Raw genomic sequence first — 288,358 nt, 5'->3', positions numbered from 1 at the left:
ACAAACAGTGAAATAGCAAGCAAACAATTTTTCTTTCAACTGCAGATGAATTTTATTTTCAAAAGACCTGGGTGACTTGGCAGCTTGTCAGTTCTGCTGAATCCATCCACATTTTGTGTATGTTTATTTCCACCCTTAACAATCCAAAAGGGGTACCCTACCTCTCCTAAAGGGGTACCTTTCTCTCCAAATAACTCTGCCAGCTTCAGACCTCAAATGTTCAAAGACCACGGGTGATATTTTGGAAATTCCAGGAATGCCGATTCCATCTGTTTGTAGTCAGCTGCATTTTTACATCTGCATTAGGAGCCATGTGACCTCTAGGAAGAGGGGGAGAAAACACATAGGAAAGATCATAGGTCATTCAGAAATATTGATATTTGAATTCTAAAGGCAATAAAAAATGTCCTCAGAGACCACTTTGACTGGGAGTCAGATTCTCCCAATACCCAATATCTCAGCTACCTTCTTCATATAATGATGTTGGTTAGGAACATATTCAGCTCCTTTTTTGAAAGCTTGAAGCTGACATATAGTCACTGAACAAGCCAGAAACTTGTTTCAAATGTTGGCAACTTTTAATGAAAAAATATCTCCTGATATCTAACCTAGTTCTTTGCTATCGTACATTATACTCATTTCCCCTGATCATTTTGTATCTATCTAACTCACATAGTCTGCCCACCTGGAGTGAATCTAATATTTTCATGATTTAAAGGACATTCATCAAAGCTCCCCTGCTGCTTCAGAGTATGAAGCCCTTAGTTTCCAAAGCCTAACAAAGGACCTTTAAACTAGACAACAAATCTTTTCCAAGGCCTGTATATTTCAATCATATGAGGAAAAAAAAATTAAATATGCTTCATCAAGACTATATACAAGATCGGTATAATGCTTTTTTTCCTGTATTGGATTGTTCATTTGCTTTTACAATAGCCATGCAGTACTGCCCATAATCCTTACCAGATTTAAAAACATGATCATTGTAGTCAAATGAGGCTTTCAGTCCTCAAATTGCCAAATGTTTATAAATATTAATAAAGATTGGGGCAAGCAGCAGGCCAACGCTAATCCTTATGGGACTCTACTGGTAACCAGTTTTCATAAAGAAGCACTGTCAGAACCAAGGTCCAAGTCTGTGTCCATATTTGTGAGCTGAAAGGTATTCCACCCTCCAGAATGATGAGGTACCTATCATGCTGAAACACATGGGCAGACACGGGGCCCTCACATCAATATTGTTTTGGCCTGCTGTTGATGTTGGTGGAAATTCCGACGTCTGCTGAACTTGGAGATCATATAGTTCAATTCTTCCTTCCTTGGAATTTCTCACAATACTTTCATTTTATATTGTGCCAACCTGAAGGTGCAGGAAGAAGAGTTCCTGGAAGGCATGGACTGCCCTCTGTGGCCACAGGTGATGACACCCTTGGATGAATCATGGAGGGCAACTGAGCACAACTGCATAGGACCAGAATGGTGATCTAACATTCAATGGGAATCCTAGGCAGCCAACAAATCAGGAGGCAGGAGGCAGTATAACTTCTTCGTAGTGGTGAGATATATTATTGGCTGTTGCATATCGCTGTGCAGGGAAACCTCATTGTGAAGCACCAAGAGCAGAATTATGGCAGAATTACAAAGGGATGGCAAAGCAGGAATGTTACAGGGAGAAAGTAGACGGGGACTGGAAAAGATGAAAATGTACACGAGTCACAAAACACAAACACTATAGAATGGATTTTTATTTGTTTGTCTTGACCATTGGTTGAGGTGAATGATCTGATTTTTTTTTAAAATCAAAATAAACACGGGACAACTTCTGGTTGGAAGGCAGCAAACACGTTAGAAACAGGAAAAATGAACTTAATAAACATAATGCCCATAATCCCCATTCTGTCTCCCAGTTTTTAAAAATGTTTCAATGAATACTTAATCTTAATCTTAACAGATAAAGGACCGATTCTTCATTATTGGGACTATGGGAGTGATTCTCCGCCCCCCACGCCGGGTGGGAGAATAGCGGGAGGGCCTCCCGACATTTTTCATGCCCTCCCGCTATTCTGCCCCCCCCCCCCCACGCCCGACCCACGCCATGAATCGCCGCTCGCCGTTTTTTACGGCGAGCGCCGATTCTCCGAGGCTGATGGGCCGAGCGGCCGGGCCTTCACGCCCGTTTCAACACGGCAGAAAACACACCTGCTCGCTGCCGTTGTGAAATGGGCGGCTGATGCCCGTTTGGGGCATCTAGAGGCCCGATTGGCACGGGAGCACCACGACTGTGCTCGGTAGGGGACAGGCCCGCGATCGGTGCCGATCATCGGGCCAGCATCCAAAACAGACGCACTCTTTCCCCTCCACCGCCCGGCAAGAACAAGCCGCCACGTCTTGCCGGGCGGCTGAGGAGAAAGACGCCAACTGCGCATGCGCGGGTTGGCATTGTCCAACCTGCGCATGCGCAGCTGATGTCATCGGCCGCGTCAGCCGCCGTGATGCTTGACGTGCGGCCTTGACGACCGTCGTCAAGGCCGCGCCGCCGTGACGCACGGGGCCGCGCTCCTAGCCCCGCCCGGGGGGGAGAATCGGCCCCGGAAGTGGCCGTGAAGGCTGCCGTGGGTCACAGACTGTCCCACGGCAGCCTTTACGATTCTCCGCATTTGCGGAGAATCTCGCCCCATGTCCCCACGCCGGCGTAAAAACGGTGGAGTTTTACTCCTGAAATTCCTGAAAATAGTTCAACAAATTCATAGCCCTGCAGGAGGCTAGCATGGACCCGGAGTCAATCTCGCAGCTCTTTTTAAATCTTTTATTGTCACAAGTAGGCTTCAATGAAGTTACTGTCAAAAGCCCCTAGTTGCCACATTCCGGCGCCTGTTCGGGGAGGCTGGTACGGGAATTGAGCATTACAAGCCAACTGTTCAGCCCACTGTGCTAAACTAGCCCATAAATGCAGCTTTTGCTGCAGATATGGGCTCCTGCACTTCCGGGTCAGAGGCCGCGCATGCGCACAGCAGCGGCCTCTAGTGGCCACGCCATGCTCCATGGCGGACTCGGACCGCGAAGCCAGATCCAAGAAAGAGGCCCCCCAATCGGCCGTGCACCCAAGCCTCCACCCCCGCATATTGAATTCCCGGCCGCCGACGAGGCGCCCCCTGGTTCCCGACCAGGGCAGCCGCGGACTGAGTCCGCAGCCACCATGTGGGCATCCCGACCGCCAATAGGTGGCTAGTTTCACGCCGTCAGGTACTCAGCCGGTCGGGAGTGGAGGATTGCTGAGTGGACCTCTAGCAATGGCCCCCCCGGCAACGTACTCTGCGGTGACCCCGATTTTTGGTGCCCTGAGAATCACTGACCGGGCCTGCCGGGCCTGATTATGCCGTCAAACTGGATTCTCCGCCCCGGTGCCGGCCGCGATTTCGGCGGCGGGCTGCAGAGAATCCAACTCATATTCTTTGATCACTGTTACTATGTAGACTATGTTACTAATTGCAGCCAGATGCTTTAGTGCTGATACCGAGAATAAGTACCTGATTTAGCTTCCTGGAGGCTAGCATTAAAATATTTATGATCACTTGACGACACTCTTTCAGGTTTTACAATTAATTATTAAAGATTCATTTTGTAAGCTTAGTCAAAATTCATGAATCAAAGTTAATTGTCAGTGGTTACAGCATCATCATCTACAACAGGAACACTATTATACAGGAACATTTGGGAATAGATTGCAGGATAATATCACAACCAAAATGACTGTTAATGACTGGTATGAGTAACTGAAATGAGAAAATGACGACAGACGTATTTTGGAACAAAGCCCCAGGAATGCCGTTATTGTACAGCGTTAAAGGTCAGCCCAAGTGGGCTTGAATCTTCTTTCATGACCGTGTTTAATGAGTTACTTCAGAGAGACTTAAATAATCAAGGACAAGCTGTTCTATTCCCAAACCATTCATTCCTGCACAAAGGATAATGATTTAATCTACAGCTCTTATATATGCCACTTCTGGCATGGATAGGAACATAGAACATAGAACAGTACAGCACAGAACAGACCCTTCAGCCCTCGATGTTGTGCCGAGCAATGATCACCCAACTCAAACCCACGTATCCACCCTATACCCGTAACCCAACGCCCCCCCCCCCACCCCTTAACCTTACTTTTTAGGACACTACGGGCAATTTATCATGGCCAATGTTTTGTTGATACAGAACATTTATTGAAATGACCCGTTTTGTGGGACCAGAGGAAAACTTTCACAGTGTAGTAATTCAGTGATAGCATCACTATCGAGAGGCTTCCAAACAAAAATTTGAATATTAGCATAATTACCACAATTAAAGGCAGTAATTTACACATTACTTTACAGCTCAGCTTGTTTATTTATTTTTAAAGGATAGGTTTTGCATGACGTCTCAACCCTTCCCTCTTATTCCCCCATTTTAAGCTCCCTAATCTTTACACTGCTTAGCTAGGGTACATCTCCATAATCCTACCCCAAATCAGTAGGACTACACTAATATCTATGGAAAATTAATTGGGTGAGTCCAGCTCCAACTGATGTGTTGGGTCGGCTGGGTCTATGTGGACTGCGTTTGATGCAGTGTAGAGAGAGACAGACTTCCAACACTTGATAAGATGCAACACGATTTTATTTAACATCTAACTATTTTACATGCTTAACTGTGGGTTGACCCTATGCTGACTTGACTGGAGACCTGAGGCTAACCTGACCAGACTAACTGATTACCACATGGTGTTTGCACTGGCTACTAATCACGAGCTCTGACTGTCTCAGGGACTGGATCCCAAGAGAGTGGGAAAAGTGGTGCCCTCTGGCTTTATAGTGGTTGTGTCCTGTCTGGTGATTGGCTGCTGTGTTCTGTGTGTTCACTGGTCATCCTGTGTGTCAATCACTGCCTGTCTGCACTCCATCATATACCTGGATGTATATTATGACACCAACAACACTCGAAACCTGACAATATCCATGAAAAAGCAACCTGTTTGATTGACATCCCTTCCACAAACTTTGGGCGAGATTCTCCACAAATGCGGAGAATCGTAAAGGCTGCCGTGGGACAGGTCGTGAACCACGGCAGCCTTCACACCCACTTCCGAGGCCGATTTTCCCCCCCAGGCGGGACTAGGAGCGCGGCCCCGTGCATCACTGCGGCGCGGCCTTGACGACGGTCGTCAAGGCCGCACGTCAAGCGTCACGCCGGCTGACACAAGCCGGCATGCACAGTTGACGTCTTTTCCCTCAGCCGCTCCGCAAGACGTGGCAGCTTGATCTTGCGGGGCGGCGGAGGGAAAAGAGTGCGCCCGTTACGGCCCGCGATCGGTGGGCACCGATCACGGGCCTATGCCCCGCTTGGCACGGCCGTGGTACTGCCGTGCCAATCAGGCCCCCAGATGCCCCAAACGGGCATCTGGCGCCCGTTTCACGACGGCAGCGAGCAGATGTGTTTGCTGCCGTGTTGAAACGGGCATGAAGGCCCGGCCACTCGGCCCATCGGCCTCGGAGAATTGCCGCTCCCCGTAAAATACGGCGAGCGGCGATTCGTGGCGTGGGTCGGGCGTGGGGGGGGGGGGGGGGGGGGGGGGGGGGGGGGAGAATAGCGGGAGGGCGTGAAAAATGTCGGGAGGCCCTCCCGCTATTCTCCCACCCGGCGTGGGGGGCGGAGAGTCACGCCCTTTGACTCCTTCTATCAATGACGCACAGTAGCAGCGGTGTGCACCATCTACAAGTGTCACAAAATGGTATGATGCTATTAAAATGAATGTATTGTTGTTTTAACAAGTAGAATCAAATGGCCGTGTATGCCAGGCAGCAACTAAGAGAAAGGAAGGACCAGGAAAGAATAGGGAACAGGGTGATCTTTGCAATTGATACATTTAGTAGTCAGAATGTTGTGAGCCAGGAAGCTAGTCACTGGTGAGGTGTTGAAGAAGTAACAGTGAGAGAGAGAGAGAGAGAGGGAGGGTCAGTCAACCTCAGGAAACAGCTCAGCTAGATATGAAGTGCTGAAGATAAAAACTATTTGTGCCAAAGACTGTTTTCCTCGTGGAACTGAAGACCATTCCCAAGTCCTGGTCAGTTAGGCCGTACAGTATGCTAGATTTCACCAATGGATTTGTGGATGTCATTTGGGAAATGTAGGAGTCTCAGTAGAGTTTAAGATTATGGGGGAAACTGATGCTTTTGGGTTTCCAATCTTCGAGTGACTACGTGCTTATTGCTAATGTGCCAAAGTATACGATTGTTCTTTGTAGTGGTTCATTATCTTCTCCTTTAATAAATATTTATTTGTTGTTTAATGAAAGGCACATAAAATGCATAAGGGGGAGCCAGTGGTCATAGAATATTTAGATTTTCAGAAGGCATTCGATCAGGTGCTGCACAAGAGATAGTTAAATAAGATCAGGACTCATGGAATTGGGGATAATATAGTAGCGTGTACTGAGAATTGTTTAACAGATAGATAAGAGACAGTAGGGACAAATGGGTCATTTTTAGGATGGCAGGATGTAACAAGTTGTGTGCCACAAGGATTGGTGCTTGGGTATCAACTATTTTGATAGACCATCAATAATAGACGAAGTGAGTTATAGAACTAAATTGTGGCTTTAATACACTGAGGTGTGTGCCTGCCTGCTGCTGATCTCTCACTGGGGGCAGGGCCACAGATCAGCCAACTATATACAAAGCCCGAGGGGCGGAGCCACAGGTGGAGCCAACAGAAGCAACAACAAGAAGCAAGTAACAATGGAACAAACAAAAGTTTGTATATATATATATAGCAGTGAGTAACGGTGGAACGTGGTTCACCACATATTTACAATCTATTTAATGACTTAGGTGAAAGAATGGAGTGTGATATATCCAGTTTTCTGGTGATCCAAAAGCCCGTAACTTCCATTCAGATTTTAGGCTTGCAGAGATTGTCTGCCGCACATGCGCATCGGGACTATGCTGAAAGCATGGCACATTGAAACTACTGACCCTTTTTTTGTTTTTTGTTTTTTTTTTAATTTAGAGTACCCAATTAATTTTTTCCAATTAAGGGGGCAATTTAGTGTGGCCAATCCACCTAACCTGCACATTTTTGGGTTGTGGGGGCGAAACCCACGCAAACACGGGGAGAATGTGCAAACTCCACACGGACAGTGACCCAGAGCCGGGATCGAACCTGGGACCTCAGCGCCGTGAGACTGCTGTGCTATCCACTGAGCCACCGTGCTGCCTCTGACCCTTTTTTTAACCTGTTTTTCTTCCACCGCTGTGCTGAATCAGCTGAATGAAAATTAGTGGGGCAGTGCTAATTTGGCCATTGACCCAATGTTAGGTAAGGTTTTATGCTTTTTTATTTGCACTTTATTTTGGTCCAGAATCAGCAAGCACAGGCAGGAGACATCAGAGACCATTTTTCTGGTGGGTTAATGTTTTATAATAATGCGTATAAAATGCACATGAAGTGAAAGAAAGATCTATTTTTATTCGTTTTAACTTTGGTTTGTCATGAGGCTGTTAATTTCATTAAAAAGTATTTTAATGTATGAAGTAAGTTTGGAGTCACAGGAAGTGAAATTATATTTAAAACACTTTTGTTTATCATAAGGATGTCAATTCCTTTAAAGGAACTATAATGGATAGATATGTATGGAGTTTATGTAATCTTCGGCAATCACTTGCCAAAAAGTAAGATTATCCACTAAAGTTACTAGTCATGGGTTCTGTGGGGCCTTGTGTGGCTGATGCGCCTGATCCTAAAGCTGCACCTTCAACTGTACACTTGGTAGGTGATTCCAGAGGTTGGATCAATCCTTGGATTCTAGATCGCTGGTATTCCTATCTCAGCCTCCTTTCCGGGCCTCCTCTTGCTATCGGGTGTTCTCAAAGAATTGTCTCCCTTCAATCAGGTGGCTCCTCTAATTGGGTTTCTTCTGAACAAGGCTGACTCAGGCATTGCATTTCTTGAGTTAAGCCTTAAGGGAATCATTGGCTTTCTTTGTCCTCCTCATGTTCCGGAGCCCTCCTTGAGCTGGGCAAAGAAAATTTGGTTTGGCAGTCGGAACCCTGACATTCTAAGCACATGGCCAGCCCAGCAGAGTTGGTTTCAGATGATCATAGCCTCGATGCTGGTGCTCCTGGCTCCCTCAAGGACACTGATATTAATGTGCCTGTCCTCCCAGATGATGCGGAGCTAAAGTACATTTGGATTTTGCAATGTATTTAAACTGTGTTGTTTAAGATTCTCCCTGATGTAATGTTCCTTGATCCTTACAAGCATTTTCCTCAAATGCTTTCGCAAATTATAATGCCTTAATATACATATACAAGCCTCCTGTAAGCTAATGTAAACTATCTCTCTGACAGGTATTGCAGAATTCACTGCAGATTCAAAATTTGGAGTCATAGAATCATAGACTTTACAGTGCCATTCGGCCCATCGAATCTGACATTTGGAAAGAGCACACTACTTAACCCACGCTTCCATCCCCGTAACCCAGTAACCCCACTAATCTTTTGGATGCTAAGGGGCAACTTAGCATAGCCAATCCACCTAACTTGCACATCATTGGACAGTGGGAGGAAACCGGAACACCGAGGGGAAACCCACACAGACACGGGGAGAAAGTGCAAACTCTACACAGAAAGTCAACTGAAGCCGGAATTGAACCCGGTACCCTGGAACTGTGAGGCAGCAGTGCTAACCACTGTGTCACCATGCCGCCCTGGTCAGGTTACATGTCTGACTGGTGAGGAAGTGAATCAATTACCCACCCCTTAGAGTGTACAGACAAAGGACATCATATGAAATGATGTCAGAGAAGATGTGTACCAAGAGACTGCACTTCAGCAAAGAAGCAATGGGTGCCTTTGTGAAATGCTGAAAGACCTGAAGCTGGATGCTAACTGCCACACTGCCTTAACAGTGAAGGTGAAACTCCGCCAGTTATAGTGTGTTGTTCATCGCACAACTTTGCCCTTCAACATGACTGAGCAATAACCCAGAAGATGACTTGCCACCAGATATGGAACAGTTGGGGGAGGGCAATATGGAGCCTGATGCAGGTATACTTCCTGGTGCAGGTGTAAAAGCCCAGGCTCCAGGTGACGCAAGGGCAGTTTGAGTTTGCTTACCAGCTGCCCCATTTGGACATTAAGCCCTCCCTCCCCCACCCCTCCCCCACCCCTCCCCCACCCCTCCCTCCTCATCTTCCCCTCCAGCTCCCAATCATCCCCTACCCTCCTTTCCCCCTTCCCCCCCTCCCTCCCCTATTTATAGAAAGACAACAGAACCGTTCTGTTCAAGTGAAAAGACATATTTTATTGCAAATAATTTGGAAAAGTTGAGGTGGTTATTAAATTAAATGTCATACAGCAGCTGCTAATGTTAAAGTTTAAGTTAAATGTTAACATGACATTAAAATTTTGTACTTATAACAGTATTTCTGTTGATAAATGTTTTCCAATAAACAGTATAAATTTATATAAATATCTTACTGAAACATGAAAACACAACATTTAATTATGAGATAATTATAAATTAATTAGATAATTGAAGTAAACAAGGCAGATATATAACAATGATAAACACAAATAAAAAACAGATGTTACAAGTATAGTGAAAGCTAAAAGCAAAATGGTATGAAGAAATGTGGGTTAATTAAGGAAAGCCAACATGTGTTCCTTAGGGGGAAAATTCATGTTTCACTAACTTTCAAGGGGCTGGTTTAGCACAGTGGGCTAAACAGCTGGCTGGTAAGGCAGAAGAAGGCCAACAGCTCGGGTTCAATTCCCATACCAGCCTCCCCGAACAAGCGCTGGAATGTGACGACTAGGGGCTTTTCACAGCAACCCATTTGAAGCCTACTTGTGACAATAAGCAATTATTATTATGGAGTTTTTTAGGTACAGAGATGGTTGATGTTGGTTGATGTGGTTTACATGGGGCTGGATTCTCCACTGTTGGGATTCTCCATTGCGCGGGCTAAGCACCTACGCCTAGGGATTTCCCAATGGCATGGGCTGCTCCCTGAACAGGCGCCGGAATGTGGCGACTAGGGGCTTTTCACAGTAACTTCATTTGAAGCCTACTTGTGACAATAAGTGATTTTCATTTCATTTCATTCACAATGGGAAACGTCATTGGCCGGATGGTGGGACGGAGAATCCTGCCCATGAACTTCCAAAAGGCATTTGATCAGACTTGTGAACAAACTTATATATCATGGAATAAGCAGACAGTAGCAACATGGGTGCAGAATTGGCTCAGTGACAGGAAACAGAGGATAGTGGTGAACGGATGTTTTTCAGGCTCAAGGAATGCTTGCAGTGGAGTTCCTCAGAGGACAGCGCTGGGATTATTGCTTTTCCTAATACATATTAATGATCTAGACCAGAGATTTTCAAAGTAAGGGTCACGGCCTGCAAGTGGGTTGCAAACAGGCGTCGGGAGGGTCACGGAACTTTGTTGTTGCGTTCTCACGGTGGTCCCAATTACAGGCGAAGTGCCCAATTATATGCATATTTATTGAGACTGGCAGCTGTGCCGCCACCTTTAAATGAAAACAAATGAAGTTGTGTGCAACGCAGAAGCGGCAGGAGTGAGCAAGTCACACACCCTTGATGTCAAGCATTCTGTATGTACGTGCTTTTTGCGCCAAATCACCGTGGAGAGCTTCTTCCATTTTCTAGTTGCCAGCAAGCAAGGCAAGAGGACTGTGCATATTAGAGTAAGAGAAGGCTAGGGTCACAAATAGGCAGTGCATCTTCTGGCCAGGATCTCACAACTGAATCTGCTGGAGAGAGCTGCACAGGAGAGTTTAGGGCAGGAGAGAGCAATGCTAGTGTTAGCTCTAAACAGGGGCAAAATTCTCCGACCCCACGCAGGGTCGGAGAATCGCCCGGGGCCGCCGAAAAACCCTTCCCCGCCGTGGCAGAAATTCTCTGCCACCCGGGAATTGGGGGGGGGGGGGGGGGGGGGGCGGGAATAGCGCCGCGTTGAGCGGCGAGCCCCCTGCGCCGATTCTCCGGCCCGCGATGGGCCGAAGTCCAGCCGCTGGGAGGCCTCTCCTGCCGCCGAGGTTTGAACCACCTCTGGTAGCGGCGGGATTGGCGGCGCGGAACAGTGCCATGGGGGCACTCTTTTTCTTCCGCCGCCACCACGGCCTACACCATGGCGGAGGCGGAAGATAATCCCCCAGCGCGCATGCACCGGTGGTGACGTCAGCGGCAGCTGCCACTGACGTCACCACCGGTGCATGCACGAACCGGCGAAGGCCTTTTAGCCAGCCCCGGCGCCGGGCAGCGGGCGTCAAAGGCCGTTGGTGCCGGTTTTGGCGCCAGTCGGTGTGGTGCCAACTGCTCCAGCGCGGGCCGAGCCCCCAAAGGTGCGGAGAATTCCGCACCTTTGGGGGCTCGGCCCGCGCTGGAGCAGTTGGCACCACTCCGCTATGGCGGGACCCCTCACCCCGATGGGTAGGGGAGAATCCCGCCCCATCTCCATTTCTTGAGGTTTGCTTTTCTCAATTTTGCCAATGCAAATATGGATACAAAGTGTGAGGGTCAGTGCAGACTCGATGGGCTGAATAGCCTCCTTCTGCATTGTATGGATTCTATGATACTATGAAGATAAGCAGGGAAGTATTGGTAAATGAGAGAAGTTTCAGATTTTCACAGAGAAATGGTGGGTGAAAAATTCCATTTGAGGTTGAGGCCGCAGAGTCAGTTATTAAGTTATAGCTGACTCCAAATGAAAAGACTATGCTGCTATATCTGACCTGTGATAGCATATTAAAACACATCAAAAACCCAGTCTGGAGTTACATCTCCCAGGGGTATCCAGTGCTGAGTAAAACAAGCATTTTGTTGCTATTGGCTTTCACAATGACCTACATGTACGAGGATGGAGGATGGAACAAGAACACTTCAGTAACTTGGGCCACTCAATTGGACAGACAACAGGATCTCTGTTCATTGATGAAAAGGTCAAGGGGCTGGTTTAGCACAGTGGGCTAAACAGCTGGCTTCTAATGCAGAACAATGCCAGCAGCACGGGTTCAATTCCCGTACAGGCCTTCCCGAACAGGTGCCGGATTGTGGCGACTAGGGGCTTTTCACAGTAATTTAATTTGAAGCTTACTTGTGACAATAAGAGATTATCATTATCATTGTGGCATTGGAAGGATAGTGTAGAGTGTCATCTTATAACACTAGACAAAATTTCAGCTGCAAAAGGAACAGTTCTTACATTGGTTGCTTAACGGTCTGAAGTGGAAGCCATTATACTGACATGTTTTGAAAAAAATATTTTTATGAAATATTTTCTATTTACAATAAATTTTATAACCAAACTCACATTACCCACAGCAGATGTTAGACAAAACCAACATAACAAAACCCCACCATACACACCTCATCCACAAAGAGAAGAGAGAGAAAAAACACCCCTCCACGCCACGTAAGCCCCCCACCCCATACATAACAACTGACGGTGACTAACGGTCACCTAACGGTTTCTCCAGTACAAGAATTCTATTAAGAATTCCATTCAAGAATTCCTGGGCGGAGTAGAAGACCTCCAGCAGAAATCGCCTCTGGGCAATCAACGAGGACATCTGTCTTCACCCCTGCTTGCAGTCCCGGTGAGTCTGACACCCCAACAATGGCCACAAAAGGACAAGGCTCAAGATCAATATTCAGAATCACTGACTTGGTGCTGAAGGAGACCCAAAAGCCACTAGTTTCGGACATGACCACAACATGTTCTTTCCAAGAGCCGGTGCAGACTCGATGGGCCGAATGGCCTCCTTCTGCACTGTAAATTCTATGATAAATTCTATGATCTATGTGCATGTGGTTGGCCAGCCCACAGGAACACCTCTCATATCTGTCCTCTATCTCTGGAAAGAAGCCACTCATCTTTGTTTTAGTCAGGTTTGTCCTATGCACCACCTTATGCTGAATCAGACCAAGCCACGCACATGAAGATGTGGAGTTCACCCTATGAATGGCCCCACTCCACACCTCATCATAGCTCACTGGGCTAAATCGCTGGCTTTTAAAGCAGACCAAGCAGGCCAGCAGCACGGTTCGATTCCCGTACCAGCCTCCCCGGACAGGCGCCGGAATGTGGCAACTAGGGGCTTTTCACAGTAACTTCATTGAAGCCTACTCGTGACAATAAGCGATTTTCATTTTTTTTTCATCATCCACTGTAGGTCCCAACTCCCTCTCTCACTTTGCCTTCACCTTATCCACTGGGTCCGAATCCTCCAACAAAATCCGCCCGTAACTGCCAGATGTGCTACCCCTCTGATCCCGCCAGCGAAAGGATCGTCTCCATCAGGGATTTGGGGAGTGCCCCTGGTACAAAACTCTTTATCTGAAGGAATCTGAACGGGTTCGGCCCTGAAATCCCAAACTTTATCAACAATTTCCCCGTCCCTTCACAAATAAATCCTCAGATCTCTCAAGCCCTTTTCCTCCCCACATCCCAAACGTGGCGTTAATCTCAATGTCTTAAATAGATGATTAGTGCAAATCGGGTCCTTCCTTGATCTCGATCCAAGCTTAAAGTGTTGCCTGAATTGTCTCTATATCCTTGAAGCGGTCATGAACACAGGATGCAAGGAATACCTTGCCAGAGAAAACAGAAGCAAAGTCGTTACCAGTGCGCCAAGACTAAATTCCACACATGACCACGCCTCCATGTGTCCTCATACGGAACCTGGCTCACTGCACCCCCCACACTTTCTCAGCATTGGCTGGCCATTAATTAAAAAGCAAATTCGGCAATGCTAGTCCCCCCCCCCCCCCCCCCCCCCCCCCCCCCACACCCCCAACGGTCTATCCCTTTGAAGAATTGCCCTGCGGATCCTTGGGGTCCTGCCCATGCATATAAAGGATGAGATCAACCTATTAAACTCGAAAAAAAGATTTAGGAAGAAAAACAGGAATACATTGAAAAAGAAACAACAACCTTGGGAGAATATTCATTTTAATAGACTGGACTCTACCCAATCGAGGACAGGGGAAGGTTAACCCACTTTCACAAATCAGATTTAACCTTACTCACCAGACTTAGGGATTTCAAAAATTATGAAGCCAACCCAATCATGGGCCACCCAGACACTCAGATCCCTGAAGCTAGAGCTGGCCAAGCGAAAAGGCAATACCCCGAAGTTGGCTCCCCTTCCTGGGGATTAACCGAAGGTACTCGCTCTTTTCTAGATTCAACTTGAATCCTGAAAAAGAACATAAGCTCCTCAGTAGCTCCATTATATCACCCATAGTGGGGATTGGGTCCGTAATATAAATCAGCAATTCATCAGCATATGGGGACACCCTAAGTTACACCCTTCCTCCCCTTATCCCATTTCCTTACCTGAAGGCCTCAATGCAATAGCTAAGTGTTTAATTGCAAATAGAAGAGGGACATTGGACACCCCTATCTTGTACCCCTTTCAATTGAAAGTATGCCGGGCTCAAGGTGTTGGTACAAACACTACCTGAGGGGGCCCCGTGCAAAAACCATACCCAGGAAATCAATTTAATGATCTTTATTATTGTCATAATAATAATAGCTTATTGTCACAAGTAGGCTCCATACTCCCAGAATGCCTTGATCCACTGCAATTCGCATACCGCCGCAACCGGTCCACAGGAGGCGCCATTTCCCTGGCCCTATACTCATCCCGAGAGCATCGACAACAAGGACTCCTACATCAGACTCCTATTTGGCTGCATCACAGCCTGGTATGGCAACTGCTCGGCCCAGGACCGCAAGAAACTTCAGAGAGTCGTGAACACAGCCCAGTCCATCACACAAACCTGCCTCCCATCCATTGACTCCATCTACACTCCCGCTGCCTGGGGAAAGCGGGCAGCATAATCAAAGACCCCCTCCCACCTGGCTTACTCACTCTTCCAACTTCTTCCATCGGGCAGGAGATACAAAAGTCTGAGAACATGCACAAACAGACTCAAAAACAGCTCCTTCCCCGCTGTTACCAGACTCCTAAATTACCCTCTTATGGACTGACCTCATTAACACTACACCACTATGTTTCAACCGATGTTGGTGCTTATGTAGTTACATTATATACCTTGTGTTGCCCTATTATGTATTTTCTTTTATTCCCTTTTCTTCCCATGTACTTAATGATCTGTTGAGCTGCTCGCAGAAAAATACTTTTCACTGTACCTCGGTACACGTGACAATAAACAAATCCAATCCAAGCCAAGGCAGCCTGCTTGATTGCTGCTCCTTCCACAAACATTCAATCCCTCCACCATTGACAAACAATGATAGCAGTGTGTACCATCTACAAGATGTACAGGGCTTTTTAGGCAGCACCTTCCACCCCAAGACCATTACCATTTAGAAGGACAAGAGCAGCTACTACATGGGAACGCCACTACCTGGAGGTTCCCCTCAAGCCACTCACCATTCTTGTTTTTTATAAATTTAGAGTACCCAATTCATTTTTTCCAATTAAGGGGCATTTTAGCGTGGCCAATTGACCTACCCCGTGGGTTTTGGGGGTGAAACCCACGCAAACACGGGGAGAATGTGCAAACTCCGCACAGACAGTGACCCAGAGCTGTCCTCGGCGCTGTGGGGCAGCAATGCTAACCACTGTGCAACCGTGCTGCCCCCGTCACTCACCATTCTGGAAATATATCGCTGTTCCTTCATAATCGCTGGAGCAAAATCCTGGAATTCCATCCCTAACAGCACAGGGGGTGTACCTACACCTCAGGGACTGCAGAGGTTCAAGAAAGCAGCTGACCAACACCTTCTTTTTCTTAAATTAAGGGGCAATTTAGCGTGGCCAAGCCACCTATCCTGCACATCTTTGGGTTGTGGGGTTGAGACCCACGCAGACACGGGGAGAATGTGAAAATTCCACACAGTGACCTAGAGCCGGGGATTGAACCTGGGTCCTCGGCGCCTTAGAACATAGAACATAGAACAGTACGAGGCAACAGTGCTGCCCACTGTGCCGCCCCTTGCTCACCATCACTTTCTGAAGGGCAATTAGGGATGGGCAATGAATGCTGGCCTAACCAGTGACGTCCACATCCAGTAAATGAATGACCACGGAATGTGGAAATGTGATGGGCTTCCTGCTGTTGAAAGGGGGAAGGGGGGGGGGGGGGGGGGGGGGGGGGGGTTTGGGCAGAACAAAATGGAAGATCTGGAATAGGATAAAGGGTGGTAGAGATTAAATGGCAAAGCCATGGACAACAATCACAGGGAGTGGTGTGGTTGTAGTGAACAAAGCATTTGTCCAGAGCGAGTGTAAATGACAGAGTAACGATCAGCTCTGTCCAAAAACAAAAACATGAAAACCAAGATTAAGTTCAGCCCGTGGCACAAAGAACAGAGTCAAAATGTGAAAGAGTTCATGCTCTGAAACTGTTGAACTCAGTGTTGAGTCCAGAAGGTTGTAAAGTGTCTAATTGGAAGATGAGATGCTGTTCCTTGAGCTTGTGTTGAGTTTCACTGGAACATTGCAGCAGGCAGAGGACAGAAATGTGAGCATGGGGGCAACACGGTGAATTAAAATAATAAGCCGTCAGAAGCGAAGCTAGGGGGTCATGCTTGCCGACTGAGTATGGGGTTCTGCAAAGCTGTCACCCAATCTGCATCTGGTCTCCTCAGTGTAGAGGAGACTACATTTTGAGCAGTGAACACAGTGTCATAAATTGAAAGATGAATATGTAAATCACACTTTCACTCGGAAGGAATATTTAGGGCCTTGGAAGGTGAGAGGAAATTAAAAAGGGAAGTGTTACTCCTCCTGCACTTGCACATGAAGATGTCATGTGAAGGGGATGAGTTGGGGGGGGGGGGGGGTTGATTGAAATGTTCATTATTTCGCAATTCATACTGTTCTTTTACTACAATCATTACCATTCCCTTTGCCTTTTGTTCTGTGACATTTTTGTCATTTAATCTCTCCCACGTTTTACCCTATCCCAGCCCTTCCCCGACATAAAATACATCACATTTCTAACTTTCTTCAGTTCTGCAGATGTCACTCAACTAGAACCTCTGTAAACTCAAAATAAAGACCTGCTGAGCATTTTCAGTGCTTTCTGATTTATATTCCTCCAGTTAAACATTGGGTAATTGATGCGACCATCAATTCACTCAAGGACACGAGTAGAAGTAAACTGTGGCTTTAATCGACTTACAACTGAGCCTGCCTGCGACTAGCGGAACTGAAGGCAGGCTCGCAAGACCGCAGCCCTATTACTTCCGGTTGTGGGAGGAGCCATGGGCAGAGCTATGGGCGGAGCCAAGGGTGGAGCCCTGTACATGCTTCTCATCTCCCCCTGTGGGCAGAGCCACGCAACGGCTCACAGATGGAGCCCACAGGGACACAGTGATACACAGTGTGAATTCATATTATACATTCACCACATGTTAAAAAATCAAGTCCGGCGGGTGTGACCGGTTTATTAGTTGAGTCGGTCCGGTGCTCGAATCGTTTGCTGGGACCGGAGAAGCACCGGAGTTGCAGCCGCTTCGGATGGCTGTGTGCTGATGTCCGGTGTGAATCCGAGGGTGGACTCCGGGGGTGGTTCTTTCCGAGCTTCGTTCCTGACCGGTGTGACGGGTGAAAGGGGGCGTAGGTAACCTGTAGGTGCAGGGGCGCAGGGTGTGGGGGCTTGGGTGGGGTGTGGTGTGAGGGGTACCTCGGCAGTAGTGGTAGTAGTAGTGGTAGATCCTGCAGGCGCCAGGTCCCGGAGGGAAACGGTGTCCTGCCGGCCGTCGGGGTGCTCGATAAAGCCGTAGCGGGGGTTTGAATGTAGTAGTACGGCCCTCTCTACCAGCGGGTCTGTTTTATGTGTCTGGACGTGCTTCCAAAGGAGAACTGGGCCCAGTGTCCTCAACCAGGATGGAAGCGAGGCCCCCGTGGTAGCGCCCCTAGGGAAAACAAATAATCACTTGTGAGAAGTGGGGCAGCACAGTAGCATGGTGGTTAGCATAAATGCTTCACAGCTCCAGGGTCCCAGGTTCGATTCCCGGCTGGGTCACTGTCTGTGCGGAGTCTGCACGTCCTCCCCGTGTGTGCGTGGGTTTCCTCCGGGTGCTCCGGTTTCCTCCCACAGTCCAAAGATGTGCGGGTTAGGTGGATTGGCCATGCTAAATTGTCCGTAGTGTCCTAAAAAGTAAGGTTAAGGGTGGGGTTGTTGGGTTACGGGTATAGGGTGGATACGTGGGTTTGAGTAGGGTGATCATTGCTCGGCACAACATTGAGGGCCGAAGGGCCTGTTCTGTGCTGTACTGTTCTATGTTCTATGTTCTAAGTCTGATTAGTGGCCGTACACATGAGGGACCTAATTGCATGGAGCGCGTCGGGGAGGACCTCCTGCCAGTGGGAGGTCGGGAGATTCCTGGACCATAGGGTCAGTAGGACGGTCTTCCAGACCGCCGCGTTCTCCCTCTCCACCTGTCCGTTACCCCCGGGGTTGTAGCTGGTAGTCCTGCTCGAGGCGATGCCCTTGTCGAGCAGGTACTGACGCAGCTCGTCGCTCATGAAGGACGAACCCCTGTCGTTGTGGACATAGTTAGGGAAACCGAACAGGGTGAAGACACTATGCAGGGCTCTGATGACTGTATGGGAGGTCATATCGGGGCACGGGATGGCAAACAGGAAGCGAGAGAACTCGTCTATGATGTTAAGGAAGTACACATTACGGTTGGTCGAGGAAAGGGGCCCTTTGAAATCGATACTCAGTCGTTCAAATGGCCGGGATGCCTTTACCAGGTGGGCCTTGTCTGGTCTATAGAAGTGCGGTTTACACTCCGCGCAGATCGGGCAATTCCTGGTGACAGCTTTAACCTCCTCAGTGGAGAAAGGCAGATTGCGGGCCTTGATGTAGTGGGTGAGCTGGGTGACCCCCGGGTGGCAGAGGTCATTGTGGATAGCCTGTAATCGGTCATTTTGCGCGCTGGCGCATGTGCCGCGGGACAGGGCATCTGGGTGCTTGTTGAGCTTCCCCGGGCGGTATACGATGTCATAATTATAGATGGAGAGTTCGATCCTCCACCTCAAGATTTTGTCATTTTAAATTTTGCCCCGGCGAGAGTTATCGAACATAAAGGCAACCGATCACTGGTCGGTGATGAGGGTAAACTTGCTACCTGCGAGGTACTGCCTCCAGTGCCGTACGGCTTCCACAATGGCTTGAGCTTCCTTTTCGACTGAGGAGTGTCGAAGTTCCGAAGTGGAGAGGGTTCGGGAGAAGAACACTACTGGCCTACCCGCCTGGTTCAGAGTGGCACGAGAGCGACCTCTGAGGCTTCGCTCTCTACTTGAAAGGCAACAGATTCATCCACTGCCCGCATGGCGGCTTTGGCGATGTCCTCCTTAATGCAGTTGAAGGCCTGGCGGGCCTCGGCTGACAGCGGGAAGAGTGTGGCCTTAAATAGTGGGCGGGCTTTGTTCGCATACTGAGGGACCCACTGGGCGTAGTAGGAGAAAAATCCCAGGCACCTCTTGAGGGCCCTGGAACAGTGAGGGAGAGGGAGTTGTAATACGGTCAGGGTCAGGCCCCAGGACCCCGTTTTCCACGATGTAGCCGAGGATGGCTAGTCTGGTTGTGCGGAAAACACATTTCTCCTTATTGTATGTGAGGTTAAGTTTTTGGGCGGTTTGGAGAAATAGGTGGAGGTTAGCATCGTGGTCCTGCTGGTCGTGGCCGCAGATGGTGACGTTATCCAAATACGGAAACATGGCCCGCAGCCCGTATTGGTCCACCATTCGGTCCATTGCTCGTTGGAACACCAAGACCCCATTCGTGACGCCAAAGGGTCCCGGAGGAAATGGAAGAGGCGGCCGCCTGCCTCGAACGCCGTGTAGTGGTGGTCCTCCGGGCGGATTGGGAGCTAGTGGTATGCAGACTTCAGATGCACCATGGAGATGCGGTACTGGGCGATCTGATTGACCATGTCTGCAATCCGGGGGAGGGGGTACGCATCGAGGTGCATGAACCGGTTAATGGTCTGGCTGTAATCAACCACCATCCGGAACTTTTCCCCGGTCTTGACGACCACCACCTGAGCTCTCCAGGGGCTATTACTGGCCTCTATGACTCCCTCACGTAAGAGCCGCTGGACTTCGACTCTAATAAATACCCTGTCCTGCAAGCTATACTTCCTGCTGCGAGTGGCCACGGGTTTGCAGTTAGCGGTGAGGTGAGCGAAGAGTGGAGGGGGGTCAATTTTTAGTGTTGCTAAACTGCATATAGTGAGAGGGGGCAGGCGTCCGCCGAAGCTGAGTGTTAGGCTCCTGAGGTTACACTGGAAATCGAGCCCGAGTAGGAACGGGGCGCAGAGGTCTGGGAGTACATATAAGTGGAAGTTGGAGTAGTTGGCGCCCTGTATCGTTAGTGTTGCAATCGTGCGCCCTTGTATCTGGACAGAGTGCGACCCTAAGGAGAGGGAGATAGTTTGCTGGAAATATCGGGAGCAAGCAGCGTCTTACCAGGTCTGGGTGAACGAAGCTCTCGGTGCTCCCGGAGTCGAAGAGGCATGGTGTCTTGTATCCGTTGACTTGAACGGACATCATGGAGCTTCTGAGGTGCTTTGGCCGCGACTGGTCCAAAGTGACTGCGTTGAGCTGCGGGTAGTCGGTGGCGTGGTCAGCAGTGCTGGAGCGGCCCCGTGATGACTGTCCGCGGAGGTCGTAGTCGTCGATTTGCATATCGGGTGATGGCCAAGATGGCGGCCCCCGTTGATCGCATGTGGCGGGCGGCGAGGAAGATGGCGCCCAAGATGGCGGCCCCCACGAATCGCAGATGGCCGGCCGCGTGGGGGAGGATTGCCAGGATGGCGGCCCCCATGTGACGCACATGTCGTGCGGAGGGCGGAGTCGGCAGACACGCTGCCACATTGCGGGGTCTGCAGGCCTGTGAGTTGGAGGGGCGATTGTTCTGGTTAGCTTTCGAGTTGGGAGTTTTTAGTTTTAGCCAGGCATACCCTCGCAAAGTGTCCTTTCCGCCCACAGCTGCTGCAGGTTGCGTTGCAGGCCGGGCAGTGCTGCCGGGAGTGTTGGTGCTGGCAGTAAAAGTGGCACGATAGCCCTCCGTGGTGCGCGGGTGGCCGCGCAGCGCAGGCCTGGGGTAGTCTCTGGTCGGGGGTCCACGATGGGGTCGCGTGGTCGGCTGGGAACGGGTTTAAGCTTTGAAAAGCGACCTCTAACGAAGTCGCTAGTGTTACTGTGTCCTCCAGGTTCTGGGCCCCTTTTTCGAGGAGACGCTGGCGCGCATAATTGGACCGGACCCCTGCAACATACACATCTCAGACGGCGAGTTCCATGTGCTGGGAGGCTGTCACAGCCTGGAAGTAACATTCCCGTGCTAGAGCTTTTAGGTCGTGCAGGTAGTCTTCTAGCGACTCTGCAGGGTGCTGGCGGCGGGTAGTAAAAATATGCCGCGCGTAAACTTCATTTACGGGCCGCGCGTACAGGCGGCCGAGTATCGCGAGGGCCTCGGTGTACGAGTCGGTACTATCAAGTTGAGTTGAAATACGATGGCTCACCCGTGCGTGTAGAAGACTGAGTTTCTGTTCTTTAGTAACAGCAGAGGTAGTCGACGCAGCCAGGTAGGCCTTGAAGCACCGAAGCCAATGCAGAAATATTTCCTTCGCTTCTGCGGCCTGTGGATCGAGTTCCAGTCAATCAGGTTTGAGGGCTGATTCCATGGTAGATTTTTAAGTCGATTAAATTGATGTGACCATCAATTCACTCAAGGACACGAGTAGAAGTAAACTGTGGCTATAATGGACTCCTCTAGACATGACTATTCCAATGCTTTGCAAAACAGCCACCCATTCTTCAAACAGCATAAACTTAAGTTAATTCCAAACTCCTTTGTTTGTATTCTAATTCACACCAAGTCCTGCATTCTCCTCTGCTTCCTGACCTGCACTGGATCAAATACCTCCAACTAAAGATTCTCATCCCTGTATTCACATTTATTTATCAGCCCAGTCCTCCTCATTACTGTAATCTCCAGCAGCCTACAATCCTCCGAGAACTCTGTGTTCCACCAACAATGGCCTCTTGCTTTTCCTCAATTACTTCACATTATTCATGGTTATGTGGCATCCTCCATCTAGGTTCTGGAATTTCATTCTAAACCTCTATTTGACACCCTCCTTAAAACCCTTTCTCTTTGACCAAGCTTTTCATCTCCCCTCCTAATATTTCCTTCGTTGATTTGATGTCAATTATTTTCTGCCTATGGGGATGGAATCACTATACTTGTATAACAACTGGCGCTGCCATTAGGTTTTTTTCAAAGTGCTGGTCTGGGTGGTGAGCATGTGTTGGGAGGGTTGTGGAGCTATCAGCCACACTGTTCCTGTGGTCATCCCGATCGTGGGAGAAGCGCCCAACGGCCACTATTGGCTTTTATATTGAGAATAGCAGTCATTGACGCCTTTTAACTTAGAAGAAATGAGGCTCTGTGCAGTCTTCCAGCCAGAAGTGGGAGTAGAGAGTAGCTCAGCGCTCTGCACGTACACTTGACGTCAAGCACCCTGTACATGCTTTTGCCGTCAAATCAGAGGAGAGCTGCTTCCATTTTCTGGCTGCTGGCAAGCAAGACAAGAGGACTTTGAAGATGGATCATTTTCTTACAAGAAATGGTCCGAGACATAAATAGGCAGTGTACCTACTGGACAAGATCTCACGACAGAATCTGGAGAGCTGCGCAGGAGAGTCCAAGGCAGGACAGAGCAGTGCTAGTCTTCGCTCTGTACAGGAGTTCTGGTTAACAGCCTACAAAGAAGAAACTTAACTCGGGAACAAAGCAGTATAAAGATGATTTGTTAAGGTATTGTTTTGTCAATTGTGCCAATGCAAAGCCCATGTGTGATATATTCAGGGAAGTACTGGCCTGAATGAGAGAAGTTTCAGGTTTAGAAAGAAGTGGGAGTGAAAAATTCCTTTTGAGATTGACCCCAGACTCAGTTATCAACTTAGAGCTGACTCCAAATTAAAAGATGTTGTGATACCACAATAAACAATACCAAAAGCCTATAGGCTGTCAGCATTCTGGAGTAGCATCTCCCAGGCGTATCCAGTGCTGAGTAAAATATGTATTTTGTTGCTATTGCACTTCGCAATGACCTACATATGCAAGTATAGATTTTCCATTTTCAGAAAAGTGAAAAAGGCACAAAGAAACTGTCTAAAGTCTGCACCTGCTATGCGCATTGCCCTCTCCTCCTTTGAACCTGATATAAATGAGGGGCGGGACTCTCCGACCCCCCGCCGTGTCGGAGAATCGGCGGGAGGCAGCGTGAAGCCTGCCCCGCCGCCGGATCCTCTGGTGCGGGCGGAAATCGCACCGCACCAGTTGGGGGCTGTTGGCAGTGGCCCCCCCAGCAATTCTCCACCCCATGATGGGCTGAGTGGCCGCCCGTTTTCGGCCGGTCCCGCCGACGTAAATTAGACCAGGTCCTTACCGGCTGGACGTAGCTCTGCAGGTGGCCTGCTGAGTCCTTGGGGGGGGATCTGGCCCCGGGGCCCCCCACGGTGGCCTGGCCCGCGATCTGGGCCCACCGATCCGTGGGCGGGCCTGTGCCATGGGGGCACTCTTTCCCTTCGCGCTGGCCGGTGTAACAATCCGCCATGGCCGGTGCGGAGAAGAACCCCCTTGCGCATGCAGTGGGATGACACTAGTACATACTGGTGCTCCCGCGTATGCGCCAAGTTGCACTGGCCGGCGGAGGCCCTTCAGCACCGGTTGGCACGGCGCCAAGACGTTCGGTGCCAGTTGGCACGGCGCCAACCCCGCCAGTGCCAGCCTAGCCCCTGAAGGTGCGGAGGATGCCGCACCTTTGGGGCGGCCTGACGCCGGAGTGGTTCGCGCCACTCCTCGGCGCCAGTACGGCCCGCTTCGCCGGTTACCAGCGAATCCCGGCCGAGATTGTGAGCACCAAGCAGGTTCCCCTTTTGTATCGAAGGTAAGCGAACATGGTGTGTGTCGCGAAGGCCGGCCAGCATGGACTGCAAAGGTTGACTGGGACTGCTCGCAAAGGTCGGCCAGCATGGGTGCCAAACGTTAGCCAGTTGGCAGAAGTGGGTCCCGGGTATGGTTTGAAAAATACTGATGTAAAACACCAAATAGCACAGCTCAACTGCACAATCTTGAGAGCACAGTTCTGGGATAATTATTGTGGGAGCTCCAGATACAAATCAGAACCTGGATCCACTGAATTTCCACCCCATACACTAATCACTGAAAAATTACAATCAGGGGACTACAGACACTGTTTCTGCCCACTTCACCTACATAGCGCCAGAAGTATAAGGCTGCCTGGTGGCATTCCAGGCTAGCCAGGGAATACTATTGGCTGCTCTTCTGATATGTCCAACAGAACTAACATCTTTTTAGAGTAAAGGCTCAATTCTAGGCCTAGTGAAGACCCCAACATGGAATCAAATAGTAATCTATGTAACAGTGCAATGTGGGTGCAGAATTCCTCCCTTCCTGTATTTAAGAAAACACAACTACCATTGTTCTTGATCAATAAAAATTGGCATGGACTGTTTTCCCTTCTAGAATTTTATTAATTTTGAAGCTGCCACAAAAAAGTATTAACTACTGACAACAGGTGAAACTTGGTGTTATTCAAGAGATTGATAATTTAAGAATTATTGACCAATTTAAAACCGCTTGATTCTTCAGTGGGAATCACATCAAAGTATATCACTAGTCTGATGTGAAGCCAAACAGTTACTAATGCCATCAAAGGACCAATAACAAATGCAAGATGATGCTAACCATTGATTTTTTAAAACTTTGAGCAAACAAATAAAATCTGACATTAAGTGCCATTGCTAAACACCAATGCCATCTGAAAGTGTGCTCACGGCCAGCAGTAAGTTTGTATTATGTTCAGAATAGCTATTTAGATGCTGCTTGTTATTGTTAATAGACTGAATTCTCCAAGGTTTTTTTCCTGTCAGAATGTCCTAATTTCTTTCTTGATTATGCGTAATTCAGCAATATCTCTTAACTTTCTGTCTCTTTCAAATGTTCACAATGTTTAACCATATAAATCATAAAACACCAGAAACATTTATGTATAAAAGGCAACTCAACTCTTTCAACTGAGTGGGACAAATCCACCTGGGCCTCATTCACTCTCTCTTGCTTCCTTTCCTCGGCCAGTGACAGATAAGGCTGCAGTCGGGTTCCTTCACCTGACTTGGTCTTGCTTGACTGCTTTTGTGCTTCTGTCCACTTTCACCCGCACAATGACACATTGATACAAAACTAAGTCAAAATTTGATTAAGACCATGAGAAATATATCACCTTTCAAGTACTTTTTTTGCTGAGGGTCAGTGGTTTGGTAGTGAACTGTGCAGACTTGGAACGTTCCAGTTTAATTACTTTCCAATGTACTTTAACTCTCTCTGTTAGAGATGGTTCTTGGGCAGTAGGTCCAACTTAATAAATAGCCTGTTTAGGCTCATTTAGAGTAGCAAGTTGAAAAGTTTTGAATGGTTGTCCCATTGGAGCCAATCCCCAGCACAGAAGACGATGGGGAAAAATTGAAGTTTCATGGAAAATTAACAACGGCCTAGATCTCCTACCAGTAGTTGCAGTCTCTTTGGTATAGAACAGTCAGCACTCTGTACTATCTGCAAAATAGCCAAAATTTTTAATGGAATTACTGTTCCTTTTTAGCCATCTTTTTGAATAATTGCCCAGGCTTTCTGCAGTACCATCTCAGAGGAGGTACTTCTTTTATTTGTATCTTATTATGTCTGCCCATATGGATGGAGTAAACTGTCTCCCAGTAAATCAGGTTTTAGGTGAATTGGACATTCTGAATTCTCCCTCTGTACTCGAACAGGCGACTCGGGGCTTTTCACAGTAACTTCATTGCAGTGTTAATGTAAGCCTACTTATGACAATAAAGATTATTATTGACAATGCTCCCACCCACAACAGATCAAATAAACAATTGTTGTGGAGCTGGTGGGCTGATCTTCTTTGCATTGTGATACCGTAACAAGTCCAGAGTTTCAGCTTTCCTGTAAACTGCTTTGTACTTTCTTTCGCTCTGCTGTTTGGGTCTTCTTACACCACATTGGGCAGAATGGTGGTTAGCACTGTTGCCTCACAGTTCCAGGGTCCCAGGTTCAATTTCGGCCTTGGGTGACAGTGTAGAGTCTGCACTTTCTCCCCGTGTCTGCCTGGGTTTCCTCCAGGTGCTCTCATATCTTCCCACAGTCCAAAGATGCGCAGGCTAGGTGTATTGGCCATTTTAAATTGTCCCTTAGTGTCCAAAATGTTAGCTGGGGTTACTGGGATAGGGTGGAGGGGTGGGCTTAAGTACGGTGTCTTTCCAAGGTCCAGTGCAGATTTGATGGGCCGACTGGCCTCCTTCTACACTGTAAATTCTATGATCTCATTCTCCAGGTGATAAACGGAGGTGGGTAAATGGTCTGCTGGGCCTTGGCCAATGCTGTCCTGTTTCTGCCATCAGGTGATTGTGACAATGGTCTCTCAGGGATTCTTTCTATGCCTGGCTTCCACTTGACAGCTCTTAGTGAAGACTTGACCAAGACACAGGATTGTAAGTGTAAACCTGTATCTTAGTATACTCCATAGTGTAATGTAGTGCAGTGTTTTAGCTCCTTCTGTTATCCTACCACCAGGATCATATTCACAAAGTTCATGAATCGACTTGCTTTCCTTTTTGAAATGACTACTGTGCAATAAAAAAAAGATTACTTTAAATTTTTACTTCATTGTCTTTCAGACGTTTGAGCGAATAGGCGTCTTCATGGGGCTGAGATTTGTTTTAAGGTATTTTCCCAATCTTTAGTTTGTAATGAGGGACAGATGAAGAGCGGGCAAATCACCTGCTTCGATACAGCTCTTAACAATATTCCGAAAATACATTGCAGCTTATGGACTTCACACTCCAATGGCAAATGTTTCATGTGGGCATCATTGGACCCCAATTCTCATTCTAAAAAACCTTACCACCTTATTCAGGTAGGCACCTCAGGCACAAGGTTAGGTGGGGGGAGACATTTCTGCAGAAGCAGACAGAATGGGGATACTGATGCGACCATCAATTCACGCAAAACAAGGCGTTGAAGTAAACTGTGGCTTTAATCGACTATAACAGTGCCTGCCTGCGACTGCTCTGCTACTGAGAGCCCCCTACAGGGCTACTGCTCTTTATACCTCCCCTCAAAGGGCGGATCCAGGGGCGGAGCCCACAAAGGCACTAACATGATACATTCCAGGTAATACCTTACAATGGTCCACAGGTGGAACCCTCATGGGCAACAGCGTGGTACAGTTACATACATGGTGAATGGTTAATGCAATACGTTCACCACAGATACAAGTCATTCCCCACTGTTTTTAGGGGCACTACACCAATAGTGGTTAAAACTATGAACCAGTGATGGCCCATAAGAGCCCCGTGGTTCTATTCACACACAGCAACCATATATTTTTGGCTTGTTGCAGGTCCTACGTGGGATACTGGGGCTAATGCCAGACATCCTTTCTGTTGCCTTCAATGGGTTGGAACGGGCAGGCTGGGTAACGGGCAGCCTGTTTCTACCTCCGCTGGAGTTGATAATGATCCTCTTAAGGAATTCACTGAAAGCAGCTAGAATGACCAAGTGGTTTGAAATTTCTTACATAAAACTTTGAACACTGCATTCAAACTGAAGGTTCTTCTCTCCTGATTACCAAGAAGGTCACATATTTGATCAGAGCAAAATGTTCTGGCTGCTGGAGGTCTGAAATAAAAACAGAAAGTGCTGGAAAAACCCGGCAGGTCTGGCCACAGCTGTGGAGAGAGAAACAGTGTTAACATTTTGAGTCCAAATAACTCTTCTTCAGTAGAGGTTTTGAATGTTGATCATATTTGATCACTGGATCCAGACTGGGGTGAGACGGCAGATTGCAGCGGTCCTGGGGGTTGGAAATTGAAAATCTTGCCAGAATTCATGCTCCTGATCTCTAATGGTGGAGACCCCTCCTGGAGGATGGGGAGAGGATTGGACCACTTGGTCAAAGAACCTTCAAATACTCACTCTATTTGAAGTGTTTCCAATACACATGGTCTGATACAGCAGTGTGAATTGCTGAATTCAGGAGAGGCCAGAGAAAAGAGGGAAAAACAGACTGGGAAAAAAGGCGTCAAAAATAAAATACAGGAAAAGGAAACCAGACTACCCCCTCTGCTGTTCTGAAGCTTGCTCTAGTCATCTCCAAAGGGAAGCTATTATAGTTTTAACTGGACAATGCTCATGGAACTTCTAACACAAAGAAAACCTCCTGGAATTAATGTTCATTTTAGTCACACCGATAAGCTTGAGGGGCGCCGAGAGAGTGTAGGCATTGGTCACTGGGAAGTCACAAAACAAGTCCGACAGTTCATCCCGCTCCTCGAGTTCATAGGTGGCATCGTTAAGCATTCGTTGGTGCAAATGGCAGGTCTGTTCAATCTTCAGCTTGTTAATGTCGCTGCGAAGGCGCATCAGTTGTCTCGCCAGCTGCTGGTCTTGCAGGCGCATCTCAGTCTGGTTTTTAAAAACAAAAATCTGTGAATTAGTACAGCAACAAGCAGCAAAATTACATTGACGCCCATTCAACAAATAAGCAAATGTTCTCATTCGCTGTTCGCAGCAGAAGAATCCCAAAATGTTGGATGTCATGATTGTGTGAGTTGTATATGGATTATAAATAGGGACAGATCAGAGGAGCTGAAAAAATACTTCCAAACTTTGCCAAATCCACGCAATAACTACGAATATTTAGGAAAATGCTTTCAAAAGTGATTCAAATAAGTTTTTTATATCCGGTATTCAAAATGATCAAACAATAATGGGGCTTTGTGAACATTCTCTCAGGTCAAACTGAAGATGGGCTGTGTAATTGAAGGGCAAGGCCAAACATTGTCATCCCTTGTATTGATCCAAATTCATCCCTATGAAGCCTATTATCAGTATTCACTCATGCTTGAATAAATTCACCTTTCATTCACACCTTTTTTTCGCCAAGTGGACGGGCAATCCTTTAATCCATCTCCTTGCTTGCTCCAAGAAACAATTCAAATTCAAATAGAATACAATTCATGGTCCCCACAAAAGGGACATATTAGATCCTGACAAGAACAGGCATTACACCTGATCTTGGGCTTGATCTTGGCCAAAAGGCCGAGAAGCATCAAGAGGACGTATGACCCAGAGTGTGAGCAGAGATGTTGAAGACCTAGATATGGAGATAGCTCCTTTCCTGCACCCTTTCCAATATATATGTATATAGTTACAAGTAGTTGTTAAAGACTTGCTGCTAAAATACAGAAGACTATAAAGACTCCTTTAACAGACACATTCTGTAACCAACACCAGCACAACAATCATCTATTGCCACTCTGTTCCTCTGACAGCACCCTTGCTCAGTCTTAACATTAGCATTGGACTCTAACCACCCGTCGAACATTTCTTCTTTTATTTTAGTTTCTGATGCTGCCATGTCCGCGTTCTCGCTGAGTATCACAACATGGTTCCTCATCCACCCTTCACCATCACAGAACCGCATAATTATTATGGTGCAGAAGAAGGCCATTCAGCCCATCACATCTGACATCAAATCCAACAGAAACAAGTAGAACTTGTAATGCAAATAACAGGAAGTAACGGACAGGAACTAGAAACTGAAGACAGAAACAAGCAACATCCCAATCACAATGAAAACAAGGAGACAGTGAACAGAATCATCAAAATCAGGAAGCAGCAATGCAAACAGTGGAGGAGTGTTTTTTCTGTCTCAGTGCCATTAACTTTACATTTCATTATCCATTGATTAGTTTCAATCTGCTGTCAAAATCTACATCACCATTCACATCTACATCAATTATGTGAAATATATAATTTGCTTTGAAACTAATGACCATTGACCAACAGCAAGCTGTGAAATGAGTTGGTTCTTGAAATGCAAATCTGCTGCTGTTACTAGGATGTGCTGGGGATTGAGTGGTTGAGTGAGTGGCGCTCTGGTGGACAAATCATCTCTTTTATGATACATTTGGAGAAATATTTTTGGTTCGAACTTTGTTGAGCCCTTGTGTGCATGTCAATGAGCTTTATGCCAAAGGGATTGAATGACTAGCAGCTTTGAGATGCTGGCATAATATTCAAGGCACACAGTCAGTAAATAGATCACTGAGGTAATATTTAAAACTGCTGTGAATTGAGGCAAATCCAAAAGGAAATTAAATAAAGCAGTCTGTGTTAGTGCTATCCACGTTCCAACAATATACCCTTAGAAGATCCAGAAAAGGAAGGAGTGTCTTAACCTTAAGGATAAAAGATAAAAGTGAATGCATTCAAACTTACCAATTCCTTCCTGAGCCAGCTCAGTGCCTCGTCAATATTTTCAAAGCCGCTGAATTTTCCTGAAGTCAAGCTGCCATCCATCACAGAACTCCCGCTGAGCTGCTTTGGTGTTCTCTTGAGGCTGCTGGGCTCCTCGCTGGGTTTCTTTGTCACTGGGAGCTCTTGATCCTCCGACGGCTTTGAGCTTTTCCAGTCTTTCCCTTCAAGTTTGGCTTTCCACTCTAGATAGGAAGGCCTTCTGGTTTCCAGCCTCAGTTTTTGGGTGAGTGCTTTCAGACTCCTCAGATGATCATCATTCTGACTCTCTGGGTCGTCCTGCCCATCTTCGAAAAGCTTTATTTCAAGTTTTGGCACAGGCTGCGTAGCCATCGTGTCGTATTTAAACTGTAGCTGTTTTCTGTAAGAGAGAAGCAGATCCCTTGAAATCCTATTCTAATGAATTGTGTTTGGAAAGATTTCAGTCCTCCTGGTTTTGAAATTTATCTTCATTTAAGGTACTTGAGAAAGGCACTTCATTATGGGTTGGTTTTAATATTATTGCTTTGTATTATAGCTGTCTTTTGTAACAGTGGGGCATTTTATTCACAGCATGAATTAAAATTACTTGATTTTTTAGAGTTACGCCTTTACATTTTTGCCGATTACTTTCAATGCAGATTTCTAATTTTTTCAATGCAAATCCTGATAGGTATCAGAAGAAGAAATACAAAAAACAATGTTTGAACATACGCAAAAGATAATTTCTTACTTCTACCGGCTTGCTTTAGTGTACAACTCTCTAAAAGCACCTTTCTATCCACCCTTTTTGCAAGTGCTGAAATTTCTGTCCAACATAATGATGAAATCCAAAAATGATGGGCAATATTAAATATATTGCAATATTGCAGTTGTCAAACTCAGTAATGCACTTCTTTGCCTGCCGATTTGATAACAATACCAGATCCAGGCTCCTAACAGGTTATTGATAGATTTGTTGTGAGTCAGAATTAGGAAGTAGCAGTGCGGATATTTCAGGAATAAGAACATTGGAGGCAGTAACAGATACCAGGAGGTTAACTTATGGATTCTCCCATTCAGCCATTGTAAATTTGGCGGGAGATTAGTGGGAACCCTGCTACCCTTATCTAGGGTTTAAGCTGAAGTTACAGCAGCCGATTGGAAGTATCGGCAAGTGAAACTTCGGGGTAGGATGGTGGGAACTCTTGTATAGAATTAGCTGGGGTTTCCATCCACCTCCCATTAACTGGAAGGATATCGCCAAGGAAAAAAGCAAAGGGCAGATTTAATCCACAGCAACTAAAAATGACTACTATAAACTATCTCCTGCAGATCAGTTAGGCACACTCTGCCTCATACTTTGTGAACATTTCTATCACCTAGGTGATTGAGACAAGAATAGAAATACAGAGGCCTGCGCCCCCCCCCCCCCCCCCCCCCCCCCCCCCCCCCTCCCGACATAAAATGCTGCATGAATTGCAAAGATTGTTACCTTGACGCTAAATCTCTGGGGCAAAGCTTATACAAATGTGATGGTACAGCTATCATACAGAATGAAATGTGATGCCCTGTTTCTGACAGGCAGTTAAGTTCTTTTGTTTATTGCCTCCTTATCTGACAGTGCCATGTTTCAGGGGTTAGAGATTTTCAACAGCCTGCTGCCATTTCTCATCTGAAAAGGAAATGATTGGCAGAGGAAAGCCAGTGTGCATCTTGTATACCCATTCTCCTCCAGATACACTTTTTAGGCAGACCTCCAAGCACTGCCACTCAAAGCAGGTACGCAGCTGCTTGAATAAATAAATTGAGGTTCTACGCTGGTTTTCAGACGCCACTTGCAATTTAAATGTAGAAATGTGTGGAGAGTGCACCTTGTCTGCTGTTTCCAGATGTACTGGACATTGAGTGCCTGACCCCCAGCATCTTTTACACAGATTGCTGCAACCTTTCTGGAATAATTCTGTTTTTTTTCAAACGTTTTTGGGGCCCGAAGGTGGTTTTCTGCAATTCCAAATTGGCAGGCGAAACAGTGCATCTCTTCGACACTGACAACTCGCTGATTAATGTCAAGTGAAGTCCAAACCTGAAAACGACCAAGCTTCCTTGACTGTGGCCTTGGGCAAATGCTGCAGGTACTACCAATTCAAGCCGGTTTTGGGCCAAGGTTGACAAACCCTTTTGATGTCAGTGTTGTGTGCACATTTTCACAAGTGTCTGCCTCCATGAACCCCCTCCATGTTTCAATCAGCTACGAGTAAAGCCTTACGTTGACTATCCTCTCACGAAAGTGGGATCTGGATGTTTTAAGGAAATATGATAATTTTTCTTGTCTATTCCCCTGCAGCCTGGATATGCTTGTTCTACATTGGCTTTCTGCTGATAATAACACCCAGAACCCTGCTGGTTTGGACAAAGTCAGAGGTGCTGAACTAGTGCGCCAAAGTCGCAGATTCAGTTGTCGTGCCTCACATTTCTGAAAAGCCTGGCACATTTATACAACTTTGGGATGGTTACAGCACAGGAGCTGGCCATTCCGCCCCTTGTATTGTGATGCCCATCAGAAGCAGCAATTCACTTAGCCACTCCCTAGCCTTTTCCCTGTAGCAACTTCTTGGTTTTGAGTTGATTCAGTTCCCTTTTAAAAGCCTCAAATGACCCTGCCTCCACCATATTCTCAGACAGTGCATTTCAGATCTGAACTTGCTGCGTGGAAACATTTTCCTCGTGTTACCATTGTTTCTTTTGCCAATTATCTTAAAGCTGTGTTGTGTGTTTCTCAATCCTTCTGCCATTGGTGCTGTCTAGCCCTTTCATGATTTTGAATATCTCGATCAAATCTTTTCTCAACCTTTCCTTCACGCGCTGCTGCCTCATGACGCTGAGGACCCGGGTTCGATCCCAGTCCGGCTTCACTATCCACGTGGAGTTTGCACATTCTCCCCATGTCTGCGTGGGTCTCACCCCCACAACCCAAAGATGCGCAGAGCAGGTGGATTGGCCACGCTAAATTGCCCCTTAATTGGAAAAATTAAAAAAAACTTCCCATCACTAACGAGAACAGTCTCAACTTCTCCAATCTATCTATGTAACTGAAATTCCTCATCCCGGCAACCGTACTCAGGAATCTTTCCTGCACTTTCGCTTCGCTCATGCCTTCACATTCTTCCTAAAGTGCGGTGTCCAAAAAAGAATACAATATTCCAATTGAGACTGAACCAGCATTTTTAAAGGTTTAACATGAATTCCTTGAATTTGTACTCTATGCCCTATTGATAAAGCCCAGTATGCTTTACTAACCACTCTCTCAACTATCTTGCCACCTTCAAGGATTTATGCATAAGGCCACACAGGTCCCTCTGCCCCTGCATCCCCATGAGAATTGTACCCTTTATTTTATGTTGTTCCAAATATTCTGCTTGCCAGATCGTTGTAGGTGGGAAATCTAACTGTCCCCCAGGACCTTCCCTGAATGTCTCCGACTCATGAGTTATTGTTGGAGACTTGGGGCAGGTCTACAGTACATACCTGAATAGTTATCCAGGAAATGTTAGACGGATTAAAACCTGTTCTAACATCTGGGTAACTACACAACCGACAACCCCTCATCCCCCTCAGCCACTCACACTGACTTCCCGTAATCAGCCCCCCTAAACCACCAACTACTGTTTGAATTATCCAACTGTCCAACCCCCGACCCAATTATCTTCCTGACCCGACTCCCCGCAACCACCGAACTACCCCCAACTACCATTCACCTACCTGCTACCTCACCATCTACCACCCTACCCTCCTACCACCTCACCCACCTACCAACTCACGCTGTCGCCATCATGCACACCTGCCATTGCATCTGCCTACCATCTCACCCACCTATCCCTTCTCCCACTTAGCACCTCACCCAACCTACCCATCTCACACAGATGCCATCTCACCAGCCTGCTACCTAACCCACCTATCCACCAACCCAACTCACCCACCTACAAATCCACTCATCCATCCTCGAAGATGAATTGAATGACATTCAAACTGGCTCTTTAAACTTACCATTCGGCAGCGAGAGCCATGACAAATGGATCATGTCCTGTCTTCTCCCGCCACTACACTACCACGTCAGAGTTCCACGAGAGAAGCTATGTTTTATATTTCAGGCTCAGAAGGTGCAGCAGCATCAGGTCTAAGGAATATTCAATCACGTGTTCTTCTCACCAAAGATGAATCGCTTCTCTATATTAAATCTGATCTATCACTTGCCCACCAATTGCACCAACCAGTCTGTGTCCTTTTCAGGTTCTACACAATCCCTCTCAGCGTTCAAAATACTCTCATATCAATAACAAATTTTGAAGTTGTGCCCTGTACACCAAGGTCTAGATCATTAATATATATCAGGAAGAACAAGGTTTTAAACTCTGGGAGGGGCAGCACGGTAGCATTGTGGATAGCACAATCGCTTCACAGCTCCAGGGTCCCAGGTTCGATTCCGGCTTGGGTCACTGTCTGTGCCGAGTCTGCACATCCTCCCCGTGTGTGCGTGGGTTTCCTCCGGGTGCTCCGGTTTCCTCCCACAGTCCAAAGATGTGCAGGTTAGGTGGATTGCCCATGATAAATTGCCCTTAGTGTCCAAAATTGCCCTTAGTGTTGGGTGGGGTTACTGGGTTATGGGGATAGGGTGGAGATGTTGACCTTGGGTAGGATGCTCTTTCCAAGAGCCGGTGCAGACTCGATGGGCCAAATGGCCTCCTTCTGCACTGTAAATTCTATAATTCTATGAAACTCCATTTTAAGCTTTCCTCCAGTTGAGACAACATCAATTTACCACCACCCTCTCTTTCAGCCAATGGTGTACCCATGTGGGTACCGTCCTTTTTATTCCGTGAACTCCAACGTTTCTCACAAGTCTGTTGTGCGGTGCTTTATCAAATGCCTTTTGGAAGGCATTTACCTGAAATCAACAGCATTACCCTCACCAGTCCTCAAAGTATGATTTTAAAAACAGTAAATTCACTACTGATTACATCAAAGTCACTCAAGCATGAACAATGCAGTCAATTGGGTGTGTGCAAGCTGTCAATCACAGCCTAGTAAAATCAAATCAAAAAGAAATGAATGAATGGCTTGCAGATCAAAGATTTGAGGGGTTAAAACCCACCTGACTGGTTTTCTCTTTCCAGGAATTGACAGGTGCTGCTTCCTGTGCCTGAGCCAGCAGGTCTGTTGCACAAGTGAGTGTTAACGCAGTGATGTTTTTCACTGCCTCTGTCTGGCCTGCTCTCTAGATTCCAGACACGGGTGTTTCTTCTGGGGGACTTCCAGACAGGGGTCTCTTCTGGGGGGCTTCGAGGCATGGGTGTCTCTTCTGACGGGTCTTGGGGTGGGGGGTGACCCAAGCGCGGGTACTGAATTGCGTTGAAGGTGGGGAGGGGGGCCCAGCCACTGGACCTCACTATCGGGCCACCCACTCAAAATGGCGGCCCGATAGCAGGGATCCCTAGGGAATCCCTTGCAATCTGCACCATGCAAAAATTAGGAACGCTTCCTGATTTGCGGTCCCAGCAGGAGCGCAAATCAGCAATTCAGCTCCTTTGGGAGAACATATCTCCCAAACGGAGAATCCTGCCAATTGTCTTTTCCTGTTGCTAACACTCTCAGTCACTGTTCAGCAGGGATTGTCCTTCAATGCAGACTGTAAATGCTGCTGGGGTGAGGGGAGGCGGGGGGTTAGCAGAGTAGTGGGGCCATTTGTAGGTCTTCCACCAATTGCCACCTCCAAAATGATGGGGGAAAATTGGGGAGTTTCAAACTTTCCTGAAAAATTCCTCCATTTGCACCTTTAAAGACCGCCATAAAACGCACTTCAGTCCACATCTGGCAGGAGTTTCTTCCGAATCTCTCAGACAACTCAGTCTTTTCAGAAATAAGATAATGAATCCCAGAGGTGATCAATCACAAATAAATAAACTGTAAGCTCTCCAGTAAGGAAATCTATTGTTTGGTACGCAAGCTGTCCAAAATCTTTTGAGCAGACTCGAGCATTCTCTCCAAATCATTGGCATCATTTTAGTACAGAATGTTGAGAATGGAAATGTGGAAGGTACAGTATTTTGATGAATAAAACAATTTAAAATACTTTTTCATAATGTTTTCCCACTACTTTGCATTTCAGGTAAGTAAAGGTTTTCTGTTTCACTTGTGGTTAGGCATGCCAACTTCATTCTATGAGGCAGGAAATTCAAATCCAGAATTGACTTGGTCCCAGGCATTTCGAATTGGACAGTATACAATCTAAATGAAATTCCTGACCACATTTGGGCTTCAGGAGGGCTCTGTTCAGGGACTGAACAGTTTGGCCCAAGACAACTGCCACTGATGTGCCCTTGCAAGAAGAGGTAGCCCAAATGGCCTTGTACTTGGCATTAGGCCAAAGTGGGTGGTGGTTTCCTATTTTAGCATCCAACTGCAATTCGTTAAGGATTTCCACCTCCACTACGCTATCTGGAAGTCAATTCCCTAGATTGGCCACTCCTTGTGTGAAGGGGAAATTTTTGATATCTGTCCTAAATTTACTCACTATTAACTTGAACCTTTGACTCCTTTTGTTTTCCTCTTGCAATCTAATTTAAAGTAGTTTTCTTGATGTACCTTTACTATTTTGCTGTCAAAGGTGGAAATGCAAGTATAAGTACAATAAGGAGACAAATTAGATTGTGGATTTTAATATGTTGAATACGGTAGAAAAGAAGACCTGCCTTTGTATAAAACTTTGGTTGGCCACATTTTGATTATTTCCTAAGTTTTAGGCACTCCTATTATAAGAACAATACCAGAGCCAAGAGAATGGACTTCAAAAACGCATCAAAATACCAGAGATATGAGGATATAGATCCAAAAGCATTTTGAGACGGTAAAGCAAAGGTTGTTTTGACTGGTGATCTGATAACAGGTGGGTCCACAGAATTACGCAGGCAGCAGGTCAGGTGGGAGTGCACGCAAGGCCCAGATATGTGGCCACAATCAGATCACAAGGCCTATTTATTGCTGCTACTCTCCACAAATCCTTGTTTTGGGCAGGATGCGTCCGGGGCAGAGGGTGCTCAGGGCAGAGATGGTCAGAGAATGTGATAGTCAGAACAGATACAGCATCTGCTGGTAAGCATCAGTGGGTCACAATCCATTTTATTCTTTTGTCTTTAATACAAAGCAGTTAGTAAGTGTTCTGCCCGCACAAAACATTCTCTCGAGTAGGCAGCTCTCTGATCTAGAAGTAGAAAATTGGGTGGGTTAGGTTATGGTGGCTAAATGTGAAGGCTAAATAGTAGCAATTCCTGAAAGTGGAGGGATACAAGTGTTACGAATGAAAAGAAGCAGCACTGAGAGCTGTAGGTATTTCAGAACTTACAGCAAGAAATGCATTGAGTTTGGAGGTCTTCAAGTTTCAACATCCATAAAGAACTGCCATGAAAAACTCTTTACCATCTCTCCAGCTTTACTTGATTGCATCTGAGATTCTGTTTAATTTTGGCTGAAAATGAACAGTTTACGACTTGTACTTCTTTATGTTTGGATAGGGGTATGGAAGTTGGCAGAAACAAAAATAGCATTTGAGGTTCTAATGGCTAATTAGCATTTATGAATGAGGTTTCTGTCTGGTCGAACTGCAATTGCCTGGATGGAAATCTGCCTAAACATTAAGGCAGACAATGAGTGACATGAAAGTTGTGACTACCACTATTTGTTGGAAATACTGTGAACTGTAAGGATAGTGAGAGACTTCAAGAGGACATAGAAAGGCTGGTAGAATGGGGTGACCCCTAGCAGATTAAATTTAATGCAGGAAGTTTACATTAATACAGTCACAGGGCCTGTAAATAGTTTGAACAAGAAAAAATATATATTAAAAATGAAAACAATGGATTATACTCCCCCTTTATCTTAATAATTACACACAGGTTTTTGGATTAAGATACGGATCACAATGTACATCTTAATCTACAGTGGTCTCATTAACACAAAGTCCCTTTTAAACACACAAGATCACAGTTCAGTAGAGGCAAGTTTAGGAGGTAACTGGATTTTTATATGTAGAGCAAAAATGTATAGGGCTACAGGGAGAAGGCAGGGTGGGGGCACAAGGTAAATTGTCCTTCAGAGAGCCAGCATACGGCAAGCTGAATGGCCTCCTTCTGTGCAGTAACCATTCTGTGATTTTATATGCGCTCACATCGTTGAAGGGCACAGTAAGAAGTCTTACAACACCAGGTTAAAGTCCAGCAGGTTTGTTTCGAATCACTAGCTTTCGGAGCACTGCTCCTTCCTCAGGTGAATGAAGAGGTGGGTTCCACAAATACATATATAGACAAATTCAATGATGCAAGATGATACTTTGAATGGGAGTCTTTGCCGGTAATTGAGCCTTTATAGGTCCAGGCGATGCAACTGGAGAGAAGGATAATCATAGGTCGTTGAGAAAGTTGTTAAAAGGCACCAAAGATCCTGGGCTTTAGAAACAGGTATAGAGTATAAAAGCATGGAAATTATGATGAATCTTTATGTAACACTGGTATAGTCTTAACTGGAGCATTGTATCTCATAATTCTAGCTGCTGCATTTTATGAAGGGCATGATAGGGGGTGCAGAAAAGGTTTATGAGAAAGGTTCCAGAGGTAAAGGACTTTGCTTTCAATTATGTGGATCGATTGATGACATTGGGACATCTCCTCAAGGAAGAGAAGTGGAGAGGTTTGTATCAACAATCATACAACATACAGTGCAGAAGGAGGCCATTCGGCCCATCGAGTCTTCACCGACCCACTTAAACCCTCACTTCCACCCTATCCCTGTAACCCAATAACCCCTCCTAACCTTTTTGGTCACTAAGGACAATTTATCATGGCCAATCCCCTTAACTTGTACGTCTTTGTACTGTGGGAGGAAACCGGAGCACCCGGAGGAAACCCACGCAGACACGGGGAGAACATGCAGACCGGGTCCGCACAGACAGTGACCAAGCGGGGAATTGAATCTGGGACCCTGGCTCTGTGATGCCACAATGCTATCCACTTGTGCTACCGTGCTGCCCAAACCATGCTGTTTGATAGGGACATTCAAAATCATAAGGGGTCTAGATAGAGGAGATGCAGTAAAACTGTTCCTGTTGGCTGAATGCTCAAGAACCTGAGTATCCCAATTTAAAGTAAATGGCAAAAGAAACGATGGCGACATGAGAAATAAAAACATTTACTAAGCTAGTGGTTAAGATTTGGAAAGGACTGTCAAGAGTGCGTGGAGGGAGGCAGGTTCAATTGGGGTTTTCTAAAGAGAGTTGGAGAAGCAACTGAAGATTTAAAAATAAACTTTACAAGACTACAAGGAAACCATGGAGGAATGGGACAAACTTTGAGTTACTCTTGCAGAGGGGCCGTACTGAGATGACAGGCTGACTGGCATCCGTCTGCAAAATAACGTTTCTGAATCCACAGCACAGGGTGTTCCAATGCTTATGTTCACTGTGTTCCAGTCTCTTCCAACATTTCAGAACTGGTTTTCTATTTTGAGTCGAAAAATTCTCCCATGTTCTTTCCAGTGAAAGTCTTGCTTAATCTGCACTCTGGGTGTATATTTTTTTGAACAGAACATACTTCAAATGCGAAGAACATTTTGAACATAATGTAATTCACAGCTATTCCGAAAACTGTTTGATCCACAACTGAATGGGTCCACAGCCTGATCATTGTAATAAAGCACTCCATAACAAAAATGGTAGGGGGGGGGGGGGGGGGGGGGGGGTGGTAGAGGAGATCCTTGTTGGTTCGTCCCAAATGGCGCAGGTAAAAATAAAACGCTTATTCCAGCCGACCCGGTAAGGGGGGAGAACAACAGTTTAACGACTGAGGTACATTCCCGCCAACATCTTTCAGGTTACCTGTAAGATGTTGTACCATTTGTTCAGGTCGGCCCAGAAGCAAACACAACATTATCCAGATTTTTTTTAACCAATCCGTAAATGAAGTGAAATGTAAATGCAGTTATACAACACTGGGACAGACGCTCTGCTCACCTGTATTTACCGAGATACAGACCATTGGGTCACCGCCGCACACCGCTGGTCAGGTCCATGCTGCAGGTTTGTGCACTGAGCTGTGCCGACCTGCACCTCATCACCCTGTGTGTCGGTCTGAAGGGGGGGGGGGGGGGGGACAGGCTGCGATCTGTGCGTCAGGGGTGTTGCCAGGATACTGCAAATGGTATTTTGCAGCCAGTGGTTCCTCTCTGCTCCTTGTTCGCGGTGCAGCCTCCTCCCTCCTTCTCTGTCTGCCTGTCTCCCCTCCTCTGCCACTGACAGGGAACCCAACACTACCGCCCCGGCCTGGGTCCTAGCGCCGCCCGCAGCGGCAAACCTGCTGCAGACACACCAGAAGAGGGCATTTTTCCACAACGTGCAGACACAGCGTGAGGAATCGGTAAACACCTCTTCGCTGCTGTAATAACTTGCTGTCAGGTTCCGTTGGATTTTTGAATCCTTATTAAATTTTACAAGTACATCCGCCAAGATTTACAACCGTAAATAGTGGCGGACTGGGTCTAAAAATATTGGTTGTCAGGAGACAAAGGGGGCCCACCCACAACTACAATGCTATCATTTAATTTTCATAACGAATAAATAAAATTTTCAAAAAATACATATGGAAAAAAGGGTACAATTAAAATTTTTGTGGAAAAAATGTGTATTTCTTAGTAAATACAGTGTACATGTACTGTACATATTACTGGCAGTAGATACCAAATGTAAATACAGAATGTTATAATTGAATTTTTTATTTATTTTTTAAATTTTAAGTAATTGGTTGATATTTTTAAATAGTTTACTGCACAATTTACACATTAACAGATAGTTCAAAAGCACAATAGAGCATTGCATGCAGTCCACTATATTAAGAGCAATCGTTTGTGTTCACTAGATGATTGTGCGAATCTGCCAATAATTGCTTCTGCATCCAATTCATCTAACAATTCCTTTTCAATGGATAGCAACATGTATGATTCCAAGTTCTCCTCAGACAGTGAATTTCTTAACCTTGTCTTTATGATCTTTAGCTTTGAAAATGTCATCTCACATTGGACTTGAGTAACTTGAGTGGAATAGTGTGCAGATGACTTTTTAAAGTTCATAAAGGTTATCATATACCTTGTCATGAAGTCTGTTGGATGCCAGAATTTTTAGTACACACGATGGGCAAGTGCTGCAAATTTTACAATTGTTGCAACTGGAATCCATATTCTCACCATCATTAAGCAATAGCTTTAATACATCAAAGTTTGAAGCAAAAGAAAACAATTCCAATATTACTTGATCTTTGCTGATTTGTGGAAACAGCTTAATAATACCTTCCAATGCTTCATCTTCAAGGCCGTTCTCTGCAATAGTTTTAAACTTTGCTGGGTCCAAGCAGGACAAATCTTTATGCAACTGTTTGTGTTGTACAAAGCGTGATTCTAGTGACTGGACAATGCAATCCATTATTAGGTTAAACACATTTACTCGAAAATCAGCTAGAGAATCTGAGGAATTTCTTTCATCATCAATAAGCTCATCTGCCGACTTCCGGTTGCGGCTATGACTAGCTAAGCCGCACATTTGGAAGCTCCTGCGACAAAGGTGTTTTTGGGCCAATTGGAGGGCCCCAACGGTGCGGAAAAAACGAATCCCGGTGGGGGAAGGTCCCCTGAGGAGAACTAGACCGATTTTATGGTCGGTACCCGGAGTGGAGCGGCAAGAAAAACGGCAGCAGCTCCCCAAAAAAAGCGGGGGAAGAAAATCAAAATGGCGGCCGGCGGCGCATCGGAGGAGTGGAAGAAATGGGCGGAGGAGCAGCAGGCCGCTCTCCTCCGTTTTTTCACGGAGATGAAAGTGGAGCTCTTAGAGTCCATGAACGCGACGGCCACCAGGTTGGTGGGAGCCCAGGCAATCCAAGAGGCGTCAATTAAAGATCTGCAGCAGGAGATGACCGCGAGGGAGGAGGAGGCCACAGTCATCGGGGCAAAGGTGGAGGTGCACGAGGCACTCCACATGAAGTGGCAGAGCCGCTTCGAGGAGCTGGACACTCGGATGAGGAGGAAAAATTTGAGGATCCTGGGCCTGGAAGAAGGCCTGGAGGGGTCGGATCTCCCGGGATATGTGGCGGAGATGTTGAGCTCCCTGATGGGGGAAGGGGCCGGTCCGGCGCCCCTGGAATTGGAAGAGGCATACCGGGTCATGGCCAGGAGGCCTAGGGCAAACGAGCCCCCGAGGGCGGTGCTGGTGCGGTTCCAGCGGCTAAGTGATCGAGAGAAAGTCCTGAGGTGGGCAAAAAGGGAGAAAAGCAGCAAGTGGCAGAACTCGACGGTAAGGGTGTACCAGGACTGGAGTGCGGAGGTGGCAAAGCGGCGGGCCCGGTACAACCGGACAAAGGCGGTGCTACACGCGAAAAAGATCAAATTTGGAATGCTGCAACCGGCGCGCTTGTGGGTCACCTACAAGGACCAACATCATTATTTCGAGTCCCCAGAGGAGGCCTGGACCTTTGTACAAGAGGAAAAGTTGGACACGAACTAAAACCTGGGAGCACCGGCGGTCGTAGCCGCCTGGGGACTCTTGATTGAGCAAGTGGCCCTTTTCTTTTTCAGGCCAGGTCGGAACTGGGTAACAGTTTCGAGGATTGTTTGGGGTGTTTTTTCTCGAAAGGTTGACTTTTCTGAATATCTTGAAGGTTTCGAGTTGTTGGGTGTTTCTGTATATTTGTACTGTTGAAATCTCTATTGTGGGTCGTTGGCTTCTTATGGGGTGTTTCTTCCCGTTTCCAATTTCCCTTAGTTATTTACCCCTCTTACCCTTTTTCTTTGGGTGCTTGGGGGGGGTTTTTTGTTCTTTTTTTCTTTTCGGGTTATGGTTATCTGCGGTTATTTATACTGTTTGATGGAGGGTGATGGTTGGGCACACTGTTAGTTGATAGCTAGTTAATTATTTTGTTATTTAAGTATGTAGTTAAGTATTTATGTATTTAGTTGCCATTGGGTATTTATATCGTTAAGTTGGGGAGACGGGACGGGGGGGAGCGGGTTGATTATGCGGGTCTTTCTCTGGGGTTTTAAGGGGATCTTTCACGGGCGCAGATGGGGTGAACCGGGAGGAGTCGGAATGTGGCAGGAGCAGCCGGGTCAGCGGAGACCAGCTGACTCTCGGGAGTACGATGTTGGGTACATCGCGGCTAGGAGGGGTCCTAGCCGGGGGGGGGGGGGGGGGGGGGAGAAGGGGGGGGGGGCTGGGGGGGGACACCGGGTTGCTGCTGGAAAGACCAGGGACGAGAAGGGGAGAGCCGGGGGGGTGGGGGGGGGGGGGGGGGGGGCATCACTATGGGAAGCGGGTCAGAAAAGGAGGGATGACCCGGGGCGAGCAAGGGACAAGACATGGCTAATCGACAGGGAGTAGGGACGGGTCGTTCTGCGATCCGATTGATCACGTGGAACGTAAGGGGGCTGAATGGGCCGGTCAAAAGATCAAGGGTCTTCTCACACCTGAAGGGACTGAAGGCTGATGTAGCAATGCTGCAGGAGACTCATTTGAGGGTAGCAGATCAGGTCCGCCTGAGAAGGGGGTGGGTGGGACAGGTGTTCCACTCAGGCTTGGATATCAAGAACCGGGGGGTGGCGATTTTGGTGGGAAAGAGGGTGTCGTTTGTGGCGGCAGAGGTGGTGGCAGACAAGGAGGGCAGGTACGTGATGGTGAGGGGTAGGTTGCAGGGAGAGAATGTGGTACTGGTAAATGTGTATGCCCCGAACTGGGACGACGCGGGTTTTATGAGGTGCCTGCTGGGCCTCATCCCGGGACTGGAGGCAGGGGGCCTGATCATGGGAGGGGACTTTAATACGGTGTTAGACCCTGGGCTGGATAGATCGAGTTCCAGGACGAATAGGAGGCCGGCAGCGGCAGAGGTGTTAAGGGGGTTCATGGAGCAGATGGGAGGGGTAGACCCATGGAGATTTGGTAGGCCTAGGGCGAGGGAGTATTCTTTTTTCTCCCACGTCCACAGAGTGTACTCTAGGATCGATTTTTTCGTATTGAACAGGGGGCTGATACCGAGAGTGCAGGACACGGAGTACTCGGCCATTGCGATATCGGACCATGCACCACATTGGGTGGACGTGGACATGGGGGAGGCGCGGGATCAACGCCCGTTGTGGCGCCTGGATGTAGGGCTGTTGGCGGACGAAGAGGTGTGCAGAAGGGTGAGAACGGGCATTGAGAACTATCTGGGTACGAATGACACAGGTGAGGTGCAGGTGGGGACGGTCTGGGAGGCCTTGAAAGCAGTGATTAGAGGAGAGCTGATCTCCATAAGGGCACACAGAGAGAGGAAGGAGAGGCAGGAAAGGGAGAGGCTGGTGGGGGAGCTCCTAGAAGTGGATAGGAAATATGCGGCGGCACCAGAGGAGGGGCTATTAAGGGAGCGGCGTAGCTTGCAGGCCAGGTTCGACCTACTGACCACTAGGAAGGCGGAAATTCAGTGGAGAAGGGCGCAGGGTGCGGCGTATGAGTACGGGGAAAAGGCGAGCAGGATGCTGGCACACCAGCTTCGTAAGCGAGATGCAGCCAGAGAGATTGGGGGAGTGAGAGAGAGGGGTGGGGACGTAGTGCAGAAGGGGCAAGAGGTGAATAGGGTCTTTAGGGACTTCTATAGGGAATTGTATAGGTCTGAACCGCCGAAGAGGAGAGGGGGAATGAAGAACTTTCTCGACAAATTGGGGTTCCCAAAGGTACAGGAGGAGCTGGTAGAAGGGTTGGGGGCGCCGATAGAGCTGCAGGAGCTAATTAAAGGGATAGGCCAGATGCAGGCGGGGAAGGCGCCGGGGCCGGATGGGTTCCCGGTGGAGTTTTACAGGAAATTTGTGGACTTGGTGGGTCCAGTGCTGGTGCGAGCCTTTAATGAGGCGCGCGAGGGGGAGGTTCTGCCCCCAACAATGTCGCAGGCCCTGATCTCCTTGATTTTGAAGCGGGACAAGGACCCGGTCCAGTGCGGGTCCTACAGGCCCATCTCCCTCCTGAATGTTGACGCCAAGCTGTTAGCAAAGGTCCTGGCAACCAGGATAGAGGACTGTGTGCCAGGGGTAGTCCATGAAGACCAGACGGGGTTCGTGAAGGGACGTCAACTTAACACAAATGTCCGGAGATTGTTAAATGTGATTATGATGCCAGCAGTGGAAGGGGAGGCGGAGATAGTGGTAGCGCTGGACGCGGAGAAGGCATTTGACAGGGTGGAGTGGGAATACTTGTGGGAGACGTTGGAAAGGTTTGGGTTTGGGGAGGGATTTATCAAGTGGGTAAAACTGCTCTATTCAGCTCCGATGGCAAGTGTGGTAACAAACGGGAGGAGGTCAGAATATTTTGGGCTCCATCGAGGTACTAGGCAGGGATGTCCCCTATCCCCCTTACTCTTTGCATTAGCGATTGAGCCGTTGGCGATGGCACTGAGGGGTTCAGGGGGGTGGAGAGGACTGACAAGGGGAGGGGAGGAACATCGGGTCTCGCTCTATGCGGATGATTTGTTGTTGTATATGGCAGACCCGGAGGGGGGAATGCCGGAGGTAATGGGGATACTAGCGGAGTTCGGGGACTTTTCGGGGTATAAATTAAATCTGGGGAAAAGTGAGGTCTTTGTAATACACCCGGGAGACCAAGGGGAGGGAATTGGGAGGCTCCCCTTCAAAAGAGCAGTTAAAAGTTTTAGGTATTTGGGGGTGCAGGTGGCAAAGAACTGGGGGACCCTCCACAAGTTGAACTTTTCCAGACTAGTGGAACAGATGGAGGAGGAGTTTAAGAGGTGGGACATGGTGCCGCTGTCGCTGGCAGGGAGGGTGCAGTCAGTTAAAATGACGGTCCTCCCGAGGTTCTTGTTTTTGTTCCAGTGTCTGCCCATCTTCCTCCCCAGGGCCTTTTTCAAGAAGGTAACGAGTAGTATCATGGGGTATGTGTGGGCACATGGCACCCCGAGAGTTAGAAGGGTCTTTTTGGAGCAGAGTAGGGATAGTGGAGGGCTGGCGTTACCCAACCTTTCAGGATATTACTGGGCGGCAAATACATCGATGGTACGAAAGTGGATGATGGAAGGGGAGGGGGCAGCCTGGAAGCGCATGGAGAGGGCGTCCTGCGGCGACATAAGCTTAGGGGCACTGGTAACGGCACCATGGCCGCTCCCTCCCACGAGGTATACCACGAGCCCGGTGGTGGCGGCCACCCTCAAGATCTGGGGGCAGTGGAGGCGACACAGGGGGGAAGTGGGAGGTCTGATAGGGGCACCACTAAGAGGGAACCACAGATTTGCGCCGGGAAACACAGGAGGGGGATTCCAGAGCTGGCAGAGGGCGGGTATTAGACAACTGAGGGACTTGTTTATAGAGGGGAGGTTTGCGAGCCTGGGAGAGCTGGAGGAGAAATTTGGGCTCCCCCCGGGGAACACGTTCAGGTACCTCCAAGTGAAGGCATTTGCCAGACGACAGGTAGCGGGGTTCCCCGCGCTCCCCGACAGGGGGGTGAGTGATAGGGTGCTATCAGGGGTCTGGGTCGGGGAGGGGAAGATCTCGGACATCTATAAGATTATGCAGGAGGTGGAGGAGGTACCAGTAGTGGAGCTGAAAGATAAGTGGGAGTTAGAGCTGGGGGAACAGATAGAGGACGGGACCTGGGCAGACGCCCTGGAGAGGGTCAACTCGTCGTTGTCATGTGCGAGACTAAGTCTCATTCAATTTAAGGTACTGCATAGAGCCCACATGACGGGGACAAGGATGAGTCGGTTTTTCGGGGGTGAAGACAGGTGTATTAGATGTTCGGGAAGCCCTGCGAATCATGCACATATGTTTTGGGCATGTCCGGCACTGGAGGAGTTCTGGAAGGGGGTGGCAGGGACGGTGTCGAGAGTGGTGGGGTCCAGGGTCAAGCCAGGATGGGGACTTGCGATCTTCGGGGTTGGGGTGGAACCGGGGGTACAGGAGGCGAGGGAGGCTGGAATATTAGCCTTTGCGTCCTTGGTGGCTCGGAGGAGGATCTTGATTCAGTGGAGGGACGAAAGGCCTCCGAGTGTTAACACCTGGTTAAACGACATGGCAAACTTCATCCAATTGGAAAGGATCAAATTCGCCCTGAGAGGGTCGGTGCAGGGGTTTTTCAGGCGATGGCAACCCTTCCTAGACCTCTTGGATCAGAGATAGAAACTGAGGCCGTGACAGCAGCAACCCGGGAGGGGAGGGGAGGGCGGGAGGGAGGGGGGGGGAGGGGGGGGGGGGGGGGGGGACAAAGACGAAGGAAGTACGGTAGCGGTGGTGGCACGGGCAAGGCCTGCCCGAGGACGCTGCTAGAAATGATAAGTTGGTCTGACTGTCGGTTCGCCGGCGGGGGGGGGGGGTGGGGGGGACGCGCGAGTAGGGGGGGGGGACTTTTTTTTCTTTTTTTTGTTAAGTAGGGGGTTTGACTTTGTTTTGTTATAATTTAAATGTAAATGTAGGGGGGGTTAAAATGTTTGTATTTTGAAAAATTTCTTCAATAAAAATTATTTAAAAAAAAAAAAAATAAGCTCATCTGCCATTCTTTTCTTCTTCCTCTGCCTCTTAACTGGCAATGCTGTTTCCAACGCATCAATTTCCAATGTTTGATTTTCATCCATATTCATCTGTGAAATCCTGTCATTACATTTATTTACAAATCCCAAAGCCTTGCTGTGAACGTTATCAAATGTTCTTGTCTGTTCCTTCAACTTTGTTGTAGCTGAATCTACCAAACTCCATGCAGCAAACATATCTAAACCACTTGTCTGTAGATAACGTGATAACGGGGTTGTAGTTTCAAATATATACAAGTAAGTAAATGCTGTCAATATGGTTTCAAACTTTAGAAGGCTTTGAAGTGATACATTTGCTTCATGTTTTGTTTTTGCATCAAACTTTTCTGAACCTTGTATCATTGATAATCATGTCAATAGATTTACGAAAGTACTAGCAGCGGCATCATCAAAACATCCAAATATAGTTGTTGCTGCATTGGATTTTCCTGACCATCTGGTCTCACCAATTAGCTTTAATCGTTTCATTTTTTCTTGTCCTAGATGTTTTCCAACAACTTCTATCCATACAGCCATTCTCTTGTATGATGCTTTCACAAAAGTTGCTATATTCTGGAGCAAATTGAAAAAAGAAACTGCAGGCACACAACATTTTGTTGTTTCAGTTATCACCAAATTCAAGACATGGGCATAGCACCATATATGAACATGTTGATCAGCCACATCAGCAATTTTACTTTGTAAACCATTATACTGGCCATGGTAGCTTGCAGCGCCATCTGTGCTATCAGATAAGCATTTTTGGGCGTCAATTTTAAGATGCTGTAATGTTTCAATCAATAGATCAAAAAGTCCATGTCCTGTACCATCATTACTTGGCACAACTGAAAGTAGTCGCTCACAGATAATACCTTTAAGCACATACCGAATAATAATGCTAAACTGGTCGATGGATGAATTATCTTGTGTTGAATCAACCTGAATAGAATAATATTTTGCTTGAGAAACTTCATGACTAATTCTTTCTTGTATCATATTCTTCATAATTTTGATTAACATGTTTATATTTGTTTTACTCAGGTATGTAACAAGTCCACCACGGCCTTTACTTTGAGCCTTTCCTTGTTGCTCTAATCGTTTGATTCTTTGTTTAGACTTGTTTTGCACTGCAGAAACGTGAGCTGCCATAATGGGGTCATATTTTGCCATCAACTGCACTGTAGCTAAAAAATTGCCATGATTCAGAACCGCATTATCTAGAGTGTAGGCCGATTCATTTCTGTGAACTCGAAAAGGAAGTGCTTGCTTGTCTAACATCTTTATGATGTCTATAATTCTCATGACTATACTTCTCTGCTTCAATACTTCTTTCCTTTTAATTAGTGATGCTGCAAAAAATGTATCTAAGGTGCCATCATTAACCGCACTGATATATTGCTGAGCATTTCTGACATGTGTTGTTGTCGATTCATGTAAAGTCAAGCTCTGGCTAATACGCCTGTAGTCACTAAAGCCACGTACAAAGGGTGATGGATTACAAGTGTTGGGAAACTCAAAGGCTAAGCAGTATGAACAATATAAGCATCTATTTTCTTTGTTATATGTTAGCCATTTTCTTGGGACTGAGTCATTCATAATTTTCCTCTCATACAAATGAGCATCAAATGGCAGATCATCAAGTGGCTGAAGTGGATGTTCAGCAAAAAACTGTTTTAGCTTTGCTCATGGTGGATATTGGAAGATCCCAGTAATTGATCTTTCATTTTCTTGCGTAGGTTCATTTATAGGATGTGCTTCAGAAACCAAGTCATTTATGCTTGAAGGAATATCTGATTCCCTGCCACTAGTTGAAGCTATGTGTTCAGATGTTGCAATACAGGCAGTACAGATACCGGAACAAGGAAGCCAGAAGAAGTATTGGGCCTGGGTTGATTAGTAATGGATGCACTTGTATTTGTCTCTACATTCAAAGTAGCTCTTCTCTGTTCTTGTAACTCGCATGTCATTGCATCATCACCATGAGCATTGTTTCTTGCTTCTTGATTATTTGTTGCAGAACTGGATATTGATGTGGATTGTGCTTGTGTTATTATAAACTCTGTAATAGGCCTGCATCGCTTGGCTGATTCCTTCCTTTCTGCTTCTTTTTGTTCTTTGCGTTTTAGTGACCCAGATTTATGCTTTTTCTTTTCCATGCTGGTAGGGGTAATATTCTTGAAATAAAAACTTAATTAAAAATAGCCCACATTGGGAAAAATGAATATTGATGATTGCAAGAATAACTTGAAGGAACGCCAGATAAATCCCTACTTGGAAAAAAATATAAAATAACTTACACTTCAATAGGCTATGTTCATTAGTCAATACTACTGTGGCCTATGCAGCTTCAGAAGAGGAGACAATCCACTGTCCAGTGTTCACACCAGCAAGCAACTGAGACAACTGTTGAAACTTAGAAGTTTGGTCCGACTATAGTAAGACATTAAGAATGGTCCCACGACCAAAGTTAACATGTCCAGTTTGATACCAGTGTAGTGTTACAAGTCGCAACCCTTTGAGTTTACCGATCATGGCTTATCACTTCAATATCTTTGACCTCATGATTCACGGCCAAAGATACCGCTTCTCCTTTTCGGTGACCTCACGACCCTATGTACTGCTTGATATCCTTTCAAGTTGCCGACCATCTCAAATCACGAACTGTAACTTTATCTTTAAATTCACACACTCTTGCTGAAAACATGGATTTCCAACTATGTCCGACCCGGGTGAACCAGCCTCCCCCCCCCTCCCCCCCACTCCTTTTCACATCCGTTTAACACTGCTTCGTTCCTTCATACACTGAGTGATTATTTGTTTGTTTATTGCATTTTTATTTGGTATTGCTCTTTTTAAAAACAATTATATTTTATTAAGTTAGAATACAAATCTCAGGAAAGAAGTTGGAGATTTATTTATCTAATTAATTATAATTTTTAAGGGCCCTTCAGAGATTCACGGGCCCTTTCTTGGCTCTCTGGGACCCAGACCAATGTACCGGCTGAACCAAGACTACTGCTTGATATCCTTTGAAGTTGCCAACCATCTGAAATCACGAATTGTAACTTTATCTTTAAATTCACACACTCTTGCTGAAAACGTGGAATTTCCTTAATTATGCCCGACCCGGGCCCCCCTATTCCACATCCTTCCACTACCTCCCCTGCTTCGTTCCTTTTCATGCACTGCTTATTTGTGTCCTGTTTCCTTTTTTTTCTTATTCCTTTTTATTACTAAAACAGTTGTCTGTGTTTGTTTCTTTATTGCATTTTTATTTGATATAGGGGGCCCACTTCATCAGGGGCCCACTTGCCATCGGGCAAGCTGACACCCTGGCCAGTCCGCCACTGACCGTAAATTCCTCCTCTACAAGTTTATTTTGGAGGGTGGGGTTGGATTGGCTGTCTACCAAAGCTCCTCAGTTTCATCCATTCTTTCCATGACAACATGTACAGTTTGATGGCTCCAATGCAGTTTCAGAGTGGAGAATGGAGCAAAACAAAATGGTGTCCACTCCCCCCCCCCCCCCCCCCCCCTCGCCCCACCCATCTGGCTGTTTGGTATTGATGTGCCATCAATTATAACAGTAAGAAGTCTTACAACACCAGGTTAAAATCCAACATGTTTGTTTCAAACACTAGCTTTCGGAGCACAGCTCCTTAGGTGAATGAAGAGGTATGTTCCAGAAACATCTATATAGACAAATTCAAAGATGCCAGACAATGCTTAGAATGTGAGCATTAGCAGGTGAGCCTGCTAATGTGAAGATACACCTGCTAATCCTCGTATTCTAAGCGTTGTCTGGCACCTTTGAATTTGTCTATATAGATGTTTCTGGAACATGCCTCTTCATTCACCTGAGGAAGGAGCAGTGCTCCGAAAGCTAGTGTTTGAAACAAACATGTTGGACTTTAACCTGGTGTTGTAAGACTTCTTACTGTGCTCACCCCAGTCCAACGCCGGCATCTCCAAATCAATTATAACAAAGACGAGTTGTGGAACGAAACTGTGACTTTAATAAGATAAAAGATAACCTGCTGGCAACTGATCCCGAACTGGGGCAGGGCCAGAGGTCGGCCACCTTAAGACAGAGCCTGAGGGGAGGAGCCACAGACGGAACCAGCAGAGACAACAAACAATATATACAATACAATAACAGTGGTTTACCACACGTATTTTTGTCTCCACGTTCCTGATCTTCACCTTTCCTGCAGATCTTTAAGGAGTCTTCTTGAAATTCTGATTGTAAGTATGTGTGGCTGAGATCAAATTTAGAGAAGGGAAAACTACTGCCAGCTTGGCATAGAGGTCTTTGATTCTCAGGACTGGGTTTCCTATCCACCTGAGCAGCCTGACTGATGGTTAACTTGTAGTGCCCCAGATTCTTATGGATCGACCTGGCTTGAGGACGGGGACTATGAGGCTGCCCACTCAGAGATCTGAACCGGTCCAATTATGCCCACTTCTTCTAATCGCTTCAGTTCAGCTTCGACCTTTTGATAATAATAATAATAACCTTTTAAAGTCACAAGCATGAAGTTACTGTGAAAAGCCCCTAGTCGCCACATTCTGCAGGGCATAGGGGACTGGTCTGGCTCTAAAAATCATGGATGTTAAATCTGGATTGACATAAATGTTGGCCCTCACGCCTTTAATCCAGTTTAGCTTGCTGTGGAAAATGTCCTTGTATCTTCACAGGACATGATCAGCTCCACTATTCACTGCCACCGAGATCACAGGGGTGACAAGCAGAAGATAATAACTGATAGTTTGTGGGTCACAAACTTATAATAGATGAAGAACCTCACGTCCCCGGAGGCACCCGACACAAAGACCTTTGAGGAGAAGGTCAAGGCGATCCAAGAGGTTTCAGTACCCAGGAATGTTACTGAACTCAAACCCTGACTTGGCATGGTAAATTATTATGGCAGGTTCATTCCGAATTTAGCTACAACACAGAACAGCACAGCACAGGACAGGCCCTTCGGCCCTCGATGTTGTGCCGAGCAATGATCACCCTACTCAAGTCAACGCATCCACCCTATATCAGTAACCCAACAACCCCACCCCCATTAACCTTATATTTTTTAGGACACTAAGGGCAATTTAGCATAGCCAATCCACCTAACCCGCACATCTTTGGACTGTGGGAGGAAACCGGAGCACCCGGAGGAAACCCACGCACACACGGGGAGGACGTGCAGACTCCGCACAGACAGTGACCCAGCCGGGAATCGAACCTGGGACCCTGGAGCTGTGAAGCATTTATGCCATTATGCACATTGGCACTATTACACCAGCTACTAAAGAATCATCAACGGTGGCAACAGAGGGAGCTACAACAGGAGTTACCTCTCTGGCTACTATCTCATCGATCCAGACTGTGTAACCTCAATGTTTGATTTGACTATGAGCTAGGAGCTCAATCTTGTATCCTTTCCATTGAAAAGACCTGCTTAAAATTGTCTGTTGCTTCCTCGAGCCGCAACTTATTGTCTACTAAAACCAACATCCACACCTTTATCTCTTCCAGACTCAGCTATTCCAGTGGTCTCTTGGACCGTTTCCATCATCTACTTTCTCTGAACTTCATCTTATCCTAAAGTTTATATGTTAACCCACATCATTTCCTGAGAAAGTTACTAGTTAAATGGATGGCTGTTTCTTTGCAACATATAGGAACTTTTGTTTATGACAACTGAATGAATTGAATCACAGAATTGTTACAGTGCAGAAGGAGGCCTTTCGGCCCATCGTGTTTGCATCAGCTGTCCAAGTGAGTATTGTGACTTAGTGCTATTCCTTTTGCCTGCAGTCCTGCACATTGTTTCTATTCAAATAATCATCAAATGTTCTCTTGACTGCCTCAATAGAACCTGCCTCCAACACACTTCCAGTTGGTGCATTCCAGACCCAAACACATTTTTACTCACACCACATTTGCTTCTTTTGCAAATAACTTTAAATTGTTTTAGCAATTTTTGTCATTTAATCATGGAAGGTTTTGTTCCAGATTTTTCCAGAAGGATGTATTACTGTTCAGATCAAACTTACAAAAATGGGAATTTGAATGGATTGCTCCCTTTTTGTGTTACTTAAAGGATACAAAAAGGATGAAAGGACAGGTCCTAAACTAGTTTACACCAGAGGTGGAGGGCCCGTACTTGTCTGTGCAGCTATGTTTATAGACCCAGGAAAGTCGAGTCCAAAAACCCTGCCTTTGCAGGCTCCACTTTAGCAGGAGGCATGAAAACGTGTATGTTCTGCTCCAACCTGATCGTCAGACAACATTCACAATAGGGATACTGCCAGCTACCACAGCTTAACTTTTATGCCTTAGGCTTGCCATTTGGGACATCAATAGCATCAGTCACTCTAAACTACACAGACTAATCAATTGTTCACCAGGGAAAGTAACTTAATTTTCCCCCTGTGTAATCTAATTTACTTCCCTAATAGTGATTTTTATATGTAGCTACTTATTTTATAGCCCAGTGTTTTCCTTTGATGAGATGAATGTTTTGTGTTTTTTTTACATTCCAATCTTGTGTTCCTGCTGGATTTTTGCCCAGTGGAAAAAATAGCCAGCAGATGGCTGCGCTAGAAATTCAGATATTCACGTATATCAGTGAAATGGACCATGAGATCGTCCTCTATCAGACTTCTCCATATTCAGTTATGGTTGATGGGTGGCTCTGCCTGTTCTCTTGTCATTTGATGGTAGGGAGGCTAGGTGGATCAGGTGTGATGCCACCCTGATAAGCAACAATCTGATCCGTGCCAAGTTCTATGCTGAAGCTTTTGGGCACTTCTGCAGATCTGAAAGGGCAATAAGCTCTGGGCAGGAGTAACGATTTATGCAATGACTGTTTGTTCATCTGATTCCGTGGACAGAAAACCAATTGTAAGTTGGAGTCCAAGGCTACAGTCTGACATTAATAACCATAGAAAAGTTAAGTCGAGGAAAGAAGACATTCAGCCCATTGTGTCTGTTCCGGCCAAAGAAGAACATATAACAAAACTAGTCACACTTTTTAATCCAGGGTTTCTCAAACTCAGGATCACAACCTGGGTGTCAGGAGGGTCGCGGAGTGATTTGTTGTGTCGTTCCTGATCATGGGACGAGGTCCCCAACTGCGGAGACTTGCTTTTAAGAATGCTGGCCGTGGGCAGTCCCTGATTGGTTGCGGTGTTTGACGGGGTGGGCAGCGCAAGGCTGGGCTGTGTTCTGGTCACCGCATGCGCATGGGTGAGGGGGGACTGGATCTGACTGGCGTCCATGTGGTCGCGCGATGCTAACAGTGGTGACCCCAGCTTGGAGCTCCGCTCTAGTGCTTGTCCTTTGTGCGCTGCTCGGCTCGTCCCTTACCATCGATCGGCAGTATACAACCAGCGGCTCCATGGTCAATCTGTTCAATGGACGGCACAATGTCCGCTTGCACTCCCACGATGGTAAGTACTGGTCAGGAAGTAGTCGGGTGGTGCAGTGAGGGGGAAGCCAGGCCAGGTTTGTCGGCAAGGAATACTGATCAAACAAGGCCAGTCAAGGGGGTTGACATATGTGAACACTAGGAGAAACCTACACAGTCATAACTTTGTGTCGGCACTCTCTGGAAACCAGGAAGTAAGTACTTTTGGTGAGAATGGAGCAGGAGGTGACTTGGATGTTTGGATAGTGTAATGCAGTGGAACCAGTAAGAAATAGTGTGACATTGTGTGTGTTTGACAAGTCACTTCATAGAATCATAGAATTTATAGTGCAGAAGGAAGCCATTCGGCCCATCGAGTCTGCACCGGCTCTTGGAAAGAGCAACCTACCAAGCCCACACCTCCACCCTATCCCCGTAACCAAGTAACCTCACGTGACCTTTTTGCATACTAAGGGAAATTTAGCATGGCTAATCCACCTAACCAGCACATCTTTGGGCTGTGGGAGGAAACCGGAGCACTCGGAGGCAACCCACGCAGACACGGGGAGAATGTGCAGACTGCGCACAGACAGTGACCCAAGTCGGGAATCGAACTTGGGACCCTGGAGCTGTGAAGAAACTGTGTTAACCACTGTGCTACCGTGCCACCCATCTCCTCTAAAGTCATAGCTTGTAAAATAAAAACAAGATTATACTTTTTTCTATAATTGTTTAAATTTCCAAAGAAATGGGAGTATGTTTAAATCAAAGTCTGTGTAAATGTAAGCATGCACATGTTCAACTGAAGTTGTTTTAATTTTCAGCAGTAAAAAGTCAAAAACTTGGAAAAATTAGGCATTGGAAATAAAGTTTCAAAGTAAAAAAAAAGAATGCCGGCCGTGACCGGCCTTTAAATATGAACGATGGAGTCTTTCCGCCAGAGGCAGCAGCAGAGAGAAGGTCACACGCCTGGCACGTACACTGATGTGCCCTATACGTCAATGCTTTGAGCGCAAAATCATGGAAGATAGATTCCTCCATTTTGTAGCTGCCAGCAAGCTAGCAAACAATAGGACTGTGTGAAGAACTGATGATGGATCATTTTGTAATAAGGAAGAGTGGGCCAGAGATACAAACAAACCGGGATCTCACAATTGATTCTTCTGGAGAGAGCTTGTCAAGAAAGTCCATGGTAGGACAAAGCAGTGCTGGTATGAGCTAAATCCAGAGCTCTGGTGAATAAAGAATTAAGAAGATACTAAAATCGGGAACAAAGCAGTAGAAAGATTATTTCTTGAGCTATGGATTTAATTGTGCCAATGCAAATCAAGATGCAAAATCCATGTGGTTATATGCAGGGAAGTACTGGCAAATGAAAGTTTAAAACCCTCAAATCTTCAAAGGCATTTGAAGACTAAGCATGGTGAGTTTGAGGACAAACCTCTTGATTTTTTTCAAAGCATGCAATGAGAACTTAAATCGTTAGCTGAAGTCCTTAGCAGAAATATAACATTGAATGACGAAGCAAGAGAGATCGTGTTGACCAAGCAGGCTCACGTGCCGTATTAAAGGTAAGCAGTAATGGTATGTCGCGAAGATCGGCCAGGGTGGGTCGCTAACGTCAGCTGGTATGTCTCGAGAACGTCGGTTGGCATGGGTCCTGAAGGTCTTCCGGTAGGTAAAAATGGGTCCCAGGAAAAAAATGGAAAAACACTTCTAATCCCACCTTCCAGCATCAGGACCTTAACCTTCCAAGTTACAGCACTTCAGGGCTAGATCCCTCTCTTGTTACGATCCCAGTTGATAATATAACTGGATGGGAAAATCTCAGAATCGAATCCTCGTTCAAAAGATGGTAACTTTTACTTATTTTGTAAAATGTGGAGGAACAGAGACACAAGACCGTGAATTAGTTTTAACAATAAAAAGACATTTATTAAACATGACAGTATTGGATTATGATACTCCCCCTTTAGCTTAAAAATTACGCACAGGTTTTCGGATTTACACAGATTCCAAAGTACATCTTCAGGTACAATGGTCTCATTAATTCAAAGTCCCTTTTAAGCACACAAGAGGACCATGGTAAGATACATTCCTTTCTGAATCTAAGTGAATGTCTGTGGATTTCTCCTCACAATCCTCCCAGATGATTCTTATACCATGATCCACATTGTCTCACTGAACGTCAGCTCCCACATGAGCGGTTTCAAATTCTGCTTCAAAGACACATTTTCAAATCTTCTTTTAAATTATGTTTTCCCACCACTGCTTCCATCAGGCATTTGTTTTCCGGTTTTACTCCTCTCCCTTCAGGTTTAAAGGCTTTTAGTCAAACTCCAAGGTCCAGTCACCAATTTCCACAATTATTTCAAATGTCTCTCAAACTGTAGTAATTTCTCACAAGCCAAAGCACTATTGCAGATATCTTTCTGGCCTCTCACGATCCAGTGCCTTTTCAACTCTCTGTGACTTTATGGAATAGTAATCTGTCCTGGTTCCTAGTTTCTCAGTTCTGTTAACTGCAGACTTCTTGGAAACTTTCTTAATTTCTCAACTTTCCTTAACTAGCTGGACTTTAGATTTCCAGCATCTATTTTCTTAACCATTACGCCATAGCATGGCTTTTCTTCTACCGAGGCTGAGAGAGATGTTCTTTCTTTAGCCTTCTAAAACCAAATGCTTCTGGCAGAGATGTGAGAGCTGCCTTCTCTCTCACTTTCTCCAACTGCAAGCAAATTCAGCTAAATTAAAACTTAAAAGCTTCTCTATCTTACTACGCCCCAGTTGCTAAGCAACCGCTGCTGGTTTATTTACTCTTTACGCTGTAACCCTCTCTAAGTGCAACAGAATCACAGTTGGAATTGAAAGCAACATCCACACAGACAAACATCTTTGTCCGGCATTAATTTACCTACAGATTTTATCCTTCCAGGCACAGAAACATTACATTAAACACACTTAATACTATACCTTATTTCTATGTTTATCAATACAATATAAATCCCTTCAAACTTTATTTCCCTAACACTCTTTTATCTATTATCAAGTAGGATTGTCTCCCGCAGGTTTGGTTCTCTCTGCTCCCCGAAGTTGAGTCGAGGGATGAGTTATTAAGGTAAAAATCCGCCAATCAACACTCAAGTGCTACTCTGTAATGTCACGCTTTAATTTCTATCAGAAGGTTAGGGGCGCAGACTGGACATCACTGGACAGCACGGTAGCATTGTGGATAGCACAAATGCTTCACAGCTCCAGGGTCCCAGGTTCAATTCCGGCTTGGGTCACTGTCTGTGCGGAGTCTGCACATCCTCCCCGTGTGTGCATGGGTTTCCTCCGGGTGCTCCGGTTTCCTCCCACAGTCCAAAGATGTGCAGGTTAGGTGGATTGGCCATGATAAATTGCCCTTAGTGTCCAAAATTGCCCTTCGTGTTGGGTGGGGTTACTGGGTTATGTGGATAGGGTGGAGGAGTTGACCTTGGGTAGGGTGCTCTTTCCAAGAGCCGGTGCAGACTCGATGGGCCGAATGGCCTCCTTCTGCACTGTAAAAATAAAATAAAATATTCTATGATCTCTTCTACCAGATGCTGACCGTCTCTGAATCTTCCATCCCACTGCTCTGATCAACTCTGACTCCAGACACCCTGACCAATCTTAGAACCTCAGATACTGGAAACAACACAGCATGTGATCATGGACTTGTCTTTTATACTGACAGGTAGTTTTGTTCATTGATCATGCAGAAATGCTTGTCAGGAGCCAGGGCTTCTCCCCAGTTACCACCAGACATTGCAGTAATCTTGACAAACTATCTGATGTGGGTAACAACATTTTTCTTTGAAAAGCAGGCCCTTTGTATCCTGAATCCCTGTGCTCTGTAGCGATGGATAAGCTGATACTTTGGCTGTTAGCTTCTTTGCCGCCATCATCAACTTCTGCTCACCGGTGCTCTTCATCATTTACTGGAAAAGGATAGAACTATCCCTGAACTTCTGGGTTGTCTCCCCCTTCATATTGGGCCACTTCCTCCAGATTTTCAGCCACTAAGATAGTAACCATGATCTACTCAAAATGGTTCAGGACCAATATTAACATTTGGCATAAAGTGTGTAGTCGACTGCCGAAGTTGGCCAGTTTGGGAAAAGTTATCTCTTACATACAGTTATCCCATTACATACATAAAACCTTACACATTTAAAATTCTGGCTACAACAACAACAACCTATATTCATGAAATATCCTCAACAAAGATAAACATCCCGTGGTGGTTCACAGGGGCAGAATAATATTAAAGGAAGCAAATATTTAAAATATGACCTGGTCAAAAACAAGAATTCCAGAATATGGAGCTTCGGTGGGTGAAAGCATAACAACCAATAGTGGTAACTGGGTGATCCATATCAAACAATAGATAGTTTTGTGGATTGTGGTCATACAATGGAGGGGAGAAGGAAAGGATAAGACTTGGAGGCCATTTGGCCCCTCCAGCCTGCTCTGTTATTCAAGCAGATTATGGGTTATCATCTACATGTATGTCATTTTCCCCACTATCACAAAACCTTTGATGTCATTAATATCCAGAAATGTATTGATATTGGTCTTAAATCTTCTCAATGATTGAGCCTCCACAGCCCTTTGGGTTAAAGAATTTCAAAGATTCACCATCTGTGTGAAGAAATTCCTCCTCATCAGTCTTAAAAGGCCTGTCCCTTATTCTGAGACTGTGTCTCCTTGTTTTAGATTCACTATCCAGGGGAAAAATGCCATCCCCATCTACCCTGTCAGGGTAAGAAGTTTGTAAGTTTCAATGAGATCACCTTGCATTCATTGAAAATGTAGAGAATACAGACCTATTTTCCTCAATTGCTCTTCAGGGGACAGTCCTGCCATCCCAGGGATCGGCTTGGTGAATAGACTAATCTCTGTTACACTCTCTCTATGGTAAGTGTACCCTACCTTAGAATAAGCAGACAAAAACTAGACACAATACTACATGCCCGGTCTCACCAAGACTCTATACAATTGCAGCAAAACATCTTTATTCCTGTACTCAAATCCCCTTGCAATGATGGCCGACTTACCATTTGCCATCCTAATTGTTTGCTGCACCTGCTGGCTGGATTTTAGTGATTCGCGAACAAGGACACCTAGGTCCCTTTGGACATCAACACTCCACAACCTCTCACCGTTTAAGATATACTTTGCCTTTCTGTTTTTTCTACCAAAGTGAATCACTTCACACTTATCCACATGTCATCTCATCTGCCATGTTCTTGCCCCAGTCACTTTGCCTCTTCAAATCCCCTTGAAGCCTTATTGCAACCTCCTCACAACTCACATTCCCATCTTGTTTTGTGTCCCCAGCAAATTTGGAAATATTACATTTTGTCCCCACATCTAAATAATTTATATTAATCGTGAACAGCTGTGGCCCTGAAATTGACCCTTGCAGCACCCCACCAGTAACAGCCTATCATCCTGAGAATGAGCAGATTATTCCGACTTTCTGTTTTTTGTCCATTAACCAATTCTCATCTGGAGCTGTACATAACCCCTTATCCCATTTTCTCTGATTCTGTTTTTAAAAAATATTTCTATTAAAGGCATTTTCAAATATATATAAACACACAGACCAAAGAGAAGCAGCAACAACACCAACACCCAACATGCCATAACCATATCCAGACGCCCCCTGCCCAACCCCAACCTCTTTTCTCTTATCAGAACAAACCTCCAGAAAAAGCAACAGAAGAAAAAAAAACCCCCTCAGGGTTTTACCACTCCTTACATAAGTCGATGAACAGCCTCCACCTGGAGAAGGAACCCCCTATCCGAACCCCTGATAGTGAACTTTATTTTCTCAAGATGCAGAAACACCGCCAAATCACGCACTCAGGCCCCTGTCTTAGGAACCAGCTTCACCCCCATAATCTTAACCTCGGGGCCGATTGAATATAAACATTTCTAATTGTGGTAGTGAGTGGGAATGACGGCAAACTTCCCGACGCTCGGCCCAGTGGGACCACCACTGCTGTAAAATGGTAATTAGACCACTTAACGAGGCCTCAGGGGCTTCACATTGCAAATGACTGTCCCGCTGGCTGATTCTCCGGGACCACGCTTGCTAGCCTCCTGCAAACAAGGGACAGCAGAACTTAAACCACTCCTGCACAGCCAAATCCACACAGTTCACAGCCATGCCACTAAGGAGACCAGCCCCAAGATTCGGGCATGCTGACCTGGCCAAAGGTCAGATGGGATTTCTCGTTTGCCCGAGGGTCTTGGAGAGTCAGCCACAGGACAGCCAGTGCTGCCTGGGAGAACATGGCAGAAGCTAACAGCTCGAGAGCGTCACCAGGAGGGCTGACACCTAATGCCGTAAGTTCAACGACCTCCACTGGGCCACATGGGTAGTTTGGCACCAACCCCCCCCCCCCTCCCCAGCACTCATGTCCACGCTGTCCCCCCCATACTCTCCATTCCCCCTCCCCATCCCCCCCATATTCCCCATTCCCCTCAAACTCCCTACCCCCCAGTACTCCCTGCCTCCCCACTACTCCCCATCCACCCTCAAACTCCAATTTACACCCATTATTTCCCACGCCCAATTCTCCTCACCCCCATACTCATCACCCTCCCCAAACACCCCACCCCAGCTGTACACCCCACCCCCCATAATCCCTATTCCCCCATACTCCTCCCCTTCCCCCCTGTACATCCCATTTCGCCCAACTCTGCGATGAATGATGTGTGCAGCTCACGGTGCCCCCTCTGTGTCCTCACAGGAGAAGTTGGCACACAACAGACAGGAAGGGGCTCAGACGGGAGCCGGGGTGACGGACATAAGAATCTTCACCTCTACGACGAATGGGTCCTGGAGGTTACTGGGTTGGCCGAGGACAGATCTGTCACCGACACAGAGGTTGGCATACGATGCAGAGGTGAGGCCCTGTGGAGCATGTCCCAGTCTCAGGTGGACATTGCAGAGCACCTCCCAGTCACTGAGAATTGCCGAATGCGTCAACATTGTGCTGCAGAGTGGGGAGCTGCCAGGGGCTGCCTGGGCTCGATCCAGCTGCTCCTCCGGTCCAAGCTGAACCCAAGAGACTTATGGGCACCAATTGTGAGGAGGGGGCACTGGGTGCCAACCTTGAGCCACTCTACAGAGTGGCGACGGCAGGCACCAGCTTCACCTAACCCAACCCCCTTACAGTGGCGCATCTGGAACAGGGAGCATGACGGGGCATTTGCCACTGGAAAGTGCTCCTGGGGCCCTCTGGCCTCAGGGCCGCCCAGACGATGCCTGCCACATGATGCAGTAAGCAGCAGGCAGCCTCCACCTCTGAGGTGCATCCTGGGAACACACCTAGGTGCAGTAGTAGAGCACGGAAGGCTAAGCAGGTCCAGGATCACTGAGGGGGGGGGGGGGGCAGGGGGGGCGCAGGGGTAGGGGGTAAAGGAGGGAAGGGTGACATGGGAGTGGGATGGGGTGGAGGGAGGGGTGAGGAGGGTGGGGTGGCACCATTGGGGAATTGGAACAGTTGGGGATACGTGTAGAGCAGTAAAATACATTGCACTCAGGAAATATGATGGCTCTGGCACTTTCTGCTGCAACACGGGCCAAGCACCACCTCCCTGCCCCAGATCCCCGGATATGCAGGTCCTGGATGGCTCCTTCCCCCACCCCCCTGCTACTCAGGCACACTATGTGCAGGTGATGGGTGTGAGCGATTGGAGCGCTCAGCTCTCAGCCGATTATCATCAACCCCCTGCTTTCAACAGTGACCCACCGACAATGCCGATGCAGTTCCATCACTCTGCAGTGATGTTACACAACCCTGGGAGTAGGGAACAGGGTTGAGGAGAGGGGAGAAAGGGGTGAGGGGAATGGAGGGGAAGGGGTGGGGGAAGGGAGGGAGGATGGGAGAGAGGTGGTGAGGCGGAAGGTTGAAGGATGGGGAGTGAGGGGGAGAGGAAAAGGATGAGTTTGGGGGAGGGATGCGTTGGAAGGGGGATGCGGGGATGGGGGGAATGACAGATGTTGGAGGGAAGAAAAACCTCAAAGTCTGTTCTCGACCGCGTGGTGTTGATAAAACTTTGTTTAATTCAGAAAAACTGTGTGCACACAGGAGAGATAGATTCTGTGACTATCCTGTAGCTCGCAAAAGTCAGCTCTGCCTGTCCTCAGAATTACATGCATATATATTTAAAGTTCTTCGGAGTCACAAGCAGGTATTGACATCACTGAATCATTCGGAACAATACAAAGTGATCAGTATGCATATTTTCCAGTCCCCATAATGGGAAAACGATTAAAAAATACAATGTTTCCTTACAATCTCATGGGTTTGTGCTTCACGTATTTAACGTCTAGAAGAGGTGCGAATGTGTTGGACAATGGATCCCTTAGACTTACTGGGACCTCCTGTGTTTCCCTTTTCATATTCAAATGCTCTGTGAGATGATAAATCATTTCCAATGTGGGTGACTTTAACCCCTTGCTTGCTGGTTTACCCTTGGTATATGTTTAACCCCTTGCCTGCTGGTTTGCCCTTGACCTGTACTATTACAATACTTTGAGACATCTTTATTATATCAATCCTGATACGTATAGCAATTTCTTCCACTAACAACAGACGAGGCCAAATCCTATGTGAAGTGGTGAGGACGAGAGCCTCCCTAGATCTCCGGGCTCGCCGGACCCTTGCTTCTGCTGCTTGTCTTCCATCCTCCAGTTGGGCCTGCGGGTCCTTCCTGGGCTAATCCTCCACTTCCTTGGAGGTGGCCACATGTTCCTCAAACTCCAGAATGTCACCCCGCTGCTGTGCCTGGTTATGGAGGGTACAGCAGCCCACCACAAAGCACGAGACCCTCCGGGGGTATACTGAGGTGCACCACCTGAGTGGTCGAGGCATCAGAACCGTATTTTGAAGAGTCCAATGCACCACTCAATGACAGCCTGGGTGGCCACATGGGCCTCCTTAAATTGGGTTTCCGCATCGGTCTGCAGCCTCCCTACTGGCATCATTAGCCAGGTCCTCAGAGAGTACCCTTAACCCCCAAGAGCCAACTGGCCATCCTAGGGTGGTCCTCGAAGAGGGCGGTGATGTCCGACTGCCCTAGGATGTAGCTGTCATGCACACGCGTGCATGCTCTTCATGTAGTGGTCTCCGATAAGTTGGATGTTCAGGGAGTGGAACCCATCCCTATTGATGAAGGGCGCTCCCAGGCATCGTCCCAATTTGGGGCATATATCTTCACCAGCATTACCGGTGCCTCCTCCAGCTTCCCCCTTACCATCACAATCCTGCCTCCCCCTCTCCCCTCATCTTCATGTTCAACCCTGAGTAAAAAACCTGCCCCACCCAGCCCTCCCTCAGCCTCGTATGATCTGTTCAAATGAGTCAATTGTAGAAATACAATGGCAAGTTTCTAATTCTTCAAATGTGCAAAGATGCGCAACCTCTTGATTGGCCCATTTAAATCCTGGAAATTTGAAGGGATCAAACAGATCAAGGGGCTCCATGCCATCCTCCTTCTCCGATCAGCCATATCCTCCTTCAATAGGCTCCTCCAGGTTCGCATCTCGCTCACCCCCAGGGCCCCCCAAGATGGCCACTGGGATTCCCCATTAACTAACTGCTCCACGCCATTCCACCCATGTCAGTAACCCTCCTAACCCACCCCACATCCACAAACAAAGAAAAATACCTCCACCCAACCACCCCTCCCCTTCTCCCTACACACATCTATCCCCTACTTCACTCCCATTAACTCGCATTCCTGCTTTCCCCGTAGTAAATGCCTTCCCTCTCCCATAATATCCTTCCGCCCCCCACCCCCTGCCCTGACCCATATACAATCTCCTGCCCTCCCTGGCTCTCCTACCCACCCACTATCCATCCCGCACCACAGACATATACATCCCAAATCCCAACCACGGATGGGTAAACAGAGACACAGCACAATTGATTTACCACATACACCAATCATCAATTAAACACAGTGGGAAATACAATAATAGAAAACAAACAACCCAGCATAAATGCAACCGCTTCCCTCACATGTATCTTCCAAGCCCAATATTCTCACAAGTCCCCTGGTGCATGGTCTCTCTAAAACTTACTCGCCTCCTCTGATGTATTGAAATAGAACTCCTGATTCCAGAACGTGACCCATAAACGAGCAGGATACAGCACACCGAACTTCACATCTTTCCTGAATAGGGCCGTTTGCCCCTATTAAATCAGGCCAACTCCGCTCCCAAGTCCTGACAAATACATACCGCATGGCCTTCCCCAGTACACTCTCTCGTCTCCTTAGCCCACCGCAGAATGTTCAGTTTGTCCATATAACCATGCAACCGCACCACCATCGCCCTCGATGGCTCACCTGCTTTAGGCTTCCTCCTCAGCGACCCCCCTCCCCCACCAATTTCTCGAACATCTTCGCCACATATGGTGTGGCCTGCGTTCCCTCGATCCCCTCAGGTAGACTCACAATCTGAAGATTCCCACTCCTTGAGCGATTCTCCAAGTCATCTACCTTCTCTCTTAACTTATTTTGGCCCTCCGCCACCAGTGCAATTTCCACCTTCAACGAAGCCAACCGATCCTTGTGGACAGCCACAGACTCCTCCACTTTCTCGAGCGACGCATGCTGCGCTTCCAGCCATTGCTCCACTCTCTATGGCCAGCCTGGCCAGGTCCTCTGAGGCCTCCTTTCTCTGCTGCTCAAACTTAGCCATCAAGAACTTCATCAATTGTTTGTGAACCACTGAGCAGGCAACGACGCCACAGAACTCTCCGCCATCTTTTGCTCTGTCGCAGTTCAAGAGATCTCCTGGTCTGACTGTTGCCCCTTACTTGTTGCACTCCTCATTTGATAGGCCCCAGACATGCCCTACCGAAGGAGAATTCTTAGTCCCTCATACTTAAATACTTCCCACCTGCATGAATCCTCCTGGAACTGTCGAAAAGGCCCAAAACAATTCCCCTTCGAGCAGGAGCCACCTGATGTGCAACCACTCATAACATAGCCGTCACCGGAAATCCAAATTCTGTTTTCTAACCTCTGTGTGGGACCTTATCAAAAGCCATCTGAAAATCCAAATAAATATTGTGCAGCCTGATCCGCTCAGGCAGATACACAATCTGAAGATTCTGCCTCCTCGAGAGATTCTCCAAGTTGTCCACCTTCTCTCTTAACTTCTGGCCTTCCACCACCAGCATGGTTTCTGCCTCCAATGAAGCCAATTGATCCTTGTGGTTAGCCACAGACTCCTCCACCTTCTGTAGCAACGAATACTGCGCCTCCAGCCTTTGCTCACTGGTCTGATTAGTGAGTTTGCGGATGACACAAAGCTTGATGGAGTTGAGGTTAGTAATAAGGATTGTCAGAGGATATATAGCGGGATATAGATCGGCTGGAGATTTGGGCAGAGAAATGGCAAATGGAGTTTAATCTGGACAAATATGAGGTAATACATTTTGGAAGATCTAATACAGGTGGGAAATATACAGTAAATGGTAGAATCCTTAGGAGTATTGTTATGGGCCAGGGTTTAGAGAACCCCAAAGTGTATCATGGAGTTCACCTGACCCACAACTGTTAATGGATTGTGGTATGGGGAGCACACGGCCCACTCTACAGGTGTGTTACAGCAGAAATGGAAAAGTATTTTTTAAAGCAAAACAGTGTTTATTCTATGAACTCAAATTAACCTTTTTAAAACATACATACGTGAACATCTTAGCAACCATTAATTCAAATACAACCCCCAAAGAATACAACACTAAGTAATTCTTAATAACTTCCCAAACAACATCCAGAAGACAAAAGAAACACCTTTCAACAGAAGCACATCAGGTTTACATTCACTACTGAAAACATTTATAATTCTGAATTCACCAAATAATCAAGAGATAGTCTTTTCATGGCAGAGAGATCAACAGTACACCTGCTTTGTCTGGCTTCAGCTCCAACACTGAAAATGAAACTAAAACACACCCTGCAGCAAGCAGCCTAAAATGAAAGTAAAACGCTGACAGACAGCCCAGCTCCACCCACACTCTGACATCACTGATAAACACCCATTTCTTAAAGGTACATTTATTAAACACCCATTTCTTAATGGTACACATGACAGTATTGACAGGCAGAGGGATCTGGTGTACAGGTTCACATATCACTGAGAGTGGCAACGCTGGTGGAGAAGGTAGTCAAGAAGGCATACGGCATACTTGCCTTCATCAACCGGGGCATTGAGTATAAAAATTGGCAAGTTATGCTGCAGCTGTAACAAACCTTGGTCAGGCCACACTTGGATATTGCGTACAATTCTGGTACCACACTACCAGAAGGATGTGGAGGCTTTGGAGAGGATGCAGAAGAGATTTATCAAGAAGTTCCCTGGTCTGAAAGGTATGAGGAGAGGTTGGATAAACTCGGACTGTCTGGAACGACAGATGTTGATGGGCGGCCTGATAGTTGTTGACAACATTATGAGTGGCATGGACAGAGTGGATAGTCAAACGCTTTTCCCCAGGGTGCAAAAGTCAATTACTAGGGGACATAGGTTTAAGGTGCGAGGGCAAAGTTTAGAGAAGATGTGCAAGGGAATTTTTTTACAGAGTGAGTGCCTCGAACGTGTTGCTGGTGGAAGCTGATACCGTAGCGACGTTTAGGGGACATAGTCATAGAGTCATAGTCATAGAATTTACAGTGCAGAAGGAGGCCATTCGGCCCATCGAGTCTGCACCGGCTCTTGGAAAGAGCACCCTACCCAAGGTCAACACCTCCACCCTATCCCCATAACCCAGTAACCCTGCCCAACACTAAGGGCAATTTTGGACACTAAGGGCAATTTATCATGGCCAATCCACCTAACCTGCACATCTTTCGACTGTGGGAGGAAACCGGAGCACCCGGAGGAAACCCACACACACACGGGGAGGATGTGCAAACTCCGCACAGACAGTGACCCAAGCCGGAATCGAACCTGGGACCCTGGAGCTGTGAAGCATTTGTGCTATCCACAATGCTACCGTGCTGCCCAATTGACATCTTGACAAATACATGTATAGGATGGGAGTAAAGGGATATGGACCCCAGAAATGCACAAAGTTTTAGTTTAGACAGCAACAGGATTGGCAGAGGCTTGGAGGGCCGAAGGGCCTGTTCCTGTGTGTACTATTTTTTGTTCTTTATACACCACATCGACTGCTACTCCTTTATCCATGCTACAGGTAACATCCTCAAGCAACTCCAACAATTTTGTTGAACATGATTTCCCTTTCATAAAACCATGTTGCCTTCTCCCAATCAGATAATTATTTTCTCAGTGTCCACTTATCACATCCTTTATAATAAATTATAACATTTTCCCTACTACTGACTTGATTTTATATTGCATGTATCTTGGTTTCAGAATGTCCCCAAGTGTTTACAGTCAATTAAGTACCATTTAGAGTTTACTAACTGTTCTAATATATGAAATGTGGCAATTGATTGCAATCTACAAGGTCCCACAAATGATAATATGACCTGATACTTTGCTTCAGTAATCTTGGTTGAGGGATAAACATTGAGGCCCCAGGAGAACTTCCATAGCCTTCCTCAAAGAGTGCTATTGGATTGTACACCAGCAAGGAGAACGGTGATTGGTGAGAATAACTATCAACGAGGAACAAATCAGGAGTGTGCTGGAATACTCTACATTTGCCTGGATAAATGCAGCTCCAGCAACACTCAAGAAGCTTGATACCATCCAGGACAAAGCAGCCCACTTGATTGGTACCCCTTCCACAAAATTTCACTCCTTCCACCACTGATGAACACCGGCAGCCGTGTTTACCAACTACAAAATTCACTTTAGGAAATCACCAAGGTTCCTGAGGCAGCACTTTCCAAACCCATGATCACTACCATTTAGATATCGGGGCACACCACCACCTGGAAGTTCCCCTCAAAGTCACCATCATCCTGACTTGGAAATATATCACCGTTCCTTCACTGTTGCTAGGTCAAACTTTTGGAACTCCCTCTCCAACAGCACTGTGGGTGTAGCGACCCCACATGGACTGCAGCAGTTTAAGAAGGCAGCTCACCAGCAGCTTCTCAAGGGCAATTAGAGATGGGCAATAAATGCTAGTGGCACTCACATCCTGTAAATGAATAGAAAAAAATATACTTGATACAGGATAAGCTATGGACAGCAGAGTTTTGGACAAGTTAAAGATTATTGTGGACAGGAGGTTGATCAAGAGAGGATTGGAAATATTATGGGGCGGAATTCTCCGCTCCCCACGCCGGGTGGGAGAATCGCGGGAGGGCCGCTCTGGCACCCCCCGCGATTCTCCCACCCCCCCCCCCCCCAAAATGGCGTGTCGCGTTTTGCGACACGCCGCTCGGAGAATCACGGGCCGCCGTTTTTCACGGCGACCTGCGATTCTCCGACCCGAATGGGCCGAGCGGCCCGCCGTTCCCGACCGGTTAACGCCAGCGGCAACCACACCTGGTCGCTGCCGGCGTGAACATGGCGCCAAAAGCTGGTTTGTGGCTTGTGGGGGGCGGAGAGGGGAGTGAGCACCATGACCGTGCTTGGGAGGGGACAGGCCCGCGATCGGTGCCCACCGATCGTCGGGCCGGCGTCTCAAAGGGACGCACTCTTTTCCCGCAGCTGACGTCATTAGGTGCGCTGGCCGCGTCATTCTCGGCGCCAGCGACAAGGCCCCGCGGGCGAGATTTATGGCAAAGCCCTCCTTTGGGGGGGGGGGGGAGAATAGGGGGCAAGGAGCGGCCTCTGACGCCGTCGTGAACCTCTCCGGGTTTCACAACGGCGTCGGGCCTTGCGGAGAATTCCGCCCATGTTTGGAGGTGTCAAGGACATAGATGAACGTTTCATCATCAGCTGGGCTGAGGAAGACAGGGACTCAGTTGTGTGATGTTACAAGAGTAGGAGGAAGAAGTATTTTCAATAAAGAGGGGTATTGTGTTGGAAGCTGAGTGGGGCCAAATAGGACATCAAGGTTTCGAACAGTCAGCTGCGAACTAAGATAGAGACTGGGAAGAGGGGTGGAGTCAGTGACAAGGGAATTTTGGCAGGGACCAACGGCAACAGCTTAGATTTTCTGAAGGTTTAACAGGAGGAAATTGTGATTCATCCAAGATTGGATGTCAGACAACACAGTAAATTGTGAGGGCGAGAACGTACAACTGTACATCACATACTGCCCCTCTGCTGTGCAAGCTGTGCCCATGTATTTAAATAGGAGGAATTCCTGAACATTTTCACCTTGTGTATGTGGAGCATGAATGGTCAGATTACAAATCCCACTTTAGTATCTCTGAGTTAGCAACCGCATCGTAATGGGAAAAAATAATTTTAACCGTAATCTAAACCATATTAACCACACGCTCCAGAGCGGTTAATCTTGCTGCCACCAATGGGTGATTTAAGAGACATCACTTGAGAAAATAGAAAAAAGAATTAATTGTGGGGATTCTGTCTCCCTCCTCTGGGCATTATTGAAAATATGACCGAAGCAAGCCACTAATTACTCTTTTTCCATCCGCGGTTGTGTTAAAGCCAGCCTGGCAACTCCGACCTGATCGCCTGAGTTTATGTTAATCAGAGTTGGGTATCGGATGTTGGGATTATTTTCGAGGCTGAAGTGGATGCAGCAACTGCTCTGCTCTGTGGAAGCAGTCATAACAGAAGAAGAAACCCTACTAAATAAGGAGCAGAAAAATTACATTTCTGCAGTTAGGGAGAGCCAGTTTTGGGCGACGAGGTGGCACGGTGGTTAGCACTGCTGCCTTATGCCACTGAGCACCAATTCACTGTCCGTGTGGAGTTTGCACATTCTCCCCTTGTCTATGTGGGTCTCACCCGCACAACCCAAAATGTGCAGAGTTGGTGGATTGGCCACATTCAATTGCCCCTTAATTGGAAAAAAACGAAGAGCCAGTTTCCCGTGGCCCAACAAAAACAGTTTGGGCTACTGTCACCCTGCGATTGCCCTCCTTCTATGTTCCCAAACCCTCTTGAACATCTAATGAGTTGCTATGCTGCTGACCTAAGGGCTATCCAATAATGTATCGCCCCAAACCCAGTGATCTGCGTGAGGCCCAAGTCTCAGGCTAGACTTCCTGGATGGTATGCTTGAGCAGTCAGCCATCTGACATACCTGGAATTAAAAATACCCACCATGACTCCCAAACTTCAACTGATTCCTGTCTGACAATGATGATTGATGAAGGGAAGGTGGTGGATGTTGTTTACACGGACTTCAGTAAAGCCTTTGACAAGGTGCCTCATTGCAGACTGGTACAAAAGGTGAAGTCAGACGGGTTCAGAATGAAATGGCAAGATGGATACAGAACTGGCTCGGTCACAGAAGGCAAAGGATAGCAGTAGAAGGGTGTTTTTCTGAATGGAAGGTTGGGGATCTGGGCTTGGGACTCTGTTGTTTGTTCCACAGGGATCTGGGCTGGAGACTCTGTTGTTTGTAGTATACATAAACGATTTGGAGGAAAATGGAGCTGATCTGATTCAGAAGTTCGCGGATGACACCAAGGTTGGTGGAGTGGTAGATAGTGTTGAGGATTGTCAGGGGATACAGCAGGACATAGCTAGGTTGGAGACTTGGGCAGAGAAATGGCAAATGGAATTTAATCCAGACAAATGTGAGTTAATGCATTTTGGTAGTTCTAACATAGAGGGGAAATATGCCATAAATGGCAAAACTCTTAGGAATGTAGAAGGTCAGACAGATCTGGGTGTACAGGTCCACAGATCTTTGAAAGTGATAACACAAGTGAACAAGGTAGTCAAGAAAGCATACGGAATGCTTGCCTTCATTGGAAAGGGCATCGAGTAAAAAAACTGGCAAGTCATGCTACAGTTGTATAGAACCTCGGTAAGGCCGTACTTGGAATATTGCGCACAATTCTGGTCGCCACACTACCAGAAGGATGTGGAGGTTTTGGAGAGGGTGCAGAGGAGGTCCATGGGGCAAAGTTTAGAGGAGATGTGCGAGGCAGATTTTTTACACAGAGGATTGTGAATGCCTGGACGCATTGCCAGGGGAGGTTGTGGAAGCAAATTCATTAATGGCATTCAAAAGGCATCTCGACAAATACATGGATAGGATGGGTATAGAGGAATAAGGCTCTAGGAAGTGCTGAGGGTTTTGGCCAAGGTTGGTGAGGCACCCTCAATTACGACGTGAGAGCGAGGTCGGTAATCAAAAGGCTTTAATCTACAGTGAACTGAACAGCATCCGAGAGAAGTGTGCTCGCCACATGGAGCCTTATCCTATATACCGTTTCCTGGGGGCGTAGCCAGAGGCGGAGTCCCCCAGGGTTCCAAGCCTCTTAAAGGGGCAAGGTATTAAAGGTCAAGTACCGTTTATGGCAGTTATTAATACCATTTATCACAGTTGGTATCATGATTGATTGATTTGATTTATTGTCACATGTACCGAAGTACAGTGAAAAATATTTTTCTGCGGCCGAGGGAACGTACACAATACTTGCATAGTAGACTAAAGAATAATCAACAGAAAACATTGACAAATGGTATATCGACAAACAGTGATTGGTTACAGTGTGGGACAAGGGGCCAAACAAGGCAAATACATGAGCAAGACCAGCATCGGGCATCGCGAACAGTGTTCTTAGGGGACAGATCAGTCCGAGGGGGAGTCGTTGAGGAATCTTGTAGCTGTGGGGAAGAAGCTGTTCCTATGTGTGGGTCTTCAGACTTCTGTACCTTCTGCCTGATGGAAGGGTCTGGAAGAAGGCAATGCTTGGGTGGGAGGGGTCTCTGATAATGCTGTCTGCCTTCCTGAGGCAGCAGGAGGTGTATACAGAATCAATGTGGGGGTGGCAAGCTTGTGTTTGTGTTGGGCTGAGTTCACCACACTCTGCAGTTTCATGCAATCTTGCACTGAGCAGTTGCCATACCAGGCTGTGATGCAGCCGGATAGGATGCTCTCTATCGCACATCTGTAGAGGTTTGTGAGAGTCGATGGAGACATGCCGAATTTCTTTAGCTTCCTTCGGAAGTAGAGACATTGTTGGGCTTTCTTGACTGTTGCATCAACATGACTGGACCAGGACAGACTATTGGTGATGGTGACCCCCAGGAACTTAAAGCTATCGACCATCTCCACTTCAGAGCCATTGATGCAGATGGGAGTGTGTGTCATGCTATGCTTCCTGACGTCCTTGGTCTTTCCAACATTTAGAGAGAGGTTGCTTTCGGTACACCATGCAACCAAGTGATTTATCTCCCTTCTGTAGTCTGATTCATCGTTGTTCAAGATATGGCCTGGCACAGTCGCATCATCCACAAACTTATAGATTGAGTTGGAGTTAAATCTTGCCACGCAGTCATGTGTGTATAGGGAGTACAGTAGGGAACTGAGCACACATCCTTGCAGGGCCTCGGTGTTGAGGACTATTGTGGAGGAGGTGCTGTTGCCGATCCTGACAGATTGTGGTCTGTTGGTGGAAGTCAAGGATCCAGCTGCACAGGGAGGGGTCAAGTCCAAGATTGCGGAGTTTGGTTGTTAGTCTTGTCAGGATAATGGTGTTGAAGACGGAGCTGTAGTCGATGAACTAGTCGCCTTACGTAGGTGTCCTTGTTGTCGAGGTGTTCAAGTGTTGATTGTAGAGCCAGGGAGATAGCATCTGCTGTGGACCGGTTGAGGTGATATGCAAATTACAGTGGATTGAGACCGTCTGGGAGGCTGGCGTTGATCCACCTCATGACTAGCCGCTCGAAGCATTTCATGATAACAGACGTCAGGGCCACCAGTCGGTAATCGTTGAGGCAGGCTACCTTGTTCTTCTTTGGTGCAGAAGGTTGCACTGTGTAATAGATGGAATGGCCCCAATGGCCTTTTGTACCCTTCTTTTCGTATGTTTCTACAATTAAAATGTTGCTGTCGTGTTGTAGAACTACTTCACCCAGTCAGAACCAGGAACTTCCAATCACAAGGTGCTGACGCAGGGCCTGACAGCGGTGTGGAGCAGTAACTAATTGGCACAGGCTTGGAGGGCCGAAGGGCCTGTTCCTGTACTGTATTGTTCTTTATTCTTGAAAGAAACCATTACCTTCCGGCTGACTGCAGTGCAGTGGATAGGTTACTGAGTGAGTAATCTTGGAGCAGGAGTCCAGACACAAGTTCTAAATCCCATCATAACAGATTGGGAATTTGAATCCAGTTAAAAAAAGCAGGAATGAAGCTGGAGCAGACTTCAGTAAAAGTGACCAGAAAGCCATTGAATTATTATAGGAAGCCAACTGGTTCACCAATTGCCCCTTAAGGGAAGGAAACCTACCATTCTGATTCCAGATCCACATTGTTGCGACTTGACATAAAAATGATGGTTCACGTGGGCACGGTGACTTATTCACAGTGGTGTGAATCATTACTGCAAGGTTGGTTACCTTTAAATAGTTGGCCTAAGTTTGTTTGGTCCTTCGTCTCAGCCAAAAACAGCCTTTCTGCATAACTTAAATTACATAGAAACATCACTCACAATTTATCACAAAATCGGATGCCAGAAGATTTTTAAAGTTGGAATAATTAAATCATAAAATATACAACATCTCCAATTCCCTGCTGCCGAGCCTATTTTCTAGTAATAATATAATGGTCAACAGGGGACATTGTTTTGCAGAAAGGGGCAGATCCCTCTTCAGGTACGAATTAGCTCCAGGATTGGCCAATGGCCACACTAGACAAGATCTTGGAGAAAAAATGGTTGCAGTGAGAGACTTGAGTCCTTCCAGTTCAATTAGCGAATCAGACGTATTCATTGAGTTGCTGGGTAAAAATGGTCACATAGCGTCTGATTCACACTGAAGCAGCACGGTGGCACAGTGGTTCGCACTACTACCTCACAGCGCCAGTGACCGGGTTCAATTCCCGGTTTGGGTCACTGTCTTTGTGGAGCTTGCACATTCTCTCTGTGTCTGTGTGGGTTTCCTTCGGGTTCTCTGGTTTCCTCGCACAATCCGAAGGTGGGTAGGTTAAGTGAATTGGCCATGCTAAATTTTGCTTTAGTGTCCAGTAATGTGCAGGTTGGGGTGCAGCGGGGCAGTGGGCCTAGATGAGATGCTCTTTCGGAGGGTTGATGCGCACTCGATGGTCAGAGTGGCCCCCTTTTGCGCTGTACGGTTTCTATGTTGCTATGAAGCCTGTTCTAATTAGAAGAGCAGGAAAATATGGAGGAAGTTATTGGCAGGCTCGATGACTAATCTTAGGGGTTGCACGCTGATTTGATCATCGCAGGAAAATCTGGGCCTATATCACTTTAACATTTACTACTCAGTACAAGTGATCAAATTCATTGAAAACATTACATTAACCATGCTGTTACTTAAATGTCCTCAGGGTGTCAGCATTACCACATTTCATAGCATCCACCCCGCCCTTACCCCAGGCTTGTACGCCTCTGCAGTTACACCACTTGCGAATATAGGCTTCAAGTTCTGGTTAGGGTAAACGTGGGCTGTGTTGAATTATTCACCATTAATTTAAATGGCCGCAAATTCTTGTCAGGAAATTATATCCACGCAGGGAACATTTTTCCCTGCAGTGAACCAATGTGGCCTTACACAATTAGGTCAAGAAGGGACTGTTCAAAAATATTTAGTTTAAATGATTTACATGTTGATGCTGACAATTTTATGTGGATTATCAGGGAAATTAAGGAAATTTCGGGGAAGAGATCCACCCCGACCTTGCAGCGATTTCACACTGGGGTGGGCAGCAGGGCCTCAAACAGGAAGCCTGTCCTTACCCCAAATGAGGTCCTTAAATAGCCAATTAATCACAACTTAAGGACTGCTTACCACCCAGCCTCAATTTTTACGATGTCAGGCAGATGACATAAGGACATAAGAACTAGGAGCGCTTAGGCAATTCAGTCCTTGAACACGATCCACTATTCAATACAATCATAGCTGCTCTCATCTCGGTCTCAACTCCACATTCCTATCCATTCTCCATAACCCTGCACCCATTACCAATTGAAAACTGTCTATCCCCTCCTTAAATTTACTTATTGTCCCAGCACCCATCACCCTCTGGATAGTGAATTCCACAGATTCACGACCCTTTGAGAGAAGAAATTTCTCCTTATCTTTGTTTTAAATCTACTACCCCTTATCCTAAAACTATGACCTCATTTTAGATTACCCCACAAGAGGAAGCATCCACGTCTACTTGGTCAATACCTTTTATCATCTTATGTACCTCAATTAGATCTCCTCTCATTCTTCTAAGATCAAGAGAATATCAGCCCAAACTGCTCAATCTCTCTTCATAAAACAAACTCCTAATCTCTGTAATCAGTCTAGTGAACCCCCTCTGAATTTCCTCTAATGCAACTACATCCATCCTCAAATAAGGGAACCAAAACTGTTCACAGAACTCCAGGTACAGTCTCACCAATACCTTGTACAATTGCAGCAACACTTCCCTACTTTTATACTCTATTCATTTGGCTATAAAGGCCAAAATTCAATTTGCATTCTTTCTTACCTGCTGTCCCTGCATGCTAGTTTTCTGCGATTCATGCACAAGACACCCAGATCCTCTGCACTGACGCACTCTGAGGTTTCTCTCCATTTAGATAATAAGTTGCCTTTCCATTTTTCCAACCATAATGGATAACCTCACACTTATCCTTGTTAAACTCCATCTGCCAAATTTTGGCCCACTCTCCTATCTATATCCATTTGTAAATTGATTTCCTCATTGCAACTTACTATCCCACTTATTTTACTGTCATCTGGAAGTTTGGCTGTCGTACCTTTTATCCCTGCATCCAAATCATTTATCGGTTAGCCAGTCTTCTATCCAAGCTGATAAATTACTCCTAACCCCATTGGATCTCACCTTGTGTATTAACCTTTTGCACGGCACCTTATCAAATGCCTTCTGGAAGTCCATACATACTACATCTACAGGATCCCCATTATCCACTTGTGTTGTTACATCTTTGAAGAACGCCAGCAAATTAGTCAAACACGATTTACCCTTTATAAAATCATGCTGACTCTGATGGATTGCATTTCCAATGTCCTGTTCTATTTCCTTAATAATGGATTCTAACAATTTCCCAACGACAGATGTTCAACAAACTGGTTTATAGTTTCCTACCTTCTACCTCCTTCTCTTTTTTTTGAATAACGGTGTTATGTTAAAATTTTTCCAATCCACTGGAACCTTTCATACATCGAGGGAATTTTGGAATATTATAACTAAGGATCCATTATCTCCGCTGCCACTTCCTTTAAGATGCTAGGATGTTGGCCATCAGGCTCTGAGGACTTGACTGCCTTCAAATCCAATAGTTTGTTTAGTACTTTGTCCCTATTGATGAAGATTATTCTAAATTCCTCCCTTTCTAATACCTCTGCATTACCTGTTACTATTAGGGTGGTACTAGTGTCCTCCACCTTGAAAACTGAGGCAAAATACTGATTTAGCGACTCTGCCATTTCTGTGTTCGTCACTATTAACTCCCCAATATCATGCACCTAGGGACGAATATTCACTTTAGCTACTCTCTTCCCCTTCATATACTTATAGAAGCTTTTGTTGTCCTTTTTTATATTTTGTATTAGATTTCTTTCAGAATTTACCTTTGCTCTTTTTTTTAGTAACCCTTTGTTGATCATTAAAAGTTCCAGCATGTTGTGTGGCAGTACCACCGTGTTAAATGGGATAGACTTCAAACAGATCTAGCAACTCAAGACTGGACATCCATGAGGCGCTGTGGGCATCAGCAGCAGCAGAATTGTATTCAACCTCAATATGCAACCTCATGGCCTGGCATATCCCCCACTCTACCATTACCGCCAAGCCAGGGAATCAACCCTAGTTCAATGAAGAGTGCAGGAGAGCATGCCAGGAACAATATCAGGCATACTGAAAAATGAGGTGTCGACCTGGTGAAGCCATAACACAGAACTACTTGTGTGCCAAACAGCATTAGCAGCAAGTAATAGACAGGGCTAAGCGTTTCTACAACATATGCTTCAGATCTAAGGTCTGTAGGCCTGTCACACCCAGCTGTGAATGGTGGTGGACAATTAAACAACTCACTGGAGGATGAGGCTCCACAAATATCCCAATCTTCAATGATGGAGGAGCCTAGCACATATGTACAAAAGACAAGGCTGAGGCATTTGCAACAATCTTCCATCAGAAGTGCCGGTGGATGATCCATCTCGGTCACCTCCAGAGGTCCCCAACATCACAGATGCCAGTCTTCAGCCAATACAATTCACTCCTCATGATATCAAGGAATGGCTGAAGGCACTGGATACTGCAAAGGCTATGGACTCTGACAATATCCTGGCAATAGTACTGAAGACTTGTGCTCCAGGACTTGCCGCACCCCTAGCCAAGCTGTTCCAGTACAGCTACAACACTGGCATCTACCTGGCAATGTGGAAAATTGTCTAGCAGTGTCCTGTACACAAGAAACAGGACAAATCCAACCCAGCCAATTATCATCCTATCATCCTATCATTCTAGTCTCCATTATCAGTGAAGTGATGGAATTTCATAGATTTCATAGAATCTTCAGTGCAGAAGGAGACTATTTGGCCCATCGAGTCTGCACCAACCTTTGGAAAGAGCACCCTACCCAAGCCCACACCTCCACCCTATCCCCATAAGGACAATTGATCATGGCCAATCCACCTAACCAGCACATCTTTGGACTGTGGAAGGAAACCGGAGTACCCAGAGGAAACCCACACAGACTGTGACCCAAGCCGGGAGGCAAACCTGAAGCTGTGAAGCAACAGTGCTAACCATTGTGCTATCAAGTGGCACTTACTCAACAATAATTTGCTCACTTTGGGTTCCGCAGAGTCACTCATTACAGCCTTGGTTCAAACATGGACGAAAGAGCTGAAAGCCAGAGGTCAGGTCAGAGTGACTGCCTTTGGGCAGTATTTGGTCAAGTATGGCATCAAGGAGCCCAAGCTAAACTGGAGTCAATGGGAATCAGGGGAAAATTCTCCGCTGGTTGGAGTCATACTTGGCACTAAGGAAGATGGTTGTGATGGTTGGAGGGCAGTCATCTCAACTCCAGGAAGGCACTGCAGGAATTCCTCAGGATAGTGTCCTAGGCTCAGCCATCAATGACCTCCCTTCCATCATAAGGTCAGACGTGGGAACATTTGCGGATGACTGCACAATGTTCAGGACCATTCGCAACTCCTCAGATAATGAAGCAGTCCATGTCCAAATGCAGCAAGACCTGGACAATATCCAGGCATGGGCTGACAGTGGCAAGTTACATTCCTGCCACACAAGTGCCAGGCAAAGACCTTCTCCTACAAGAGAGAATCTAACCACTACCCCTTGACATTCAATGGCATTACCATCGCTGAATACCCCACAATCAATAACCTGGAGGTTACCATTAATCAGAAACTGAAGTGGACTAGCCACATTAACACTGTGGCTACCAGAGCAGGTCAAAGGCTAGAAATCCTACGGCGAGTAACTTACCTTCTGACCCTCCCAAAGTCTGTCCACCATCTACATACAGGGGCTGGTTTAGCTCACTGGGCCAAATCGCTGGCTTTTAAAGCAGACCAAGCAGGCCAGCAGCACGGTTCGATTCCCGTACCAGCCTCCCCGGACAGGCGCCGGGATGTGGCTACAAGGGGCTTTTCACAGTAACTTCATTGAAGCCTACTCGTGACAATAAGCAATTTTAATTTCACAAGGCACAAGTCAGGAGTGTAATTGAATACTCTCCACTTGCCTGGATGAGTGCAGCTCCCAGAAGCTTGACATTGAAGGGTTATGGATAACGGTGAGGCGGTGTCAGAGTGGTATTGTCGCTGGACTAGTAATCCAGAGGCCCAGGATAATGATCTTGGGACCTGGGTTCGAATTGTACCAGGGAAGGTGATGGAATTTAAACTCAATAAAAAAAATCTGGAATTAAAAGTCTAATGATGACCATGAAACCATTGTCGATTGTTGTAAAAGCCCATCTAGTTCACTAATGTCCTTTAGGGAAGGAAATCTGCCATCCTTACCTGGTCTCGCCTGCGTGTGACTCAAGACCCATAGCAATGTGGTTGACTCTTAACTGTCCCCACAATAGCAATTAGGGATGGGCAATAAATGCTAGCACAGCCTGAACTGCCCATGTCCCATGAGCGAATAAAACATTGGTTGCCATGTTTCCGACATTACAGCAGAGACTTTGCTTCAAAAAAAGCATTGGCTGTAAAGCAGTTTGAGACATCTGGCGACAGTGAAAAATACTAGCCAATCACATGTCTTTCTTTCCTTTCCCTTCCGTTTACAGTTTGCCTGTTTGTGCATTTTCATTCTTAGATGGGATGTTTGAACATAGAACATAGAACATTACAGCGCAGTACAGGCCCTTCGGCCTTCGATGTTGCGCCGTCCTGTGCAACCCCTCTAAAGTCCCTCTACACTATTCCCTTATCGTCCATATGCCTATCCAATGATCATTTGAATGTGTTTAGAGTTGGCGAGTCCACTACTGTTGCAGGCAGGGCATTCCACGCCCTTACTACTCTCTGAGTAAAGAACCTACCTCTGACATCTGTCCTTTATCTATCTCCCCTCAAGTTAAAGCTATGTCCCCTCGTGCTGGACATCACCATCCAAGGAAAAAGGCTCTCAATGTCCACCCTATCTAATCCTCTGATCATCTTGTATGCCTCAATTAAGTCACCTCTTAACCTTCTTCTCTCTAACGAAAACAGCCTCAAGTCCTTCAGCCTTTCCTCATATGATCTTCCCTTCATACCAGGCAATATCCTTGTAAATCTCCTCTGCACCCTTTCCAATGCTTCCACATCCTTCCTATAATGTGGTGACCAGAACTGCACGCAATACTCCAAATGCGGCCGCACCAGAGTTTTGTACAACTGCAACATGACCTCATAGCTCCGAAACTCAATTCCTCTACCAATAAAAGCTAACACACCGTACGCCTTCTTAACAACCCTCTCAACCTGGGTGGCAACTTTCAGGGATCTATGGACATGGACACCGAGATCTCTCTGCTCGTCCACACTACCAAGAATCTTACCATTAGCCCAGTACTCTGTCTTCCTGTTATTCCTTCCAAAATGAATCACCTCACACTTTTCTGCATTAAACTCCATTTGCCACCTGTCAGCCCAGCTCTGCTGCTTATCTATGTCCCTCTGTAACTTGTAACATCCTTCTGCACTGTCCACACCTCCACCGACTTTAGTGCCGTCTGCAAATTTACTCACCCATCCTTCTACGCCCTCCTCCAGGTCATTTATAAAAATGACAGACAGCAGCGGCCCCAAAACAGATCCTTGTGGTACACCACTAGTAACTAGACACCAGTCAGAACATTTCCCATCAACCACCACCCTTTGTCTTCTATCAGCCAGCCAATTTCTGATCCAAACTGCTAAATCACCCTGAATCCCATGCCTCTGTATTTTCTGCAATAGCCTACTGTGGGGAACCTTATCAAACGCTTTATTGAAATCCATATACACCACATCAACTGCTTTACCCTCATCCACCTGTTTGGTCACCTTCTCGAAGAACTCAGAGGTTTGTGAGGCATGACCTACCCTTCACAAAACCATGTTGACTATCTCTAATCAAATTATTCCTTTCCAGATGATTATACATCCTATCTCTTATAAACCTTTCCAAGACATTTCCCACAACAGAAGTAAGGCTCACTGGTCTATAGTTACCGGGGTTATCTCTACTCCCCTTCTTGAACAAGGGGACAACATTTGCTATCCTCCAGTCTTCTGGCACTATTCCTGTAGACAAAGATGACTTAAAGATCAAAGCCAAAGGCTCAGCAATCTCCTCCCTAGCTTCCCAGAGAATCCTAGGATAAATCCCATCCGGCCCAGGGGACTTATCTATTTTCACACTTTCCAGAATCGCTAACACCTCCTCCTTATGAACCTCAAGTCCTTCTAGTCTAGTAGCCTGTATCTCAGTATTCTCCTCTACAACTTTGTCTTTTTCCTGTGTGAATACAGACGAAAAATACTCATTTAGCACCTCTCCTATCTCCTCAGACTCCACGCACAACTTCCCACTACTGTCCTTGACTGGCCCTGCTCTTACCTTAGTCATTCTTTTATTCCTGACATATCTATAGAAAGCTTTAGGGTTATCCTTGATCCTACCTGCCAAAGACTTCTCATGTCCTCGCTTGGCTCTTCTTAGCTCTCTCTTTAGAGCCTTCCGAGCTAACTTGTAACTCTCAAGCGCCCTAACTGAACCATCACGTCTCATCTTTACATAAGCCTCCTTCTTCCTCTTGACAAGTGTTTCAACTGCTTTAGTAACCCATGGTTCCCTTGCTCGACCACTTCCTCCCTGCCTAACAGGTACATACTTATCAAGGACACGCAGTAGCTGTTGCTTGAACATGCTCCACATTTCCATTTTGTCCATCCCCTGCAGTTTTCCTCTCCAGCCGATGCATCCTAAGTCTTGCCTCTTCGCATCATAATTGCCTTTCCCCCAGCAATAACTCTTGCCCTGCGGTTTATACCTATCCCTTTCCATCGGTAAAGTAAACGTAATCGAATTGTGGTCACTATCACCAAAGTGCTCACCTACCTCCAAATCTAACACCTGTCCTGGTTCATTACCCAGTACCATATCCAATACGGCCTCGCCTCTTGTTGGCCTATCTACATACTGCATTAGGGCAGCACGGTAGCATTGTGGATAGCACAATTGCTTCACAGCTCCAGGGTCCCAGGTTCGATTCCCGGCTTGGGTCACTGTCTGTGCGGAGTCTGCACATCCTCCCCGTGTGTGTGTGGGTTTCCTCCGGGTGCTCCGGTTTCTCCCACAGTCCAAAGATGTGCAGGTTAGGTGGATTGGCCATGACAAATTGCCCTTAGTGTCCAAAATTTCCCTTAGTGTTGGGTGGGGTTACTGGGTTATGGGGATAGGGTGGAGGTGTTGAACCCGGGTAGGGTGCTCTTTCCAAGAGCCGGTGCAGACTCGATGGGCCAAGTGGCCTCCTTCTGCACTGTAAATTCTATGATGAAAACCTCCTGCACACATTGGACGAAAATGGACCCATCTAAAGTACTCGAACTATAGTGTTTCCAGTCAATATTTGGAAAGTTAAAATCCCCCATAACAACTACCCTGTTACTTTCGCTCCTATCCAGATTCATCTTTGCAATCCTTTCCTCTACATCTCTGGAACTTTTCGGAGGTCTATAGAAAAGCCCTAACAGGGTGACCTCTCCTTTCCTGTTTCTTACCTCAGCCCATACTACCTCAGGATTCGAGTCCTCGTCAAATGTCCTCTCAGCCACCGTAATCCTGTCCTTGACTAATAATGCCACCCCTCCCCCTCTTTTACCACCTTCACTGAGCTTACTGAAATATCTAAACCCCGGCACCTGCAAAAACCATTCCTCGCCCTGCCTCCGAAATGGCCACAACATCGAAGTCCCAGGTACTAACCCATGCCGCAAGCTCACCCACCTTATTCCGGATGCTCCTGGCATTGAAGTAGACGCACTTTAAACCACCTTCCTTCCTGCCGGTACACTCCTGCAACTTTGAAACCTTACTCATGACCTCACTACTCTCAGCTTCTTGTGTACTGGAGCTACAATTCAGGTTCCCAATCCCCTGCTGAACTAGTTTAAACCCTCCCGAAGAGCATTAGCAAACCTCCCCCCCAGGATATTAGTACCCCTCTGGTCCAGGTGTAGACCATCCCGTTTGTAGAGGTCCCACCTACCCCAGAATGAGCCCCAATTGTCCAGGAATCTGAAACCCTCCCTCCTGTACCATCCCTGCAGCCACGTGTTCAACTGCTCTCTCTCCCTATTCCTCGACTCACTAGCAGGTGGCACGGGTAACAACCCAGAGATAATAACTCTGTCCTGGATCTAAGTTTCCACGCTAGCTCCCTGAATTCCTGCCTTACATCCTATCCCTTTTCCTACCTATGTCGTTGGTACCGATGTGGACCACGAGTTGGGGCTGCTCCCCCTCCCCCTTAAGGATCCCGAAAACACGATCCGAGACATCGCGGACCCAGGCACCTGGGAGACCTGCTTCTGCTGTTTTCTTAAAGCTTGTGCATTACAGTGTTTATTTTGTCTACTGCACAGTTCATAGAACTTACAGTGCAGAAGGATGACATTCGGCCCATCGAGTCTACCCTTAGAAAGAGCACCCCGCTTAAGCCCACACTTCCAACCTATCCCTGTAACCCCACCTACCTTTTTGGACGCTAAGGGAAATTTAGCATAGCCAATCCACCTAACCTGCACATCTTTGGACTGTGGGAGGAAGCCGGAACACCCAGAGGAAACCCACACATACACGGAGAGAACGTACAGACTAGGCACAGACAGTGACCGAAGCCGGGAATGGAACCTGGGACCCTGAAGCTTGAAGCAACTGTGCTAACCACTGTGCTACCATGCTGCCCATAATAGTTCTTGCCTGAGCTACCAATTTCAACAATCTGACACCTTAAAGTAATGAAGCATACTCCAAGATTAACCACGATACAACTACAAATGTATATAAGACCCCCCCCCCCCCACCACCCCTCTATCCCCCTATTCCAATGTTCTCAAGCAGATAGGATAGTTTCATTCATATTGTAAACTTCTTCACCCTTTACATTGGCCACTATGTGTTAAGAATTAACCAGAATTCCAGTATCAACAATTTTTATCCATGATTCACAAGGTGAAGGTGAGAGTTGTGCAACAAGCAGTGACAAGATTTCCAGTCTGCCTCCAGATCAGATGGTGAAAGCACCTTCAACCTTTTTCCTGTGACTCTTTTCCCAAATGTCACAGAGCATTAGCAACATAAATCTTTCTGCATTGAATTAATGTATAAAGTAGCTGAGTGATGTCTTGTTTGAAAGGGCAAAAATACTTCATCACCATCTCGAATGAGAATTGTGAAGACCTCTGGTAAGTTACCCAATTGCAGGATATTCAGAAGACCAGAGTCTTTGATGGAACCCATGTCTTCCCAACCATTCTAGGCGCCAGAGTCCCAGATGAGCACAAGCTGCTTTCCCCTTTGAGGGGAAGAGCTGACTGGTGGTGGTTTAACCTGAGGACCACCATATCTCAGGCGAGGGACAAGGTTGAGAAGGCGGGGCCTTCATGAATAACCTCAGCCAGTGCGAGAATAAGCTTGCGCTGCTGGCCTTGCTCTGCATCACAAACCAGCTGTGTTTGATGAAACACATGTGTTCCCAACATAGGAATAGTTAATACTTGAACCACAATTGCTATTACTCCATCAATGCTTACATTTATTTGACTGCACTGGATATTTTTTGGAATGGCCAATGCCCTGACATGAGCCATGATACATTAATTTTATGTCAGTCTACAGTGCTGCCCAAGAAGTCAAGACCTTGGGTGACCAATGATACATAATTGCCTCGACTCCTCACCCCTCTGGAATCCAGTGCCGGGTCAGAGAATCCCAGGGGGGTGCGAGCCCGCCGCCCCAAAGCTGGCCGCACCATTTTCCGGTGCCGTTGTTCGGGGTGCCGGTGGGATTCCCGCCACTCCGGTCGGGGGCTGTTGACAGCGCCCCCCAAGCGATTCTCCGGGCCCCGATGGGCCGGGTGGTCGACAAGGGGGCGGGGAGGATCCGACGGTGGCCTGGCACGTGATCAAGGTCCACCGATCGGCGGGCGGACTGGTTCCATGGGGGGGCTACTTTACTCCGCGCTGGGCCCCTGTAGGGCTCCGCCATATTGCCCGGGGGCCGGCTCGGAGGAGGGAAGCCCCGCGCATGCGTGTAAATCCACTGTCTGTTCCACGCATTTGCGGAAATGCGCCGGCCGTTCTGCGCTTGCGTGAACTCACGCTGGCTGGAGCTGCGGGGACCACTCCGGCGGCAACCTAGCCTCCTAGAAAGGTGAGAATTCCTCACGTTCGGGGGCTGTTGACTCCGGAGTCATTGGTGCCAGTTTTCACGCTGCGTGGGGACATAGCCCCATTATTACAGAATCCCGCCCAATATGTCTGCACCTCCGCCAGTTCCTTCATTGGAGACAGCAGACCTGTGGTTTCACCAGTCAGGAACCTATAATTCCATTTGATTATATAATCTAGCCAAAGTTTCCAGAACAATTGTGCTGTTCTGCATTTTCACAAACTGACAACCAAGTTAAAAAGACAACCAAATGGAGCATTTGCAGTGAGCCTGAGGAAGAGAAACCAGAGACCTGCACTAAAGGACCTTATGAACCAGAGTTGGAAGCAATTGTTAAAGGCAAGTTATAATTGATAAATAATTAATAACTTTGGAGAAATGACCAGTTGGATAATCGAAATGGACTGAATAATGCGATTATGGATTTTCAGAAATTGTTTCAAAAGTTGCATCACTGGAGGTTTATGGTACAAGATTAAATAATGGATAAAAGTTTGCTTGCTGGACAGGGAACAAAGGCTTCAGATGAATTTCTCACATTTAAGAATTCCTAGTGTTTATGGGTGTAAGAATTCCTAGTGTTTATGGATGAAGTGCTGAATCCATTTTTGTTCTTAGTTTATATAGAATATTTGGTTTTATGCACAGGGGGCATATCATCAAAATACACCACTGACACAAAGCTTGCGACATAGCCAGTTGAAAGATTCAGTGAGTGGGCAGTTGAGTTGAATGGGAGACAGGTTGATGCAATTTATGAGGAGAATGGTGAGATAATACATTTTACAAAGAAAAACAAAAATAGGAGGATGCACACAATGAAAATATTGAAGGGTAAACAGCTGCAAGTTCAAACTCATAAAATGAAAGCGCGTGTAGGAAGATGAAGCCATAAATATGGACATACAGGGGTAAGAAGGTGATACAAGGCAGCAATTAGGCCAGTCAGTACTCTGTGCGGTTTTGGACAATCGCATTATACACAAAAAACATCAAAGCCATTGAAAACATCAAGTGTGTTTGACCACAATTATGCTGGAGATGGAAGGAGCCGCTATGTGGAGAAAGCCGAGATATTGGAATTATTCTGACTGGAACTGAGATGATTAAGAGGAAAAACATCAGCTTTTAAAATTATTGTAAAGTATTTTGATAGTGAATAGGGAAAGATTATTATCCCTCCTCAAGAAAAGTGAATGGAGTCAAAAATTTAAATTGTTAAGGAAATGAAAGGAGAGGTTAGGAGAAATGTCTTTATATGCATAATTACATGGAACAAAATTGTTTGCTTTAGGCAGAAACCCTTGTGTCTTTTAAGGACAATTGAATAAAGATTTGAAACTGAAGACAAGGCATTTTGGAGGAACAAGAGCAATGGGATTGGTTTTGAATTACTCGACAAAGGCCTAGCACAGACCTTCTGTGTTGTATGGTCCAATAACAGACCATTGCAACAAATATATAAAGCATTTTATTGTGAAAGGTTAATTCAAATAATACATATTTCATAAAGTCTTTTCTCAGGTATCTGTTGCAGTATTTTCTATCTGAATCATTATTCATTGGTAAGTTCTTATTTCCTGCTAAGTGGCCACAATATCAATTTTACTCTGGCTGTATGTCAGCGATGGTTTAGAACTTGTTTGTGAATTTAAGATGGTTTCTGTACTTTGAATTCAAGCACATTGTAGCCAATTGATGACTGTAAAGACAAAACCAGAATATCACACCATTCCTGGGATTCTGAACAGACTATGTTGTGTTTAAAATGTCTGAAGCTTCTGGAGCAAAATCAAGCTGTGGAACCACCAATGGAGAGTCGGAGCATCCATAACCATGGATTTGTAAGGACACAATCCAATTAGTCATTCACCTTCTCAGCTTTCCTATCAACAACACTCACACATTTGTTGCCCTTTATGTAGAATCTCAGTGGTTTACTAAACCACTCCCCTGCATAACCTATACCAATTCGGCTGGTGGAGACTATATCTGCTGCACTTATATTTTCGGGGCCAGGTTCCATCCAGATCTCAGTGCCAGTCGCCAAGTCCCCCCTGTCAAAGGTCTTGGTGATGTCTAACGCCTGGCACAGTTTCGAGGGTCCATTGCACAGTTCATGGTCTTTAAGGAGTTTCCCAGTGTTTTTCCTCCGCTGGCTGCGGAAGTGCCTCATTGCATCGAGCCCTTGCAGAGGTTCCAGAGATCGCAGTAAAACGGCAGCACCATCTCCCTGACTGGACACATTCAAGCAGAAATATACCCCGTAGATCTGATAGACATACATGGTGCCTGGACTCATAAACATTGCCACATTCCTCGGAGTCTGCCTGCCCCCGCGGGAGTGGGAAGCTTGGTCCTCACCGCCCAGGTAGGCTTCAGTCTCCACTATCCTGCCTTTCACTTCCCTGCCATCCGGAAACTTGCGGACCATGACCTGGCCCAGGAACTCTTTGGCCAAAGTCACACAAGGCCGATTGAAGAAGCTTGAGGACAGCCTGCCGTTTGTCATTTCGGCAGTGTTGAAATAAACACTGGAGAGCGGACCCTCCTCTTGCTGCTGCGGGGGATCCAGCTCCTGTCCCGGCTCCAGCTCCTGTCCCGCTCCCAGTCCCGGCTCCAGCTCCTGTCCCGCTCCCAGTCCCGGCTCCAGCTCCTGTCCCGGCTCCAGCTCCTGTCCCGCTCCCAGCCCCGGCTCCAGCTCCGCACACAGCCCCGGCTCCAGCTCCGCACAAAGTCCCGCTCCCGGCTCCAGCTCCGCACACAGCCCCGGCCCCAGCTCCGCACACAGCCCACGCCTCCTCCCCCTCGCCGGCAGCACTTTTCTTTTCTTAGGTCCCATTTAAACAGACTTCAGTGCCGTCGCCAGTCCTGCCGAGTTACAGAGAGCTCGGGTCTCCAGCGCTCCAAATGCAACTTGTAGAGGGAATCTTTAATTTTCAGAGTTCAGGTGTTACTGCAAATACACACTCCTCCATCAACATGAGAGCCAGGCAGCATGGGAACAGGAAGTAGTAGCTGCTGAAGGCAGGAGGACGCCTTGTGCTTCCTGGTCCCGAGTGTATAGTATCAGTGATTTACAGACTCCACTGCTTTCCAGCTCTGAATGCTTTCCTGCTCGGCCTTTTGGCTAAGATCAAGTGTAGTATCTGTTGGGCCTTTTGGCTAAGATCTGGTATGTCTCTCTTGTGGGGACCATGAATTGGATTCAATTTGAATTGTTTTTTGGAGCAGGCAAGGAGCTGGATTAGGGGTTCGCCCCAGTCCACATCTGACCTCAGGCTTTGTCACTCTGAAAAAGTAATTTTAAAAAATGCTTTCCTGCTGCCCACAGTGCCCCCTTTGTCTCAAATACTCAAGCTCAGTGCTTTGCCACCTATTCCATAATATATGCGGCCCCTAATGCTTTATTAACAACATGACCCAGCTTGAGGTTCTCTCACACCACTTGGCCTATCCATGTCAAGAGTTCCTGAAAACATCCACATCTGTCTACTCGAAGTCTGAGACCTTCATGCTGCCCGCATGGAAAATAAGTATATCTGGAGTGGCGAATACTTCAGAAACAATTGTAGCTGGGGTCTTGACGTCCATACACACACATACACAAAACTTTTGATTGCCTGTTTTCTGCTCCCTGGACTGCTGCATTTTCCCCACCATAGTGAGGGCAGAATCCATAACCATGCAGACGTGGGCTGTTTGACCTTAGGCTGGCTTTTACATGGGGTAATAATATCAGTATGGATAGAGGATTACCTAACTGTTAGAAGATATAGTTGGGGTAAGTGGGGCATTTCAGGATGGAATTAAGGGTTATGGGGAAAGGCAGGAAATTGGAGTTGAGGATTATTGTATCAGATCAATCATGATCTCATTGAATGGTGTAGCAGACTTGATGGGTCGCATGGCTTACTCTACATCTCATGGTCTTGTGAAGCTTTTCATAGCACGTATAAAACCTGTAAATCCAGCATTGAGGTTGGGAAGAGAGGATGTAGACTGTTGGATGAGTGCTGGATATCTCGTGTTGTCTGAGGACACTATTTGGTATGAGGAGATGAGGTGCGCATGGTCAGAGTTGTGAGGATGAGCATATGCAGGGTTTGTTGGTGAACATTGTCGGGGGATGGAAAGCGAGCATTGATGGTGTGATAATGCATACTGTCAGTGGTGGGGGTGTGAGTACTGTCCAGAGGTCGGATGATGAGAACTGTCGGAGTGAATGAGCACTGTTGGCTGGGAGTTGAGCTTTGGGGGCGTGGTTGGGAAGGTGAGCATTGTGGGGTTGGGGTGTGGGGGAGGTGAGCATTGTTATGTCCATGGGAGAGAAGGCGAGCATTGTACAGGGGGGTTGGGGAGGGCGTTGCAGTGAGAGGTGAGGTGAACCTTGTCTATTGGACAGATTGGGGTTGTAAGATTTTGATAATGCTGCTACTTTTTCGGATTTTATGTTTTTTTTTAATTTAGAGTACCCAATTAATTTTTTCCAATTAAGGGGCAATTTAGCGTGGCCAATCCACCTACCCTGCACATCTTTGGGTTGTGGGGGCGAAACCCACGCAAACACGGGGAGAATGTGCAAACTCCACACAGACAGTGACCCAGAGCCGGGATCGAACCTGGGACCTCAGCGCCATGAGGCTGCAGGGCTAACCCACTGCGCCACCGTGCTGCCCTTTCGGATTCTATGTTGAGCTGAAGTAACATTCACAAATGTTATTTTTAAAATAATTTTTAAAATTGTTCATTTAAATTTCTGCTATCTGAAACACTTTACAGGGTGGCAGCTGTTGCTTGTGTGAAACTGCACTTAATGTATTTATGACTTTAAGTCATCTGTGGTTCTGGGTTCAGCAGTTGTATGTTGTCTTAATTGTATTGTGGGTTAGAGTCTTTTTATCAGCTTTAAAGAAATGGTTGAAAGGTAGCTTACGGAGGATGACATTAACTTTACGCAAAACCCATGCATTGATTTCATTGATTAGCCATATTTGTAGGGCAGAACACCTGTATTAGAGGGAAACTATTTTCTGTTTTGACATTATGGTAGGAAGTGTTATTAACATTTGTTTTTAATGGTTTTAGCATCTGTGGGATTTGCATTAAAATATGTTGAAGAGGGTGTGACATTGTAACTGCTCTGCATCTAAAGGAAATGTGCCATTTGTTCACAATGGAGTCTAAACTGTGGGGGCCCAGGGAACAAGGGATGAACATTTCTTTTCAGACCATCTGGCTACAGCTACAGAGTTGAGATGACACCAGATGACCCACACCCTAAGTCATGGAAGAGGAGAATTTGGACTATTTCCAGATAAGGGATTCCAGAATAATGGGAAATGGGATGAAAGTTGGAAAATAAATGACTTTGTTGGCGCTGTTTTACCATGGCTTCAGTGGTACTATTCATCAGTGATTTGAAACAAACCTGTAAGACTTCTTACTCTATTCATCAGAGACACAGTTCAACATCAATTCCAAGGCAAACAATTTTTTTTTCGCTTGTTCTGGTAACGTTGAAGAAATCCTCGGAACTTGAGGGATGAAAGACTTCCATGTTCTCTTAACTTTTTTTTTGTCAATTGTCTGTAAAAGCTTGCTTAATGAATTCTACCAGATTCATAAATACTAGATATCTGTATCCTGTTAGATCAGGATAGCTGAGGAACATAGTGTTAGAAGTTAAGAATTTGGAACTTAGAGATTTCAATTGGAAAGGTTTTATGTTTCGTAACTCTAAAATCTAACAAGGTGAGGGGCGAGGTAAGCATTGTTGGGGGAGGGAAAGGGGTGAGAGGTGAGGTAAGCATTGTCAGGGGGAGAGGGAGAGGGGCGAGGTAAAAAATAGTCAGGAGGAGGCCGCGAAGTTTGCATTCAACATTGTCCAAGGTAGAGACTTCTGGTGGGGGCCATGGAGTGAAAGGTCGCACATTTGGCAGCTCCCGCTTGTGGTGGTCTTTTTGTGGCTTTTACGCCGGATTGTTACTGGAATTTTGTGAACTAAAGGATTAGAAGCAGGAACAGAAGGAGGGGACCCCCAGATTATGGAGCTGCAGCCCAGAAAAGATCAGAAAAGGAGGAATCCGAAGTTGGTGGCGAGTGAGGACCAGATACCGAGTGTGGAAATGGCAGACGCACAGGGTCCGGCCGCGTCAGCTCAGTGGTCGACAGACCAGCTGGTGAGCTTCCTAAATGACAAGTTCACTGAACAACGTAGGGAGTGTGCGGAGGACCTGGCCCGGGCAGTGGACTCAATCAGGGCAGTGGTTGACCATGTGCAGGTGAGACTGATGACTCGGGGACAGGCGATCCAGAGGCTGGAGGAGCTGGCAGGGGAGCATCAGGAGCAGTCCACCTCGATGGCAGCAGAGATAGGGATGCTGCAAGACCAGCAGAAGCAACTGCTGGAGAAAGTGGAGGACCTGGAAAACCGTTCTCGGAGGCAGAATATTCAGATCGTGGGTCTGCCAGTAGGAAAAGAAGAATCGGATGCTGATGCATATGTGGGGAAGATGTTGGAGAAACTGCTGGGAGAAGGTGGGTTCGACAAGTCGCTGGAGATGAACTGGGCCCACAGGGCACTGATGTGTTAGCCCCAGGGAGGTGAGCCCCCAAGGGCGATGGCGGTACGATTGCATCGTTTCCTGGACAAGGAATGCATTATGAGGTGGGCCAGGCAGATGAGGAGATGTACATGGGAGGATGCTGAGATCCGGGTGTACCAGGACCCGGGAGCAGAACTCTCAAAGAGGAGGGCGAGTTTTAACAAGGTCAAGGCGGCACTGTATGAAAAGGGAATAAAATTTGGACTGGTGTACCCAGCCCGGGTGACCTATGAGGGTGGGAACTGTACTTTGGTTTGGCGGAGGACGTGGTGGATTTTATGAAAGATAATAAACTGATGAGAGAAGGAAGACCTTGAACCTTGACTGTGGGGAACTGAGTCATTTTTTGTAAAACTTTTAACCTTTGACTTGCGATATTAGGACTGACTTTGGAGATTCTGTATATGTTTTTTCCGTTTTTCTTTCGGTTTTGTTTGGGATTAGGTTGACAGATAGTACTTTGTTAAGGGAGGAGGTGTGGCCTTTGTGCTCGGACCTTGGGAGGGACTGTTTGTTTGTTTTTGCTTCTTGCTATTGTTTTAATTGTTTGCACTAAGAGCGGGAGTAAGGGGAACCAGCGGGTGGTAAGATGCTAGGCGCCGGGGCGGGGGCTGCCAGGCTAGCTGGGAGGGTTAGTTTACGGAAGCAAAGTGGGGGGGTGAGCTGAGGACCAATGTGGGGGGGGGGGAGATTGGGTGGGGGGGGGGGGGGGTGGGTTAGACTGCTGACAGGGAGGGGACTTTTAAGTTGGTGGTGGAGGAGAGATGATGGCGGTAGCTGCCTGGGGGTGGGCCAGGTGATGTGCGGGACATGGGCCAAGGGCTGGACTAGGAGAGGTTATGGCTGACCGGCAGAGGAGTGGGGTGGGGTGCACCCCCGACTAGGCTGGTCACGTGGAACGTTCGTGGACTAAATGGGCCTGTCAAAAGGACCCGTGTGTTCACACATTTGAGGCAACTGAAGGCGGATGTGGTCATGCTGCAGGAGACACACTTGAAGGTGGGAGATGAGGTTAGATTGAGGAAGGGATGGGTCAGACAGGTGTTCCATTTGGGATTGGACTTAAAAATGAGGGGATTGGCAATCCTGGTCAATAAAAGGGTGGCATTCGAGGTGGGGAAGATAGAGGCGGACCCCGGGGGGGGGGGGGGGGGGGGGGTGTAGATTCATCATGGTTATTGGGAAGCTGGAGGGAATGGCCGTGGTATTGGAGAATATATATGCCCCAAACTGGGATGAGTTTGTTAGGAGGATGCAAGGGAAGCTTGGGGTGCTAGGACCTGGATTCACATCGACTGATTATGGGGGGAGACTTTAACACGTTCCTGGATCCAAGACTGGACCGGTCGAGTCCAGAAATGTGTCAGCTATGGCAAAAGAGCTACGGGGGGTTATGGAGCACATGGGAGGGGTGGACCCGTGGAGATTTGGGAGTCCAAGGAGTAAGGAGTTTTCATTCTACTGTGCATAAGGTGTACTCCCGGATAGTTTAGTGTTTACATTGGAGAAAGACAATGTTGTCGAGGAGAATACTCAGGTACAGTCGACCAGGCTAGATGGGATTGAGGTTCACAAGGAGGAGGTGTTAGCAATTTTGGAAAGTGTAAAAATAGATAAGTCCCCTGGGCCAGATGGAATTTATCCTAGGATTCTCTGGGAAGCCAGGAAGGAGATTACAGAGCCTTTGTCCTTGATCTTTATGTTATCTTTGTCAACAGGAATAGTGCCGGAAGACTGGAGGATAGCAAATGTTGTTCCCTTGTTCAAGAAGGGGAGTAGAGACAACCCTGGTAATTATAGACCTGTGAGCCTTACTTCGGTTGTGGGTAAAATGTTGGAAAAGGTTATAAGAGATAGGGTTTATAATCATCTTGAAAAGAACAAGTTGATTAGCGATAGTCAATACGGTTTTGTGAAGGGTAGGTCATGCCTCACAAACCTTATTGAGTTTTATGAGAAGGTGACCAAACAGGTGGATGAGGGTAAAGCGGTTGATGTGGTGTATATGGATTTCAGTAAGGCGTTTGATAAGGTTCCCCATGGTAGGCTATTGCAGAAAATAAGGAAGTATGGGATTGAAGGTGATTTAGCGGTTTGGATCAGTAATTGGCTAGCTGAAAGAAGACAGAGGGTGGTGGTTGATGGCAAATGTTCATCCTGGAGTTCAGTTACTAGTGGTGTACCGCAAGGATCTGTTTTGGGGCCACTGCTGTTCGTCATTTTTATAAATGACCTGGAAGAGGGTGTAGAAGGATGGGTTAGTAAATTTGCAGATGACATGAAGGTCGGTGGAGTTGTGGATAGTACTGAAGGATGTTATAGGATACAGAGGGACATAGATAAGCTGCAGAGCTGGGCTGAGAGGTGGCAGGTGGAGTTTAATGCGGAAAGGTGTGAGGTGGTTACTTTGGAAGGAGTAACAGGCAGGGCCGGCTCAAGGCACCGGCAACTCGGGCTGTTGCCCGGGGCGCCATGTGCTCGGGGGCGCCAGAGACTCGGGTCCCGCGCATGCGCAGTTGGGCCGGTGCCAACCAGCGCATGCGCGGTGGCCGCCCGCCCCCAGGGCGGCCCCCCGGCTCGGTCCGCCCCCCCCCTCAGTCCCCCCCGCCCCTCAGTCCCCCCCGCCCCGCCCTCGGGTCCGCCCCCCCGCCCCGCCCTCGGGTCCGCCCCCCCTTCGGGTCCGCGGGGTTGGAGCCGGTGAGATCAGACAGTGTGTAACCCGGGGAGGATCGAGCCAGTGAGGTCAGATAATGTGTACCCACATTAAATGTGCCGAAAGCATGCAGTAATAATAACATTTTGATGTGTACTGTGGATATTTCCTGGAGTCAGGCAGTTGCAGGCATGAAGTAAAAGAAAGTAACCTAATTTATCCTGTCAATATTTGTCTCCTTTTCACTGCTACGATGATCAGATCAGTGAATGATGGAGTGCGGAGGAATCACATGGTGGTTCGTAAACAGGAATGATAGACCGAAGAACAACAGGATTGTGAGAATGTGACGACATGGAGAATGCAACAGAGAACAATTAACTGCAATGGTTTTGTGCTAATTCAAACCACGTTGGTTGTCTCTTGGATTTGTGCACGACCCAGTTCACTGAGGAAAGAAGTCCTGTTTATTCTCTCTTTCACATCTCTCTTCCCACCCCCCTCCCATCTGAAGGTATTTGCTCTTACCCTTGACTGCGTGCTTCTCCACCCTGTGCTTACTTTGCCTTGAGCCTTTTCAATTCCGTCCCATTATAAACTGTGTTCACCATTTGCAATTTAACCTTGAGATCTAGTGGGAGTGGAATTCCCGTGAATGGTGGGAGTTGACTATTTCCATTTGCAGTTATTTACTCTCAGTAATTTCCTTCATTGCCAGGGGAACAACCTGTGAGATCTTAGTCCAAGAGTTGGTTGTTTTAATTTATACGTGAAAGACAGTGAAACATTCAGTGTAAACTCCTGTCTATGTATTCTCTGGTCTGGGAGTGGGACCATCATCTGGAATCCTGGAATTTCCATACCTGTGAAACAGGGTTAGAACTAGATGGTTCAAAGAAGAGTAGTTTGCTGTTTTCTCCCCCCACAATAGCAGATTATTTGGATGACCCCCCTCGGGTCCGCCCCCCCCCCCGCCCCCCCCCTCGGCCCCGCCCCGCCCCCCGCCCCCCCCCCCCCCCCCCCCGCCCCCTGCCCCCCCCTCCCCCCCCCCCTCGGCCCCGCCCCCCCTCGGCCCCGCCCCAAGGGCGCCGAAGTTCAGCTTGCCCGGGGCGCCAGCAACCCTAGAGCCGGCGCTGGTAACAGGAATGCAGAGTACTGGGCTAATGGCAAGATTCTTGGTAGTGTAGATGAACAGAGAGATCTCGGCATCCAGGTACATAAATCCCTGAAAGTTGCCACCCAGGTTAATAGGGCTGTTAAGAAGGCATATGGTGTGCTAGCCTTTATCAGTAGGGGGATTGAGTTTCGGAGCCACGAGGTTATGCTGCAGCTGTACAAAACTCTGGTGCGGCCGCACCTGGAGTACTGCGTGCAGTTCTGGTCACCACATTATAGGAAGGATGTGGAAGCTTTGGAAAGGGTTCAGAGGAGATTTACTAGGATGTTGCCTGGTATGGAGGGAAGGTCTTACGAGGAAAGGCTCAGGGACTTGAGGTTGTTTTCGTTAGAGAGGAGAAGGCTGAGAGGTGACTTAATAGAGACATATAAGATAGTCAGAGGGTTAGATAGGGTGGACAGTGAGAGTCGTTTTCCTCAGATGGTGATGACCAACACGAGGGGACATAGCTTTAAATTGAGGGGTGGTAGATATAGGACAGATGTCAGAGGCAGTTTCTTTACTCAGAGAGTAGTAGGGGTGTGGAACGCCCTGCCTGCAACAGTCGTAGACTCGCCAACTTTAAGGGCATTTAAGTGGTCACTGGATAGACATATGGATGAAAATGGAATAGTGTAGGTCAGATAGGCTTCAGATGGTTTCACAGGTCGGTGCAACATCGAGGGCCGAAGGGCCCGTACTGCGCTGTAATGTTCTATGTTCTATAGATTTCTTTGTGAAGTATTCCAAGATGGCGCCGGAGCATGGCGAATTTCTGCGAGCTCTCACCCTCTGTCCCTTTTCTTTTATTTGCTATCAGCGTTCTGACCTACTAAAACTATTTTCCTCTACTTATATAATTACTAACAATGTTCTTCTATGTTTTCTTACAGATCTGAGGATCCTACGAACCTCGAGGCTGCTCTTGTTCATGTATTTGCCTTGTGTGGCCCCTTATTCCGCAGTGTAACCAATCACTGTTTGTCGATGTACCATTTGTCAATGATCTCTGTTGATTATTCTTTTGTCGACTATGTACGTACTGTGTACGTTCCCTCGGCCGCAGCAAAATACTTTTCACTGTACTTCGGTACATGTGACAATCAATCAAATCAAATCAAATTGACAAAATGCTCTTGGCTGAGATGGTGGATACTGAATATTCAGCAATTGTGGTGTCAGGCCACGCCCCACACTGGGTAGACCTGCAATTGAGCAAAGGAAAGGCCCAGCGGCCGCAATGAAGGTTAGATGTAGGGCTGCTAGCGGAGGATGAGGTATGTGAGTGGGTGAGGGTGGCCATTCGGGGATACCTAAGGATCAATGATATGGGTGGGATTTCGGCAGGGGTGGTGTGGGAGGCACTGAAGATGGTTATCACGGGGGACCTCATTTCGATTCGGGCCCATAGGAGAAGGCTGAATGGGCGGAGGTGGATCGGCTGGGAGGCAAAATTTTACAGGTGGACAGGAGGTATGCGGAGTCTCCGGATGAGGGGCTCCTGAAGACCATAAGACATAGGAACAGAATTAGGCCACTTGGCCCATCGTGTCTGCTCCGCAGGAGCGTCAGAGACTGCAAATGGAATTTGGGCTCCTGTCCACAGGTCAGGGGAGGGGCAGCTGAGGAGGGTAAAGGGGTGGTGTATGAACACAGGCAAAAAGCCAGCAGGATGTTGACGCATCAGCTGAGGAAGCAGGAGGCAGCGAGAGTGATATACCTTCAATTCACTTTGAGGCAGAGAGAGCAAGTGAATAGTAGGCTTTATTTTTTTTTGTCAAAAAATATACTTTATTCATAAAATCTATAATCAACATTACAGAACATTTTGAATTGTCTTGACTGTACATTTCCATCAAAGTTACACATTCCCTTCACTTTCTTCCATTCAAATGGGATGACATTACACATATATCCCTCTTTACGTTACAATTCTTTCTTAAATATTTACATTGTCATGTTTCTTTTATACATTGGAGTGTTAATGACACAGACCGAGGGGTTTTACACTGTTACCCAGCCCTCAGTGTACATTTGTTGGAAGACCTTACACAGTGGTCTTTCCCCATGGCGGCAGCTGCCCCAAGCTTGAGTGTGTCCCTCAGCACGTAGTCCTGGACCTGGGAATGTGCCAGTCTGCAACACTCGGTCGAGGACAATTCTTAGCACTGGAAGATCAGCAAGTTGCGGGCAGTGAACAGTAGGCTTTATTAGTCATGAACTTGCCTAGCCAGAGTCAGTAGTACAGAATGGATGCCGCCTACAAGAGGCCGGCTTATATATACCCCGGTGTGGGTGGAGCCAGAGGAGGAGTCATACCGGGGTTACAGTACAGTACCTGGAAGCAGTTCGTATCACCACTTCCAGGTCATAGGTCACAGGTTACAGTATTATGCATGCATTATGGTGAATACATTCACCACAGAGAGAAATTGGGGAAGTAAAGGATACAGGGGAGAAGGTGGTTGTGGATCCGGGGTGGGGGAGGGGGGGGGTTGGGAGGTGAATGATGTGTTGGCCCAGCCTGCTATTTCTGCGGCCAGAATCAGCACCCACGGCAGCACTGCCCGGCCCGCAACGCGACCTGCAGCAGCTGCGGGTGGAAAGGCCACTATGCGAGAGTGTGCCTCGCTAAAAGGGCCCCAGCTTCCAACTCCCCAGCGGCACAAAGTAATCGCCCCCCACACCCGCAGGCCCGCGGGGCCCGAAACGCTGAGGCCTATGCCCTGACCCCGCCCCCTCCCGCCACGTGCGATCCATGGGGGCCACCATCTTGGAAAACCTCCACCACGTGGCTGGCCACGTGCGACTCATGGGGGCCGCCATCGTGGACGCCATCTTCCTCGCCGCCCGCCACGTGCGATCCAAGGGCCCGACCTGCATCTCCACGCTCGGACAACACACCGGAAGAGTACGACTACGAACTCAGAGGGCAGTCATCACAGGGGCAACTCCAGCACAGCTGATCGAGCCGCCGACTACCCGCAACTCAGCGCAGTCACCCTGGACCATTTGCGCCCGAAGCATCTGCGAAACTCGATGGCATGCCTTTTTGACTCCGGGAGTACTGAGAGCTTCACACACCCAGATCTGGTAAGACGCTGTTCACTCCCCGTTTTCCACGTGCGGCAAATTATCTCTCTCGCTTCAGGATCCCACTCTGTCCAGATCCAGGGACGCACCACCGCAATACTCACAATCCGAGGCGCTAGCTATGCAAAATTTCAACTCTACGTTTTGCCCAAACTCTGCGCGCCACTCTTATTAGGCCTAGATTTTCAATGTAACCTAAAGAGCCTCACCCTCAGCTTCGGCGGGACCCTGCCCCCACTCACTATCTGCAGCCTCGCTACGCTGCGAATCCCCCCCCTCCTCTCTTCGCCAATCTCACAAAGGACTGTAAACCCGTAGCCAGGGCCGGCTCAAGGCACCGGCAACTCGGGCAGTCGCCCGGGGCGCCATGTGCTAGGGGGCGCCAGAGACTCGGGTCCCGCGCATGCACAGTTGGGCCGGTGCCAACCAGCGCATGCGCGGTGGCCGCACTCCCCCAGGGTGGCCGCACTCCCCCAGGGTGGCCGCACTCCCCCAGGGCGGCCCCCCCCCTCTGTCCGCCCCCCCCCCCGGTCCGCCCCCTCGGTCCGCTCCTCCCCCCGCCTCGAGTCCGCCCCCCCCCCCCCCGGGTCCGCCCCCCCCGCTCGGTCCGCTCCCCTCCGCCCCCCCCCCCCTCGGGTCCCCGCCCCCCCGGGCCCCCCCCCCCCGGGTCCCCCCCGGGTCCGCCCCCCCCCTCTCAGCCCCACCCCCTCTTGGCCCCGCCCCCTCTCACCCCCGCCCCCCTCTCGCCCCTGCCCCCCTCTCGCCCCGACCCTCTCGCCCCCCCCCCTCTCGCCCCCCCCCCCCTCTCGCGCCCCCCCCCCCCTCTCGGGCCGCCCCCCACTCTAGGCCCCGCCCCCTCTCAGCCCCGTCCCCCCTCTCGGCCCCGCCCCCCTCTCGGCCCCACCGCCCCCCCCCCTCGGCCCCGCCCCCCCTCTCGGCCCCCCCCCCCCCCCCCCCCCAAGGGCGCCGAAGTTCAGCTTGCCCGGGGCGCCAGCAACCCTAGGGCCGGCGCTGCCCGTAGCCACTCGTAGCAGGCGGTATGGCCTGCAGGATTGGGTATTTATCAGATCAGAGGTCCGAAGGCTTCACAGTGAGGGGATTATAGAGGCCAGCAATAGTCCCTGGAGAGCTCAGGTGGTGGTCGTTAAGACCGGGGAAAAATTCCACATGGTTGTCGACTACAGTCAGACCATAAATAGATTCACGCTCCTCGACGTGTATCCCCTCCCCAGGATTGCAGACGTGGCAAATCAGATCGCCCAGTATCGGGTATTTTCCACGGTGGATCTGAAGTCTGCATACCACCAGCTCCCAATCCGCCCGGAGGACCACCACTACACGGCATTCGAGGCCGATGGCCGCCTCTTCCATTTCCTCCGTGTCCCCTTCGGTGTCACTAATGGGGTCTCGGTGTTCCAACGAGCAATGGACCGAATGGTGGACCAGTACGGGCTGCGGGCCACGTTTCCGTACTTGGACAATGTCACCATCTGCGGCTATGACCAGCAGGACCACAAAGTCAACCTCCACCGTTTTTTCCAGACGGCACAGAAATTAAACATCACCTACAACAAAGAGAAATGCGTTTTCCGCACAAACAGACTGGCCATCCTCGGCTACGTCGTGGAAAACGGAGTCCTGGGCCCAGACCCGGACCGTATGCGCCCCCTTTAGAACTCCCCCTTCCCCATTGCCCCAAGGCCCTCAAACGGTGCTTGGGCTTCTTCTCCTACTACGCCCAGTGGGTCCCTCAATATGCGGACAAAGCCCGCCCACTCTTTAAGGCCACACGATTTCCCCTGTCAGCTGAGGCACGCCAGGCCTCCAACTGCATCAAGGAGGACATCGCCAAAGCGGCCATGCGGGCGGTGGATGAACCCACTCCATTCCAGGTTGAGAGCGACGCCTCAGAGGTAGCTCTAGCAGCCACACTAAATCAGGCAGGGAGACCAGTCGCATTTTTCTCCCGTACCCTCTCCACTTCAGAACTCCGACACTCCTCAGTCGAGAATGAAGCACAAGCCATTGTGGAGGCTATTCGTTACTGGAGGCACTACCTCGCAGGTAGGAGGTTCACCTTCATCACCGACCAACGATCGGTTGCCTTTATGTTTGATAACTCGCAAAGGGGCAAAATAAAAAATGATAAAATTCTTCGGTGGAGGATCGAACTCTCCACCTATAATTACAGTATTAAGTATCGACCGGGGAAGATCAACGAGCCTCCGGATGCCCTATCCCGCGGGACATGCGCCAGCGCGCAGATTGACCGACTGAAAGTCATCCACAACGACCTCTGCCACCCGGGGGTCACTCGTCTCGCCCACTACATCAGAGCCCGAAACCTGCCTTTCTCCAACGAGGAGGTAAAAGCGGTCACCAGGGACTGCCCGAACTGTGCGGAGTGCAAACCACACTTCTATAGACCAGACAGGGCCCACCTGGTCAAGGCTTCTAGGCCCTTTGAACGACTCGCAATTGATTTCAAAGGGCCACTCCCCTCAACTAACAAGAACGTTTACTTATAAACGTCGTAGATGAGTTCTCCCGTTTCCCATTTGCTATCCTGTGCCCCGACATGACCTCCCACCCAGTCATTAGGGCCCTGCATAGTATCTTCACCCTGTTTGGTTTCCCCAGCTACGTACACAGCGACCGGGGTTCGTCCTTCATGAGTGACGAGCTGCGTCAGTACCTGCTCGACAAGGGCATTGCCTCGAGCAGGACTACCAGCTACAACCCCAGGGGGAACGGGCAGGTGGAGAGGGAGAACGCGACGGTCTGGAAGACCGCCCTACTGACCCTCTGGTCTAGAAAGCTCCAAGTCTCCCAGTGGCAGGAAGTCCTCCCAGACGCGCTCCACGCTATTAGGTCCCTCCTATGCACAGCGACCAATCAGACCCCTCACGAGAGGCTCTTCATTTTTTCCAGAGGCACTACCACGGGGGTCTCACTTCCGGCAAGGCTGAGGACACCAGGCCCGGTACTCCTGAGGAAACACGTCAGGGCGCACAAAACCGACCCCCTTGTTGAGAAGGTGCGCCTGCTCCACTCCAACCCCCAGTACGCCTTCATCGAGTTCCCTGACAGCCGTCAGGACACGGTATCCCTCCGGGATCTGGCACCCGCCGGATCCAGCGCCCCCTCTACCTCAACAGAAGGACCCCTCACCCTTCACCCCATGCTGCCGCCCCCTTGCGCTCCCGAGCCCACGAGCTCGCTCAACCAGTTCCGTACACCCGCGCCGGCAAGCCCCCAGTGCCCCCAGTCCCCGGTCGAACCAGAAGAGTATGAAGCTCGGACACAACCCTCCCTGGAGTCCGCCATTGTACCCCAGCACACAACACCCATCCAGCCACCGCAAGAGGCTGCAACCCCGGTGCGAACCAAGTTCGACCACCGGACAGACTTACTTTGTAGACCACCACCCCCGCCGGACTTGATTTTTTTGCAGGGGGTGAATGTGGTGAATGTCACTTAGTAATTCACACTGTATTTAGTAGTGTTATCCGATCACTAGGGGGAGTAGCTCTGGGAATGCTCAGGAGTTTGTACAGGGCTCCACCCTTGGCTCCGCCCACGACTCCTCCCCCTAGACTGCTGTATAAATAGCCGTGTCCAGAGCCAGCCTGAGTTCATTGAGAGTTCAACGGGTAACAGGCTGGCTCTGAAGTAAGTAGATTAAAACCACTGTTCATATCTGAAAGCATGTGTCTTGTGAATTGATGGTTCCATCACGGGAATTTTACAGGAGACTGTACAAATTGGAACCCCCAGCCGGGGAGGAGTGTATGAAGCAATTTTTGTGGGGGGCTGGAGTTCCCGAGGATCAATGAGGAGTTTGTGGAAGGCTTTGGAGCCCCAGTCGGGCTTGGGGAGATTATAGACGGATTGGGGGCGATGCAATCGGGCAAGGCTCTGGGACCTGATGGATACTCGGTTGAGTTCTACAAAAAGTTTTCCGGGCTGTTGGGGCTGCTTCTGGTAAAGGCTTTAAATGAGTCCAAGGAGCTGGGAGTGCTTCCCCCAACGTTATCGCAGGCATCGATTTCCCTTTCTGAACCGGGATAAGGATCCAGAGAACTGTTGACCTTTCTTTTAAATGTGGATGCAAAATTTTTTGCAAAGATCTTGGCCACGCACAGAGAGGATTGTGTCCCGGAGGTGATAGGGGAGGACCAGACGGGGTTTGTGAAGGGACGTCACTTGACGTCCAACATTAGATGGCTCTTAAATGTGATAATGATGCCAGCGGAGGGGCGCGAGGTTGAGGTGGTGGTAGCTATAGATGCAGAAAAGGCCTTTGATCGGGTAGAGTAGAAGTACCTTTGGGATGTCTTGGGGAGGTGTTGGTTTGGGCAGGGATTCATTGACTGGGTCTGGCTCCGGTTATATCAGGCACCGGTGGTGAATGTAAGGACCAACCGGGTCCGGTCAGAATATTTTAGTTTGTGTCGGGGAACGAGACGGGGTGTCCACTCTCCCCACTACTGTTTGCCCTGGCCATATAGACCTTGGCAATGGCGCTTAGGTCATCGAACATCTGGCGGGGGATAGTGAGAGGAGAGGTGGAGCATAGGGTTTCACTCTACGTGGATGACTTGCTCCTTAACATAACAGTTGCGTTGGGGGGGATGGTTGGGATCATGGAGATATTGGAGGAATTTCGTCAGTTCACGGGCTACAAATTAAACATAGGTAAGAGTGAGGTTTTAGCGATCCAGGCACGGGGGAAGGAGAGGAGACTGAGGGAGTTACCGTTTAAAGTGGCGGGAAGAAGTTTTAGGTACCTGGGGATTCAGGTGGCAAGGGACTGGGGTCAGCTCCGTAGTTAAATTTGGGCAGGGTGGTTGAGCAAATGAAAGGGGATTTCCGAAGGTGGGACATGCTCCCGCTGTCATTGGCGGGGAGGGTACAGACTGTGAAGATGATAGTTTTCCCGAGATTGCTATTTGTGTTTCAATGTCTTCCAATTTTTATCCCTGAGGCATTTTTCAGGAAGATGAACGCGGTGATCTCGGGTTTTGTATGGGCTGGTAAGGCCTCGAGGGTGAAGAAGGTCCTTCTGGAACGGGTTGCGGGATGGGGGCTTGGCCCTTCTAAATTTGATTAATTATTACTGGGTGGCGAATATATCGACGGTTAAGAAGTGGATAGTGGGGCAGAGGTCGGTATGGGAGCGAGTGGAGGTGGCGTCCTGTAAGAGTACGACTTTGGAGGCTTTGTTAGCGGCTCCTCTGCCATTTTCGCTGTCTTGGAACTCTGACAGCCCTGAGGGTGTGGGGGCAATGGAGTCAGCACGTGAAACTGAAAGGGCGTTGGTGTGATCACCGATCTGTGACAACCACCGTTTTGTTCCGGGAGGGCTGGACGGGGGCTTTAGGAGGTGGCAGCGGGCAAGGAGTGAGAGATTTGGTGATCTCTTCATTGAGGAGGATTTTCTGAGCCTGGAGAGATTAGGGGAAGAGTTTGAGTTACCAGATGGGAATGGATTTCGGTACCTAAAGGTATGGGACTTTGTCCGGAGGCAGGTTCCAAGCTTCCCTCTCCTCCCTCTAAGGGGACTGCAGGATAAGGTGATGTCAAAAACAGGGGTTGGGGAGGGAAGGGTCTCGGAAATATATAAGGAATTGATGGAATGGGAAGGGGTACCAATCGGGGAGATGAAGGCGAAGTGGGAGGAAGGGTTGGGAGGGGAGTTGGAAATTGGACTATGGGAAAAGGCCTTGGTCATTGTGTGCCAGGCTTAACCTGATCCAGTTCAAGGTGGCTGTGTGAATGATCCTTTCCAGATGCCAGGGCATCTGAGCAGACAATGGCAGTAGATACATGGAAATACCGCCACTTGCAAGTTCCCCTCCAAACCACACAGCATCCTAACTTGGAAATAAATCACCGTTCCTTCCCTGTCACTGGGTCAAAATCCCTTTCAAACGGCCCTCTGGATGTACCTACAGCACATGGACTGCACCTGTTGAATATGTTGAAGAAAGAAATTGTCTGATTTTTTGAGTACTAAGAGAAGATGCAGTTGAGGTAGAAGGTGAGTAATAGGTTTATTAAATTGCAGAGCAGGCTTGAGGGGCATTGTTATCTGCTCTTACTTTTATTTCTTAAATTCTTACCTTTAATACCCTTAGCGAACTTAACCTGCCCACATCTCTTTGCAACTTCCTGTTCTAATCTATATAGTCAATCGATATAGTTACTGTGTCTCCTAACAGAGGATCTTCTTCAAACTTGCATGTACAACTCAGCTATTCCGTTGTCTAATTTAGTGATATGTATAGTGAAACACTAATGTACAGATTGCTGAGGAACACCACTGAACAAATCCCAAGCGATTTCAGTTTTATTACGGGGAGAATTTGCAAACTCCACACGGACGGTGACCCAGAGCTGGGATCGAATCTGGGACCTCGACGTCGTGAGACAGCAGTGCTAACCACTGCACCACCATACTGCCTTTTGGGGCCAAAATCAAGACAGGTTTGCAACCCAGTACTTCTACATAGTGTCAGGAGTTGACAGAATGGGGCTGGACTTTGCTGCATTGACCTGCTTGTGTTTGACAAAAACGTCGTCGACAACTGGGCAAAATCGAAAAAGGTGGGATATCTACTGCGGTGCCGGCCTATCAGACCAATCAAAGGAGGTACAGGTGTCCACTCTCCTAAATCTAGCGCCCCCAAGGCAGTTGAAAAATTTGAATTGAGGCAGGAAACAGAAGTTTTCGCGGCACAGACCATGCCCTGCCCCAATTGCAGCTGCCATCACTCAGAACAGAACCACATGTTTGGGGTTCGGTGAACGCTGTAACAACTGTGGCAAATGGAACCATTTTGTGAAATGCTGCCGATCAAAGCCAAAACACCCTGCCTCTGCCACCAGCCACACCACAGCTAATCACTGTTCCAGGGTTCAGAGCACAAACAGGATAAATAATTTGGAGTTCAATCAGATTAACCAAGGCATTGAGACTCCACAAACATTCTACTGTGAGAGTGCCAACACCATTCTGGAGAAGGGTAAGATTTTCACCAAGTTAAACATTGCCTGCAGCAATGCAAAACTAAAAGTAATGATCGACATTGGAATAAGTGCAAAGTCCTGCCCAGGCAGTCGCTGTGGGAAATTGACCCATATGCTGCACCAGATCCTTACAGTCAGATGGATCTTGTGGCATGTGGTGGACAAACTATCTGCATGGAAGTGCGGCCACTCTCCATTGCTTGCAGGGCAGCTTCCAGTTCATGCTATTGACCAAAATATAAAGTGCTGTTGGGTCTTTGGGACAGCATCACACTGAGGCTAATTCACCTTGCTCCAGACGTCCACACTATGCAGCACCATGCTCCAGAACTGATAGAATATAAAATGGAAGATAAAATGCTGGAAAATCTCAGCAGGTCTGTAGCGAGAGAAAAGAGCCAACGTTTTGAGTCCGATGACTCTTTGTCAAAGCTAACAGACAGAGAAAATGGGAAATATTTATACTGTGGAGTGAGAATGAAAGATGAGTCATAGCCACAGAAACCCAGGGAAACCGGATGCTAAAGGCCACAGAAACTAAGGGGAAAGAGTGTTAATGGCAGTCCCCAGAGAGAACAAAAGATGTGAAAGGCCAAACAGCAGAGAAACTAACAGCAGAGAAACTAACATCAGAGGATGAACTGTAGATGTGGGCGGAGGGAAAGGGGGAAGCAAAGAGGAGAAAGGTTAAGGAAAGGTGGATAAGATGGGGGGGGGGGTTAAATATAGTTTAAGAAAGACAGAAATGGTAAAAGACAGTTAAAATGAAATGGGATGAAAAGAAATGTGCCGAGGTGGGGTAGAGCTGATAATCTGAAGTTGTTGAATTTGATGTTGAGACTGGAAGGCTGTAGTGTGACTAACCGGAAGATGAGATGTTGTTCCTCCAGTTTGTGTTGAGTATTATATGATAGAATATAAAGACTTATTTAACTGCAAAGTTATTGTGAAGCCACCTGTCATAAACTATATGAGACTAGCTGACTTGGTACCACCCCACTGTACTTTGAGAAATGTACCCCTAACGATGAAGCAGAAGGTAGTCTAGCTGGATCGGTTGACAACACTGGGTGTCATTGCCCCCATAGATGAGACCATAGAGTGGGTTTCAGCAATATGGCTGCAGTAAAGAAAGATGGCATGGTCAGGATCTGCATTTACCCAGTTTACCTAAACAAGGCACTGCTCAGACCTTATCACTCCATTGAATGGTCGAACAGGCTATAACTATCATGCCCAAAACCAAGATTTTCAACATCTTGGATGCAAAATGCAGGATGAAAAATCCTCGAAATTCACTACTTTCATATCTCTGGTAGGCAGATACAATTTCCTCTGCATGCCCTATGGGGTGTACACGGCAATTAGGCCTTGAAATGCTGGTGCATGGAGCAACTTTTTGCAGGAGAACCCTGCAAAATTATCGCTGATGACATCCTGGTCTTGGGTCGTGCAAGAAGATGTTGCACGTCTTAGAACATAAGAACTAGGAGCAGAAGTAGATTGTCCAGCCCTTCGAGCCTGCTCCGCCATTCTATAAGATCATGGCTGATCTTTTCGTGGTCTCAGAACCACTTACCCGCATGCTCGCCATATCCCGTAATTCCTTTACTTTTCAAAAAAACATCTACCCTATCTTTAAATATATTCAATGAAGTAGCATCTACTACTCCTTTCGGTAGGGAATTCCATACTTTAACCACCCTCTGAGTGAAGAAGTTCCTCCTTGATTCAGTCCTAAATCTGCTCCCCCTAATCTTGAGGCTATGCCCTCTTGTCCTACTTTCACCTACCAGTGGAAACATCCTTTCTACTGCTATCTTATCCATTCCCTTCAAAATTTTATATGTTTCTATTAGATCTCCCCTCAACCTTCTGAATTCCAGTGAATATAATCCCAATCTACTCAGCCTCTCCTCATACGATAACCCCCTCAACTCCGGAATCAGCCCAGTGAACCTCCTCTGCACCCCCTCTAGTGCTAGCACATCCTTTCTCAAGTGTGGAGACCAAAACTGCACACAGTACTCCAGGTGTGGCCTCATCAGCACCTTGTACAACTGCAACATTACCTCTCTACTTTTAAACTCAATCCCCTTCGCAATGAAGGACAAAATTCCATTTGCCTTCCTAATTACTTGTTGCACCTGCAGACCAACCTTCTGTGACTCATGCACAAGTACACCCAGGTCCCTCTGCATAGCAGCATGCTGCAGTTTTTTACCATTTAAGTAATAATCCGTTCTATTGTTACTCCTACCAAAATGCATGACTTCACACTTATTGACATTATACTCCATCTGCCAGACCTTTGCCCACTCACTCAATGTGTCAATGTTCCTCTGTAAGATTTTACAGTCCTCAGTACACTTTGCTCTGCCACACACCTTCGTGTCATCTGCAAACTTGGATACCTTACACGTAGTTCCCAACTCCAAATCGTCTATATAAATTGTAAATAATTGTGGTCCCAACACCGAACCCTGAGGCACGCCACTCATCACTGATTGCCAGCCAGAATATCACTCATTTATTCCCACTCTTTGTTTCCTGTTAGACAACCAATCCTCTATCAATGCTAGTACTCTACCCTTAACACCATGCATCCTTATCTTATGCAGCAGCCTCTTGTGCGGTACCTTGTCAAAGGCCTTTTGGAAATCTAGGTACACCACATCCACTGGGTCCCCTTTGTCTACCTTGCTCGAAATGTCTTCATAGAATTCCAAGAGATTCGTCAAGCATGACCTGCCCTTCATGAATCCATGCTGCGTCCGTCCAATGGGACAATTCCTATCGAGGTGCCCTCCTATCTCTTTCTTGATAATAGACTCAAGCATCTTCCCCACGATAGAGGTTAAGCTAACCGGTCTATAATTCCCCATCTTTAGTCTACTTCCCTTTTTAAACAGTTGTATCACATTTGCTGTTTTCCAACCCTCTGGGACTGCACCAGTGTTCAGCGAATTTTGGAAAATTACCGCGAGTGCATCTGCTATTACTCCAGCCTTCTCTTTCAGTACCCTGGGATGCATTCTATCAGGGCCAGGAGACTTATCTATTCTGAGCTCCATTAGCTTGCCCAACACTTGCTCTTTCGTGATAGTAATGGTTTCCAGGTCCTCACCTACCTTCTTCTCTCGGTCAATTGCTGGCATGTTATTAGTGTCCTCCACTGTGAAGACTGATACAAAATATTTGTTCAATGCCTCCGCCATTTCATCATATCCCATAACTAAATGACCACTCTCATCCTCTAACGGACCAATGTTTACTTTAGCCACTCTTTTTAGTTTTATGTAATTATAAAAACTTTTGCTATCTGTCCTTATATTCTGTGCCAGTTTTTTTTTCGTGTTCTATCTTACTTTTCTTTATGGCTCTTTTCGTGGCTTTCTGCTGATCTTTAAAGTTTTCCCAATCTTCTAGTTTCCCGCTGATCTTGGCCACTTTGTAAGCCTTCTCTTTCAATTTGACAGCCACATGTATCTCCTTAGACACCCATGGTAGATTACCTCTTTTCTTACAATTCTTCCTTCTCACTGGAATATACTTTTGTTGAGCACTATGAAAGATTTCTTTGAAAGTACTCCACTGCTCCTCAACTGTCCTACCATAAAATATTTGTTTCCAGTCTACTTTAGCGAGGTCCTTCCTCATTCTATCGTAGTCCGCTTTGTTCAAGCATAGGACCCTGGTATTGGATTCTGTCATCACACTTTCCATCTGTATACTAAATTCAACCATGCTGTGATCACTCCTCCCAAGAGGATTCCTAACGATGAGGTCATTAATTATTCCTGCATCATTACACAGGACCAGATAGCTTTCTCTCTCGTCAGTTCCATTGCATATTGTTCCAGAAAACTATCCCGGATACATTCAACGAACTCCTCTTCACGGCTACCCTGACCGAGCTGATTTGACCAATCTATATGCAGATTAAAATCTCCCATGATAACTGCTGTACCCTTTTCACAGGCATTAGTTATCTCTTCATTTACTGCCCGTCCCAGTGTGATGCTATTATTTGGTGGCCTATAGACTACGCCTATCAGTGTCTTTTTCTTCTTAGAATTTCTAATTTCTACCCAAATGGATTCAACCTCATTCTCCATAGAACCTATATCAGCCCTCAATGCCACCCTGATGTCGTCCTTGATTATTAGTGCTACTCCACCTCCCTTACATACCTGTCGGTCCCTCCGAAACATCTGGTACCCCTGGATATTTAACTCCCAGTCGTGACCATCCTGCAACCATGTCTCCGTAATGGCTATCAAGTCATATTCATTCGCGATGATTTGTGCCATTAATTCATCAACTTTGTTACGAATGCTACGAGCATTCAGGTAAAGTGCCTTAATGCTGACTTTCTTATCATTATTAGAGAAATTGGACATCATGAGATGTCCTAAGTTATCCTTCCTTTTTGCTTCATTCCTAGTCTGCCTTGAACTTAAACCCACCTGCACACATGCTAACCTGCTGCTTATCCTTCCATTTAACTCCCTACTCCCTGTCGCTTTCCCTTTCCCTTCCCCCTGACTCAGAAATTTAAAGTCCTACTGACCAACCAATTTATCCTTTTCGCTAGAACACTGGTTCCAGATCGGTTCAGGTGGAGACCGTCCCAACGGTACAGATCCCCCCGGTTCCAAAACTGGTGCCAATGCCCCATGAAATGGAATCCCTCTTTCCCATACCAATCCCTTAGCCACGTGTTTACTTCCCTAACTTTCTTATCCCTATGCCAATTAGCACGTGGCTCGGGCAGTAATCCGGAGATTATGACCCTCGAGGACCTGTTCTTCAATTTCCTTCCTAGTGCTTGATAATCCCCAAACAGGTCCTCCACCCTAGCCTTGCCTATGTTGTTAGTCCCAATGTGGACCACAACAACTGGATCCTCCCCCTCCTGCTCCAGTATACTTTCAAGCCGGTCGGAGATGTCCCGCACCCTGGCACCGGGCAGGCAACACACCATGCGGGACTCCCTATCCGGCTTGCATAGGATACTATCTGTCCCTCTAATTATAGAATCCCCTATAACAACTACTTGTCTTTTTTCTCCCCCCTCTTGAATGGCCTTTCGCACCATGGTACCGTGGTCAGCTGGCTCATCCTGTCCAGAACCCTTTTCCTCATCCATACAGGGAGCAAGAGTCTCATACCTGTTGGACAAGGTCAAGGGCTGAGGCTCCTGCACTCCTGAACTCCGAATCCCCCTACCTGCCTCACTTACAATCATACCCTGTTTTTCCTGAACACTTACTGAATTAGAATGATTTAATCTACCAGGTGTGACTGCCTCCTGAAGCAAAACGTCCAGGTAACTCTCCCCCTCCCAGATGCGCCGCAGAGTTTGAAGCTCAGACTCCAGATCATCAATTCTGATCCGGAGTTCTTCCAGCAACCAACACTTGCTTCAGATGTGGTCACTGCCGTTCACAATGGGATCAGCCAGCTCCCACATCATACAGCTACAACACATCATCTGTCCAACCATCTCTACTTATTTAATTAACGTTTACAAATTTATGTTAAATAATTTCTAGTACTTCTCTGCTAAATAAAAAGCTTTATTTAACTACTATAATACTCAATAATAAACTTATACCAAATAAGAGTAAAAAAAAGAACAACTTTACATTATCAAATTGGTTAGAGGAGGAGGGTTAGTTCTCGACAAAATTAGGACCATACAATTAAAGTTCTACACTCCTAAATGCAGATTCAGGGTCAACCAGCTTCCTTACAAGGGTCACTTGCTCACAGTTGATGGTGTGAAGTCAGATCCAGATGAGACAATGACTATATGACATATGTCCATTCTTGAGGACCAGGACACCTTGCAGTCCTTCCTTGCTATGATGAATTATCTTTCCAAGTACATTTCTTGCTACAGTTTCTCATTATTAAGGGGCAATTTAGTGTAGCCAATCCACCTTCCCTGCACATCTTTGGGTTGTGGGGGTGGTGACTCATACAGACACGGGGACAATATGCAAACTCCACACGGACAGTGCCGCGGGGCTGGGTCAAACCCGGGTCCTTTCCTTGCTACAGTGAGGTCACCAGAACCCTCTGTCAACTCCTCCATCAAGAGGTCCCAGGTTCGATTCCCGGCTGGGTCACCGTCTGTGCGGAGTCTGCACGTCCTCCCCGTGTGTGCGTGGGTTTCCTCCGGGTGCTCCGGTTTCCTCCCACAGTCCAAAGATGTGCGGGTTAGGTGGATTGGCCATGCTAAATTGCCCGTAGTGTCCTAATAGTAAGGTTAAGGGGGGGGAGTTGTTGGGTTACGGGTATAGGGTGGATACGTGGGTTTGAGTAGGGAGATCATTGCTCGGCGCAACATCGAGGGCCGAAGGGCCTGTTCTGTGCTGTACTGTTCTATGTTCTATGTCGAATGATTTTGGCAGGAGCACCATACTGTTGTGTTCAACAAGCTCAAGCAGACACTCTCCGGGGCTACAATATTTTTATGTTAGAACACCTGTTCTAACAGGTGATGGCAGCAGATGGCTCCCAGCATAGACTTGGCGCAGTCTGCATCTAGAATGGCAGACCAGTAGCATTTGCATCAGGGGCCCTCACTGACACTGAGACTCATCATACACATATCAGGAAGGAACCCCTTGCCCCAGACTTTGTTTGTCAGGAATTTCATGTCATCCTATAAGTATTGAATTTGATTTATTGTCACGTGTACTGAGGTTCTGCGCACAGTCCAGACAGATCATTCCATACATGAAGAAACATTGGATATGCATAAATACATAGGTACAGGCATCAAGTGAGCATACAGAGTGTAGAACTACTCAGTAGTAGATGTCTGAAGAGATCAGTTCAGTCCTTAAGAGGGTAATTCAGGAGGAAACTGATCATCAGCTACTGAAAATATTCGTAAAAAGCCTCCTCGCATTGCATCTGCACGACTGTAGTGCATAATGCTCAAGCTGTAATGCTACAACCTCTGTCATCTGAGGAACTGTACCCTGCTGATGCCGTCTCCAGAGCCTTCCTATCCACCACTGACCAGGCAGATCATGTGGAGGACATTGACATGATCAAACAGGTACTTTCATCTTGCCAAATCAAGGAACTTAAAGATGACCTACAGGTAGATCTCACATGCATGCATCTCCAGAGTATCATTTTAAAATGTTGGCTGAAGTCCTCAGGGGAGCTTCCCCACGAGCTCCACACATTCTTCTCTATGAGAGAGGAGCTAACTGTACAAGACAGACAGACACTGAGTGGCTAGTGATTTGTTATCCCTATCTCTCTGCAGTGGTATTATACCCAACAATTCCACCAAGGGCACCCAGGGCTGGAAGCAACTAGGTAAAGGAATCCTTATACCTGCCCTCGAGGTATGCAGAAATGGAGAGGGAGGTACTCAGGTGCACATCATGCAACACGCTAAGCTGCATCAAACCAAAGAACCACTGCACCCGCATGCGGTGCTAGACCATCCATGGTCGCTCACGGCGACTGATATCTTCAAATGGAACAGTAACCAGCACTTGGTTCGAGTTGACTCGTACTCTGGATGGTTCAAAATCGACCACCTGCCAGAAATGAGGATCAACACAATCAGAGGCAAGTTCGATGGTAGCCATGATGTGGAGATGCCAGCGTTGGACTGGACAGTAAGATGTCTTGCAACACCAGGTTAAAGTCCAACAGGTTTGTTTCAAACACTAGCTTTCGGAGCACTGCAACTTCCTCAGCTGAATGGAGAGGTATGTTCCAGAAACATATATATAGACAAATTCAAAGATGCCAGACAATGCTTAGAATGCGAGCATTTGCAGGTAATTAAATCTTTACAGATCCAGAGATAGGGGTAACCCCAAGTTAAAGAGGTGTGAATTGTCTCAAGCCAGAACAGTTGGTAGGATTTTGCAAGCCCAGGCCAGATGGTGGGGGATGAATGTAATGCAACATGAATCCCAGGACCCGGTTGAGGCCGCACTCATGTGTGCGGAACTTGGCTATAAGTTTCTGCTCGGCGATTCTGCGTTGTCACGCGTCCTGAAGGGCGCTTTGGAGAACGCTTACCCAGAGATCAGAGGCTGAATGCCCTTGACTGCTGAAGTGTTCCCCGACTGGAAGGGAACATTCCTGCCTGGCGATTGTCGCGCAATTTCCGTTCATTCATTGTCGCAGCGTCTGCATGGTCTCGCCAATGTACCACGCTTCGGGACATTCTTTCCTGCAGCGTATGAGGTAGACAACGTTGGCCGAGTCGCATGAGTATGTACCGCGTACCTGGTGGGTGGTGTTCTTACGTTTAATTGGTTATACCAATGTTAATGATCTGGCAAGTCTTGCAGAGATTGCCATGGCAGGGTTGTGTGGTGTCGTGGCCGCTGCTCTGAACGCTGGGTGGCTTGCTGCAAACAATGGTTTGAGGTTGCGCGGTTGTTTGAAGGCAAGTAGTAGGGGTGTGGGGATGACCTTGGCAAGATGTTCATCCTCATCGATGACGTGTTGAAGGCTGCGAAGAAGCTGTCGTAGTTTTTCCGCTCCGGGAAAGTACTGGACGACGAAGGGTACTCTGTCGGTTGTCCTGGGAGAAGCAACCCCAAGATCATTGCATCTGATGCAATAATAAAAATGGTATGACCTCCTTTGAAAGCAAGGACGTATCACAGCCAGGCAGAAAATGCAAGGAGACGAAACTCTGAGCTGGCAACTCACCCAAAACTCAATTGCTCATCGCAGAGCAGGTTGTCATCATCCTTCATCCCCTGGGCCGTTGTTACTGCCAACCCAGGGCCCACACCCCGTACTGCAGCAGATATGTATCATGGAGGGAGTTTCAGGCAGGCCTGGGTGGGGTGAGCGTGGGGGTGGGGAGAGGTTGGATGTGCTGTCTGTCCAGCACCCCCCATCCCCAAGCTGGTGAACCTGGAAGCGATCAAAGTCCCCTGCGTTGGCCCTGGTGTGTACTTTGTGTGGCCTTCAGAGCATGCCCGGGCCCCATATCCTGTCTATCCTCGCACCCCTGTATCCTCTTCGAGGACTGTTGTTCATTCTCCTCCTCCAGCAGGCCACCACAATGCGGGCGACCCACCCAGCACTATACCAGAGGGCCCCTCTAGAGAAGTCCAGGCACCTGAACCGCATCTTCAGGAGGCCGAAGCACCACTTTAACATGGCCCTGGTCGTGGCAGAACTTCCGAATAGGCATTATCAGCCACAAACTCAGCGGATAACCTTTATTGCCCAGGAGCCAACACCTCAGCCGAGGGTGCGCCTCAAGAGGACAGGAACCATCGCCTGTGCCAGGATGAAGACATCATGCACACTGCCCTGGTATTGGACAGGTTCCACTTGGCGTCTTGAAGGCCGTGGATAGCACGTTTAGCGAGTTGGTCACACCGCAGGTGAAAATTAATGAGGGAGATAGAAAATGGGTGACCAAAAGAAAGAGCAAGAGTAGGAAGGCAGTGCAGGTGTCCCCTGCGGTCATCTCCCTGCAAAACAGATATACCGCTTTGGATACTATTGAGGGAGATGGCTCACCAGGGGAAGGCAGAAGAGGCCAGGTTCATGGCACCGTGGCTGGCTCTGCTGCACAGCAGGGCAGGAAGAAAAATGGCAGGGCTATAGTGATAGGGGACTCGATCGTAAGGGGAATAGATAGGCGGTTCTGTGGATGCAATCGAGACTCCAGGATGGTATGTTGCCTCCCTGGTGCAAGGGTCAAGGATGTCTCGGAGCGGCTGCAGGACATTCTGGGGGGGGGGGGGGGGGGGGGGAGGGTGAACAGCCAGCTGTCGTGGTGCACATAGGCACCAACGATATAGGTAAAAAACGGGATGAGGTCCTACAAGCGGAATTCAGGGAGTTAGGAGTTAAACTAAAAAGTAGGACCTCAAAGGTAGTAATCTCAGGATTGCTACCAGTACCACGAGCTAGTCAGAGTAGGAATGTCAGGATAAATAGGATGAATGCGTGGCTCGAGAGATGGTGCAAGAGGAAGGGATTCAAATTCCTGGGGCATTGGGACCGGTTCTGGGGGAGGTGGGACCAGTACAAACCGGACGGTCTGCACCTGGGCAGGACTGGAACCGATGTCCTAGGGGGGGTGTTTTCTAGAGCTGTTGGGGAGGGTTTAAACTAATGTGGTAGGGGGATGGGAACCGATGCAGGAAGTTGGAAGGTAGTAAAACAGGGACAGAAGCAAAAGGAAGTAAGGGGAAAAGTGCAAGGCAGAGAAGACATAGTCAAAAATCTAAAAGGGCGACAGTACAAGGTACAATGACTGAGGGGAGCTCAGTGAATAGGCCCAGTAATAACAAAAGGAATAAAACTGGAGATGTTAAGATTCAAAACAGAGGTAAAAAAACCAACATAAGTGTACTTTACCTGAATGCTCGTAGATATATAGATATAGATATAGAGAAATACAGCACAGAACAGGCCCTTCGGCCCACGATGTTGCGCCGAACTTTTGTCCTAGGTTAATCATAGAATTTTGGACAATTTTTCATGGCCAATCCACCCAACCTGCACATCTTTGGACTGTGGGAGGAAACCGGAGTACCCGGAGGAAACCCACACAGTCACGGGGAGGATGTGCAGACTCCACACAGACAGTGACCCAAGTCGAAATCGAACTTGGGACCCTGGAGCTGTGAAGCAATTGTGCTATCCACAATGCTACCGTGCTGCCCTTAAGAAGTTAACCTACACTCCCTTATTCTACCCTAATCCAAGTACCTATCCAATAGCCGCTTGAAGGTCCATAAATTTTCCGACTCAACTGCTACCACAGGCAGTGCATTCCATGCCCCCACTACTCTCTGGGTAAAGAACCTACCTCTGACATCCCCTCTATATCTTCCACCATTTATCTTAAATTTATGTCCCCTTGTAATGGCGTGTTCCACCCGGGGAAAAAGTCTCTGACTGTCTACTCTATCTATTCCCCTGATCATCTTATAAACCTCTATCAAGTCGCCCCTCATCCTTCTCCGTTCTAATGAGAAAAGGCCTAGCACCCTCAACCTTTCCTCGTATGACCTACTCTCCATTCCAGGCAACATCCTGGTAAATCTCCTTTGCACCTTTTCCAAAGCTTCCACATCCTTCCTAAAATGAGGTGACCAGAACTGCACACAGTAGTATTCGGAATAAAGTAAATGAGTTGATGGCACAAATCATCGTAAATGACTATGATTTAGTGCCATTACTGAAACATGGTTAAAGGATGGTCACGACTGGGAGTTAAATATCCAAGGGTATCAAACTATTCGGAAGGACAGAGTGGATGGTAAGGGAGGTGGTGTTGCTCTGTTATTTAAGGATGACATCCGGGCAATAGTAAGGGATGACATCGGTGCTATGGAGGATAAGGTTGAATCCATTTGGGTGGAAATCAGGAATAGTAAGGCGAAAAAGTCACTGATAGGAGTAGTCTATCGGCCACCAAATAGTAACGTTATGGTGGGGCAGGCAATAAACAAAGAAATAACTGATGCATGTAGAAATGGTACAGCAGTTATCATGGGGGATTTTAATCTACATGTCGATTGGTTTAACCAGGTCGGTCAAGGCAACCTTGAGGAGGAGTTTATAGAATGTATCCGCGATAGTTTCCTAGAACAGTATGTAATGGAACCTACGAGGGAACAAGCGGTCCTAGATCTTGTCCTGTGTAATGAGACAGGATTGATTCATGATCTCATAGTTAGGGATCCTCTCGGAAGGAGCGATCACAATATGGTGGAATTTAAAATACAGATGGAGGGTGAGAAAGTAAAATCAAATACTAGTGTTTTGTGTTTAAACAAAGGAGAGTACAAGGGGATGAGAGAAGAACTAGCTAAGGTAGACTGGGAGCTAAGACTTTATGGTGGAACAGTTGAGGAACAGTGGAGAACCTTCCAAGCGATTTTTCACAGTGCTCAGCAAAGGTTTATCCCAACAAAAAGGAAGGATGTGGATATCTAAGGAAATAAGGGAGAGTATCAAATTGAAGGAAAAAGCATATAAAGTGGCAAAGATTGCTGGGAGATTAGAGGACTGGAAAATCTTTAGGGGTGTTTTTCTAAATTCACCTCTCTGTTTTAGAATTCCCCTTATACCAAAGAACAAAAGGGCCAATATTCTAAAACGGTGAACAGGGATTCTCCCTCCCTGACTCCAGTACAGGCCTCTGTGAGTGCTATTCGGGTCAAACTCTCCTTTCAAGTTATCCCCCGGTATAACTCATACCTTCACTGAAGAATTTTACTTACTTACCCCTTAATAGCATCGATGTCCCGGGTCCTGCGTTCTTAAGGAAGTGAAGCAAGCTAATAACCACTTTTTCAGGTTAAATTTGTTTTATTATTAACATACTCTTTTCTCTTTCATTAAATTATAAACATTATTTACTTTTGGATGTTGTCTGGTTGGTTGTTGAGGCCTTCAGACTCTCTCTCTCTCTCTTTCAATTCTCCTGGTCATCTCTCTGGTGCTGTTTTCTCTTTTTCTCTGTCTTCTGTCTTCATTGGCTGCTGCTCCCCCGCATTCTTCTCCTGGGCCGTCTGCTCTTGGGTCTCTCCTGCCGCTGGGCCGCTCCGCTCCTGGGCCGTCTCGCTCCTGGGCCTCTCCTGCCGCTGGGCCGTCTCGCTGCTGTTCCTGCTGCTGCCTCTTCCTTCTGGTGCCGTGCCGTTCTGCCGCTGGTTCCTTTGTCTCTGTGTGCTGCCTCGTGGGGAGAGAGAGAGGAGGAGCCCTGGAAGCCCGCGCTGGCTGATCTCTGGCGCGAGATCGGGACCTCCGATAAGGATCGGACTTCGGGTCTTAAAGGGGCAGTCCATTACAATTTTTCAACAGCACAAAGAAATTTTTTAAAACTTTTTTCTTTTCCCTTTCTCCTGCTGCTGGTTGTAATAACCATTCTGACAGACTGAAATTGCTGCCCACAGTTTCTGTGCTCTTCAGCTGCCACCAACCTCTTGTGGGATCTTTCCCTGCACTCTCCCCGATCAGATATTGGCAGACCTCTATGTTTCAAATGACACATTCTGTATTTTCCAGAACACCCCGTCTTGACATTTGAAACATTACTATAATTTGGTTTATTGTCCCCCCATCCAATTGTACTAACATACATCCCTGATCATTGTCATTTGTATGCATATCACAGACCAGTGTCAATACGAGTCTTGTTTTCCGTTCCAGTCCAACTTGTTTTCCATTTCTGATTGGAATGTGGTAATTGTGATATCTTGTACCCCCCACTGATCCCCTTGTCTTATTAATTTAAAATGTTCAATTGATCCTGCTTGTATTCCTAACTTCCCCACTAATGTCTAACATTGTCGTGAATCATGTAAGTCTGCCAACCCCTGGTTTACATGAGAGAACATCTTTCTGACAACGTGTATATTTTTCATTTCAGCATTTACAAAACCACATTGAACCGTCTCTTTTTTTTTCTTCCCAAACAAATTCTCCCTATTGTTCTATACACAGTAAAATTTTTATCTTATCTTAACACCTTATTCATTACCTAACCAATAGACTGTGTGTTACACTTTACATATTTTCAACTGTTAACAATTTAATATCAATATCGAAACATCGCTTCTTGGCTTTTGGAACAATAATTATTACATACTAAACTAACCCTCTATTAAAACATTCACAGTTTAGAAATGCGGATCAAGTTATTTAACGACACACATACCCCCCTTATCATATATATACAACAGTCCCTATCAATTTACATGAAAAATAAAAAATGTTTTCTTATCAACGATTATAGCTCTTCAATGCAATATTGTTTTGTTGCATTGGTAACAATTTTCCCTCCGTAGTATCAAGCTACTAAAATTCTTAACCTATTATCATTTATCATATTGGGGTTCCTCGTCAGTCGCTGCTATCTGCTGCCGAGACCTTAATGATTCCACCGCGTAGTACATACCCCATGGAGACCACAGATCATCCATCAACTAATGTCCAGTTAGAGATGTCTGACCGGGGGTTTCACTGTCCAGTTATAATTTGATATTCTAATTTGTTTCTAACCCGTAAAGTTTTCCTCCGGGTTCTGTCATTTAATTCCCTCAAATTTGTAGCCAATTATATCATTAGTTTCCCCCCAATCCTGTCGAACAGATTCTTCTCTGGAGTGTAGTTCTCTTCCTTCTTGCGAACTGGTTTGTTATTAATTTTTTCCACCTGAAAAAGCAAATGAACAGATCAAGGGTGGAGAGGGCCCTATTCTTTAATTTGTACCTTCTATTTTCATTCGGATTATCCCAGAAGTGCCCTCTCCAGGACTTCCGGATTCCTTTTGCCATCATTTCTTTTTGAACTGGTTTATATTCCATATCCTTGATGTACATCATACCATTAAGGCCTGTCAAGCCTCCTTCTGTCATTGCACCCCTGAGTGAGATTCGAAGAATCTCAAACTCCTCTGATGCTCACTGGGTCGTGTGTTTCAAGCGTGACACAATTTCTTTTGCTCCAGACACCATGCTTCTCTAATTCAATTGTATGTGTACCCAGAATCTGAACAATCTTGTCTTTACATTTTACAGTCTCACGAATGATTTTCCCCGCAGTCTTAGTTGGTAACTTCACCCAAACTTCATCTCCTACTTGATAATTCCCAGATTCACTTGGGTCTCCTTGTCCCTGGGGGACAGAGGTTCCAAGATTGCTATTAAGATCAAATACTATTCTTTCAATGTCTTTATCCCAGCCTTTATTATTCTGATTCTTTATGATCCAATCCTTTACTTTTCTTACAGACCTCTCAGCCATTCCATTACTCTCAGGTGCATATTTCACGGCCCAATTGATTGTTATTCCTCTGTCAGCACAAAAGTTAATAACAGTATTGTTTCTAAAGTGTGGCGCGTTGTCCATTCGGATCGATTCTGGTCTACCTCTGGAGGTCATCATTTCTGCCAATACCCTTTTGGTTGTGGCTCCATTTGCTTTGCTGGTTGCTCTAAGGTCAATTTCTCCCGTGCAGCTATCAGCTTTGACTAAAAAATACAAATTACCTTTGCTGCTTCTGGGAAAAAGTGGTCCTGCATAATCTAATGACCATTCCTGCATTGGTTTCTCAGTTTTTATGCTCCCATATGTTTTTATTTCCTCTCTGTCCTCCACAGGCCATACATCTCTCACATTTTCTCCTTACTGCAGTTAAATGTTGTCTCCAATAGGCTATTTTAATTCCCAACTTCTTCAACTCCCTTGCGACTACAACATGACCCCCATGTCCTGTGGCTTCATGTACTTGCTTAATTATCATTTGATGGTCGGCTGCTGAGTTCCCAAGAGTCCCCAAGATTATTGTCCTAAGTCTGGCTAATTCATCCACTTCCTGATTCCCCTTACACAGTTCCCCAATTCCTTTTGTGTGTGCTTTTTGATGAATTGTCTGGATCTCCATATCGGCTAAAATTTTATCTATCTCTTCCCACTGTTCTTTCTGTTCCAGTAGTTTATTTCTACCGTTCGTCCAACCGTTTAGTTTCCAAAACTCCAAATCTTTCTCCAATCCTTGCTGCACGAAAAAGCTGTCGGTTACAACGGTAACTTCCTGCAGCTTTCGCTGGTGACACTCCTTTAACCCTTGCAATACTCCCTCTACCTCAGCTGTCTGAGCTGATCCAATGATTATTCCCTGTTCCTCCACTACTATGTTTCCTGAATTTTTTAAAATGAATGCCCATCTGGCTTGTTCTTCGTCCTTCTTGACTTTACTACCATCAGTATATAATACCCAAGCATTCACCAACTCCGTTTTACTAACTGGCTCATCAAGTTTCTGTCCCTTTTGAATGTTATGAACAAACATTAGGTCAGGGTTTAGAAGAATGGTTTCCCATCTTTCCCATCGAGCTGTATTCGCGCCTTGCTGGCAAATCTGTCTCTTGGTTAGCTCCTTTAACTCCAAAAACTCAGTTGTGACATAAATTTTCTTACCACCCGACAAGTTTTCTATCTCTGCTATTCTCTTTGTTATAGCTGCTAGACATTTCTCGATGTTTGAAAACTTTTGTTCAGCTCTCGACCAGTTTCCTGTCAGATGTTTGATAGGTGTCTGATTGCTAAGATTAGCAAGTACCATACCATATCCATTTTTATATATGTCTAATTTAATGCTTAAATCATCCTCTTCTTGTCTCCCAACTAATGACCCCGATATCGCAATTGCTGTCTTTAACTGATCTAACCCTCTCTGGGCCTCGCTGGTCCAAATAAAATCCCCTTTCAAGGTTTGATAAATGGCTTTAGCATAGAGACTGAAGTCCTTCACTACTGGCCTTAGATATCCCAACATTCCCATTATTTTTTGAACCCCTTTTTTCGAAACAGGCGCAGTAATTTCAGCTATTTTCTTCCTCATTTCAATACTGGCCTCTCTACCTTCCTTCGATACTGAATAACCCAAATAGTTGACTTCGCTTCTCCCAATTTGACATTTCTTTAGCCCTATTTTAAAGCCTGCTTCACTAAGTGTCTTAATGATCCTGGCCACTCTTTCCACATGTTTGTCCTGATCGTCATCTCCAATTAATATATCATCGATATATACTAAAGCCAAATCATCTTTAATCAGCTCCCTGATTATTGCCTGAAAGTGATTTGGAGAATTAACATATCCCTGTGGAAGTCTACAATATACATAATGCTTAGTTCCAAAGGTGAATGCTGTTTTCTCCCTGCTGTCTGGGTCTAATGGAACATTCCAGAATCCATTCGCCAAATCTATACTAGTTAAGTAAGTTTTTCCCGCGACTTGCTCTAAGGTAGCTTGTGGATTTATTAAATATCTCTTGTCCTTCTTTGTGACTTTATTTAAAGCTTTGTAATTTGTTACCATTCTAAATGTACCATCTGGTTTTCTTACTACCTGAAGTGGACTATTTGTTGAGGCATATGTGACCCCTTGAATAATCCTCTGCTGCTCCAATTCCTTGATTATTATCTCCAGCTCGCTCTTAGCTCCTCTAGGCAAAGGATACTGTTTTTGAGGCCTGTGTTGTCCCCCGTGAATTGTGTGTTGAAATTGCTGGCTAATCAAACCTGTGTCATTCTTACCTATCGCTAGGTTTGCTCCCATCAGTACTTCTTCCATCTTCTTCCAAGCTTCGTCATTTAAAATACTTTTCTCTTTCTGTTTCCTTATTTCCTCCATGTTATCAATTGGTTTTAATATCCTTATTTTTCCAGTATCTATTTTTATTAAATCTTTCCCTGCCATCAGATTATCAGTTCCTGATATTGCCAGTAATTCTCCCAATCTAACTTCTGGTCTAATATCCTTATTCCCTAATGCTCCTTCTACTATGTATTTCTTTCCTGTCGGATTTCCAGCTTCTTCCCTTATCATTGATATCTCAGCCCCTGTGTCCACTATAAATCTTTCCCCCTTGTATACTACTACTATTCTCCTTTTGTCTGTTTCTGTTGTTAGATTTTGTATAGCCTGTTTAAGGGGAGAAGCCGAATCCTGTCAATATATACCGGGGCCTCCTCTGCCTCCTCCTCGGAATCCCCCTCGCGAGCGTCCCGGATACCCTTCTGGTGGTTGATATCTACCTTGCTCAATCCTCCCCTGACCAGCTGCTCTTCTTCTCCTATCCTCAATGAATCTGTCTCTTTCCTCCCGACTGAGGGCTAGGAATTGTTCCCTTGGTAAATAATCTAGATTTTGTGGTGGAGGTGGCCCTTGTGACCGCAAATTATACCCATGTTGTGGCATTGCTGGTTGTGCTGGATTTTGTTCCGATTTGTCAGGTATCTGTCGGTTTGGTGGTCTAATCTGAGCATTTTGTGTTGAAACATTATTTTGGGCAGCTGCTCTTTTTTGTTCCCCTTTTGTGTGTTTATCCTTAAATGCTTTGCCTGCCAAATCAAATTTAACCAGTTCTCTTCCTATTTCTCTTCTAGAGGTCGTTAACAGTATTGTTGAGAGGCTTTTTCCTCCTGGAATCTTGGGTCCTAATTCCCTCAGGAATCTGACTACATCGACCCCCTCTTCCTTATTAACCTCATATATTCGGTCGATATATGGTGTGAGGTGTTCCCCTGCATATGCTGCCTCTGTCATCTCTTTCATTAAATTAGCTCTCTCATTTCCCAAATCTAACTCATTTATTAAATCTGAGACTTCGCCTGTAACTATTTCTCCCACTGTATGTAAATCAATCAATTTGGTGGATTCTCCTGATGCCCCCATTTTCTTCGCTAACTGTTTTAACCTCTGTGAATACTCAATTCTACTCTCCCCATGTTTCTTTGGGCCTGCTGTCTTCATTACGGCTGCTACTATTTTATACGGTACCATGCCTCCCTGTCCTTCCTCTGGACCTGGTGTAAATGACTGAACTATTTTCTCACTTCTGGGGCATGGTGTTCTTAAAGGGGCACCTCTATCTGGGTCCCTATATTCGGAGAAATGTATCCGTCGTCGTACCGGTTCTTCCTCAAAATAGGGGGTACTATGTTGTACAAACTCTTCCACCGATTCTATATATTCTTCAAACCTTGCACTTGGTACTTGGCTATCTCGTGGAGCATAACTTGCCCTATCCATTGGAGTAGGAGCAGTTTTTTGGGGTCTTGGACGATTCTGTATCCTTTCCTGTGGTCTTAATGCTGCTATTATCTGGCCTTGTGTTTCTGTGCTGTTCCTTACCCTACTCATGGCTCTTCCGAAACTGTCATACCCTTTGCTCATTTGCCAAATTTTAGCTTTGGGGGTAACGTTTGGTAATTCTAGTAATTTCGTAGAATCAATTTGTTGACTTCCTCCTAATATTTCTCCTATTTTAAGTCCCCTAGCTGTAACCTCTCTTTCCCATCCTTCCTGATCTCTATGGTGTACCATTTCTGCTTCTGGATTATAAATATAATACGGTACATCCTTATTTACTGGTTGATAAGTGGAAGGTTGTTGTTGTTTCCAGTGATCGCTATACTCCCCTATTTCTAATGGTTTAGAATTTTTTCTATTCCCTATTCCTCTCTTTTGTTTGACTATTTCCTCATTCTCGGATGAGGATGATAATTCTTCCTGTCCCATCACAGGAGGCGCCATAATCCCAACTATGCCTTGTTCCTCTTCACTTTCTTGTGGTTCAAAGAAATGATCGATAAACGCTTCTTTCTTATGTGTGGCAGATTGCTGAGGCCAATTTTCTTCCTGAAACAGACTTGGATCTGGGTATTGAAAATTGTATCCCGTTGGGAAATTTTCACAGGGGTCCGAATTCTCTCGGCTATCTGATTCTAGGCCTGATTCCTCGTCACTTTCCATTTCTAATGGTTCATTTTTCTGCAGTTGTTTTATATATTTGCCTACCACTTCAGAGTTACTTTTGTGTTTACTAGGGATCTGTATTATTTCTTTCATGTTTACTCCGTCAATGATTTTAATCAGTTTGGAACACACTTTGCCCACTTGAGCAGCTGCATGCTTCTGTCTGTGTCCAAACACGATTAGTGATTCAGCTCGCTTTTCAAATGCAAACTTACAAAGTGCTTTAAGGACCCTGACAGAATCTGTATATTGCAGGGCTTTTGGTACTCTAACAAAGAGGGAGATATCTCCGTCTGGATACATATCTCTTGTCCAGGATTTCTTTTGCTCTTTTAATTTCTTCCATTCCCTTTTCATTTCTACATTTCTCTTGACCGTATCCCAGGGCATGAGAATTACCCTAATTGCCATTTTCGGATTTTTAGTTCTGTTCCTGGTTGTCCCTTTCAGGTGCACTCTGAAATTAAGGATAAGTACCCTTTCTGGGCCCTATCCAAGGCTGACTAAGGCACTATCTTCCTGTTTTAGTTAAGGGTCGATTGGTTATTGGTTTCTGAAGATTCTAGGCGTCCCTATTTTCCAGAAAGTTTTCCGCACAATCTGCCTTACTCTGAGGATGATTTATTCTTTGGCCTCTTTTACCAGTAATGGATGCAAGATTTTAGTGCTGTCACCAAAATGTCTTGCAGACTTTTCTCAGGGTCAGTATCTTCCAGTCTACTGATTTTCACACGCAACCAGAGCTTCAGTCCCTTCGATCCACAGAATATCCTTACAAAAGCCAATCACACCTGACTTTCCAAACTAAACTCGGCAGGTAAAGTTTGACTCACACATAGACTAGAAACTTCTAATATTCTAGCCTTTTCTTGGGAACTAGAAACTTCTAATATTCTAGCCCCTGTGTACCTAGGACTTCTAATATTCTAGGCCTTCACGTTGGGCGCCATGTTTTTCTAAATTCACCTCTCTGTTTTAGAATTCCCCTTATACCAAAGAACAAAAGGGCCAATATTCTAAAACGGTGAACAGGGATTCTCCCTCCCTGACTCCAGTACAGGCCTCTGTGAGTGCTATTCGGGTCAAACTCTCCTTTCAAGTTATCCCCCGGTATAACTCATACCTTCACTGAAGAATTTTACTTACTTACCCCTTAATAGCATCGATGTCCCGGGTCCTGCGTTCTTAAGGAAGTGAAGCAAGCTAATAACCACTTTTTCAGGTTAAATTTGTTTTATTATTAACATACTCTTTTCTCTTTCATTAAATTATAAACATTATTTACTTTTGGATGTTGTCTGGTTGGTTGTTGAGGCCTTCAGACTCTCTCTCTCTTTCAATTCTCCTGGTCATCTCTCTGGTGCTGTTTTCTCTTTTTCTCTGTCTTCTGTCTTCATTGGCTGCTGCTCCCTCGCATTCTTCTCCTGGGCCGTCTGCTCTTGGGTCTCTCCTGCCGCTGGGCCGCTCCGCTCCTGGGCCGTCTCGCTCCTGGGCCTCTCCTGCCGCTGGGCCGTCTCGCTGCTGTTCCTGCTGCTGCCTCTTCCTTCTGGTGCCGTGCCGTTCTGCCGCTGGTTCCTTTGTCTCTGTGTGCTGCCTCGTGGGGAGAGAGAGAGGAGGAGCCCTGGAAGCCCGCGCTGGCTGATCTCTGGCGCGAGATCGGGACCTCCAATAAGGATCGGACTTCGGGTCTTAAAGGGGCAGTCCATTACAATTTTTCAACAGTACAAAGAAATTTTTAAAAACTTTTTTCTTTTCCCTTTCTCCTGCTGCTGGTTGTAATAACCATTCTGACAGACTGAAATTGCTGCCCACAGTTTCTGTGCTCTTCAGCTGCCACCAACCTCTTGTGGGATCTTTCCCTGCACTCTCCCCGATCAGATATTGGCAGACCTCTATGTTTCAAATGACACATTCTGTATTTTCCAGAACAGGGGGCAACAGAAAGCTACTAAAAAAGCTATAAAGAAGAGTAAGATAGAGTATGAGAGTAAACTTGCTCAGAATATAAAAACAGACAGTAAAAGTTTTTACAAATATATAAAGCAAAAAAGAGTGGCTAAGGTAAATATTGGTCCTTTAGAGGATGAGAAGGGAGTTTTAATAATGGGAAATGAGGAAATGGCTGAGGAACTGAATAGGTTTTTTGGGTCGGTCTTCACAGTGGAAGACACAAATAACATGACAGCGACTGATAGAAATGAGGCTATGACAGGTGAGGACCTTGAGAGGATTGTTATTACTAAGGAGGTAGTGATGGGCAAGCTAATGGGGCTAAAGGTAGACAAGTCTCCTGGCCCTGATGGAATGCATCCCAGAGTGCTAAAAGAGATGGCTAGGGAAATTGCAGATGCACTAGTGATAATTTACCGAAATTCACTAGACTCTGGGGTGGTCCCGATGGATTGGAAAATAGCAAACGTGACACCACTGTTTAAAAAAGGAGGTAGGCAGAAAGCAGGAAATTATAGGCCCGTGAGCTTAACTTCGGTAGTAGGGAAGATGCTGGAATCTATCATCAAGGAAGAAATAGCGAGGCATCTGGATAGAAATTGTCCCATTGGGCAGACGCAGCATGGGTTCATAAAGGGCAGGTCATGCCTAACTAATTTAGTGGAATTTTTTGAGGACATTACCAGTGCAGTAGATAACGGGGAGCCGATGGATGTGGTATATCTGGATTTCCAGAAAGCCTTTGACAAGGTGCCACACAAAAGGTTGCTGCATAAGATAAAGATGCATGGCATTAAGGGTAAAGTAGTAGCATGGATAGAGGATTGGTTAATTAATAGAAAGCAAAGAGTGGGGATTAATGGGTGTTTCTCTGGTTGGCAATCAGTAGCTAGTGATGTCCCTCAGGGATCCGTGTTGGGCCCACAATTGTTCACAGTTTACATAGATGATTTGGAGTTGGGGACCAAGGGCAATGTGTCCAAGTTTGCAGATGACACTAAGATGAGTGGTAAAGCGAAAAGTGCAGAGGATACTGGAAGTCTGCAGAGGGATTTGGATAGGTTAAGTGAATGGGCTAGGGTCTGGCAGGTGGAATACAATGTTGACAAATGTGAGGTTATCCATTTTGGTAGGCATAACAGCAAACGGGATTATTATTTAAACGATAAAATATTAAAGCATGCCGCTGTGCAGAGAGACTTGGGTGTGCTAGTGCATGAGTCACAGAAGGTTGGTTTACAGGTGCAACAGGTGATTAAGAAGGCAAATGGAATTTTGTCCATCATTGCTAGAGGAATGGAGTTTAAGACTAGGGAGGTTATGTTGCAATTGTATAAGGTGTTAGTGAGGCCACACCTGGAGTATTGTGTTCAGTTTTGGTCTCCTTACTTGAGAAAGGACGTACTGGCACTGGAGGGTGTGCAGAGGAGATTCACTAGGTTAATCCCAGAGCTGAAGGGGTTGGATTATGAGGAGAGGTTGAGTAGGCTGGGACTGTACTCGTTGGAATTTAGAAGGATGAGGGGGGATCTTATAGAAACATTTAAAATTATGAAGGGAATAGATAGGATAGATGCGGGCAGGTTGTTTCCACTGGCGGGAGAAAGCAGAACTAGGGGACATAGTCTCAAAATAAGGGGAAGTAGATTTAGGACTGAGTTTAGGAGGAACTTCTTCACCCAAAGTGTTGTGAATCTCTGGAATTCCTTGCCCAGTGAAGCAGTTGAGGCTCCTTCATTACATGTTTTTAAGGTAAAGATACATAGGTTTTTGAAGAATAAAGGGATTAAGGGTTATGGTGTTCGGGCCGGAAAGTGGAGCTGAGTCCACAAAAGATCAGCCATGATCTCATTGAATGGCGGAGCAGGCTCAAGGGGCCAGATGGCCTACTCCTGCTACTAGTTCTTATGTTCTTATGTTTCGTAGAGGTCACATTGACAGCCACTGGTAGCGGGTATCCTCCCCCATTCCCCCGTGGTGCCAGGTGCACCATGATCTGGCAGATATGCCGTAAGGTCCCCATGATCAGCCAGAGTCTTCGGCAGCATGCCTGGTCCTCAAATGACAGGTGCTGCCGGCAAACATGAGGCCTCAGGCGGCGCCTCCTTTGCACCTCGTCCTCCTCGGCCTGTTGGGCGCCCGGTTCTCCATCCTTAGTAGCTGCCTCCTGTTCCTTTGGGGCAGATTCTGCCTCTTCCTCGAGCAGCTCCAGCTTGTACAGTCTCAGTGCCTCCCCCAGGGCTGTGGCGTCTAGCAGGAAGGCCACCATTGCTGTTGAATTCCAATATCCATTGTCTGCTGGGTGTGAAAGGCCGACTTGTTAGCACGAGTTACGCAGTGGATCCGGTTGACACTGTGGACCCTGCCCCCACATTGCCCCCTTCCACTCCCCCATTCCCGCACCACTGGCCTCATCAGTACCATGGGGGCCTCTGAGCATAAATTTAAAAAGAGATGATTGGAATAGGATATTATTGAAGTGAAGTAAAAATACAGTTAAATAGGAAATGACAGGGAAATGGAGATAATGGCGGGATGGGGAAGATAGGCGAGCAAGAGTTAAAAAAAAACTATTTTCAGTTTCATTTAAAGTTGTTCTATCAATGGAGCTCAAATTTGAATAGATTTATCACCGGTAGAATAATTATGCCAGCATTGCCCTTGAAACTGAAAACTATATGTCACCATCCAATATAACCAGGGGTTTTCCATGGAAGCGCTGTTAGTCTAGGGATTCAACTTGTACTTCTGTTCAGAAAAATGGAGCCTGGTTATTTTGGTAAACACAGGAGTATCTTTATTCTGGCAATGTTCCCAGTTCAGGAATGGAAAATAGACAAGGTGAAAAAAAAATTCTCTGCAGGTCATCTTCCAGGTCAGATGAAAGGGTTCCATTTTACAGCTAACATCAGCCCACAAATAAACCCCGAGTATCTTCCCTCCAGTCAGTCAGCAGTTGTGAGGCAATGAGAGAGGTTAGGTTTAATCCCGAGAACTTCACAGAATTGTCACAGCTGGAGATGGAAGTCTGCACTGGCTCCTCAAATGAGCCATTTACTCAGTGACACTCTCCTGTCCTATCCCCTAACCCTGCACATTCTTCCTTCTCAGATGAGTTATTTTTGAATGCTTCGATTGGAGCTGCCTCGACCACATTCTCAGGCAGTGCATTCCACACTCAAACTTGCTGCAACCCCCAGTGTGTGCTAGCAACAGCGACGTGCGGGGGAGATGACGACCAATTGGTGACCAGCTGGGACAACCCAAGGAGACCAAAGCCTGTGATCAAAGGGGAAGGTCCTGTAGGTGTGGATCAGTGAGTGAACATCCTGCGCACTCAGCGCTGCCTGTTCATCTGTGATGTTAGCACAGCCAGAAGGGCTGTTGAGGAAACTGTAAGCTGTCGGTGCCGCCTGCCTGACCAGCACTGAGCTCACATCATCATGTGTCAGTCTCACTTCACCGCCAGCATCCTCCCGTACCAATGTCACCATGAGTGAAGGCTTTTACTCTCGGTGATATTTCCCAAGGAAAACCGGACGGTAAGTTGTGGCGATTTTATTGGACATTTGGTTCTGAGCGTTTCCGATCATTCTCAATATTCAATCCAAATACACAGCCAGGAAATAGGAAGCTTTCACCTCACACTCCAGTCAGAGTTCCCGCGCTCTCAATCACTTCTTGTGCAGTTTCGGTGGAAATTTAGAGAAACCGGCTCCCTTCAAATCGATTGACGCATTATGTAAAATGTTGAAACCAAGTCAACTGCCACCTCTGGTCTGGTTATACCCGGCAGCATTTTAACTCCAACCTTCGAATAAAGATGCACGATTGAAAATACGTCCCCCCCCCCCCCCCTCACAAATAGCCAATGGAGAGAGACGCCGATTTTCTGTAAAATAAAAACGGCATCTTTGTATCTTAACTATATTAACACAGAATTGCGGAGTTTGGAATTGGATGGCAACTTAGCCACTGTACAACTCTCCCAAATACTCTGCATTCCCCTCTGGCCTCGAGTTTCCTCGATTTTAGTTGCTTCATCACTGGCCTGTGATTCCTTTGCTTCTCTTTCCCCCCCTTTCAGAAGCTCCTTAAACACCAGGCTTTCGGTCATTCTGCCCTGATCTCTCCTTGTGTGGCTCCTACTGTCTGGGAATCCTTGGGGGATGTTGAACCCGGTTTAAAATCGGCACACGTTGTTGTTGTAATAGATGAAATGAAGGATAAAATAAACAATCCCTTGAGCCTCAGAATGACCTATTTCATTGTGGGCCAGTTCCGCGAGTCAGGTTTGTTACACGAGTTACTTTTGAAAAAATATGTGAAGCAATCCACCTGACATTGTTAGCAGGGCTTTAAGATGGAATGAGACATTTTTGTTTTGGCGACAATCACAAAATTAATAATATTCGGTTGTCCTTCATTATCGATAACATATGGTCATATTTTGCTGTGAAAATAAGAGCGAGGCGAACGGCGCTCGCCGATAGTTATACACAAATTGAACAGCAATTTAAGGAAATTGCAGATGGGCAGTTAACCGTGAATATCTGGACGTGGTTGTTTGAGATGCCCTGCTTCTCTAAGCTGCCTGAAAAAAGCATCTTGCTGTCTGGCATTCTGGCAAAAGTGTTGAACAGTGTAAAGTTCCTGCACTAAATATATACTAACTCTGCAAAAAAAGGGCGAGCAGTCTAAGTACTTTTAATAAGCCCAAACCCATGTCGAACAATCCCTCTACCATTGAAAATTAACTTTCACAATTGTGCAGTCTAATTCCTTCAGATGTTAATTATTTTTGAAAATCTAAGAACAGCATTTCTTTTCAACTTTTTTCTTTCCACCCCTTTTATCTCCCTCTCTCTCTAATCAAATCTTTCATTTCCTCATTTTATTCTACTTTCTGTGCCTAAATTGTCATTGAATTCAATATTCCAACTTATATTTCTTTATTCAGACTGTGCTGTTTATTAATTAATTTTCAATCTGATAGCTAAAGAGACACCTAGTTGCTTGGCCTGTTTACACAGGTCCCATGTCCCCTCTGGAGCGGGCTGCACTGTTTGGATATTTAATTGACAGCAACATACCTTGCAAAATCCCCTCGAAAGTCTATGGACATGTTTAAGTCGAACAAACATCCATTTGACGCTCACAGAAAAATCTGACCTGTGTGTTTTTAGCTGTTATTATAATGGGGAAAGTGAGTAACCTAGCTATTTAAACAACAGGAAAACATTTTAGAAACATAGAAAATAGGAACAGGAGTTGACCATTTGGCCCTTTGAGCCTGCTCCACCATTCACTGTGATCATGACTGACCATCCAACTCGATGACCTGTTCCTATCTTCCTGTCTTATCCTTTGATCCCTTTATATATCTAACTCCTTCATCAAAACATACAGTGTTTTGGCTTCAACTGCTTGCTGTGGTAGGGAATTCTTCAGGCTCAGTCTCAGTCCTAAATGGTGTACCCCTTTTCCTCAGACTGTGACTCCTGGTTCTGAACACTCCACCATTGCAACATCCTTATTGTATCTACCTTGTTTAATGCTGTTAGAATTTTATAGGTTTCTGTGAGATCCCTCCTCAATCTTCTAAATGGCAGTTAATTCATTACTAACCGTCTCACTCTCTCTCGCCAAACCAGGAATCAGCCTGGTAAAATTTTGCTGCACTCCCTCGATAGCAAGAACATCCTTCCTCAGATAAGGAGACCAAAACTGCACACAATATTTCAGGTGTGGTGTCATCAGGCCCCACTATGATTGTAGCAACACATCCCTACTCCTGTACTCAAATCCTCTTGCTATGAAGACCAAAATACCATTTGCTTTCTTTACTGCCTGCTGCACCTGCATGCTTACTTTCAGCGACTGGTGTACAAAGACACTCAGGTCTCATTGCACATTTCCCTCTCTTAATCTATAGCTGTTCAGATAATAATCTGCCTTCCTGTTTTTGCTACCAAAATGGATAACCTCATATTTATCCACATAATACTGCATCTGCCATGCATTTGCCCGCTCACTTAACTTGTTCAAATCACATTGAGGCATCTCAGCATCCCTTCCACAGCTCACCCTCCCACCCAGCTTTGTGTCATCTGCAAGTTGGGAGGTATTAAATTCAGTTCCCTCATCTGAATCATTGATATATATTGTGAATAGTCGGGGACCCAGCACCGATCCCTGCAGTACCCCACTTCCTGCCATTTGGAAAAATACCTGTTTATCCTACTCTTTGTTTCCTGACAAATTTTCTATCCATCTCAATACGCTATCCCCAATCCATTACGTTTTAATTTTACATGCTAATCTCTTATTATGGGACTTTGTTGAAAGCCTTCCTAAAATCCGACTGCACCACATCCACTTCATGTTTCTAGATTATATCTTAACCTCCAGAAATCTCAGATTACTGAAATTCATCAACCCTACTAGCTACATCCTTGAAGAATTCCAGTAGATTTGTCAAGTATAATTTCCTTTTCATTAATCTATGCTGATTCTGTCCGATCATACCAATGTTTTCCAAGTGTTCTGCTATTAAAACTTTTAGAAATGGACCCTAACATTTTCCCTACTTCCGATGTCAGGCTCACTGGTTTATAATTCCCTGTTTTTTCCTCTACCTCTCTTTTTAAATAGTGGTTGTGAGCAGTTTGTAGGAATTGATTCAAGATGACCACCAATGCATCCACTATTTCTAGGACCACTTCCTTAAGTGTTTTAAATGGTCATTAGAATTTTAATTCCAGACTTTTATTGATTTCAAATTTCACCATCCGCCATGGGATTCGAACCATGATCCCCAGAGCATTACCCTGGGTTGCTGGATTACTAGTCCTGTGGCAACAGTGCTCTGCCACTTCTTCCCCTAATTTACTTTATTAATATCAGAAACAAAATATATGGAATATGCAATTTGGCAGCATATGTAATTTACACTGCACCCATATCAAACTGTGAACCTATTTTTTCTCTACTGTCATATACCCCAAGAAGGAAATGGATAACTACTTGAAGGCAGAAAATTGGTAAAGTCACCATAGTCCCAGATGACCATAGGCTGCTTTCCCCTTTGACAGGGAGAACTGACTGGTGGCGATTAAACCTCAGGATCGCCACACCTCGGGCGAGAGGAAATGTTGAGAAGGCAGGCCCCCCCATGAATAACCTCATTTGGTACGGGAATTAAACCTGTGTTGTTGCCTTAGTTCTGCAGCAGAAACTAGCTGTCCAGTCAACTGAGCTAAATCCGTCCCCAGAAAATTGGTACCAATATGGGGAAAGGATAGGGGAATCGACTGAATTGGATTACTCTTTCAAAGAACCGGTGGACACATTGGGCTGAATAGCTTTTTGATGTTTTGTATTATTCTGTGACTCTCCAATATGAGTGCCATTTTAGTAGCTTACTTGCATGCAGCTTTCATCATTACTTAAACCTGCTGTCAATCCAATGTCAGGAGTCTCACGCATACAAAGTTACATCCTCAGCTGGAACCAAAAACAAAACACAGGTGATTGTTAAACAAACAAAAGCACTGATTAAAGCCTTTTGAGGCTTTTTAAAAAGGAAAGAAATCCAGGCAATTGTTGTATTCATATAGTTTTATGTCCTAACCTCTCTAATGCCTGTAGTTGCATATTGGTTCGAAGAAACTTAGATGTAGAAGATCGCATAAAGACAGGAAATAACTTAGGTGCCTGATTGTTTAAAAGTCACTTCATAATTTGAAAATTGTCACGGTAGCCTCCTTAATGGCTTTTTAAAAATACATTTGTAAATGGTAGTTTAACAATCCAATTTCAGTAATCTGAGATTTCTGGAGGTTAAGATATAATCTAGAAACATGAAGTATAAATGAAGAATGTAGCAGTATTCCAAAGTGAAAAGATAAGATAACTAAACCCCCATTAGAAAACTCAGAATTCAAAAGAATTGAATGTGTATGGCTGTTACAATTGGACTAGCAGACCTGGCCTCTTTATCAATGTTTTAGAATATTTGCTCTAAATCAATAATGTGTATTATTAATCATTCTAATTGTATTGCTATAAAACCTTGTCAAAGTTGCAAACTAAATGAAATTCTTTTTGTGGTGTCCTGTTTGGTCAATATTTTTTATATAAATAGGCTGTAATTACATATCCAAGCTCAGAGAGTTCCTGTATAATGATTGTGGTCCTGGACTAAAAACCTTAGATGTTGTGAACTCAAATCCTACCAAAACGGTAAGCTCTGTAATTGAATTCAGTAAATCGGCTAACTTGTGTGCTGATTTTTGCAACAGAAATAACTGGGAAAGTTGTTGTATCGTTGCAAAGATCCAACATCCTTTCAGGGAAGGAATCTGTCCTCCTTTCCCAATCTCACCGAAAAGAGAATCCAGTTCCATGTTACAGGTTGACTCTTACTGGCCTCAGGGCAACTAGAGGTGTGACCCACAAGACAAGCACAAACAAAAATCAATACCCATTAATATAAATTCACTCAAACACTAATTTGTTAACCATTTTCTGATATAAAATATTCCCGTTGCTCTTTAACATCTAGTGTAATAAAAGGGAGCCTGATAGGGAGCTCATCAAGACTTGCCAATTGGTCCATCAATTTGCAGGCTGACTGACAGCTTAGTGGATAAAATAATAGTAATTTAAGAAGTTGCTTTCTGTTAGCCCGTAGTCTTGAACTATCGTAGGTAAAACTTGTGGTTCATTTTTATGTGTAACCCTTTATCATCTCCCCCATTTAATTAATAGCCATGCTGATCATTTTGCTAAAAAAATTATAATGTACACAACTTTTGCTAATCCCATACTTCGAGACAATTGCACTAGCAATATATTTTTATTTAAAGGAAAAAAACGTTTTCACATGGACATAAAGTTAAAGTCCAAAATTTTGAAAAACTCAAATAAAAACAGAAAAAGTTGGAAATATACATCAGATTTAACAGCAGTTTAAAGAAAAATAGAATCCTTAAAAGGAGTAATTTATGACTGTGTGAAATAAGCAGAGTCAAATTTCTTCAGTGCTTACTTCTGAAAGCTAAACACAACATGTAACTTACAGATTTAATGAGAACTCCAAAATTAATCATGCCTATTATGTTGAATGCCAAGGTCATTTTCCCAACCCTGAATGAGACAAGGATAACGTCATGAAACAAAAACAGAAAATGCAGGAAAAACTCAGCCGGTCTGGCAGTATCTGTGGAGAGAGGAACAGAGTTAACTGTATGACTTTTTCAGAGCAAAGCTACTGCTCGTGGTTTGATGAAGAAAAAAAACGTATTCGCTTGGCTGCTGCTGCATGTTTAATGATTGTGGTTTATGAAAAACCCGAATATTCTCCAAAAGTGCAGGCATCTATTATAAACATTGAATGCAGCCTGGCACAAGAGTACCAAACAAGTAACTATTATAAGCAGGTAGTTGAGAACTAATGGTATTTTAGGTTGCTATGAAAAGTTGCACAGAATTATTAAAAGGCCAAAAATATAACTTTAAAAAGGACAAGAAAAATACTCATGACTAAATTCAATGAAAGCTTCTAATTGGTTATAGTAATTGCACAATGAAACATTTGTTCAGAATTTTGTCCATATCCTTGTATAACTAATAAAAATAATACTGGAATGTCTGAAATCATCTGCAATACATTCTTGATGGGCTTGTTCATATTTCAGTTTCAAAATTACAAGGGACGTTGGCATCGCTGGCTCGGCCAGCATTTATTGCCCTTTCCTAATTGCTCTTGAGACAGTGTTGTTAAGCTGTCTCTTGAACCACTGCAATCCATGAGGTGTAGGTACATCCACAGTGCTGTCAGGAAGGGAGTTCTAGGATTTTAACTGAGCAACAGTGAAGGAACGGCGATATATTTCCAAATCAGGATGGTGAATAGATTGGAGGAGAACTTTCAGGTGATGGTGTATCCATGTGTCTACTGCCCTCATCTTTCTAGATGATAATGGTCGTGGGTTTGGAAGGTGCTGTCTAAGGAGCCTTGGTGAGTTCCTGCTGTGCATCGTGTAGATGGTACATACTGCTGTCACTGTGTGTTAGTAGTGGAGGGAGTGAATGTTTGTGGCATGGTTAGCAATCAAGCGGGTTGCTTTGTACTCAACAATGTCAATCTTCTTGAGTGCTGTTGGAATTGCAATCACCCAGGCAAGTGGAGAGTATTCAATCACACTCCTAACTTGTGCCGTGTAGATTTTGGACAGGCTTTAGGGAGTCAGAAGATGAGTTGCTTACAGCAGGACTCCGAGCCTCTGACTTGATCTTGTGGTCACAGTATTTACGTGGCTAATCCAGTTTAGTTTCTGATCAAAGGTAACCCTCAGGATGTTGATAGTGGGAGAATTCCATGATAGTAATATCATTGAATGTCAAATGATTAACTTCTCTCATGCTGTTCATTTTTGAACAAAATAATTATGAGCCCAATAATTTCTTATGGTGACACTGGGTATATTTGCATGGCAAGTTAATGTCTTCAGTAAAAGTGCAGATAACGGAATGTCATGTGAGTGCATTAACCAGCCATATGATAATATCAGTAACGACAAATTCTAGGTCATAGAATACCAGAAACTGTGGAGTATATGATGAAGAGCTGTATAACATAAGGGTAGTGTACACTGTAGACATTTTCACAGTTACTTCATTGCAGTATTAATGTAAGCCTACTTGTGACACTAATAAAGATAATTCTTATTACAATGAGAAACACATTGATTGTTTAATTAAATTTATCCATCAGAGTTGAGATAGTAAACAGCAAATATCAATGTTTTGTTAGTCTCTTGCAAGAATTCTATCATGAAAATGAAAATTCTCTTCCTTTAGTCCTTAATGCGGGATGTTGCAATATCTATCGTTGACAAAACAATCTGAAAATAATCCCATTGCCCTGCCAGCATCTTATATCTTCCTCTGCTTGGAATATTTACAAATTTCTCCCTGTAAATTAAATTGATCAGGTAGGAGTTTCCTCCCTCATTCAATGAGCGATCAATGAAATTGCATATCTGTTCAGCCTAGTGGTGGGATGATCACTAAGACCGCCTATTTTCACCACCTTAACATCACCTGACATAGCCCCTGCCTCAGCTCATCTTCTGTGGAAACGTGCATTCCTGTCTTTGTTACGTCTGTGTGGTGATCACAAGTTAACCAGATGCAACACAACTGAGCGACCACTAGAGGGAGCACGGGAGAGCCATATAAATAGATCAGGACAGGAAGTGAGGACACACTCTTCACAGCAGGCGGGCTGGTAAGCAGGACACAGCAAGCAAAGCTGGTAGTTAGCACTGGAAGGTAGTTCTAGGTCGAGCTCTGGAAACTGAACGAACCCACAATAAAGCATCTTCTCCACATTTGAGACTGCGAGCTTTATTAAGACACGAGGAACAACACAGTCTGGACTTGACTCCTGGCTGGTCTCCCACACGATTATTAGAGGGTAATCATCTCAGCCCCAGAACATCGCTGCAGGAGTTCCTCAGGGTAGGTGTCCTAGGCTCAACCAGCTTCAGCTACTTCACCAATGACCTTCCCTCCAAATAAGAGCTGGAGTGGAAATGTTTGCCGATGACTGCACAGTGTTCAGTACCATTCAGAACTCCTCGGATACTGATGCAGTCGGTGCCTGCAGCAGCAAGACCTGGTAAACATTCAGGCTTGGGCTGGATTGGTAAGTGGCAAGTAACATTTCTAACATACTAGAGCCAGACAATAACCATCTTCAAAAAGAGTACATCCACCTATCCCCCATGACTTTCAATGCAATTATCATCACTGAATTCCACCCCCCCCCTTAAACATCTTGGGGTTATCGTTGACCAGAAACTGAACTATCCAGCCATATAAATACTGTGGCATCAAGGGCAGGTTGGAACCTGAGAATGGGGCAGCACGGTAGCACTGTGGTTCACACGGTTGCTTCACAGCTCCAGAATACCAGGTTCGATATCTGTGTGGAGTCGGCACATTCTTCTCGAGTCTGTGTGGGTTTCCTCCGGGTGCTCTGGTTTCCTCCCACAGTCCAAAGATGTTCAGGTTAGGTGGATTGGCCATGATAAATTGCCCTTAGAGTCCAAAAGGTTTGGGTAAGGTTACTGGGTTATGGTGATAGTGTGCAGGTGTGGGCTTGGGCAGGACGCTCTTTCCAAGGGCTGTTGCAGACTCGATGGGCTGAATGGTCTCCTTCTGCACTGTAAACTCTATGATTCTATGAGTAACTCACCTCCTGACTCCCCAACCCTGTCCACCATTTACAAGGTACAAGTCAGGAGTGTGATGGAATACTCTCCAATTGCCTGGACGACTGCATTTGATTGCCTGGATGACTGCATTCAAGAAGCTCAATGTCAAGGATAAAGCAGCCCATCCACCACTGGTGCACACTAGCAACAGTGTGCCATATACAAGATGTAATGTTATAACTCATCAAATTTCCTTGAACAGCACTTTCCAAATGTGTGACCTTTACTACCTAGAAGGATGAGGACAGCAGGCGAATGGGACTACCTCAAATGAACACCATCCTGATTTGGATCTATATTGTTGTTCTTCCACTTCCGCTGGTTCAAAATCATGGAACGTCCTCCCTAAACGCTATGTGGGAGTAATAACATCACAGGGACTGCAACGGTAAAGAAGGCGGCTCCATGCCACCTTCTCAAAGGAAATTAGCGATGGGCAATAAATTCTGACCTTGCCAGCACACTTATATCCCGAGAAAAGTTCTGTAAACACATGGGGCGCGATTCAGCAGACTTCAGACTGAGTCCAGTTTTGGCCACAGTTGGTGGGGTGTATCTTAGCGGTGGCAGCACTGAGATTCACTCAGCTATTCACCGGCACTTGCATGGTTGTTTTGGGTCTCGGGGAGTTACACCCCACCAAAGCCCCACTTTTGTCATTTTCAGAATGGCTCCTCACAGATCGGGGCACCATTTTAACTGGCAGCCCTGATCTTTGCACCCCCCCTCTTTCAGGCTCCCCTCCCCACATTCTGACCCCTCTTTCACCCCACTAACCTTGAACCCCCGGACCCTCCCTCACCCCACCTATAATGGGGAAACTACCCCTAACCCAGTGCCAATCAGGCAGTCGCAGGCCGTCAGACAGGTGGGTACTGTCAGGATGTCTGAGTGGCACTGTTAGGTTGCCAGGCTGGCAGTGTCAAGGTACCCAGGTGCCAGGGGGCATGTCAGAGTACTATCCTTCCCTGCCCCAACCACCTGGGGGTCTCTACTGGCCTATGAGATGGCCCTAAAGTGCCATCACGCTTGGTCCACATTTGTGGAAATTGATGCTAAACGGTGCCCAGTTGAGGTCGCTCAGGCACGGGCGTTGACTCTCGGGTGCCGGGTGAAAGTGGTGTCTTGGCATGTAAATCACCTACTGGCTCATTTAAAAATCATTATCTGGATGATGGCCAGCGAGGGCACGTTCCAGATCGTGCTGGGCGGAGCGAGTTGAATTACTTGCACAAGGTTTACCTCCAGGTTAGGGCTCTCGCGCGATGTGATGGCTGAATCGTGTCCCCGGTCATCCAAAACTCTGCTACTTACATCAGTGTTTGCACCAAGCTCTCTTCACTTATCATCCGTGTACCTACTGACCTACAATTGCTTCTCAGTCGAACAATGCCTTACTTAAAAAATTTTCATCCTTGTTTTCAAACCCCTGCCTGTCCTTGCCCCTCCCTATTGCTGTAATCTCCAGCCCCAGAACCTTCTGAAATAACTAATCTGAGGCTCTTGAACATTCTCGATTTTAGTTGCTTCACCATTGGCGACTGTGCTTTCAGTTGCCTCAGCCCCAAACTCTGGAATTTCCACCTTAAACCTTTCCATTTCTTTCACTTTTTCTTTCTTTAAGTCACTTCATATCACCTACCTATTTGTCTAAGCTTTTGACCATCTATCCTCATGTTGCCTAATCGGGCTGTGTCTAATTTTGCTATGAAATTTTCCCCTGCCTTGAGATATTTCATTTTGTTAAAGGCGCAATACAAATATAAGTTGTTGTTGTATTGCTGGTTTACATAGATACATAGAATTTACAGCGCAGAAGGAGGCCATTCGGCCCATCGAGTCTGCACCAGCTCCTGGAAAGAGCACCCTACCCAAGGTTAACACCTCCACCCTATCCCCATAACCCAGTAACCCCATCCAACCCTAAGGGCAATTTTGGACACTCAGGGCAATTTATCATGGCCAATCCACCTAACCTGCACATCTTTGGACTGTGGGAGGAAACAGGAGCACCCGGAGGAAACCCACGCACACACGGGGAGGATGTGCAGACTCCGCACAGACAGTGACCCAAGCCGGAATCGAACCTGGGACCCTGGAGCTGTGAAGCAATTGTGCTATCCACAATGCTACTGTGCTGCCCCGAAGAGGTATTTAGGAGAGGTATTTGGTGGCATTGTGGTAATATCACTGGACTAGTAATCTAGAGACCCAGGCTGATGCTCTGGGAACATGGATTCAAATCCCAGCAAGGCAGCTGGTGGAATTTGAATTCAGTTAATAAATCTGGAATATAATGCTGGTTTCTGTAATGATGGTGATGAAACTATAATCGGTTCATGTGAAAACCCATTTGGTTCACTAATGCCCTTCAGGGAAGGAAAGCTGTTGTCCTTACTTATCTGGACTGTATGTGACTCCTGACCCACAGCAATGTGGTTGACTCTTAACTGCCTTCTGAAGTGTCCTGTTCTCGGACAATTACGGACGGGCAACAAATTCTGGCCTTCCCAGTGGTGCCCACATCCCATGAATAAAGAAAATAAGGTTTTTGCGAGAAGGCTACTGGACCTGCACTCAACCTTAATATTTTGGGTTTTTGAATAGTTGACTGTGATTATGATCACCAGGCTTTAAACAGCTGAGTGGCTCATGGACAATTTGTGTAGATGGAGCAGTAAACTGTTAAAAATGTCAAAGTGCTGCTTGCCTGTGCATTTTATTTTCCCTCAAGTTATAAAATATCTTCTGGGTTGCTTCTTCAAATAACTTGTGTATAAAATGAAGAATTAAATTACCTTAAAAAGTAGTTTCATTTCATTTTAATATAGACCGCACCAGCACCTCATGGACACAAGTTTGAACATTCAAATCGGAATTCTAAATTTAATTCTGGTTCCAAAACTCAGAGGTTGATTTCAGATGCAATGGAAAACATGACGTTCTATTGCCTCTAAATATAAAAGTCAATCTCCAGAAATGGTACTTCTGTCAGTCATACATGGCTGTTATAGATTTGTTTCTTTGCTCTATTCAAGCTCACTCTTGGAAAATCGAAGCATTTCATCAGGGGAGATGGTGCAGTGGTAAAGTCACTGACAAATAATTTGGAGGCCCAGGCTAACACCCCGGGGATAAGGAATCAAATCCCACCTTGACAGCTGGTGGAATTTGAATTCAATTAATACATCTAAAATATAAAAAGCTAGTTTCAGTAACGGTGGCCTTGCAGCTATCATCAATTGTTGTAAAAACCCACCTGGTTCACTAATGTGCGTTAGGGAAGGAAAACTATCATCCTTGCATGGACTGGCCTACATGTGACTCCAGTCCCACAGTAATATTGTTGACTTTGAACTGCCCTCTGAAGTGTTCATTTCAAGGGCAATTTTGGATGGGAGAGTAAAGAAAGTTTGGAATTTCTATAAGTTCTAAAATTAGAAAAAGTGGCACATGGTGGACTTGTGTCATGCAGCATGAAGTGGGGGTTGAGATTTGGTCCCATAATTGTCTACAGTGAGTTAAACATTTTTGTTAGCCATTTTTTAATGAAGGTTACGTTCACACAAGTTAACTATTGGTGCAGAATGATTTTGGCTCCACACCCATGCTCATTTTATATAAGATATGTTTAAGATCTGACCTACATCTGGAGGTGATGGAAATGAAAATTCCTCTGTCAGGAAATATTGCCGTTTCAATTTGTTAGGTCTGACCTTAAAAGGGAAAAATCTTCAGCATCTTATGTCCATCAATGGTTGGAAATGTGAAATGCATAATGAGTCAGTTAGCACCTTGTAAGGAAATAAAAGTTCATGATTGGGAAGGACCATGCCTCTGAATGGTGATTATGACACAAATTTTCCTTTCAATTCTCAAGTAATTTGATTAAATATATTATCAACTTATCCTGTGAATTATGTAATTAGTATATAATTATTTTAAAATACCCTTGCAGTCTTAAATCTAATAGTTTAAAATGAATAATGGATGGTTTGATGTTAGCAATAAAAGATTAAGTGTCATCTATTAAAATTTTACACTTTTGATGTGTCTCATCTTAGCTCTAGAATTTAGCCTGAAATGCCTCACAGGTTAAAGAGAAAATTATTTCATTCACATGGCAAACATTTTTTCTTATGAAACAAGGAAGCCTTCAATGCTTGATAATGTGTATTGTCCATATTGTGGATGAATAATATGTCGAGGCATTTGGCTTCCAGTTACAATGAATCACGGTGCAGATTAATACTTTGAATATTTATGTCTATTTAAGTTGTGGCAGTTCGAATATTAACTGTTGTCCTTCTAAGTCCAGTGTCATATAACCTTTGTGAAGATTTAATGCATGTTTTGAAAAATAGAATTAAATGTTTCTTTTCATTTTGCAACCCATGCCCAACACCATAGTTCAGGACGTGGCGGAAATCAAAAAAGGTTGGCAGTGAATAGGTGACACCAAAGATCTGATGATTGTAAGTCAAGGAGAAGACAAGGAGAGGGAAGTTTGGGACACTGAAATCAATAATGTATACATTATAGTCTGATTAGATTGTTAAAAATTAATTTCCGGGATGTGGCTAGGCCGGCATTTATTGCCTGAGTTGCGCTGCAGAAGGTGGTAGTTAGCTGGATTTCAATGTAGGGAGAATACCGAGAGGAGGAAGAGGATGTAGATTGTTCCACACTTCATTATCTACTTAAGTAAAATGATGTTCAATATAACATAGATAGGTAGTTTTTTATTTTCTATTTAGGAAAAATGTCAACTGCTGTGGATTCATCAATCTATTTGAGATGTTTGAAGATAATAAAAATCCGACCACATTCCATGTCTGGAATTTTAGTGCGTGATGTTTCATTAGAGGGCAATTGATAATTAATTGATATTATTAATATTGAACTGACCTGATTGATCTTCCAAATTTGATGAGTTTTGACATTCACATTAAATATGTGGCACCTTTTTTATTGCAAAATATCTAATAGAGGACACATTTTTTTTTGTTTCCTCCAAATTCTCCTTTCCCTGAAGGCAGTAACGTTTGGGTACAGTATGTACCACAGGCTTTAAGCACTTTTGGTCCCTCATTCAATTGGCTGTTCTTTATGCATGAATTTAGACATAATGTGGGCAAGCTATTTAACTGTGGGGGCATCACAGCTGACTCTCATGTGATGTCTTCAGTTGCATACTTCCAACAGATAGCAAAGAAAAATGTTGGCTTGTTTATCCCACACCAGTTCATGGTTCTGGGGTTAAATGTAGTGTCACTGCTTGGCTGAAATCAATGCGCACAAACAGATGAATTATTGAAATTGATATCGGGGATTATTTCCAGTTTTAGTATAGGAGTCATCTGGCAAATTACTGGTGATGTTATTGTTACAAATGCTTATAAAACTTGAATCAACTTCCCATCTCTGTTATTATAAATAGATCAATTGATGAGCAATTTCATTAAAATGAGAGAAAGAGGAACTTGATAGGAAAACATGATCCATATGTGCATAACATTACTGATAGATATTCTGTGTATCTTGTTTGATAATGGATTTAATTGATGAACTAAAAACAATAGTACTTTTTATTCGCATGAATATTTATATGTTAAATAAGCCAGTCTAACATACCGACAGATTTTAATTATTTTCTCATTTGTGGCTGTCTTCCACATACATTTTAGCTGTGGAAATGTAAATAAATTTGATAAAGGAAGAAACAATTTCATGAGTAGCACACAGTAGTCATGTAAGCTGTGATAACCAAATAACTTTCTTCATTATATAAATAAAGAGATTGGACAATGTTTTCCTGTCAAGTTCCTCTTTCTCTCATCTTAATGGGATTGTTCATCCATTGAGCTATTTAAAATAACAGAGATAGGAAACAGAAGAAGCATTCGTAACAATAACATCATCAGAGATATCTATGGTCAAAAATGGTTAGCACTGCTGCCTCACAGCTTCAGGGATCCTGGTTCAATTCTAGCCTCGGGTGACTGTGTGGAGTTTGCACTTTCTCCCCGTGTCTGCGTAGGTTTCCTCCGGGTGCTCCAAAGTCCAAAGATGTGCAGGTTAGGTGGATTGGCCATGCTAAATTGCCCCTTAGTGTCCAAAAAGGTTAGGTGGGGTTACTGGGTTATGGGAAAAGGATGGAGTCTTGGGTTTAAGTTTAAGTAGGGTGCTCTTTTCAAAGGCTGGCGCAGACCCGATGGACCGAATAGCCTCCTTCTGCACTATAGCGATTCTATGACTATTGGAGTATTGGACTATTATGACCTTTCTATTGGAGGATCACCAGCCAGACTTTGTGCTGCTATGCCATTCAGGCATGTGGCATAATCTCTTCACATTCTGAGCAAAGAAGATACTTTAATTAATTATCAGAAATAAAAACCTGAACGAGCTAAGGAATGTGATTTAATTGTCTATCTGATTTCTTGGATTTCAGTAATTAGTTGCAGAGGAATCTTAATGGAAGCGAGCAATAATTATAGCTCAGATTTAAAAATAATCGGGAAGTGCCACAACTGTACAGCAGGTCAGTCCATCTTTAGGAGAAAGACGGATTAATGTTTGGATGGGTCTCTTCATTAGAACCATCAGTTTTCAACAAACACCAACAACATTATAAAGTAAATTATGACACCGAGATACATAAGGCAATATTAGGTTGGATGACCAAAAACCTGGTCAAAGAGGTAGGTTTTGAAGAGTGTCTGAAAGGAGGATGTTGAGGCAGAGAGGCGAAGAGGCAAAGGGAGCATACTCAAGAGTTTGGCCACTGAGAGAAAAGCAAATGACTGTGGATGCTGGAATCTGAAATGAAAGAGAAAATGCTGGAAAATCCCAGCAGGTCTGGCAGCATCTGTAGGGAGAGAAAAGACGTTTCGAGTCCAATGACTCTTTGTCAAAGCTAACAGACAGAGAAAGTGGCCACTGAGAGTATGGCCACCAATGATGGAGCAATTAAAATCAGGGGGGATGCATAAGAGACCACTATTAGAGGAGCTCAGATGTCCCAGAGGGTTGTGGAGCTGGGTGAGATTACAGGCATAAGAAAGGACAAGACCAGGGAGGGACTTGAAAACATGGATGAGAATTTTAAAATGAAGACGTTGCTTGACAGGGAACTGATGTTGGTTAATGAGCACAGGGGTGATAGGGGGATAGAACTTGCTGTGAGTTAAGACATGGGCAGCAGAGTTTTGGATGACCTCTAATTTACGGAGGGATGAATGTGGGAAACCAGCCAGTAGTGCATGGGAATAGTTGAGTATGGAGGTAACAGGGGTATGAATGAGGGTTTCAGCAGCAAATGAGCTGAGACAGGGGCAAAGTCAGGTGATGCTACGGAGGTGGAAATAGGTGGTTTTCATGAGTCAGCGAAAAAGAGGTTGGAAGTTTATCTCAGAGTCAAATGTGATATCAATATTGCGAACAGACTATCTACATTACCGGTTGTTGCCATGCAGATAGATAAATTTGGTAGCTGGCAAACGGAGTTTGGAGTGGAAACCAAATAATGGTTTTCTAGCTCACCAGCGGCATGTTTTCCGATGGTGGAAGCAGCTCACCATTGACTGCCAGTGGGATCTTCTGGTCCGCAGAAGTCTATGCCGTTTTGTGTGGCGCGCCCACCCTGCTGCCAGGGAACTTGCCCCTCCCGGGGTGGGACATCACCTTCGGTGAGACTAGAAAACCCCACCGGCAAGTAGAGCAGGAAGATCCCACCCAATGGCTTCAGTTTTCCCAATATTTAATTTTCGTATTAATTCTCAGGTGGATGTAGAAGTATCAAGGGTCCATTTCCAAAAATGACTTCATTGGTTGCAAAGTGCTTTGAGACATCTGTTGATCATAAAAAACACTATCTAAATGCAAGACCTTTTTTAGATTAATGAAGATTTGAGCCTTTATCAGGGTGTGGTAAGCTCACACTTGTGGTACTCGACTAGGCAAGGCGTGAAATTGAATTTGTAGGCTGCAACGAGAAAAATTACTTTGAAGTTGCTGGGTTGTTCAAAAACCCAACTGGTTGATAATTATAATAATTAGAATAATCTTTGTTTTGACAGGTAGGCATACATTAATACTGCAATGAAGTTACTGTGAAAATCCCCTAGTTGTCACTTTCTCCTTGGCGCCTGTTCGGGTAGACTGAGGGAGAATTCAGAATGTCTGAATCATCTAATAAGCACGGGCTGGATTCTCTGCCCCGCTGTGCCACTTTTCTGACCCGACCCGCTGGCAGGATTCTCCATTTCGCCGGTCGGCCAATGGGGTTTCCCATTGTGGGGCAGCCCCACGCCGTCGGGAAACCCCCGGGCGCCGGCAATACGGAGAATCACGCCAGCAGAGAATGCCGCCCCACGTCTTTTGAGATTTGTGGGAGGAAACCGGAGCACCCGGAGGAAACCTAAGCAGACACAGGGAGAACATGCAGACTCCGCACAGACAGTGACCCAAGCTGGGAATTGAACCTCGGACCGTGGCGCTGTGAAGCAACTGTGCTAACCACTATGCTAATGTGTTTACCAATCTCTTCTCATATCTTTCAAGAAAGGGCTTATCACCTCTAAATGATTTGGTAAACATGCGGCTGATAATTAATGAGCTGATCATTTTCCCCCCCCCATTAGTGAGTGCAAGGTTACTGAAGAACAACCTTGCGCCCTAAGCAGAATATTAATGTTTGTAATTGTTCTGCTGCCACCATCCTTCAGGACCCATGCTAGATGTTGGACAGTAGGAAACATGAACCTAGCCTGGTTTTCTTTTCATATTTTCTTTAAATGCTATGGGGGCTCCAGCCAGTTTATGATCAAATAGAGGTACCGACATGTCTGTAGTGGATTGGATTGGATTAAATTTGTTTATTGTCACGTGTGCCGAGGTACAGTGAAAAGTATTTTTCTGCGAGCAGCTCAACAGATCATTAAGTACATGGGAAGAAAAGGGAATAAAAGAAAATATAGAATAGGGCAACACAAGGTACTACATAAGCACCGGCATCAGATGAAGCATACAGGGTGCAGTGTTAATGAGGTCAGTCCATAAGAGGGCCATTTAGGAGTCTGGTAACAGCGGGAAAGAAGCTGTTTTTGAGTCTGTTCGTGCGTGTTCTCAGTGGTATTACCAAGATGTGGTATTACCAAGATGTGAGACCCAAGGACTGCAGGCTCATGGTGTAAGAAGACTATAAAACTAGATCTTAATTGTTCAGCTTGGGGGTTGAGGAGTGAATGAACTTTCTATTCACATTTGCAAACATGCAAAATTCTGACACAGGCACAAGCTAAAGGTCATGTGGAAAGGTTATGCTTTATCAGGAAAGTCTTCCTGCTTATATCGAGTGCTTCAAAAGCTGGAAGAAATTAGGTACGTTGAAGGCTGATACTCTGATAAAGGGAAGGTGAAATCCGTGAGCTAATGAGATGGTAAATAAGTCTGGATACATGTAGAACTTCTACCATAATATCAAATGTACTGCTGAAGATGGCACGACTTTGTTAAATAGTAGCAACAAGAGTATGCTTCCTTCCTGCTGTCTCTGGATATTGGGGAAATGCCTGAAATTATTCAGGTATTGAGGTGTAGAAGATGGGCTCTTCTCATTGCATTTTAAATAAATTAAGTTGGGATCAATCCATTCTTCATTGAAAATTAACTGGATCTACTCCACTCTCTTTAACAGCATTGGCACCTAACATGAGTAGAATTGGCATAGTTTGTCTTCTTTGGCAGAGTATCTAGTATGTTAAATATGAAAACCTTCTTATGAAACTGCTTTTGCAAAATAATTTCTCTGGTGTTTTCTGATGTAACAGATATTATACTTCATTGCCCAATGCTGTACTGACACAGACACACGTGCAAAACAGATTGTGAGACACATATCCAGCGCTCAATAACATTTAAAGTCTGCTGGAAATGTCTTATAGAAAAAAACTGTTTCAACTAATTTAGCTGTTCAGTTTTGTCTGTGCAATTGCTACCTACAGTACATTGTTGATTGCTCACAAATTGCCATCTAGCTGATCCCCTACTATTTGTGCCTAATACTGTTTTGATGCCGGACACTGTAAAGTTGCAAAAATATCTCACCCGTCTTCTTTGAAAAGTTACAATGTACAGACTTTGAAAGGTAAGCATTAAATACTTATCCTGTTTCCATGTGAATTTGATATTTTACTTAAATTCCAATGTTTAGTCCTTAAATGTTTTGAGTTGAGAGCTATCTCCTAAATATCTTTGAAGTATCCAAAGGAATATTTGGTCCTTTGGCTGTTGAATATTGTTGTCGCACAACTTACAAAGTATTCCCATGCTTTCCTTCATATGTCATCTGAAATAATTATATTTTACTTGACAATTCTTACAGCACAGGAAATATATCTTTGCCTCCCTCCGTTCTTAAAAACGATATACATTACTTTGTTGTTTGAAATTCTCTTCCAGAACTTAAGCCTATTCCAATGCCACTGATCTTGCCCTCAGCTTATGCGCTTGCTGTATATTTCTGGAAACTATGATTCTGTCTCTGGTTTAATTTTTTAAGTCGATACATGCTGTGTTGGGAGCACCTGCAAAGACTGAATCTTATTAATCTCTGTTGAGAATGAAGGTCTTTTTAGTTCACTTTCAAGATTGCTGCACAATCACGTAGATCTTGATGTCGAAGGTGTCATGTTGAGCCTCTTTGCTTTTCTAGTTTTTTGAGTTTCCATTTCAGTTTGGCGAACAAAAAAATACTTTCTATATTAATTTTTTTTGAGAATGGAAGCATCCCTATTTATTCCAAGATTACAGTCAGAATTCTAGACAACTGCGTACCTTTGTTTGTTTAGAGTAGCATACTTATATGCAATCATATATTATCATAATGTTATTTGAGTAGATTTAAATTCAAATTTTACCTTTACTAATAAAATAAGAACAGTTAGATGCCAACTATTTTAATAGCAGGTTAGTTTATAAAATCCGTCTTTTTTGCAGTGAACCTGTTTTGAATTTTGCGCGAATGGTTTTACATTCCAGTGTGCTGACTTATTAATGAGCACTTAAAATGTTGGTGAAGGGGCTGGTTTAGCACACTGGGCTAAATCACTGGCTTTTAAAGCAGACCAAGGCAGGCCAGCAGCATGGTTCAATTCCCGTACCAGCCTCCCCGAACAGGCGCTGGAATGTGGCGACTAGGAGCTTTTCACAGTAACTTCATTGAAGACTACTTGTGACAATAAGCGATTTTCTTTTTTTTTCATTTTTCATTTCAAGGAAAGCTGCACTATTGGCCCTCTGTAAAATTCCCTGAATGTCCCAGTCTTTGCTGCAGCCTTTTGCTGCACTGTTTATTTGGGTGAAGAGTTTGCCAATGATTTATTGATGATGTAAGTCATTCATTGCACTAGACAAGAGAGAGTGAGGAACTTCTCACATCAGGGCTGACATGGATGAAAGTTGGATATTGAAGAGTTAATTTGCTTCCCCGATAGGATTTACAGAGTAATTAAACAGCACTCAACAAATATAATAAATAGGTTGGATCTATGAAGGGGTAAATTGTAAGTGATCTGTGGAAAACGCAGGCTTGATCGGCTGAATGTGCACTTCTTGTCCCACAATGAAGTGTTTCCATGAGACACTGCTTTCTTAAGATGACGAGTTGGTAAGGAAATTTTTCAAGAACAGCTTGCCTGCTGTATTGGTGACAATTCAAAGACATGGTCCACAGCCTGACATTATCCGCAGTGAACTTTGGTGAGTCCAGATCTGGAACCAAACCTCAGGTCCTCTGGTGAGTCTGGTCTGATGAAAGGTTCTGACTGAAGGTTAACCTGCCTTGCTCTTTTAGATATTAGTGGACTTTCAAAGCATTTCTAGTAATTTCAGCATATATTTTGGATGTCCTTCACTCACAACCCTTTTACTTCAAGTTTGCTTGTAACTCTTTGCCTCTTGAATCGCTGCACAAAGACTGAAAATTCTTTCCCTAGAGCCCACACAAAGGGATAATCTGCAGCACGGTAGCACAGTGGGGTTAACACAGTTGCTTCACATCTCCAGGGTCCCAGATTCGATTGCCGGCTTGAGTCAATGTCTGTGTGTAGTTTACACTTTCTCCCCGTGTCTGCGTGGGTTTCCTCCGGTTGTCCAAAAATGTGCCGGCTAGGTGGATTGGCCATGATAAATTGCCCTTAGTGTCCAAAACGGTTCAGTGGAGATACTGGGTTACGGGGATAGGGTGGAGGTGTGGACTTAAGTGGGTGCCCTTTCCAATGTCTTCTGCAGACTTGATGGGCTGAATTGCCTCCTTCTGCCCTGTAAATTCTGTGATCAGTTACAGATCTAATTTTAATAGACGAATGCGTGGGTCTTTTAATAATTGAAGTGTTCATTTTAAAAAGCTGATGTGACTTTTCGCAAACATTTTTATTATCTGGTATTTTAAAAATTCAGTGACTTAAATGGAAAGTTTTTTTTCTGGCGAGGGTAGAAAGTTCAAATACCATAGCAAAGAGCAGAGTGAACCTTTTAAAGACATAAATGCAGCATTCAGAACAAAACAGGAAACCAGCCTTTAATGTCAGTTTTCCAGCCAGTCTGTTTTATGATTGAAATTTGAAATAAATAATAATTTAATCAGACAGATGTCTTTGTAATGTGGCTCATTTAGATTTACAACTGCTTGTGAGAAAGTCAGAACTTTTAATGATTTATTAAAGTTTAAGGCACATACTTCGGTTGATTGCCGAAATTCAAAGGCCAGAAGGTACTTTTATTTTCTTATTGACATCAATTCCGAAGAAATTACTCAAATCGAGCTGTTACGTTTAAAGTTTGAGGATTTTAGGTAATGACTGGATCTTTCCCACTTTAGAGGGAAGCTGTCTTAGTGGATTGCAGTGAGCATTTTGGGACAAGCAATGAGCCACACTCTAAATGCAAATAAGTCTGAGTTGAAGCAGCTCGAGTTAGTTATTGATTGCCAAGGACTTGGTTCAGTTGAGAAGACAGTTCATGTTTTGATGTGATGATCTGTTTTTGGAAAAATGTAAATAGCGGAACCCATTTGGAATGGGATGAATGAATCCTCTGTGCAGTTGCAATGTCGCGTTAAGTTTCCTCAGCAATTGGCAGTTGAGTGGCTGCTGTTTGACTAAAACCACAATGGCAAAGACAAGTTAAATAATCTAGGGGTCAGCAGGTAGCCAATTGGTTGATATGTGCTTTGTTGGTCGTTCTAAGTTAGTGTGATTAACACGTCTCCAATAAAGGACATGTGCTTAACACTGGCTTGGCTCTGTATCTGTATCTATGCTCTGGAGTCGCCAGGCGCCGTAAGAGACACCGTCACAAGTTATCAAGGTCAAGTTTAAAGCAATAAATCTTTACACCGATTAGTAAGTCCAAACAATTAGTGTTTATTATAACAAATATAATAAATACTCATGCACACACTAAAAGACTAACTTACTTGTACTATTAAACGACTAAATACTCATCTAGAAAGGAACAGGCAAGGTCAGGGGACAAGGCCTTCGTCCCGTTCTTGGTCTGCAACTTCTGGTTATTAAAGTCGGCAAGAGTATAAGCAATGCCTGGGTCACGTAGCGATCGTTGTTTTGGCACTTACTGATAGATGGCTGATGCTCAACGGCCGGTGATGAAAGACAGGATCTGGAGGCTGGAGTCGGAGGCCGGAGTCAGGATGCAACAGCCTAGGCCGGAGTCAGGATGCAACAGGCAGAACCATGTGCGGGACCTTCTTTTTATAGGTCCCCAGAGGTCCGTGCCCCTTGGGGCGGGCTCTCTCACCTGCTGGGGATCGATTGGGTCTTTCCCAATCGATATAATTTGAACCCCCCTATCCTAGGGTCGTTCCTTGATGGCTGGGGCGGTTCCTAGGGCTCATTGTTCTGGTTTCTCTGGTGCCATCCTGGCTGGGTAGCTATTGAAAAGTATCGATTGATACTTAAAATGTTTCTATTGTATCTGGGACTGGGCCGGTATCACCTCATTAGTATGCAGATCGTTTTCCTATTTGCACCTTTGGCTGAGTTTCTGCAGCTGCCTTGAAACCGGTTTTTGTACGTGCTAAATGCTAAATGCTTCTGCAAGCTGTGTGTCCTTACTATGGCTGTTTTTCCCTGTATTCTTTGCGGTTCTCCATTTTGTATACTGGTGTCCATTTTAGATGGCTACAGCTTGTCTGTACTTTTTAGTAATCCGTAGGGCCAATGCTGTATGGTAGTCTCCAGAGACATATACATCTCATAATTCTGGATTTTCTGGATTGCGCGGACAACTGGGGTCTTCATTTCAAAATTAAGATTGTCAAATTAATAACCAAATATGCAATTGTTCAACTGATGTGAAGTATTTTCTCTCACTGTTTATTTTTCTAATTATATTTTTATTGGGGTTTTGGCATTTCACATCAGATGTTACACAAAACAGAATCAACACATGTATCTACAAGTATTTACAGCAATAGTAGTTTTAGCTAATTTACATAGGATGTATCTTCTTGATACGGAGAGCTTGTCACACAGACTGTGTTAGCTACGGTCATAAGGTAATCGGGCAAGATATAGACAAAGGTAATTTAGTAACAAAATGCTGCTGAACGCTTGCTGTGCCAGACCGTGGTCCACTGTATGCCCGCTTGGTCCTGTGGGGTTGGTAGCTGGCTATGCTGCCCTGAGAGGGAGCTTTTATATAGTTATGGGGAGGGGGTCCTTGTTTGGGTGCGCCCCCAGCAGTCGGCCATTACTGCTGTGCGGCCTTTCCCCCACCCCATTGCCTCTAGCACTTAGCCATGCTGGAGGGAGGGGGGGGGGGGGGGGGCGCATTTCTGCTCGATGTGCTTTTTCCTTTGATGCTTTGTGTCACTTGCGGCCCACTCCTCTTCCACCCGCTCTGCATTTCCATTTGGTGCTTTTATTCCCCCCCACTTCCTGCCCCCCCCTTCATGCCCGCCACCCCACTTCCTGCTCTTCCCCTCCTTTTTCTCTTCCTTATTCCGAGGCCTCACCTGGGTCTCCCGCTTCCTCCCTCCCTCTCTACTTTACTGAACATTGGTTACAAACAGGTCTTGAAACAAGTTGGCGAACAGCCTCCACATTTTGTGGAAGGCTTCCTCCGATCCTCTGATGTCACGTTTATTTTCTCTCACTTGAGAAATCCTGCCAGGTCGGACAGCCAGTCTGCAGCCTCGAGTGGTGCTGTCCATCACCAACCGAGCAGTAGTCTTCGGTGGGCAATCAGAGAGGCCCCTCGCCTCATGAAGAGCTCTGCCTGTTCTGATCCCCGAAGACAGGGCTCCACCCTCACCCCACAACCCTGGACATGGCCTTGAAGAAGGATATCCAGTACCCGACAAGTCTGGGGAAGACCAGAACATGTGGGTGTGGTTGGCCAGGACTCCCTGGCGCTGTCGCCCACCTCCAGAAAGAAAGTGATCATTCACATTCTGGTTAGCTGCGCCATGTGCACCACCTTTAGTTACGTTCGGCTCAGCGTGTGCACATGAAGGTGGAGTTTGCCCTGTGTAGAGCTTCGATCCAGAGTCTTCCCCTATCTTCCTGCCTATCTCTTCCACCTGTTTTTCCCTTCTCTCGTCAAGGGTGATCGTGTCTCTTACAATAATCATCCTTACATGCCCGCACGGTTCCCGTCTCTAAGCTCACCGCAGTCAGTACTCTGTCCAGTTGTGCGTGTCCTGGTATCTGGGGAATGTCTTTGTTTCTTTGCAGAGGAAGGTTTTCATAGAATTTACAGTGCAGAAGGAGGCCATTCGGCCCATTGAGTCTGCACCGGCCCTTGGAAAGAACACCTTACCTAAGCCTCCGCCCTATCCCCGCACCTCCACCCTATCCCCGTAACCCCATCTAACCTTTTTTGGACACTAAGGGTAATTTATCATGGCCAATCCATCTAAACTGCATATCTTTGGACTGTGGGAGGAAACCGGAGTACCCAGAGGAAATCCACGCAAACAGGGGGAGAACGTGGAGACTCCGCATAGATGGTGACCCAAGCCGGGAATTGAACCTGGGACCCTGGAGCTGTGAAGCAACTGTGTAAACCACAGTGTCGCGCTGCCAGGTTTTGACATTCATTTAGTTCAGGCATTTTCAAAGTGGGGGTTGCGACCCGCGGGTGTTGGGAGGATCGCGAAGCCGTCCGTCGCGGTGCTCCCGATTGCACAAATTTGTGCGCAACAGCCGCAGCAACCTTCAAAAAGGCCGCAAACATATTTTAAAAATGTGGCCGCACTGTCTGTGCGTGCCCACTCATCGGTGCGCATGCGCAGAGTTTTGGCGACAGAGAGACGGCGAATAGCACCATTTGATCCACCCACAGCGATCCAGCGCCATGATCTCCCCCTCGGAACCCGCCTGTATCTACAGCGCGCTCATCCTGTACGACGATGAGGTCACTGTCACCGAAGACAAACTCAATGCCTTGATTAAAACAGCTGGTATGACCATTGAGCCTTTCTGGCCTAGTCTGTTTGCCATGGCATTGGCTAATATTGACGTCAATAATCTGATCTGCAATGTTGGTGCTGGTAGCAGTGCCCCAGCTGCTGCAACAGTTGTTTCCACCGCTGTCCCTGTTGCTGCTGAAGAGAAACAGGAAGAATCTGAAGAGTCTGATGATGAAATGGGCTTTGCTCTCTTTGATTAAACGTGCCGAGCAACAACACTGTTGCAATTTACAAAAAAATAAATAAAAATTGAATATAAAAGCAGGCTGCTGCGGCTGTTGCCCGCGAATTTGCGCAATCGGAGACGCAGAAATTTTTTCTTAAAATTCTATGTCATCTTCCTGCCTGAAGGGAGGCAGAGAGCAGGTCATGCCCTCCGAACATTGACATAATGTGCTTTCGGTGCGATTACGATTCCTCTGTTTTGTCAGGAGCAAACAAGATAAGAGAAAATAGTGGGCCGCGAAGGTCAGCCAGCGTGGGTCGTGATGGTCGTCCGGCGTGGGCCACGAAGGTCGGCTGGCGTGGGTCCTGCAGGCCGGCCGGTATGGGCCGCGAAGGTCAGCCGGCGTGGGTCGCGAAGGTCGGCCGGTGTCAGCCGCGTATCCTTGTACGCAATAATCTCCCCCTTAGCACCGCATTCAGTGCCTCCCAGAATGGGGAGGGTGAGACCTCCCCATTCTGGTTGCAGGTTATGTACCTGTCGATGGCCTGTGATATCTGCTCACAGAAAGCCTTGTCTGCGAGGAGGGATGTGTCTATCCTCCATTGGAGGCGCTGGCCCCGGCCCATCTCCAATTCCACATTTACTTTATGTGGAGCGTGGTCCGAGATTACTATTATGGAGTACTCCGTTCCTACTATCACTGAGAGCACTGATTTTCCCACTACGAAGAAGTCAATCCTTGTATAAACTCTGTGGACCTGGGAGAAGAAGCAGAACTCCTTCTCCCTTGCATGTGTGAACGTCTGTGGCTCCTCTACCCCCATCTGCTCCGTAAAGTCGTTTAGTTCTCTCACCATGTTTGACTGACTCCCTATCTTGGGCTTGGATCTGTCTGTCGGTGGGTTCTGAACACAGTTAAACCCCCACCCCGCCCCACTCACAATGAGTAAGTAGCTTCTATGTGGGGGATTTCTGCCATGGTTTTCTTTACAATGTCAATGATGTCCCAGTTGTGAGCGTACATGTTTACAAATACCACTGGTGTCCCTTCCAGATCCAGTCAACCATGTCATACCTTCCCCGGGGAAACATTTTTTGTCAGCATGAATTCCGTCCTCTTATTGAACAGTAAGGACATCCCCCCCCCCCCCCCCCCCCCCCCCCCCCCCCCCACCGCAGTCCTCTTCCCATAGCACGATTGGTATATCTGTCCTACCCAGCTCTTTCTTATCCATAGTCGGTCCTTTTCCCTCAGGTGCGTCTCTTGGAGGAAGATTACATTGGCCCTCAGAAGTTTTAGATGGGCAAAGACTCTGGATCATTTCACTGGGCTGTTGAGTCCCCTGATGTTCTACCCTGATGCTGGTTTCTGTCTCACCTGCATCCCCCCCCAGCACGGTAGCATTGTAGATAGCACAATTGCTTCACAGCTCCAGGGTCCCAGGTTCGATTCCGGCTTGGGTCACTGTCTGTGCGGAGTCTGCACATCCTCCCCGTGTGTGCGTGGGTTTCCTCCGGGTGCTCCGGTTTACTCCCGCAGTCCAAAGATGTGCAGGTTAGGTGGATTGGCCATGATAAATTGCCCTTAGTGTCCAAAATTGCCCTTACTGTTGGGTGGGGTTACTGGGTTATGGGGATAGGGTGGAGGTGTTGACCTTGGGTAGGGTGCTCTTTCCAAGAACCGCTGCAGACTCGATGGGCCGAATGGCTTCCTTCTGCACTGTAAATTCTATGATTCTTGTGGGGTCAGCCATACTCATTGTGTGGGTGCACCTCAGCACTCAGGGTTTTCCTTTGTTTTGGGGCCATCCAAGATAGCCGCTTTCGATGCCCACGTTCTTGTTGCCATGTGTGACCTGTTGTAATCAGTGTTCTGCCCTTTGTCCTTTACACCCCAACGACTCCCTGAACCCCGCCCAGCGCCTGTCTACCCCATTTATCTCCCGTCCCCTGTGCCCCTTTGGCCATCGCCCCCCCCCCCATCCTCTCCCCTGTCTAGAGTTTTACCCACCTCCTGCCGGGCACTCCCTCCCGTCGGGAGCTGTGCCGCAGCCTCCCTCTCTCCATACTTCCCTCTGCTAGCCTGCTCGCTAGTGTAGTGCCCCCCCTCTCCCAGGGAGCAATCTCTGCCTCCTGTGCCCATTGTGTTCCTTCACCCCCCTTCCTGTTTTGAATTTTTCTTGTGATATAAATAAATGATCTGGATGAAGGTATAAGTGGTCTGATGAGCAAGTTTGCAGATGATACTAAGATTGGTGGAGTTGCAGATAGCGAGGCGGACTGTCAGAGAATACAGCAAAATATAGATAGATTGGAGAGTTGGGCAGAGAAATGGCAGATGGAGTTCAATCCAGGCAAATGCGAGGTGATGCATTTTGGAAGATCTAACTCAAGAGAAGACTATATGGTCAATGGAAGAGTCCTGGGGAAAATTGATGTACAGAGAGATCTCGGAGTTCAGGTCCATTGCACCCATGGTTATTCCCTGTTTTTGGCCTCGGCCGGAGCGACCTGTGGATCCTGTCTATTTCTGGGAGCCCCCCTCCCGGGCCAGTTTGTCCAGCATCTGAGCCACATACTCCGTGGGGTTTCTGCCCTCTCTATCTTCCTGCAGACCCGGAGCTTCTGGTGGCGTGATTGGTTCTCTTGGTCCTCCACTTCCCCCTGGGCATTCCCTGGAATGCTGCCAACCTTGCCACCTCTGCTTCTAATGAGGCAATTTGGTCACCCTGGTCTATATCGGCTGCTTCGAGCTCCCGCACCATCGCTTCCTGCACCTCCAGCTGCCGCTCTGTCTTCTCCAGCGCCTCTGCAAAGGGAGCTGGGGCACCTGCGACAGCCGTCATCACCATCCCCCTCATTTCCTGTTTTATCCCGTCCCTGTGTTAGGAGCTCCATCCATTTGTTTATTGGCGGGTCGTCCAGCATGGGTGTCGCCGATCCAGCTCGTCCAGCTATGTCCGGCTCCACCTCGCTCCACAAGCCCACCACCTTGACTTTTCTCCCCTGGCTCTTGCTTACTCTGCCCTCCGTTCCGCTGCTTGGTTGATTTGGGGCAGCTTCTTTGTGTCTGTGATGTTTGTGGAGGAGGATGTGGGGGGGGGGGGGGGGGGGGGGGGGTTGCTGGCTTGGTGACTGATTTTCAGGCTAAATGTGTGTGGTGAATCACAGTAGCGTAATTCACACTGTATTACACATGTTGTACTATGTCTCTGTAAGCTCGGCACACGAGCATTTGCTCTGTTCTGCCACTAGGGGGAGATGCACTGGGAGTGTACGGGAGTTTGTACTGGGCTCCACCCTTGGCACCACCCACGGCTCCTCCCCCTAACCGGAAGTATCAAGGTTGATGCTGAGAGCCTGCCTGCCAGTTCATCTGGAGTTCATCTTGTCACAGGCAGGCTCTGTTGTAAGACGATTTTAAAACCACTGTTCACTTCTAACCACGTGTCGTGTGAATTGATGGTCTCATCAATGTGCCAAGATCTGAATTTCCAGGAGAGCCTCCCTGTGACTGCTCAGAGCTTCCCTCCCTGTGACTGCCCAGCACCTCCCTCCCTGTGACTGCCCAGCTCCCTCCCTGTGACTGCCCAGCTCCTCCCTCCCTGTGACTGCCCAGCTCCTCCCTCCCTGTGACTGCTTACTGCCTCCCTCCCTGCGACTGCTCAGCTCCTCCCTCCCTGTGACTGCCCAGCTCCTCCCTCCCTGTGACTGCTCAGCGCCTCCCTCCCTGTGACTGCCCAGCTCCTCCCTCCCTGTGACTGCCCAGCTCCTCCCTCCCTGTGACTGCCCAGCACCTTCTCCCTGTGACTGCTCAGCTCCTCCCTCCCTGTGACTGCTCAGCTCCTCCCTCCCTGTGACTGCTCAGCTCCTCCCTCCCTGTGACTGCCCAGATCCTCCCTCCCTGTGACTGCTCAGCTCCTCCCTCCCTGTGACTGCCCAGCTCCTCCCTCCCTGTGACTGCTCAGCGCCTCCCTCCCTGTGACTGCCCAGTTCCTCCCTCCCTGTGACTGCCCAGCACCTCCCTCCCTGTGACTGCTCAGCTCCCTCCCTCCCTGTGACTGCCCAGCTCCTCCCTCCCTGTGACTGCTCAGCTCCTTTGGACTGAGTCGGCCTTCGCACATTGGTTAGCTTGCTTTGAAGCATACATCGGATCTGCGACAGACCCACCCTCAGAGACACAGAAGCTCCAGATCCTGTATACACGGCTGAGCTCCGACATCTTTCACCTAATCCGGGACGCGCCGACCTACGATGAGGCCGTGGCGCTACTGAAGGAGAACTACACTCAGCAGACCAACAAAATCTACGCCAGGCACCTCCTGTCCACGCGGCGTCAACTCGCCGGTGAGTCTGTGGAAGATTTCTGACGTGCCCTGCACGCCCTGGCGAGGGACTGTGATTGCCAGGCCGTTTCGGCCATTGACCATTCTGAACTCCTAATCAGGGACGCTTTTGTTACGGGCATAGCGTCGGCTTACATCCGGCAACACTTCTTAGAAGGGGCTACCCTCGACCTTGCGGCAACCAAGAAACTCGCGATCTCACTCACAGTCGCCTCCGCAATGTACAGACGTATGCCCCCAACCACACGGCGCCCCCCTCCTGGACATCATGGACCCCGCCAGCGAACACCGCATCGTGGACACACCAGCGACCGCCCCCAGCCAACCCCAAGCCTGTGCCTTCGGCGATACTAACGGGGTCTCGGTCTTCCAACGGGAGATGGAGCAAATGGTTGACCGGTACGGACTGCGGGCCACCTTCCTGTACCTGGATAACATCACCATCCGCGGCCACGACCAGCAGGACCACGGCGCTAACCTTTCCAAATTCCTCCACACCACCAAACTCCTCAACCTAACCTACAACAAGGAGAAGTGCGTGTTCAGCACTAACCGATTAGCCATTCTTGGCTATGTGGTTCAAAATGGAGTTCTAGGGCCCCGAACCTGATTGCATGCGCCCCCTCATGGAACTCCCCCTTCTCCACTGCCCCAAGGCCCTCAAACGATGCCTGGGGTTCTTCTCATACTACGCTCAGTGGGTCCCTAACTATGCGGAAAAGGCCCGCCCACTCATTCACTCCACTGTTTTCCCACTGACGGCCGAGGCTCACCAGGCCTTCAACCGTATCAAGGCCGACATTGCCAAGGCCGCGATGCACGACAAGGCCGACATCGCCAAGGCCGCGGTCGACGAGACGCTCCCCTTCCAAGTCGAGAGCGATGCATCAGACGTCGCTCTGGCCGCCACCCTCAACCAGACAGGTAGGCCCGTGGCATTCTTTTGATGCACCCTCCATGCCTCCGAAATTCGGCACTCCTCGATCAAGAAGGAGACCCAAGCCATCGTAGAAGCTGAGCGACATTGAAGGCATTACCTGGCCGGCAGGAGATTCACTCTCCTCACTGACCAATGGTTGGTTGCCTTCATGTTCAACAACACACAGCGGGGCAAGATCAAAAATGATAAGATCTTGAGGTGGAGGATCGACCTACAATTACGAGATTTTGTATTGCCCTGGTAAGCTCAACGAGACCCCCAATGCCCTATTCTGAGGTACATGTACCAGCGCACAAGTGGATCGACTTTGGAACCTGCACGACGATCTCTTTCACCCAGGGGTCACCCGTTTCTACCACTTCATTAAGGCCCGCAATCTGCCCTACGCCATCGAGGAGGTCAGGGCTATCACTAGAGACTGTCAGGTCTGCGCGGAGTGTAAACCGTACTTCTACCGGCCAGACCGAGCGCACCTAGTGAAGGCCTCTCTCCCCTTTGAACGCCTCAACGTGGATTTCAAAGGGCCCCTCCCTTCTACCGACCAAAACGCGTACTTTCTTAATGTGGTCGACGAATACTCCAGATTCCCCTTCATTGTCCCATGCCCCGATATGACGTCTGCCACCATCATCAAAGCCCTCATCACCATCTTCACTCTGTTCGGTTTCCCCGGCTACGTCCACAGCAACCGGGGATCCTCATTTATGAGCGATGAGCTGCACCAGTACCTGCTCAGCAGGGCATTGCCTCGAGCAGGACGACCAGTTACAACCCCCGGGGAAACGGGCAAGTGAAGCGGGAGAATGGGACGGTCTGGAAGGCCGTCCAGCTGGTCCCACGGTCCAAGAATCTCCCGGCCTCCCGCTGGCACGAAGTCCTCCCCGACGCCCTTCACTCCATTCGGTCACTCCTGTGCACCGTGACTAATGAAACTCCCTATGAACATCTCTTTGCCTTCCCGAGGAAGTCCAGCTCTGGGGTTTCACTCCCAAAGTAGCTAGCAGCTCCAGGGCCCCTTCCCCTCCACAAGGCAGACCCATTGGTTGAGAAGGTACAGCTACTCCATGCGAACCTGCAGTACGCCTACGTGGTGTACCCCGACGGCCGCCAAGACACAGTGTCCCTCAGGAAACTGGCACCAGCTGGGTCCCCACACACCCTCCCCTCTGCCCCGGCGCTACCCTTCCTCCCCCCAGCGCATCTCACTACAGCCCCCGCTCCAGGACGATCCGTCCTCCCCTTGGTCCCACTCGGGGATGAAAATGAGGTTGACACACCCCCGGTGTCACCGGCGACCGATCCGATGCTGCATCGCCACCGGGACTGCGGCGCTCACAACGGAGAATCAAGGTGCCCGATCGTCTGAATTTGTAAACTTTTCCTAAAATGTTAAACACCTACATGTAAATAGCTTTCCACCACCCCGCTGGACTCTTTTTTACCAGGGGGTGAATGTGGTAGTCACCACTGTTGTATATATATATATATCGCCTATGAGGTGTATTACGGTAAGGCTCTTGTACTACAGGTACGGGGGTAGATCCTTGCCTGCTGGCTCCGCCCAGTAGGCGGAGTATAAATGTGTGGGCTCTCCGAGCTGCAGCCATTTCGGCAGCAGCTGCAGGAGGCAACACATCTCTACGTAATAAAGCCTCGATTACTCTCTACTCTCGTCTCGTCGTAATTGATAGTGCATCACTGTGACTGCTCAGCACCTCCCTCCCTGTGACTGCTCAGCACCTCCCTCCCTGTGACTGCTCAGCTCCTCCCTCCCTGTGACTGCCCAGCACCTCCCTCCCTGTGACTGCTCAGCACCTCCCTCCCTGTGACTGCTCAGCTCCTCCCTCCCTGTGACTGCTCAGCTCCTCCCTCCCTGTGACTGCTCAGCACCTCCCTCCCTGTGACTGCTCAGCTCCTCCCTCCCTGTGACTGCTCAGCACCTCCCTCCCTGTGACTGCTCAGCTCCTCCCTCCCTGTGACTGCCCAGCACCTCCCTCCCTGTGACTGCTCAGCTCCTCCCTCCCTGTGACTGCTTACTGCCTCCCTCCCTGTGACTGCTCAGCTCCTCCCTCCCTGTGACTGCTCAGCTCCTCCCTCCCTGTGACTGCTCAGCTCCTCCCTCCCTGTGACTGCCCAGCTCCTCCCTCCCTGTGACTGCTCAGCTCCTCCCTCCCTGTGACTGCTCAGCTCCTCCCTCCCTGTGACTGCCCAGATCCTCCCTCCCTGTGACTGCTCAGCACCTCCCCACTACCGGGGGTCTTCTCTCACAGTTTAAAGGTATAGCTGTACCAAACCTTGACACAGTTTGACACTTTGAATAGTGCACTGGAGTTTTGTAAGAAGGAACCTGCACATTTCACACCCTCAGGGCGTCCCAAAGCATTTCAAAGCCGATGAACTAGCTTTTGAAATGTAGTCAATGGCCTGGATTCTCTGCCGCCGGTAGCGGGGTCCCCCGATGTGGCAGAGAATCATGCGTTCAGTATACATTAGGATCAGGGCCGGGAGTCTCCCCTACCTGGCGGGGCGGGGGGTCCCGGCGGGACGGAGTGGCGTCAACCACTTCGGCGTTGGGCCTCCCCAAAGGTGCGGAATTCTAAGCACCTTTAGGGGCAAGCCCTCACATTGAGGGGCTAGGCCCGCGCCGGAGTGGTTGCCGCTCCGCCGACCGGTGCGAACGGCCTTTGGCGCCCCGCCAGCCAGTGCAACCGCCGTATGCGCAGGGGAGGGGGTCTCTTCCGCCTCTGCCATGGTGAAGGCCATGGCGGGACGGAAGAAGAAGAGTGCCCCATGGCACAGGCCCGCCCGCCAATCAGTGGGGCCGATCGCGGGCCAGGCCACTGTGGGGGCACCCCCCGGGGTCAAATTGCCCCGCGCCACCCCAGGACCCCGGAGCCTGCCCGCACTGCCAATCCCGCCGGCACCAGAGGTGTTTTGATTCCCGACGGCGGGAAAGGCCTGTCAGCGGCGGGTCTTCGGCCCATCGGGCTTCGGGCGATTCCCGCCCCCGCCGATTCTCGGGGGGTGGAGAATTTGGGCCACGGCGGGGGCGGGATTGACGATGGCCCCAGGCGATTCTCCGACCCTGCGGGGGGTCGGAGAATTCCGCCCCAGCACCCGGTATCGATGCTTCGCCCCCCCCCCCCCCCCCTCCTGCTGGTAGCAGGGTCGGGGTTCGTGCCTGTGCGCCAGTGGGAGAATGTAAATGAATGCAAAGAGGCTTCAATGACCCGTTTGCATCCATTTGACACTGAAATCCTCTGGATCTGGAATCACTTGGGCGGGATTCACTACATGTATCAGCAAACATGAACCTGATGTGTTGGACCCAGCGGTGGGGGAAGGGATAACTGTTTAGCACACTGGGCTAAATACCTGGCTTTAAAGCAGACCAAGGCAGGTGGGTTCAATTCCCGTATCAGCCTCCCGGAACAGGTGCTGGGATGTGGTGACTAGGGGCTTTTCATAGTAACTTCATTTCAAGCCTACTTGTGACAATAAGCGATTTTCATTTCATTTCAACTCCTAAAGGGAGTTGGCAAAGGTCCATTTGGAGCCACCCTCCACCTCCATAATGCACTGTATGCCCACTCGATCCACGGAGATCCCCTAAAATGAGAGACCTCCAAGGGACCCCAACTAGAGGGACCGCAAGGGAGACCCCTCACCAGAGCCCCCCTAAGTAACAGGACCCCCACAGGGACCGTCTGAATAGGGAGACCCCCCCACAAGGACCCCCTAAATTAATAAATCCCTTTAGTTAGGGGGTACTTGTGAGGGTCCCTGTTGTAATGTAGTCCCTGTGGGGGAGCCATTTTAGTTAGGTAGTCTCTGCGGGGTCACTTTCATTCGGGCATCACTGGGGTGTCCTTTTAGTTCGGGAGGTCCATGTGGGGGTCTCCCTATTTAGGTGGCTGTTATAACCTGCCTGCTTACCATTGGCTGGGGACTAATGTCAATCCCACAATCCTGTGGGAGTATGAGCTTCCCCAATGAGAGGGGCGGAGAAATCATTAGCAGACTCCCTGCATAAATAGAGCTGGCCAGTTTGGAACCAGACAGAGAGGAGTTTATATATATATATATGTAAATTTGTAAATAAATGTTATTTCTTTGTATCCTGAAAACTCGTGCTGGATTCTTCGTGGCCCTCACAAAAGTGGCCCCTGTGAGTGTCTCCTTTTTTGGGGGGTCCCTGGGAGGGTGCTCCCAATTTCGGGTGTCCCTGGGATTTAGTCACCCCCCATACCTGGGGGAAGGGGGGGCACCCAGAAAATCCCGCTGGCCAGCCGCCCATTATATTCTTTAAACAATTCTGCATTACGCGGCTAGTATTACTTTTATTCAGATACACTGGATTCTCCCTTCTGGGGACTAAGTCCCATGCCGGCGGGAAAACCGGCGTCAACCACTCCCGCGTCAGCAGCCGCCGAAAGTGTGGAATTCACCGCATTTCCTAGGTTGACGCTGGAGGGTTGGCGCTGCACCAACCGGCGACAAAGGGACGATGCGGGTTCGTGCATGCGGTGCAGGGCCGGCGTGATCTCGTGCATGCGCAGAATAGCTGCCGTGATTCGGCGCATGTGAAGGATGGCCGGCATATCTTGGCGCATGCGCGGGGGGGTTCTCTTCTCCGTGCCGATGCCCGGGCAGTATGGCGGAGCCCTACAGGGGTGTGGCACGGAAGAAAGAAGTACCCCCACAGAACAAGCCTGCCTGCAGATCGGTGGGCCCCAATCGCAGGCTAGGCCACTGTGGGGGCACCCCCGGGGTCAGATCCCGTCGCGCCCGCCGAGGACCGCCCACGTTTACACACCTGTCAGGTCCCGCCGGTGCGTGAGGTGAGTTATTCACGCCAGCGGGACTGGCCAAAAATGGACGGCCGGCATCAGGGCCTGGGGAATCACTAGCGGGGCCACTGCCAACAGCCCCTGACCGGCATGGCGGGAATCCCGCCACCGCCCGAAAAACGCGCTGGAGAATATGACACCCCCCCGGGGATTTTCTGACCTGGCGGGGCATCGGAGAATCCCGCCTTCTGAGTCTCAGATGGCTGTCTTGCAGGTTGTTGCAATGAATCGTGAACACAGACTAGTCCATCATGCGAACCCGCCTCCCATCCATTGATTCTGTCTTGGGAAAACGGGCAGCATAATCAAAGACCTCTCCCACCCGGGTTATTCTCCCTTCCAACTTTTTCCATTGGGCAGGAGATACAATAGTCTGAGAACAGATTCAAAAACTGCTTCTTCCACACTGTTAGCAGACTCCTGAATGACCCTCTTATGGATTGAACTCATCTTTCTATGCATCTTCTATACTGTTGTAGCACTATTTTTATTAAATTTAGAGTACCCAATTATTTTTTTTCAATTAATGGGCAATTTGACATGGCCAATCCACCTAGCCTGCACATCTTTGTGTTGTGGGGGTGAGACCCACGCAAGCACGCGGAGAATGAGCTACTCCACATGACCAGTGACCCAGGGCTGAGATCGAACCCGGGTCCTTGGCGCCGGAACGCAACAGTGCTAACCACTGCCCAACCTCTGTTGTAGCACTTCTACTCCGTATACTTCGTCCGATCTCTATGTCTATGTATTTACATTTTGTATTTATTATATGTCCTATGTTTTTCATGTGTGGAATGATCTTGCTGGACTGCACGCAGAACAAGACTTTTCACTGTATCTCCGTACACGTGAGAATAAATCTAAATTTAATCTCAGTGAAGATTACGATTTAGTGAAGATCCATTGCAGCATTTTGGGCGGTATTCTCCCCCCGCCACGCCGGGTTGGAGAATTGCGGGGCGCCATGCGAATCGCGCCATGCCGTCCTGACCCCCGCACGCGATTCTCCCACCCCCCGAAACCAGCGCCTCCCGAATAGCACCAGGCCGTTCGGAGAATTGCCGCAAATGGTGAGCGGCGATTCTCCGGCCCGGATGGGCCGAGCAGCCGCTCCAATATGACAGGTTCCCGCCGGAGCCGTCCACCCCTGGTCGCTGCAGGTGGGAACTGTGTGGGAACACTGGGGGGGTGGCTATGTGGGGGGTTGGGGGAGGGGGGCTCCTTCACCGGGGGTGGTCCTCCGATGGGGTCTGGCCCACGATCGGGGCCCACCAACTAGTGGGCCTGCCTCTCCCCCCATGGGCCTACCTAGACGTTTCCCGCGCATGCGCAGGATGGCACGGGCCGGGCAGCACGGTTGTCTAGTGGTTAGCACAGCTGCCTCACGGCGCTGAGGTCCCAGGTTCGATCCCGGTTCTGAGTCACTGTCCGTGTGGAGTTTGCACATTCTCCCCGTGTCTGATAGATAGATAGAGAAATACAGCACAGAACAGGCCCTTCGGCCCACGATGTTGTGCCGAACTTATGTCCTAGATTAATCATAGAATTTTGGACACTAAGGGCAATTTTTCATGGCCAATCCACCCAACCTGCACATCTTTGGACTGTGGGAGGAAACCGGAGTACCCGGAGGAAACCCACGCACACACGGGGAGGATGTGCAGACTCCGCACAGACAGTGACCCAAGTCGAAATCGAACTTGGGACCCTGGAGCTGTGAAGCAATTGTGCTATCCACAATGCTACCATGCTGCCCTTAAGAAGAAGTTAATCTACACTCCATTATTCTACCCTAATCCATGTACCTATCCAATAGCCGCTTGAAGGTCCCTAACGTTTCCGACTCAACTACTTCCACAGGCAGTGCATTCCATGCCTCCACTACTCTCTGGGTAAAGAACCTACCTCTGACATCCCCTCTATGTCTTCCACCATTTATCTTAAATTGATGTCCCCTTGTAATGGTGTGTTCCACCCGGGGAAAAAGTCTCTGACTGTCTACTCTATCTATTCCCCTGATCATCTTATAAACCTCTATCAAGTCGCCCCTCATCCTTCTCTGTTCTAATGAGAAAAGGCCTAGCACCCTCAACCTTTCCTCGTAAGACCTACTCTCCATTCCAGGCAACATCCTGGTAAATCTCCTTTGTACCTTTTCCAAAGCTTCCACATCCTTCCTGGGTTGCCTGGGTTTCGCCCCCACAACCCAAAAATGTGCAGAATAGGTGGATTGGCCACACTAAATTGCCCCTTAATTGGAAAAAATAATTGGGTAATCTAAATTGAAACAAAAAAAAGGATGGCACGGGCCAACTGCGCATGCGTAGGAATGAGCTGTCCCAACTGCGCATGCGCGGGTTGGCGCGGTGCCCATTTAGCACCACGTGGGGACGCTGGAGTGGCGTGAACCAGAATAGGTCATGCCCGGGACCTGTTTGCGCCGTCGTGAAACGCGATGGCGTTCACGATGGCACGGGCACTTAGTCCCAGGAGCGGAGAATACTGCCCAATATATTTTATCTTATTTGCCACCCAATGGTTGTGTTTATGTTCTAATTTTCCATTTTGAAAGTATACAAGACTCTGACAAGACAGCCAATTCAAGTATATGGATGTGAAAATATCAAAATTTATTACTCACAATAATAGGGTCATGTTTAATAGTTGGGCGGGAAGGCATACTCACAAGTTTTAAATATGTAAATATCAACACAGTCCCAGAAGACCATAGGCTGCACTCCCCTGTGCGAGAGACCTGACTGGTGATGATATAAACTGAGGGTCACCAAACTTCAGGCAAGTGGCAATGTTGAGAAGATGGGGGGGGCGGAATTCTCCGCTACCGCGAAAAATCGGGAAGGCCGTCGTGAACTCGGCCGAGTTTCACGACGGCCTCGGAGGCTGCTCCTCTCACCTTATTCACCCCCACCCGGGGGGCTAGGAGCGGCCCTCCGTAACTCTCGGCTGCCAGGCCTTGACGCTTGCTCCAACCCGCGCATGCGCGGCTGACATCACGACGGCTGACGGCTCAAACTCGCGCATGCGCGGTTGCCGTCTTCCCATCTGATGCCCCGCAAGACGAGGAGGCTTGAACTTGTGGGGCGGCGGAGGGGAAAGAGTGCGTCCCTTTGAGACGCCGGCCCGACGATCGGTGGGCACCGATCACGGGCCAGTCCCCTCCCGAGCACGGCTGTGGTGCTCACTCCCCTCTCCGCCCCCCACAAGCTTCAAACGGGCCTTTGGCACCCATGTTCACAACGGCAGCGACCAGGTGTGGTTGCCGCCGTTGTGAAACGGTCGCGAACGGCAGGCCGCTCGGCCCATCCGGGTCGGAGAATCGGTGAGCGCCGATTCTTCGGGGGGGGGGGGGGGGGGGGGGGGGGGGTGTGGGAGAATCGCGGGGGGCGTCAGGGGGACGTGAAATTAGTCGCCCGGCCCTCCTTCGATTCTCCCACCCGGCGTGGGGAGCGGAGTATCGTGCCTGGGGCCTTCATGAACAACCCCAGCTGGGACAGGAATTGAACCCATGCTGCATGTGTTGTTCTGCATCACAAACCAGCCATCCAGCCAACTGAGCCCCACTTAAAGCTGGGGCTAACTGCCTTTGAATTTGGTATGCTTACTAGATGTGGATTTGACTTACAAAAAATACAATGTTCCCTTTTAAAGTTTTTGACAAAATGGAAACTGAGTTGAGATAGATTGAATGGCAATAGACCTTTCTTTCAGTCCGGTAGTGGAAATTTTAAACCTCAATGTTAAAAATGACGTGTGAGCACACTGACAGATATACCTGAGGTTGCTTATCTGCTCATCCACCTAGCTGTCTGCTCTGAGGTGGTTTTAGCAACGCTTTTCTATTGACCACTCAAAGAATGGTAGAAATATGGAACGCACAACCACAAGGAGTAGCTGAGCCAAGTGACAAAGATACTTTAAGGAGAGACTAGAGGAACACATGAGAGAGAAAGAAACAGAAAAGTAATAATACGGTTAGATATAGAGGAGTGGAAGAACATAGAACATAGAACAGTACAGCACAGAACAGGCCCTTCGGCCCTCGATGTTGTGCCGAGCAATGATCACCCTACTCAAACCCACGTATCCACCCTATACCCGTAACCCAACAACCCCCCCCCCCCCCAACCTTACTTTTTAGGACACTACGTGCAATTTAGCATGGCCAATCCACCTAACCCGCACATCTTTTGGACTGTGGGAGGAAACCGGAGCACCCGGAGGAAACCCACGCACACACGGGGAGGACGTGCAGACTCCGCACAGACAGTGACCCAGCCTTATGTGACCCAGCCTTATAAGAAGGCTTATGTGGAGTACAAATTCTGGCATAGACTTGTTAGGTGAATGGCCTTTTCTGTGTCAATGTAACTCAACCAACGTTGAGTTGGTCAACCTTGGTCAACCCTTTAAAATGAAAAGGTTACTATATCTATATATAATGCTGAATAACAATGAAATTAGTAATTTGTGTGATGATTAGAAGTAATTGTAGTTAGAAGTCAGAAAGTGTGCGTTTGTGGTATTTTTGTTTCAAATGGCTAAGTTTGTGTTTTTCTCCTCAACTTAATTAGGAAATGTATTGAAAGGACATTTTATTAATTAACACAACTTTATGTGTTTTCTTTGACACAAGTGTGTCCATTTACAGAGATTTCCTGTGTTAGAACTGCTCAAGAAATGCTTTGCAGATGTGAAGATTTTACAGGCAAGCTTTCCTCACTTGCTGTTGTTTACTGCATCTGATTTTGATGCAGTGTGGAGGGGTTAAATACTTCCTGTATATTGTATAAATTTAAGCTTCACCTGGGAACATTAATGGTGAATGCCAGCCAGCTGAATGACTATTGTGGATGGGTGCTGGAGCAAGGGAGCTTCGTAGCTGTACTTACGCCTCTCTCTGTTCTCTATGTGTAACTTACAGTACAGTTCACTGCACTGTGTTCAGTAGCAGAAAGTCTGGCTAAATATTTTCTCCCTCGCCTGACCATTATTATACCATCTCTAGCACTACCATGGTTGTGGTTAGCTAACTCAGTAGTATTCCGTGCAGGTTGGGGACATTCTTGGTTCAATGGAAGAATATTTTTGGACCAATATAGTTGTAAAATATCAGTCCATATGTTACATTTATAAAATTGTAATTTTCGAAAGTATGCCTCTATAATGGAGACTGCTAATGGCTACCTGATGCGTTGGATTATAAAGGTAAATTTACCGATCCTTCACTTTAGTGATTGTAGGCCTAACTCTGATCTTCATTCCTTTTGAGCACATCAATAGTTGAGAATGCGGGAATGGCCTGATGTCTAGATGATTAAAGCATTGAAGTTGCCATTAAATTTGAGGCCAATTAGGGCTCCGCTTACGCCTCAGTTCATTTATCCAAGGCATAAGTGCAATTATGCAGGCTGGGGAGATCCCAGGGTTAATCTGGGGCCTATGCTAAAGCTGTTTATTTCTGCCACCATTCTGCTATAATTGAACACAGTGCCTCTTGGTGACAAGAACATTGGGCAGTGTTTCAGTCTCTAATTTCTATCCAATCATCGTTGATGCAAGTCTGGGTTTCAGATGAGAATAGCCTCAGCCCTGTTGGTCTAAATCAGGGTTTTCCAAACTTTTCCCGCCATGGAACTATTTTGACCTCCCAGGGGTACTGACGGAACTCCTGAGAAACATTCTTATTGTGTTGAAGAGTTAAAGCAAAAAAAACTGATTGTTTTTGCACAATAGGTACAAACATACAAAAACCTAATTTATAAAAGTATTTTCTATTTCTTACATGTATACGTTTGTTATGATTAAGAAGTTCTCTTGTTAATAGAAGTACTTAAATCTTGCCTTCTTGTCAATTTTAATGGGAGGAGTGTGGTGCTGTTCCTTTGGTTCAATTGGTTATGAGGAGTGTTGCTGGAAAGCTGGATTCTCAAATTGGATACACACACAGGGGGCAAAATTCTCCGACCCCCAGCAGGGTCGGAGAATCACCTGGGGCCGCCGAAAATCCCGCCCCCGCCGTGGCAGAGATTCTCCACCACCCGGGAAGTGGCGGTGGCGGGAATTTTGCCACTCCGATCGGAGAGGCCCCTGCGGTGATTCTTCGGCCCGGTTGGGCCAAAGTCCCCATGCTGGGAGGCCTCTCCCGCCGCCGAGGTTTGAACCACCTCTGGAATGGCGGGATCAGCGGCGGGAGCGGGCCGCGGGGTCCTGGGGGCAATTGAACCCCGGGGGGTGCCCCCACGGTGGCCTGGCCCGCGATCGGGGCCCCCCGCTCAGACTCCGGGCCAGTGCCCTGGGTGCACAATTTTCCACCGCGGCCGCCACGGACTTCGCCATGGCGGAAGCGGAAGAGAACCCCACAGCGCGCATGCGCCGGCAGTGACGTCAGCGGCCAGCTGCCGCTGACGTCACTGCCGGCGCATGCGCCGACCGGCGAAAGCCTTTCGGCCAGCCCCGCTGCCGGGGGCGACGGTTTTTTGCGCCAGTCTTCTGGTGCAAACCGCTCCGGCGCGGGGCTGGCCCCCAAAGGTGGGGAGAATTCCCCACCTTTGGGGAGGCCCGACCCCTGAGTGGTTGGCGCTACTCCCCTACGCCGGCACCCTCCGTCACGCCGGGTAGGGAAGAATGCCGCCCAGGCTCTCTCCCTCTCAGACACACACAGACTCACAGATACACACACTCACCTCTCTCTCAATCACTCACTCACCTCTCTTTCTCTTACACACACATACTCACTTCTCTCTCTCACACACACTCACCTCTCTTTGTGTCTCCCATATACACAAACACTCACCTCTATCTCTCATACACACACATTCTCCTCTCTCTCAATCACTCAGTCACTCACATACCTCTCTCTCTCACACACACATGCTCACTTCTCTCTCTCCCCCGCACACACTCACCTCTCTTTGTCTTTCTCACATACACACACACTCGTCCCTATCTCTCATACACACACACACTCACCTCTCTCTCACACACACTCACCTCTCTCGCACAGACACTCACCTCTCTTTGTCTCACACATCCATACACACGCCTCCCCCTCACACACATACACACTCGCCTATCTCTATCTCACATGCACAGATAAATGCAAGAAGCCAAACCCTCAGCCCTCACTCTCACATGCCGTTGATCCTTGTTTGCTCTACACCCCAATCCTCATCCCTTTTTCCCCCTTGCCATGCCACTCCAAGGTCCACTTCCCCACTCCTGTTCTGAGACCCTCTTTCCCCACTCCCTTTTGGAGGCCTGCTTCCCCCATTCTGAGCCCCTCTTCACTGACTTCTGTCTGATGAACACTTCCTCTTCCAATAGTCTGTCCTCTCTCCCCATTGCTCTGCTGCCTGTGTTCGCCTTGATCTGTTGCATGCTGTTTCCAGAATTCTAGATTCTGAAGAAGCCTGTCTCTGATTGGACAATCTGCTTCATAGCGTTCAAACTTGTTTCTATATCAGTCTGACCTGCTGTGGAACCCCAGGGAGCCTCCCACTGAACCCTGGAGTTTTGCAGAACCTAGTTTGGAAAACCATGGTCTAAATGAACAAATAGTTACTGTTAAAGTTCATGTCTATTTATTTTATTTTTTTAAATGTTTCCAATTAAGGGCCAATTTAGCATGGCCAATCCACCTACCCTGCACATCTTTTGGGTTGTGGGCGTGAGACCCACGCAGACATGGGGAGAGTGTGCAAACTCCACATGGACAGTGACCCGGGGCCGGGATCAAACCCGGGGCCGGAATTGAACCTGGGTCCTCAGCGCCGTGAGGCAACAGTGCTAACATGGTGTCACCATGCCGCCCACGTTCATGCATTCATAATTGTCACTCGAGTGAAGGCCTTTTGGACGCTAGTTTTGGAGAGACTTCTAAACCAGTTGCAAAACCGATCTTTAGAAGAGGGGAGGAAATTGGTTTAAAAGAAATTGAGGTCATGCTGATGTTATGTACCATTAAAAAAACACACACTAAGTGTTAGTATATCACAGATCAGAAGTTAGTTGGCACACATACGTTGCCTGACCACAACTCAAGCTGCTTAGCATGAAAGGCCACAGACCTGGTTTAATTCAGTTGTCTACTGAATTCAGGGTATCCATTTGATGATTGTTCAAGTTTATGTGTTGGCAAAAGAAATGTTGCTGATGGCAATCTGTGGTGTATTAACAGAAATGTGACCTTTGAGGTTAATTGAAACTACCTGCCCCATGGTTAGAGGCACAGTGATGAGGTTTACCTGCCAGAAGTTCATTAAAGAATCACTTAGTTTCTGGGTGTTTTTTGTTTCAGAAAGGATGGGCTGTGCCACTAGCAGTGTAAAGAGAAAACATGGCTTTCCCCACCAGGGCCAGGCTAATCAGCTGCACTGTGAAACCATGTCACAGCACGTGAGTACAATCACAACAATGCTTTACTTCATCCTTTAAGGCGAATGTTTAAACAATAACAGAAAATACTGTAAATGCACAGCGGGTCAGACAGCATCTGAAAATAAAATCAGTTATGCTGTACTGATGAAAGGTTTCTCAACCTCAAAACGGGTCTGTCGTTCCCTCTCAGATCGATCCACTGCATTGCTGGCATTTCCTGTTTCCTTCTCCCATTTTGATGTTCGCAATCTTTTTTTCCCCAACATTTTATCCTTACCACTTTAAATTAGCCATGCAACCCAGTGAATCGCATGATGATAACAATCTGTAGGTATTGATAAGTGTCTACCTTGGCTCATAGTAACACTCTTGCGTATGAGGGTCCTGAATCTCACTTTGGACTTCAACACTTGGCCTATGAGCAATAATGAGAAAGTGCTGCATTATTAGAAATGGATGAACTGTTAAACTGAGGGTGGGCACAAAGGAACCCATGCCACTCGAGCAAAGAAGTGCAGAGTGTTCTTCAGATGTTCAGGCATATTTTCAGTTATTAAACAAAATCCAGATTAATTGGGCAGGATTTAATCCTCAACCAACATCCCATAAAACAGATTAACTGGGCATTCATCTCATTGCTGTTTACGTGACAAAACAATACATGAAAAGCAATACATTTGTTGCGAACAATGTCCTGAGGATGTGCAAAGTACTATATAAATGCAATTTATTTCCTACTGTCATATGCCTTTTATATTGTAGGATAGAGAATAGGGATGCTTGTAAGTGCAAGTACCACAGCTCATTTTGGTATACACAAATGATGTGGACATCGGAATACAGAGTAAAGTTTCACAATTTGCCAATGATACTGTGAGGATGATACAATTCAACTGCCGAAAGATATGGATGGGCTAGCAGAATTGGCAAACAAGTAGCAGATGGAATTGAAGAAAGGGAATTGTGATGCATTTTGGCAGAAGGGATAGTGAGAGGCAATATAGGTTTAGTGACACAGCTCTCAAGTGTGCAGGAACCGAGGGACCTTGAGGTTCATGTGCATAGATGTTTGAAGGTGGCAGGACATATTGATAGAAAATAATTAGCAATGCATATGCAATCTTCGGCTTCATAAACAGAGGCAATGAGTAGAAAAATAGATAAGTTATGTGGAACCTTTATAAATGTCTGGTTAGGTAACAACTAGAGTATTACATCCAGTTTTGGTTGCCACTATTTAGGAAGTATGTCAGTCATTGGGAAGGTGCAGAGAGGAATTACCAGAATAGTTTCAGGAATGAAGGAATGAGGAATTTTAGGTAGAAAGGTAGGTTGGAGAAGTTTTCCTTCGACCAAAGGAGACGGATGGGAGATTTGATGGAGGTTCACAAGATTCTGGCCGTTGAGGTGAAGAAGATAAAGAAGCGCTCTCCCCATCAACTGATGGTGCAAGACCTGAGAAACACAGATTTGAGGCTTTGGGTAAGAGATGTAGGGCAGCTGTGAGGAGAACTTTTTTATGCAGCGAGTTATTATGATCGGAACTCATTGCCTATGTTGGTGGTGAAAGCAGATGAATGGTTTCAAAAGGAACTTGGATGTGCAGTTGAATGAAAAACTTACAGGGCTAGGGAGATAGAAGTCTGATTGAATCTCTGAAAAGAGAACTGGTTTGGGCTCTTGGTGGGCTGAATGGCCTCCCTCTATGCTGTAATGCCTTTCTGACCCTCTGAATCTAATTCTTGGATTTTTGGGTGGGCTTGGGAAAATCTAGTATCCACCAGGTACAGCCTCATGGGGCCATGCAGTAGCAATGGAAATTATTTTAAACTAATTGGAAACAAGTGAAACCTCTTACAATCTAATAAAACCCTGAATTCAAACACACTCGTACTGATACTAGAAAAAAATATTCCATGGTTTGTAAGCAAAAAACCATATCAAAAGCATATTGTGTTATTGCAGTGTCTTAAAACTGTCAATCATGTTTAGATAAATAGGCCACTTGTTGAGCTGAAGCAAATTCATTTTTTCTGAATCCCAGCAAATCTTCATAATGGCTACAGCTATCATAACAAAAGTTTTCAGATACATTTCTTAAAACTGGAAGAATAGATGGTGACCCATTTCTATTTCAAAACTTTTCAGAGTGCCTGCCAATCGATGGAAGGAAGCCGGGTCTAAGATTTTTTTAGTTTTAAAAGGCAGAGTTTTTTTAAACAGCCAGAGCTGTGATCTATTTAAATCACAATATAAAACACGCCAGCAGAGACTGACAAGACTTTTCTTTGACATTTTTAAGACATTGTGGAATTTTTGACAATTGGAAAAGTACTGAAATGCATGAAAAGAACAACGTGCTGCTTCGTGTAAGGGTCAACTAATAATAATAATCTTTATTGTCACAGTAGGCTTACATTAACATGGCAATGAAGTTACTGTGAAAAGCCCCTAGCGCCACACTCCAGAGTCTGTTCGAATACACAGAGGGAGAGTTGAAAATGTCCAAATTACCAAACAGCATGTCTTTTGAGACTTGTGGGAGGAAACCGGAGCACCCAGAGGAAACCCTCGCAGACACGGGGAGAACTTGCAGAGTCCGCACAGACAGTGACCCAAGCCGGGAATCGAACTTGGGTCCCTGGAGCTGTGAAGCAACGGTGCTAACCACTGTGCTACCGTGCTGCCCACATACCTTTGCAGGACAGAATCCTATGATGAATCGTTGCTTTAAAAATACATCTACATTGCAATACATCATCTAAGTGTGACATATGAAGAAGATGTCAAAAAAATTACACTTGCCTTTCAAAATTTTCTCAAAATCTTAGCAACCTTCCCTAGTAGTTACAACCTCTCTAAGGAGATGTATTTTTAAGGCTTCCAAAACCCCACATAATCACACAAAAATGGTGTGTGGGAGAAATTACAATTTTCCAGTGGTTCTCACAGTGGGAACTCCAACCTTGGCTAGGTCCTAAGTCCTTCTCAACCTGCCAAATGGTGTGAGATTGGGAAGAAAGAGATAAATTGTTTTTCTCTGAAAAACAAAAGAGTTCACAGTGTTTTGAGCCCTGACTTTCTTTGGCAATGACAAAAAGGCTCTATATCCATTTTATTGACTTAATCGGCATATTTGAGCAGCATGGAAAAGAGTTCCTCTCCGTGTCATTCTCCATAACAAATATACATCTCGTAGAAATAACCTCAACACTTTTTGGATAGCATCAATTTTAAAAATACTTTATTGATATTTTGACTTTTATTTTGTCTCTTCTGACTTGCATAAACTCTCACTTTAAAATGTCAGCCATGGTTCCATGGCATTCTTATCTTTGAGTCCGAAGGTTGTAAGTTTAAGTCGCACTCTGTAATTTAAATACATAATCCAGGCTAACATCTCAGTGCAGCAGCAACCCAAAACTGCTTTCTCTGTTAAAATATCCCATGGAACATTTTGAAAAAGAGCACAGCAGTTCCCACCAGTGTTCTGCCCAAATCTATTATTCAACCAACAAAAGTAAAACAGGTTACCTGGTCATTATCCCACTGCTGTTTGTGAAACCTTGCTGTGCAAATATTTCCTGCAATAGTATTGTGCATTTTGAAAAATACTTCAGTATCTGTAAAATGTTTCAGTGTATCCTGAGTTTGCGAAAAGCACTAAGAAAATGCTAGTTATTTTTCTTTCTTTCTTAGTTTTAAATTATTTTTGTCCATCAATGTTTCAGCAATAGAAACAAGGAGCTGGATTCTCCACTGGCGGGATTCTCCGTTTTGCCAGCAGCCCCACAATAGGAAACCTCATTGACCAGCCGGCGTAACGGAGCATCCCGCCGGGGGGTGAAACAGGAATGTGGCACAGTGGGATGGAGAATCTAGCCCAAGATCTCAACTATGAAAACTACCTCAAGGTTATTTTGGGTTTCCATTTGTATTTGAAATACCAATTTTTGACATTTCAGTTACTTGAATGGATCATCCATTCGGCGGCACGATAGCATAGTGGTTAGCACTGTTGCTTCGCAGCTCCAGGGAGCTGGGTTCGATTCCCGGCTTGGGTCAATGTCTGCGTGGAGTCTGCACATTCTCCCTGTATCTGTTTGGTTTTCCTCTGGGTTCTCCGGTTTCCTCCCACAAGTCCCGAAAGACGTGCTTGTTAGGTAATCTGGACATTCTGAATTCTCCCTCTGTGTACCGAACAGGCGCTGGAATGTGACGACTGGGGGATTTTCACAGTAAATTCATTGCAGTGTTTATGTAAGTCTATTTGTGACAATAAAGATTATTATTATCCATGTTCATTTAACTGTAAAATAATTTTACTGAGGAACTGCCTCCAAAAAAAACTATTTACATCTTTTACAGGGTCACCTTGATAATCAGATTTCATCATTTGAACACTCGCAGGGTAAGATTGTTTCTCTTTTTTGTGTACTGAGTGCCATACATGTGCTTCTCTCTTACTATGGCCGGAAATTGGTGTTTGCAACAGGGTCCTGCCCACCAGTTGGAGAACTGGTCGGGACCATCATCGCTTTTCTCCAGGAGGTCCAATGCAATTACAAGGCAAGCAGGCACTTACCTGGACACTGAGGTCCTCCCATTGGATTAATTCCTCAACAGGGTGGAAATTAATGCCCTGTCCACAAGACCTGTCTGTTAGTCAGAGGTCAGCAGTTCTCCATTACTGGCAGTGCAGCCTGGAGCTTTGGCCACTGCCAGTAACACACTGGGACCTTCAACATTGGTCATTGCTGGATTCATGGTGAGAGATAGGTCGGGTGTGACGGGGGTCATGAATGTTTGCTGGGCAACTTTCTGGAGGCACGGCGGACCTGTGAAAGTCTCATGTAATCCCTAAGTCACCATTAAATTCTGGTGGGCTCAGGTAAGATTGATTTGATAGCCTGCCCTTTTCTGACCTTGTGGAGTCTGTCAACCGTGTTTATATAGGTTGTGGTAGACTGCACCACCATTTTAGTTTCTTAAAAAACCTTTAGTTGCAGTTTTTTTTGCACTTCCGTTCCATGGTTATGGGGCGGGATTCTCCAATCCCGCGGCAGAGTGTCCACGCCGTCGTAAACGTCGCGTTTTATGACGGTGTGAACGGGCCGCTCCCACGTCTAATTCTGGCCCCTACAGGGACCCAGCATGGTGCTGGAGCGGTTTGCGCCACACCAGCTGCAGATCCCGGCACGAACTGTGCGCCGCGGGATTCATGAATGTGCAATTACGCCGGCGCCAACGAGGACATGCGTAGTGGCGCCGGCGCCGACACTTGCATGCGCAGAGGCCTCCTTCAGCGTGCCAGCCCCGACACAACATGGCGCAGGGCTACAGGGGCCGGCGCGTAGGAAAGGAGGCCCCCAGTCACTGAGGCCAGCCCGCTAATTGATGGGCCCCGATCGCGGGCCAGGCCCCATCGGCGGCCCCCCGGGGGTCAGAGTCAGTCCCCCCTCCCCCCCCCCCCCCAAAACAGGCCACCCCCGACCCTGCGCGCAGAGTTCCCGCCAGCTGCGACCAGGTGAGGACGGCGCCAGCGGGACTCTGCCTTTTTAGAGCGGCTGCTCGGCCTATCTGGGTCAGAGAATCTCTGCAACTGGTGCTGTGCCAAGCCAATGGCGCGATTCTCCATGGAGCGGAGAATATTTGGGTGATACAAGTGTTAATTTTGTTGTTGATTTTATTAGCACCACAAAATGTCCATGCTGTCAATCCAGTGAATGTTTTGCAAGTAAAAGCATTTTTGCAGCAACTGAGGGTTAAGACAGGAGTTGTAATTAAAAATATAGATGCAACCATTTTCTTAATAAACTGGATATTAGAGTGTTTATCAGACCATCAGCAAACCATTTCACAACTCAACAGAATTCATTCCTTCGCAGGTCTGACAGCATCTGTGGAGAGAAAAGGGAGCTAACATTTTGGGTCTGGATGTCTCTTTCTCCTACAGTAAATGGAGTTTATTATAACAGTATCCTACAGTAAACGGTCATCCAGACTTGAAACGTTAGCTCCCTTTTCTCTCCACAGATGCTGTCAGACCTGCTGAGATTGTCCAGTATTTTCTGTTTTTGTTTCAGATTCCAGCATCCGCAGCAATTTTATTTTCTATTAGAATTCATTTCTTGATGGCCTTTCTTCCAGCTGAGAAGAGAGTTGTAGCATTGCACGACTATGAACCAACAAGTGAACGTGATCTGGGGTTTAAGAAAGGAGAACAACTGATTGTCCTAACAGAGTAAGTGAATGTAGTTACTTTCTTTATCTGGTTAAATAAAAACAACAGCTTCCAAAGCCTTTGAAAAGTAATTCTTAACCTATCGTGATAGTGTAGGAGACGAAGATAATGATGCCATTTGTTAACCACTTTAAGGTAGGCTACATCATATAATGTGAAGACCTGCCATCATAATGCAGGAGTGGTACTTAGTTAATATTGCTGCATTAGCTATGGGTGCAGTATTTATACAGTGCAATTGGTGAGAAATATTGGTCCAGAATTTGCAGTTGTAATGGTGACAAAGCTGTTATTACAACCATCATTACAACTGTAAGACTGACAGCAATTTCTACCAAACGGTGCGACTTAAAATACATAATAACAGAAGTTTCTGCTTATGATTCCCTATTCCTCCACATGGTGTGTTGTTGAAGACCCGATGAACAGCAAGCCATAGAACTAATTATTGTGGTATTTTTCAAGTTAAGCGTGCAGACCACGAAGGTACAAAAAACAGAAGCTTTATTGGAAAGGTGTTTACTCAACAGGTTGTAAAGGTAGACTGCCCGTTTGCCTGCCCAGAAGGCTGATGACATCATTAATACGTCACGTGGTCGGACTCTTAAAGTGACCGTGTTCCAACTAAGAACAAACATGAAAACACAACACTTTCCTCCCCCTTTACATTAGAGGTTCTTGCAATGAAACACAGGCCATTTCAAATGTGCGTCTACCACAATATTAGATACATGGGCGGAATTCTCCTGCAATCGGCGGGGTGGCCCGATGCCGGCGCCAAGAAAGGCGCGAACCACTTCGGCACCGGGTCACCCGGAACAACGGAAAACCTCCGACCTGGAAGGGGCTAGCAGCGGCGTGACGCCAATCGCGACAGCGTGACGCCAATCGCGACGGCGTCACCCGTCACAGACGGGCCGGCCGTCATTGACGCCGCGCAGCGTTGCAGCACAAACGACGCCACCGCCGGAGACCCGAAAAATGGCAGCCCGCCGCGCAGATCCGAGGTTCCAGGAGCGGGACATCGAGGCGCTCCTGGACGCAGTGGAGCAGAGGAAGGAGACCCTGTACCCTGGACACGGCCGCAGGGTCGCACCACACCGCAGCCGGCACGTGTGGAGGGAGGTGGCAAAGGCCGTCAGCGCTGTGGCCGTAACAGTCAGGACAGGCATCCAGTGCCACAAGAAGGTCAATGACCTACTCAGGGCAGTCAGGGTGAGTACACCCCCCCCCCCCCCCCCCCCCACCCCTGTCCCCCTCCACGTCCCGATGGGCGGCATAGCCGAGCTGAAACTGACATGGCTGCATTCACCCATGCAGGCTGCATTGGCAGGGTGGGGTGTGAACCTATGCCAACATACACACAACCGCTGGTCCCCATGTATATGTCCGCCTAACATTGTTGCCCTTTACCCCTGTCACCCCCCCCCCCCACAGGAGAAGCGCGCTCATAACAACCGGGATCGCGCCACCTCACCGTTCATGAAGAGAGGGCCCTAACCTTGCAGGCGGACCCGAGGACCGGAAGGATGCGGATGCAGAGGTCGGAGGCACACCGCCACCCGTCCCAGCGGATGCCGACCGCCCCCAGGACATGCCAGGGCGCCCACAAGACAGGGGTATACCTGGAGTGTCAGGCATACGTTGCCCCCACCCAGTGCCAGGACACCCACGAGCCAGGGATAGACCTGGAGCGTCAGGCGTATGCTGCCCCCATCTCGTGCCAGTGCGGCGACGCCGGCGGGCTGCACTCAGCGACGGGGAGGGCAGCTTCAGCAACAAGCCCCCATCCCAATCAACCCAGGACACTGACACACAGGACACACCCACCCAGGACACACCCACCCAGGACACACCCACCCAGGACACACCCACCCAGGACACACCCACCCAGGACACACCCACCCAGGACACACCCACCCAGGACACACCCACCCAGGACACACCGACCCAGGACACACCCACCCAGGACACACCCACCCAGGACACACCCACCCAGGACACACCCACCCAGGACACATCCATCCAGGACACACCCATCCAGGACACACCCACCCAGGACACACCCACCCAGGACACACCCACCCAGGACACACCCACCCAGGACACACCGACCCAGGACACACCGACCCAGGACACACCGACCCAGGACACACCGATCCAGGACACACCGACCCAGGACACACCCATCCAGGACACACCGACCCAGGACACACCGACCCAGGACACTGACACACAGGACACTGACACACAGGACACTGACACAAAGGACACTGACACACAGGACACCCACACACAGGACACCCACACACAGGACATTCACACATAGAACATAACCCACACACAGGGGACGGACGGACGGACAGGACACACCACTCCAGGGGACCCCGGACTTCGGGTCGGATGAGGAGCATGACATTACGCCACTGCTACCTCCTACACCCTCCACCATCGCAGAGACACTCACCTCGATTGGACATTTTAGGCTTCTGGTACACTAACTGATGCGCACAACACAGCCATCCCGGTATAGCAGGTGGAGGTAGGTGCAGCCGAGGGGCCGGACGGTTGGAGGGCAGCCCGGCCCCAGCAACCATCTGCCGCCCAGACAGGTCCCGGGTTCCTGAGTTACCACACCCACCCATGGACCCGATGCAGGCACGGACCCAGGGAATATCGAAGGGGGTGACGGCCGGCTTGCGGCAGCCGAAGACGCAGGTGGAGGAGTCCACCTGTGTCCAGGAGCAGGGAGTGGTGCCAGTCATGCGTGCCACCCAGGCCGACACTGCACGGGTGGCGTCTGTGGTGGAGGCAATGGGGGCGACGGTGTCAGACATGGGTAGCAATATGCAAGGCATGGAGATTTCCGTGCAGGCCCAGGACGTGGTTGCCCTCTCACAGGCAGCCATGAGCCAGAGCCAGCTGCAGATCGCAGAGACTCTCAACGCCGTGGCCCAGTCTCAGCAGGCCATGGGCCAGTCTCTGCAGGCCATGCCCCGGTCTCAACAGGCCATGGCCCAGTCTCAGTAGGCCATCGCTGAGGGCATCGATACCATTGCCCCGGTGCTGGCTGGCGTCGCCCAGACACAGACAGGGATGGCCAACTCCCTGAGCACGGCTGCAAACTTGCAGACCCTTGTTGATACCAGGTAGGGGCTCCAGGACTGGAAGCGCTAGTTGCCGGGGGGGCATCGGGTGCTGGATCCATTTGCATCCCCGACCCACGGGGAACTCTGGGGGCCATCGGGTACCACGAGGGAGGAGGAGGCGCTGGGACCCGTTCCGGGTCCCCCTGCAGGGGAGATCCCGGAACACCGCAACACCTTGGACTCCACCCCCCCCCCCCCTTCCGTCCCAGGTGCATCTGGTGTGCAACGGGCATGACAGGCTGGCAGCTCGCTATACTGGTTGCCCGCGCCACAGCCTGGCCCATCCATGCCGGGCCACCCCAGGAAACGGCCGCCAAAGGGGTCCCTAGTCACAGGGCAGGGATCACAGGAGTCTCTGCTGTACCGTCTGGGGAACCAGTTAGACGTAGTCATAGGGCCCGTAAGGCCAGAAAATTAGACACTGAGTAAGTTGGCATGGATGCAGGGCACAGACTAGTTATAGGGGCTTGGGCACGTGTATGAACTGTTTATCATTAAAATCACTTCCACACCAACAGAAGCTGCCTTTGTGCTCTGTCCAATGCATGCGGGGATGGGGTGGGAGGTGAGCGCCAGTGTGCGTATGATAGGACATCGAGCTCAGGTGAGTGTTCCCCTCCCTCCGGATCGCGCTCCCCACCCCCCCAGGCAGACGACGGGACCGTGCGCTGCAGTATCATGGCCGCATGCAGGAACGGTCCAGGTGGAGCGTGTTACTGTGGCCATGGGTCAGGCATTGTCTAACGATGTAGAGCCCGGAGCTTATCACAGAGCGTGTTGTCATCATCCTCCATGGCATCCAATTGACCTGCTCCCACTGGCGACCGTGTGAGTCCTGCCCGATGTGCAATGGAGGGGTGGTGTGCCTGCGGGTGATGCGGTGGTGGGCGGGGTGAGGGCAGTTGGTGGTGGGCGGGGTGAGGGTGGTTGATGGTGGGTGGGGTGAGGGTGGTTGGTGGTGGGTGGGGTGAGGGTGGTTGGTGGTGGGTGGGGTGAGGGTGGTTGGTGGTGGGTGGGGTGAGGGCAGTTGGTGGTGGGTGGGGTGAGGGCGGTTGATGGTGGGTGGGGTGAGGGTGGTTGGTGGTGGGTGGGGTGAGGGTGGTTGATGGTGGGTGGGGTGAGGGTGGTTGGTGTTGGGTGGGGTGAGGGTGGTTGATGGTGGGTGGGGTGAGGGTGGTTGGTGGTGGGCGGGGTGAGGGTGGTAGGCTGGTGCCGTACTGTGCTGTCCATTCCCATACTCACCGATTCTCACACCCCCCTAGTCTGTGAACCGTGCGGCTATCAAGCCGTCCCGTGCCCGCTGGCCCAGCCGGTAATGGTGGGCAGCCTCCCATCCAAGTCCAGCCCATCTGTCCTGTTCATTGCCCCCATCCTCCTCATCTGGGGAGGCCTGCCCGTCGTCGTGTTACTCCTCCCCCTCTTCCTCCTCTGCCTGCGGCACATCGCCACTCTGCTGGGCTATGTTCTGGAGGACGCAGCAGACCACACCGATGCAGCCGATCCTATCTGGCAGGTACTGGAGGGCCCCTCCAGAGCAGTCCAGGCACCTGAAGCGCATATTCAGCAGCCCAAAACACGTCTCGATCACACCCCTGGTCGCTGCATGGGCATCATGGTAGCGGTTCTCCACGTCGGCCTGTGGCCTCCGTATAGGCGTCATCAGCCACGACTGCAACGGGTAACCCTTGTCGCCCAGCAATCAGCCCCTCAGCCGGGGATGAACGATTGGGCCAATACGAATGAGTCATGCACACTTCCCCGGTAATGTGTGCAGACGTGCAGGAGCCTCATCCGGTGGTCACAGACTACGTGAATGTTCATGGAGTAGGTCCCCTTCCTGTTCATGAACACAGCTCTGTTATCCGCTGGTGGCCGTACAGCGACGTGCATCCCATTGATTGCCCCCTGGACCATGGACATACTGGCCACGGCAGCGAATCCCACTGCCCGGGCATCCTGGTGGGCCAGGTTCACAAGAAACGGCATGTAGCGGTCCCCAATGGCATACAGGGCGTCGGTCACTGCACGGATGCACCGATGCCTGCGAGATGCCGGACAGGTCCGCACTTGGTGACTGGAACAACCCCGTGGCGTAGAGGTTCAGGGCCAGCGTAACCTTGACGGCCACTGGGAGAGGGTGTCCTCCCCCAGTGCCATGTGGTGCCAGATGTGCCATCAGGTGGCAGATATAGGTGATGGCTTCCCGGCTCATCCTGCGTCTCCCCCTGCATGCCTGGTCCATGAGGTCCTGGCACGACGAGTGGGGCCGGTACACACGGGGCCTCATCGGGCTCCTCCATCACCGTGGCACCACCTCCTCTTCCTCGTCCTCCTCCTCGTCCTCTCGGGCGGGCAGCGCTCCAGCCTGGGAAGCTGCCACCTGCCTCCCTGCAGCACTCTCCTCTGCGGCAGCCTCCGCCGCCTCCCAGACACGCTCCTCCTCCAGCTCCCCCAGGGCAACATGTAGAAGAGCGGCTGCCGCCACGGCGGCCAACATCGCTGGGTGATGACCAAACATAACGGCCAGCAGGCGGTGGCGCGTGGGTGGTGGAGATAGACGACATGTCATCATTGCTCATACCCCCCCCCCCATCGCAGCCAGATGCCATGGTCGTGACTGTTGCCAGCTGGCACCCGGCCAGGCAAACCCAGCACCCCCCCTTGCCGGCATCCCCCTCCCCGGCACTCCCATCCCCAGCCCCCCCCCCTCCCCGGCTCTCCCATCCCCGGCACTCCCATCTATAGCCAACCCCTTCCCTGGCACTCACATTCCCCGGCCCCCACCTCCCTGGCACTCCCCTACCCGGCACTCCCACTTCCAAGCCCCCATCTCCCCGGCACCCCCATCCCCAGCCCCCCTTCTCCCCAGCCCCCCCCCCCAGCACTCCCATCCCCGGCACCAATCCCGTCCCCGGCTCTCCCGCTCCCCGGAAACCCCCCTCCCCGACACTCCCTCTTCTCCGGCACTCCCATCCCCAGCGCCCCCTCCCCGGCACTCCCATCCTCGGAACCCCCCTCCCCAGCACCCTCCTTCCCGACACTCCCATCCACAGCCCCCGTCTCCCGCACACCCATCCCCATCCCCACTCCCCCCCACTGCTGCTGGCACTCCCATCCTCGGCACTCCCATCCCCAGACCCCCCTCTCCTGCACCCCGCCCCTGCCCGGCACTCCCATCCCCAGCACCCCACAGCCACGGCACCCCCCACCATCCCCTTCCCACCCGAACTCCTGTCCCCCTCCACCCCCAGCACTGACCACGATCATCGGCAGGCACCCTTGGCCCTGGGGTGCACCCTCCACCGGCAACCCCCCCCCCTACCCCCACCACGGTTGTGCCGTCTCCTCTCTGATGGCCGGCCCACGCCTGGCCTCTCTGACGGCCCTACCTCCGCGCTCACTGTGTGAGCCAGCATGACTGGTTGATACCGTTAAAATCATTGTTCGATTTACGTCAGCGTGACCTGTGGTCTTGTCGGCAGGACTTCGACCCACCTGGGCCGGAGATTTGGAACCGCCCCGGGGCCCATTGCATCGGTGCGATTTTTTTAATGCCGGAGAATATGGCAGCCGGCATCAGAGCGGCGGGGTGGGATTTGCGCCGCCCCACGGTGATTCTCCGACCCGGCTGGGGTGGTCGGAGAATCCTGCCCTATGGGTGTAATGGTGGTAAGTGGCAGCAGGTTTTGAACCTTTGAACATGCCGAACACATGCCCGCCTTTTCTTCGATTTTGCTATCAAGCGCTGGCCACCAAAAATGTCTTCTGGCTATCTCCTTCATTCTTACTATCCCACAATAACCTTCATGAAGTTGGTTTAGGACGGTTCATAGAATCATAGAATTTACAGTGCAGAAGCCATTCGGCCCATTGAATCCGCACTGGCCCTTGGAAAGAGTACAGTTCTCCCCCGTTATACCGCGCGTGTTCGGGTCCAAGACAGCCACCCGCGTTGTATCCGAGCCGCGGATATCCAAGATGGCGGATATCCAAATGAATGAACGAGAGGAAACATCGCTGACTGTGCTGAACATTGCTGACTGTGCTGAACATCGCTGACTGTGCTGAACATTGCTGACTGTGCTGAACATCGCTGACTGTGCTGAACATCGCTGACTGTGCTGAACATCGCTGACTGTGCTGAACATCGCTGACTGTGCTGAACATCGCTGACTGTGCTGAACATCGCTGACTGTGCTGAACATTGCTGACTGTGCTGAACATCGCTGACTGTGCTGAACATTGCTGAATGGAAGGGCGTTTTAAATAAAAAACATCAAAGTTCGTTCAAGTCTTAAATCAAGTTTTAAATTTATTAAAATATATACAATAATATATACATACAATAATATACTTAAAATTGTACTTTCAAGCATATTTTTAAAAATCATTTAAAAAAGTCTGTGAGTTTCTTCTGGCACATCCCCTTCCTCATCTTGACTTATGCTTGCCTCTGGAGGTTCTTCAGGTGTAGGATGTATATCGGGTCGAAGTCTTGTTGCTCTGTGTATGCTGTGAGCCACTTCAGGTGCGTGATGGCATCCGAGTGGCTCTTTGCCACTGTGGTCTGGGGTTCTTCTTCTTCTTCTGCCTCCTCTTGGGTGACCTGGTTGATGATCTCCTCCTCTGTGAATGTTTCTGCGGGTGCCATGTCGTCCTCTGCTGCTGCCCACCTGTTCACCCAATCCTGGAGTGTTAGGTTCTCATCCAGGTGGTCCTCTAGCCTCTCCTCAGCTGCCCTGATCTCTACTTCAGTAAAGCCTACGAAGTCCTCTTCATCCGGTTAATGTTGGGGTCGTGGGAGTGCTGCTCGTAGGGCCTTGTTCCAGCAGTTGGCGATGGTCTTCTCCGTCACAGCTCCCCAGGCCTTCCCTGCCAGATAACAGGCATCCTTGATGGTGATGGCTTTCAGGTAATCTGGGACAGTGAGAGGAGAGTCTATCATTTCCAGGATCAGTTCCTTTTTGTATACAGACTTGAAAGTCTGAATGATGCCAGCATCACATGGCTGGATCTTGCTGGTGGTGTTCTTTGGGAGATAGAGCACTTGGATCTGCCCGTCCCTGGTCTTGAGAACATCTCCCTGAGGGTGGGCTGAGCAGTTGTCCAGTAGGAGTGTGGCCTTCTGCGGTAAGTTGCGGGCACTAAGGTGGTCCCTGACACTGGGTACGAAGAACTTGAAGAACCACTCCTCAAATAAGGAAGCTGTCATCCAGGCTTTGCCAGAGTTCCGGTAGGTAATGGGTAGGTTCTCCATGTTGATGTAGTGAAAGCATCTAGGAGACTTGAATTTGCCCACAATCAATGGCTTCAGCTTGTGTGTTCCCGTGGCATTGCTGGCAAACAGGATGGTGAGCCTGTTCTTGGCTTGCTTGTACCCCAGAGTCTTGTGGGCATCATCCTTGACAGCTAGGGTCTTGTCAGGCAGCATCTTCCAGTAGAGCCCTGACTCATCTGCATTGTAGAGTTGCTCTGGGGTCAGCTCCTCTTGCACCATGTAGTTCTTGAGGATGTCGGGAAAGGCTGCTGCTGCTCCTGAGTCGGCGGTTCTCTGTTCACCACTGATGGTAACTGCACCTATCCCATGTCTTTTCTGGAACCGATGGAGCCAACCCTTGCTGGCTTCGAAATTGCTGTCCTCTGGGTGGAGCTGGTGATGGAACTTCTCAGCCTGAGTCCTGATGATAGGTCCAGATAGGGGGGTGCCACCAGACTGTTCCTGGACAAACCAGGTGAACACAGCCTTCTCCAAGTTAATGTCACTAGCGTTCCTTGCCTTTTTCCTGCTAAGCCCTTCACTCTGAGAAACTGTCCCAACATATGTTCTTAACTTGGGCTCATCTTTCACCCACCCACGGAGGGTTGACTCTGGTACACCAGTCTCTCTGGATAATTTTGCCTTTGTTTCCCCGTTTCGAAGCCGGTCTATCAAATATATTTTTTGCTTCACTGTGTAAGACTTGCGCTTAAACATTTTGAACGACAGTAACTGAACTCGAAGATACCTGCACTGGAAAAGGTATCCCTTTTATGGCTGGGTAATCAGGCTAATCGGTCGCGGCTACTCATCGCGGCTAATCGTTCTACAGTAATCATCGCGGGTAATCATCGCTGCTAATCGGTCTAATCATCGCGGGTAATCATCGCTGCTAATCGGTCTAATCATCGCGGCTAATCATCACGGCTAAAAAAGGTGCTGTTTTAAAAAGAGTTTAAAATGAGTCAAGTAAGTTGGGGTCCATAAGCCCCCCCCGCCGTATTGCGGAGCGCAGTATAACGGGGGACTACTGTACCGTACTTAAGCCCACACCTCCACTCCATCCACGTAACCCAGTAACCCCACCTAACTGTTTTGGACACTAAAGGGCAATTTAGTGTGGCCAATCCACCTAACCATCCTCAACAATGGCGGAACGATGACCCCCATTCCCCAGCGGAGATAATCAGCGTGTACGGATAGTTTGAGTCTTTCAATAACATATGGCTTCAACTCTGGGTTTGCTCCCATGGTCTTGCAATGAAGCAGCAGGTCCATAACCTCTTAGCACTGCTGCCTCACAGAGCATTCAATTCCGATCTCAGCTGACTGTTATGTGTCGAGTTTGCATATTTTCCCCGTCTCTGTGTGGGTTTCCTCCCACAGTCCAAAGATGTGCAGGTTCGGTGGATTGGCCATGATAAATTACCACTAAGTGTCCAACGGTCAGGTGGGGATAGGTCAGGGAATTGCGCCTAGGCAGGGTGTTCTTTCGGAGGGTGGGTGCAGACCTGATGGGCCAAGTGGCCTCCTTCTGCACTGTAGGGTTTCTATGGATAGTAGTGGATTATTTGTGGCATACTTCTTAACTTCTCCTGTGGTTACATGAGTGTTATCGACTGCTTCAAAATAGAAAATATTACCACTGGAGTATTCATGAATGACTCCATAGATAAAAGTAATCTAAAGAGTCCATCAGTGTTCCCAGGGAGATTTAATTTACAATATTTTATTGTGTTTGTATGTGCTGACAACAGCAATGCCCATCTCTGCAGCCGGAATGCTGTTAGAGCTGGAATACCAAAGTATTGTGCCGTCAAGTATTGTTGTCAGTGGTGAATGATCTCTTAGTAATTACATTTCCTTCAAATAGGTATTGGTAAAAATGTTTGATTCCAAAAATGATGCCTAGATCTTCCTTCTCCATCTGCGCATAGTTCATTTCTGCTTTGTTCAAGAACCTTGATGGAAATGCTATTGGTTTCACTTCACCATTGGGTATTATATGAGAAACCACAGCTCCCACTCCATAAGGTGATGCGTCACAAGAAAGTTGCAATGGTAACTTCGGATCAAAGTGTGTCAGGACTTCTGACTTTAGGAAGGCCTCTTTAGCTTGTACCAAGGTCTTCTTACACTGATCTACCCATTTCCATTTCTTGTTCTGACACAATAAATTGTGCAAAAGCTTGAGAAAGTTTCTAGATTACGAACAAACCTTCCGTAATAGTTTAAGAGTCTGAAAGAGTTCCGTAAGAGTCTGAAAATTATAGCATTTGATTTTGTTTTTGAGGTGCAGGTGCCTCAGTTATGGCTTTTACCTGCCAAGCCAATTTTTGCAGTCCTTCTTCATCTATGACACGCCCCAGGTATTCAATAGAAGATTTAAAGAATTATTTATCCCTCCGCACTTGTAGTCCGTAATCTTTTAGCCTCTGGTGTGTGGCAGCTAAATTTTAAAAATGCTCTTATTCATTCTTTCCTGTAACTAAGATATTATCTAAGTAGCACTGGACTCTTTCTGGCCCACTTAGAATTTGATCCACGACAGGTTGAAATGATGTAGGTGTGGATGTGATGCTAAATAGAAGTCCTTTATATCTGAATAGCCCTTTGTATCTCATGATTGTTAAATATTGTTGTGAATCTGGATTCATATTCATCTGGAGAGAAGTTTGATTAAGGACTAAACTTTACTGAAATGCTGGCCTCCAACCAACCCTGCAAATAAATCATCAGTTAAAGGCACATAGTATCAGATTGATAGTGACTTCAAAATTGTCATATGTGTTCCAAACCATTTTTCTTCATCAAGGGTAATATGGGCATGGCCCAATCACTTATATTAACAGGTCCGAGGAACCCTGCCTTGACCAGCCTCTCTAATTCTGTCTCGACCCTAAACCTGATGGCGTACAGCACTGACGTAGGCTTTAACCATCTTGCTTGGCTTTCATCCTTCTTTATCCTTAGCCTGACAGATCTCTTTCATGCTTCCCAGCTCTCCATTAAAGATGATAGCATGTTTCTTTCAAATCATTGCTACTTCAGACTTGAACATGGGATTCACCTTGGCGCAGTTTAGCTCGATTCTCTCCAGCCAGGTTCTCTTCATTAAGGCTGGATAGTTACCTTCAATGATGTGCAGGGATAAGTCTGTTTTGCTGCACATTTACATTGATATGGTCTGTCAATGGCACAATTTTCCCAGTATATGTTTGAGGGTTTTATGGTGATATGTTGTAGTTTCTCTTGGTGAACAATTTCTGGCATCAAACAGCTGCACCAGTGCCCACCTCCATTTTACCGGTTGTCTGTCCAGTAAAGGAGTGACCCAGTAATGGTTCATTGCGCCGCAATGACCAGTACATTCAGTGACAGTTCATCATCAGACTGTGATTTTATTGTGCCTTTTTGTACCGTATGGATATTCTTTCCCCTATTCGCTTTCCATTTGATGCACTTGGTTCTTGCTTTATATACTTTGGAACTTCTTTCTATCTCCAACAAGCAAGTTTGATTTGCCCCTTTTCACCACAATTTCTGGATTTTGCATCTGCTGCTGCGTAACCAGTTTTTGCACATCGGTGTCAATTTTGAACCTGTCTCTGTGTTCGGGCCTCAGCCGATATTTTATGGGTTTTAGTGCTCAAACTTAATTGTTGGGCTTCCTAAACTGCTAAATTCCAGAGAAATCTCGACTTCTAAAGGCTTCTTTAGGTTTAAGTTGCTTTGATAATACTCTTTTTTGGATAGCTTTTCTTCTTAACCCACACACTAATCCCCCTCTAATGGTGTCATCTCCAAATTCACAATAGTCAGCTAATTTCTTCAAAGGAGCTCTGGATTGTGTGATTGATTCACCATTCTGTTGGTTACGTTCATGGAACTTGAACCTCTCGACGATGACCATAGGCTTAGGTGAGAAGTGGCCCTGCAATATCTCCACAATCTCATCAGGTTTGTAGCCTGGTTTTCTTTTTGGCGGCACCAAACTTCTCAGGAGATTGAAAGTTTACAACCTCATTGTAATGAGGAAAGTTGGGACAACAATATCTGCATCAATTTTATCCGCTTGGATCTTTCTGCAGTGCCAGGGTGCCACCCTGCCAAAAGGCTGATTACCCGGAGCCCCCCCCCCCCCCCCTTAGTGGAGACCAGCGCCTGGCTGGACAATAATAAATCAAATCAAATAGATGTTCTCATGATAGGTGGTGTGGGACTGGAGGGAAGTGATCCTCTTTGGATCTGTAGGTCATTTGATCTATATACATAATGCAAATAACGAGCCCGGGTGGAATTCTCCCACCCTGGGACTAAGTCCCGTGGCAGGGCAGGAACATGGAATGCCTCCCACTGCAGAGGCCAGTGGGAAAATGCGCCAGATCTTTTGGTCCCGACCTAATTGATTATGCTGTGCTAAACATGGTGCCGTATTTGCAAGACGGGGCAGGCCTGCTTACGCATAGTCTGCTGTCTTATCTGGGCATAATATTGACAAGGCGCCAATGTCATTGACCCACTATTGAAGAAAGGTCGTGGACCTTCTGAAAATGAACATAGTACTCTGAGGCAAAAAGATAGAGCTCCTGAGAAAGGAAATGAAAATGAAATGAAATGAAAATGAAATGAAAATTGCTTATTGTCACAAGTAGGCTCCCCCCCCCCCCATCCCCGCGGGAAATTCACACTGGTGTAAAATCGAGTTATGAGTCACCTGCCGACTTCATCGCAGCCCCCAGCCCCCCCCCCCCCCCCACCCGCTCGCCATTCAACCCATCGGCAGAAGCATGGGAGAATTTCACCCTCAGATTCTAACATAGAAATGTTCGTAGGAAAAACAGAAATAGGTGTAATCCAACTTTCATTAACTATCTAATTATTACTTATTCATCCACGACAGTGTAATTGAGGTACTTCTAATAACCATCTGATGGTGATCGCTTTCTACTTTACAATACTGCTGTTTAGTCTACTAAAATATTGCAGTTTGGCAGCAGGTGTTCAAATCACAAAATGGCTTCTTTTATATCAGGCGTTAATACAAAATGACAGTGTGCCTTTGTTAACCTGCAGAATACAGACTCAAAAAAAAATATACAAGTTAAGCAAGGTTTTGTGAGGGCCACGAAGAATCCAGCACGAGTTTTCAGGATACAGAGAAATAACATTTATTTACAATAACATATATCTATATACAGACAACAGCAACTTCCCTTGCTGCTCACTCCTCTCTCTCTGCTGGTTCCAAACTGGCCAGCTATATTTATGCAGGGAGTCTGCTAATGATTTCTCCGCCCCTCTCATTGGGGAAGCACTCTTACTCCCACAGGATTGTGGGATTGTCATTAGTCCCCAGCCAATGGTAAGCAGGCAGGTTATAACATCCCTCCCCCCCCAAAGTCCAAGGAATCCACTGAAGACCCTGGCGAAGGAGGGCGTCGGACTCGTTTTTTCCCGCAGGCCGGACACCATTTGCACGAGGCACTGGATCGGGCGGAGTGTAACGAGATGGAGACTGGCGCTTCCGTGATGAACGGCGCAACGATTGTACATCCACGGCCCGTGGGCCTGAGGATTCCCCCTCTGAGATGTCGTGTGTCTCCATCTCGGAGTCAGAGTCTGCTGCCTCCGTCATCTCAGTGTCTTTATCTCCACGTGGTTCTGTCACGACCTGCGCAGGCTTTGAGTGAGGCACCAGAGGAAGATTGTGAGGAATACTTTCCATTGAGTCTGGTCTCTGTGGCTGTAGAAATGAGCTGCTGGGGCGGGGAATCTTTGGAAGGGATAGTCTTCTGGACCGAACATGGTCTACATGTTTGCGCTGGAGACGCCCCTGGGCTTGCACCTGGTAAGAGATAGGGCCCGTTTGGAGAAAGATTATGCCAGGGACCCACTGGGCACCACCAGCAAAATTCAGAACGAATACTGGGTCACCGGGCGTAAACTGCCGAATCGGCCAATGCCGAGAAAAACCATGTCCCTGCCATTCTTGTGTGCGGCGTACTTTTGCGCCAATGTCCGGAAAAACCATGCTAAGGCGGGTGTGAAGTCTCCGGCCCATTAGGAGTTCTGTTGGAGCTACCCCAGTCACCGCATGGGGGGTGGTCCTATATGAAAACAAAAAAATGAGCCAGTCGCGTGTCCATCGACCCGGAAGACGGCTTCTTTAGGCCTCGTTTGAATGTCTGCACTGCGCGCTCCGCCAACCCATTTGAAGCTGGGTGGTAAGGGGCAGGGCGGATATGGCGTATGTCGTTCAACTTCATGAACCTCGCAAACTCCTCATTTGTGAACGGAGTGCCATTGTCCGTGACCAGCACCTCGGGGAGGCCATGCGTACTGAAAGACAAATGCATCTTCTCGATTGCTGCGCAGGACGTTGTGCCTACCATCTTATGCACCTCTAGCCATTTAGACTGGGCGTCGATTAATAGCAGGAACATGGATCCTTGAAAAGGGTCGGCAAAATCCGCATGCAAGCATTCCCAGTGATGTAGGGGCGCGGCCAGCAGAAGCTTCTGATGCTCCTGGCAAATGAAGCAGTTTTGGGCCACCTTCTCAATGTCGGTGTCGAGGCCTGGCCACCAGACATAACTCCGGGCCAACATTTTCATTTTGGTCACACCTGGATGCCCATTGTGCAAATTTCTCTGTATTAGCTCTCGTCCTTTTTCCGGGACAATCACACGCGTCCCCCACAAGAGGATGCCGTCTTCCACGCTGAATTTGGACAGCTTGGTGGAAAATGCCGGCAACTCTCCTGGGAGCTGTCTATGCTGCCCACCATACAGGACTATGTGCCGAACCTTTGACAGGACTGGCTCCGTCTGGGTCCACTCACGGATCGGTGAAGCCGTGACAGTCAAGGTGTCCATAAAATTTAGGGTTGCAACCACCTCACCGGTCGTGGGGGTCGACATGGGGCCGGTCGATAAAGGCAATCGGGTCAGTGCGTCGGCATTCCCTATCTGGGTTCCTGGTTTGTGCTCCAGAGAATACTCATATACAGCGAGCAACAAAGCCCAGCGTTGGATCCGTGCGGAAGCAATGGGCGGTATTGGCTTATCCTCTCTGAAAAGTCCCAGCAGAGGCTTATGATCAGTCACGATAGTGAAGTGGCGGCCATATACATACTGGTGGAAACGTTTCACCGCAAAGACCACTGCCAGGCCCTCCTTCTCGATCTGCGCGTACTTTTTTTCCGCTGCAGTCAATGTGCGGGAGGCGAAAGCTATCGGCCGCTCGGCCCCGTTCTCCATCTTGTGGGACATGACGGCCCCAATACCTACAGGGATGCATCACATGTGACGAGCAGAGGCTTTCCAGGATCATAGTGAGTTAGTAACCCAGACAACGACAAGTTTGATCAACCCAGGTTTGATTCTTCTTTAGCAGAAGGTGCAATGGGGCCAGCGTAATTGCCAGATTGGGGAGGAACTTTTCGTAATAGTTTACAAGGCCGAGAAACGAACGAAGATGCGAAGTGTCAGTCGGGGCTGGGGCCTGTCGAATCGCGCGCACCTTCTCTGCGACGGTGTGCAAACCTTTGCGGTCCACCCGATAACCCAGGTAGACTACTTCCTTCGTCTGAAAGACGCACTTTGTGTGACGTAAACGGACTCCAGCCTCCGAAAAGCGTCTAAGGACAGCCTCCAAATTTTCCAAATGTTCCTGCTCCGACGTCCCTGTGATCAAAACGTTATCTAAGTAGACAGCAACACGTGGTAACCCTCTCAAAATGCCCTCCATAACGCGTTGAAAAATAGCGCAGGCACAGGATACACCAAAGGGCAAACGTGTATATTCATACAGGCCCCGGTGTGTATTACTCGTTACATATGGCCGGGAGGCAAAGTCCAGCTCCAACTGTAGGTAGGCGTGACTCGTATCTGATTTTGTGAACGAGAGTCCGCCTGCAAGCTTCGCGTAGAGATCCTCTATGCGAGGCATTGGGTATCGGTTGAGTCGGGAAGCCGTATTCACTGTAAGTTTTTAGTCGCCGCACAAGCGAACTGTGGCATCTGGCTTCATTACAGGTACAATTGGTGCTGCCCAGTCAGCGAAACAGACGGGCCTGATGATACCCAAAGTCTCCAAACGAGTGAGCTCCCCTTCTACCTTCTTGAGCAAGGCATAAGACACCGGGCGCGACTGGAAATAGCACGGCGTGTCTCCTGGTTCGACAGCCCCTTTTATTTTCCCCAAACCAGGCTGGAATACATCAGGGTATCGTCCTAGCACCTCAGTCAACCCTCCAGAAACTGTTTGGGGGATGAACTGCCACTGCAACCGCAAATGGCGCAACCAGTCCCGACCCAACAGGCTGGGCCCATGGCCGCGCACCACAATAAGTGGGAGCCCCTCCTGGCATCCATAAACAACAGGGGTCATCATAGTTCCTGCAATGTCCAATGGTTCCCCCATGTAGGTGGCCAACCTGGCCTGTGTGTCGGTTAATGTAAGGGTCTGTATACCCTGCTTGATGCGGTCGATTGTCCTCTGGGCGATCACGGAGACCGCTGCGCCAGTGTCCAACTCCATCTCAAGCGGGTGACCATTGACCCGTATTGTCACTTTAATGGGGGCCACACGGGGAGCTGCCACATAATGCAGCTGAAGGCAGTCGTCCTCCGTCTCCACGTCCTTGGGAGTAGTCGCCGCAGGTTCATCCAAATGAAATGTACGGTCCCTGGGCTGGCCCCAGTTTCGGTCAGAATAACGGCGCCTCTGGCGTCCCCAGGACCGGAGTCTGCGACGGGTTCGGTGCCTACAAGTCTGACACGGACATGGCTCCTCATCCATTGGTTCTGGAGAAGGCTCCCTTCGGGCAGGAATGTCCGACGGCCACTGCCGTCGATCCGGACGTCGCCTCGCCCAAGGTACCGCAGGAATGCAGGGGGACGCTTTCGGACGGAAGGGGTTGCGCCCCAAGGCATGCACCTCCATTCCCTGTAGCTCCTCCACTCCTCATTCTGCACTCTCTCGGGAAAATACAATTTGAATGGCCTGTTGAAAAGTCAATGTTGGCTCGGCTAACAACTTTCTCTGGGTGGCCGCATTGTTAATACCGCAAACCAAACGGTCGCATAACATTTCTGACAAGGTCTAACCATAGTCACAGTACTCCGCAATCCTGCGTAGCCTAGATAGAAAGTCGGCAAGGGATTCTCCTGGGGTCCTTTCAGCCGTATTAAACCGGTAACGTTGAACTATCGTGGATGGGGTTGGGTTAAAATGTTGCCCCACTAAATTCACAAGTTTATCAAACGTTTTGGTGTCTGGTGCAGCCGCTAATCACCCCAAACGTATGCGGGCCGCAGGCCGTGGGCAATATGACCACCTGGCGCTCGTTTTCGGTGATGTTGTTTGCCCGGAAATAGTAACGCATCCTTTGTGCGTACTGGTTCCAGCTTTCCAGCGCAGCATCAAAAACATCCAAACGTCCATACAGAGGCATGGTGTAATAGAAAACAACTTCCAACCTGTATTCAACAAAAATCCAGGGAGGTGGCTTCAGCAGTGTAGACAGCTATTCACTTTAACCCTCGTCGCCAGTTTTGTGAGGGCCACAAAGAATCCAACATGAGTTTTCAGGGTACAAAGAAATAACATTTATTTACAATAACATATATATACAACAGCAGCAACTTCCCTTGCTGCTCACTCCTCTCTCTCTGCTGGTTCCAAACAGGCCAGCTCTATTTATGCAGGGAGTCTGCTCATGATTTCTCCGCGCCCCTCACTGGGGAAGCTCATACTCCCATAGGATTGTGGGATTGTCATTAGTCCCCAGCTAATGGTTAGCAGGCAGGTTATAACACAAGGTTATGCCCTCTTCTTCCTTTCTCACTCCCCTCTCCTTCCTCTCTCCCTCTGCTCTCCTTCCTCTCTCCCTCCACTCTCCTTCCTCTCTCCATCCCCTCTCCTCCCTCTCTCTCTCCCTCCCTCCCCTCTTCTCCCTCTTTCTCTCCTTCCTGCAGGCATGTCAGCTAAATCCTACTAAAATAAAATCCAAAACCCAGGCCACTTTTCAACAAAAAAAACATCTGAAACTGTTGACTTGTTTTCCTTGCACAGCTAAGTGCCCAGAAGGCTTGACTGGTGAGGTACTATATATAAAATGCTATACTGTATTTTGAAAAAAATAAGAAAGGGAGGAAGGATGGTGATGTTCGGTACTGTCTTCAAGTGGCCACCTGTTCAAGAATTGATTTATCTTACATGATAAATTTCACATAGCAGCTCAGAACTGAGTCAAGTGGAATTGGAGCTTGCCTTATCTTGGGTGTTCCTTGTTCTCTACAGGGGATGTACATTTGGTCTTGTTTATTATTTTTGTTAATTTATTGCTTTTGTATTGGGGGGGGGTTACTGTTTTTCTCTTGTCTTCTGTTTTGTTGGTTAAAATTTGTTGAAAATGTGAATAAAAATTATTGAAAAAAAAACTCTACCTATCATCTATGCGTCCTGCTTACTGCGGTTTTTACACTGGCCACGAGGATTCAGTGGAGCTGCCATTGACACCGGTTGCTACGCGCCTGATTCACTTCGTCTGGGCCTCAGGAAGCCCCTCTACTGACCGCCGAAGTACTTCAGAAAATAATGCTGGAGCCATTCCAGTGAAATGGAAGCGGCATGGTAGCACAGTGGTTAGCGCTGTTGGTTCACAGCTCCAGAATCCCAGGTTCGATTCCTGGCTTGGGTCACTGTTCGTGCGGAGTCTGCACATTCGCCCTGTGTCTGCGTGGGTTTCCTCCGGGTGCTCCGCTTTCCTCCCACAGTCCAAAGATGTGAAAGTTACGTGGATTGTCCATGCTAAATTGCCCTTAGTGTCCAAAAAAGGTGAGGTGGGGTTATGGGGATAGGATGGCGATGTGGGCTTAAGTAGGGTGCTCCTGCCAGGGGCTGGTGCTGACTCGATGGACCGAATGGCCTCCTTCTGCACAGTACATTCTATGATTCAATGCAGGTACAGACAATTGGGGACAATACGTTGAAAGTATGTAATATTTTGTTAAGACGAATGCGATCATCGGCGATGAGAGACGAACGGTGATAAAAAGCCTGACTCACCGGTCTCCCAGATACCCGGTCGTACGCTGCCCCTGTGGCTTTAGTGCGGGAGGATTTCGAGCCGAAACCGTCGCTATTTGTAAGCTGAGTCGATGAGTGACATCAAGGCCCACCTCCAAAACTGGAGCATTTGGAGTAACATTAAATGAGATGCTCCGGGACCGCTTGGTGTGTGCGACGCAGCCATGCAGAACAAATAACTAGTTGAGGCTCACTTGGAGCTGCAACCCATGCTGGAGATAGCCATCTCCAGAGAAAGCGTCGGACAAGGGGTCTAGTAACTCTAGGCAATGAGGGTGCTCAGTCTGGGATGCCAAGGCGATTGCCAATCATGCTCGGCTAGAACTGAGGAAGCTGGCCCCTGGCAGTGGGGCACCTACAGGAGGAATACGAGCTGCCATAACAGAGGCCAGGAGCTTCGCCGGCATTATCTCCCGACCTTGAAGAGAAGGAAAATGACCACGAACCATGTATTACAGGATGGATTGGGCATCATCAAAGGCAAGGTGGCCCGAATAAGCATGGACCCAACGGCTCAACTGCGTTACTTCCGAGCCCCATCTGTTCCGTACACACCTGTGACCCAAAGTAGACACAGAATTGGACCGGATGGAGAGTTTGGGCATCATATGCCTGGAGCTGCAACAGGTCACAGGGACCAGGGACCAGGCCCAAACAATCCCTCCATGACAGGGCTTATTCATAGAATCCCTACAGTGCAGAAGGAGACCATTTGGCCCATCGAGTCTGCACCGGCCCTTGGAAAGAGCACCCTACGTAAGCCCACATCTCAACCTTATCCCCATAATCTATGTGGAAGACTTTGACAGCAGCTACCAGCAGTTGCACAGCATGGCTCGCCGAGAGTAGCGCGCATCCAGATCTCACTACAAGTTAATGCACACCCCCATCTGCATAGAGGTCAACACTGGGGCAGCAATGTCTGTAGTCTATTGCCAAACGTTTGACCGCATTCAGTCTTCCCTTCAATCACTGGCAATGTTGGACACCAATGTGTGGTTGGCCATTTGTACGGGGGAACCGCTGGCAATAGCGGGCACTTTACCTGTTCTGTTTGAGTATGGTCAATAATCTGCACGTCTTCCTCCAGTGGTGGCCCATGGGTGTGGCCCGAGCTTGCTGGGACATGACTGGTAAGGTCACCAACAACTGGATTGGCAGCAGGTGTGCCTTAGGCACTCACATGGCCCTGAAGGAGTTCTGACCCGATTCCGTCGGTATTCCAAGAGAGGTTGGACACTATGAAAGGTGATATGGCCTGAATAAACATGGACCCAATGGCTCAACTGTGCTATTTCCGAGCCCGACCTGTTCCCTACAACCTGTGACCCGAGGTCGACGCAGAATTGGACTGGGTGGAGAGTTTGGGCATCATATGCCCGTTGTAGTTCTCCGACTGGGCAGCATTGGTTGTCCCAGTCATGAAGCCCGATGGATCAGAGTGTTTATGTGGGGACTATAAGATGAAGTTCAACCATGTGTCTTGGCTGGACCAAGGATCTTTTTTTTTTGTAAAACATTTTATTAAGGTATTTATAATTTTATAATAATAACAATAAACAGTACAAATACAAATGTAAACATAGTGCATAAAAACATCTCCATCCCTCGCTAATCCCACCTACCCTAAACAGAAAATAGCCTAACTCCCCCCCCCCCCCCCCCCCCCCCCCCCCCCCCCCCACCACCTCCCCCTTTTATTGCCTCTGCTGACAGTTTAGTTTTCCCCGAAGAAGTCGACAAATGGCTGCCACTTCCGGATGAACCCTCGTGTTGACCCTCTTAAGGTGAACTTAATTTTCTCAAGTCTGAGAAACCCAGCCATGTCGCTAACCCAGATCTCTGATTTTGGGGGCTTCGAGTCCCTCCATGCTAGCAATATCTGTCTCCGGGCTATCAAGGAGGCAAAGGCCAAGACATCAGCCTCTCTCGCCACCTGGACTTCGGGATCTTCCGACACTCCAAAAATCGCCAACTTTTGACTCAACACCACCCTTGTTTTTAGCACCGTGAACATGACATCTGCAAAACCTTGCCAGAATTCCCTAAGTTTCGGACATGTCCAAAACATATGGACGTGGTGTGCTGGCCCTCCCACACACCTCGCACACCTGTCCTCTATCCCAAGAATCTTTAAGCGAAGCAGAGAGGGGGTCGCACGTATACGAAACCTGACATGAGTCACGCTTACCTCCAGCTGATCCTGGCCCCCTGAGTCCAGATGCTTCAGCACCGTGAACACACACTGAGGGCTATATGAATACACCCGCCTGCCCTTTGAGGTTTCCTCCATGTGCATAATTTTCCAGTGCGCAATGGGCAATATCCTGCGAGGCCTACCTCGCATGGTGGTCTATCTGGACGATGTCTTGATCAACGGCCCGTCCAACCAGCAGCATCTGCAAAACCTGGCCGAGGAACTGAGGCACTTTGAGGAGGCCGGCGTCTGTCTCCGGCAGAAGTGTGTCCTCAACACCACCGAGGTTGGAACCTCGGCTACCATGTTGACTACCATGGTTTGCACCTGGTGGAAGAAAAGGTAGAGGCAATTCGGCAGGCCCTGTGCCAGGTGGCCCAACAAAATTCTGATCATTCCTAGGCCTCGCCAATTACTATGGCAATTTCCTCCTGAACCTGGCCATCATTTAGCTCCCGGCCACCATATGTTTAAAAAAGGGGCAATGCTGTGAGTGGGCCCAGGAACAGCTAACGGCTTCGACCCGTCAAGACCACTCCTGTTGACCTGCGATGCTTCTCCGTAAGGTGTTGGGGCCAGGGGTGTCCAAGATGAAAACGTTAGCTTGTAGCTACGTTTGGTGGCCCAGCATCGACGCAGACATCGGCTAGTGGCCAAGCACTGCGTCCAGTGTCAGACCCACCAGAGGTTGCCCCCTGCAGCCCTCTCCACCCATGGGAATGGCCAGATTAACCGGTGGTCTCACATCCATTTATATTTTGCGGACCCCTTTCAGGTCACTATGATCCTCATCCTCGTCGATGCCTACTCCAAGTGGATGGAGGTTCTCAAGACACAGGCAACGACAGCCCAGGGCACCATCGAGAAACTCCGGCACATTTTTAGCATGCATGGGATACCTAAGGTGCTGGTGTCAGACAATGGTACGGCTTTAATGAGTGCAGAATTTGTGGCATTCATATTCGCCAACGGGATCCGTCACGTGAGGACCACCCCATACCTCTCAGCTTCAAATGGGTTGGCTGAGCAGGCAGTGCAAACATTCGAGCCTGGAATGAAGAAGCAGACATTAGGTTCCTGGGAGACCTGCTTAGCCAGTTCTTATTCTGTTACTACATGGCCCTGTGTGCCGTGACAGGCATCGCGCCAGCCGAGATGTTGATGGGTTGTTGCCTCCGCACATGGTTCAGTCTCGTCTTTCCTGATATTAGTGGGAAAGTCTGCCGTGCTCAGGGTAAATCGAGGCGGTCACAGACTGCAGCAAGCCACAGCTCGTGTTCGCTCGAGAAGACGCAGTACACGTCCGGCACTTCGGCAACATAGCCATGTGGATCCTGGGCATCGTGTTGGTGAAAACGGGACCCATTTCGTACCGAATATGGGAACAGGGCTGCAGGTCTAATTGCCACGTGGACCACCTCCGAGGCAACGTACTTTAGTCTTACTGGCTGTTAATTCAGATGTCCCAGCACCGCATCTTCACCACAGGCCCCTGCAGCCCCTCTTACTGCTGCCACCTCTGGCTCCACCGGCTGTCGAGGATTATAGAACATAGAACATAGAATATACAGTGCATTCGGCCTATCGAGTCTGCACCGACCCACTTAAGCCCTCACTTCCCCCCTATCCCCGTAACCCAATAACCCCTCCTAACCATTTTGGTCACTAAGGGCAATTTAGCATGGCCAATCCACCTAACCTGCACGTCTTTGGACTGTGGAAGGAAACCGGAGCACCCGGAGGAAACCCATGCAGACACAGGGAGAATGTGCAGACTCCGCACAGAAAGTGACCCAGCGGGGAATCGAACCTGGGACCCTGGCGCTGTGAAGTCACAGTGCTATTCACTTGTACTACCGTGCTGCCCTAAAACGATCCAGAGGTCGCTTTTGAGGATACCGAGATGCCAGACGAGGAACCACCTAGCTCCGACTCTGAACTGAGATGTATGTGTTTCACCACCACCGGGGGCACCTACGCTGGCTCTGGTGGCCGTACCTGCAATGCCGACTCCACCCAGACACTCATCATGCAAATGCCGCTCTCCTGCGCCTGAACGTCGTCCGCGATCTAAATGATCAAAAGACCCGGCGCACATACTTATAGATGTCGACATTGTTGCGTATTTGGTGGGGGGGGGGGGGGGGGAGGAGTGTTACAATCCCAATGGAGGTCCTGGGACTAGGACCATACGGTTTCCCATGATCTCTCTGGAATATGAACTGCCCCTCTAAGGGAACAGAGCTTCCCCTTAACAAGGTGAACCCCATCTCACATAAAAACCCTGACTTGGGCGCAGTTTGGGGAAGGAGACCTTAGGGGAGTGGAGGAGTTTTGATCTGTATGGTAATAAACCTTGTTCGTTAATTTCTATCCTCGTTTATGCGTCCTGCTTACTGCGGATTAAACACAAATGGAGGAAAAGATTAACATCACCATATAATAACACCTTTAACTCTATAGATGAATATTCTAATATCACCCACAAAAACATTTTCACAATCATCCCAAAAGTAATTTAATTTTTCTCACTTTTCTTTCCAGAGAGGGAGACTGGTGGAAGACAAGATCATTGATTTCGGGAAAAGAAGGATTCGCTCCCAGTAGCTTTTTGGCAAGGGTGGCTTCGTTAGAAGTGGAAAAGTAAATTTTGAATTTTTTTAAATTAATTCATGTCGTGGAGTGTAACTTCTTCATATTTTTATTCTGTATCATCATTTCCATTCTTGGTCTAAAACAGTTGCAGCAGTAATCGTTAGGAACATAGGAATTAGGATCAGAAGTAGGCAATTCAGCCCTTTGAGCCTGCTCCGCCATTTTATCAGATCATGGCTGATCTCTCTCTGGTCTCAAATTCAACTTCCTGCCTGTTCCCCATATCCCTTTAACCCATTTTTAAAATCTATCTCCTTCCTGAAACCATTCAATGACTCAGATTCCTCCGCACCATGGGTCAGTGGGTTCCACACATTCACCACCCTCTGCGAGAAGTAGTTCCTCCTCATCGCAGTTCTAAATCTGCTGCCCCTCACCCTATATCTGTGACCTCTAGTTCTAGATTGCCCTACAAGGGAGAACATTTGGTCTACGTTTATTTCATCAATTACTTTTAGTATCTTATATACCTTGATCAGATCCCCTCTCATCCTCCAGCGAGTATAAGCCCAAACTGTTGAAGTTCTCCCCATACGACAACCTTTCGTCCCCTTAATCAATCTGGTGAATCTCCTCTGAACTGCCTCCAATGCTGCCACATTCTTCCTGAAATAAGGAGACCAAAACAAGACACAATACTCCAAATGTGCTCTCACCAACATCTTATACAATTGCAATAGCACTTCTCTACTTTTATATTCCAGTCCTTTTGCAATACACACAACATTCCATTTGCTTTTTTAATTACATGCTGAACCTGCAAACAGACGCATTTAGAATCTGATTTCCAATTAGATGATAATTTGCCTTTCTAGTTTTTTGGCCAAAGTGGATAATCTTACAATTATCTACATTAAACTCCATCTGCCAAGTTTTGACCCAATCTCCTAGTCTATCTATATCCGTCTGTAAAATCTGTATCTTCTCTTCACTGCCTGCTTTCCCGCCTATTTTAGTATCATCCTCAAATTTTGCTATATTACTCTTTGTCCCTGCTTGTAGATCATTTATAAAAATTGTGAACAGTTGAGGTCTGAGGATTTAGCCCTGCAGCACCTCACTGGTAACAGTTCACCAGCCCAGATAAGGACCCATTTATCCTGACCCTCTGCTGTCTGTCAGTCAGCCAATCCTCCATCCAATCTCGTATTCTACCCCCAATCCGCTGCAATCACACCTCCTGGATCAGTCTTTAATGTGGGAGGTATTTAAAATTTCCTGCAAGTATTCTCGTTAGAAGACCTATGAAGCTGTGAAATTTGAATATTTACATTTGTAAAGCAATCACAACCTATTTTGTTGTTTTTGAGTTCCCTGTCCAGTCTCATTATTTATATTTTACCTCTGATGTCCCACAGGTGTTTTTCTTCAATTTATGTGCAGTCTAACAGGAATAGAAGTTGACCAAAATAAAAATAGAAAATACTAGGGAGCCACAGCAGGTCCATGAGAAATGATAAGTTAGTTGCTTTGGGCAAATATTCTTTGTCTGCGCTGTAGTCGTGGCTGAATTGTAAATGTACTTACACACGTTTGACTATGTGGAAGTTTGCCATAGGGACATGTGTGTGGCACAATGTGCAATACCACAGAGTGGTTAGATAATTGAAGTCACTACTGCAGGGAGTAGTTGAGATGATCAGCATGGATGCCTAAGAGGAAGTTGGATAAGCACATGAAAGAGAAATGAATGGGGGGTATGTCGATAGGGTTAGATGAGGTAGGTGAGTGGAGGCTCCTCTCGAGCATAAACACCTGGCTGTGGTCTGTTTCTGTGTTTGCAAATACTTTGCAATTCTTTGTAATGATGTAATGGTGGACCTTTGGTTTGTCCAATGCAAAGCAGAAACCAGGTTCTCTGGCATCATCTCGTCAACATCGGGAATTACTTTGCGTAAACATCTTTCTTGGAGTTGGCTTAGATATTTTAATCAACCTCAGTATAAATACATTTGCAAGTTGCCTCCTATTGTATAAATCAAACCTAAAACGGTTGCAAATTGTAGGAAAGATTTAGGTATTTAAATGTGCCTTCATTAGAACACCGAGATAAATGTGACATTGACATGTTAATTATTTGTTAATGTTAGTAGGCATATTCTTTTATTGCCCTTTTTAATCAAGCTAGCAGCAATCTAGTCAGGGAGCTTTGTTCAGTATAATTGTATAAAACAATAGATTTTAAATAAATTGTAATACTTGAAATAGAAAGTCAGAATGGCTTTTGGTGAACAGTTATACTATACCCTGAAATCTAAGCCGGTAGACTTTAGATTACAAAGTATCTATTTGTGTCCCTCAGATAGATCCAAAAGTAGCTAAATTAATTTTGATATGCAGTCACTGGAGGAAATGGGATAGCCATTTTGCGCACAGCAATAATGTTAGCTAAGATATTTGCAAACTGCTGATCAGCATGCTCTTCTAAAATAGTGACATGTGATCTTTAATAGTCATCTAAACAGGCAGAGAGGGTCCAAAGGTATGTCTCTTCCAACAGTGCTGTGCTGTTATGTCAGCCTAGATTATGAGCATAAAATGCTGAAGTGGGGTCTGAACCTTCCTGTTTTAATACAGATAGTATATTATAATGCTAGGTCTGAGCATTTTGCTATATTTCTTCCTCTGTTGGGGAGATATAAATAAATAGTTCAATTATGGCTGCTTGCGGTGAATCCACATGGTGAATTTTTCCCATCATTGATACACAACTGAAAGATGACCACAATAAGATGAGATGGAATTTTATTTTATTTTACATTTAATTTGATAAATCAAGACTTGAAGAAAATTGTGACGCATTTTTGAACTCCTAAAGTAGATTTTGAGGAAACTCCATGGGCGGGATTCTCCAATAATGGGGCTATGCCCCCATGTCCACGAGAAAATGAGCATGAATCACTCTGGATTTTCCTGGAGAAAGTCCAGAGTGATTCTCCGTTTTGTAGGGGGTTTAGCAAGGCCCCGGAGTGCTCCTCGCAGCCATGGCTGCCGATACGGGGCTCTGCACTTCTGGCCGCGGGTCCGTGCAACATGGCGGACCCACACCGTGGGCCCACCCGAGATCACGCCCGTCCGCCAATCGGTGGCCCCCAATCGCGAGCCTGGCCGTGACGGATGCCCCGCCCCCCACCAAGGCAGCCGCGGACTGAGTCTGCAGCCACCACTCCAAGATCCCACCGGGTGGAACCATGAGTTCACAACGCTGGCGGGTACTCGGCTGGTTGTCGGCTGAGAATCGCTGCGGGGGCCTCTTTCAATGGCCCCCAACTTGAGTTGCGTCGCCCATGCGCTCGGGATTGGTGGCGATTCACCGGTCCCCGGAGAATCGTGGGAGCGACGCTGGACCCGATCGCGGATCTGACACCCATTCTCCGGCCCGCGTCGAGTGCGATTGTGATGCTGAGGCTCGGAGAATCCAGGCCCATGTGCACATCGTATTCAGTGAGTCAGCACAATATGCAATTGAAAAAAATGGTACTGAAGGCATATTTGGGGACAGTGGGGGGATTCAGCCCTATGAAAGAGGATTGCTATATAATGCAAATGGACAAACAAAACTTACACATTTGGTCAGAAGCAAATACAATAGGAGATGTAGATAAAGTAAATGCTTTCCTCACCATGATGGGAGCAGATGTGGGCAGCATGGCTGCATTGTGGATAGCACAATTGCTTCATAGCTCCAGGGTCCCAGGTTCGATTCCCAGCTTGGGTCACTGTCTGTGCGGAGTCTGCACATCCTCCCCGTGTGTGCGTGGGTTTCCTCCGGGTGCTCCGGTTTCCTCCCACAGTCCAAAGATGTGCAGGTTAGGTTGATTGGACATGATAAATTGCCCTTAGTGTCCAAAATTGCCCTTAGTGTTGGGGGGGGGGGGTTACTGGGTTATGGGGATAGGGTGGAGGTGTTGACAGTGGCGTGCAGAGGTCTGGTGATGCCCGGGGCAAATCTTGATTGTATGCCCCAAAGCCCCACGTAAATATTTCATTAAATATCACCAAAAAACCTATTGAAAACGTAGTTGCACCCGTTCTAGAGCTATTCACTGACCTCTTTATCTTTAGAACATAGAACGATACAGCGCAGTACAGGCCCTTCGGCCCTCGATGTTGCACCGACATGGAAAAAAACTAAAGGCCATCTAACCTACACTATGCCCTTATCATCCATATGCTTATCCAATAAACTTTTAAATGCCCTCAATGTTGGCGAGTTCACTACTGTTGCAGGTAGGGCATTCCACGGCCTCACCACTCTTTGCGTAAAAAACCCACCTCTGACCTCTGTCCTATATCTATTACCCCTCAATTTAAGGCTATGTCCCCTCGTGCTAGCCACCTCCATCCGCGGGAGAAGGCTCTCGCTGTCCACCCTATCTAACCCTCTGATCATTTTGTATGCCTCTATTAAGTCACCTCTTAACCTTCTTCTCTCTAACGAAAACAACCTCAAGTCCATCAGCCTTTCCTCATAAGATTTTCCCTCCATACCAGGCAACATCCTGGTAAATCTCCTCTGCATCCGTTCCAAAGCTTCCACGTCCTTCCTATAATGAGGCGACCAGAACTGTGCGCAATACTCCAAATGCGGCCATACTAGAGTTTTGTATAACTGCAACATGACCTCATGGCTCCGGAACTCAATCCCTCTACCAATAAAGGCCAACACACCATAGGCCTTCTTCACAACCCTATCAACCTGGATGGCAACTTTCAGGGATCTATGTACATGGACACCGAGATCCCTCTGCTCATCCACACTACCAAGAATTTTAACATTAGCCAAATATTCCGCATTCCTGTTATTCTTTCCAAAGTGAATCACCTCACACTTCTCCACATTAAACTCCATTTGCCACCTCTCAGCCCAGCTCTGCAGCGTATCTATGTCCCTCTGTAACCTGCAACATCCTTCCGCACTGTCTACAACTCCACCGACTTTAGTGTCGTCTGCAAGTTTACTCACCCATCCTTCTGCGCCCTCCTCTAGGTCATTTATAAAAATGACAAACAGCAACGGCCCCAGAACAGATCCTTGTGGTACGCCACTCGTAACTGAACTCCATTCTGAACATTTCCCATCAACTACCACTCTCTGTCTTCTTTCAACTAGCCAATTTCTGATCCACATCTCTAAATCACCCTCAATCCCCAGCCTCCGTATTTTCTGCAATAGCCGACCGTGGGGAACCTTATCAAACGCTTTACTGAAATCCATATACACCACATCAACTGCTCTACCCTCGTCTACCTGTTCAGTCACCTTCTCAAAGAACTCGATAAGGTTTGTGAGGCATGACCTACCCTTCACAAAACCATGCTGACTATCCCTAATCATATTATTCCTATCTAGATGATTATAAATTGTATCTTTTATAATCCTCTCCAAGACTTTATCCACCACAGACATTAGGCTCACCGGCCTATAGTTACTGGGGTTATCTCTACTCCCCTTCTTGAACAAAGGGACCACATTTGCTATCCTCCAGTCCTCTGGCACTATTCCTGTAGCCAATGATGACCTAAAAATCAAAGCCAAAGGCTCAACAATCTCTTCCCTGGCTTCCCAGAGAATCCTAGGATAAATCCCATCAGGCCCCGGGGACTTAGCTATTTTCACCTTGTCCAGAATTGCCAACACTTCTTCCCTACGCACCTCAATGCCATCTATTCTAATAGCCTGGGTCTCAAAATTCTCCTCCACAATATTATCTTTTTCCTGAGTGAATACTGACAAAAGGTATTCATTTGGTATCTTGCTTATCTCCTCAGCCTCCACACACAACTTCCCACCACTGTCCTTGACTGGCCCTACTCTTACCCTAGTCATTCTTTTATTCCTGACATATCTATAGAAAGCTTTTGGGTTTTCCTTGATCCTACCTGCCAAAGACTTCTCATGTCCTCTCCTTGCTCGTCTTAGCTCTCTCTTTAGATCCTTCCTCGCTTCCTTGTAACTATCAAGCGCCCCAACTGAAACTTCATGCCTCATCTTCACATAGGCCTCCTTCTTCCTCTTAACAAGAGATTCCACTTCTTTGGTAAACCACGGTTCCCTCGCTCGACCCCTTCCTCCCTGCCTGACTGGTACGTACTTATCAAGAACATGCAATAGCTGTTCCTTGAACAAGCTCCACATATCCAGTGTGCCCAACCCTTGCAGCCTACTTCTCCAACCTACACATCCTAAGTCATGTCTAATGGCATCATAATTGCCCTTCCCCCAGCTATAACTCTTGCCCTGCGGGGTATACTTATCCCTTTCCATCACTAACGTAAAGGTCACCGAATTGTGGTCACTGTTTCCAAAGTGCTCACCTACCTCCAGATCTAACACCTGGCCTGGTTCATTACCCAAAACCAAATCCAATGTGGCCTCGCCTCTTGTTGGCCTGTCAACATATTGTGTCAGGAAACCCTCCTGCACACATTGTACAAAGAACGACCCATCTAGTGTACTCGAACTATATCTTTTCCAGTCAATATTTGGAAAGTTAAAGTCTCCCATAACAACTACCCTGTTACTTTCGCTCTTTTCCAGAATCATCTTCGCCATCCTTTCCTCTACATCCCTAGAACTATTAGGTGGCCTATAGAAAACTCCCAACAGGGTGACCTCTCCTTTCCTGTTTCTAACCTCAGCCCATATTACCTCGGAAGAAGAGTCCCCATCTAGCATCCTTTCCGCCACTGTAATACTCTCCTTGACAAGCAGCGCCACACCTCCCCCTCTTTTGCCCCCTTCTCTGAGCTTACTAAAACACCTAAACCCCGGAACCTGCAACAACCATTCCTGTCCCTGCTCTATCAATGTCTCTGAAATGGCCACAACATCAAAGTCCCAGGTACCAACCCATGCTGCCAGTTCCCCTACCTTATTTCGTATACTCCTGGCATTGAAGTAGACACACTTCAAACCACCTACCTGAACACTGGCACCCTCCTGCAAAGTCAAATCTGTGCTCCTGACCTCTATACTCTCAATCTCCCGTACCCCAAAACTACAATCCAGGTTCCCATGCCCCTGCTGAATTAGTTTAAACCCCCCCCAAAGAGCACTAACAAATCTCCCCCCCAGGATATTGGTGCCCCTCAGGTTCAGATGTAGACCATCCTGTCTATAGAGGTCCCACCTTCCCCAGAAAGAGCCCCAGTTATCCAGAAATCTGAATCCCTCCCGCCTGCACCATCCCTGTAGCCACGTGTTTAATTGCTCTCTCTCCCTATTCCTCATCTCACTATCACGTGGCACGGGCAACAACCCAGAGATAACAACTCTGTTTGTTCTTGCTCTGCGCTTACATCCTAGCTCCCTAAAGGCCTGCCTGACATCCTTGTCCCCTTTCCTACCTATGTCGTTAGTGCCAATGTGGACTACGACTTGGGGCTGCTCCCCCTCCCCCTTAAGGACCCGGAAAACACGATCCGAGACATCACGTACCCTTGCACCTGGGAGGCAACATACCAAACGTGAGTCTCTCTCGCTCCCACAAAATCTCCTATCTGTGTCCCTGACTATTGAGTCCCCAATTACTAATGTTCTACTCCTTTCCCCCCTTCCCTTCTGAGCAACAGAGACAGACTCCGTGCCAGAGGCCCGTACCCCATGGCTTACCCCTGGTAAGTCCCCCCCCCCACAAGTATCCAAAACGGTATACTTGTTACTCAGGGGAACGACCGCAGGGGGTCCCTGCACTGACTGCTTCTTCCCAGTCCCTCTTACAGTTACCCATCTATCTCCAGTCTTTGGTGTAACTACTTCCCTGAAGCTCCTATCTATGACCCCCTCTGCCTCCCGAATGATCCGAAGTTCATCCAGCTCAAGCTCCAGGTCTCTAACACGGTTTTTGAGGATCTGGAGTTGGGTGCACTTCCCACAGATGAAATCAGCAGGGACACTGACGGCGTCCCTCACCTCAAACATTCTGCAGGAGGAGCATTGTACTGCCTTCCCTGACATCACCTCTAGATTTTTAAAAAAACAAGAAGAAGAAAAAGAAACGAAGAGCTTACCTGATATTCCCTCAAACCCTGCTCCCGGTGAAAGATAAGCAAATTTAAAGGCACTCACTCACCTTCACGACAGGCCCCAAGCTGCCTCTAGGTCATCTCTAAGGTATAGGACGGCTGCCTGAGGTTAAATTGCGCTGTAAGAGTTAGTCAATTTCCCCTTAGCGCTGGGATTCTAGGGATATTGTTCTCTTCTTCAGTCATTTTGCTTTGCAGCAATGGGTGAGATGTTATGTCTCGAAAGTTGTGCCTCCCTCCTCTGCAACCCCCATGGAGAAGGATACGAGCAGCAACATCATGGAAATACTGTTATGACCCTTGTGGAAACAAACTACAAACAACCCAACTAAGACCAATATACAAGACTTCACTTTTATATTAGCAATCACACCAAAATCAACGTAAATTAAACATGAATTAACAGGAAAATTGCAATAATATGACCGATAAATTACACATAGCAGATACAAAGACATATCTCACACATTTCTTAATCAGCCCATTCAGCATGTATCGCATTCATTTCAGCCACAATATCCTTCAAAACGTTGAACTTCTTCAAATCATCTTCAAATTCCATCTTCATTTCTCTAAAGCTTTAGCACCAAGTCTCATCAAACACCGGCATTACTTCACCCAATTTCCACAAATATAATTTTCACAGTCGACACATTTCCAGATCACTTCTTCTTCACAAAACCCTGCTCATGTGGGGCCTGTTTGTGCATAAAGGGTCTCCAAATCCAGATATAAAGCTCTGTTCAAGATCCGAGCTCCAGCAGTTTGCAGTCAAGTAGAACATAGAACATAGACCAGTACAGCACAGAACAGGCCCTTCAGCCCTCGATGTTGTGCCGAACAATGATCACCCTACTTAAACCCACGTAACCCGTATACCCATAACCCAACAATCCCCCCATTAACCTTACACTACGGGCAATTTATCATGGCCAATCCACCTAACCCGCACATCTTTGGACTGTGGGAGGAAACCGGAGCACCCGGAGGAAACCCACGCACACACGGGGAGGACGTGCAGACTCCGCACAGACAGTGACCCAGCCGGGAACCGAACCTGGGACCCTGGAGCTGTGAAGCATTTATGCTAACCACCATGCTACCGTGCTGCCCCTGTCTCTGAGAATCTCCCATTTATAGGACCCTGGGCTTTAAGTATAAAGGGTAAGAGGGCAAAAGTTAAGAGGCCATGATGAATCTTCATAAAATACTGGTTCTGTCCCAAATGGGTGCCCCTGGCCCAAATGTCAAATTCTGGGCACAACAGTTTAGTAAAGTTGACAACTATAGAGAGGGTGCAGAGAAGAGTTTAAAAATGGATCAAAAGATAAAGATAAAGAATAAATAAAACTCACCCATGGTGGCATTGATTGCCATCGATTCGGGAGAAGAATTCGCGCCCTTTTTGTTCACTCCGGCGCAGGCGCAGGCGCACTCCGGCCGACCGCGGTGCGCAGGCGCGCTCCGGCCGACCGGGGTGCGCAGGCGCGCTCCGGCCGACCGCGGTGCGCATGCGCGCTCCGGCCGACCGCGGTGCGCAGGCGCGCTCCGGCCGACCGCGGTGCGCAGGCGCGCTCCGGCCGACCGCGGTGCGCAGGCGCGCTCCGGCCGACCGCGGTGCGCAGGCGCGCTCCGGCCGACCGCGGTGCGCAGGCGCGCTCTGGCCGACCGCGGTGCGCAGGCGCGCTCTGGCCACCGCGGTGCGCAGGCGCGCTCTGGCCGACCGCGGTAGGTGCTCCGTTCTCTTCACGCTGCTGCCCCCATCCAATCGATGCCCGGGGCCAGCGCACCGTCGGCCCCCCCCTCTGCACGCCACTGGGTGTTGACCTTGGGTAGGGTGCTCTAAGCAAGAGCCGGTGCAGACTCAATGGGCCGAATGGCCTCCTTCTGCACTGTAAATTCTATGATAATCAGATGTGTTTGAGGTGGTGTTTAACTAATGTTACCCTCAGTACTATGGACTATTCTGGAACTAATGAGATTCTGGACTCATATTATAGCATGACTAAGAATGAGTTTGCACTGGGAGTTGAATTAGCTTCAGATACAGTTAAACTGGGCAGAGTTATTTACAGTAAGGATCAGTAAGAGCACATCTGTCATTGAGGAAGTGCTGAGAGAGTGTAGTGTGGTCTTTGAGCAAGGAAGACCAAAAGATAAAATTAGGCATCACAAGGCTGAAGTCAAGATAAAGGACAATGTACAGTTGACATTTTGTAAGCCTTCGCCAGTTCCTTACAAACAGTTAGAAGCAGTAAATAACTCGCTGAATAGATTAAAAGAACAGGGAAAATTAAGGTGAAGTGCATTGAATGGGCTGCACCTATTGTGGATAGTTCAAAATGCAGATGGGTCAATTTGGATTTTTGGAGATTAAAACAAATAGTAAATAAGGGGATAGAAAATGATACTCACTGCCGATCCATAAAGATTTGTTTTCTAATGTAGCCAATTGAAAGGTGTTCAGTAAGATAGATTTGTCAAATGCATATTTGCTATTAGTATTAGTTGACAAGAGCATTGAAGTGCTTATCATTATTCATACAAAGGGCTGTACCAGCAATGTTATCATTTGGGGTGTCTACTGCTCCCACAATGTTCAACAGCATTATGGATCAGGTATAAGTGGATGAAGGAAGTATGCTGCTTCTCAGATGACATTTAGATTAGCAGTAAGATAGATAAAGAATACATTTTAAAGTTAAATAAAGTTCTAAATCATGACTGTGGCATCAAAGTTAAAAAGCATAAGTATTGCTTCATGGTGGTAAACACTGATTTGTTTTTAGCTACTGAGTTACCTGCAAATTACTTCAGTTACAAACAAATATTTGCCAGGGAAATTAGTGAAGAAACTTGCTGTGGTGAGGTGCTCAGTGAAGTGCTCAATTCTATCATAAATGGCTGACTATGATGTGTGTTTCACATGTCGAAATTAACTGAGTGTAGATCAAAACTGGCTTCTATGTGATTTAAGAGTCATTATTCCACCAGGGTTTAGAGAGATATTGCTCGAGGAACTTCATAACATGCACAGAGGGATAGCCATAATGAAGGCAGTAGCGAGAAACTAATGCTTGGTCCCAAAGTTTGATAGAGATATTTGAAGAGTTGGTGAAAGTTGTGAAGTGTGTCTCAGAATGAGGATTGGACAGGGAATCTCTGTCACGAGTCCGCCCTGCTGCTCCTGCTAGTGTGGACGGAAAAATTGGTGCACTGTTCGCTGACGGGAGAATTCTCTATTCCCGACTCATGTTAATCAGATTTCCCATTGAAATTATCCCACGCCGCTGGGAAACCCAAGGGAGGGTGCTCTGTTGGCCACCAGAGAATCCCGCCACCAGCGAACGGCGGGAGACTCCGCCCAGGATCTAACCAAGGTTCCTTTTGTTCCATAGTCAAACACAAGAAAACAATGGGAACATGTGCATGTTGTTTTATTTGAAGTTGAAGGGAAAGAATACTTTATTTTGGATGATAGCTATAAAAAGTGGATAAATATTGAATCTACACCCAATACCACAAGCACCAAAAGCGTTGAGCTTTTGAGATGTGGTTTTGCAATTGATGATATTGGTGTCAGATTATGGTCCACAGTTTATCTCAGAGATATTTTTGAGTAGGGAGTCAAAGGCCTGAATTTTCGCACAAATGGAGAGGCTCGCCATCATGGTGAAAATAGCACTGGAGGCACAAATTCGGAATTTCTGCCCTGAACCCACACACCATTTTCATGAGGGATAGGGGTTATGGTTCGTACATCTGTAGTTTATGGAGGCAGCTTCAAAGGTTAAAGGGCCCCCGCCTTTAGCTAGATTTGCTATTCATTACTGGAACGTCCAAAACAAGGCGTGGATGTCACAAACATGCCTGCTGACAATTAAAGGGGAAATTTGTTCAATTATAAAGGCAATTCATCAAGATTTTACATGGTCTGTGTAATTTCACGTTTGGCACATGGATCATTAGGGCTTGTGGCCATCGTGTTTTTGATTAAAACTCAATCTAGGATGAATAATACAAGTTCGAGGCTCTGCAAAGAATAAATTAGGCATTTTGTTACATTGCCCTCTCTGCTGCCCTCTCTGTTGGGGAGGTGCAAATAAAGTTAGTTCAATATGGCTGACTGCTATGGATAGACAAGATGAGTTTTTCTCAGTGCTATACACAAGAGAGGGATTGTTATCAACTGAGTCAAGTTAAACATGCATTAACGGTTTCCTGTTTACTAATTTTCAGATGGTTCTTCAGAGAAATAACCCGCAAAGACGCTGAGAGGCAATTGTTATCACCTGGCAATAAGTTAGGAACTTTTCTAATCCGAGAGAGTGAAACTAATAAAGGTTGGTAATTTATCAATGAGCTTTATACAGATTAGCATCAGAAACTTTAATGTGACATTAATGTGACAGAAAGTGACTCACAATGGAAAACTATGGCAAGGATTATCCGAGCCCGCGCCGGGTCAGAGAATCACCGGGGGTGCACGAGAATCCCGCCACGCTACTCCGACGCCGGTCCGCGGATTCTCCAGTGACTGGAGCACTGCCCGCGCGGTTGCCACGGTGCCGGTCGGTGGCCCCTCCGCGCGCGACAGGCCAAACTCCCACCGAGTTCCTCCGAGTCTCGCCGGCGTGGTTCAGACCTGGTACCACCCAGCGGATCCTGAACCCGCGGCCGATGTGGACGTCCTGCGGGGGGGATCTGACTCCGGGTGGGGGGTGGGGCTCCATGGGGTCCAGGCCCGCGATCGGGGGCTTCCAATTGGTGGGCGGCTGCGATCTGCCGCGCAGGCCCACTGTTTGGTCGCCGACATGTTGCTCCGCGCCAGCACGGAGACGGCAACCATGCGCATGCGCCGGCGAGGGGACAGCCGTGGCGCGCATGCGCTGACCCATGCCAGCCGTGTAGGGCCGGCTCTCGGCGGCGGAGCAGCGCACAGCACTCTAGCGCCATTCTAGCCCCCGAAGAAGAGGAGAATTACTGGGCCTGGAGGCCCGATAACGCCGGCGTCGCTTGCGCCGGTTTTGACGCTGGCATCAACACTTGGCCGCGATATCGGTAAATCCTGGCCTATATATCCTAGGATGTAGCTGCAGGATACACGTAATACACTTATTAAATTCCCCCTGAATTGCCCCCCAAATGTAACCCTGCAGAAACTGGAAGTTATGGGCCTGTGTTTCTATTTTGGATGTTTGCTAAAAAAAATACCTTTTCACATCTTTAGATTAGAATAGTTAGTTGGACCTTCAAACTTATCTGGTTGAGAACTAAAAATTTCATAGGCCTTCTCTGATAATCAGAAAAGTGAGTTTTTAAGGTTATGTAAATTGAAATACTATTATTTAGATTTTCTTTTGTGTCTGAGAATCTGCAAGAATGTTAACTCTCACTATATTGTTACTTCAAGCAGCCAGCTTTGATTTAGTTGTAGTGGTCTCACCTTTGAGTCAACAACTTGTGGATTTTTTTCCACTCCCCCGAAGTGAGAACATTACTCACATTGTTGTGAGACCTTGCTGTGCAAAATTAGTTGAGCAACAGTGATTACGTGCTAGAATTTTACTCCTGAGGCTGGTAGATCGAGTCAGGAAATCGGCTGGCTCAGCACACCCACCTCACGAAAAAGTGCCCTTCATGGCACAAGTTTCACCCAGGGGTCCCGGTGTGGGATGAGGTTGGGTTAGCTCGCATCAACCTAGATTGGCGGCAGCCACAGGGGCTGCCAGGTGCTGAGCCAGTTTAAGAGACCCACCTAGATTTACTGAGAAATTGGCCCATTTGTTTTCTTGCACACCAGGCCCTTCACTTCTAATACGGTCACAGACCAGGCCCCAACAGTGGCTCTGATAATGGACCGAAACCGCAATATTTTAGTTCATTTTGTAAGACTGTGCGGAAAGAAAGATTTGCTCCAGGAGTGATTGCACGAAGCAATAGGTATTTGATATTTTAAAACAAAACTTCATTATGAATGCAATATTAATCTAACTTTACACCTGAAACAAACGACTCTTTTAGCACTACTGCACAATTCCCCATTAAGCAACAAGAAAAGAAACATACAGCTCTTAACGCGGCTTAAAACCAGCATGGCATAACGTAATACTTGCTGCACGGACAGATTCTTGGCCCCAGTTAAAACCACTGAAGACTCTTTCTGAACATCTTCAAATAACTGCTTCAACTGAGTTGTTTCAGCCTCTTCCTTGTCTTCTGACAAGTCTGCTCTGCTTCAAATATTATTACTTTTTTTAAACCATCCTATCGGGAAAGACAACTGTCTTTACTTGTGGTCTAAAAAATAACAAGGGTTGCCAGATCAGACCTTTTTTTCCCAATTTAGGGGCAATTTAGCGTGGCCAATCCACCCACTCTGTACATCCTTGGGTTGTGGGGGTGAAACCCACGCAGACATGGGGAGAATGTGCAAACTGCACATGGACAGTGACCCATGGCCGGGGTTCAAACCCGGGTCCTTGGCGCCATGACCCAACAGTGCTAACCACTGCGCCACCATACCGCCCCCCCAGATCAGATTTAAACTCTTCTCTCCCAAAAATCTTTTCAAAATCTCGCTGTCTCTTAGCTCCACTCACCACTGACATCATCTCCCCGAGCTAAAAAACAAATTAACTTTCCAGGGACTGTCCTCAGTCAAACAACAGTGCATTAGCCCGGATTGAAAAACATAATCCTCTGTTAATTTCACTTACTGTCTGCTAAAAGCGTCCACAACCTGTAAAATAGAATCATTTTTTTAAAAACAGGACCGCAGCAGTCGACCACACTCTAATCCAAGGTTTTAAACCCTGAAATTGCTGAATGCATTTATGATCGAATTTTCCTAAAATCCTTCATTCGTCACATTTCTCACATCTCATCTCTGCAACAAATCCACATTCCTCATATATGCTAAGATATCCTAACCCATGCCCCCACCCACCAATGGCCCCTCATACTCTCCATATAAACCCATATCCCCCACTTACACCCATGGTGCCCTACACCCTCAATGCCAATTCATCCTGTTTCTACCATGGGAGAACTCAGGAGCCATGCTGAAATGAAATTAAATAAAATATAATACACAGTTCACCATATTAAAGGCAGCCCCATTCATAATAGCCCATTGAATATCTTTAAACCCTATCAAGCACTTAATCCTTTCTAAAACATCTGTATTCATAAGCACACATCAAAGACATCGATACTCCAATAACCTCTTTGTAGGGCAGCACGGTGGTGCAGTGGTTAGCACTGCTGCTGACGAGGCTAAGGACCTGGGTTCGATCTGGGCCCCTGGTCACTGTCCGTGTGGTGTTTGCACATTCTCCTCATCTCTGCGTGGATTTCACCCCCACAACCCAAAGATGTGCAAGTTAGGTGGATTGGCAACATTAAATTGCCCCTTGGTTGGAAATAAAATAATTGGGTACTCTAAATTTATTAAAAAAACAATAACCTCTTTGAGATGTTAATCAAACTGTGAATTTTCAATAGCACCCCACTTCTCCAACCTGTCAGAACCCCACGGTGAAAATTATACATTTTGGAAAGTAGCCAGCTCTCAACAATGCTATAATGATAGCCCTTAAGGGTATGTCAGTCATTGAAACTGCTAGAAAATGTTTTTTTCCAAACTTGTAGACACAAGCAGGGAGATTTATTTCAATTAGGACTTGCCACCTGAATAACTGGACACCTTGGGAGTTCTATGTACCTTTTCCGCCTTTCAAGAGACAAGGGGCGTGATCTAATGCAAAAGTTTCTAAGTGCCATTTGTGGCAAGTTTTCTGAGAGTTTCTGACTCTGTCGACGAGTTCCCCACTGCTATCTAAACATACTTAGTCACTTTTGGGCCCTGGGCAGATTCTTCCCAGTTAAGCCAACGCTTAGAATTATTTTCACCACAAGGGAGTTGAACTTGTGGCCAGACTGGCTCCTCAGAGATTGGGGCACATTTTAAAAAGGTGTCCCGATCTCAAAGGGACTTGTGGGTCCTCCTCACCCTCTACCCATGGGCAATATCACCCCAATACACATGGGCATTACCTCCCCCTCTCCTGCCAAGTGATGACACCCTGCTATTGGGTCACTGAGGGCCTCGCTTTTCAGGCCTTTCCACACCCCCTTTTGGGCCTCCCCTTACGGAGGCCCTCTCATACCGGCCCTGCACCCCCCCAACCATATCCTCCACCCTCCTTACACGGTCATGGCCCTCCCTCAGGCCCTGACCCATGGCAGTGCCATCCTGGCACCTGGGCACCCTGGCAGTGCTCTTCTGGCTTTGCAGTGCCACCTGGACACCTTGGCAGTGTCAGTGTGGCAGTGCCAAGATGCCAGCCTGACAGTGCCAGCATTTCAGGGGGAGGGCCGGGAGGCCCTGCACTGTCCCTGATTGCCCAGGGGCTTTCGATGGCTTGGGAGACCCCTTGGGTGCTGTTCCCCCTGGTCCGCGTTTGTGTGAATAAAGAACAAAGAACAAAGAAAAGTAAAGCACAGGAACAGGCCCTTCGGCCCTCCAAGCCTGTGCCGACCATGGTGCCCGTCTAAACTAAAATCGTCTACACTTCCGGGGTCTGTATCCCTCCATTCCCATCCTATTCATGTATTGTCAAGATGTCCCATTAAACGTCACTATCGTCCCTGCTTCCACCACCTCCTCCGGCAGAGAGTTCCAGGAACCCACTACCCTCTGGGTAGATCTCGCGAGGCTTACTGGCTGTTGGGAAGCCTGTAGGAGGACTCTCCCAGCATTTCCCAGCTGCATCACGCACTTGTTTGGGTGCAACCGAACAGGAGCGCGATATACTGGTAGATGTCCCAAGATGCCTCACCGGGCTTCCCAATACTGAGTTCAAATTGCCCTGCTGAGTTTGAGTTTCCAGCATGTGTGTGTGTCACATTCCACCCTTTTCACATACAAGCAAAAATTATATCTGGAGGAAATGCTGGTGACACTTCTATATGCAGGTCCCACCTACCAGTTTTAATGCACCCTGGAGTCTACACAACTCCACAAAAATCTGACCCTACATTTCAGACGTACCGAATTAAATTTAAAGCACTGTGGGGAAGTCTAAGGCCATGAGAGTAGCTATATAAATGCATTTGTAATAATTCACTCACAGGATGTGGTTGTTGCTGGCTTGGCCAGCATTTATTTCCCATCCCTAATTGCCCTTGAAAAGGTAGTGTTGAGCTGCCTTCTTAAACTGCTGCAGTCCATGTGGTGTAGGTACACACACAGTGCTCTTATGGAGGGAGTTCCATGATTTTGAGCCAGCGACGGTGAAGGAATGGCAATATATTTCCAAGTCAGAGTGGTGAGTGGCTTGGGTGGGGTAGAGGGGAGGAGTAGGCCTCCCATGAGTCTGCTTCCTTTGTCCTTCTAGAAGGTAATTGTCATGAGTTAGAAAATTGCTGTCGAAGGAACCTTGGCTGGGATTCTCCCCCAACTGGCGGGCGGGCCGTACCGGCGCCAAAGAGTGGCGTGAACCACTCCGGCGTTGGGCCGCCCGGAAGTTGCAGAATTCTCCGCACTTCCGGGAGTTAGGCTGGCGCTGGAGTGGTTGGCGCCGTGCCAACCGGCACTGAAGGGCCTCCGCCGGCTGGCGCGAGTTGGCGCATGCACGGGAGCGCCAGAGTGTTCTGGCGCATGCACAGAACCGCTGGTGAGATCCCTGCACATGCGCAGGGGGTTTCCTCTCCGCGCCAGCCATTGCGGAGCTTTACAGAGGCCGGTGCGGAGGGAAAGAGTGCCCCCATGGCACAGGCCTGACGGCAGATTGGTGGGCACCGATTGCGGGCCAGGCCACCGTGAGGGCCCCCGCGGGGGGCTGGATCCCCCCGCTCCCCCCCGATGACGCCGCAGGCCGCCCTCAGAACCATGTCGCCGGTATGGACCTTGTGTATTTCACACCAGCGGGACTGGCCGAAAACGGGCGGCCGCTCGGCCCATTGAGTCCCAGAGAATCGCCGGGGAGGGGGGGCGGGGGGGGGGGCACTGCCAATGGTCCCCGACCGTCGGGATGTGATTCCCGCCCTCGCCAAAAAAAACGGCGCGGAGAATTTGGCAGCCGGTGTCGGAGTGGTGGGGCGGGATTCACCCCCCCCCCCCCCCCCCCCCCCCCCCCCGGCGATTCTCCGACCCAACGGAGGGTTGGGGAATCCCGCCCCTTGGTGCACACAGCTTCTTATTGGTGATTATTTTCAGTTTGGTATCCTGTGAGAAAAATAAGTGAACCAGGGAAGAGTAGTCCAGTCATTGTGTGAACAATTAATAATGAATATCTATTAACTTAAAAAAAAATAAAACACACAACAAGAAGGACTAGTATATGCTATAACACTTAGCTACTCTGATGGCCATACACACACAACATTAAGTTACCCCTTTGTTTTCAATTACCTATATTCCCTGAAGTCTGAGACACCCCTGTGTTCCTAACCAAGATCCAATATTAGAAACTCTCTGAGCTAAATCTAGCAGATAGTTATCATACTACATGTTATTTGCCAAGTTTAGAAAAACTGTTTTCAGTTTTAGTGAAGGTGAAATTTGATACTTGACAGGACATTGTTTCTGCAGCTGGGTGTGGCTTTGATAATAGCTGTGTCCCTTTCCCCTATCATTGTGCTATGGATATATCATTATTTTCCTTTGATGTTATCCACCCTGTGGAGTCAGCTTTTAGCATATACATATCAATTTCCTTACCTCTTCATTTTCAAGTTACCTCTTATATAGCCCATTATTTTCCTCTGGTCACCTAGCTAAATACTTGCTTTTCTCAATGATATGCTAATTTGCATCTCAATATCTTTTCAGTTAGCTGCCCCGATCAACTCCCTGTTTTATTTTATTTTATCCCAATTTCATTTTTTAATCTTAATTATCCCAAATTCTTCACACATGGAAGTGGAGAGTATTTCATCACACTCCTGACTTGTGCCTTGTAGATGGTGATGGACTCTGGGGAGTCAGGAGGTGTGTTACTCTTCACAGGATTCCTAGCCTCTGACCTGCTCTTATGGAATTGAACCTGCGACCTAAGGATGTCAGTTTTAATCATCTACAGTCCTCCGTTCTACCAGCTGAAATATCGAAGGAGAGGCCTCTGACCTGGTCTTATATCTGGCTAGTCCAGTTCAGTTTGTGGCCAATCTCCAGGGTGTTGATTGTGTGGGTGTCAGTGAGGGCAATACCATTGAATGTCACAGGGTGATGGTTAGATTCTTTCTTGCTGGAGATAATCATTGCCTGGCACTTGTATGGCACAAATGTTACTGCCATTTGTTAGCCCAAGCCTCAACATTGTCCAGGTTGTGCTGTATTTGGACATGGATTGCTTCACTATCTGAAGAGTCACAAATGGTGCTGAACATTGTGCAATCATCAGTGAACATCCCCACTTCTGACCTTCATTAATGAAACAGCTGAAGGTGTTTGGGCCTAAGACACCCTGATGAACTTCTGCAGTGATGTCCTGAACTGAAATGATTGACCTCCAACAACGATAACCATGATCCTTTGTGCCAGATATAATTCCAAACAGCGGAGGGTTTTCCTACGATTCCCATTGACTCCAGTTTTGCTAGGGCTCCTTGATGCCATACTCAGTCAAATGCAGCCTTGATGTCAAGGACAGTCACTCTCACCTCACCTTTGGCATTCAGCTCTTTTGTCCCTGTTTGAACCAAGGTTGCTCTAAGTGACCTTGGCGGAACCTAAACTGAGCATCAGCGAGCAGGTTATTGCTGAGTAAGTGCTGCTTGACAGCACTGTTGATGACCCCTTCATTTTACTGATGAACAAGAGTAGACTGATGGAGCAGGAAATTCCTGGGCTGGATTTGTCCTGATTTTTGTGTACACGACATACCTGGGCAATTTTCCACATTGCCGGGTAGATTCCAGTGCTGTAGCTGTACTGGAATAGTTTGTAAGGGGTGCAGCAAGTTCTGGAGAACAAGTCTTCAGGACTTATTGCTGAAATAGTGGAAGGGCCCATAGCATTTGAAGTATCCAGTGTCTTCAGCCATTTCTTGATGTCACGTTGAGGGAATCAAATTGGCTGAAGACTGGCATCTGTGTTTCTGGTGCCCTCTGGATGAGGCCCAGATGGGTCATCCACTCATCACTTTTGGATGGAGATTGTTGCAAATGGCTGTATTTTGTACCTATGCTCCTGCATCATTGAGGATAAGGACATTTGCGAAGCCTGGTCCTCCAGTGAGTTGTTTAATGTTCTACCATCGTTCACAATTGGATGTGGCAGGACCCTTCGATCTGATCCATTGGTTATGATACTATTTAGCTCTGTCTATTACTTGCTGCTTATGCTGTTTGCACATAAGTAGTCCTATTTTGTAGCTTCACCCGGTTGCCACCTCATTTTTCGGTATGCCTGATGTTGCTCCTGGCATGCTCTCCTGCACTCTTCATTGAACCAGAGTTAATCCCCTGGTTTGGTGGTAATGGTAGAATGGGGGATTTGCCCGGTGGCCATAAGGTTTCAGATTGTGGTTGAATACAATTCTGCTGCTGCCTCATGGTTGCCCAGTCTTGAGTTGCTAGATCTGTTCAAAATCTATCCCATTTATCTTGGTGGTAATACCACACAACATGATGGAGAGTCTCCTGAATGTGAAGACGGGTCTTCGTTATGGTAAAATTCTATTGTTTATATGATCGTATTTGACTTATTAAAGGTTTAACCATCTCTTTTGCTGTCTTGTGTAGGTTCCTTTTCACTTTCCGTGAGGGACTATGACTCAAAACATGGAGAAATAGTGAAGCACTACAAGATTAGAACCCTTGACAATGGTGGTTATTATATCACTCCGAGAGTCACATTTACCACTTTACAAAAACTTGTTTTGTATTATGCAAGTAAGTATATGCAGCCAATAAAACACAAACCTTACTCTAATCATACAGGACTGTCTTAGGTGACTGACCACCGATATTATTTCTTCAGAAAATTCTGATGGATTGTGTCAACGTCTGATTAAACCCTGTCCAATGCTGATTCCTCGGAAGCCATGGTGGCCTGATGAGTGGGAAATCCCAAGAGAATCCTTGAAGATGTTAAATAAACTGGGCGCTGGACAGTTTGGCGAGGTTTGGCTGAGTAAGTAATGAAATCAATAGGATTTATTGATAAGCAAATCTGTTATTTCGGTATCAGTTTCTGATGGGGAACTAAACTTTGGAGTTGAACCTCTATTGTTTTGCCGTGGCAGCAATTTTCTTGGAGCACCTCCTACTCCACTTTGCCAGGAAGAGAGATGGTGGAGATATGTTGATGTTTATCCTTCCTTATCAGCACAATACATATTCTGGGCACAAGCAATGTATGCATTGTAGAAACCACTGGTAATATGCGGACGGTACCAATGTGGCAGAGACTTGCCATAAGTGTTCTGCAGTCACAAAGCAAATAGAAATTAGTTCCAATTATTCTACTCGCTATTTATCTTGCTGATGCATTCAGTAAGGAAAATAACAGCACTCGTTTATTTTTAACAATGGAATGCTAATCAGTGGAATATAACAAAGCTAAAACTGGTTCTGATGGGTGACTGGGATAGAGAACAAATTCTGAGTTAGAACCATAGAAAAGTTACAGCACAGAAGGAGGTCATTCAGCCGGTCTTGTCCACGCCAGCCCGAAGGTACCCAGGTTCCCTTTCTAATTCCATTTTCCTGCACCCGGCCCATAGCCCTGTAGCTTGGAGCACCTTAGGTGCAGGTCCAGGTATTTTAAAAAAGAATTTAGAGTCTTTGCCTCCACCACCAACCTGGGCAGTGAATTGCAGGCTCCCACTACCCTCTGCGTAAAAAGGTTCTTCCTAATGTCCCCTCTACACCTTCTGCCACTTATCTTGAATCTATGTCTCCACTGAGGGAAACTATTTTATCCTGTCCACCCGACTTCTTCCCCTCATAATTTTGTACACCTCAACTAAGTCCCCCTTCAGCTTTCTTTGTTCCAAGAAAAATAACCCCAACCTGTCCAATCTCTCCTCATAGCTACACTTTTCTAGCTCTGACAACATTCTTGTAAACCTCCTCTGGACTCTCTCCAGAGCAATTACGTACTTTCTGTAATGTGGTGATTAGAATTGCACACACTAGTGAAGTTGTGGCCTCACCAGCGATTGATCTTTAAACTCAGATTAACATAAGTGTGAAGCACTTCCTTTTCATACATCTGGTGTGATTTTGGCATCAGGGTGCGGAGAACCCAGCCCATGATTTTATTGGCGAAATGTGGGAAATGCTGGGCGCGGCCGAATGGAAAGGTTTCTAAGTGTGGTAGCGAGCGGGAACAACCAGGTGTTTCGGGACGGCTGTCCCAGTGGGGCCGTCACTGATATGTACTTAGGCCACTTAATGATGTCCCATGGGCTTCTAGCCGGAAGAGACTGTCCCACCAGCTGATTCACTGGGACCGTGCTTGGCAGCTCCCCGCGAACGAGGGGGAACAGGTCTTAAACTGATCGCGGCCATGCCACCGGGCAGACCAGCGCCACGATTCGGAAATGCCGACCTGGTCAGACTGATGGATGCAATGCAGTCCAGAAGGAATACCCTGTTCCCCCAAGGGGCTCAGATGGTCAGCCACAGGGCAGCCAGTGCCGTCTGGGATGCAGTTGCAGAGGCCATCAACTCGGGGAGTAGGAGGACCGCCACCCAATGCCACAAGAAGCTAAACGACCTCCACCGGGTGAGTTGGCAGCGTCCCACCAACCCCTACCCCGATGTCCCTGCACTTAGATATCATAGATATCATAGAATTTACAGTGCAGAAGGAGGCCATTCGGCCCATCGAGTCTGCACTGGCTCTTGGAAAGAGCATCCTACCCAACACCACACCTGCACCCTATCCCCATAACCCAGTAACCCCACCCAACACTAAGGGCAATTTTGGACACTAAGGGCAATTTATCACGCCCAATCCACCTAACCTGTACATCTTTGGACTGTGGGAGGAAACCGGAGCACCTGGAGGAAACCCAGACAGACACGGGGAGAACGTGCAGACTCCACACAGACACTGACCCAAGCCGGGAATCAAACCTTGGGACCCTGCAGCTGTGAAGCAATTGTGCTAACCACTATGCTACCGTGCTGCACTTAGCACTTCCCCAAACCACCCCCGCCAGGACAATACCGCATCTGTGCTGCAGCATACCATGGTACCCACCGGCACACCCCAACCATGCCCAACATCGGTGTCCACACTGTCCCCCCCACCCACTGCGAAGCTTGCAGGGTGCGGCTCACAATGCCTCCTCTGAGACCCCGCAGGAGACATTGGCCCACAACAGACGGGATCCAAGAGAACATCTCAGAGGACAGCTCCGAGGATGCCATCATCGAAACGTCACAGCTGTCAACCCTACCTTCCACCAGCGCAGAGACAGACACCTCGGTGGGCAAACATAGTGGACAGGTTTCTGGGACACTGGGGCATCTGCTGAGTACCACGCAGTTGCTGATGCACATCAGGTGGAGGCAGAAACATCCAGGGGAGACAGCAGTCGGAGATCTGCTGGATCCCAGGATCCAACTGGGTCCCAGTCAGATGTCGAGTCTCCGGAGTAGGCTATCCCAGAGCTGATGCAGTCGCTAGGGTGAGGCTGAGCTTCAGTGAGTATGTCAGCGACACTCCAGTGGTGCATACCCGATTGGAAGAGTCCCAAAGACTATGGGCAGTGGTGTCCAATTCGTTGCTCAGTCAGTGACGGCCATGGCTGAGGATCTAGACAACATGTCCAAGTCGTTGGGGAATGTGTCCCTGATGCAGGTGGTCTTTGCCGACGTGCTGCGGAGCATGTCCCAGTCTCAGGTGGGCTTTGCCGAAGAGTTCCAGAGCATGTCACAGTCGTTGAGGGCTGTGTCCCAGAGACAGGTGGACTTTGGCGGGGCGCTTCAGAGCATGGCCCAGTCACAGAGGGCCTTCGCTGAGGGCATCGACACCATGGTGCAGGCAATGTGAAACCACCAGGGATGGCAAAGCCAGATGATGCAGGGGCACCCAGAGCTCAATCCAGCTGCCCCTCCATCACAACGTCACCCCAGGGCCCTACGAGCACTCACTGGGAGGAGGGAGCGCTGGAGGCCAGCAAGTGCCTCCCTACAGGGTGACAGCAGCGGTCACCTGCCTCTCAAGTGTTCCCCCGCCTCCGCTTTGCCAGTGGCGCCTATTGGAGTCAACAAAGCCAGTGACACCAGCACGCCGGGCGAGCACCTCCAGCCCCAGACCGACATCAAAGATCACAGGACGTGGTAAACAGCAGGCTACCTCAACCTCTGATGTGCATCCTGGGGACAAACGTAAACAAGCGAAAGAGCACGAAGGGCTGAGTAGATCAAGGATCACTGAGGTGGCATTGGGAGAGAGTGGGGGTGGCATCATCGCGGGTCGGGACAGTTGGGGTCATGAATGTCCAGCATTAAACATGTTAAGTCTGTGAAGCCTCCGTCACATTATTCCACACTGTGGGCCAGCTGCATCCCCAATTCTCCAGGCTCACTGTCCTAGACTTAGGCCTCCCCGCAAGGCATACCACATGCAGGTGATGGATGTGAGTGTACCCTGTCAGCAGACAGACTGGAGTCAGACTGTGGCATAGATTAAGGAGCTTCAGAGCTCAGCTCACAGCAGGTTATCATCGCCCTCCTGCCTTGTATATTGACCCGCTGACTGTGCTGGCACAGGCCCATCACCCTGGAGTGATGTATAAGATCCTGGCAGGGTGGAAAAGGGGGAGAGATGACAGATGATGCCATGTCCAATGAATAGCAGGCAAGGATGATGGCCTCACTGGTTTTCCAGGCATGTCAGACCCTCATCGTCGCCCCCTGTCCTCCATTCTCTGGCTGGCCCCACGGGTGGTCCCCAGGCTCTTCCTGCAGCCCCTCCTAGTCCGGCTGGTTAAGTCTTCAAAGGACTCAAGCACGTTTGACAAGCATGACTTGCCCTTCATAAAACTATGCTGACGATGATGGATTCAGCTTTGTCTTTCCAAATGTTCGGTCATGTCCTCCTTAATTAAAACACAAAATTTAGAGTGCCCAATTCATTTTTTCCAATTAAGAGGCCATTTAGCATGGCCAATCCACCTACACTACACATCTTTGGGTAGTGGGGGCGAAACCCATGCAAACATGGGGAGAATGTGCAAACTCCACATGAACAGTGACCCAGAGCTGGGATCGAACCTGGGACCTTGGCACCGTGAGACAGCAGTGCTAACCACTGTGCCACCATAGAATATAGAACAGTACAGCACAGAACAGGCCCTTCGGCCCTCGATGTTGTGCCGAGCAATGATCACCCTACTTAAACCCACGTAACCCGTATACCCGTAACCCAACAATCCCCCCATTAACCTTACACTACGGGCAATTTAGCATGGCCAATCCACCTAACCCGCACATCTTTGGACTGTGGGAGGAAACCGGAGCACCCGGAGGAAACCCACACACACACGGGGAGGACGTGCAGACTCCACACAGACAGTGACCCAGCCGGGAATCGAACCTGGGACCCTGGAGCTGTGAAGCATTGATGCTAACCACCAAGCTACCGTGAGGCCCCCATGCTGCCAATCTCCTCCTTAATGATTGATTTCAGCAACTTCCCCACCACAGAAGTCAAGTTATCCTGTCTGTGGTTTCCTACTTTTTGCCTCTCTCCCTTTTGGAATAAGGGTGTCACATTAATGTGTTTCCAATCCACTAGCACCTTTCCAGATCCAAGGAATTCTGAAATATCATAGCCAATGCATCCCCTATCTCTGCTGCAACCTCCCTTAATTCCCTAGGATGCAGGCCATCAGATCCAAGAGACTTATCTGCCCTTAATCCCATCAATTTATTTAATACTATCTCCCTAGTGATGGTTATTGCACCGAGTTCCTCTGCATTAAATGTAGTTTTTGGAAATTTTTTATTATCTTCCACCAAGAAGACAGAGGCAAAATATTGGTTCAATGCCTCCGCCATTATTACATCACCAGTAAAGGGCCAATATTTACTTTAGCCATTCTCTTCCTTTTTATATACTTAGCACTGTTGCTTCACAGCACCAGGGTCCCAGGTTTGATTCCCGCATGGGTCACTGTCTGTGTCAGCGTGGGTTTCCTCCGGGTGTTCCGGTTTTCTCTCACAAGTCCCGAAAGATGTGCTTGCTAGGTGAATTGGACATTCTGAATTCTCCCTCTGTGTACCCAAACAGGAGCCTAGGCGACTAGGGGATTTTCACAGTAACTTCATTGCAGTGTTAATGTAAGCCTACTTGTGACAATAATAAAGATTATTATTATTAGAAACTTTTGGTTTATTTTTTGCTCGTTTCCTTTCGTAGTTCATCTTAGCTCTTTTGATTTTACTTTAAGTAGCCTTTTACTGAACCTTAAAGTTCTCCCAATCCTCCAGTTTACCAGTAGCTTTTGCGGTATGGTATGCCCTAGATTTTGCCTTTATGTCTTCCTTGACTTCTTTGTTTAGCCATAGAACGTTTTTCTCCCTTTTACAATTGCACTTCCTCTCTGGGAATGTACTTTCATTGAGAGCTGTTTAATATCTCCCAGAACGTCTGCCATTGTTCCTCAACTGTCCTACCCTCAATTATTTGTGCCCAGTCTACTTGGGCCAACTCTTTCCTCAGGACTGTATAATTACCTCTGCCCAATGCTAAAACTCCAGTATGGCACTCTATCTTCTCTCGCTCAATCTGAATTTGAAATTCTAGCATGCTGTGGTGTGGGTGACCTCTGCTCACCGGCGAATTGGCAGACCGGCATCAGGGTGGCATCGCGCAATTCGCGCCTGGACCAGCGATTCCCCGATCTGGCGTAGGCTGAGAGACTCCCGCCCAATGTGTCCAGCCCGCTAATCATATTTAAATGCATGCAAATGCTTAGCTCACAGTGTGTGGCGCAAGCCTCGTTATCGTCACCAGGAGGGACTGGAGCATGTCGGCCGAATCGGTGCCGGGCATGGACTTTGATTTTGGTTGTACACCCGATTCTCCACCCAATCACGGTTCGCGTCTGCAGCGTCATGAGGGGGAGAATTTTTATATTTTATTACTTGTATAGATTTTTCCCAAGCCCCCTGCCAACCTATTTGATGGCAGGCATGGTGGGAGAATGTGGCAGGAATGCCAGAAATGGGTTTCACGCCAGTGTGAATTTACAGTGTGATAAATCGCTGATAGGCCAGCGCAGGTTGGAAAACCTGCCAGAGGCTGGTGTGAACCTCATTTGCATCCCATCATTGGTTTGCAGATAAAGGCCTGACTTCCCCACGTCAGATTCTCCGTGATGCTGGCACGAAAACATGCTGATCTGAAAGACATTCAGAACAACCTGCTGTGCAGCAGTTGAGGCTCATCTGAACATTGCCTGGGGCTGCCTCTGGAGTTCAGGATGGTGACCGCCTGGAACCCTGTACCCTGGAATGCCACAGCAGTGGGTCAGGGAAGATTCTGCAAGTGGACCTTTCAACTAAGGTGTCCATGAGTAGGTCTGTCTTGCAGCCTTGGCATGTTGCAGGAGATCCATCTTCATTCTAAGGTCATCTTCTGCTCCCAGAGTGCTCTTGGAGATGTATCTTCACATTCAGAAAGTTCACCTTCTTTCTTCAATGGTGGGTCAGTGATTTTGGGAGCCTTTTCAGCATGGCACACAGACACAAAGGCAGACTATGCATCATCCAGGCTTGCCCTGCCACTGAAGATGGTGAAATACCCAGGTGCATAATTAATGAGGTTGGGGCTGGAAGATTTGGCATGTTTTCCCATTGACCGGTGTTCCTGTCCCCATAGCACTTGGTCTCAAATTGGGAGAATTCCACTCCTTGTTTTCAGATCCTTTCATGACCTGGTCCCTCCCAATCTCTCGAACCTCCTGCAATCTCACAACCCTCTGAAATTGTGTGGTTTTCCAATAGTGGCTTCTAGTGCTTTCCAGTGTCCTTTGCCAGACCATTGGCAGCCCTGTCTTCGGCTCTTATTCCTAAGCTCTGGAATTCCCATCCTAAAGCTCTCTGCTACTTGCTCTTCCCATAAAACTCTGCTTAAAATCTATCACTTTAATCAGTCAACTGGTTATGACCCATAATTCTTTGATTCAATGTGTATTTTTTTGTCTGATTACCCTCGTGGGTAGTACCTTGGGACATTTTACTACCCCAAAGGCAATACACCATTCAAGTTTTTATTGTTTCATAAAACACCCAGATGGCAGCCTTCTTTCCAATTCAGGCCTTGGGCTCAGCGGGTGAGGAATATAGAATCATAGAATTTACAGTGCAGAAGGAGGCCATTTGACCTATAAAGCCTGCACCAGCTCTTGGAAAGAGCACCCTACTCAAGCCCACCTATCTACCCTATCCCCATAACCCAGTAACTCCCACTTAACTTTTTTTTGTTTGGACACCAAGGGCAATTTAGCATGGCTAATCCACCTAACCCGCACATCTTTGGACTGTGGGAGGAAACTGGAGCACCTGGAGAAAACCCACGCAGACACGGGGAAAATGTGCAGGCTCCGCACAGACAGTGACCCAGCCGGGAATCGAACCTGGGTCGCTGGAGCTGTGAAACAATTGTGCTAAACACTATGTTGTCGTGTTCTTGGTCTCTGGTCATGCAGTAAGTTCCTGTATTTCCACTGAGATGGTTTCCAAGGGTTTCCTGGGCATTCCATAAATGTGCTTCAATCACTGCTGCTGCATAACCAACCATGCCCCACTGTAAGTCACCTTACTGTTCCAGACCAAATCCAGGTTGGAATGTAACCTTACAGCTTCTGCAAGCAGGACTGAAATGTTTATCTGAGTAACGTGTTTCTTCTCTAAAAGGTTGTCAATTTGTGGAACACCTTGGCAGTTAATGCAGCAGATAATGGCTTAGATAAAATTTTCAGATTAGTGATGGATCAATACACTTTTCAGCAAACAGCGAAGACAATTTTACACAGTTGCATTCCTGGTTTTTAAGCCTTAGTCAGCAGGAATACTTATTGACAATCCATGCATGCTCTTTCCATGATTTATTTCCATTTTGATTTCCCTAGTGAATGGGCATCCTGCCAGAAGTATCATTTTGTAAAATGATGATTCAGGTAGGGAAGCTGAAAAATTGTAACATTGGGATCTTCAAAGTAAGCACACAAATCTGGAAAGATTGATTCTGTCCGTTATTGAGAGCGTAAATGCACCAAGCCATTACTCATTCAAAACCTCCGATCCTGCTGATTAATGAAGTTTTGACACTCCCGTAACATTGCAGTCATAAATAGTCACTGGTGTGATCAGTAGATTGATAAAAATATTACTTTGAATAGTATAATGTCAGTAATTTGTACACCCAGAGTGATCTGAATTAGATAATTTTGTGTTTAATGAGAATTATCCAAATACAGGGTAATTTGTATGATTTGGAAAATTTATTTGGATTATTTGTTGACTCTCTTTTCAAAATTATACTGAGTAATATTTTGGGGAGCAATTCTAAAGGAAGTGAATTACTTTAAACTTCAAACTTATTTAGGGCATCAAAAATGATCATTTTCGATTTGATAAGACCATTGATAAACGTAACGCATTTAGTTGGGAAACTGAGTGACTGATAGGTTCCTCCCACCTACAATAAGGTCACTTCCTGTAACTGAAATCAATCTGGTTTTGACTCACTTTCTTTTTGTATCATAAATAGGCTTTTGGATGACAATAATTAATAATCTACTGTTCCTATTTGACCCTGAACTTCTGAACCCATATCTTCCCCATCACCAAAATTGACTCTTTCCACTCCTGCGGTGTTGCCCACCTCCCAGGTCCCTCCAATCAGCTTATCTGCTACTAAAATGCTCATCATGCCTTTGTTATCTTTTAATGCCTCTGGGCCGCGGCCTCCCACTTACACTCTCTGTAAACGTGATCATATCCAAAACCCTGCTGCCCATATCAGGACTTGCACCAAATTTTGTTCACTCGACATCACCAGCATGCTTGATGATCTGCATTGGTTTCTGGTTAAGCAACATCACAATTTTAATTGTTCCCCTTTGTTTTCAAATCTTTCCGTGCCCTGTCTATCTCTAGAATCTTCCTCCAGCTGCACGAGACTCTAAGTTCCTCCAATTCCGGCCTCTTGCACATCCCTGATTTTCTCAGCTTCACCTTTGGATGCCGTAACTTCTTCAGTTGTCAAGGTACCATGGCCTGGAATTCCCTCGATAAACCTCTCTGGCCCTCCACCTTTCTTTCTTCCTTTAGGATTCTCTTTAAAACCTATCCTTTTAACCAAGAAATTGTTAATATTTCATAGATTATCATAGAATTTACAGTGCAGAAGGAGGCCATTCGGCCCATCGAGTCTGCACCGGCTCTTGGAAAGAGCACCCTACCCAAGGTCAACACCTCCACCCTATCCCCATAACCCAGTAACCCCACCCAACACTACGGGCAATTTTGGACACTAAGGGCAATTTATCATGGCCAATCCACCTAACCTGCACATCTTTGGACTGTGGGAGGAAACCGGAGCACCCGGAGGAAGCCCACGCACACACGGGGAGGATGTGCAGGCTCCGCACAGACAGTGACCCAAGCCGGAATCGAACCTGGGACCCTGGAGCTGTGAAGCAATTGTGCTATCCACAATGCTACCGTGCTGTCCTCTTTTTTTTTCTGTTTGATATAATATAAAAATAGTATTTCCTAATGTAGCCAAGTGTCAAATTGTGTCTGATATTCCTGCTTTGACATGTTTTGGAATATTTAATTATGTTAAAGACAGATGTACGACATTCTTGTATGGCTGTACCATGAAAACTAGAGTTGGAATACTCTGACGATTGACTTTGCATCAGAAATCTATTCTATACTGCCCTTCTGGGCATGGAAGACTTTCTGTGCTTTTTAGGTTTTGGATTTTGCAGATGTTTTTTAAACAGATGCCTGAGCAAAAGTCTCAGGATCTGCACACTGTGAAGGCCTCACCAGATGAGTTCAAATACACTGTACTTCGATCAAACAGAGGGTGGTGAATGTTTGGAATGTATTGCCCAGAGAGGCCATGAAGGCTGAGAGATTTTTCTCAGAGGGAATTGGACATACATTAGCTGAATCTAAGGGCAATTAGTATATGTTCTATCTATTAACTTGGCCAGTTGGATTCAAGTGGTCTTTTCCAGACCTATACATTACTGGTTCTGTGCTGCATTGTTTGAAATGATGCAGAAGTCGCTGCCTCAATATACAGCTCCCACGTGTCTACTTTCTCGAACAAATGAGATGGGAATGTCTCCAGCAATTCTTAACAAATTCCTATCAAATTCTTATTGCTGACATTTTACAAGAGCAGGTGTCCTATTTATTTAAAATGGATTAAGGCCTTCAAAGAAATGGTGGAGAGGAGATTTAATCAAATTGAGTTTGAATGATATGATCACTCACAGGAATTCTAACCATACGTAAATCTTGCAGAATATTACCTTCCACATGAGACCTGTTTTCTGAGTTCAAAACCAATTTAATTGATGCTGCAAATAATTTTCATTAGCATTTATAATATTATTTTTTAGAATTCAACAAAGCACTATATGCAGACCAGAATAAGTTATTATTCTTTATGATAAAATAATTTATTTTCTTCATTGGCAACATTTAAAAACCAAAGAGGAAATCCCCTTAAAACTAGGAAACAGTGATATACAAAAGATTCTTCAATGATTGAAAACAGCAGTGGATTATTTAGCCTGATCAATCCTTACTTGTGCATTCTGTGTAAAGCTGCATCAGCCTCAAGTGTGATTTCGCAATGAGAGATTGGGAAATAGAAAAGAAAGGAAGAGGGGCAAGGAAAGATTAGGGACTGATGACTAATATAAAAGAGAATCTAAAAGTCTCCTGCAAATAAATAGTAAAGAGCTCGTAAAAGGAAGGCCCGGGAAGATTAGGGATCCAAAGAGCCTTCTTATGAAGGCAGACAGCATGGCTGAGGTACTAAATGAGTACTTTGCATCTGTCTTTAAAAAAGAATAAAATGCTGCCAAATTCCAAGTGAAGAAGAGGTAGCTGAGATTCTTGATGGTTAAAAGTTCATGAAGAGAATGTGCTGGGAAGTAGGCTTTGATATTATACTGGCAATAATCTCCCAATCCTCCTTAGATACAGTGGTGGTACCGGAGGACAGGAAGACTGAAAATATTGCATCCTTGTTCAAAAAAGGGTGTAAGCATAAACCTAAAAAACTACAGACCAGTCAGTTTGACCACAGTGGCAGGAAAAAATTCTTAGAGATGGGGGCACGATTCTCCGATCGCGGAACAGAGTGTCCGCACCATCGTGAATGCCGTTGCGTTACACAACAGCACGAAACGTGTGCGGGCAGTAGCGATTCTGGCCCCACAGGGGGCCAGCACAGCGCTGGAGCGGTTCACGCCACTCCAGCCTCACTTCCTGGCGCACACTGGGGACAGCATCAACCCGCACATGTGCAATGGCGACGCGCCAACCCGCGCATGCACGGTAGCCTTACTGAACGCTCCGGGGCCGACGCAACATGGCGCGGGGGTTCAGGGGCTGGACGCACAACAAAGTAGGCCCGGGGGGGGGAAGAGGCCGGCCCACCGATTGGTGAGCCACAATTGCGGGCCAGGCCCCATCGGAAGCCCCCCCCCCCCCCCCCCCCCCCCCTCCGGGACGGAGCCCCCCCTCACCCCAACCCCACAGGCCACCCCTTGACCCTTCGCGCAGAGTTCCCGTCGGCAGCAAACAGGTGTGGACGGCGCCGCTGGCACTCTGCTTTTTCTGCGCGGCCGCTTGGCCCATCGGGGCCAGAGAATTGGTGGCCTCGCCGTGTACAGCAGTCCGTGACCGGCACTGCACCAAACACGCTGCCACAAATGGTGCCGATTCTCGGAGAATCGTGCGCTGGCGCGGGGCCGCGTGGAGCGGTTGCGGCGATTCTCCGGCCCGCGCGGGGCTGGGAGAATTGCACCCAGGATTTACTCGCATTTGGAAACAAATGGATTTATTAATGATGGGCAGCATGGTTATGTGAAGGGGAGGTTGTGCCTCACTAATTTGATTGAGTTTTTTGAGGAAGTGACAAAGATGATATATGAGGGAAAGGCAGTAGATGTTGTACACATGGACTTCAGTAAAGCTGTCTCACGGTAGACTGGTACAAAAGGTGAAGTCACATGGGATCAGAGGAGAGCTGGAAAGTTGGATACAGAATGGCTTCGGCACAGAAGACATGGGTTAGCAGTAGAAGGGTGCTTATCTGAATGGAAGGCTGTGACCAGCGGTGTTCCACAGGGATCAGTTCTGGGGCCTTTGTTGTTTGTGGTGTATATAAATTATTTGGAAGAAAATGTAGTTGGTCTGATTAGTAAGTTGGCAAATGACACAAAAATTGGTGGAGTTGCGGATAGTGAAGAGGATTGTCAGAGGATACAGCAGGATATAAACTGATTGGAGTCTTGGGCGGAGAAATAGCAGATGGAGTTTAATCTGGGCAAGTGTGAGATAATACTGACAGGCAGAGAGATCTAGACGTGCATGTCCACCAATCACTGAAAGTGGCAATGCATGTGGATAAGTTGGTCAAGAAGGCATACGAAATGCTGAAGAGATAGATTAGGGGCTCAATTAGCACAGTGGGCGAAATAGTTGGCTTGTAATGCAGAACAAGGCAGCAGCACGGTTCAATTCCCGTACCAGCCTCCCCGAATAGGCGCCGGAATGTGGCAACTGGGGGCTTTTCACAGTAACTTCATTGAAGCCTACTTGTGGCAATAAGCAATTATTATTATAAAAATTTCTATATTCAGCCTAGTTCTTGTATTATCTGTCTAACATCTGTGTGTTTCTACTTCATCTTATTTTCTATCACTTTCATCACCCAGTGAGCTCTGTATTTGGTTGACCAAACTTTCCTTGTGGCTATGTACCTTACCTGTAGTCAAACCATCTCCGCTTTAAAGGCAGCCTATTGATTTCAGTTAACCGGGTCCAGATTGGTTCTCATCCCATTGATAGTGGCGTTCCTACAATTAAAGATGGGGTTTTCAGTGTCCACCCCTCCCCCCACCAACGGGTTCATCCGGTCCCACAGAAAGGCAATGAACTTTTGGCTCGACCACCACATCCCCTGCAATGGGTTCCACCCACGGCAGGCCTGGGAAATCCTGGATTGCTCTGTCCTTTTCCATAGCTAATCTAAATCTTACTATGTAATGATCACTGTTCCCTAAATGTTCCCCAATTGACACTTGATCTACTTAATACTCCTCATTATCCAGAAGCAGACCCAGCAATATCTTATTCCTCAGTGGCTGAAAACATACTGATCAAGAAATACCTCCTCAAAACATTTCAGAAACTCCTCCCTATCTCTCCCCTTTACACTATTATTTTCCCTGTCTATGTTAGAATAATAGAGGTCTGCAGTTATTACTATTCTATTATTTTTTCACCTCTGAATTTTCCCTGCAAACCTGCTTCCCTATTATCCTTCTCACTAGTTGGTGGCCTATGAAACACACCCAATAGTGTGATGGTTTCTCAATTGTTTCTCCGTTATGGCAGCTGCTCAAAAGTACCCATCATAGAAATTCCCAACTGTAGCAGCAGCAGTGAATCTGAGTCCACAGAAGATCTAAATGAATTTGATAGTCTCATTAAGCGACCATTATGACAGACAGTGCTTGAAATGGAAACGCTAGACTGATGTGCATGTGGGTAAGGGCGGATTTACCATGTATGTCATGCTTTTACAACACCTCAGACCGCATGATGCATTTCAGGTGTAATTGCTTCTGGTTTTCTGATTGATTACTGTAACTTTGGCGGTAACCATGGAAAAACACTGTAAATGTTCAATAAAAAACCGAAAGGAGCAAGAGCTGTGATCAGTCACTATGTGGTAGTTTACTTGACCATTTAAAAAAAAACATTAAGTTTGTCTCTTATTGATCATATTTCCTGTGTAGAACAGTGCAATAGGGTTTCTTAAGCATATACCTAGAAATAGAAGAATGCAAAAGCCACAAGCTCTGCTTATAAATCATGTTATTCAGCTTATATGGTTAGTGGTTGATTCACATATTTCCATGATACAAAGTGGCACTACCACTTGGCAAATTTGATGAGGGGAATCCACAATTCTTATAAACAGTAATTGCACAAGGAATTAAATATTTAACAGCGAATAATTGCTTATATTTATAGTTCAGTGCAAAATTTTAAATAATGTCATAAGGTATGTGAGTCTGGAGTTTAAAACCTTGCTGCGGGATTCTCCGTCGGTGGGATCGTCCGCTTCGCCGGTAGCGCACCACGCCCGCGGTTTTCCCGACGGCGTGGGATGGCCACAATGGGAAACCGCATTGGCCAGTTGCGGGAATGGAGAATCCCGCTGCTGGCGGTGGTGCGCCGTGCTGGGAAACGGGACTGGCGGGACGGAAATTCTGCCCCTCATCTCATGTATTCTCCTATTGTGATTGTTATTGTAAATATTTTCTAAAAATGTTTGGTCTTTATGTTTATAACCATGATCTAACCATCTTTAGCCTTTGACAAAAATCTAAATTAAGAAAAGCTTAAAATAAACATGCTTGTCACCTCTGTTAAAATAGTGGGATTATCACCCAAACACATTTGAAGACTAATATCAGACAAGCTTTTGTACACTAATCAGTCCTTTGCATATTTGGACATTTTCTGGTCAGATGTGATATAGAGAGCTTATTTCCTTCGTTGTGAAATAATGACAGAAAAGTCATGTTTATTGATATTGCCTCAAAGGGAATTGTTACAATCAAATGAGAAGGAGCCATAGGATTCCTTCCTTATTCCTGTTCTCTTCTGACTGTAACAGGGTTTTTTTTTAAAGTAAAGGATATCTTTGACAATTTAGCGTGGATTTATCTTTTACATACTGGGATCAGAAAACTAGTCAGACAGATTTTCATGAGTTTAGCAAAGAAGGAAATTAGTTTTATTACGTTAAAATTGACCGGGGTAATAAAAATGTTTTTTCCAACTTCCCACACACATTGGAAGTTCACACATAAAATACAGGTTACAGGGTAAGGGATGATTGATTTAGCCAAATCATATTTCGTAAGAAATAAAATAATTTCACGGTTCGTAGTTTGGAGTATCTGTGAGCTGCAGGCAATATCTGGTTGTCTTGTTTTCAGTGCTGAGAAAATTTAAAGCTGCAACTGTTTTTTACTGTTCTCCAGGTGTTGCTGCTGTGAAGTTGAGTCCACTGCAGAATGGAGACGTGGACAGGGTCCTAGCTTGTTAGAGATAGAGAGGCAGGAACTCCACTTAGCCCAGGGGTGGGCAAACTTTTCCGTGCAAGGGCCACATTCAGAAATTCACAATTCACAAAGGGCCGCATAGTATATTAAGTAAAATAATTACTTCACCCGGTTATGATTCTGGGCGCCTCATATACAACATAGAACAGCACAGAACAGGCCCTTCGGCCCTCGACGTTGTGCCGAGCAATGATCACCCTACTCAAGTCAACGTATCCACCCTATACCAGTAAGTAACCCAACAGCCCCCCCGCATTAACCTTAAAAAAAATTTAAAAAAAAAAAAAAAAAAAAATTTTTTTTAAAAATTTTTTTTTTTTTTTTTTTAATGACTTGGTGGGCCGCAGAAATACCTTTGGCGGGCCGCATGCGGCCCGCGGGCCGTAGTTTGCCCACCCCTGACTTAGCCCAACTGCTAATTTTTTTCCACTGAGAAACCCAAGTGCTTAAAACCACGCAAAAGGCTTTGTCTGGTCATGAGATCTCTCTCCAACTGCCAATAATGCAATCATAATTTTATATTCTAACTATAACTCAATTATAAGTTCATAAGATATAGGAGCAGAATTAGGCCATTTGACCCATCAAGTCTGTTCCACCATTTGATGATGGCTGGCCTTAACTCCACCATCCTGCCAGTTCTCCATAACCCTTCAACCCATTACCAATTGAAAAGCTGTTAACTCCTCCTTAAATTTAATCACTATCCCAGCATCCACCGCACTGGGGGTCGCGAATTCCACAGATTCACACCCCTTTGGAAGAAGTTGTTTCTCCTCAACTCTGTTTTAAATTTGCTACCCCATATCCTAATACTATGACCTCTCGTTCTAGAATGCCCCACAAGAGGAATCAAGCACTCCGTGTCTACGTATCCATACCTTTTATCATCTTTTGTACCTCAATTTAATCTCCCCTCATTCTTCTAAACTTGAGAGCATATCGGCCTAAACTGTTCAATCTCTCCTCATGCGACAAACCCCTCATCTCTCGAATCAACTTAATGAGCCTCCCCTGAACTACCTTCAATGCCACCACATCTTTTGTGCACAATATTCCAAGTGCAGTCTCACCAATGCCTTGTATGGTTCAATCACTTCCTTACTTTTATACTCAATTCCTTTAGCTTCAAGGCCAACATTCAATTTATTTTCTTTCTTTTCTGCTGCATCTGTTTTCCAGTTTTCTGTGACTCATGTACCAGGACACCCAGATCCCTCTGCAACAGAGCACCCCAAAGTCTCTCCTCATTTAGATAATAAGTTGCCTTCCCATTTTTCTGACCAAAATGCATGACCTCACACTTGCCACATTTTGTCCCACATGCCTAACCTATCTATGATCAATTGTGAGGTTCTTATTTCCTCATTGCAACTTACTGTCCCACCTATTTTTGTGTTGTCTGCAAATTTGGATATAGAGGGTGGAATTCTCCGCAACGGCCGACGCCGTCGTGAAACCCGGAGTGTTTCATGATGGCGTCGGAGGCCGCTCCTCACCCCCATTCTCCCCACCCCCCGGGGGGCTAGGAGCGCGTTTCGTGAAGCTCGGTCGCCCCAGCGTCAAGGCGACGCGCTGATAATGACGTGGCCGGCGGCGCCTTAGTGACGTCAGCCGCGCATGTGCAGGTTGGCCGGCTCCAACCTGCACATGCGCGGTTGCCGTCTTCCCCTCCGCTGCCCCGCAAGACGTGGCGGCTTGATCTTGTGGGGCGGTGGAGGGGAAAGAGTGCGTCTCTTGGACACGCTGGCCCAACTAGCGGTGGGCACCGATCGCGGGCCAGTCCCCTCCCGAGCACGGCCGTGCTGCTCAATCCCCTCTCCGTCCCCCACAGGCCCCAAACTCAACTTTTGCGCGATGTTCACGCCGGCAGCGACCAGGTGTGGCGTCGATTCTCCGAGCGGGGGTGGGAGAATCGCGGGGGGTGCCAGAGCCCAGAATCTTCTATCCCTGTATCCAAGTCGTTAATATAGATTAAAAAACAAAGAAAATTACAGCACAGGAACAGGCCCTTCGGCCCTCCCAGCCTGCGCCGATTATTATAAATAGCTGGGGCCCAAGGACGGAACCCTGTGTCATTTCACTAGTTACATCTTGCCATCCAGAAAAGACCCATTTATCCCAACTCTCTATCTCCTGTCCATCGGCCAGGATTGGCTCACCTGGAGAGCTATCTTTAAAATCAAGGACTTTTGTCCAAACGATTATCATTTGAATGGTTCATCTTGAGCTGTTGAATACTGCAGGTCATTTCCATAAATACCTTGTCAATTGGGGCAAGAAGAGAGACTTTTCACATCCCCCTGTGGGGCTGGGGGTTGGTCATGGCTTTTGGTGAATTTTGCAGATTTGCTGTCTCCTCTCCATATGGCTGAAATGTGGAATATATATATTAATTTAAATTATTGTCCAGAATATGTAAATGTATGTAATTCTGTTGAGTTTCCTAAACTATTATGGCATAATAATGATATCTTTGTTACATTTAATTCCAATGTCTTAGTCACACGACAATCATTTTCATGGCACAGAGGTAAGGTAAAATTCTTGGAGAGATTTGCCACTGCCAAGACATTCCTGTTTTTATTACTCTTCATCTAGCCTGCAGTAGAACACATTAGAGCATTAGCAGTCCTGTTGTTTTTAAGGAAATAATTCTGTCCAATTTTCCTACCCATTCTGCGAACATGTCTCTCACTAGGATTTGGTTCCACAAGCAATATATTTTGCCAAAGGTTACATCAGAGTTCTGACAGTCATTGCCTGTTTGGTTCCCTGACACTTGAAACAGACTCTGCTTTCACACAGTATCCATCCATGCACTTTCCCAGTGGGGAGTCACCACATAGCGATGAGAAACAGGAACCATGCTGATTATCCACTGTCCAATTCAGGAATGCTGCACCATTTGTCATATCCCTCCTGCTTTTTCAATTGAGTTTTGGCAGGACAGGCCAGGAATATCTTCGGGGCTGCTCCCACTTCATCAGCAATACCATGATCTCAACCCTGAGCCATTTTCAACAAGGGGGGAATTGGTAAGCAGCCAATTCAAGACAATTTTGACAATCAAAGGGATGTGGACTTTGCTGGTTTCGCTGGACATTTATTGCCCATCCCCAGTTGTCCTTAAGAAGGTGGTGTTGAGTTGCCTTCCTGAAACGCTGCAACCCCTGAGGCATAGGTACACCCACAGTGCTGTTAGGGAGGGAATTCCTGGATTTTGACCAAGGACAGTGAAGGAACGGCGATACATTTCCAAGTCAGGATGGTGAGTAACTTGGAGGGGACTCTCTAGGTGGTGTGGTTCCCAGGTGTCTGTTGCTCTTGTCCTTCTAGATGGTAGTGGCCGTGGATTTGGAAGGTGCTCTCTAAGAAACCTTGGTGAGTTCCTGCAGTTCATCTTGTAGATGGTACATACGGCTGCCACTATTCGTCGATAATAGAGGGTTTGAATGTTTGTGGAATGGTAGTAATCAAGTGGACTGCTTTCACCTGGATAATGTCGAGCTTCTTGAGTGTTGTTGGAGCTGCTCTCATCCAGCCAACTGGAGAATATTCCATGTGACTCCTGACTTGTGCCTTGTTGAGAGTGGACAGGCTTTGGGGGGGTCAGGAGGCGAATTACTCACCGCAGGGTTCCTCGCGTTTAACCTCCTCTAGTAGCCACAGTATTCATCTGGCTAGTCCAGTTCAGTTTCTTATCAATGTAAACCTAGGATGGGGATTTAGCGATGGTAATATCATTGAATGTCAAGGATGGTTAGATTCCCTCTAGTAGGAGATGGTCATTGCCTGGCACTTGTGTGGCATGAATGTAACTTGCCACTTGTCAGCCCAAGCCTGGATATTGTCCAGCTCTTGCTGCATTTGCACATGGACTGCTTCATTATCTGATGAGTCGCAAATGGTTCAAGTTACTCAACATTGTGCAGTCAACTGCAAACATCCCTACTTCTGACCTTTTGGTGGAAGGGAGATAATTGATGAAGCAGCTAAAGATGGTTCGGCCTAGGACAGTGTCCTGAGGAATGTCTGCAGTCATGTCCTGGAGCTGAGATTATTGATCTCCAACCACCACAACAAACTTCCTTTGTGCCAGGTACAACTCCAACTTGGGGAGGGTTCCTGCCAATTACCATTGATTCCAAATTTGCCATGGCTCCTTAATGCCACACTTGGTAAAATACTGCCTTTATGTCAAGGATTGTCACACTCAACTCACCTCTGCCACTCAGCTCTTTTGTTCATGTTTGAACGAGTGTAGAATAGACTGACGGGGTGGTATTTGGCTCATGGGGCTCATAGTAAGACCCCCGTCTCTGTGCTAACTGCAGTTTTCCCTCTGGACCACATTCAGGCCAATGTGGTGGGCTCGGCGCGGGAATTCTGAAAGTGAAGTGGGTCGTGGAAGGTTTCCCATAACCCATAATGACAGCCAGGTGGCAGCTGCACTCCTTAGCCATCCCATGATCATTGTCAGACAGAACTCTTTCTGTGCTATGAATCAGCAGCTCTCCCTTGCTTGTGGAGCTGTCTATGTGTCAGTGATGAAGGGCCATCCATTGACCCTCATCCCAACCCTCCCCCCGCAGCATCCGGAGCTGGCCTACTTTCTCCCATTAATTAGCCTGGCTCTTTAAAACTCAGGATGGCCTAAATGTACTTTGCAGTCGTAGGATTCAAAACTGAACCAGCAGCTGGTTTCCGAAGCCAGAACTGAATGTTCCGGCCTATAATCCTGCAGCCCCAAATCTCTTTACTTGCCTTTCCCAGAGGGAACAACTTCATACATAAGAAACAAACGACAGGCCAAAGTAGACATTGGGCCAATTCAAACTGATTCCGGAAGGCTAGTGATGGGAGACGAGGAAATGGCTGGAGAACTTAATAAGTACTTTGCGTCTGTCTTCACAGTGGAAGACATGAGTAATATCCCAAAAATTATAGAGGGTCAGGGGGCTGAGTTGAGTATGGTTGCCATTACAAAAGAGATGGTGCTAAAAAAGCTAAAAGTTCTTAAAATTGACAAATCTCCTGGCCCCGATGGGCTACACCCTAGAACATAGAATACTACAGCGCAGTACGGGCCCTTCGGCCCTCGATGTTGCGCCGACCTGTGAAACCATCTGAAGCCTATCTGACCTACACTATTCCATTTTCATCCATATGTCTATCCAGTGACCACTTAAATAAATATAGAGTTCTGAGAGAGGTGGCTGAAGAAATAGCGGAAGCGTTGGTTGAGATCTTTCAAAAATCACTGGAGTCAGGGAAAGTCCCGGACGATTGGAAGATCGCTGTTGTAACCCCCTTGTTGAAGAAAGGATCAAGACAAAAGATGGAAAATTATAGGCCAATTAGCCTAACCTCGGTTGTTGGTAAAATTCTAGAATCGATCGTTAAGGATGAGATTTCTAAATTCTTGGAAGAGCAGGGTCGGATTAGAACAAGTCAACATGGATTTAGTAAGGGGAGGTCGTGCCTGACGAACCTGTTAGAATTCTTTGAGGAGGTGACAAGTAGGTTAGACCAGGGAAACCCAGTGGATGTGGTCTATCTGGATTTCCAAAAGGCCTTTGATAAGGTGCCACACAGGAGGCTGCTGAGTAAGGTGAGGGCCCATGGTGTTCGAGGTGAGCTACTGGCATGGGTTGAGGATTGGCTGTCTGACAGAAGGCAGAGAGTTGGGATAAAAGGTTCTTTTTCGGAATGGCAGCCGGTGACCAGCGGTGTCCCACAGGGTTCAGTGTTGGGGCCGCAGCTGTTCACCATATATATTAATGATCTGGATGAAGGGACTGGGGGCATTCTAGCAAAGTTTGCCGATGATATGAAGTTAGGTGGTCAGGCAGGTAGTGCTGAGGAAGTGGGGAGGCTGCAGAAGGATCTAGACAGTTTGGGAGAGTGGTGCAGGAAATGGCTGATGCAATTCAACGTGAGAAAATGTGAGGTCTTGCACTTTGGAAAAAAGAATCCAAGCATAGACTACTTTCTAAACGGTGAGAAAATTCATAATGCCAAAGTACAAAGGGATCTGGGAGTGCTAGTCGAGGATTCCCTAAAGGTAAACATGCAGGTTGAATCTGTGATTAAGAAAGCGAATGCAATGTTGTCATTTATCTCAAGAGGGTTGGAATATAAAAGCAGCGATGTGCTACTGAGCCTTTATAAGGCTCTGGTTAGGCCCCATTTGGAGTACTGTGTCCAGTTTTGGGCCCCACATCTCAGGAAGGACATACTGGCACTGGAGCGTGTCCAGCGGAGATTCACACGGATGATCCCTGGAATGGCGGGTCTAACATATGATGAACGGCTGAGGATCCTGGGATTGTATTCATTGGAGTTTAGAAGGTTAAGGGGAGATCTAATAGAAACTTACAAGATAACACATGGCTTAGAAAGGGTGGACGCAAAGAAACTGTTTCCGTTAGGCGAGGAGACGAGGACCCGTGGGCACAGCCTTAGAATTAGAGGGGGTAAATTCAGAACAGAAATGCGGAGACATTTCTTCAGCCAGAGAGTGGTGGGCCTGTGGAATTCATTGCCGCGGAGTGCAGTGGAGGCCGGGACGCTAAATGGCTTCAAGGCAGAGATAGATAAATGTCGCGAGGAATTAAGGGCTACGGGGAGAATGCTGGTAGGTGGAGTTGAAATGCCCATCAGCCATGATTGAATGGCGGAGTGGACTCGATGGGCCGAATGGCCTTACTTCCACTCCTATGTCTTATGGTCTTATACTTTGTGATATTGAACCTCATTCACATGGTAGGTTCATTCGAAACGTTAAGGCATACGGAGGCAAGGGACAAATACTTGAATAGATAACAAGTTGATTTTAAAAGATACAATAGAGAGTGGTGGCAAAGGGTAGTTATTCAGTAAGGTAGAAACCAATGTTTCACAAAGATCAGCGTTGGGACCACATATTCATAAATTACATTAAATATTTGGGCTTTGGAATGAGTAACTCAAAATCAAAATTTACAGATTACACAAAACTAGGGGTGGAGTGTGTTGGTATAGCTAACACAGAGGATAAATAAAGTGGATAGAGTTTAAAAACTTGCAAAATAAGCAGTTAAGTTTTGTTATGCTCTTGACGTAGCATAAGCTGCTTCCTTGATGTGCAATCTGACAAAGGAAGGTTCAGACTTGCAGTTAGCTTTAACACATTTATTAAACTGTTAACAATTCTCCTACTTGGATTCGACTCTCCTGTTAATCCTGTTATAGCTACTCAGACTATCTAACCAGTCTGCTACAATCCACGTGGTGGGTGTGATGTGTTTCAATGAACCCTGTGTACTCATTAAGTGTCTCCACTGGAAAGAGCAAGATCATGTGTGCAGTGTCCTTTTATATGGGTTGGTGTAATGCCCTCCTGTGGTAGTGTCACCTCTGTGTGTGTCTTGAATGCCCATTGGTCGTGTCCTATCTTACTGATCTATTGGTTGACTGTCTTTGTGTCATGATGTCCCTGGTGCTCCCTGTAGTGTCTAGCTAGATGTAGTGTGTTCACATTAACCCCTTGTGTATTTACAGTGTCCTAGTGTATCTACATTAATCCCTTGTGTATTTACAGTGATGCTATCACTACATTAAATATGTAAAATGAATTTTAGCATAAACTTTTTAAAAAATAAATTTAGAGTATCCAATTATTTATTTCTCAGCACTAACGACCCGGACTCTGTTCTTTTTAGGACCTCAGAACTCTGTCCCCACCGAGGCTGTACTTAGCTTAGTTTCCTGCAGGAAGAGATACTCCAGCACAGACATATTCAAGTGAGCCTAACTGCTCAGTGAATGTGCAAATCAGGATCCCAGTGAGGACGCGATCCAGATCGCGACGTCTTGCGAGATTTCATTAGATCTTGCGAGGCGTCCCGAGCATTGTAAATGTCACAAGACTCCTCTTGCGGGATTTACTGGCCACATTGCGTCACCGAGTCAGGTGTGAAGAGGCCATGCTATCGTGCCCACTAATAAATCCAAGAAGAAAACTCGGTTAAATTTCCTTAATTGTCAGTGGTTAGTGTGTGGAATTCACGACCACAGGAATTGGGTTCGGAAGATAGCTAAGAAGATTTCAGAAATAAACTAGATGAATAATTGAGAGAAAATGGAATAGAAAGATCAGGTGAAATGCTGAGATGCGGTCAATGGAATAGGAGATTTGTGTTGTGTATGAACGTTAGCACAGACCATAATGTCTTGTTCTCTGCTGCCTATTTTGTGTAATTCTATTTATTGTATTTATTATTTATTTACCCACTCTGCAAGCCAGTTTATGTCTTCCTGGAATTAGTGACGTCCTCTATATTTTAGTTATACCCCTCAATTTAATTGCCCCTTTGTGTTAGTATTATGCAGTTCTGGGTCAGGTTTATTATAGATCTGTTGAAGTACTCTGTACTCTGTCCAAACTTCTGCTTATAGAGGTCTGACAATGCCCTACCCCATCTATGACCACCCTGACTGAAGTTCTCAGTTTGAGCTTAATTACTCTGTACGGATAATTTAATATTCTGGACATGCTACCAATTGGAGCTGGATTGACTGCCACACAATTTTGTTAGGACCCTCGTGGCCACAGAGAATACAAACATTCATCTAGTTTGGACTGGTTTCAAACCCTGGATGCAGAGGTGAATGGGTATTGCTCTAGCACAGTCACAAATTTAGACTTTCTGATTACTCTTTTGACAAGGTCTTTGTTTGGTTATGTTGATGAAACAGAATGGCTGTTGTGCTAATGGGATGTGCCTGTTCGAAAGTCTGGTTTTAGTGCTGCACTGAGGTGATCCAGCAAGCAGAGCTCCTCAGTGCAGAAAACAAGGCAAAACGCGGCCTCATTGGGGAGTTCCCCGCTGAGACCCCTGATCTACCCAGATGGGTGTTAGATAGAGCGGTGTTTCTCGGTGCTCCGAGCGCTGGGAAACATCTGGCTAATCTCACGCGCTACAGGACTCTGTCCCCATTCTGGTACACTGCACCCGATGTCTCGTGCTAAACAAGGGCAAAACCAGTGTTGCAGATTAAGACCTCACCGCTGCATCACTTACTGCCTAATGTATTAAATCAAACTTTTCCCATGATGTTTAAGGGCCCTGATCTTAAAACCATTTGAAAAATGTGCAACTCCCTTAGTCTGGGAAAAAGTAGCCATACAAGAAATAATTAAATTGTGACTTTTAGGACTATTTTTTTTTTGTTACAAACACAGGTTACTACAAGGACAATGTGAAGGTTGCTGTAAAAATGCTGAAGGAGGGTAGCATGGCTCCTGAAGCATTCCTGGCAGAAGCCAACCTAATGAAGGAACTTCGACATGGCAAGTTGGTGGAGCTGTATGCCGTTGTGACAAAAGAACCCATATACATAGTAACAGAATATATGGCAAAAGGTACAGTAATGATACTGCTTTCTAAAATCTATCCAGTGCAAATACACTTCTGTGATTATGTGCACACTGGTACAGAATTTGGGAGTAAACAGTTTTGTTTTGACAGTGTAGTATTTGTAACTGGAAAGTGAAAGCTTGGTTTTTGATTCTTGTTTTTTTAAAAAGCGGCTGTTGCTCACACGTACAATTGCATTCATCCATGTATCCATACATGTGCCAACATGTCTGCCAGGCCTGCTTGGCCCATGCTTCATTGTACTTTTTACTGACCAAACAAAAGTTTCAGCCCCACATGGGCGTGTGTCTTCCTCTCCCCCCCCCCCCCCCCCCCCCCCCCCCCCCCCCCCCCCCCCCGGGCATGGTCTTTAACAGCCTATAAAAATTAATGTCTAAAATTAGGATCAACTGGATGTAATATTTATCTAAAGGGCAGATCCAATTACTTACAATCATAAAATCCTGGAAAAACTCAGTATCTCTAGGAGCATCTGTGGAGAGAGAAACAGAGTTAACCGTTTCAAACCTGGATGACCTCTTCAGAGCTAAAGAGAGATAAATATGTAATGGCTTTAATACTGTCTACCAATATTTATCACAAGCCCACCTACTCCCACAACCACACCTCTTTACACCCTGCTTCCTGTAAGTACTCCATTCCATTCTCCCAACATCTCTGCCTCCGTCGCATCTATTCCGATGATGCGACCTTCCAAAACAGCATTTCTGACATGTCTTCTTTGTGCTGAGCAAAGGTCCCCACACTGTAGTTGCTCGGGCCCTCAAGCTTGTCCAACCCATTTCCCGAAGCTCTGCCCTTAGCCCTTTCCCTCCCTCCCAGAAAATGGTAGAGTCCCCCTTGTCCTCACTTTTCACCCCACTAGCCTCCGCATTCAAAGAATAAATCTTCGATATTTCTACCAACTCCAGCATGATGCCATCACAAATAACACGTAAAATCTTCTACACTTCCGGGGTCCGTATCCCTCTAGGATGGGAATAGCGGGATACGGACCCTGGAAGTGTAGAAGATTTTAGTTTAGACGGGCAGCATGGTCGGCACAGGCTCGGAGGGCCGAAGGGCCTGTTCCTGTGCTGTACTTTTCTTTGTTCTTTATGTTCCCCTCACCTCCCAGTTAACATTCCAGCAGAACTGTTCCCTCCTTGACATGCTCTATCACTCGCAGCACCTCACCCCTTCCCATGGCACTATCCCACACAATCACAGAAAGTGCAACATCTGCCTCTTTACCTCCTCCCTCCTCACCGCCCACAGCCCCAAACACTCCTTTCAGGTAAAGCAGCGATTCAGTTGCACTTCCTTAGTCTGCTGTATTTGCTGCTCACACTGCAGTCTCCTCTACATTGGGGAAACTAAGTGCAGCCTGGGTGACTGTTTTGCGGAGCACCTTCGTTCAGTCCACAAATGAGATCCCGACCTTCCTGTCGCTTGACATTTCAATTCACCATCTTGCTCCCATGTCCACATTTTGTCCCCCAGCCTGTGACAGTGTTCCAGTGAAGCCCAACGCAAACTGGAGGAACAGCACCTCATCTTCTGATAAGGGACTTTACAACCTTTTGGACCTAACATTGTGTTTAACACCGTCAGGCCATGAACTCTGTCCTCCATTTTGGTATTAACTTTTCCCAACCCACTCCCCCCCCACAGAGCAAGCCTGTAACGTGTTCTTATGTTTTACTTTCAGAGAACGGCAACCCTTATTCAGCTACCAACACATTCTGCTGTCAGACCTTTTGTTCACTATTAGATCCAGCTGTAATCTTTAACACTCTCATTAACACTCCCTTTGTCTTGTGTCCACGACATCTGTATCAAATCTCTCTTGAGCCCCCACCTATCCTTGACCTATTTTTCTCACCTGCTCCACCCCCTGTCTTCACAGATCTACTGAGTTTTCCACCATTTTCTATTTATATTTCAAATTTCCAGCATTTGCAGTATTTTACTTTCTTTTAGTGCTTCCAATTAAGATGGGTGGGATTCGGGATCTCATCCATGGCGGGACCCGTTGTGAGTGAGAACGGAAAATTTGTCGTTCCAGGCAAATCTCCACTCACTTCCAGCGGCGCCTGGAAATCCCAGCTATGAACGAGGATGGAGAATTTTGGCCATAATTTTTGGAAATTAACTTCTCAACACGTTATAATGACATCGGGCCACAAATAAAAACAAAACTTCTGGAAATATTCAGCCGGTTAGGCACGATCTATGGTAAGAGAAACAGAGTTAATGTTTCAGATCAACGACCTTTTGTCAGAGCTGCAAAGTGTTAGAGCTGTCACAGGTTTTAAGCAGGGAGAGGAGAGGAAAGAATAACAGGGACGATCAATGGTAGGATGGAGCACAGAAACGATTAAGTAACAGAAGGGATGATGGTGTTGCAAGGGAAATGGAGGGGAAAGTGGGACAAGTAAAGAAGTTAAAGACTAGTTTAGAGGAAGTGCAGATGACTACATCAGAATCATTATCAATGCTTAATGTCTGAAGAAGTGGGAACAATGGGCATGGTCTGAAATTGCTGAACTTGATGTTGAGCCCAGAAGGCCGTAACAGCCCCAATCAAAAGATGAGTTGCTGTTCCTTGAGCTTCATTAAGCTTCATTGAAACACCATAGGAGGACAAGTACACAGTGATCAGATGTAGGGTGAAGAATGAAAATTGCAAGCAGGCAGAAGCTCAAGATGATCATTAAGGCTTACTAAAGTGTTTTCTAATTTATGCCAATTGTGGTGTAAATAAAACCAAATAATACTTTCAAAGTATTGGCCAAAAAAAATAAAGTCAAGACTACAGATGTAAATAGGTAGCAATGGCATACATAAAATTTCCCACAAAACAATTTCATGCTGCAGGGTTCCCTTTATATCATAGAACATAGAACATAGAACAGTACAGCACAGAACAGGCCCTTCGGCCCTCTATGTTGTGCCGAGCCATGATCACCCCACTCAAACCCACGTATCCACCCTATACCCGTAACCCAACAACCCCCCCCCCTTAACCTTACTTTTATTAGGACACTACGGGCAATTTATCATGGCCAATCCACCTAACCCGCACATCTTTGGACTGTGGGAGGAAACCGGAGCACCCGGAGGAAACCCACGCACACAGGGGGAGGACGTGCAGACTCCACACAGACAGTGACCCAGCCGGGAATCGAACCTGGGACCCTGGAGCTGTGAAGCATTTATGCTAACCACCATGCTACCCTGCTGCCCCAGTCATGGGGCGGGATTCTCTAATAACGGGCCTATGTTCCCACGCCGGCATGAAAACCGGCGCCAACCACTCCAGCGTCAACAGTTCCCGAAAGTGAGGAATTCTCTTCTTCCTCGGGGGTAAGGTTGGCACAGGAGTGGTTCCCGCAGCTCAAGCCAGCATGGAATGGCTCGTGCAAGTTTGCACGGCCGGCGTATTTCTGCGCATGCGCGGGGGTTCCCTTCTCCGCGCTAGCCCTCGGGCAATATGGTGGAGCCCTAAAGGAGCCCGGCACAGAGTAGAATAGGCCCCCATGGAAGCAACTTGCCCACCGATCGGTAGGCCCCGATCGCGGGCCAGGCCACCATGGGGGCCCCCCCCCGGGGTCGGATCCCCCCCCCCCCCCCTCCCCCTCCAGAAAGCATTCTCAACTTCCAGGTCCTGTCATGTTGGACCTGATTAACCCTCGCTGGCGGGACTCACCAAACCCATCAGCCACTTGGCCCATTGGGGCCCGGAGAATCGCCGGGGTGGGCCGTTGTCAACGGCCACCGACCAGCGCGGCGGGAATGCTGTGGCCTCCCGAGAATCAGCGCCAGAGAATGGGGAAGCCTGCGTCGGAGTGCGATTCTCACGTCCCCCTGGGGATTCTCCGACCCGGCACGGGGCCGGAGAATCCAGGCCCATGTCTGATTTCAACTCCAGTCATGTTATTTCAAGTCTTCAATATCTCACACTGAAAAACATGATTTAATCTCGGCATTGTTTACAAGGGGATCAAGGTACCTGACAGCATATTCAATGCAATCTGCTACCATGGGCGCGATTCTCCGCTGCCCACGACGGGTCGGAGAATAGCGGGAGGGCCTTCCCGACAATTTTCACGGCCTCCTGCTATTCTCCCCCCCACCCCTCTGGCTGCCCCCCGACACGAATCGCTGCTCGCCATTTTTTTTTTAATAAACAATTTTATTGAGGTAGTTTTTGGCTTTGTAAACAGTTACAGACATCAACAAAAAGAAAGCAAAAAAGGCAAAAATGTGCAAACATCCATGTACTTTCAATACTTCAATCGTAACATACTGCACAAGCCCGCTCCTCTCCCACCGGTACTACCCGCCATTTTTTCCCTCCTACTCTACTCTACTCTACTCTATCCTCCTCCCATTTAAGTTTCAGTTCCTCTGTCTGGGACCCTTCCTCCCTCATGAGCATCTTATAAATACCCGAGACTCTACCCTCCCCTTCTTCCCCCCTAGAGACTATTCTGTCGAGGATCTCCATTGGCGGGTGGCGTGGGAAAGATGGGACCTGTCTGCGAATAAAGTCCCGCAACTGTAGGTACCTAAAATCATTTCCCCTTACCAAATTTCTCCTCCAAGCTCCTCAAACTCGCAAAGCTCCCTTCCAGGAACATATCGCCCACCCTTCCCACCCCCGCCCACCGCCATACTCGAAACCCCCCATCCATTCTCCCGGGGGCAAACCGATGGTTGTCGCAGATTGGCGCCCAAACCGACGCCCCCGTCTCCCCTACATGCCTCCTCCACTGGCCCCATATCCGCAGGGTCGCCACCACTACCGGGCTGGTGGAGTACTTGGCCGGCTGCAGCGGTAGAGGAGCCGTGACCAGGGCTGCCAAGCTGGAGCCCCTGCATGAGGCCGTCTCCACCCGCTCCCAGATAGACCCCCGTACCCACCATCCACTTTCTTATCATAGCGATGTTGGCCGCCCAGTAATAATTAATCAGACTCGGCAAAGCCAGCCCTCCCTCGCTGCGGTTCCTCTCCAAAATCGCCTTCTTCACCCGCGGGGATTTTCCCGCCCAGACAAAGCTCATGATCATCCTGTTAACTCTTTTGAAGAAGGACTGTGGAACAAAGATCGGGATGCACTGAAAAACAAACAGAAATCTAGGGAGGATTGTCATCTTTACAGTCTGCACCCTCCCTGCCAGCGACAGCGGGAGTGCATCCCATCTCCGAAACTCTCCCTTCATTTGCTCCACCACCCTGGCCAAATTTAACTTGTGCAGCCTGCCCCAGTCTCGTGCCACCTGGATTCCCAAATACCGGAAATTTTCCTCAACCAGCCTAAACGGTAGCCCTCTCAATCTGTTCTCCTGGCCCCTTGCCTGGACCACAACATTTCACTCTTGGCCGTATTTAATTTGTATCCTGAGAACTGGCCGAACTTCCTCAGCATTCCCAGTATACTTCCTATCCCGGCCACTGGGTCCAACACGTACAGGAGCAGGTCGTCTGCATAGAGAGAGACCCTATGTTCTACCCCGCCCCTCACCATCCCCTTCCATCCCTCTGCGGCTCTCAGCGTAATCGCCAGCGGCTCTATGGCTAGCGCAAACAGCAGCGGGGAGAGCGAGCAGCCCTGTCTGGTCCCTCGGTACAACCTAAAGTACTCCGACACTTTTCTGTTAGTCCTTGCTTGCCGTTTGTTACGGCGAACAGCGATTCTCCCCAGGCCGATGGGCCGAGTTCCCAGGCCTTTACGGCCGTTTTTATGGCAGCAAACACACCTGCTTGCTGCCGTCGTAAAAACGGCCGCAACATGCCCGTTCTGGGCATCCAGGGCCCCAATTGGTACGGCAGTACCACGGCCGTGCCAAGGGGGGCATGGGCCCGCAATCGGTGCCCACGAAGGCCCCGTGCATGCGCGGGTTGGAGCCGTCCAATCCGCGCATGCGCGGCTGACGTCACCGTGCGTGTCAGCTGGCGTGACGCTTGGCGCGCGGACTTAGCGACGGTCGCTGAGCCCGCGATGACGTGCTTCACGGGGCTCCGCTGCTAGCCCCGCCCGGGGGGAGAATCAGGTCCCGGGAGGGGGTGCGGAGGCTGCCGTGAAACACGGCCAGTTTCACGGCAGCCTTTACGACTCGCCGCATTTGCGGAGAATCGCGCCCCATATATTTGTAAATTAAATTTTTACTATCTATAAAAATTTGTTTGACAAATGAACATGTTTGTTTGATGCATAGGTATATAAATGTATTTCATTTTCAAATGCAATTGAATAGGATATCTATTATTTCTCCATAATTTTGGACAACATTTTAGATAATGCGATGGAAATTCCTGTAGGCCCATTTACAAGCCCAAAATTGGCTTTGGGCGCAGAGCATGTGTCCTAACTGTGAGGCTCAAAATTAGACAATTAACATTATTTGGGTTATCTGTCGGCACCTGTCACATCTCCACAGCCATAGAATCCATAGAATCCCTATAGTATAGAAGAAGCCCGTTCGGCTCATCCTCCAAAAGAGCCCTCTCCCTGGGTCCACTTTCCCTGTCCACCCTGCCCTATCCCCGTAACCCAACCTGCACATCCTTGGACACCAAGGGGCAATTTAGCACCCACACATCTTTAACTGTGGAGGGGGGAACCGGAGCACCCGGAGGAAACACACACAGATACGGGGAGAAAGTGCAAACTCCACACAGACTATCTCCCAAGGCCGGAATTGAACTTGGGTCCCTGACGCTGTGAGGCAGCTGGTTTAGCACAGTCGCCTAAACAGCTGGCTTGTAATGCAGAACAATGCCAGCAGCGCAGGTTCATTTCCCGTACTGGCCACCCCGAACAGGCGCCGAATGGGGCTTTTCACAGTAACTTTGAAGCCTACTTGTGACAATAAGCGATTATTATTATTATTATTATTATTATTAATAACCACTGTGCCACAGTGCTGCAGGTGTTAGGCTCTTTATTTACAAATGCAGGGGGATTGGCATCTGCTGTAGGTGACTGACAGGTAGAGCAGATAAATGTCTTCACCCAATATCTGTTGGGACATCTTTCAGGTGTCCTATTGGGTGCAGTGGTTCTCAGAATTGGCCTTTGTGGATCATGTTTTCTGCTGTGACTTACTATTATCGTGTGTGCTGATGAACAGCTAGCTGTCAAATTTGAATATCTTCAGTCTGTTGGCCGGCTCCTCATCAGCCAACGACATGATGGATTTGTGCTGCAATGACCACAGGTAGCCAATTTATGTTTGTTGACCGGATTACTCCAGAGATGATCCTTATGGGTTCAATGAAGTCCAATTTTTGCCACAATTCATTTTGCAATGAATTTGGGTTTGACAATATCCTCTTTTTGATTACTTTCTAAAATTGCACTTGACACTTTCTACCTGGCTAAAGTAAATTGAAGGTTTAGTGAATGGAGTATGTGTTCTCTTACTCTTTTATCAATGATAACGACTTTCATGTGATATGACCATGTGTCCTATCCTGCTGCAGGTAGTTTGCTGGACTTCTTAAAGACAGACGAAGGAAGTAAGATGCAGCTAGCAAAGTTAATTGACATGTCTGCACAGGTAAGTTTGCTGAGATTATTTTGTATTTCTTACTTCTGTTTCACTGTGCTCCATCACCATGACTGGCACTTGTGAACACTCACTGGCTCACACTGTAGCTGAACCGACCTGATTATTTTCTGTGCTTAATTGACATACAGGGCAGGATTTACCGGCCTTATTGCCTCGACTTGGTAACAGGATGAGACTGTTGAATCTCGCGAGACTTTGCTGGATGTGAAATAGATCAGCATATTTCATAGATCCATTGAGCTCATTTATATATGTCTGCGCTGTATTCTCCCAGGGCCAAGGTCCCTAGCAAGGTCTCGGCAAGGCGCCATTTAGGATTGGGCCACACAAACGTGGGCCAGTTGTAATGGCACCTAGGGAGTTCCCCAAGCCACTGGAGATTCCCCGGTAGTTGGTCTCTGGGCTCACTGATACCCTGGCACTCCCACTGACAGCTGGGCACCTTGGCACTGCCAGTCTGGCACCTTTGCAGTGCCCCTGCCATGCGAGCAGTGCCACTCCGGCCCCCTGTGGGTGTCTGGGGTACAAGTTGTGTGGTCAGGTGAGCAGGGAGCCCCATTGCAGCCAGAGGTTTATGGGCAGGGTGTTTTGGATGGCAGGGAGTGTGGGGGGAAGGGGGGAATGGAGGGTCCCGGGGTGGAAGACACCGCTTGTTGCCAGTCTCGCACCCTCTCGAATTCCTTCCAAATATTACACAGAATGGACGATATCTTCAAGCACACGCAAACTGCCCTCGTGATGCTGCTGGCAGGCCAGGTAGCCAGATGCCGGAGAAGGCGGTGGCAGCAGTGTCAACAAAGGCTCAAGGCGGCGGCCCATGTGCAAGGCCCCACCTCATATCCTGAGGACATGGCCCACATCAGGCTAGGGAGGGACCCAGAGGAGGAGGCCCAAGGTGTACAGGGTCGCTAGTCTTTCAAACAGATGACAGACAGCATGTGCCGCAGGATCTCGGCCTCAACAAAAGGGACGGAGGGACGGTGCGGCACCTGTGCCATGTCCTCGTGGACTTGACATGTGGAGGAGGAGGATACCCGCTCCCGGTCGTCATCAAGGTCATCGCAGCTCTGAACCTCTATGCCTCAGGATCATTCCAGGGTTTGAGCGGGGACTTGTGTGGTATCTTGCAAGCTACAGACCAAAAGTACATCGGTGAGATCACGGATGCCCTGTTTGCCGGGCAGCGAACTGTGTAAACTTTGACATGGACCAGGCCCAATAGGATGCCTGGGCAACAGGATTCTCCACCATCGGCGAGATCCCCCAGGTCCAGGGGGTAGTGGATGGCACGCAAGTCCCCTTGTTTTCACCGGGCCATCAGGGAATGCCCGACATCAACAGGAAGGGGTTCCACTCCCTGAACATCCAGCTCTGTGTGACCACCACATGGAGATCATGCATGTGTGTGTACACTTCCCAGGGAGCGTGCACGACAGCTACATCCTGGTGCAGTCAGTTTCGGGGGATAAGGTGCACCCCCAGAGACCCGATACAACAAAGCCCATGTGGCTATCATTGAGCAGCGCATCGGACTCCTCAAAATGCGGTTCTGATGCCTGGATTCTCTGGTGGTGCACTGCAGCACATCCCCCAGAGGGCCACCCGCTTTGTGGTGGTCTTCCCTCCACAATCTGGCACAGCAGCAGGGCGACGTGTTGGAGGTGGAGTTTGAGGAACATGTGACCATCTCCAAGGAGGTAGAGGAGGCTGAGGAGGCACCAGACCAAGAGGGGCTGAAGGAAGAGCCCGGGGAGGACCCGCAGGACCATCCGGAAGATGGAGGATGGGGCAGCAGTGAGGGTCCAACAAGCCCAGAGGACCAGGGAAGCCCTCAACCTCGCCTGCTTCACTTCGGACGTGGCGTGGTCAGTCATTCTCCCCCTGTCATCCCTCAGCCCGGCAATGTCTACCCGCGATGGGTACACCTCCCCCAGTCACTGGGATGTGCTTCAGAGGGCCTTGGCAATGCCTTCCAGTGAGACTGGGACATGCTCTACAGCACCTTGGCTGTGCCCGCCTGAGACTGGGACAACTTCCCCAGTGACCCGGACGTGCTTTGGATGGCCTTAGCAATGCCTTTCAATGAGACTGGGACTACCTCGGCTGGACCGGCACCATCAGCTGAGGGTCTATGGGAGAATGTATATGTGGTCAGTTGGACGGATGGGTCAATCTGTATGGCATTAACAACTCGTGTGACAGGTCATCTGGGTGGGGGCTGGTGGAACCTCACCTTTGCGCTGTAAGACGGTCTACGTCGCTAACCGATCTGTCCTCGGCCAGCCTGCGACTTCCAGGGCCCTTTTCTTGTTGGGAATGAGGACTCTGATATCTGGCACCCTGCCACCCATATGGACCCTGCCCTATCTGTTGTGGGCACTTCTCCTGCGGGCACACAGACAGGGTGAGGGGGTGTTTCAGTGGGGGGGGGAGGGGGGGGGGGAGACGATGTGGGGAATGGGCAGTGTGGGGATGGATGGGGACTAAGGGTGGCAGCGTCGGTGGCACTGCTGAACCTGGGTGGGTTGGGGTACAGAATGGTGCTGAGCGTGGGCGATAGCGGAGCCAGGCGCATGCTGGGGGGGTTGGGAGTTGGGAGTGGTGGAAGGGGCTGGCGCCAGGGGGCCGCTGCCAACCCACCCTTGTGGCCCGGTGGAGGTCATTGCCCTTCTTACAGCACTCGGTTCCAGTTCTCCTGGTGATGCTTCCTGAGCTGACGGCCGCTGCCACTTCTGCCCAGGATGCACTGGTTGCCCTGTGGCTGGCCTTGTGAGACCCTCAGGGGAACAGGGCATCTCGTCTGATTTTGACTGCATCCAACAGTCTGGCTAGGTCAGCATCCCTGGATCTTGGGGCTTGTCTCCTCGGTGGCATGGCTGCCAGCTGTGTGGGGTTGGCTGTGCAGGAGCGGCGTAAGTGCTGCTCTCCCTTGTTAGCAAGGGGCTAGCAAGTGTTGTCCCGGTGAATCAGCCGGCGGGACAATTATTTGTGGCATGAAGCCCGTGGGGAATCAATAATAGGTCCAATTAACGCGGTGATGGCCTCGCCAGCGGCACTTCCCGCTCACTACCACACTTAGTACCTTCTTGTTAAATAGCAACCACTGTCACTTAAAGAAATCTTTGTATTCTTCAGTAGATTAACAGCAAGACTTTATTGACTACCTGTAATTATATATGTATATACAGTAAAGGGTACAGACAAGGAGTCTTTCTATGGCAAGGTCTTCACATGTCGCTGTTGAACGGCACATAGGTCTAGGTCATGTGCCTTATATCACTGTGTGGATGGTACTGTACTCAGTCCCTCATTAACTTGATATGTGCCAGACCCTTATACTACACGTTCCCCAAAGCCTTTATCCAATGTGTGTGAAGTGACACTAGTTTACTTCATGTCTTACATTGTTATCAGTCTCATGCACTTACATTGTTGTTACTACACTATTGCTATTACAACATTATCACTACTGCACTATCATCATACCCTTTTCCCCACTTCAATTCCTTGAATTTACAGGTTCAGGTAGTCTGGAAGTCTTATAACCTTTCCATATCTCATTTGCTATTCTGTTGACTTGGAGGTTGGACTGGCATTTGGGTGTGCTTTCATTGCTTCATGTTGAACAGTAGCTGGGTTGGTTAAGCAGTTGTGTTGATCAGTGTTTGCTACTACTGTAAATCATTTCTTGTGGGCTGGACGAACATTGTATACATCTCCACTGTGCTGCTTTCACTGTGTGGGCCATCTTGATGCCCTCTGTGGCTGAGGAAGAGCGTTCCCACGGCAAGAGAAGTGGTATTCTCACCTCGTGTTAGTTGTTGCTGATGGTGGGACACCTACCAGATTTTGACAACTCTTGTGGTCATCACATGTTGGCTGTAGCTGCAATATGTGCACGGTGGTTACTGTGTTGAGCAACTGTACCATCTTTGTAGCTGGAGGTCGAGGCTTTTTGGACTGCTGACCATTTTCTGTTACCGCTTCCACTGGAGGCATTGTGGTTATCACATGGTTGGTAGGCTGCTCTGACCACTGGACGTTTTCTGAGATCTGTAATGAGAATGGGCCAACTTGCTCTGCAGAGAGAGAAGAGAGGTCAAACCTGAAGTCCCAGTTTGAAAACTCTTTAGCTTTTGGCTACTCAGGACTGTGCAGTTGTGGTTGGCTAATGACAGTAGTAGTCTTGGCATCCTCTGCTGTCTGGAGGAGATCCAAGGCTATGCAGCTATTCTTGTTCAAGAGAGAGAAAGGCTGGTTACAGATGACGTACATCAGCTCAAAGATCTGTTTGCAGCCATTGCAGTGGTTCCAGGATCATGCCAGTGACTGGAAGTCGGATTTCTCCTGCCTTAATAAAGTGGAATGTCCATTGTTCAAAGCCTTCTTGGCGCCATGGTCCCTTGTCTGACAGGATTTTTATGCTCGCACCTGAATCTAATTTAAAATTTGTTAGATAACCGTTTGCAAGGATGTCAGCATTCCAAAATGAAGAACCACAATCCTTGGCCCTTGGCATCACCCAAGAACCATCGGTGGGAATCTCCGCCGGCGTGATTCTCCATTTTGCCGACACCCGGGGGTTTCCCGACCGCGGGCGGCTGCCCCACAATGGGAAACCCCATTGACCGGCCGGCGTAACGGCGAATCCCGCTGGCGGGTTGGGGCAGAAATGTGGAGCGGCGGGGCGGAGAATCCAGCCCCATGTTTTTCGTCTTTTGGGTTTTCGGTCTTGACATTGTGAATTAGTGCATTTTGGGCCTTCTGTGTGTTTCTGGAGTTTTGACCTGCTCAGTTTTCCCAAGTGTGAAATTCTGTTGCAGTAGAAGGGCTGTACTCACAGGACATGCTGATCTCTCCTGTGAGCGCACTTTGCACTGCAGAGTTGGCAAGGTTGCTCTGCTGGACGGTTCAGGGATTACGATGTGGATTATCTCTGAATAGCCTGATAAACTCTGCTGAGGGTTGGCTTATGTTCCATATTTTACTCTTCCCCTCCTTAGGTTTCTCCTGTGTTGCTTGCATAGTTCAGGCATTCTAACTTTCTGGATTGCCTTGTCTAGGGTGAGATCATCTTTAGCTCAGAGGTGGTCAAAGAGAAAATTGTCTTTGGCACCCACTGCTACACTCTGCCATCCTATAGAGATCATTTATGAAGGAATCACCAGGCTCTCATATTTTGTTGAAATAAATATCAAAAGGTTTTAAAACCTCTTCAGATTTGGTGAATGTGAGGTGGCTGTGGAAAAAGCAAATAGCGTTTTACTGCTGGATTTAACATCTCACCAATCGCAGTGTAAATGCAACTTAAAATGAGGGTGAATGGATTGCTGGATATAGTCAGAAGTGATAAAATGAGGTTGATGGAACAAAATATTCAGGTTTGGTGGTCCAAATAGTTTCTGTAAGGAACAATCTTCATTTTCCTCTTGGCTGTTGGTGATTTCCTGCTTTACAGATAAGATTTTCAAAGTTCTAACTTCAACTGTGCGTGCAGTCAGATCTTTTTGCGCTTCGAACATGACATTTTCCATTAGCCCAACATATTTAGTGTAATTCACATATGTATCATGCTCCAGCTGTTGTCGGTTTCTGGGGGTGGAGAGTGGGGGCGAGAGTTAGTTCACGTCAATTAACTATTACAGCTGTTGATAGTCAGGGGTGGAGGGTGGGAGTGAGAGACAGACAGACACCCACAATTGTGGTCAATGAGTGATTTTAAACAGGTTAACATTGTGAGAAATAGAAATGAAAGAATATTTTTTATAATTCTCCTTGAATCCGCTGAAAGTTTACTTTCAATCATGTACTAAAATTGCCCTATATGTGAAAAAAAGGGTTAATCTATCTATAGTTTGCAATGTTGCTAAAATTAGATGTATACTGTCAGTGAGATAAAGTGCAGATTTAGGAAGATGTGGTCAGTCAGAGAATGCTGTTACTGCTTTACTACTGCCTCCTATCAATTGTGAGATCAGCAGAGGAAATGAATTAATTGCTTCTATTTTCCACTGTGGTAAACACATTTTTTTGGAGGTAAAGAAGTAAAATACTCCAGACATCTGTCCATTGACTATTTTGAAACAAATTGTCGATGGTTTGCAGAGTGGCAGAGTTCTCAGTGCTGATGGTCCAAAACATGGAACTCCATTGAATTTACAAAATTGGTTGCTGTGGCTCTTGAACTCTGGATGAAAATTTACCATCTGTCATAAAGTATTGTAATGCTTGGATTCAAGTAAGGAATGATTCTCCTTTTGAAGAAAACAACACATTCATAGAAAAGCTACAGGATGAGGTTTTCAGGCAGTGACTACTTAAGGGAACTCTAAGGAAAGGCAAGAATGAGGCTTAAGCGGCAACACAATGATGTAAATGTTTTTGTTCATTCATGGGTTGTGAGCATCATTGACAAGGCCAACATTTATTGCCCTTGAGAAGATGAGCTGCCTACCAAATGCTGTACTACCTTATATATTTCAGAAAGTCCCCAAAGATTGCCTTTGGATAAAAGTAATTTATTTTATCAACCTTAAGCAGCAAGTTTTCAAAAGACAGGATGCTACAAACAGCAATGAAATGAATGACCAGTTAATTTGCTTTTTGTAGTATTGAATTATGCTCAACAAGAAAAATAAGCTGTTGATGCCAGTGAAAAGTGACGTCTGCCAGATAGTCAAGACTTAGCTCTGGCAGAAAAAATAAAAGTAGAGCACCAATTGAGGGGCAATTTAGCATTGCCAATCCACCTACCCTGCACATCTTTGGGTTGTGGGGGTGAGATCCACGCAGACACGGGGAGAATATGCAAACTCCACACGGTCAGTGACCTGGGGCCGGATTGAAACCGGGTCCTTGGCGCTATGAGGCAGCAGTGCTAACCACTGCACCACCGTGCCGCCCGAACCAAACTATTTGTCACCTGAGTTTCTTAACCTCCAAGTTGAATTTCAATCGCATATCCACTTCACCACATTAACTGTCGACTTTGGCCTTGATCGTGTTGCCTGGTTCTGCCTGTACCGTGGCATATTTGCTACTGAAATTTCATCTGTACCTTTGTCACTTCAGACAGGACAGGATGTTCCCTAACGAGGGAATTTCCCAACTCGGCAGACCCCTCTCTGTGGAAATGGCCTCTGCATGTACTCTTTTTGCTTTAGGAAAATGGGGGCAGGACTGATTCGGATCCACCAAAACCGGAAGCAGTTCAGATGTAGCCGTGGAGGCATGCAAATGCCGAGGTGGGCTGATTAAGACCATAATAAATTGGAACAGGAGTAGGCCGTTCAGCCCCTCGAGCCTGCTTCACCATTCTATAGGATCATGGCTAATCCGACATTCCTCACAACGACTTGCCAGCCCTATCCCGCAACCCTTGATTCCCTTACTGATCAAGAATCTATCTATCTCAACCATAAATATACACAAAGACTCTTCCTCTCTATGGAAAAGAGTTCCATAGACTCAGAACCCTCTGAGAGAAGAAATTCCTCCTCACCTCGGTCTTAAATTAGCATCTTTATTCTGAGATGATGCCATCTGGCTCTAGACTGTCCAATGAGAGGAAACATCCTCTCAGCATTTACCCTGTCAAGCCTCTTAAGAATCCTGTATGTTTCAATGAGATCACTTCTCATTCTTCTAGAGTTCCAACCTGTTTAACCTTTTCTCATAAGACAATGCCTCCATACCAGGGATCATCCCAGTGAACCTTCTCTGAACCGTCTCCAATGAAATAATATATTTCCTGAAATAAGGGAATTCCAGAAAGCCTTTGACAAGGTGCCACACAAAGGTTTGCTGCATAAAATAAAGATGCATGGCATTAAGGGTAGAGGATTGGTTAATTAATAGAAAGCAAAGAGTCGGGATTAATGGGTGTTTCTCTGGTTGGCAATCGGTAGCTAGTGGCGTCCCTCAGGGATTAGTGTTCGGCCCACAATTATTCACAATTTACATAGATGATTTGGAGTTGGGGACCAAGGGCAATGTGTCCAAATTTGCAGACGACACTAAGATGAGTGGTAAAGCGAAAAGTGCAGAGGATACTGGAAGTCTGTAGGGGGATTTGGATAGGTTAAGTGAATGGGCTAGGGCCTGGTAGATGGAATACAATGTTGACAAATGTGAAGTTATCCATTTTGGTAGGAATAAAAGCAAAAGCGATTATTATTTAAATGATAAAATATTAAAACATGCTGCTGTGCAGAGAGACCTGGGTGTGCTCGTGCATGAGTTGCAAAAAGTTGGTTTACAGGTGCAACAGGTGATTAAGAAAGCAAATGGAATTTTGTCTTTCATTGCTAGAGGGATGGAGTTTAAGACTAGGGAGGTTATGCTGTAATTGTATAAGGTGTTAGTGAGGCCACACCTGGAGTATTGTGTTCAGTTTTGGTCTCCTGACCTGAGAAGGGACGTACTGGCGATGGAGGGTGTGCAGAGGAGATTCACTAGGTTAATCCCAGAGCTGAAGGGGTTGGATTACGAGGAGAGGTTGAGTAGACTGGGACTGTACTCGTTGGAATTTAGAAGGATGAGGGGAGATCTTATAGAAACATATAAAATTATGAAGGGAATAGATAGGATAGATGCGGGCAGGTTGTTTCCACTGGCGGGTGAAAACAGAACTAGGGGGCATAGCCTCAAAATAAGGGGAAGTAGATTTAGGACTGAGTTTAGGAGGAACATCTTCACCCACAGGGTTGTGAATCTATGGAATTCCTTGCCCAGTGAAGCAGTTGAGGCTCCTTCATTAAATGTTTTTAAGATAAAGATATTTTTTTAAAGAATAAAAGGATTAAGGGTTATGGTGTTCGGGCCGGCATGTGGAGCTGAGTCCACAAAAGATCTGCCATGATCTCATTGAATGGCGAAGCAGGCTTGAGAGGCCATATGGCCTACTCCTGCTCCTAGTTCTTATGTTAAACCTGTTCGCAGTACTCCAGACCTGGTGTCACCAGCACCTCGTACAGTTGCAGCAAGACCTCCCTACATTTAAACTCCAACACCCTTAAAACAAGGACTAACATTGCATTAGCCTTCCTGATTACCTGCTGTACTTGCTTGCTAGCTTTCTGTGTTTTGTGCACAGGTACCCCCAAGTCCCTTGTGTTTCAGCTTTCTGCAGTTTTTATCCATTTAAATAGTACTCTTCGTTTGTTCTGAACTGCACATTTTCCCACATTATACTCCATTTGCTAACTTTTTTGCCCACTTACTTGTGCTATCAATATCTCATTTCACAGTTTTCATCCCTCTTGCAACTTGGTTGGAAGCCTCGCCTTGCTTCCCTGGTAATTTGGCCTAATTGTTTTAGAGGCCCTATAGCTCACAACCTTTACAATCTCTCACCTTTCCACCCATTTCCCATGCCCCTTCCATGACTTGCTGTTATACATGTGGGCAGCAAGGTAACATAGTGGTTAGCACTATGGCTTCACAGCACCACGGTCCCAGGTTGGACTCCCAGCTTGGGTCACTGTGCGGAGTCTACATGGTCTCCCCGAGTCTGCATTGGTTTCCTCCGGGTGCTCCGGTTTCCTCACACAAGTCCCAAAAGATGTGCTGTTAGGTAATTTGGACATTCTGAATTCTCCCTCTGTGCACCCAAACAGGCACCGGAATGTGGCGATGAGAGGCTTTTCCCAGTAACTTCATTGCAGTCTTAATGTAAGCCCACTTGTGACCACAAAGATTATTAATTTTATACTCACCTTTCTGTCCTCGGCCCACAACAATGTTCCAGTGAAGCAAGCTGGAGAAAAAGCACCTCATCTTCTGAATAGGCCTTCTGGATTCAACATTCAGGTCAACAATTTCAGACCATAAACCTTTTACTATCCTTGTACCAGTCTGTATCCTGTACTCATGTTTTGGTTTCAGGTCAACATTGACCTTTATTCTGCTATTAACACAGTCTGATACTTTACTTTCAGACAACGCAGACCTTTATTCTGCTTTAACACCGACTTCGAACCAATGCTTTGTTCGTTTATTACTACATTCCCACTCTCTTTTTCCCTTTGTTCCATTACACCATTGAAATTTAATCTTCCCTGCCTTTGTAGCTATTCCTGACATTCCTTTTTTCTCTACCTGACCCTCTCTCTTTTTCAAAACCCAGCACATTTCTGCCTCTTCAGTTCCAAAGAAAAGTCACATCAAACCTGAAGTGTTAACTCAGCTTCTCTCTCCATAAATGTTGCCAAACTTGCTGAGATTTTCCAGCACTTTCTGGTTTTATTACCCCTTCCATGCCTGCTATCTCCCACACGCCATAATATCCCTCTGATACCCCTCTGATCCACCATGTTTCTACTATGCCCCTGGTAATCTCCATGCCCACTCACACAGTGTGTAAAGAAACAATGAAACATATAATGACAATGGCAAGACTTGAAATGGTGGATCTGAGATACTTACCCCTGCAATGGAACCAGCATGTCGAGAGTGCAGGGTGCAGGCTTGCTATCTGCATGCTTATCCCTCACCATTAAAATTGCAAGCGGTGAGAATGGAAGTGGGAACCCTGGAATCACATCCCGTCTGCCATTTTGAAAAACTTCTGGAGTCGGTCCAACTCTATAAACATCACGGGCCTATAACTTGTGTTCTCCAAGCTGGCATTCCTCAAGGATCTCGCCTCTCCCTTCCACTGTAATCTTTTGGAACCTTCTCCCTATACTCTCTGCCCATTGGCCCGGGTAAGTCATGTGCCTCTCAGCCAATCGGCTGAGAGGTAGGTAGCTCCGCCTACAAGAGGGGATATAAGAACCCGTGCTTCCCGGCAGTCGGCCATTCTTCTGTACGTCTGCTGCCGGGCACACATCTTGTGCATTAAAGCCTATCGTTTGGATCTCATCTTCATCTCGTGTCCAATTGATGGTGCATCATATATCATAGAATTTACAGTGCAGAAGGAAGCCATTCATCCCATCGAGTCTGCACCGGCTCTTTGAAAGAGCACCCTACCCAAGCCCACATCTCCAACCTATCTTTGTAACCCAGTAACCCCACCCAACATTAAGGGCAATTTTGGACACGAAGGGCAATTTAGCGTGGCTAATCCACCTAACCTGCACATCTTTGGACTGTGGGAGGAAACCGGAGCACCCGCAGGAAACACACACACACACGGGGAGAACGAGCAGTCAGTGAACCAAGCCGGGAATCGAACCTGAGAACCCTGTAGCTGTGAAGCGATTGTGCTGCCTTCGTGCTGCTATCGTGCTGCCTTCTTTAGCTCATTGACTTTACAAACGCTTTCTGATTGCTGAGTGGAGGTTAAGCTCTTGCACCATAAGAAAAAATATGTTTTAAACAATGCCAGAGGACTGATTGTTCTATTAAAACTATTCCACAGGGAGTTGGGTGGTGACATGTAGGTGAAGATCGCACATTAGGTGGTTCCTGCTAGAGCATCTGGTTTTTGGACTTTTATGCCATTTCTCAGGCATAGTTTTTGGATGAGTTGATGTGGGAAGTATTAAGGAGGTTGGGGAATGTCGAAGTCCCAGAAGAAGGTTTCTGGGAAGAAGGGGGTGAGTGAAAGTCTGCCGGTGAATGTTGCTGTGAGTCCCGGAGGAAGAAAGATGGCGGGGGCTGGATCGTCAGGAGGGTCCGCTCCCCTCCTGGTGGTGATGTCTGTGGAGTTCGAGTGGCTATTTGCCAAACATTTGGAGGTACTTCAGAGGGAGATGATGACTTAGCTTAAAGAATGGGTGGAGGAGACAATTGCCCCAGTAAGGGCAGCAGTAATGAAAACGTTGGTTGGGTGGAGGAGACACTGTCACAGCACAGCAACCAGTTCGCCTCGAAGGGTGAGGAGCTGCAAAAGGTGGTGAGACCAACAAAGGGCTCAGAGCCAAGGTGGTGTACCCGAAGAACAGGTCGAGGAGGTAAAATCTAAGAATTGTGTATCTGCCCAAGGGGGTGGTGGGCCCGAGGCCAACTGAGTACTTTGCAAAAATGTTTGCAGAGTTAATGGGGAGGGGGAAGAACCCACCAGTTACGTGTTGGACAGAACACATCGGTCATTCAGGCCGAAGCCTGAAGCGAATGAGCCACCAAGGACGGCCATAGTCTGCTTCCACAGCTACCACGTGAAGGAGGTTTTGAGCTGGGCGAAGCAGAGCTGGGATGTGAAGTGGGAAGGCGTTGGCATACGAATACACCAAGAGCTGATGGCGGAGCTGGTGAGAAGGCGGTGGACTTTTGAACCCATGAAGGCGGCATCGTACGGCAGCAGCGTGAGATTTGGAGTGGTGCTCCCAGCGAAGTTGAGAGTGACTCACATCTCGCAGGACTTTTATTTTGAGACGGTGGAGATGGCAGAGGCGTTCATTAAGGCTGAAGGACTGGGACTGAGATGAAAATTGGGAATTGGACTTGGTTGGCAGGGATGGGGATTGTCTTTCTTATTGAGGGTTTTTTACTCAGATTGGGGTTTTGTTTCTGAATCTTAAATGGGGGGGGGGTTATTTACATGTGTACTTGTTTTTCCTAATGGGTGGTGGTGCTATATTGTTTCTTGGTTTAAGGGAAGTGGGTTTTGGACACGTGGGGCTGGGTGAGAGACCGCCAGTCAGAATGGTAACTTGGAATGTGAGGGGGGAGAGCGAGAACTTTTACGCATTTGAAGAATTTAAAAGCTGATGTGGCAATGCTGTGAGAGACCTGCCTGAGGGGGAAGGATCAGATGAGGCTTAGGAAGGGGTGAGTGAGCCAGTTTTCATTCTGGGTTTGAAAGTAGGACTCGGGGGTGAGGTTCCAGATGGAGAAGGTGATGGGGAAATAGGGGGACAGGTATGTGATCGTTACGGGTGCAATTGGAGGGGAGGTTGGTGGTGCTCGTAAGCGTATATAGACCCAATTGGGATGATGGGGGGTTTGCAAAGAGAATGTTTGTAACCATGCTGAATCTGGATACACATGAGTTGATAGTGGGGGATGGGTTTGGAACATAACGTTGGAGCTGAGGGTGGACAGATCCCAGCCGCGCTTGCTGACACCACTGGAGGGCATGAAGGCATTGGCCAAGTTCGTGAGGGGGGTGAGGGGGTATGGTGTGGTCCTGTGGAGAATTTTACACCCGAGGGACTGGGAATATTCGTTTTTATCCCCGGTGCACAGTCGGATGAGCTGACTATTGGAGGATGTCTGTGAGCGATATGGGAGGGGCCCTGCGAACCATGTACATATGTTTTGGGCCTGCCTGAAGCTGGACAGATTTCGGAGTGGGTGGGGGGGGGGGGGGGGGCTAGTGACGGGTTCTACAGTAGTTGGGGTTTGCATGTTGGGTGTTGGGTACAATTGACTGCTGATGAAGGAACATAGAACATAGACCATTACAGCACAGTACAGGACCTTCGGCCGTCGATGTTGGGCCGACCTGTGAAACCACTCCAAAGTCCATCGACACTATTCGCTTATCATCCATATGTTTATCCAATGACCATTTAAATGCCCTTAATGTTGGCGAGTCCACTATTGTTGCAAGCAGGGCATTCCACGCCCTTACTACTCTCTGAGTAAAGAACCTACCTCTGACATCTGTCCTTTATCTATCTCCCCTCAATTTAAAGCTATGTCCCCTCGTGCTGGCCATCACCATCTGAGGAAAAAGGCACTCACTGTCCACCCTATCTAATCCTTTGATCATCTTGTATGCCTCAATTAAGTCACCTCTTAACCTTTTTCTCTCTAACAAAAACAGCCATAAGTCCCTCAATCTTTCCTCATAAGATCGTCCCTCCATACCAGGCAACATCCTGGTAAACCTCCTCTGCACCCTTTCCAATGCTTCCACATCCTTCCTATAATGTGGCGACCAGAACTGCACGCAATACTCCAAATGCGGCCGCACCAGAGTTTTGCATAGCTGCAACATGACCTCATGGCTCTGAAACCCAATCCCTCTACCAATAAAAGCTAACACACCGTATGCCTTCTTAACAACCCTATCAACCTGGGTGGCAACTTTCAGGGATCTATGTACATTGACACCAAGATCTCTCTGCTCATCCACACTACCAAGAATCTTACCATTAGCCCAGTACTCTGCCTTCCTGTTACTCCTTCCAAAATGAATCACCTCACACTTTTCTGCATTAAACTCCATTTGCCACCTCTCAGCCCAGCTCTGCAGCTTACCTATGTCCCTCTGTAACCTGCAACATCCTTCCGCACTGTCCACAACTCCACCAACTTTATTGTCATCTGCAAATTTACTCACCCATCCTTCTATGCCCTCCTCCAGGTCATTTATAAAAATGACAAACAGCAGTGGCCCCAAAACAGATCCTTGTGGTACACCACTAGTACGTGAACTGCAGGCTGAACATTTCCCATCAACCACCACCCTCTTTCTTCTTACAGCTAGCCAATTTCTGATCCAAACCGCTAAATCACCTTGAATCCCATTCCTCCCTATTTTCTGCAATGGCCTACCATAGGGAACCTTATCAAATGCTTTACTCAAATCCATATACACCACATCAACGGCTTTACCCTCGTCCACCTGTTTGGTCACCTTCTCAAAGAACTCAATAAGCTTTGTGAGGCACACCTACCCTTAACAAAACCGTGTTGACTATCCCTAATCAAATTATTCCTTTCTAGATGATTATAAATCCTTTCTCTTCTAAACCTTTCCAAGACTTTGCCCACAACAGAAATAAGGCTCATTGGTCTATAGTTCTTGGGGTTGTCTCTACTCCCCTTCTTGAACAAAGGGACAACATTTGCTATCCTCCAGTCTTCTGGCACTATTCCTGTAGACAATGACGACATAAAGATCAAAGCCAAAGGTTCAACAATCTCCTCCCTAGCTTCCCAGAGAATCCTAGGATAAATCCCATTCAGCCCAGGGGACTTATCTATTTTCACACTTTCCAGAATTGCTAACACCTCCTCCTTATGAACCTCAAGCCCTTCTAGTCTAGTAGCCTGTAACTTCCTTGACAACATTGTCTTTTTTTCCTGTGTGACTACTGATGAAAAATATTGATTTAGCACCTCTCCTATCTCCTCAGACTCCACGCACAACGTCCCACTACTGTCCTTGACTGGCCCTACTCTTGCCCTAGTCATTCTTTTATTCCTGACATACCTAGAGAAAGCTTTAGGGTTGTCCTTGATCCTACCTTCCAAAGACTTCTCATATTCCCTCCTGGCTCTTCTTAGCTCTCTCTTTAGGTTCTTTCTAGCTAACTTGTAACTCTCGAGCGCCCTAACTGAACCTTCACGTCTCATCTTTACATAAGCCTCCTTCCACTTGACAAGTGATTCAACTACTTGAGTAAACCATGGTTCCCTCGCTCGACAACTTCCTCCCTGCCTCACAGGTACATACTTATCAAGGACACGCAGTAGCTGTTCCTTGAACGAGCTCCACATTTCAATTGTGCTCATCCCCTGTAGTTTCCTTCCCCAACCTCTGCATCCTACGTTGTGCCTCATCGCATCATAATTGCCTTTCCCCCAGCTATAGCTCTTGCCCTGCGGTATATACCTATCCCTTTCCATCGCTAAAGTAAATGTGGCTGAATTGTGGTCACTATCACCAAAGTGCTCACCTACCTCCAAATCTAGCACCTGCCCTGGTTCATTACCCAGTACCAAATCCAATGTGGCCTCGCCTCTTGTTGGCCTATCTATATACTGTGTCAGGAGTGGGGGAGGAGAGGGGAGCTGGGGGCTTAATGGGTAGGGGGGTTTTGGGTTTTGGTGCAAATTGTAAAAATGTTGAAAATTTATGGAATAGAAATACTTAAAAAAAAACTATTCCATATGCCTGTGGATTCTGGAATAATTGCAATATGTGCTTGCCTTCTCTCACTGGAAAGTGGGAGTAGAGGATACACTGTTGAATCCCAGCTCTAGGAATGTCCTATATCCGAATGTGCCTGGGTGAAGTCCTGGAGATACATTAAGCAACAAATCAATTGGGAGCCATGTGTGAAAAGGAAATGCACTGCTTTAGCCAAGGCCATAGTATGAAGTTTGATTTTTATTTGCTCACGGGATGTACCTATGCCATTGCTAAATTTATTGCTCATCCTCCATTGCCTTTGAGAAGGTCATGATGACCTGTCTTCCTGAACCACTGCAGTCGATGTAATGCAGGGTGCTCCTCCTGCACTGTGAGGGAGAGAGCTCCAGGATTTTGATCAGGAATACAGTTAGTTCAGGAAAAAAATAAACTTGCCTCTGCAAGTCTGAGATTATTATCAATGGTTTAATTACAAGACCTGGTAAAACACTGCATTTGAGACCAGTAACCTTTAGTGCACTTGCTTAAGAACAATATATCGAGTTGATCAGAGGAAATGGTTACACCAATAGGAATTGAGAGGCACAGTGGGTCCGTAAAAATTAAAAGAAGGTGCGTAAAAATCTCTGAAGATGCTGAGCGCGATTCATCGTGAGTAGAGCAAGAATTTACATATGATATGTAATAAGTCCACGCAGCACAATATCTAAGGAGAAGTGATCGGCCTAGCAAATATGCGAGTGCACTAGCATTTACACAAATTAATACAGGTTGTTTGCAGGAAAAACACCTACATCATATTTACCATGAGCTCACATAGTTGCAAGTGAAATAGTCTCCAACCAATGTTAAGGGGGTGATGGGTGAGAGAAGTTTTGTGCTGTCCTTTGATCTGACATCTCCGGCAAGGAATGTCCAGGGGTTTGCAGACCTGAAGTGTGATTTGTGGGGTTTAATTCATAGGTTTAACCTCTCAGCAGCAAGGGGATTTCGATGGGGAATTACCCTGACAAGCATTGTGTCAATAGGAGGAGATTATCCCAAGTCTGACAATATATCATGAAATGCATTGAGGACTAAAGAATTATTCTTTCAGACACTGGAATGTTTGTTTTTTTCAGATTGCAGAGGGAATGGCATACATTGAACAGAAAAACTACATCCACAGGGACCTGCGAGCTGCCAATATTCTAGTGGCAGATACATTGGTCTGCAAAATTGCAGACTTTGGCCTTGCCAGGCTTATAGATAGTGAATACACAGCACGTGAAGGTGAGTCATTGCTATGGATTCACACGTTCTCAATGAGATGTGTGTTTTTAAGGCCTTTGAATGAATAGTGTGCTTAATACATTTAGCATCCTTTTTCTTTTTAGAGGTTCTGAAGCTCCTCTGTCCCATTAACTCCACTCCCCATATTTCCATTAACTCCATTTCTCCATAGTCCCTTCATAGTCCATTGTCCCATTATCCTTCAATTCCACTTCCCACATTGTCTCATTAACTCCACTTCCTCCAATGTCTCAAAACCTCACGTCCTCATGTTCCCATTTATTCTATTTCCCCCTATTCTCAATAACTCAGTTTCCCCATTGTCCATTAAGTCATTGTTCTAATTCATTCATGGAATGTGGACACCACTGGCTAGGCCAGCATTTATTGCTCATCCCTAATTTCTCTTGAGAAGGTGCTGGTGAGCTGCATTTTTTAATCACTACAGTCCATGTAGTGGCAGCACGGTAGCATTGTGTGGCAGCACGGTAGCATTGTGGATAGCACAATCGCTTCACAGCTCCAGGGTCCCAGGTTCGATTCCGGCTTGGGTCACTGTCTGTGTGGAGTCTGCACATCCTCCCCGTGTGTGCGTGGGTTTCCTCCGGGTGCTCCGGTTTCCTCCCACAGTCCAAAGATGTGCAGGTTAGGTGGATTGGCCATGTTAAATTGCCCTTAGTGTCCAAAATTGCCCTTAGTGTTGGGTGGGGTTACTGGGTTATGGGGATAGGGTGGAGTTGTTGACCTTGGGTAGGGTGCTCTTTCCAAGAGCCGGTGCAGACTCGATGGGCTGAATGGCCTCCTTCTGTACTGTAAATTCTATGATTCTATGTGGTGTAGGTACACCCACTGGGCTGTTAAGGAGAGTGTTCCGGGATTTTGATCCAGTGACAGTGAAGAACGATGATCTATTTCCAAGTCAGGATGGTGAGTGGTTTGGAGGAGAACTTCCAGGTGGTGGTGTTTCCATGTCTCTGCTGTACATTACGTATGAACGTTACTGAAGGGTATTTTGATCAAGTCATCTTGTGCCAACCACTGGCAGGGAGAAAGTCTTTCTGCCATATGGAGAATGTATAACAGATGGTCCACTGTTTGAGATGCTTGACTGATGGTTTTATCTTTCAGCAAATTGACTGACTGCTAACACCCCATCTGACCTTTCTTCACATTATCTTCATGCAGCCAATTGCTACAGCCTGTTTTCAGCTCCAGTTAAAGCCACACTCTATGAACTTAATGAACTCTATTTTTAATTCTTCAACTCATGTTTATGTCAAAGAAGACTTCACATTGAAAGGACAGCTTCCCAAAATTTATCTTTGCGAAGTGGAGACCTGAGGGCTAGAGGTTAACGGGGTCTTAATCCAATTCTCTGCCCACACCTAGAGGCAGACATCAGTTTATTTCCATAGCTAGTTATTCTTGGAACAGGTTGGGCAGCACAGTGGCACAGTGGTTAGCACTGCTGTCTCACGGCACCGAGGTTCCAGGTTCGATCCCGGCTCTGGGTCACTCCCCGTGTGGAGTTTGCACATTCTCCCCGTGTTTGCGTGGGTTTCGCCCCCACAACCCAAAAGATGTGCAGGCGAGGTGGATTGGCCACGCTAAATTACCTCTTCATTGGGAAAAATGAATTGGGCACTCTAAATTTTTATTTTTAAAAAAATTATTGGAACAGTAGCCTGGCATCAATTGAGTCTTCTGCTTCCTATACATGATTATTCTAGGTAAGGATTGTTCTCCATACCAAACCTGAGTGGATTAATTATGGAGTATTTTAAAATGTAAAACACTGGTTTGACACATGGGTGAATATTGCACCAGCGGATGTCTGATGCACTAAAGTATATCAGATGTTCCTCTCTGAAGGCTTGAGGCCTGCAACATATTTGAGGCACTTCAATGTGGCCTGCTGACAAGTTGTGTGCGAGTCTCTTTACATCCTCACATTCTATTTAAATGAGCTAGCCATCCAATTATGTGGCTCCTTCAACTCACGAGTTCCTCAGCAACTCATTATCTATTTAGAACAGAAATTGGCATTCTCCCCCCCCCCCCCCCCCCCGCCCCCGTGCTGTGCTCAATGATCCTTGGAAACTGGCTGTTGCTGCCAGATAATCCTGTCCTGGTCTCCCATACATCATGAAGGGATGAGCTGGTGCACAAATAAATTATGCAAATCAATTGATGTTCACTTATGCAATGAAGACAGCTTATGTGCAGACAGCAACTATGTGCATCAGCGATTGAACAACATTATCAGCACCACAAGGTCCAAACCCACCTTTTAACAATGGTTCTGAACAAGGTCACAGGAAGCATGATGCAGCATGTTTGACCGAACTGTTAGCAAAAGAAAAGCTGTATCAGGAAAGGAAACTGCTGAGTGAGAAGACTCAAAGGAAGACAATTTCATAAAGATGCAGTGAGTGGGAAATCATGCTTGCAAATCAGTCTGCAAAGCTGAGAGATGAATGGGAAGATCTGAAGAGTGTTTAGAGATAATATAAATGGAAAAGTGAGCTTAGGAAAGGAGAGCAAATGGGTTTATTCTCCTAAAAGTAGACTCTGAATATTAATGTTGTTATGGGCCAGGGTTTAGAGAACCCTAAAGTGTATCATGGAGTTCACCTGACCCACAACTTTTAATCGATTGTGGTATGGGGAGCACACGGCCCACTCTACAAATGTGGTACAGCAGAAATGGAAAAGTATTTCTTAAAACAAAACGTTTATTCTATGAACTCAAGTTAACCTTTTTAAAACATACAGTGAATATCTTAGCAACCATTAATTCAAATACAACCCCCAAAGAATACAACATTAAGTAATCTTTAAGCTTTCCTTTTCACATCCATAAGAGTTAAAACACCTTTCAACAGAAGCACATTAGGTTTACATTCACTAATGAGAACATTTATAATTCTGAATTCACCAAACGATCAAGAGATAGTCTTTTGATGGCAGAGAGAAAAGCAGTACACCTGCTCTGTCTGGCTTCAGCTCCAACACTGAAAACAAAACTAAACACATCCTGCAGCCTGCTCAAAAATGAAAGTAAAAAGCTGACAGACAGCCCAGCTGCACCCACTCTCTGATATCACTGCAGTAATAAACAACCATTTCTTAAAAGTACTCTCACTCCAGATTTTTATATACACACCCATTTATAAACACCCATTTCTTAAAGCTACTCTCATATGACAATATCCAATTTAAAATTGGATAGTGACGTTAATCCACTATAGCTAACCTTTCATACGTATTTCAGATAGGTTTGCTAGATCAAATGATTGCAGGCAACATACCGACAATTTTGTGTATCTGCTACTGCCATTGTTTTGGAAAATGATGCTCTTTTTAATATACACAAAATTTTAATGAAAAAACACACCTCAAATGTTTCAGTTTATCAGATACAAACTATCCGGCTGCTGAGTCTTCCTGTTGAAACACCTCTCAAGGAGAAGATAATTGTCATTGTGCTTATTAAAGTATAAGCTCCTTTGTGTTTCAGTGGGTCAGTTCATTTTTTGGTGCGTAACTGAGCTATACAGGCCAGGGACACCTCAGACTGGACATTGATTTGCTCTGTATTAATGTCCTCAGCTGCATTAGCACAATATGCGTACTGTGGAGGTGATAGATTCACCCAGGCTCTCACTCCAGTTTGATACCCAGCTACCTTCACTGGTAGTGGGAAAGAAAAGCTTTAGTTTAGCTGGCTCAATAGTCATCTTGCACTTGCTCACACGTCCTACACATTATGCAGGTCTAATGAGGCAAATCCTTCAGAGATTACAGTGAGAACTGGGGGGGGAGCAGAATTTGGTTTCATTGTAATTTTTCTTTCTTCACAGGTGCTAAATTCCCGATCAAATGGACCGCACCAGAGGCTATTAACTATGGCACATTCACAATCAAGTCCGATGTCTGGTCCTTTGGAATACTTTTAACAGAAATTGTAACATTTGGAAGAGTACCATATCCAGGTAGCGTGGGATTTCACTAGAATATGAGCATTTTATGGCCTTAATGTAGCATTTTTCTACATTGAACTGAAAGCAGTGACTGTGTGCAGTCAATCTGAAAACCCTACTAAAGTAAAGCCATCATAGTTCCAGCAAACCATAGCTGCTTTTCCCTTTGAGGGAGGGAGCCGACTGGTGGTGATTTAACCTGAGGATCACCACACCTCAGGTAAGGGGCAAGGTTGAAGAGGTGGGGCCTTCATGAATAACCTCAGCCGGTACGGGAATTGAACCCATACTGTTGGACTTGTTCTACATCATAAACCAGCTACCCAACCACCTGCGCTAAACCAGCCCCCAAAGACCTGACGATTGAGCAGTTGATAACATTCCAAGTGCGATTCATTAAATGACTGATTTAATGCTGCATTAGTGTCATGTTCACTTCAGCGAGAGCTGAAACAGCACTTTAAAAACAGGTTCAGGTTTTGATATCATAGCTTGCAATCTAGATACTTCTCGCGGACTCCGTCAGACCACAGATTGAAGTGTGTGTCTGGATATCTAAGACTTTTTGTGCAGGATATTCTGGAATATGAACGCCGGGCAGCATGGTGGTGCAGTGGTTAGCACTACTGCACCACGGCGCGAAGGTCCCGGGCTCAATCTCGGCCCCAGGTCACTATCCGTGTGGAGTTTGCACATTCTCCCCGTGTCTGCGTGGGTTTCGCCCCCACAACCCAAAGATGTGCAGGGTAGGTGGATTGGCCACACTAAATTGTCCCTTAATTGGAAAAAAAAAAAATTATGTACATTGCATTTGTAAAAATAAACAAATGAAGAACTCCATTGTCCATGCGCAATAATACAGTACACGATATAGCAAATATCTGCCTACAAGTTGAATTTTGCAGCACAAATTAAGCAATTTAACGCATTGTGCCTGTGGCATCTCTGTCTAACATTATTCTGCACTTAGTTTCATTTCACAAGAAAACAAACATTAGCTGCAGGAGTAGGCATTTTGGCCCCTTGCACCAGCTGTGCCATTCAATAAGACCATGGCTGATCTGATCTTAGCCTCAACACTACTTTCCTGTCCACTCCCCACACCCCTTTCTCTCTTGCTAATCTAACACAGCAGCCTTGAATATATTCAATGACCCAACCTTCACTTTTCTCTGTAGTAGTGAACTCCACACACTAATGACATTCTGAGAGAAAAATGTTCTTCTAACATCTTAAATGGAAGACCTTTTTTTAAAACTGTGCCTCCTAACTCTAGATTCCCCTCAAAGGAGACATGCTCCCAACATTCTCTGTCAAGTCTATTCAGCATCTTTGAAGCTTGAATAAGCTCACCTCTCCTTCTGAATTCCAATGGCTGGAGGCACAACCTGACCAACCTGTCCTGTTCAGATAACCCCTCATCCCAGGAATCAGTCAAGTGAACCTTCTCTGAACTGCTTTAAATGCAATGATATTCTTCCTTAAATAAGGAGACTAAGGGCGTGTTTTATCGGCCTTGTTGCGACAGACTTGATGATGCGATGAGACCGTTGAATCATGTGGAATGTCGCGAACTGGATCCCTTCCTCATTTGGCGAGATGTTAGCCGGATTCTCCTGGTGCTTCATAGTGCTCCGGGAGACCTCACCAGAGCGCCGTTTAGCACTCGTCTCCACAGGTGTGGACCAGGTGTAAAGGCACCTGGGGTGGTTTCCCAGGCCATTAGAGACCCCCCCCCCCCCCCAGGTGGTGGGGCATTGGGCAGGTGGTACCCCATAATTCCCACTGGCACCTGGGCAACTTGGCACTGCCAACCTGGCACCTGAGCACTGCCAGCCTAGAATCTGGGCACCGCCACCCAGGCACCATGGCAATGCCACCCTGGCACTGTCAGGTGGCCAGCTGGCAGGGATGTTACCAGAATGTCACGGTGCCAGGTTGCTTGTTCTAGGGGTCAGGCCCAGGGTGTCTTGCCCATAAGAGGTGGGATTAGGGGTGGGCTTGAGGACCCTGGAAGAGGTACATTGAGTGCAGTGGGGGGTGTCCAGTAGCGGTGAGGTAGCTGAGGAGAGGTCAATAAGATCGGTGCTGCCTTTAAAAATGGTGCACCTATCGGCGAGTCATCTTCCTGTACTGGCGAGTCGAGCTCGTCAGTGTAGGAAATGATGTGAGTGTGGCCTCGATGGGTAGTTCATTGCCGAGGCCAACAGAAATGGCAAAGTGCCACTGAATAGCGGGAGCGGCGAGAAACACCCTGTTCAACGCTCACAAAACCAGTCTCTGTTTTCCTGCAGTTGAATTGGGCCCAAAAGCTCTATAAAACTGTACTTCCCTAAATTTTTCCATGGGCGGGATTCTCCCAGCCTGCGGCCGGGCTGAAGAATCCCCACAACCGGGCCACGCCGCCCCAATGCCGGCATGCGATTCTCCGCGTTTGCCGCCGCGCCGCCGAATCTCGGCCCAGGCTGGTCGAGCGGCCGCTCTAAAAAGGCAGAGTCCCACTGGCGCCGTACACACCTGGTCGCAGCCGGCGGGAACTCTGCATGCAGGGTCGGGAGGCAGTCTGTGGGGGGGGGGGGGGATCTCCATCGGAGATCCCCCCCCGGGCCTATTTTCTTCTGCCCCGCCCCTGAACTCCCGTGCCATGTTGCGTCGGGGCCAGCGCGTCGAGGGAGGCCATCGCGCATGCGCGGGTTGTGCTGGCGCCACTGGAGCGGCTCCACCGCCGACAGGGGGCAAGAATCAGTACTCCCAGCGGCCCGTTCACGCCGTCATGAAACGCAATGCCGTTTCCGACGGCCTGGACACTCTGCCGCTGAATGGAAGAATCCCGCTCCATATCTCTTTGTTTTTCCTTCTCAAGTATTTGTCCATTCTCTTTATGGAAATGGATTTGTCTTTCACGACTGCTTTTGTCAGTACTAATATGCCACCGCGCTTTTATCAAACTCTCTCCTACCTGCTCCCTTTGTTTTGGCAATGATTAATACATCTTTGCCCTCCAGTTGCCAGCTCACTGACCAGTGCTGTAACCCTGTGATGCATTATGAAAACCCTTCATAATTGTGAATACCTCCAACAAATCTCTTTTTAACCTTCGATACAATGAAAGTTTTGCTTGAGCCACAAAATCAAGGCTGATACTCCATCTAGTGCAGCACTCTGTCATCTTTTGGATGAGACGTTAAACTGAGGCACCACTTGCTCGCTTGGGTTAATGTAAAATACCCCATGACGCTATTTCGATGAGCGCTAGGGAATTATCTCCCATATCCTGCCCAATATTTGCCTCTGGATGAACATCGCGTAACAAATTATCTGGTTATTTGTCACATTACTGTTTGCGAGAGTTTGCTGGGCCCTGCTGCATTTTCTACATTACCACAGTGATTACGTTTCAAAAGTACTCCTTTAGCTGTCAGTGCTTTGAGACATCCTGTGGTCATGAAAGTGCCATACAAATACATATCTGTCTAATTCTTTCAAATGAAACCCTTCTCTCTGCAGGCAATATAATGTGGCTGGTGTGATTTAGGCATTTTCTGTTTAGTTTACCTCACTCATTTCATCCCCCTCAGATTAAAAAGGTTAAACAGCACAGCAATGGGCCCAACCAGTCCATGCCGGGGTTTCTGATGCAATAGAACATTAGACTTTCTATTCAAAGATGTACTGAAAATTACTATTTGACTTCAATCAATTCAAAGTGTTGATATTGAGAAAATACACTCACTCCGGAATTGAATAGCTCCCCTCCTGCTGTAAGGTCCTGCTTGATGAAAATGCGGATCAGTGAGTTCCATGAACATTGACGGACCAAATGATTGTTCCCTATTTCACATTTCACTGTGTTCTTCAGGAAATAAAGATACTCCAAACTGAGCAAGTACTATCTATAATGCAATCCATTTATGCATCATTACAAACTGAATAATTGGTGAATAATTTCCCCTGGCTGCAGTAAGTGTAACAGACGTGAACACGGTAGCATTGTGGATAGCATAATTGCTTCACAGCTCCAGGGTCCCAGGTTCGATTCCAGCTTGGGTCACTGTCTGTGTGGAGTTTGCACATCCTCCCCGTGTGTGCATGGGTTTCCTCCGGGTGCTCCGGTTTCCTCCCACAGTCCAAAGATGTGCAGGTTAGGTGGATTGGCCATGATAAATTGCCCTTAGTGTCCAAAATTGCCCTAAGTGTTGGGTGGGGTTAGGGTGGAGGTGTTGACCTTGGGCAGGGTGCTCTTTCCAAGAGCCGGCGCAGACTCGATGGGCCGAATGGCCTCCTTCTGCCCTGTAAATTCTATGATTCTATGATTCCTGATGCAATACATTAAAAATCAATTGCATTGAGTTTCACATTTGTATTTTCTTCACACTGAGCATCAAGTGCAATATAGTGAAAACATATTTGTGTGAAACTAAGAAAAAGGAAAACATGACAGTGTTAAACACATGACAGTTCACTGCCGTCAATTTGTATAAATATTTCATGCAAAATAACTTGGAGAGAAGTTAGTTACTATTTTTAAAAATAGTGACTATTAAAAATATTGTTAACACTGTGCTCATATCCTCAAGCACTCATTTTTCATAATTGGACTATCTGAAGATGTGATAGCACTGAAACTCTTGGTTTTTGAGGGCAGGGGTTTTGACCAGTTTGCCATTTGCCACCATTGCCCCTTCCCCCACTCCCATTCAAATGCAATGAATTGACAATGCACTGAAATCTATTGAGATTTGAGTCAGGGTTGAGATAAGGGCAGATAGAGAGCTCACCCCTGTGGCGATATACATAAATGTATATTTGTATATAACTGTACAAATGTATAAAGCTGTTCATCAATGTATGTAATCACAGGTATGACCTCCTGCCAGTGGGTGGCACCAGACATACAGGGCGGGATTCTCCCGTACCCGGCGGGGCGGGGAGACCCGGCGAGACGGAGTGGCGTGAACCACTCCGGCGTCGACCCGCCCCAAAGGTGCGGAACACTCCGCGCCTTCAGGGGCTAGGCTGGCGCCGGAGTGGTTTACGCCCTGCCGGCTGACGTGGAAATCCTTTGGCGCCACGCCAGCCAAGGCCGAAAGGACTCCGCCGGCTGGCGAGAGTCCGCGCATGCGCGGGAGCTTCAGCTGCTGCTGACATCATCCCCGCGCATGCGCAGGGGCAGGTTCACCTTCGTGCCGGCCATCGCGGAGGCTCACCCGGCCGGCGCGTCGGAAAAGAGTGTCTCCACGGCACAGGCCCGCCAGTGGATCGGTGGGCCCTGATCGCGGGCCAGGACACCGTAGGGGCACCCCCTGGGGCCAGATCGCCCCCCCCCCCCCCCCCCCAGGACCCCGGAGCCCGCCCACGCCGCCAGGTCCCGCCGGTAAGGGACCTAGTCTGATCTACGCCGGTGGGACTGGCAAAGAACCAGTGGGATTTCGGCCCAGAATTGCCGGGGGGGGGCCACTGCGAGCGGCCGCTGACCGGTGCGGTGCGATTCCCGCCCCCGCCGAATTTCCAGTGCCGGAGAATTCAGCGGGGGGTGGGATTCACGACCCCCCCCCCCCCCCCCCCCCCCCCCCGGGCGATTTTCCGACCCGGCAGGGGGTCGGAGAATCCCGCCCACATTGTGTGACTTACATGACTGGGCCGTTGGTAGCAGATTGGTAGTAGGACAGTCGCACTTATAGTAGCTCCCTAGGAACTTGAATAACTTTGTTTGTATATAAACCTTTTAGTTATCACCCCACGTGTTTAGCAAGAAATCATTGTTCTGGTTTAACATGTTCTGTCTGTCTTCATCATCGGGGGAACCACGGAACATAACAACTCCCATCTCGGGCCAGCTTTTCTGTGCTGGTTTTTCAACATCCATTCAATGATGACATTTTTGAAATCTGATTGATTGGAGACACTCGGAGCCTGAATTCAGATGTCATTTTGTTTTGCCCATGTGAGATGCTGGAGCAGTTGCTTTACCAGGTATTTATTGGCTATCCTTCTGTTTCTGCAGGGATGAGCAATCCTGAAGTGATTCGGAATTTAGACCGTGACTATCGAATGCCATGTCCTGACCATTGCCCGGATGAACTCTACGATATCATGGTGAGCTGCTGGAAAAAGGTTCCAGAAGAGAGACCAACATTTGAATATTTACAGAGTATTCTGGAGGACTTCTATACAGCCACAGAAGGACTGTACCAACGTACTTAGCTGCAAGCACCGTCTTGGGCTATTGAACAGAATAGCTGATTTATCAGGGAGCTCAAATAATGCACCACTTTTTCCTTCATATTTAGCTGAGAATATTTGTAATTTAAAGTGAATCACTGGGTCTTAAAACATTTCTCTGTCACATCCAATTTTCTATGGCTAAGACTGCATCAACAAGCCAGAAGACTTGTACTTGACCTGAGCTATCATTGAGGCTGAATTTCCGAAAACTGTATTCTCGTGCTAACAGGATCGTGCGATCAGAAGGAATCCCTGGGAAAATGTAAATAAAAGTGCCTTTCACAAATTATGGTGGACTTTCCCTGCTCCAGTAAGAACCCTCCCAGCAGTTCTGATTGGTGCACCTTCGACGGACCTCTTGTTCATTTAGTCGAAACATGGTCATTATCATGAGATGCATTTGGAAACTAATCTTGAACTTGCCATCTTGAAATTTACCACGCTATGTGCCTGAACTGTTTTAATTTCAAAAGCAACACTGAGAACATGTGCATTGTATTTTCATTAAGTTTCACGTTATATTACATATTGCAGTGCCTGACCAGTTCTAAACAAAAACTATAATTGCTTATGCTGATTTTTTTTTTGCTTGAGCTAATTATTTTGAGCGGTCATTTATCCTAAATACAGGACACATCAGCAGACAGTTCCTAAAAGTGACAGTATGTTTCTGGAGATTTATGCACTGGTTTGAAATCTCAAATTAAAACGATGTTGCTGTTTATTTGCATTTATGTACCGATTCACATCCAACCACAAATTGCTCTAGGTTGCACAGTGATTTCCCACTAAATGTTCGTCAACTTTAAAACCTTTGAGTGGCATAGATTGTCCAAGCTTACATTGACAGCGGTGGGCGCAGAGAATCCCGCTGCCAGTGAACGTTGTGCTGCCGAGAAACATGTGGCTGGAAGGTGGAGAATACTGTCCATTATTTTATGCCAGCATGGCCCCTGAGGTTTATCCATGGTGGATAGTAGGTGAGTTATAATGGAGGGGTTAAGGGAAAAGGGTAAATTTTGGTGGCCGTGAGTTGACATTAAATTGGTATAGGGGCTATACAGTGCGATGGGGATGAATGGAGAGCGTAAAGGGACATGCAGGGTATGAGGGTCAAGGGGGTGGCCACAGGCATAAGGTGGTATAAGAGATATGAAGGCCCGTGGGGAGTGGGTAGAGGACAATATGGAGGGTATGAGTGGCAATGATGGTGGGAATGAGTTGGCATTGGATGGCTTAGATGGGGCATGGGAAGTATGTGGGTGGGCAACGGCTGGAGGGTTGCTCTTTTTGTTCATTTTTTCAATAATTTCAACAACGTGTCGGTGCACAGTGTCAGGCTTTCGGCCGAACCTGCCTCCTCACCCAGCAGTCCTTGCACTCGTTCTCGGG

At 47.2% G+C, this 288,358-nt stretch overlaps 4 protein-coding genes and 1 non-coding gene across 11 annotated transcripts; 3 read left to right on the top strand and 2 right to left on the bottom strand.

The window, feature by feature from the left end:
* Positions 1-27,265: 27,265 nt before the first annotated feature.
* On the bottom strand, positions 27,266-40,751 carry LOC119967429 (protein FAM167A-like). 2 transcript variants are annotated; one of them, XM_038799965.1, is made up of 3 exons: positions 40,493-40,751; positions 30,420-30,816; positions 27,266-28,601 (listed from the first exon to the last, which is right to left on the bottom strand). In XM_038799965.1, the coding sequence occupies exons 2-3, from the start codon at positions 30,786-30,788 to the stop codon at positions 28,338-28,340; spliced, it is 633 nt and encodes a 210-aa protein (XP_038655893.1). In that variant the 5' UTR covers positions 30,789-30,816; positions 40,493-40,751; the 3' UTR covers positions 27,266-28,337. The 2 variants fall into 2 exon arrangements, with proteins under 2 accessions (XP_038655893.1, XP_038655892.1); XM_038799964.1 differs by having other exon boundaries at positions 40,471-40,749.
* Positions 40,752-87,902: 47,151 nt separating this feature from the next.
* mpg (N-methylpurine DNA glycosylase) lies at positions 87,903-89,441 on the bottom strand. Its single transcript, XM_038799963.1, has 2 exons — positions 88,302-89,441; positions 87,903-88,256 (listed from the first exon to the last, which is right to left on the bottom strand). The coding sequence occupies exon 1, from the start codon at positions 89,287-89,289 to the stop codon at positions 88,309-88,311; it is 981 nt and encodes a 326-aa protein (XP_038655891.1). The 5' UTR covers positions 89,290-89,441; the 3' UTR covers positions 87,903-88,256; positions 88,302-88,308.
* A 116-nt stretch (positions 89,442-89,557) lies between these two features.
* On the top strand, positions 89,558-89,756 carry LOC119968118. Its single transcript, XR_005461132.1, has one exon. It is a non-coding gene; the product is annotated as a U2 spliceosomal RNA (small nuclear RNA).
* Positions 89,757-131,230: 41,474 nt separating this feature from the next.
* Positions 131,231-287,690, top strand: blk (BLK proto-oncogene, Src family tyrosine kinase). 6 transcript variants are annotated; one of them, XM_038799957.1, is made up of 13 exons: positions 131,231-131,781; positions 175,651-175,744; positions 180,095-180,137; positions 181,813-181,970; positions 206,215-206,313; positions 218,593-218,696; positions 227,104-227,253; positions 227,342-227,494; positions 251,956-252,135; positions 259,623-259,699; positions 276,608-276,758; positions 280,622-280,753; positions 286,746-286,945. In XM_038799957.1, exons 2-13 carry the CDS (start codon positions 175,686-175,688, stop codon positions 286,943-286,945), a joined length of 1,506 nt encoding a protein of 501 aa, XP_038655885.1. In that variant the 5' UTR covers positions 131,231-131,781; positions 175,651-175,685. The 6 variants fall into 6 exon arrangements, with proteins under 6 accessions (XP_038655885.1, XP_038655887.1, XP_038655890.1 ...); XM_038799959.1 differs by having other exon boundaries at positions 131,236-131,781; positions 175,647-175,744; positions 286,746-287,690; XM_038799962.1 differs by having other exon boundaries at positions 131,236-131,781; positions 181,877-181,970.
* LOC119967937 (60S acidic ribosomal protein P1-like) lies at positions 156,910-157,224 on the top strand. Its single transcript, XM_038801035.1, has one exon. The coding sequence runs from the start codon at positions 156,910-156,912 to the stop codon at positions 157,222-157,224; it is 315 nt and encodes a 104-aa protein (XP_038656963.1).
* Positions 287,691-288,358: the final 668 nt, after the last annotated feature.

The sequence above is a fragment of the Scyliorhinus canicula genome, chromosome 6 (assembly GCF_902713615.1).
Source record: "Scyliorhinus canicula chromosome 6, sScyCan1.1, whole genome shotgun sequence".
NCBI lineage: Eukaryota > Metazoa > Chordata > Chondrichthyes > Carcharhiniformes > Scyliorhinidae > Scyliorhinus > Scyliorhinus canicula.
Note: the sequence above shows the minus strand (reverse complement) of the source record. Positions and strands in the feature narration are given on the sequence as shown.

Bases quoted from the DNA above. Each gene is read 5' to 3' on its own strand.
- blk (XM_038799959.1), top strand. From the start codon at position 175,686: ATGGCTTTCCCCACCAGGGCCAGGCTAATCAGCTGCACTGTGAAACCA. The intron at 252,136-259,622 runs GTACAGTAATGA...ATCCTGCTGCAG, and splicing joins AACAGAATATATGGCAAAAG to GTAGTTTGCTGGACTTCTTA. The intron at 280,754-286,745 runs GTAGCGTGGGAT...CTGTTTCTGCAG, and splicing joins TGGAAGAGTACCATATCCAG to GGATGAGCAATCCTGAAGTG.
- LOC119967937 (XM_038801035.1), top strand. From the start codon at position 156,910: ATGATCTCCCCCTCGGAACCCGCCTGTATCTACAGCGCGCTCATCCTG.
- LOC119967429 (XM_038799965.1), bottom strand. From the start codon at position 30,788: ATGGCTACGCAGCCTGTGCCAAAACTTGAAATAAAGCTTTTCGAAGAT. The intron at 28,602-30,419 runs GTAAGTTTGAAT...TTTAAAAACCAG, and splicing joins GCTGGCTCAGGAAGGAATTG to ACTGAGATGCGCCTGCAAGA.
- mpg (XM_038799963.1), bottom strand. From the start codon at position 89,289: ATGGGACCTAAGAAAAGAAAAGTGCTGCCGGCGAGGGGGAGGAGGCGT.